Genomic DNA, 288,358 nt, shown 5'->3' on the forward strand with positions numbered 1-288,358 from the left:
CTTATCAAGACTATGTTTGCTTTACTGGAATAATATTTTTACTCGTTTCTGTAGCTTCTGAAATTGTATTATCTCATCCTTAGATGACCTCCTGTGGGAAGCACACACTTCTCATCTGATGTTGTTTCTGGTGCCAATAGTTCTGTGTATTTTGGCAATGTTGAACCATATCTTCCAAGTTCTCTTCCCCACTGTAATTTCTCCACCGCTGCTTGTGTGGTAGTAAATTATGGATCACAGTCTTCCATTTGTATTGAGTTTCCATACAGTAGCAGAGCCATCATCACTCTTTCTGAAGCACTGGATGATCTCAGTCCTCAGTTTGAGGGAGGAAATCGCCTTCAATTGTTTTTCCTTTAGTCTAGTTTCTCTACATAAGACAAATGCTCCACCTTTTTTCAATTACTCTGAAAATTTTGAAATGTCAAATGTTGAAGTGCCTTGATTCCTCTCTCACCGCACTTCAAAAAAAAAAGTGCCTTGATTCCTCTCTCACCGCACTTCAAAAAAAAAGTATTAACACCTGGCTAGTTTTATGAGAAGATGGATGGGAAGCCAGATTCAAATGCAACATGCTGCAAGGTACTGCCTACAAGTACTGTTCAAATAAATATTAAACACTTTGAAACTGAAAACTGTTTGGTGTTTTTTTTTTGTAACTGTTATATCATCTATTCAACTGTCTGTTCTCTAGGGGGTTCACAACATGTTAACCTTAACCAGCAAAGCATTAGGAGTGTTACGTTTGAAATCCAGATATTTGTTTTGTGGTAATTTTTGACTGCCTTTTTTGAGTTCTGTTTTCAAACCACTTTATGACACAATGCCAATGTTTTATTTATTTATTTTAAGTCAAGGACAGTCCCATCAATGAAGAGATTTCATTTCCAGAACCATGACTCCCGGGGGGGGGGAGTGAAGAACCATAAGAGATTAATAATTTATGTTTAAATTTATTTTCCTATTAATTCTATTTTAATTATTGTAAATCACCCTGGCATCATTTTGATAAATATGTGGCATATAAGTCTCTAAAATAAATTAAATAAAATTGGCCAGAACCCTTCTTGAACAGTTTAATTGACCATCTTTGGTCAAACAAGTTCCCAGATGTTAGCAAAGAAGTAAAAAGCTAGTGGCAAATATATGCAAAGGGTTGCTTATTTATTATAACATTTTTTAAATGGCCAGTGATCCTGTCCTGTTAAAATCAATCAGAACTATATACTTGGAATTCTGCCCATGAAATGCTACTGGATTATGGTTTATGGATATCAATAGTCTAACGCTGAATCAAATACAAACAATAATGAACTAGAAATGCTACCCTATGCAGAGGGTCATATATTAGACTCCTATGAGAAATGAGTATCAAAAATTCTATAGTTCAGTAGTTCCCAACAATATAGGATGCAGTATTTACATTGACCTATGGGACGATCCTGTATTATACAGGACAGGTGACAACTGCTTCTTGGGAGAAAAGCAATGACAAACCTAGACAGCATCTTAAAAAGCAGAGACATCACCTTGCCGACAAAGGTCCGTATAGTTAAAGCTATGGTTTTCCCAGTAGTGATGTATGGAAGTGAGAGCTGGACCATAAAGAAGGCTGATCGCCGAAGGATTGGTGCTTTTGAATTATGGTGCTGGAGGAGACTCTTGAAAGTCCCATGGACTGCAAGAAGATCCAACCTATCCATTCTTAAGGAAATCAGCCCTGAGTGCTCCCTGGAAGGACAGATCGTGAAGCTGAGACTCCAATACTTTGGCCACCTCATGAGAAGAGAAGAATCCTTGGAAAAGACCCTGATGTTGGGAAAGATTGAGGGCACTAGGAGAAGGGGACGACAGAGGACAAGATGGTTGGACAGTGTTCTCGAAGCTACGAACATGAGTTTGACCAAACTGCGGGAGGCAGTGCAAGACAGGAGTGCCTGGCGTGCTATGGTCCATGGGGTCACGAAGAGTCGGACACGACTAAACGACTAAACAACAACATGGGACGATCCTGTATTATACAGGACAGGTGACAACCCTAGTTGGGAAGAGCGAGACAAATTTAACAGATTGACTGCAATAAGCGAAGAGCAATTAGCTGAGCTGGCAATAAACTGAATAAGGACTGGCGGAAGAGATAGAAGCAATTAGGGGTGTAGGCAAGGTTAATTTTGTAACTGAACGCCAAAATGGGAGCCGCTAAGATAAAACGGTCCACAAGAGAGCGGCAGAAAAGCTTGCAAGGGGCTGGCCCAGAAATGTTGCACACATCCGTGAGTAGACCGAACCCAGGGGAAAAGGGCGGGGAGGCGGGAAAGACAGATTGCTGCCGCTGAAAGGCTTTTAGCAAAGCTGTGGAAATGGGCAGAAAATTGGGGTGGGGCGCTGAGTTTGCATACTTGTTTCTCCTCTTGGCTGAAGCACAAAAGTGGAGGCCTGGCCTTGCCTGCCCTCCCTGTCAGGGCGCCTCCTCTGCTCGCTCCCGGATAAGAGAAAAACTGAACCCCCCCCCCAAAGGCATTGGCTGTCTAAGAGGAGCAGCGAAGAATAACAAGCGTCCTTCTCCAATCGCCACCCTTCTCCTTTGGAAGCCACCCCCCTTTACCTACTATATTAAAGGTAAAGGTAAAGGGACCCCTGACCATTAGGTCCATTATTGGCCGAGGGAGCCGGCGTATAACTTCCAGGTCATGTGGCCAGCATGACAAAGCCGCTTCTGGCAAACCAGAGCAGCACATGGAAATGCCGTTTACCTTCCCGCTGTAGCGGTTCCTATTTATCTACTTGCATTTTGACGTGCTTTCGAACTGCTAGGTTGGCAGGAGCTGGGACCAAGCAACGGGAGCTCACCCCGTCACAGGGATTCGAACCGCCGACCTTCTGATCAGCAAGCCCTAGGCTCAGTGGTTTAACCACAGCACCACCTGGGTCCCTATACCTACTATATTAATGCGAATATTTTGTGGAAGTGGGGCCTATATAGTACATACCCGTCTGAAACACACTAGATGAGAACAAGAGGCATCTGCCACCGACTGCCTAGGAGCCCTGTGGCCCCAGCCTGCGAGGGACACCCCTGCTCCTGCTCCTCCCCAGATGCTTTCCTCCCGTTCAGCTATCCAGCCCCTGCCAAGAGGGGCGAGGTCTTGCTGCTGCTTTCCGGCAGGTAGCAGCAGCCTGAGCTTGTGGGGATAGAGATCCGCCGCTCCTTCTTCCCTTCACAAACGTCTCTATTTAAACCACTTGTGGATCCCAGCCTACAGGTGGGAAAGATGCTCCTCTAGCTGACCTTACTGTAGCCTGCTTTTCATGCAACTGTAAACCAAGGTTAAAACAACCCTTCGTTAATCAACTTGGGTATTATGTGTGAGCCCAGCCTCAGTGCCTTAACTGTGGTTTGTTAAAAGAAATCGTGGTATGTTGTGGGCTTGCTGGCATTAACTTTGGCTTAGCAACCCAACAGTTCTTTAACTGGTTTAAGTGTGGCTTAACCAAGAACAACTTAAAAATGTAACCGCTTCCCATGTTTGACAGTTCCCACTAGCTGTGTTAACAGCAGTGTCATCTTTATCAAGTCTTGTATGCATGAAAGTCTTAACCTGAGCTCAGGTTGCCAGTGGGTGTGGCTTAGCAGGCTCTCAGGCTCCTGGAAGAAGCAAAGAAAGAGCCATGCAGCTTGGCTCCCAACACAGCAAATGCTACTTAAAAGGAAATCTTACAGCCTATATATTTGCTAATTTAAAGATAGCACAATCATTTTTGGACGGAAACAAAGTACCTTATGTTTTAAGTCATTTGGAACCTTCTTCATCTTTATTTTACTGCCAGCAAATGGAGACTTGTTTGCTGTAACCTCTGGAAACTGTGAGTAAAATATTCATTTATTTACAAAGCTAAGAGTCTGTGATTTATTCTAGCCTAAGTATTTTTGTGGGGAACATTAGTTTAAAGGTGGAGGAAGTCACCTTTATTGTGCTTGGAGCAATCTCCATTGGAGATTGGAGCAATCTCCATATGCTATGAGACAGTAAGAATCTGTTTTCCAAACCTCTGTATCCAACAGCAGGTGGGAAATACAAAATAGCTGGGAGGAAAACAAGTCAAGGTTTATTTGATCATATGAGCAGAGATTTGTGGTTTGCTTAATAAATTATGGTTTAGTTTTGGCTTATCATGATGTGTGAACCAGGTCTGTATATATTGCTATACTGATCATTCTGGTTATGTAACCCCCCCCCAAAAAAATTAGAAATTAACCTCTGACTGGATTTTTAGCACAAAAATACACATGTGTTGAGAAGTGTGATAGCATCTCTATCTCTCTCCAAAGTTTAGCAGTATTAGTCATGGGGGGAGGGGCAGGACTGTTTCCTGTGACTGTGTCCCTTGTGCTGGCTTCTGTTAAAACGTTGGGTTAGCTGAATCCAAGCTATTATGTTTTTAGTAAGGACACACTGTGAGGGGAAATAGTTTGTCTTTCCTCCTCTCCTCTGTGGTCCAGTCCCATTCTGGATCTCTTTCCTCCCTACAGTCCCAGCTATTTCAAAAGCTTTTTAAAAGATGGAGATACTTTGACATATATTTATCACCATATATCTGAGTATCTGAGTCAAATGAAATACACAAGGGGTGTGTTGCTGGTTTGTTTATTTAATTAAAAAGATTTCTAGCCCACCCCTCTACCAATTGGTCTTCAAGGCAGCATATACATAAACTGCTAAAACAATGCAAGAAGAATATATAAAAACATTTTTAAATGGAGCAAAAGAGCTGCTACTATATTTTGGACCAGCTGCAGTTTCAAAAATTCATTTCAAAGGCAGTCTACTATATACTACATTATAATAATCTAACCTGGTCGTTATGAACCTGTGGCAAAATGCCACAACTGGAGCACCAGTCAAAGTTGGCAAAAGATGCTTCTGGTCACAGATGCCACTCGAGCATCCACACAGGGCCTTGTTTGCCCAGCTGAGCATGTGTATTCTATGCAAAGCATACTGAACATTTATAAACATTACTTGGACATACCAGAGAGGGCCCCCACTGCAGGCTCATGCAGAGCTTGTCTGAGGCCCAGGACAGAAGTCTTGTTAGAATAAAATTACACACACAAACAAAAAAAGCAACCAGTCCCTGGCAGGGTCCCCCGAGGCCTGAGGCAAGTGTACCCTGCTGCCGCCCCCCCCCCCCCCCGCGTATGGGCCTGCATCCCTATCAGCATTGCCCAACAACACATCCTCAAATATTTAGCTGTATATATTTTTCATCCACATCTTTATATCACACTAATGTAACACCAGTATAACCTTGGTAAGGATAAGCTCTACACAGACCTCGGACACAGATAAGAAAAAGCTGAAAGATGGATTTGCTAAAGATGGATTTGTTTGTGGAGAAGGGGTTAACTGGAATTAAACAGATTGTAACAGAGGAGGTTGTGGTGGTGATCTAGAACAGTGTTCTTCAACTTTAAGTCTCTGGATGTTATTGGTTTACAACTCAAAACATCCCCAGCCAGTTTTGCCAATGGTCAAGGATGTTGGGAGTTGTAGTCTAGGGATCCATGGTTGAAGAACACTGATCTAGGAAAAGCTTTTTGGGAAGTGTGGCATGTGAGTAGTCTCTGGAAAGGAGAACACAAACTGGCTTGAGGGAGTGAAGGTCAGGATGTTGCTTGCAATGATGGCAGAAGAGAAATTGTGAGGAAGGTAGGGGAAGTAGAATACAAACAAATCTCAAGGCCAGCATATAAATACTACTTTCCACTGAGAATTGTTCAGGTTGAGCATGAAGGTGAATACTGGAGTCTTTGAATAGGGCATTACCAACTCCTCTCTTTCTCCTTACCATGGTTTTCTGTTAGGAGATCTGCCATGTAGGGTCCCATGCCATTGAACGAATGGCATTAAGTGTGTCGCATCTACAATATCGGTGTAGGAGGAGGACCCAGTTTGCTCTGCCACATTATATGGGAAACCAAAGTACTGTGCTTGCTGGACATTTGCTTGCTCTCTAGGAAGTGACTGCAGAGTCAAATTCTGCTGGGCCTCAGTACCAGAAGAATGTATGTAATGGTCTAGTGCGTGGAATGAGCTGGAATCCGTAAAAAATAATGGGTTGTAAGATTTGGTCTGCAGATTTCCAGGATATTTCATATCTCCATCCTTGCAGCCTGAAAACGACTCAGCCAAAGAAACCATAGAGCCATGTTGTCCTTCATGTTGGGCCTTCAAGCCATCCCTTAGCAAACTAGAAGGTGTTTGTGAGGTCAGGACTGACACTGCTGTTGTTTGCATTCTGTAACATCCTTGAAAATTACATATTTGTAAGCAAGGGCAATCCCAGCACAGACTGTGAGGAGACAGAGATGAAGTCTGGTTGTATTTGAGATAGTGATCCTTACGTGGGTCACCCACTATGTCTTCATATTTACCAGGTCCAGCAAGAGTATTTCCAGAGTATTTGCTGGCACTGAGGGACAATGCAGTCAGTTGCTTTGACATGGCCCCTGCCTGATCTTGTTGTAATTCAGTTGATTCAGGCTGCCAGTTATCTTGATGTATGTTTGTCCAGTCACTTGCTGCATCCCTGTTGCCTTCTCCTTCCCACCGTTGGGGATTACTGTGAAATGTTGCCAAGCTGTGTGCTGAGCTGCTCCTGCTAGTAACACTACCACTGGTGGGACCAGGTAAATGTGATGTACCGGTATTCCCACCTCTGTTCTTTACTGGGTTTGCTCTTGTCTTCTCTTCCTCCGTCCTCTGAGCAAGTGAGTTGGTCTTTGTCTTAGCTCGGAGCTCATCAGCTACAGAGCGATGGTCCCAAGTCAGTCTTTCTGGGTGGTAATATTTGCACTTGATGCCATATGTGCATTTTTTGCCTGTGGGGGGGAAAACAGAGCAGATAATTTACTAAAGACATGTTCGGTGGGATGCAACATACGGTTGCGGAAGCATGCCTGCACGGCAGATAAAAGCCTGTTGGATGCTTTTGATCGAATCAGTTTATAGAACAAATTAATATTAAGAGAGAATGGTATGTTTTTCAGAAACTCAAGTCATTGGCTGCCCTGGGTATGCCCAGAGTATTCTGATACTTCATCTTTGTATCAGAAGTGCCATTCAGCCCCTTTGTGGCCACTGTCAGAACAGCAAGCTTCTCTTAACTTGAGGATAGCTTTGCATGTGCAGTGAGAATGTGGCATGTATATTTCTCACACTGTGTGGTAATTCCTGCTATGCAAAGAAGGTACAACATGTGAAGTGTGGGTATCATACCACAGGCTATTGTTTCACTTGAAAGACATGTAGAAGTGTATCATAATGCTTTGCTCAATAATACCCCCCCCCCCCCGGTGTTCAATCTGTATGGTGAGATTCACTAGAAGGTCACCAGCAGGAGAGAAAACAGCAGTTAGCACCCCTCAAGCTGAGAGCCTTCCCTTCAGTTACCAGCAACAATCACAGAAGCCATTGGAGGGAGAGGAAGCCGCAGAACCTTCCACTGTGCTTAGATCCAGCTCCATGACCTGCTGAAATCTAGAACTAAGAGCTAGTGTTTGAATTTGTTATTTTCCTCTACCCTTTTGTTCTCTCTGCTTCTTATTTTCTTTCTTTTTCTTTTTATGCCCTGTCTTTTATGTAATTGTTAGTCAGGCTTACAGTCTTAGTATTGACCTCTGTAACCCACTCTAGGAGTCTTTTTTTGGCTGAAGAGAAGGGTGAAAATACTCTAAATAAAGAGAGAAACAAATACAGAGTGGGGGAAAGTAGCTATGACGTCACATATTACCTGCTACCTTTTGCAATGAGATGGGGGAGTACTTGCAATTGTTTTTAAGGTGGCAAAAAGTTGTGGCTTGCACACTTGCTTTATGTGCTTCTGTTGTCACCTCTGTTGAAATATTTGTGAGCTCCAGAAGTTGAGGGAGCCTGAGCATTTCTGCATGAGGTTGATGCACATGTTTCCCATTTGTATTTTACACTGAAAACATGAAAAACAGGTGCATGAATCACCCACTAAAGGAATTAGAATTGCATGAGGGAGAGCTGGGATGAGCACACTAGGTGCATTTTCCCACTGCTTTTTTCATCATTCTCCACAAATTGGAGGCAAATGTCTGCAATGGAGGCAAAAATAATGTGTGGAGTCTACCTGAGTAGGGAAGTTTCCCCACTTCAGAATTTCTCTCCAACTTGAGTGGAGCAAGCATGTACACCTTTGCTCTCCTTGGTTGTATGAGAGATTGGAATGTCTGAATAACACTTGTGTCTTGGTTCTTTCTCTAGAGCCTCAAGTTAATCTCCCTGTGGATCTCACCAGGGAGGCAGATAAAGCTGTGAATGGCATTAAACAAAACCTACCATAAGGGCAGAGCTGCCATTTTGGCTCAGGAATCTGTGGCATTTTGCTGAGAAAGCTGTCAAGAGAGGGTCCATGCCGGCCTAAGGGATCATCAGGAGGCATAAATCTAAAAAGGAAATGATCGGTTTATTGGACAAACATCACCATATTTTCTGAATTGTATTTTAAGTTTACCGAAGGGATTCTTAGCAAAAAAAGATTTGCAACATGTACACAGTTCCTCCACTGATGGGAAGATAGTAGCATCTTATATCTAGCTGTTAACTGGATAAAAAATGGGCAGAATTAACAATCTGTGGCAACATAGGTACATACAATTAAGTTACTTTTTTTGTTATGGCCTAGGTTACAAATAATATGTGTACTAACAGATGCAAAGAAAATGTCTCAAAGGATGCCTTTTCGAAAAGCTAAGTACTTTCCACCCATAATGTTATGAGACCTGCAGCTGACTATGCTATGGTTCAGTTTCACACAGATATGTGACCCAAGGTGAAATAATATTTGCAAATAGGCCAGTCTCTTACTTGTCATTGACAAAGGAGTACATCAGTAGTCTCTGTTCAATGAACCATTTCCACTCAGGATTTTCATTCTGCAGGTCCCGAAAGTTATCATTAGAAACAATGATCCCATCTTGCTCATACGCCAGTTTAACTATGTACCGATCATCATAGCATACCATCCTTTTGCCTTTCATTCTGCGGGATGGTGTGTACACAAGAATTGCTTGCTTTGCAAGTTTTTCAAGAACATGCTGATCTACGTAAAAATAAGAGAAGAGAATTAAACAAAACAAAAAAGAAGATCCCAAGTAGAAGTTTGGAATAAGAACACCACCACAAATCATGCAAGGAATCCTCAAAAATGTGCTTAAAGGTTTCTCCATTCAACTCACTATATTAGTAACTAACAGCAGAATCAGCTGCTCAAATTAAATTTAATTATTTGGATTGAATCCATTTTAATTCCATTGATTTCAGTGTAACTGGAATGTGAACTGTTCTGTAAATTAATTGATTAAATTTAAAGAGGGCCAGAACTCCACAATGTGGATTTTGCATGCTCAGCATTTAATAAACTGGACCAATCAAGAGCTCAATTTGGCTTGTGGTAGGAGTGATGTCATCAGAGTAAAATGGCGGATTAATATCTGCTCTAATCTGCACTATCAGTGATCTGATCTACCAGTTAATAAGCACAATTCAGGTCTACATTATCACATTTCACTAGAGTAAGTTGGCTTGCGGTCCCAAGACAATAAAGCAGGTCATCAATTTATGTAACAGACGGGAAGAGAACTAGGTGAATCACAGTGATGCAGTTGAGGATGATGCGTATAAATCTAAAAAAATAGTTTGCCCTTCACATAGTAGAGTAGACCTTAACTTTGGGAAGCATAACATTCCACTATGAGTTGGAATTTATTTCTACAGGGATAAGCATAGACAGATAGGTTGAAACAAATGTCACTGACATGGGTGAGGAACTTCAGCTCACGAATCAAATACAACCCTCCTGACTTCTCTTTCTGGCTCTTGAAATTCTCCTCTAGCCATAACCCTCACCTTCCTTAAGTGTCACATTGGTTGCTCTGAGACTTTTTCTTCTGGATTAACCCACTACTGGCATGTGGCCCCTGGAAGGTTGTCCATGAGGAAATGTGGTCCTTGGTTCCCTTGCCACTCTGTAGTCTAAAAATCACTTCCTCCATAACCATCCTTTAATGTTTTCATGTTATTAGTTAATGTGTTAGCTACTGAGTACCTGCAACATCCATGTGAATTATGGAAATGCATAATGTGATATTCTTTCTTTTTTCTTTTTACCATTACCACAGGTAAGAAGGGATGTTTTCATTCATGAGCTATTAACCCTAGCCATTGACCTGGAGTCTCGGACATCTCAATATTACTGTTAGAAAGAAACACAAGGCAGAAAAAGATGCCAGGCTATTTGTAGGAGACATGTTTGTTGGGGAGAGAGAATGAAAGTAATTGGCCTCTTGCACTCTCTAAGCAATACAGCAAAGGTTTGAAAGAAAATACATCAAAGTCTGTGTTTATAACAGAAAATAATTCAGTTGTATCTACAGTACTCTATTTTGCCCATCTTATTATCCTAGACCAGCCTTGGAAGAGTTTTCCAAAGCACACCTGTTTGCACCAAATCCTGTGGGATGTGTCTGAACTAGGAGCCAAAATGGTGACCTAAAATTTTGCAAGCTTTTATACCTAAAATATGTACGGGAGGCATGCCTACCTGTAATGGGGTTATCAAATCGGCTTGCTTCCTTTCTCCATGATGGGACAAAGACTTTGATATATTGATGACCTCTGTGTTTGAACCAGTCCACCACCAGCTGAATTCCCAAGCATGAAAACACTTCCTTATTTCCATGACTGGAAGAAAAAAAAGAAAAGACAGAGAAAGAGAGAGACTGAGAGAAAGGAAGTATGTTTTAGGGCAGGTATCTCCAAACTGCGGCCCTCCAGATGTTTTGGCCTACAACTCCCATGATCCCTAGCTAACAGGACCAGTGGTCGGGGAAGATGGGAATTGTAGTCCAAAACATCTGGAGGGCCGAAGTTTGGGGATGCCTGTTTTAGGGTCAGAAAGTCTTGCTGCTTTTCGACAGTTACTGCCTATGATATCTGCTCAGTTTACATGTGTTCTAGTATTTTGTATCATTGATATTCTCATGAAAATGTGAGGGCAGAGGCAGCTACTATTGCTGACTGTTTCCTTCCCTTCTATGCCCCTGCTGTTCAGAAGTCACCTTGGGGAATGATGAGTCAGAGCTTGATTCTTTATCATGGCAAATCAGCTCAGAAATATATGTAGATGGAGGAAATTAAATAGGCAAGGATATTAAATAGGCAAGGCATGGAACCAAGTTGTATAGGGATGAATGAAATTTCTAAAGTAATTTTACTTCAGCCTCTACCATCATCACTTAATTTGTGTGATGCCTTTCCATAGTTAAAATGATGCTCAAGGTGGCTGACAACATGACAAGATTTACATAATTAGAAACATAACAAAAATTCATAAACAATAAACAACACATCAAAAAGTGTACAACCAAATTGACCAATTTCCCACATAAATCATAATGAGATCTAAAAACAAAAGCAAAAATTAACATCTATAACAACAACAACAAAAATTCCAACCAAACACCCTAAACAATGCCACAGCCCAAGAATCTGTTCAGTTGCTTTTTTCACTGGATTCAGTCAGGGCCATGCTCTCCCAGGCCAGGTGCACTGGACTTTATGACCACCAAACTTAAAAGCTAATCTAAGCCAGCATCCTTATTACCTCTCTATCAACGAGATTCTGCATGATCATAGAGTTCCCACCCCCAGGATTGTTGCCCTAGGTTGTTTCCCTTGCCTACCTATATGAACAATTCTAACATCATTGACTCTCATATGCAGGTCTTTGAGTTTATCTGAAACAGAACTCCACCCACAAGAGAAAGAAACCTTGCACTTGTTTACCAGGATAAAAAGAGGTGAGTCATTGATTTTATTGGCATTTGTTTAATCTTTCAGCAGCCTGTTGAGTATGAAAACAAAGAAGTTTAATTTAGTTTAGGGCAACAGTATCCAACCTAGTCCAAAATATTTGGAGGGCACTAACTGCTTTAGGGCTTCCTGTCCCTGGATATTTCATCATTTAACAGCCATCAGAAGATATATATATATAAAGGCAAGTCAAAATGGAAAGTGTCAATAGTGGGAAGCCAGTAATGGAGTTTGTGGCTCTAGCAGTGATACTAGAGGGGCAGGTTGTTGGTAGCTGAAACAGAAGGTCACAGTGGCCCAGTTCATGTGCTATAGTATCATGAATCCAGCAAAACGGGAAGGAGCAAAGTGGCTCATGATCAGTAAACCATGGTTTATGGTCTACTATGATGTGCAGACACCGCCAAAATCTGCACAATTAAGGAGAAAAGGAATACTTAGCCATAAAAAATGAAATTAATATCCATTATATGCCAATTATGCTGCCATGCTTTCTCAAAAGAATCATGGAGATTGTAGTTTGGAGCAGATGTTGAGGATTCTTTGTTAGGAATCCCCAGTCCACTTTACAGAACTGCAATTCCTAGGAGCCTTGGGGAAATGGCATCATTGTTGAACTAAGGTTGCAAGCCTAGCCCTGCTAGTCTGCACTGAATTCAGAAGGATTGACTTCTGAGTAGACATGTTTAGGATTATGCTGTAAATTAAGTCTGTAGAAGAGAGATACCTCTTCGGGAGTTCCTGTTTGGGAAATAGAATTCTAGCATGCTAAAGAGATTGGTTGTATATGTGCTTAATAGGCAGACACAGCCAAGCCAGTCTGTTTGTCCCTCTCTTCACATTTCCCCTTAAATGTAAGCTCTTGCAGCTATATTCCCTGTCACCACCAACCAACCTCTGGCTTTATCATCAGGAAGTCGGCCGTTTGTATAGAGGCCTGTTACCATAACAAATAACTCTTATCTCCTTTTGGAGAACATAATTTTGCATCAAAGCAGTCAGCGGCACAGCGCAACTTCCTCATGTGCAAACTTCTGCATGGCTTACTTTAAAGGGATGAGAGAGATGAGAGGCATGCCAGTTTGGGGAAATGAGGCAAATGGGATAGTTCACACAAGCATGCTTATCACTTGCTTGATGACACATGCTTGTATGAATGTGCCATCATTGATCAACCACCCCAAGAGAAGAGCTTTCAGATCACCTCACTCTCATCGCTCCAAACATGATGCAAATCAGTTATTCGGTTCACTTGGAAATGGGGGTGATGCTCCTCTGAACCCCATAGCGCATTTCCCATACCTCAGGTGTCCCATCTTATCTACGGACAAGGTTTGGCTTGCACCACAGGGCAAGCTTAAGAAACAGAGAAGTCACCGAGATAACAAAATGAAAAAGATGCTTGCCTCATAGCAACATTGCTGCCGTCAATCACAATAGCTCTCAAGACACTGGAGGGATCACTTCCTTCCTCAGTAGACTGTCTGGAAATTGGCAGAGGCCTGCATGATCCATGGGCAGCAGGGGTGGGGTGAAAAGGTGGCGTCCAGTTCTCAGGCTCCTGAGGCCTGCTGCCTGCCTGGACCAGTTCTTGTAGCAAATCGTTCTCTGAGGCGTCTTGACCTAGCTTCTCCAGCACATGGCAGACTTGCTCCTTTCCGTAGCCCAACTTGTGGAAAAATTCCAGCTTGCTGTGTTGCGCTTCCATTTCTTCTCCAAAGATAGGAAACTCACAGGGGCACTTTAAAAATGGAGGCCCTCGTGTGGTTTCGTGTGTGCTTGTTTGATGGCGGACTTTCAGTCAATGGTATTGATCCAATGCAGCCAGTTCAGCTTTAGAGAGGAAACAAAAGGAAAACACTCATTTAGTAATTTACTGTTTAGTAAATACTAAAGATAGCAACCTTCCTTAGTCTTCAAAGTATGAACCATGCATCATTTAATGGATAATAAGCAGCTGTCACGGTCCCCTCCATTGATTTGTGTATGCTTTCTTAAAAAGACAGTGTTTTTATATATTATAATAAACAAGTAGTTACATCAGCATGTTGGCAGGATTGTGTAGGTAGTCACTAAGTAACATTAATATATCAATTAAACTTTTAAAAATAAGTGAATAAATACAATAATCTATTTTGTGTGTCCCTCCTGTTGCTAGCTTGCTGTTGAGCTAACAGATATTCATAACTGGTGCAATTATGCATATTTTATGTGGATTAAATGATACCGAGTTCCAAAATGTTCCTGTTCCTAGAGACTTCAGCCCCCTTTTTCCTAATACCAGGGAGGAGTAATTTGCACCTTGAGAAGAATGAACAGTAAGTTGCCTTTTTCTAAAGCCAAAATGGAGGCCATAAGGTTTAGTTTTCTGTTAAGAAAAGCTCATGAGGACATTTGAGAACCCTTGCTGCACAGAGCTCAGTTCATATCAGCTGCCTTTGACTTACCAAAAGACTCCAGCCTTTCTTCTGATATTCTGAGCACAAATGAACTCCTCTCATTAAATATACCCACTGGACGAGCAAGATTCGTCAGAATAGCAGGTATGTTCCTAAATAGGTGTGCAAGAGTGACGTATGCACATGCCTATACATGTGTGCATACGCACAAGCAGCTCAGGTTTATCTCTGATTAAAACATCCAAAAACAACGTAACTGAGGGATTGCACTTCTGCAGTGTGGTTAGTAAAATACAGATATCATCTCTCTTGAGTTTGTGAAGCGACTTCAAATGCCGCAACTGCTTAGCAATTAACATATCTTTTAAACATTGAAAAACAAAAACAAATTCTGCCTAGCTTGTTGTGGTTCTTCAGTTTCTTTGAGTACGGCTGGTCTGTGCTAGATTTTTTTTTTCTGGTATGACTACCACTGTTCATAATTGGAAGGGATGAGGTTATGAAACAGGATACTTTACTTGTAGCACTTTTGGGGGGAGGGGAGCATATTTCCCTCCAAATGATGCCACCATGCACCCCTAATATCAACATCTGCAATGCTTTGTGACTGAGGGGGAAACACCTGTATGATGGGGTCCAGCATTGTCATGGAATGCAGGCTCCATTGTGCCCTAGAGTCACTCTGGGGAAGCCACTGCAATTCTGTCTGTTCAGCATCATCTTGGAAATTTGTCTCACCACTAGCAACAACAGAAAGATTTAATAGACAATGAAAAGACCCTGGTTGCGAAGGTCTTTGACAAAGGAGCGTCATTTGCTGACTGTGAGGTGTTTTGGCTTTCATAATTTACCGTATTTTTCCATGTATTAGACTAGGTGTTTTTTTAACCAAAAAATTAGGTTTAAAATTGGGTCTCGTCTTATACACGGTTAGTGCTGAGGGGTGTTTTCTTAATTTTGAGTCCCCCAAAATAGGGGGCGTCTTATACATGGGGTCATATAATACCTACCTACCTACCTCTAGGTAGTGTATAAGTCAGTGTTTCCCAAACTTTGATCTCTCTCCAGCTTTTTTTGAACTACAGTTCCCATCAATGCTGACCACTGGTCCTGCTAGCTAGGGATGGTGGGAGTAGATCAAAAACAGACCCAAGTTTGGGAAACACGGGCATAACTAAACACTAATAGCAACTGCAGCTACTTATTCAAAGGCTTTATCAAATGGCAGCCTCACGGGGTGAGAGCCAAACTACATGTCAAATGCGTATTTTGACCTTGCAAGTCTGATTTTTCTTTCAAATAGCAACCTTGAGTAGGGGAGGCATTAGGGTTTGGTGGGGGGGGGGTCCTAAAAAACCCTGACCAGCAGGTGGGTTGCACCAGCAGCAATGGCAGTTGCCCTGCTTGTATCTTCACCAAACATGCTCCAAAATGTTACAGGGTTGTTGTTGTTGTTGCTGTTTGGCAATTCTGACAAAGGATGACGTCGGATTTAGACCAGCAGCTGCAACAGTACATCAGATGTTGCCAAAGCAACTTCAAAATGACACAGAAAGGGTGAGCTCCTTATCTTTTCTGCAAAGAAGCTTGCACACGCGAGCTGTGTGCTGTGGTTTCCTTCTAGCCTGTAGTGTTTCCAGCACAAAACCGGAGCCTAGCAGGAGGAAGAGCTACCAGACTGCTCAGCTCAATACTGGCTTCTAACACGTGCCTAATAGCAATGAGTGTGTGTACCTCTACACATTACTAACTGCAGAGGAACTGAACCCATCCAGCTCTGCTCCAGCCCTTGGAGAAAAAGCTGCATCATTTAAAGAATGAACCAAAACGGATAAAAATGCTTCCACTGGGCATGCAACTGGCCTTGGGGGCACAATAGACACTGTTCACTCAACATTTTACACTCTCTTTCCCTTTATCCAGGGGTGTAGGAAGGGGTGTGTGGTGTGTGTGGTCTGTCCCAGGTGTCATGACTGAAGGGGGTGACAAAATGGCAGGTGAGTGGCTGGCACACCCTGCACCTGGCGGCAGAAGGTCTTCTAACCCGGCAGCAGAGAACAGCCCTCCTTAGCTGTGGCAAGGCGCACGCGGCCGCAGTAGCTCCGAGCAACAGCATCCCTGCCACTCTCCTACCCTGAACTGTGGTGTGTGGGAGGGCACCCTCCGTACCCTGCCCCCCTCGGGAGCGCCCCCCACCCTGGGCAGCGCGAGCATATGCTCCGCCTCTGCCTTTATCTAATTGATTCACCTGTTTGCCAGGATCAGCTGGTCAACCTCTTTTGCCCCCCACCTGGAGCCTTGGGATGTGGGAGAGGAGGCTATGGGAAGCCTGATGCCATGCTTAGGTTTGTTGTGTGCTGTGATTGAGACAGCACTCAGTCCAATCAGTCAGAGAGGAACTTCAAAAATTAACTGCTTAAAAATTACTTTGAATCGGAGAGATCAATCTGTGCAAGAATAAATGTTTTATACTGAGGATGTATCAGTCAAGCTTGTGGTGAATTGAGGGGGTGGACAGATTAACTGAAACAATTACTAATTATTGATGCTTATGAAGAACTCAAGTTTTATACTTTTGCCCATCATGGGTTATGCCATAATAATAGAAGTGTTAACTTTTATGGTGCTACAACCCTTGATTTTTTTTGGTCCGCAACAGCCTAACATGGCTATCCACTTAGAAATGGTTACTTTTGCCATTTCCTATCCTTGGCTCTCCCATCAGTGTTTTCTTCCTTACTGTTGAAAATGAGGTAAGTTCCTGGTTAAAGGGCATGGTGTGTGTATATGTATGTATATGCATGCATTCAAGTTACTGTAGATGTGCTGCATAATACAATAGCAACATAACACCTTGAGCTGAAACCCTCCCCCTTTTATTAATCTGGCTCCTAGTTTTAATGAGAAATCTCTCCTGAGAAATCTCTATGTGGGACAAGAAGCTACAGTTAGAACTGGTCATGGAATAACTGATTGGTTCAAAATTGGGAAAGGAGTACGACAAGGCTAAATATTGTCTCCCTGCTTATTTAACTTGTATGCAGAATTCATCATGCGAAAGGCTGGACTGGATGAATCCAGAATTAAGATTGCCGGAAGAAATATCAACAACCTCAGATATGCTGATGACACAACCTTGATGGCAGAAAGCGAGGAGGAATTAAAGAACCCTTTAATGAGGGTGAAAGAGGAGAGCACAAAATATGGTCTGAAGCTCAACATCAAAAAAACTAAGATCATGGCCACTGTTCCCATCACCACCTGGCAAATAGAAGGGGAAGAAATGGAGGCAGTGAGAGATTTTACTTTCTTGGGTGGGTTCCATGATCACTGCAGATGGCTATAGCAGTCACGAAATAAGAAGACGCCTGCTTCTTGGGAGAAAAGCAATGACAAACCTAGACAGCATCTTAAAAAGCAGAGACATCACCTTGCCAACAAAGGTCCATATAGTTAAAACTATGGTTTTCCCAGTAGTGATGTATGGAAGTTAGAGCTGGACTATAAAGAAGGCTGATCGCCGAAGAATTGATGCTTTTGAATTATGGTGCTGGAGGAGACTGTTGAGAGTCCCATGGACTGCAAGATCAAACCTATCCATTCTGAAGGAAACCAGCCCTGAGTGCTCACTGGAAGGACAGATCGTGAAGCTGAGGCTCCAATACTTTGGCCACCTCATGAGAAGACTCCCTGGAAAAGACCCTGATGTTGGGAAAGACGGAGGGCACAAGGAGAAGGGGACGACAGAGGATGAGATGGTTGGACAGTGTTCTCCAAACTGCGGGAGGCAGTGGAAGACAGGAGTGCCTGGCGTGCTCTGGTCCATGGGGTCACAAAGAGTCAGACACGACTAAACGACTAAACAAAAAAGTTTTAATGAGCAGTAGCTGCCTATGGCACAATGCTACAGGTTACAGGCAGGGAAAGTAAATATGAGTGTCTCTCACTTTCTGTCTTCTCTTGCAGTTGAAAGTGTGCAAAACCACAATTTGTTTTGCCTCCTATGTTTCAGCAAGAGCTTTCTGATCAGAAGTAATGTTATCCAAAGGACACGGCGCACAATGAGAATGCAGTTTTGAATCCTTCAAGATGGAACAGTGCCTTGAAGATGGACCTTTTGACCTACAGAAGCTCATCCCCAATTTCCTACGACTCTGTGGTAAAAAGCACTCTGCCTATGCATGCAAGGATTATATTGGAAGGGCAGGAGACATATGTAGCAAACACTACAAGAAGTGGGGTAAGGTCCAAACCCTGGTTCACACTAAGCTCTGCTTTGCTTTGCTAACCCATCCAAGTGGATTTGCTGAACATGTTGGAAAAAATAGTTGGTACTCACAATGAAGTGCAATGCCTTCCCTCAGTGACCAGAGAAATGTGAGGCTGGGTAAGCCATCGCTGTTATCCAGCAGCTCATTCAGCAAGCTACAGTGCATTTGCAATTCTATTCACTCAAGGAAATGCTGCCTGTTTTTCAAGGCACATTGTTATTGGTGCCAACTGAAAGTGCAATGTGCAAACTGCAACTCATTTCATGGGAACATTTTCACTTCCTTAATTGGGCATCTCATAAAATTTAACTCATTAGACTTTGATTTTGCAAAATGAGGAGGCAGGGAGAGGGGTGTGTCAGGACAAAGGCCATAGCCGTTTCGTGATAAGTACAGATATGGTTTATAAAAGCACGTTATCTTTTATTGGAACAACCTTTCTTAGTGTAGGCACATACAGAATTTTGTGTCACACAGAACTTTTCATTGTTTGAGCATTCAATTAAAAATGGTGAACGTGTTTTTTTCTAGTGTTTGAAACTCCCATTGTTCTAGGCGCCTTTTGTGACAAGGGAATTTCAATAGCGCGAGTGGTTTCTGAGCTCTGCACCTAAGATTTCAGATTAAAACTGCAGTGGAAGGAAAGGAGGAGCTTTTTCTGCCCGCCCACTTCCAGCTACTCTTTGAAGACTAGAGACCCTCTTAAGAATATAAGGGAGGGCTAGACTTTGTGAAAAATGAACATAATATTTTAGCTGCAGTTCACTCATTTTCAGCTTTGTATTCTTGTTATAAAAAAGCGCACCTAGACATTCCGTCGTTGTGCCCATAACCCAGGCTTAAGGTGCCATTTAGCTCCTAGCTTCATATCTCTGTTTCTAAGTTTTTTCCCTATTACTTATTGAGGGTTCACCACTACAGATTTAGCCATACACAACCTTAGAGTATGCACCTCTTTAAAAAACAAAAATTGGTCACAAACCACTTTCTATACTCCCCAAGAGGATAAGCAGAGGTCCACAGCTAGCAATATCAGCTGTGTAAGCTCACTGCAGAGTCCTGTGGATCCCAGTCACATGTTGGAAGCAATCAAGTGGTAGAAGAACCCAGGTTTCAGTGTGCTGCAAAATGAGAAACCTTTTGAAATGGAATTGTGAATATTTCAGTACTTTGGAAGCGAAATTAACTCGTGCACACCTAGCCCCAACAAATGTCATGGCCTAGCTGGTTTGGTTTCTCAGGAGAAGCACATTAAGCCCCCTTTGCTGCTGTTAGTCAAGAACATGGCAGAAAATCAGTCTGCTTAAGAAGGCAGCTGGTGGGTGAAGGCTTTTCGCTGCTAGACTGCCCTGACGAATCTGTTTCAGTTTTTTAACATTATTGTGTTATCTGAGTGTAAGCTGGTGTGTGAGTCTTCCTCTCCAGTTCAAAAAAGAGATCTTTAGGAGAAAGGGATTGAGGGGGATGAGTGCATGGGTTTCTGGAAATGTTTGTGTCTTGGTACTACCCAAATATTCTGGATTCCCAGCTCCCACCAGCCTTACGCAGTAAGCTGAAAGGTCAGATATTATGGGAGTTGTAGTCCAAAAACATCTGGAAGACAGTAGGTTGGGGAAGTCTGGTCTAGAATGCTAAAAACTGTTCTCTCTCTTTAATAGGTAGGAACTGTCTGCCACACATGGGAAGCTCATATTGGAGGAATAGCTTTCACCTGGAAAGCTTCACTTCTGTAAAGATTTTTCTACAAAAAAAAACCTGGCAGCACATCTTTAAAAGATATAGTATTCCAGGCACAGGGAGCTTGTGCTGGAAAGTTAAAAAGAATGTGGGAATATATGAAAGCTACAGCACAGCCCCATGCCAGTTTACAAAGCAGCAAATCCCACAGTATTCAATGGGTCTTCCACTCAAATCAATATAGAATTACAGCCTCTCTTGTCCAGGGGGAAAAAACCCCATATATTCCTAAACAAGAATGCATTACCGAGATAACATTTAAAAAACAGCTTAGTTACATCCCAACCTTTGAGAGATCTGCATATACATTAATACCTAACAGAGGAATACAGAGTATCTAAAAAAAATTAAGAAAATAAACACATGGCAAAACTAACGTCAGTCCTCCCTACAAGTATTTTATACCTTGGGTTGTGGTTTAATAAGCATTTCCTTTCTATGCTGGCTCGGTTTTGCATGCAGCAACAAGTTCTGCTGGCTGTTTCAACTCAGACATTTCTTGTTTGTAACGCTGTTAGCGTTCTGCATTAAAGGGGGGTTAATTACAATATTGAAGGCAGTAGAGAGAAACTAAATAGCCCTACTCTGATTTGTATTTGTAAATTGTACCTGGTGGTGGTTGTTTTTAACTTTAATAATTTATAGCATGGTGAAACACAACTGTTTGTGAAATGTTGTTCTAAGCTGAAATTTTTTTGGACTAAGCCAATCACCAGCAGGTCATGACTTGGTCTCTGTTTTCACTGCTACATCTTCTCAAATGAGATATTGTACCTTCTCCAATTCTGTTGTTGGCTTCTGAAGAAAGGATTCTTTTCTCATACCCTCTAAAGTAACATACAGAAACTTCAATTCTCATGTGGAGCTTGCTTATTGCTTGCCTTGCAATAACTACAAAGTGGAGAGACTACTTCCTGCAATGAATCTAGATCTCTGCATATAGAAAACAGCTTCAGGGAGAAGCGCGTAGGTATTAAAAAACAAACAATTATGAAACGTGTATTGTAAAAGATGGCCTTTTAGTGAAGGCCTCACACAACCAAAGGAATTTAGAGCTACTTTGCACATGACGAAGTCTCTACTTGGATATCAGTTCTGTTTAGGAACTGGATGTACCAACTGTGTATACAGCATGTGTAATTAAGACACACCACACTACTTCAGTACATGTAGCAGGAAGCCCCAACTGGAAGCAAGTTTCCATGGCAAAATAAAGCCCACTTCAGTCACACATAATGACATACCCTTCAGTTGCATGCAGTTTCCTATACAGAAAAGATAACAAAGTAGGAAATTAATGATGAATCAAGTAACTCTTCAGAGCTGACAAAAATAATGTTTTAAGTATGCCCTCTACCGTTAACAGCTAACATTACTAAGGTTCCTTTTTAGTGGGTGGTGTTTGTAATAAATCAAATAATGTGGTGGTCTCATCACCATTCCGCTGTAAACTGAAAACAAAATGCTTTAACACCCCCCTGCCCACAATACAGTCAAAATTCTATTAAATCCCACATTATAGGATGTCATCCTATAGAACCCCAGGAACAAAAGTCAAAAAGGAAGCCTGGAGGGTCTTTGGGGAGTGGTTGTAGGTCTCAATGGCAGAAAAGCACTGGGGGAAGTTTGTTTTTCTTAATCCTCATTCATCTGTACTTGGACTTCTCCTTCTCTCTGGGTTTCTTAGGGCTTCTGGCTTTCCTCTTTTCCTCATGGTATTTGTCCTTTGACTTTCGGTATCGGTCATCTCTGTCCCAAGACTGGCTACGGCTACGGCTGCGCCGCCTCTCTCGCTTTTCGTTTTTTCTTTTCTCTTCTTTCTGCCTTCGGTCAAGGTCCTGCTTTAAGAAATGTGATGAAATGTACAGAGAGTTGTAAGGATTAGAAAGGGGTAGGAATGACACAAATTAATTTGAGAAGAGTACACAAGCTTGCAATGACATAATTCAGAATCAGATGTAAATGCATTCAGAGCCTACAGCATTCTTTTTTGGGGCTGTGGCAAAAGATCAGTTGCATGAACAGCCTTCCTCTCAAACCATCTTTGGATACAACCTATTATCAGCAATGTGTGGCTGAATTAAAGTGGTTGCTTCAATCACCTGTTTTTTGAACCTTGTAAAGTTGGGTTTCTGCAGCAAAGACCACTTGCTTTAGCAAAAGAATACAGAAACAAAATTTATCATGGGCAATTTTCAAAACTTTAAACTCTCCCTTCCTTATACAAGAATGTAGTTTCCTAATAATAAATTCACCATATCTGTTATCTCTACTCCACCCCCAAATGTTGTCATTAGTAAAATATATTCAACCAACATAACTTGTATAAATAATGGATGAGGAAAGCATGCATGTTTCACAGGCTTTGTATGCTTACATAAAAGCCCTTCCCTTTGCTTTGCTTCAGTCCAACAAAAGTGAAAAATCTAAGCCTGATTCCAAAAATCAAGCAAGTAAGGAAAGTAAGCATGTTTTACAGGATCAAGAAATGTAATATATATCAATTATATTTTGTGACATGTGTGCTCTGAACTTTTGATGCTGTTGTGCAACACTGTATTATTCAATGCCCTTCCTTTTAAAACAAATGAAGTCCACTACTATTTTATTTAACTTGCTTGGTTTTGAAAAATGACATAGAAAGAGATGGTATCAATAAATCATACAGGAAACATCCAGGATAAGAAAGCAAGGGCGGAATTGTTTGAGGCAGGAGACCTTCAGGCAGCTGAGAATGGTGCAGCTGTAGGAGCCAAGGTCATGGAAAGAATATATTGGGATATGAGAGCAGAAAGTGAAGTGCTGGAATGGGAAAAGCAGATAAAGCTTAAACTCATGAACCAGAAAGCAAAAGAAGAGAAGCAGCAGCAAAGATAAATGTGGCAGCAAAGAACACACCAGCCCAGAAGAAAAGCTGCTGTATTAACTTGCTCCTTAAAAGAGAAGTGCAATCAGATCCAGAGCATTTATTTCTGCAAGTATGCTACCTGCACCAGCATCAGCTTCCTTTCACCTGGACCAGAGTTTGCAGCAGCTGCACCGTCACTAACTGTGAAAACTACCATCTGAACCCATTTCTGATGCCACCGGACCAGAGGAGGTAGATCCTGAGTGGTGAACCTGTGGCCCTGCAGAAACTGGTTGGTAACAACTATTATTCCTGACCATTGGCTATCTTGACTAGGACTGATGGGAGCTGGGAGTCGAGCAACATCTGGAGGGCCACAAACCCCCTATTATTTAGCTAAATGACAAATTGTATCTATGCTGGAAAAAAATGTAAATTACTCTCCTAAAAGACAGGGGGAAGCTGATCCTGAGCTGAGAAAATGAATCAATTGAAAAAGGCCTGATTTTGTGTAGTCTGTTTAGGCTGTATGGCAGGCTTCACCAACCTGGTGAAGTCTAGATTTTGGGGGGGACACCCAATGCCCATCAATCCTAACTAGCATAGTCAATAGTCAGGGATAATGAGATTTGTAGTCCAGAATAATCTGGAGGGTCATAGGTTTACCACCCATGATCTGGCTCTTCTGGCTAATAACCTGATATAGATGGATATTGCCACTCTGGAGATGGGGAATGCATTGTGGAGACATGGACTTCGGTCCTAACACTGTTGAACAATTCACATTCTTTGACATGCAAATGCCCACTTGCTCACTTTCTCTAAAAAGAGAAGAAACAAGAGGACTGGTATCATACAGAAATCTTCTAAAAGGGTGGCTTATGAAGAAAATCTCAACAATATAATTGTGCAACCAATGTGCTAACTTATGCAGCAACTGTGGAGCACTGTGAACTGTATGTGGCAGCAGCAGGAACACTCTGACCCAAATATGCTCCAGTTTGGCATGCAAGGAAGGCTGGCATCTAGGTGGCTGAAGCTTTCAAATAGAAAGGATTGCATAGAGCTCTTGAAAGGAAGAAGGTAGAGACCAAGGGCATCTCTGTAGGACAGCTGAAGGGCTGGGAGAAACCAGTAAGAGTTCTGTAGAAGTAGCAAGGCTACATGTGGGGCCAATAAGGAATAAGTATAAATGGTCAGTGAGATGACGTGGGGAAAGGTTAACATATATATGAAAGTAGCAAAATCAGGAGCTGACTTTGGGCTGAGATTATGTAGCCCCAAGAACTGGACAATGTTAGAACATTTCACAATATATCTACTGGGTGTTGATTGAAGTGTGATGAGAACATTCCATGCATCTGATCCAATATTTCCCTGAAGCAGCAACACATCATTCAACTGAAGGGAGAAGAGCCCATCACCTTAGACTTTTTGGACCTCTTCTCATCCTCATCGGTATCATCTGAATGGTGGCGTTTCTTCTTCTTTTTATCAGAGTGCCTGTGACTTGTTTTGATGTCATCCTCTTCCTCCTCCAATACAAGGTCATATCTTGAGCTAGAGCAGTCTGTTAAGGAAGGCTTGGGAGACTGATATTAGGGTTAGCCAAAAGGCAAGAGAGAAACCTGATTGAAGAAGCTGCATTTAAACAAGTTGGCCAACAGAGTAACACCTTGCAGCACTATCAGGCAAAAATGTGAGTGAACTGGATCTAGGAGAATAAAATGACAAAGTAAAATGGTTCACTTAAGCGCACTTCTGGATTCATTTCTGGAAGGTCAAAGCCAGTGAATGCACATTATCATTTTAACTGCATAACAAAAACAAATGCCATCTCTCCCCCCTCCCCATTTTACAGCTATTCTAAGGCTCAATTCAAATGGCACAAGTATGGCACGGTAGCTGTCAAAAGATATTTCCACATAGAGATAATGGTTAGACTCCATGTCACAGCATCTGTAATAGGTTTATTATGTGGTTCAGCCAGATTGTACAGTAAGATGATCCAGGCAAGCATAATCAAGTCTGAGGGAGGCAGCACTGGCAGGGCAAGTAGAACACACCGAGTTCCCACTATATGAAAACATGCATTTTTAAAAGTGAACCACTCTGATTCGAACCACAGCCTGAGGATGGAGCTGCTCTGTTTTGAAGCCCACAGAGCTGGAATGTGGCCCAATACAGACATTTAGCTGGGGCTATTTTGTTTTGGTCAAGGAGTTGGAAACGCCAATTGAAAACTGATTTCCACATTTCTAAATTCAACTAAGATTTTAACTAAATAAATGAATTTCAACTATACATGCACAAAGTTATATCACAAAGGAGTTTCCATACAAAAACTACTAGTCTGAGAAACAGTTATTAGACATCAAGGTAATAAAAATCTATCTACCAAAATAAATGTTTTTGCAATCCTGCTGCATAATTCCAATAAACTATGGTAGAAACATATACCATATGTATCCAGGTTATAGGCGTTTTACTCAGAAATAGTAAAATAGGAGTTTTTAAAAATAACATACAATTATTTAGTTGCAAAGGATACTCTTGCTTTGGCTTCACCTTCTCCTTCAAGCTTAATTTAGGAGTTTTGTCATGGTCCTTTTCATATTCTTTGAAATCATCCTTAGTATACTTCCCACCTGTTTATAGGAAGAGAGATAAGCTGCCATTGATCTTGAATGCAAGCAAGACACTCTTTCTAGAGCAGGCATAGGCAAACTCGGCCCTCCAGATGTTTTGGGACTACGACTCCCATCATCCTTAGCTAACAGGACCAGTGGTCAGGGATGATGGGAGTTGTAATCCCAAAACATCTGGAGGGCAGAGTTTGCCTATGCCTGTTCTAGAGAAAATCCAGTATCAGTTTTGTAACCCGGACAAAAATCACTAGTCACCTCCATACCCCACATTTAGAATTGTCAAAATAATAAATAATATAAAACTTTTTAAAATGTGGGGGAAAGGGAAAACTCACTGCTTAAATGAGTATCTCTAGCTATGTGCTGCCATCTCATGGTTCAAGGTCACAAAATGCAAATGGCTAAATATTTTGTACAGTTGAGGTTCCAAGCTAGCAAGAAGGAACTATTCACTTTTATGTCCTATAATACCTACAGCAGTGGGACATGCCTCATTTTTCAGCAAAAAGAAAGAATTGAGAGGAAGAAGGACTCCTACTAAAACAATCATTAATGTCTCTCTTCCTTGATCTAAAGATTCTCATGCACAGCAGAGCATATGTGAAGCTGCACACCGAAACTCCACATTGTCATCTGCCTAACAGAAGCTCTGAATGTTTGGGCATGTCTGTGATTCTCAGTAGGAAGAATAAATAGATTTTTAGAAAGGTAGTCAATTCAAAAAGTTTGAGAAACATTCACTTTCAATGCTCATTACCTCCCAGTTCTCCCAGCTTCTACTGGCTACTACCATTAGGGATCCCACAAGTGGCTTTCCTGATTGGCTGCATATTTAGTGGCTAGCTGACTTGGCTAACAGAACTAGGGAGGGGCACCTCTGTTCATTCTAACGCCTTCCCACCAGCCTGGTGTAAGGGAGAGGGTTGGATTGCTTTGCCCTTATTCTTCATCAGCACAAAATACTATACACTACCCAATTTGAGAAGCAGGGTATTTATAGGATGCTAACTGGGAAGAGATCACATTTTATGGTTGTTTGGCATAACTAACAAACCTGAATGTGACTGCATTAAAAGCTAATGTTTTTCTGCTCTCCTAAAGGAGAACTGATAGTTATAATAAAAGAGTTATAGATATAATGCGTAAAATAAATTACCTTTTCCTTTCCATTTAATCTTTGCAACAGACTGGCTAAAATCCACATGTATCCGCCTGTCATCTATTAAAACATTATCCATCTTAAAGTAAGCTTTCTCACAATCTTCTTCCTGGTACATGTTTCGGAGAAATATAAAGTTAAAATCAGAAAATAACATTTAAAAATAAACCTGCAACGGCAGTATATGAATGAGAAAAGGAAATTCCAGTATGTGAATATTTGGAACTGGTCAAATTGACGGATATAAGAAGACTAAAGCCAATGAATACAGTCAAGAAGGAATGAATGTGCTTGAATGATTATTTAGAAAGACAAGGTTCTAATGTAAAAATTTGGCTGTGTATAGAATGACCTTGTAAATGGAAAAGGGGAAACGTACATCTATATATTAAGATGAAAATAATACTGAAATACAGATAAAATATGAAATGTGAAATGAAGTGTTGTGAGAGTGATGGAAGTCTATTACTATTATTTTGTAAAATAGTGTTTATTGTATTGAAATATTATACTGTTCTTTATTCTTTTACTGTCTACTTTTCTTTGCAGTTTTTCCTTTTTATTCTTTTTATTTATATTATTCTTTATGTATGGTTTGGTATTGCTGTATTTACTTTGTAATTTTTTTTTAAAAGGAAATTCCAGTAGCTTAAAAGTCCATAAAGTCCTCATGCTTCGGATGAGGAACACCAACTGTTGTGCTGGCACAGTGATATTGTGTCAGCCATTATTGTAGATTTGTTTCAACTTAAATGTTTGGTATCAAGTTTGCATAATGAAACCCCAAATGTTTCTACACGGTGGTTATTCAAAAATGCACTAATCTATCTGTATGGTCAAGGAATCCAAAACCATTTCTGCCACAGCCCTGTGCAACCTACACACCACACTACTCTTAATTTAAGAGAAACAAATCAAGTGCCTAGTTCTTGCCATGCATTAAGAACTGTCAAGCCGTTTTCGATTTCTTAAATACATAAACTAAACCAGAATTGAAAGGAGCACAAGCAACATTCTCCCAGGATAACCAACTGTGGAATCAGGCACCCAAATAGGATCTGACTTTCTGAAAGTTTAGGGAATATAACGTTTACAACCAGTGAGACTGGTCACTGTAAGCTGTATTTTATGAATGGGGATCTAAAGCTGAGAGGCAGTGACTTCCCAGAAGCCACAGAAATGAACCTACTGCAGAGCTCATTTGGATCTTCCCAGATGAGCATTATACACCATCCAAGACACCAGAATTGTTCCAACAGAAAATACTTTCCTAAAACTCACAACAGAAGGTTTGAGAAGATTTTGGGTGTGGGTGAGTTGTACTGGTGCTTTGAAAGTCATAAGCTGCTCCTCCTTTGCAATTTTATTAGCAGCATTATAAAACCATTTCATAAGAGACAGGTAGAACACACCTTTAGGCTTTACCCTCCTATAAAGATGCTACATAAAATGAACTGTAGGTACAGTATTTGCGAGGCCACATACCTTTTCAAACTCGATGAAAGCATAGCAGAGGGATTCACCTGTCTTCCAATCTCGAATCACTTCACAACTGAAAAACAAGTAAAGCATTTTGTTCTAGAAACTTTGTTAGGGGACACATGCTGAAGGGGAGGGCAGCCAACAAGCACCTTCTTCCAGCCATAGAAAAATTCCCGACTCCCACCTACCAGCACCCGCCTCCGCTGTTGAAGTCTTTAAAATTTCTAAAATAGCCAAAGGCTGAAATAAAAGATTTATGACTGAAACAAACCCAAGCAGAGCAATCAGTCCCAGAAAGGAAGGGTTTTAAAATTACTTGTAAACTTTTTGTTTCTTGTGCCGATTTTTAATAATTACCTTTTTATTGGCCCGAATCGGGAAAATATGATTTCAAGGTCTTCATCTGTTGTCACAGGATTAAGTTTGCAAACAAACAAGACATTTTCAGGAGGCTTGATATCTGCATCAGGCAAGTCTCCAACCTGGAATACAAGTGTGATGTGAGAGATTTTAGTCCCACTTTATACAGAATCTCGGGCAAGTCACATTTATACATGTTTTGACATGTAATTATTTAACATATACAAACTTTTAAGCATGCATAAAATCCTTCTGATTTATCTTTACGGCCCATTGAAAGATCAATAATTATATATTTTTTAAAAAATTGAACCTACGTCTAGATTCAACAGACAATCCAAGTAGTCATCATACCTGATGACATTATTTTTATTCACAAAAAGCACATGCGTATCTGCAAGGCTGACTTTGAGTTAAATAATCGAACATATTTACCATTTCCAAAAGAATAGCCTTAGTTTTTGCTTCTTTCTCTGCCAGAATTTCTTCCACTTCATCAACAGACCTTCCTTTGAAGTCATCAATCTCCTCATCAGCTCCTATTCTTCCACTCTGTCTTATATTTAAAACAAATAAAACAAAGACAGCCAGTGAGTACATATTGTTGCTTTTTTCAATCCATTTGTGACTCAATGCATAGCTGAATTGAAACTATCTTTACTGTAGAAGTATCAATTTGCTTGAACACAAATTGTAAACATACACAGGAAGACATACAGAAGCAGTTTACAATCATTATATAGATGTGAGTTCAATCGTAAGAGATTGGTTACAGTCCTGTCCACAGTACAGTCGTACCTTGGATCCTGAATGCCTTGGCTCCTGAACAAATCGGCTCCCTAACAATTGAAACCCGTTGGCTACAGGACGCTCCTGCATTCAACTGGAAGCTGTGCTTTGGTTTCCGAATGTTCTGTAAGTCAGACGGACCTCCAGAACAGATTCTGTTCAACTTCCAAGGTACGACTGTACTGTGTAGCTTACCCTTATTGAAATTATACACTCAACAAAATGCAGGTTTACATATATCAGGAATAATCTATATTGTGAACCACCACGTGAACATGCTTGGTGACAACTTGATGACAATTATAGCAGTTAATTTGCATTTTTCTCCTTCTAGTATGAGTTACAGGATGGCCCTTGTTTTTCTCAATTCCACAATGAATGCACCAATTGTTCTCCCCATTTTCTTCACCTTTTAAAACCTGGACAGGTGAGGGGGGGTAGATGTAGTTCCATTTCTGAAGTTCAAGGCAGCAGTGTATCTATAAACCTAAAGTTGCCTGCCATGTTAATGTCTGAAGCACAGACATACAAACCCGTGCCTTAGAAGGCATAGCTACATAATGTGGCATGGATAGCACACATGCCTGTTTGCCTGTGAAGACACTTATCCTTCCTATCTTTGGTCAGACATATACCTTCTTTGGAAAATACACAGATATATCTTTTACATTTCACATATTGCACCTCCATGTTTCTGCAGGCATTGGGGTGTGTGCAGCCCAGAATTCCAAATAAAAATGGAAGGTATACCCATAAATAACAATTTTAATAACCTGTCTGCTTGAATGTTTTAGCCCTTGAAAATATAAATTCTTTCACATCACAAAATGTTAGCTCCAGTCTAACATAGTTTAATCAGAGATTGATGAATGCCTTTCAGGATATGCTTTTTTCATCACATTGCTTATTGAATTGGGAGGAAAGCAGCAGGTGGAGGGAGAATATCTCTCTGCGAACCATTCCTCATGCGAGTCAGAGCTCCAAAAAATGCACTCTGCTGAAACTGAAAAACACACATTACTCTTGTCCTTGAAGAGGACTCACTGTCAAGACACAGCTTGATTGTTGTTTCAGTAGTAAACTTTCCATCTCCACCAGTTCAGGTTCACTTTTTTCTTTTTGTTTTACTCTTCTTTTCACTTTGCATCTGTTGAATATGCGCCATGATTAAGGACTGTGGGTTTGTGTGATGGTGGTAAATATTCCTTGTTTATCTATTTTCTTATCTCCCTCTCCAGTATCAAAAGAAATTAAATAGCAACACTCACATCCAACTGTTCCTTGGTCGGCTCTGGTGAACGATCTGGTACTGCCAAACCAGGAGGGTCATCAAATGGATCATCCAAGATCACTGTATGGTTTATCCTAGACAACAATTGCAGTAAAAGTAAAGGATAATTTCATGCATATGTGTGCACTGTGGCAACAAATGCATCAGTAAAATACACTCACACTTAATCAGAATCTGTAAGAAAGTCAGGTCAGTTGCAATGTATGTATGTCAAGTATGGCACACAGCCAGACAGGCAATGAACAGAGCAACACTGTATAGTGCAGGGCTCTTGCAGAGTTTCCCAAAAGCATGTGAGCTGGCTTTTGTTGGAGGAAGGTTCAGATCCTACTGCAGCATACGACTGCAGAGATATTCTCTTGGCTAAAAAAGAAGGCAAATCATTTTTGGCCAGTTCATAAGACGGTCGCACTAAAAGCACGTCCAAAATAGCCAAGAGCCGATGGTCATACAACTGACTGGCAACAATTTCAGAACAGACCCCCCCAAAGTTAAGAAAAATACCATCATGTAGTACACAACTGAGGTCACTTGGCAACGAAAAGCTGCATATAAACACATTAAATAAATAATAAATACATTATTTTGTGGAATTCACTGCTTCTGAATATGGTCATTGTAACTAGTTCAATTGGCTTTGAAAAACGAGTTCCCTGAGGCTAGGTCTAGCAAAAACGTTTGGCATGATAGGCCAAATGGACCCTCCAGTGTCAGAGGTGGTATACCACTGATCAGAAGGTACTGGAATGCAGCAGTTGGGAACAGGTATTGATTGCTATGTCCTGCATGTGGACCTCTCAAAAGAACCTGGCAGACCCCTGAGGGGGATGCTGGACTAGAAAGACCTTTGGGTCTGATCAAGCAGGGATTTTCTGATATAATGTAGCCTATAAAAGCAAAATAAGAGTCAAACCTGATGTCTTGATATGGAACAAAATCCTTGTCAACGAAGGCTTCATTAATTTTCATCAACACATCCATGCCTTCTGTTACTTCACCGAAGACTGTATGTACACCATTCAGGTAATCTAAGTTGTCTCCTGTAGTAATAAGAAACTAAAAAAAACAAACCCCAAACTATTTTGAGTTAACTGCATGGTGGAAATCTCCAGGGATTTTAAGATGTTTCCTTTGAGACTGTTTGCTATCAACAGCAGCTTTCAATACAATCAATCATGGTATATTCTGAATGGGGTTAGGAACACATTTTAAAATTTACATAATTGCCGCAAGATTAAGATCTATCTCATCTTGCTTGACATTGTGAACAAGTAAAAGGAAGACAATACTGTACTGTATAGAAACTTTGTGCATGTGCTTTATTGTGATTTTTAGAGTCAATGCTCTTCTATTTATCCACAATGCCAATCTATGTTTTAGTTAAAACTATTAGTTTTAAATGTTGTGGCAAGTCTTGTTAGTAGATGTTCTTTAAGAACATATCTGTATCATGTGCATGGATTATGCCCAGTCAAATCGTTATTTTAATTCTTTGTGGCATCTCTCCTTTCACTTATCCCAAGTTTCTTGTAAGACTCTTCCAGTGCTGTGGACTGACCTGAGATCCATGCTGATCACTGCCATTGTTCACCATGGACACTGTACCCCTTTTCTTGTGTTTAATTCTTGGCACTTTTTCTGTTTCAAAAAATCTAGCTTGGTCCCCATACAATTTGCTGAAACACACAAAGGTAATATTCAGACAAAAAAACTACACAAAAGTTATAGTCTACTACTTACATCTTTCCTCCACAAGAATAGAAAATGATCAGTTATTGGCGGTGCTTGTAATACTGGTAATTAGTGTTTTAAACTTCATTATAAGTGCCTCAGTCCAGCAATCAGTTTAAAATGCTCCAATATGCATGCAAAGCTCTTCTATTAAGATCATCACTATTTGTTTCAGTAGGAGAGCAAGATGCAAACATACTCCTTTCAAATGAATAGGGTACATCAAATAATGTAGGAGCTTTCTGTGTGCCTATGAAACTCTTAATTGGGCAACTACACCCATGTTCACAAGCTTTTCGAACTGCTTTTCGAACTGCTTTTAGAACTGCTTTTAGAAAAACAATACATTTGCCTTGATCCATCAAGCATGCATCTAGTTCCATGTATTCAAAGGAGGGGTGTGAATCTTGTTGGATTGGCCACGGCGATGAGAAAAATATTCATTTCCATTTTTAAAAGAGTAATGTTCCATACAAGGGAATTTCCCTTCTTTAGACAGCTGAACACAAAATTTGTCAGCATTACTGGAGGGGGAAGAACACATAAGTCCAGATAAGGTCTATTGGTCTTTCTGCTGGGTTTAATTACCCAATGAATTGTCTGTTCCAATGCATGTTTACTTGGGCAAAGGTCCCACAGTGTCCAAAGAGACTCACTTCCTGGTAAGCATACATACATAAATTAAGATCTAAATTAAACTCACCAAAAAATTGATTCACCTCCACGGCCAGTCCCCTGGGGGTCTCCAGTTTGTATGATAAAATCTCTCTGAATGAATGCAAAGCACATATAAAAAGTTATTTAACGTTACCCATCACCATAGTTTATTATTATTTATTTATTAGTTTATTATTATTATTTATTAAATTTATATACTACCCTTTATCCAAAGATCACAGGGCAGTTGATGAGTTTTAGAAAAATAGGTTGATTAACATTTATTGCTTTGCACTAACGTCTGTATGACACAGACTGCAAGGCTATTATTTCCAATATACAGGTGAAGAAGTGAGCTGAGGGGTACATAAAGTGTGCACAGCTTGAAAGAGTATATTTGCCCAGATCTCCTAGATCTAAGTTGAACTCTCTTTATCAACTGTATAGCACAAAACATTTAAAGTGTTCAATGATTTAAATGTTCAGTTAAAATAAAAACCATGACAAATACAAATCAATCATAACAAATACTTACTTGTATATTATGTATAAGGCAGTAATTGTAGTACTTGATTTTGCAGAGCTTCAGAAAATTCAGGCAAGCTGCAAGAAATTTAAAGCAAATGAACCAGTTTGCATGTTTTGCTTAATAAAAGAAACTTTCACTGTTCCTCCATTACATGTAAGAACAACAAAATCCACAACACATCAAGGCCTGCAGTTAAGAGGCTAGTGGAAACAAACCCTGTGCCAATGTTGTCACTCTAGTCAACCCTTAATGGAAATTTCAGAATAAAGAAGTCATCCTGAGTAAAACAACAGTAAAAAGATTATGTTCAGATGTTAAATGGGGTTGCGCTCCCTTTAAAGGAGCAGGTGTGCAGTTTAGGAATGCTTCTGGAACCACGGCTGTCACTGGAGGCAAACATAGCCTGGATGGTGCAGCATTTTCCACCAGCTTTGGCTGGAGGCCTAGCTGCTACTCTATCTGGACAGAGATAATCTAGCTTCAATTATTTATATGCTGGTAACCTCCAGGTTAAACTACTACAATGCTTTATACACGGGGCTGCCTCTGAAAACTGTTCAGAAGTTACACTGTTGCAGAATTCAGCGGCCAGATTACTAACTGTGACCAGAAGGTCTGAGTACAGTAGCCTACACCAATTCTGTCCAGATTGCAATAGCTACTGATTAGTTTCTGTAATCAATTCAAAGTGCTTGTTTTGACCTATCAAGCCCTATTGTTCAGGACCTCAAGGACTGCCTCTTCTCACATGAACAAATCCAGACCTTGCAGTCTTTATCCTAATCGCATAGATAAGCAATTAGAAAAAACTTCAGTTGCCTAATCTTTGGGTGTCAAGCTACTAAGGCATCAAGGAAAACCAATAAACAAAGCAAAAGAAAGACTGCATTTCTAAAATAATCCTGGCAGGACTCCTGAAGAATCAACAAAAGTTGTGTCCTGGAAGCAGCTGTACTTGTAGAAATATATATCCCAAGAGAGACTGCCAGAAGATCTACGCTTTGCTCTCAGTATCTACAACACTGCAAAGGATCTTGGGGCTGTGTGTGTGTGTGGCGGGGTTTGCTTCCAGACTGCACAGTCTAGCCCGGCCTTTCCCGACCTGGCGCCCTCTAAATTTGGGAGCCACAACTCCTTTCAGCCCCCGCCAACATGGACTACGGGAGCTCTAGTCCAAAACATCTGGATGACACCCTCTCACCCCCTGAGGTGGGAGAAGGCAGGTCGAGCCACTTGGAGGCACAATACCCAAGACCGGTCCTGCTGAAACCCAACGAGTGCAAAGCAGAAATGCAACGTGGGAGGGAAAAATCCACTGCGGCTCCTGAAGGCCTCGCCGGAGAAGGATACTCGGAAAGGCATCCGCAGCCTGTTCGGCCTTCTCCTGGCGGACGCCAGAGCTTCCTCTCACCTCTCGGCCTCTCCTCCGTGTACAAGTCAATGACCAGGTCTCCCAGCGTGGTTTCCAGGATCACCGCCATGGCGCCTCGCTCCGCTTCCCGACGGCCTCTCTTGCCCCGGAAGGAGCCGCCTCAGCGCCGCTCCGCCTTTTCCTCCCCTGCTTGGCAACAGACTCACGCGTTCAGAAGCCGCCTCCTCCGTTGACTTTAGGCACCATTTTGTGGCGGTGGTAAAGACCGCCCGGAGAAAACACTGGGTTTCCCATTGGTGTGACTGGCCGGAGCGGGACCGTGACCAGCCTGTTCCCCATAAAACAGGTCGCAGCAGAGGCAGACGCTTCTGCTCTTTCCGGCGAGGCAGGTCGTGCTTCGCGTGGTGAAGGCGCAGCGCATCTGCCTGGAAGTGACGGCAGTTCTGACCGGGGATCCGCTCGAGCGGGGGTGCTTGAACTACGGTACCTGCGCGGACCTTGGCTGCAAGTGCAACCCGAGAACTGCCTTATCCCTACCTCTAGCCTGCGATAGAGTGGTGATTTTCATTGACTCCTGGAAGTCGCTTTCCACCACAGACTACAGACCCCGTAATATAATTGCATTGACATTGGTGGAGCAAAGTTTCAAATGCTTTAAACTCACAAAAACACATTTTAAAAAACCCACTGTGACATAAATCCATCCTTCCTTCCTTCCGCCCGCTCACAACTGTTCGGAATTTTTCCAATGGGCAGCTCCAAATTCTTTGTCCTGGAATTAAACAACTTCAGAAGGAGTCTGAATGTTTGGTTTCACTGCTCTATCACTCTAACTAAACTTCCTATCTCTATGGTTACAGCAGCTGCTAGCAGTGCCTGCAGAGCCACGGCCAAACCTCTCCGAACTCGAGTAAATTGGGGAGGGGGCGCTGCCTGCATCTAACAGGAAATTGTGCTTTGTGGAGAGCATACACATATTTCACAAGAACACCACTCAACCTGCAATTTGCTGTTTCCCTTTCAGTTGCTCCTTCCCTCTGAGCCACCAGGCATAGACAAACTCAGGCGTTAAACCATGGGTGTAGCCAGGATTTTTGTTAGGGGGGATGGACTTTGGGGGGGGGGGGACAGAACCGATGTAATTGATCAGTTTGTTAAGTATATCTATTGTTGTACTTGATCTAGGGGGGTGCAACTGCCTCCCTGCCCCCCCCCCCGCTATGCCCATGAGTTTAACTGGAACAGTGAAGGAGTAATGGCTAAGTAATTATTCATATGTCCCCATCAACATTCAACATAGCAACTGTAAATCATTCACTAAACAAATGGAAAGAGATCCCAGTAGGCATTGATTTGACAGAACAAAGTGGTTCAGGAGGAGTTATTGCCATCAATCCCATCCACAAATGAATCAACCACATTATTGTATATTCACAAATTCTCCAAATACGTTTTTACTCTTGACAAGTTTAGACTCCCAGGTATGAACACTTTTTTGTTGGAGTGGGGTGGGGATAAAGTAATTTCTTTCCAGGCACATACTGAATTTTAATTACTATAGTACTTTCCCATTAATAGACTGGCTTTATGCAGCACATTGGTTTCAATGGGATTAGGATCATGCAGTGAGCTGATTCATGTCCTGATAGTCCATGTGAAATGGACTAACATGCATTTTGCTTCATAGTAAATATTTTTTTAAAAAAACGAACACACCCTGATTTTTAGTGTGCTTCCTTAGACCAGGGGTAGGCAACCTCAGGCCCATGGGCCGGATGCAGCCCAATCACCTTCTCAATCCGGCCCATGGACGGTCCAGGAATCAGCATGTTTTTACATGAGTAGAATGTGTCCTTTTATTTAAAATACATCTCTGGGTTATTTGTGGGGCATAGGAATTCGTTCATTATTTTTTTCAAAATATAGTCCACCACATGGTCTTAGGGATGGTGGACCGGCCCACGGCTGAAAAAGGTTGCTGACCCCTGCCTTAGACCCTCATGAAATGGCAAAACAGCCAAGTGTTGCACTCTTTTTAGAGAGGCAACCATACCCACCGTTAGAATAACAACTTACTCATAAACCCATTGCATTGGTAACCAGAGCCAGTGTGGTGTAGTGGTTAAGAGCAGTAGACTCGTAATCTGGTTCGCGTCCCCGCTCCTCCACATACAGCTGCTGGGTGACCTTGGGCTAGTCAAACTTCTCTGAAGTCTCTCAGCCTCACTCACCTCACAGAGTGTTTGTTGTGGGGGAGGAAGGGAAAGGAGAATGTTAGCCTCTTTGAGACTCCTTCAGGTAGTGATAAAGCGGGATATCAAATCCAAACTACTACTCCTCCTCCTCCTCCTCTTCTTCTTCTTCTTCATTGGGGTTCACTCTCAGGATTGCAGCATCACAGCCTCTTAAGAACATAAGAGCCATCTGCTGGATCAGGCCAAGGGCCCATCTAGTCCAGCCTCCTGTTCTCACAGTGGCCAACCAGGTGCCTGCAGGAAATCCCCAAGGACCAGAGCAAGAGCACTCTCCCCTCCTGCAGTTTCCAGCAGCTGGCATTCAGAAGCACGGTTGCCTCTCACCTTAGAGAGAGAGAGAGAGCAGTGGCCATCATGGCTAGTAGCCACTGCATTGTTTACTCTTATCTTCCAGGTTCCTCTGCAATTACAACAGATGGCTACCACAGAGATGGCCTTTCCCATGGTGACATTTCAGCTTTGCAATACTCTGCCCAGAGAAGCTTGCCAGGTGCCCACACTAATGTATTTCTGGTACCAAGGAATAACCTTTTTTGAATTCCCAGGCTTTTAAACTTTATCTGTTTTACTTGGGAAATTTTCGACTGCTGTTTTGTTTTGTTTTCAAGTAAAAATGCTGCCTTTTGCTTTGTTTCAGCTTTCTGTTTTGGTTTTGGCATTATTCATTTCTTCTGTTTTAAACCCCACCTGAATAATATTCGAAGGCGGGAAATAACTCTGTATCGTAATACGTACACAAAAAGATAATGCTTGGGTGGGCATTATCAGGGGATAGATGCTGAGGAGCCTTCAGTGGTACCGTATACAGTACACTGAATAAAGCGGGATTTGTTGCTAATCTAAACCACAGAGTTTAGGGCTTGCCAATCAGAAGGTCGGCGGTTCGAATCCCCACGAAGGGGTGAGCTCCCGTTGTTCGGTCCCAGCTCCTGCCCACCTAGCAGTTTGAAAGCATGTCAAGTGCAAGTAGATAAATAGGTACTGCTCCGGCGGGAAGGTAAAAGGCGTTTCCGTGTGCTGCTCTGGTTCTCCAGAAGCGGGTTAGTCATGCTGGCCACATGACCTGGAAGCTGTATGCCGGCTCCCTCGGCCAATAAAGCGAGATGAGCGCCGCAACCCCAGAGTCATCTGCAACTGGACCTAACAGTCAGGGGTCCCTTTACCTTTACCTTTAAACCTGCATGCCTATTCTCATCTCTGCTCATTTGAGGAAGGAGGACTAATTTATTTGAGACAGGTTGCTCTTTCCCCCGCGCAAATCTCCTCTGGGCTGTTTGGCTCCAACTCCTAAGCCTTTCCCAAGGGAAACCGTTTTTGACACGGCCTTTCTCCTGCCCTCAGCAGCACCTCTCCTAATCCTGCATCTTTCCCGGTTCTGTTGTTGTTGTTGTTGTTGTTGTTGTTGCTGCTGCTGCTGCTGCTGCTGCTGCTGCTGCTGCTGCTGTTGTTGTTGTTGCTGCTGCAGCCTCCTCCTCCTCTCCCCTCCCCTGCCGGACTCCTCCCCGCCTCTGCTCCGCCTGCCGCCTCCTCTGGCTTTGTTGATGTTTCACTTTGTTTTAATTCCCGGCTCCCAAGATGGAGGTGGCGCTGGGGCCACGCGAGTTCCTGCGGCTGCTCCCGGGGCTTCTTCTTCTGCTGCCCTCCTGCCTGGCTGCCCCGGAGCCGACAGCCGCTTTCTCCCAGCTCGATAACCAGGTAGGGAGAGGAAGGGTCTCCGGGCAGCCTCATCTTTATTCTGGCGGCACTAGGACGGAGAGTACACACGGAGGGAGTGGGGAAGAGGGGCGAGCAGAAGTGGACCCCCCGGAGGAGTCAGATAAAACCAAGAAACAATAAATGCAGTGGATTGGCCCCTAATCTTCCGTGCTCATCTGTCCTTTAATTCGGAGTAAGGAATCGACATGCTGCTGTAGATAGGCGCGGCGGGGTTGCATTGTTTGTGTCTTGTCTAAGGTGCCGTGGGAGTGTGCAGGAGCGTCGTGTGGACCTCCCGAGATGGTGCCCTAGTGCCCACCTGTGTGAAATGCTCAGGCTTGTACACTTTTAAGGTGGGGGTTTCTTCCTTCTCCCCCACCCCCACCCCCGTGAAGGAGCGATTTGTATATTAATATGTATGCAGAATTGCATAAGATGTGGCATCAGGCCTTGTGTGGCTTGGATGTTCGTATGAAGTATGTCAGCTGTGTACTTGCTATGTTTGCCCACAGGCATGCAAGGGACCGAATGAATATGTCGTGAGAATACAGGATGTTCATTGGGCTAGGTAACGCCAATATTAGATTTTATTTTTTGGGATTAAGTGCTTTCTTTAATGCATATGGTCTGCGTTGAGAGAAGAGCATGATAGTCTCAACTGTTTCTGTGCGGAAGCCTTTAATGACAAGCTACCCAACAAAATCAAATTGCTTTTGAGTGGAAAATATAGAGGAATATTTAAGTGATTTGTGGGTGTTACGAATCCTGTGATTTGTGGGTGTTACTAGTAGTTTCTTTAAGTTAACCACATGTTATAGCTGTGTTAGCTTGAAGCACAGGAGTGGTTTCGGTACAGCATCCTTTTCAAGCACTTAAGAGACAACTGCATTCAACTTCTGATAGCTAGCTACTTGCTAAGAGAGATAACCCAAAATCTCCATCACAAACATCTGAACAAGCAATGATTATATTTGGATTAACTTTATCCCTGGTTTCAGTGTGATGGATTAGTACTGTACAGGCTTACTCAACTTCGGCCCTCCAGATGTTTTGATACTACAATTCCCATCATCCCTGACCACTGGTCCTGCTAGCTAGGGATCATGAGGAAGCCTGGATTAGTATATGGAAAGATCCACCTTATGAAGAACTAGCAAAGTAAATACCTCAAGTTAGCATTTATAAGACATTCTATGTTTTTTAATATCGTTTATGAATGAACTAAAGTTTCACATGAATATGCTGTACTAGAAAAGTCAATAACTTTGCTTCTTGAAAGCATTTTTTTATTTTAGAAAAGGAAGGTGTAAGAGTCTGGGGACTCTTCACTACTAAGTTGATGGCTACTTGCAAGGAATTAAACAGTGGAAAATGCAAGAATCGCCCTCTGTGTCTTTGTGGTGCGTAATGCACAAAGAGCAAAGGAATAGTTGACACTCATCATAAAACTTTGATATAAAGAATGCATTTATTTCTTAATAACCCCTAAGAAGTACAGTATAAGATGCTGCTTGCATAAACATAAGGGTAAAAAGATTTTGAACAGTACTGTATTAATGAATTGCTAAGTGTTTGGACTGCCAAAAAGAAGTATTTTTGAGGTTCTTTCGTGATTTGCTTTCCTCTGGCTATCTCAGTGATTCCAAGCAACTATAAAATCAACAGGAGAATATCTAAGAGGAAAGTGGTCAGAAGTTCTGTCCTTCAGGCAAAAACACTGCTAGTTTTCATTCCATAAATCTGGAATGATCTTCCTTCAGTTGCTTTACTACTTCCCTGCCTCCCTCTTCCCTAAGGAATTCTCATTTTCACCCTTTACATCTTATATTTTAAAGCCTCCGGAAAGGCTTATTGCACCACTAGAACCTGCTGGTAGAAGTTTACCTTCAGAATACAATTATTTTAGAAATATATCTTCTAGAAAAATTGTTAGAGGAAAGGGCTAAGAAAGAAAGATATTGAAAGGCAAAATGAAATGTCTGTTCAGTCATTTCCTTATGGTGCAATCCTCCTACATGACCACTATTGCACAATTTCTTGCAATTTTTCTAAACTACGTAGAATATGCTCCACAGTTGACTCCCCACCCCCACTCCTTTGGTCTGTTGATATAAATTAGTCATTCTTTGCATTCAAGTCACAAAAGGAACATTGTGAACTCTATTTGGCAAAATTATGATGAAAAGGCCAGAGAGTTTTGAACTGAAGGGTCATTAAGTGCACCCAAGAAATACTCTACCCAGTCATGCAGTGTGTGTATTTGGCAGGGCAAGAAATGCTGGGACACCCAAGAGAAGTGTAGTGTGTGTGAAAATAATGTAATGTGAAAAGTACTGGTTTTTTTATTGATTTGTACTTTTTATTATTTAAAGTTTTATCACAACATTCACAATATGTACCAGCACAAATGCACCGATAAAAGGAGGGGAGGGGAAAGAGTGCTGGGCGGGGTGACAGTTAAAGGAAATATAAACCAGGTTATACATACAAAGCCATCATACCACCAGGTGAAGCACATATGCAGGCTAGTATACATTTGGTAAAATTCAGACCTAAGATGTGCATTAAAACTGCTGTACCTCAGTGAATTGTGAGGATAAAATGAGCTTGGTGGTAGGGCTGGGTGATATCTGGTTTTCAACATCACGATATACCAATATATCACGGTGTCTGAAATAAGGATGGAGCTATGTAGAGGCATTGGCTGGCTTCGTGGTTTCCCCCACATTGCGATTTTTGCATAGGACATGCACACACACACACACACACACACACACACACACACACACACACACCATGATTCGTGATATATTGCCAGGTCAAACATTATGAAATCAATATCATAATATGGCCTTCAAATTGGTTTTGTACAATATATTGGACAGCCTTAACACACATCATGATTCGTGATATATCACCAGGTCAGAAATTAAGAAACCAGTATCACAATATGGACTCTGCCCAGCTCTTCTTGGTGGTTGGGAAATCATGTACATTCCCCTAAGCGTCTTGGAGGAAATACAGGACATAAATGCAAAAAAAAAACCCCACAGTAAATAAATGAAGAAGGAGTTCCAGAGAGGTTATGCAAACAGGTTTGCTAGCTGCAAACCACCCCAAGAGCTTTTTATTTTGTTTGTTTTCCTGAAAATATAAATGCCAGCAGTAATTTGGATTCCATCTCTGGTGCTAATTGAATTGTAAGGCCGAGAGCAGAAGTAAAGTATTGGTTAAACTTTTGTTAAGTTAGACATTTGTCACAGTGTGGCATGTGCTCTCTATTCATGGCACTCTCATGCATATACTGTAGTTTATAAGCAGTTGGTTGCCTTAATTTTTTAATTAAATTATAAAGCAGGTGTGGGCAACCTTTGGCTTGTTAGCTCCAGCAATCATGGCATGGTGGGAGGTGTAGCCCTGCAACATTTGGAGAGCCAAAAGTTCCTCACACGTGATCTAAAGGATAATATGAACATACAACAGATAAGGATATAGTTAATGTACCATCATTTTAACAGCTGTTTTAATACTGTACAGGAAAACCTGGATATGGAATACAACTGGTGTGATACCTATTCCAGTAACTCAGATGAGAAACTGTTGTGCTTTGTAGAATGCAATGTTTATTATTATTCAATATCTGGGGATCAGGATAAACTACAGAATGTGGAAGTAACTTGGTGCCAATTCAACAGACTATACTTTTTTTTTTTTACCAACCACACCATGATCAACTGACTGCTAGATCTCACAGCTTTTGAAAACTTGGTTGTATTCAGTTCTTCGTAGTCTAAAGGTCTGTTATCTAGTTTTTTTAAATAAAATTTTACTCTACTTTTTGAATACACAGGAAACACGGATTAAAACTGGTATTGGAAGGGGATTTGGAACTGGAAATAGAACCAGCTCCCTAGTACCGTGTTTCCCCTTTTTTAAGACACCGTCTTATAACTTTTTTCCTCAAAAAACCACAAGGTGTCTTATTTTCAGGAGATGTCTTAATTTTTTATTAGGTTTTTATTATGGACCCACCCTGGGGAGCAACTTCTTTTAAAAAGAGACAAGGAAAAAAGTGCAAAGGCAGCGGCGAGGGAGGCACTTTGTGCGTGCTCAGAGACCGGCCCCATCCCGAGCTATAAACACAACCCGGCTTTCCAAGACACCTTTTCCCCGGCACTGGACTAGCGGGGGTGGGGTGGGAAGGGGGTGTCTCTCTGTGCATGTTCAGAGGCAGCCTCGTCCCGGGCGCTGCTATGGGAGGGGAGGGCACTCACACAACCAGGACCCAGATCCCGGCCATGACGAGGTGCCGTGCGCCGGCAGCGGACAGAGCCAAAGCCCCTGCCGCAGGCCGGCGCAGACCAGCGTTGAGCCCACTACCGGTCCGCCGAGCGCAGCCATGGGCCCATCGCCCAGCCCGCCTGCCTGCCTCCCGCTTCCCTGCCCACAAAATTCCGGCGGCGGGCCATGCAGCCCATGACGCTGCGGCGGCGCGGAAGGGGCCAGCAGGTCTCCCTCCGCCGCCCGTCACCATGGCAGGGCCAGCGGAGCTCCCGCCGCCGCTCTGCCTTGGGCCATGCAGCCCACAAAGTTCCGGCGGCGCGGGAGGGGCCAGCAGGTCTCCCTCCGCCGCCCGCCACCCTGGCAGGGCCAGCGGGGCTCCCGCCGCCGCTCTGCCTTGGGCCATGCAGCCCACAACGTTCCGGCAGCGCGGAAGGGGCCAGCAGGTCTCCCGTCGCCGCCCGTCACCATGGCAGGGCCAGCGGGGCTCCCGCCGCCGCTCTGCCTCGGGCCATGCAGCCCACAACGTTCCGGCGGCGCGGAAGGGGCCAGCAAGTCTCCCGCGGCCGCCCGTCACCATGGCAGGGCCAGCAGGGCTCCTGCCGCTGCTCTGCCTCGGGCTATGCGGCCCACAACGTTCCAGTGGCGCGGAAGGGCCAGCGGGCCTCTGGCCGCCACTCTGCCTCACCGCTCTGGCTGGGCGCTGCTGGACGTTCCGAGCACTCGGCGCTGCAGAGCGCTCCACTCTGCAGTCGCCTGTTCCGGCGGCGGGACTGCAGGCCTCCACGGCTGGGCCAGGAAGAGGCCAGGCCGCTGGCTGGGCGCTCCGCCTGGTGCTGCGGGGCGCTCCGAGCGCTCGGCGCTCCAGAGCGCTCCACTCTGTAGCTGCCTGTTCCGGCAGCAGCCGGTTCCAGGCCCCGCTGGCTGGCTGGGTTCCGCTGGCTGGCTGGGGCGCTCGGCGGTCTCGCTGTACACAGTATGAGAGGTATGTCTTATTTTCGGGGGGTGTCTTGTATATATCAACTCCTAAAAAATGCTGCCATGGCTTACTTTCTGACTACGTATTAAAAAAGGGGAAACACGGTAGATGCCATATTGAGAAATCTGTAACATGTTTCTTTCTTTGAAACCTCTTCCTCCTTCTCTCACACTTGCAGGAAAGCATCAAGATTAAAGTTACAATGCTGGAAAACAACAGGGATGTTCAGGAAGGGCAGGTATGTCAGACTTCCTGTACTGTACTTGCTTTAGCTTAGCATTTTATCTTCTGAGGGTGATCAATCAGTGGAAATCAAGCATGTATTTAGGTTCTAACTAATCTGTAATAGATACAGAGTAGCCGGTACCCTTGATGGTATCCTGTGATGGCACCATGTGACTTCTTGTTTTGCTCCCCTAAAAGATATTTGTGATTAGTGGGAATTGCTTATGCCTACTACATGGCTGGTGTAGCTTTGCAAAGCATTTTGGGGTGTTTCTAGGGAATGTGGAGGTGAAAGGATGCAGAATCCTGTGGATCCTCAGCCTTGCCCGCTCCATTTTGACCCCTACCACCAGCAAAACATCTACATCTGCAGAGCTTTCCAAACTCTGGGGGACCTCTGGTGCCAGCTGCATCCCATAAAACAGTTGAGTGTCAGTTCCATGATTGCAGCCTTAACTTCTTAATGTCTGAATTCTGGTAATTGCTAAAATGATTATTTAGATTAAATAATCTTAACAATTGTGCTTGACCTTGTGTTACAAAATGTGGACATTTAACATGTTTGATTCTGTTATTTTCTTTAGGTCATCCTTAATATTACCTATGTAAATGGTCAGGTTTATGTAAATGACTTTCCGCTGAAGAGTGGAGTTGCTCGGATTAAATGTCAGACTTTAATATGTAAGTATTGTTTAATTCCTTACCTGTGCTGTGTGCTTCCATGCAGTTCACCACTCATGAATAATGGTATAACAAATAAGTAACATTATACTATATACACATCTGTACTGTTAAAAATAAATCTCCACTGTTAAGGTATGTTTAAAATAGATAAAATATGAAATGGAGTGTCCTCTCTATTTCTCACCCACAGTGCTCACATATTCTGCCCATAAAAAACAATGAGTTCAAACCTTCCCTTTCTGGAAACTGTTAGCGAAGTTCCTGTTCAGTTAATTTATTTGTTAAAGGCAAAGAATTTGTGCCGTAGACTAGGCAGTATAAATGCAAGGATGTGACTCCACCCTGATAAGTCCTGTCTGTCTCCTTTCTTAAACTGGCATGTATCCAGATAGAGTTGGTGTAGAAGAAAGAATAATAATAATAATAGAATGTTGGGAGAGTCTTTCAGATCTTTGCAAAACACTTTCTTCTCCTGTAGACTTTCTTAGTTTAAGTTCAATCTCTGCTAGAACTAGAGGTTTCATTGAAAAGATTGAAAATATTTCCCAGTAATTTTTATAATGTAGTTATTAAAAATGGAAATATTGTTTTCCCCCCTTCCCAATCTGCTTTGTCGTGGACAGAAACATCCTGATTTGGGTATACAGGCAACATTTTACATAATGAATGAAGCTAAAGCAATTACTTTCCATGGAAGAACATTTTATGCACAGAGTAGTCTCTTGATGCACTGGTTATGGGTGGTCTCAAGGTTAAGTTCTGAGATCATCTACCCTTTATGATCAGCTCTTGCACTAAGGGGATGCTAATGTGTTTTAAGCATTGGCTTTTGAAAGCCTAAAACATCATGCATTAATAACTAAACATGGCTTCCTTTAAGGAGACCACGCAGTGGCTCATCATGGTTTGGATGCAGCAAAAGTGCTCCTATGCTTTAAAAAAATAGTATGGATCTTCTAAAGGAAGTAAGTTCTCTTGAACTGAGCAGGGCATATGTCTCAATAAACATATTTGGAAATGAGCTCTCACTGTTCTTTACTCAGATGCAGCCAACTCTCAAACCATCACAATACAAATTTGTATTGATTTAATATAAAACCTTGGTTCTGTAAGCCTTACCTTTGAGTTTCTGTTAAATTTCCAAGATAAGAATATAAAATGGTTCTGGGGTTGTATAATAAGAGTGCATGTTATTATTTCCCACAATGTATTCAGACATCCACTTTGCCTTACTGGAGGGATGGAAGGAAGTCAGGGTAGGAGGGGGTCTCAACTGACACTAAATACCCCAATCCTTGCAGAAGAAAATAGTGGTACTTGGAACAAGCCCTTATTTTTTTGCCTGAAACTCCAAAGACTGATTTGACTTGTGTGTTGTGGATAGAAGCTGCCTACATATTACCAACAGGGTTGGACGCCTGCATGTGCAAAGCCAGCAAGACAGCCGCTCCTTCCCTAACAGAAATGTCCATAGGAGCAAGGATACCGTACTTGGCCCTGGGGCAGGGAGTTTGGATGACTGAATGGAAGCACATGTCCTATCATTTGCTTTTCTTCATTTTTGTGCCAAGAAGTCGTGAGGAGATTGGTCGTGGTAGACAAGGTACACGCGGGTGGCGCTGTGGTCTAAACCACTGAGACTCTTGGGCTTGCCGATCAGAAGGTCAATAGTTTGAATCCCCATGACAGGGTGAGCTCCTGTTGCTCTGCCCCGTCTCCTGCCAACTTAGCAGTTCGAAAGCACGCCGGTGCAAGTAGATAAATAGGTACCACTGTGGCGGCAAGGTAAACGGTGTTTCCGTGTACTCTGGTTTCCGTCACGCTGTCCTGTTGCACCAGAAGCGGTTTAGTCATGATGGCCACATGATGCGGAAAGCTGTCTGTGGATATACACCAGCTCCCTTGGCCTGAAAGCGAGATGAGTGCCACAACCCCATAGTCGCCGTGGACTAGACTTAGCCGTCCAGAGGTCCTTTACCTTTTTACCTTTACCTAGACATGTGCTGTGTGCAGTTATCTGAACACTATTCCTGCTTCCATTTCTCTGCCACCAATTTTCACAAGTCCCAGCTTTAGTGGGAATGCAGTGCTGAACTTAGTTCTTGGGAACCCTATGGAATGGAGGAGGCTGCTTGTATTTCCACTTGATCTTTAGGAAAACCAATACACAGATGATAAAAAGTACTCTTGTTTGCATTCAGGAAAACCTTTGTACTGTACTCTCTTGGCCCATGACCACTTCTTTTGAAAGCTGCCTTGAATCCAGCAACAAGCAATGCTGTTCCTGTGCAGTGAGGAGCCAAATCCAATCTGCAATGCACCGATCACCCATTTATATGTACCTTGTTTTTAGAGATCATATCTCTCTATATAACCACTATATGACACACAGTTCTTCATTGATAGTGGAGAGTAGTAACTCTGAAACACTACAGGAAGAGCAGCGATTAGGAATTGTCAGTGTTCGCATTATGGTCCACGAATGGCCAATGGCATCCAGATCCAACTTACGGTTGATTGTCGTTCAAGAGGAAGTGACAGAAATTGATGAAAAGCGGGTAAGTCATACCACTTTAAATTATTGTATTTGTTAGCCAGTTTTTAAATTCATTGGAGTACGGTACTTTGTTCTACCGTGAATGGGTAGTTTAGTTGTATGATATGCCCTGGGCCACCATATCATAACGGTGTCCGATGTTAAACAAATAGGATTTAAAAAGAAACTACAACACCACATCTATATACAGTGGTACCTCGGTTTATGAACACAATTGGTTCCGGAAGTCTGTTCATAAACTGAAGCGTTCATAAACTGAAGCGAACTTTCCCATTGAAAGTAATGGAAAGTGGATTAATCTGTTCCAGACGGTCCGCGGAGTAACCGTTCATAAACTGAAGCGAACTTTTCCATTGAAAGTAATGGAAAGTGGATTAATCCGTTCCAGACGGGTCCGCAAAGTACTTAAACCAAAGCGTTCATAAACTGAAACATGGGTGTAATTGGTTCCGGAAGTCTGTTCATAAACTGAAGCGTTCATAAACTGAAGCGAACTTTCCCATTAAAAGTAATGGAAAGTGAATTAATCCGTTCCAGATGGGTCCACGGCGTTCATAAACCGAAAATTCATAAACCGAGGTGTTCATAAACCGAGGTTCCACTGTATATTCTGTATATCATCACCAAACAGGACTATCCAGGGACAGAGAGAAGACAGGGCTCATCTGGACTGGGATCCATTGGATACAGAGCCAGCCTTGCTGCTGTCACGTAATGATATTGACCTAATACATGTTAACAGAATTTCTAGTACATAGCTCTTTTCAGCTGTAGTCTGATCTTACTGTAAAATCCACTCCTGTACTGCAGAAATTAATGATTCATACACACACACACACACACACACACACACACACACACACACACACACACACCATCTGGCTGGGTTTCCCCAGCCACTCTGGGCGGCTTCCAACAAAATATTAAAATGCAGTAATCCATCAAACATTAAAAGCTTTCCTAAACAGGCTGCCTTCAGATGTCTTCTAAAAGTCCGGTAGTTGTTGTTCTCTTTGACATCTGGTGGGAGGGCATTCCACAGGACGGGTGCCACTACCGAGAAGGCCCTCTGCCTGGTTTTCTGTAACTTGGTTTCTCGCAGTGAGGGAACCGCCAGAAGGCCCTCGGTGCTGGACCTCAGTGTCCGGGTAGAATGATGGGGGTGGAGACACTCCTTCAGGCATACTGGACCGAGGCCGTTTAGGGCTTTAAAGGTCAGCACCAACACTTTGACTTGTGCTCGGAAACGTACTGGGAGCCAATGTAGGTCTTTCAAGACCAGTGTTATGTGGTCTCGGCGACCACTCCCAGTCGCCAGTCTAGCTGTTGCATTCTGGATTAGTTGTAGTTTCTGGGTAACCTTCAAAGGTAGCCCCAGATAGAGCGCATTGCAAGTGAGAGATAACCAGAGCATGCACCACTCTGGCGAGGCAGTCCACAGGCAGGTAGGGTCTCAGCCTGCATACCAGATGAAGCTGGTAAACAGCTGACCTGGACACAGAATTGACACAAGAAACTGTCAAAAGAGAATCTCTCCTCTTGTTGCCACACACATTTAGTAATAGTGCTTTTGAAGAAAAACGGTTCTGAGTTCTATAGAAGGGACAAAACTCTTCCTCTCAAATAGTTCTGGTAGCCTGGTGATTTGCTTAAAATGTATGGTGTTTTTAAATTTTCAGCATGAGGTAACTTCCCACACCCAGTTGAGTATTGTGTACCACTGTGTACAGTACAGTACTGTTTACAGCAATTCTGTGTTGTATTGTGTTTAGTGCTTTAATTGTTTTATGCAATTTGCTCAGAAATGTGAAATGAACTAAGTGTGAAGTGAACCACTAGGAATTTGTTTGCTTCAACTCCACTGTTCAGTGCTCAAGTCTAAATTTCAACAGAAGTGTCAGTGTGGATATGTAATTCTTGATCATGTCAGCATTCCAGCTTGGGCACTTGAAAGCCTGACAGAGGGCTGAGCGATAAAACTTACATCAACAAACGGCATCCTGCTGCATTCCTCTTCATTGACATGTCTCTAAATTGTTAGGGTTTAGCACATTACAGTCAGGTTGGATTCCCCCCTCCACAACTCATCATGTCAGTGTTGGCATCAGGTAGTATGATCTGAATTACTAGTGACAAAAGGTCAGGAAAATCAACAAACCAGTTCTGTAATTAATATATGACGGTGCTCTAATTTTGGTGCCAAGACTTATTCAGTGAGCAGTCATGGTATCCCATCTTCTGCTAAAGAGTTAATAGATTGGTGATTTGTTTAGAAAGTTTTGTTTTCTGAATTCCAACGTTCGAGAACTTGCCCCATCCAGTTGCATTCTATGCATAATGGGGAATTGTTGTCCAGTAAGTCTGTGTTGTGTTATTTTTAGCACTCCCATTGTTTTAGGCACTACACTCAGTCTGCTTCTTATTTCTGAGTGTGATAAATGCCTCTAGGAAGCAGCCATTAGTTTGTTTAAATGCATTTTTTCAGCTGAAGAGTAAGGTAAAAATACTTATATATATATATATATATATATATCTGATCTTTCTCTTCCCTTTTAAGGGAGAACCAGTCAGGATATTAAGTACAATTACTGAAGCTGAAATAACAGCAACAGACCCTTTGGAAACAAGTTCTACTGATTCAGAGTAATTTACTTCCAATTAAGCACACTTGGTAGAGTTTACACATCATTTATTAAAGATTTCTCATTACCATACTATTCCAGGCAACATGATTCACAAGATGCCCGCCTCATTTTTCTCCCCATGGACTTTTGTAAATTGCACCACACTGTTGCAAGCAACAAATGACATAAAGACTCCACAGCAGAATGACAAATTATATTCTGCATTGAGTTCGGTATGTGGCATAAAGGTAAAGGGACTCCTGACCATTAGGTCCAGTCGTGACCGACTCTGGGGTTGCTGCACTCAACTCGTGTTATTAGCCGAGGGAGCCGGCATACAGCTTCCAGGTCATGTGGCCAGCATGACAAAGCTGCTTCTGGCGAACCAGAGCAGCACACGGAAACACCGTTTACCTTCCCACTATAGTGGTACCTATTTATCTACTTGCACTTTGACGTGCTTTCGAACTGCTAGGTTGGCAGGAGCCGGGACCAAGCAACAGGCGCTCACCCCGTCGCGGGGATTCAAACCACCGACTTTCTGATCGGCAAGCCGTAGGCTCTGTGGTTTAACCCACAGCGCCACCCGCTGTGGCATATTAGAACAAAAATCCTACACCTTTATAGTGATAACTGGGGGGGGCACCTTGAGGCTTTGGTAAAAAGCCCCTGTGAAAATCAGCCTAACACTTGGTGGCAACTTCACTGTTATGAGTGATCAGAAAATAGAACTTTGTGGGGCTGTATGTTAACATAGCCATAGACAAGCTCAGGACGTTACTTAGCCATAGACAACTTACATAGACAAGTTACTTAGTTACATAGACAAGTTACTTAGTTACTCAGGACGTTAACATAGCCATAGACAAGCTCAGGGACCCAGGTGGTCCTGTGGTTAAAACCACTGAGCCTAGGGCTTGCTGATCAGAAGGTCGGCGGTTCGAATCCCTGCGACGGGGTGAGCTCCTGTTGCTTGGTCCCAGCTCCTGCCAACCTAGCAGTTCGAAAGCACGTCAAAATGCAAGTAGATAAATAGGAACCGCTACAGCGGGAAGGTAAACGGCGTTTCCATGTGCTGCTCTGGTTTGCCAGAAGCGGCTTTGTCATGCTGGCCACATGACCTGGAAGCTATACGCCGGCTCCCTCGGCCAATAATGTGAGATGAGCGCGCAACCCCAGAGTCGGTCACGACTGGACCTAATGGTCAGGGGTCCCTTTACCTTTTACCTATGTTAACATAGCCATAGACAAGCTCAGGACGTTACTGGTTCAAATCCACACAGAGACAGAAACATTTTAGGGAGACGGGTGCAGTCCAGGTAGGGGAGAGAAACACTGGTGTCAGCTGCTGACTGAGCAGTTAATATGCTACTCTCCATGTGCCATGGACTATAACTTCAAACTTTCCTGACCATTGGCCATGCTGGAGCCCCAACGTCTGACGGGCACCATGATAGCTGTAAACAATACTGAGCTGGATGGACAAATAATCTGACTCGGTATAAGGCAACTTATACTATATATTTTTCCAGTTTCACAGAAATGAAAATAAAACGGTGCCATTATTTAAGTCTGTGGGGTATTCCTTCCTTATCTGAGTGTAGTAGGGGTGGTAGAGGGTCCCGTGTTTGGATTAGAATGAGGGGGGCAGCTTCCTTCCATCCCAAGATTTTGGAACTCAGGAGGTAGAACTTTCCAGGAATTGATGTGTTCCTGGTCAGTCATGTCCAAGCACGGGAGCATCGTTTGGAAGGGAGGGGGAAGGAACAAGCCATTCATTCCCTCCCATCCAGCCTAACAGAGGCAGCTCCTTTCCTTATCAGTTAGGCCACGGCTAACAGATGCTGTTCTGTGTATAGTTCTTTTAGCCAGATGCACGAAACACTAGCATTGAGATTATCAGCTAAAACTGACAGCTCATGCTATGCACATACAGGAATTAACATTTGGCACAGAATTATTCGCAATTCTCTTCTTCAGTTACTTTAAAACCAAACAGCATTCCTATTGCATATGGCACTGCTGCTTTTTCATACTTCCGCACATTGGCCCTCATTATAGAGAGAAGATGTTCAGCATGTTTATGTTGTAGTGGGCTGGTCCCGTTTCCTGGTAATGTTTTAATGAAAGATTGGGAGCCTGAGTTGCTCTTTAGAAGAGAGTTGATATCACATTCTGCCCTTCACTTTAATATCTCTTTAATGATAATACAAAAAGGGCTACAGTGAGTTGGATATTTATTTAATGAGGAAGAACCATGGTTCACTGGTAGAGCATCTGCATTGCATGAAAAGGTATGAAGTTCAATCCCCGGGATCTCCAGTTTGGGCTGGGAATGGCTCCTGCCTGAAGAGTGGCTACTGGTCAGTATTGACAATACTGAGCTAGATGGACCATTGGTCTGGCTCAGTATAAGGCCACTTCCTACAGACTTTTCTACAGACTTCCTACAGACTTTTCATCTTGGCATTCTTTATATATTTTATACATCTGCCCTTTTATTTTCACCATTTCAAAAATGCACCTACCGCTCCGGTTTCAAGAGGATTGCTCATAAATAGTTATACTTCTCTTTTGCAGGTTCAGCAAGATGAAGTGACTGAAATAGACATCTTGGTAAAAGACTTAAGAGTCCTTAGGCACTCAAATTACACTGTTCCTTTGAAGGAAAGCATGCTGTATTCCATCCCCAGAGACAACGATATCTTGTTCACACTTCCAAACATAGCAGGAAAAGGTATGCAGTGAATGTTGATCTCTGACAAACCAGTTTTACTTCTTCATTACAGAAAGTGTTGCCATAATTTTTGCCTTTTCATTTAAGTTTTCCTGTATTACTTTTCAGTATCCATACACCAAAAGGGAGAACATCCAATCTATTTTAAGTTGATTGATTTTAAAATGTCTATAGGCTGCTTTTCCAATGTTCTAAATGGTGTGCATCATTTAATAACAACTTGGTAAGATGAAAGCAGCAAATAATGATAAAACAATCCCCAAACTAGTGAATCAGCCAAATGCCAGCTAAGAAGTCTTTCAAGTCTTATGGGAAATGGCCAGAAATTGACTCCTCAATTTTGAAGGCAGGTCAAATTTGTTTGCTGTTCGTTTGTCATTCTTTTTAGTATGTTGTACCTGTATTGTGAAACAAAATGCACAAGTAGATTTGGATAGTCTCAAAATGTAGCATTACTTTGTTATTTTGCTTGCTTGCTTTCCCCTGGAATTATCTATAGAGGTGGGGAGGCACCTACTTGTTAAGCTAACCTCTTTCTTTTTCTTTCTTTCTTTCTTTCTTTCTTTCTTTCTTTCTTTCTTTCTTTCTTTCTTTCTTTCTTTCTTTCTTTCTTTCTTTTTATAAAAAAAAGATATTGAAAGTCCGCTACAAACAACCAGTCACTACCTTCTAAGACAAGTAGAAACTACAGTGGATGAAGAGACAATGCCTGGCAAGTTGCCAGAGACTCCTCTCAGAACAGAGCCTCCATCCTCTTATAAGGTCTTTTCTGTTACTGTTCCACCACTATTGTAGGGTGGGGCATGCTCGTGAGACATTCCAGGAGCCTAAGTTATGTGGGGGACAACAAGACAGCAGGGCAGAGTACTGCTGGGACAGAGGAAACTGCTCCCTACCCTTTCCGAAAAATATAATAGTTATTCTTATTGCAGAAGGGACTTCAACCCCAAACCCCAATGGTAGGGAAGGCCAAGGGCTGGGCATACATGCACCTTTCAGAGATGAGAATTCACACTGCCCAGGGCCAAGCTTGTGTGTTCTCAGCTCCTTTCCTCCTGGGATATGAGAGCACAGGTGTCTCTTTTACACGTTCAGCTGAACTATTACTGGTTGGCAGCATGACCTGTGGGCATGGTCCTACTCTACAAGATGATTGAACAGATGTGATGTTCATCAAGGAGCTGAATGTTTCTTGCCCTGTAACTGAACACAAACTAGAAATGTTAATTTAAAAATGAAAAAGAAAACATGAAACCCAAACTAATAACCAAATGTATTATAGTCAAAATTGTATGCAAAAAAGAAATATATACCTTGAGCTAAAATGCATTTGTATTTGTATGCTAATTCTAGAAGTTTCAGATCCAAGATAAGCAAATTAAAAGTGCCTGAAATTAAAGAAAAGCATATATTTAAAACAGAGTTAAAATACCAGAAACCTAATGGTGCTAATCTATTTCCTACTCCTGGGTATAAAAATCCACAGGCCCCACTTGGAGTGGTGTTAGTCTGCATCAAAGAGGACATTACATACAATAAATTAAAAATCATAAAAGAAGAAATCCAGTCACAGAAATACCAGGCCTCCAAAATAATATATTATTATGTTATTATGCTCCTGACCAAAACTCTGATGGTGATTTTCAGACAGACAAGCCACGTAGGTAGCCAAAGGAGAAACTATTGTGATAATGGACAACTTAAATTATCCTCACTCTGAGTAAATATCAGGTCATAACAAAAAGAAATTTCTAGATACAATGTGTCTCAAATTGTGTCTCAAATTCAGCATTTCATAATCAGTGTAAGCTTGCCCAGAAAGTCCAGTAGAGTGGTGTTCAATTTCAGAAGAGGAAGTGTCTATAAATGAGAGGTTAGTTACAAAGGATGTTGAAAAATTTCTGCCTACTGCTGCAGTCCCCAGAGTCATTTCCCACACTGTCACCAATGGTCCCCCAAGTCTCTGGAACAGATTTTTGAGGGACATGGCAGGGTTATAGAGAGAAGAAGTAAATTGGCACAAACGACCTCTCCTCTTATAAAACAGACCCCCTCTGCTAGATCAAAAGCTGTTCCATTATCACCCAATAATTACAACAGTCAGATATAAATGTACAGGTGCAAACGAGTCCAAGAGAACGCCAGTGTGGTTAAATAGCAACGTCAAGGAAGCTGTCAAAGGCGAGTTAGTATCATTTTTGAACAAAGGAGGGAAGTAAAACAAAATCTGCCCGAAACAAGTGCAAGTTTATGAGGCAAGCACAGAAGGAATGTGAAAAGCTTTAGGCAACTGTGGGGTGGGAGATGGGAAGGGAAACTTTCCTTCCACGATCATCTTTTTGTTCACTTATCTTAAGATCTGAGTATCTGTCTGGAGACAGCATTTATCATGTGCTGAAGGCATAGAACAGGAAAAGGCTGCTGCCCCCAGGCGGTGCTTGCAAAATTTACCTCTAGACTGGCCACTGCTAGATAGAGTGCAGGGCTAGAGCCACCAGTCTGATCCTCCCCCACTAGCCTTAATTTCTTTTTTTGGAGTGACTCATGCCCACCTTTTACTGTCAGCCCACTGTTTATTTATCAGTAAATAAATAGTGGTTGAGAGCTAAAAAGATCATTTAAATGGGAGCAGCTGGGCTTCAGAAGAGGATCTATGGTCTGAGATTTGAAAGAGATATACCACCTTCTGTGTTTAGTGGATAAGGGCATCAGTGATGGGTATTTAACTGGCAGTATTGTTGCATTTGCAGGTGATGTGCCAGTGGGTGGAATACTTGAGAAAAGAGCTCTGCAGGTTCTGGCTGCAGTCCTTTCCAGTGTTCTTTAATCTAATGTTGGTCATTGTTGTTGGAGTTGTTGGAGCAGCTTTAATCATCAAAGTCTTAAAAGTGTTTTGCCCCTCATGTGAACCCAGGTAAATGCCTTTCTACATTTCATTCTGTGAAAGCAAACTGTTACTTCAGGGAAAAAAAGCTTATTTCTGACAACTATTTTCTTTCCCTGCTAAAATTCTAGTGAGCATAGTCCAGTTCCACAAATGTAGCTCTCCTAAAATATTATTATATATTGACCCTTTTAAAGCCATTCTTCTATATCTCAGGTGCAGCTGTTTTGATCAGTTGCTCTTCCTAATAGGCACTATAAATATAAACGTAGAAGACAAACTTTTTTTTAACAGTCTTGGCTTACCATGCTTACATTATCTGTTGAAGTAAACTTGTTTTAGTTGTAGAGTTTTCAGTTCTGAAGCTGAAAGAACACTGTTAACCTGGGCATAACAACTGGTTAAGGAAAACCTTGAATTTCTGAAGTCTAGATTTTAATGACTACCTGCTTCTTTTTCAGGGGAGTCCTTCAGGTTGATCTCAGTGTCATCCCTGTGGTTGGGATCAGCTTACTTCCAGATATTCCAGAGAAGACAGATAATATAGAGGAAAAATGTATTTAAACACATTCACCTTAATTGTTTGAATTTGTTGACATGGTATTTGACACTTGATTCTTAATATATTGTGTTCCCTTTCCTATACAGACTATGAACGATCAGTGTTTTAAAATGTTTTAAGAGGCCCCAAAGACTACATCTCCACTTCAGCCACCTTAATAAGTTATTGACAGAAGGGGGAAAAATAGCAGTCTCCCTTCCATAAGGACTTCAGTAAGTTCTAACTTCTATGAAGTAATTTCCCATCTCCTCATAAAATCGCCCCGACTACACTGGTTGCATGAACCTGCCACACTAATCTAAATAACCTGCTGCCTTGAAACACCCTGAGAGATTTCAATAATGATATGTGAACATAATTAAGACTGCAGCCTTAAGCTCCACAGAGCAATGAAAATATTAAGTGATTAGACCCCAACAACATGGAACAGCGTGGACAGGATTGTACACACCTGTGAGAAAAGGAAAGCTAATTTAGGCCTGCTGTCCTTAAGTGTGCCTTATGGGAGAGAGAGAGGGGGGGTTCATCCTGCTCTTACAACAAATTCAGTATTGGTGCAATGCTTTTTGGTGCATGAAAGGCAATCTGACATTACAAGCACTTTATTCAGTCATATTTTTTTTTTAAAAAAAAGGCCTCTTCCCACTGAAAGTTGTGTTTGTAAAACTGTACTTCTTGAAGTTGCAGTACAGTATAAATGCCTCTTACCCGAGAGAAAATGTCTTCAAGATCCCAATTTACTAAGAATTGTTTTACATATGGATTTGTACGATCACAGCTTTACAATAAATCCTTATCTGTTGAGAGAAACGGGAGGCCTTGTATCATTCCTGTCTATTTAGGGCAGCAAGGCCCGGCCTTTGCAAAACTGATTTGCTTCGTATATTTTACAGGGGGTGGTTTATTTCACAGAGTTGTTAGACTACCCTTCAGCATTGCTGCTCCAAAGATGCCTAACAAAAATACAGCAATTTTTTTTAACTGCTTAGAGGTGAGGAAAGCAGCAACGTAAAATAAATTCTCAGCAGCAGATAAAAGACCCAATCACAGATTTAAAAAGCTTTAGGATTGTGTTGAAGGGACGCAGGTGTGGCTGTGATCTAAACCACTGAGCCTAGAGTCTAGATCAGAAGGTCGGCAGTTTGAATCCCCGTGACAGGGTGAGCTCCTGTTGCTCAGTCCCAGCTCCTGCCCACCTAGCAGTTCAAAAGCACATCAAAGTGCAAGTAGATAAATACCGTAGGTGGGAAGGTAAACGGCGTTTCCGTGTGCTGCTCTGGTTCGCCAGAAGCGGCTTAGTCATGCTGGCCACATGACCCGGAAGCTGTCTGCAGACAAACACCGGCTCCCTCGGCCAGTAAAGCGAGATGAACACGCAACCCCCGACTCGTCCGCCACTGGACCTAACGGCCAGGGGTACCTTTACCTTTAGGATTGTGTTGAGGAGTGTTGCTCAGCTGACCATAAGGAGTCTGTCAGCAAAATAGGGAGGGAAGCAGCATCTCTTCCCCTGCACATCCCTCCTAAGTTAGTCTGGAGGGTTGGGGAGTTTCCAGACCAGATTTGGAGGAGAGAGGGAGGGAAATTGATTTGCTCCTCATTCTGCTGCTGGAAGCCTTACCTTCAGCCAAGCAACAGCACTGAATACAACGGAATGATCAAATGTTACTTTGGGGGCTCTTTCTACAGCTGAAAGATGGCACATAAATGCCTTTGTAACATGAAAGCTAAAAGGCCTGGGGAAATAAAAAATATATTTGCTTGGGGCCAGAAAGATATCAGAGGATGCAGCAACTGAAAAAGCCCATATCCTAGCTGCTACCTGCATTAGCTTTGGAGATGGGAGAACCCAGGGTGATCGCAGCATGAGGGCAGGTTCATGTGGCTATCAAGCCTATGACTTCACGTGAAAAGAATGGCTTCAAATATTTTATATCGAAAAGTACTACTTAAATACTTTGACCTCCGTTTTCGAAATAACTGCCATGCTAGAACACAAAGCACTACATATTCATAATACTGAAACACTACTGCTGCTTGGTGAATAAGGTCTCCAGAGCAAAGTGTGAGACAAGGCAAAATATTTATTTTCTTACCAGCACCATGTTACCCTTTATATATTGCCATTGGTTTTCTCCTGTGAATTCTCCTTGTGCCATTCATGTTTCCCAGCACCACCTAGCATTGATTCCCATTGAATGTTTATGGAATTCCTTACAGTGGAACCTCCGTTTACGAACACCGTGGACCTGGAAGTGTTTACATCCAGGTCCGCGGCATCAGATGCACAGACGCGATCTGCGCAGCTCGTGTATGTGCAGAAGTGCTCTATCGGTGCTTTGCACATGCACAGAAGCATGCCTTCAGCAAGCGAATGCCTCTGCGAGTGAACGCCTCGGCGGAATGGTTTGCGTTCGCAATCCGAGGTACCACTGTATTGCTAAAGTTACAGAATTAAGGTACTGTTAGTGAGTGGTTCCCTGGACTGGATGGATGGGAGATCGCCTGTTCTTGATGGGTTTACATACTCTGAAGGAGCAGGTATGTAGCTTGGGTGTTATTTTGGATCCTTTGCTGTCGCTTGAGGCTCAGGTGGCTCACTTTTACTTATCATAAGTGTAAGCAAACAACAGAAGAACAAGCTTACTCTATTTGAATATAAAAAATTGAAACTGTGGATCTATGTCAAACAGTTTTCACCCTGTTATCTGTAAATAGGTACCCATAACACTTCCCAACTAATACTATTGCATTAGTTGGGTGCATAGATGGAAGTAAGGCTAGTTTACATGCAAATACCTTGTGCAGAGACCAGAAGGGACAACTGCAAGAGGTAAAAAAATGAGCTGCAGTTTAAAAAACTAACTTTATTAAGGATATTGCTGTTAACTGTAATTACAAAAGTTAAAAATAGTACTCAGTGCCCTGTTGCACTACTTTTTAATTACTTCTGGAATTGTTTGAAGACTTAAGGCAGATATCTCAAGGTAGGAAGGCTTAGCATGATCCAAATTCGAATATCCATTTCTCATATTTTTCAATGTCCGCAGCAGAGACTGACTTTGAAACTTTCTTTAAAGCCATTTCAAAATCTTCCATTGTGGTTGGCATGTGCATTTCATCTCTAGAAAGATTTCGGATTTCTTCTGGTGTCAGGCCTTCAATACGCCTTCTCATAGCCATCAGTGAAGCATCCCTGTTGGTATCCAAGATTGGACTTAATGAGAATACACAATGCCACTGGTCCTAGGTAAATGGCTAATAGTAGCTGTAGATGAACACTGACATGCTTATAATATCAAAGAGACCGCTTGTAAAGTTTGACCTTCAGCACACAATTGGAAATACATATGAGGACTTCTACAACAGTGGATTAATAACAGTTCAGTAGATAACATAAATCTATTGCAGTAATTTGGAATCTGAGACCCAGCTCGAAACCCCAGCTTACAGACACTCCTTTTTATTGTTCTTTTCTCTTATCCTTTGTATATTCATAGAAACTGCTACACATTTTTGGTATCTCCCTTTAGCAAAATGTCACAAGAATCCAGGAAGTTGCCTTATATGGAGTCAGAGCATTGGTCCATCCAGCTCAGTATTGTCTACACTGACTGGCAGTGGCTCACTAGGATTTCAGGTAAGGGATATTCCCAACCTAGGAATTTATGCATTCAGAGCAGATGCTTTACCATTGAGCTACAGCTCTGTCAAATATCAAAACTGCCTTCAATGGGAAGACAGGAATATAGGTATTTCAAACAGTGACCCTGGCTGGGCTAATAGAACACAGAAGGGGTGTGGAGTCATTTTGGAGGGGCTGATATGGGCGTTACCCTCCTCTCTTTATTTTGCAAGGGCTGAGTGGATTCACCTACCAAAAAAGGCACAAGTAGTGCAGTTGAGACAGGTTAGGGGTTAGAGAAAAGATTTACTGAGGCAGGAAAAATAATAATGGAGAGGGAGCAGAGGGGAGCGGAAGAAATAAGAGAAGGTAACTTATGTGGATGAGGAAAAAGTGAATATGCCCAGAGAAAAAGGATAAAACAAAATGTAGAGTGGAGAGGAACAATACATGAGAGAAGTGTGCACCAAGAAGGAAAAAACTCATCATGTGGCAGAGAATGGGGACTGGGGGAAAAGGTATACAAACCTGTCATTCCCAAAGTTCAAGGAAAGCAGACAAATAAGTTGAATCTGTCTGCTTTCCTTGAACTAGAGGAGAATGAAGAGGGAGAAGAATAAAGACTGCCTGGCTGGGAAGTATACTGTATATATATATTTAATCAAAGCAGCAGTAAGCCAGTGGACAACAGTGGCAACATTAATGTATTTTCATAAACAAATTCTGGATTCCAATAGAAGCCCCAATTAAATGATTATTCATTCAAATTTATTCATTCAAATTCATTCAAAGTAGGTATGCTTAAAACAGGCCTTAATTATTTTAGAAGTGTTATAGTTTTAACGTACCTGCACACATTAGTAATGTCAGCCCCGGAATAGCCTTCCATATTTTGTGCTATATTGGCAAGGTCAACATCATCAGCAAGTTCCAACTCTTTCAGGCTTATTCTTAGAAGTTCTTCTCTACCTTTGGCTAAAGCGGAACATTTTTTAAAAAAGTAACAGTATAAATAGTTTGAACCACATAGTATAGTTACTAGCTTTCACAAAATGCTGAGGCTTTCAAAAATGGGTTCCTAAACATGCACTTAGTTCTGCTTTTTGCCACCCGAGAATCTTGTGTGCCAAAGTTTACAAGCAACAATCTACCAAGGAAGGGAAATGATTTTCACTGCAACCCAAACTGCCATCCTAATTCCAGTTCTGGAGGTTCAGGGGACTTCCCAGGGGAGAAGGGAACACTGGGAGGGAAGACTGGCAGCTGTGGAGCCTCTATTGCATTTCTGTCCCTTCCATAGAAGAAGGCACAAATCTGGGATTCTACTTCTTGGGGGAGTATTTTCCCCGGAGGCCACTTGGAAGCATAACCCCTATTTCCCAATACAGTCCTCCTATACCAAATTCAAGTTCAGAATTCAAAATTCAGGATAAATAAAAAGGTTGGTTTCCCCTAAAATGAAGTTGTTCTACCTGATGGTAAAGGAATATAAATTCTCTTCTCCAGCCGTCGTCGTAAGGCCTCATCAATATCCCATGGAAAATTAGTAGCAGCTAGTACCATAACCATTTTAGAAGGGTCATCATTTTCAGAAGCCCCTCCAACACCTAAATCAGAAGGAAAGAAGAAGTTATATGGGGAGGTCACAAAATTCTGGAAGCTATCCAAATTTAAAGCCAATGTGAATTTCAATCACCTGCATAAATGGCAACAGATTTGCACTTAACAATTTGAACAAAGTGTCTCTTGGCTATTGTAGCAGCTCCCCCTGCTGCTGCATTTAATTACTAAAAAAGAAAAACAGGAGCAGAACTACTGAGCTCTGTAAAGAGGGAAAACACTTTTCAGAAGTCTATCCACTGGTCTCCAAAATTAAGACTGTTCAATGATTCCACAACCATAGTAATTCAGACAGCGGCTACATCCACACGATACACATATAGCACAAAGCTACTACTTTAAACAGCCATACATAATTTCTGATCCAAAGCAGAAATATTAGTACAGTGTTGCTAGTATAATGTCACATCAAAGTTCCTACTTTGAGCTCCACATCTCTTTAACACAATGTGAACTGAGCTTATTTACCATCCATCTGCACGAGTAATTCTGCCTTCACCCTTCGGCTGGCTTCATGCTCCTCAGAAGTTCCTCTGCGACTACAGATAGAATCTATTTCATCTATAAATATTGTTGTTGGTGCATAGAATCGAGCCTGGAGAGACAAGATGAAGGAACATCAATTGAACTTAAATCACCAGAAGTACTGCTGGGCTATGCTTAACAACTTACTTCACAAAAAAACATGGCATATAACCTTGAAAGTCCATATAACTGGTTTCCCCCTCTCAAGTCAGCAACCAGCAAAGGATTTGGGGTGATCCGGGTGGTTCCCCCCTCCCCACAGGTTGCCGAACTGAGGGGGTGCATCATCATCATCACACATTTATATGGGCACCTACTCAATGTTTTTTTGGGGGAGGGGGACGATGCCAGATTTTGCCTTTGCTCAGGGCACCATGTTACCAAAGTCCACCCCTGAAGCAACAATCTTGGGTTCCCAGACATTGGACTTCAACTGCCATCATTCCTAGCCAGCACGGCCAAATGTTAAGCATTAATCCAACATCCAGTGACCCAACAAACTTTCAAATAACATTCTGGGCAGTGTGCAAGCGGGCTTCGGAGTGCTTCATTAAAAAAATAATAAAAATTGTCCAGTAGCACCTTAGAGACCAACTCTCGGTATAAGCTTTCGTGTGCATGCACACTTGTTCAGACACCGAAGATACGTATCTGAAGAAGTATACATGCACATGAAAGCTTATATCCAGAACAAACTTAGTTGGTTTCTAAGGTGCTACTGGACAATTTTTCATTTTTTTTTTACTGCGTCAGACCAACATGGCTACCTACCTGAATCTAGATTCATTAAAAAAGTAATAGAAGTTATACATTAACTTGAATGGTATGAAACCAAGGGAGGTGGTACTATGCAATTCACTGCTAAGTGGCAAAGCAACCTGTAAGACTTTAATGGAGAGGGGTAGTGTGGGAATGAGGCAGACACACACTTTGTGATGCAACTGCATCATGCTTGTCTGGTAAAGGATAATAGCCCATTGCAGTACTGTGTTAAAATATAATTATGACAGTACAAGGAATCTTGTCCACGATAGCCCAACGCTGGTCAGGCCTGCTCAACTAGCAGAAACCGACCAATGTGACATAACAACCATTACATACAAAGCATGCATGTCCTTGAGCTGCTGTACAACTAGAAGTCTGAAAAAGCTTAAATATAAATTTCAGACGAGTAGCCAGGTGTTTGAAACACCTGCATATTCTATAAACTATTATTCATCCAAAATATATATCAAAGAACCAACAGTGAACTCTAAAGTCACCATTTCAAATAGAAGTCGAACAAGTTTTTCAGATTCTCCTCTGTATTTTGAAGTAAGTGTTGATGATGATATGTTGAAAAAGGTTGTCTTGCATTCAGTAGCTACAGCTTTTGCAAGCAGCGTTTTTCCAGTGCCAGGAGGACCAACCATCAAAACACCCTATGTAAAAGAAAGTAAGTTTAAAAAAAAGTTCAGAAATTTCTTATTTGAGCTATCTAGAACACATTTTCCATTGGAAATTGCTTTAGAACTTCCTTTTCTCCAAATGTGCTTTAATATCATGTTTAAGAAAATGGTATACTAGCTTTGAGGATCAGAACAGCATGCATTCTTACATAACTTGTTTATTGCATTCAGTGGAATTGTGATATATTATATTTTGCTCTATTGCTAAAATGTGAGAAATTTTAGCCATACAATAATTGCTTTCAGATTTTAGGTAATACTAACTCATCATTTTCTCTTATTAAAATTGTACCCAATCAGGACATATGAAAACATTATTCAAAAGTAAATTGCATGATTTTACCTTCCAAGGCCTTCTAATCCCCTTAAAGAATTCTGGCATCCACATGGGTAAAACCACCGCTTCCTTGAGCAACTTTTTAGCTTCCACTAAGTCAGCTATATCATCCCTGTTTAAGAAAAGAAATTAATTACTGTTCTGTTTAAGAGTCCCTATCACAGTCGTACAGTAAGCTTGGGTTAGCTTCTAAAAGATGCATTCCTATCTGCAGCTGAAACCTTCTATGACTCTTTACAGAAGAATATCAAATAAATAGTTTCCCATTTGAATTCTGTCTGCTCCCAGGTGTCAGCATTCTGTTCCAAGTACATTTGCATGCTCTGTAATTCTGTTCCAGGAGAAAACTATCAATACATCAACACACTTGTTGTTTGTACAAAATGTTCTTTCACATGGAAGTCTATCATAAAGTTGTTTTTAATATAAAAAGTTCAGGTGTTTTTTCATTTAAACATTTCAGTAATATTTATCATCCCTTAAAGTAACCTGGTTTAAAATGCTCTCTGAATGCAGGCATCACATTCAGTTAAATTTTGACTTTTTAACACACCAAAATAGGATTTTATATATAAACCAAGGGTAAAATTGACTAGAGGTCAAGCTTTATACAGTAAATACATGTATTTGTTATACAAATTATGAATATTCAAAATGTCAAAAATCACAGAAAGTTAGGTATTCAGTGGGTGTCCCACTGCTGACAGAAGAAATATATTAGCAGACTGAGCAGGCTGGCTGTTTCCAGCAATTCTCCCTCCCTCTGCAGCCCCCCAAACCTCCTCCTCCTCTGGAGAGTTTCAAAATATAAATTCAATAACAAACAATCACTACCCTTACATTCTACGTTATGGAGAAACATTATTCTGTACAGTAAGTGCCAGCCCTTTCTTTGGGCACAAGTAGCCTAATTTTATTCAAGTTTACTCAGCAGGGCACATTCCCCAGGATTTAGTAAGAATGAAGTGTTTCAGTATGAAGGAATTTGCTTTTAAAGTACAGGTTCAGAATAAAATAAAAAAATTCCTTCAGTAGCACCTTAAAGACCAACTAGGTTTATATTTTGGTATGAGCTTTCGTGTGCATGCACACTTCTTCAGAATAGAAACAGAAATCAATCCATTGGTTGTATATGGCAAGTAAAGACCAAGGAAAGCAGGCAATTTGCTTCTCTAAGTCAGAAGAGAGTTCTTTTCTTCCCTTTCAGGCATTGGAACAGGTGCAAACACAGACTACACAAGCTGTAATTTTAAGATGCACAAACTCATTCTCCTACCCTCACTTAAAACTGGCTCATGTAATATTCTAAGAAAAATTCTGTTGAGACAAACTGGTCATCTTTTCCAGGGATTCTTGGTGCAAGTGTATACAGTGGTGCCTCGCTAGACGAATTTAATTCATTCCACGGGTCTTTTCTTATAACGAAAAATTCGTCTAGCGAATCCCATAGGAATGCATTGAATTTTTTTAAAAAATTTTTTTTGCCCATAGGAACGCATTAATTGAATTTCAATGCATTCCTATGGGAAACCTCCTAGCGAGCCTAGCGAGGCAACCTCCACTAGAAAACACCTTTCGTTAAGTGGCAATTTCATTAAACAGGGCATTCGTTAAGCGAGGCACCACTGTATGTTAAGCTCATTTTATAACATTCCTGCCTCATGTATACACAAAGGAGAAAAATGTTAATTCAGATAATTAGCAACTCTTAACTGTTGACTATCCCACATTGGGTCAGTAGTCATGTACACTTCAGCCACTAAAACTACATCCTGTTCACAGCAAATACAGGATGCCAACCAATTCTGTTAATGGCTACTCAGCTGGCTATGTGGCAACAGGATTGCTTCTAAGCAAGGAATTAGCAGCATTAGTTAAAGGGTATGATTATTATTCTTTCAGACCACTGATGTTGTGATATAGTATCTAGTTGTGTACACAGTAGGTATGATGTGGTGATATCCCCTCTATAGAAGCCTTGTGCTAGATTCAGCCAAACGATGCAAATATGGTGGCAGGTCACAGTGGACAATATGTAGCACTGAGCTAGGCCTGATACACGTAATTCCTTGAATTTAGTATCTTGCCGTAAAATGAATGAAAAAGTTTATTAATGGAAGACCTACAATCTGTTGTCAGATTAAATTTAATTTTTAACCAAGCATTAGCATTGCCCTCTTTAAAGGATTGAGCTTACACACATACTTCCCAAGTAAAAAAAATTACAGAGATTGGTTACACTTACCATCGAACATTGGGATTTTGCGAAATGATGTCTTTTTCCAAAGCTTCTACTAAGTCTTTGTCGTATCCAGTGCTATCAAATCTCTTTGGCTCCGATTCTGAAATGTCAGATGAGGGCTTATTCTGCATTACAAACACAGTTTGCATATCAAACCTACATTTGTTATTTTAAAATTGTCCACACATTGAATCACTATACCTGGCATAATGCCCGCTTAATTATAATAGAAGCAATGGTCCTGTAGGCAAAAGTGGGCATAGTCTACACAGCTTACATCCATACCAGAATAATGCAAATTCAAGATGGAAATATGGCACTGGGTGGAACTATTAAAATCGTCCCCAAGTGCAGGGTAGCTAATTCACATTTTAGACACTTACTTTTTCTTCTTTCATTTTATTCTGCGGCTCCTTCTTTTCCCGGCCACGGATTATTTTGCCTTTATCGTTAGAGCTTCGGGAGGAGGGACGGCTGGAGACTTTAGGCGCTGCACTCGCTCGATTATTTTGGCTCCTGTAATCACTGCAATGAGCAGACTGACGTTTCCTGGCTCCTGGTGAACTTCTGGTTAGTTAGAAAATGTAAAAGAGAAAACTGTAAACATGCAGAGATATTTATCATCAAAGCTAAACTAAAGCAGCTTTCAACATATGGAAAAGTGCATAAGCATTTTGTTTGGACCTATGAGGATCTGACTAGTTTACATTATGGGGCAACAGATCTTAGGAATCCTCCACCCCCCGACAAGGTCTGTGCTGAGGCTCCATGTGGGCTGCTAAGGTATATTTATGGGGGACAGCGCAGCATGCTCCCCCCCCCCCGACTTAGGAACTGGAACCAGTGTGTGGGCCTTACAGACATTTAAATGTAATGTTTTGGGCTTCCCTGATCCACTTTACACTCTCGGTGTCTCTTACCTACGCTCGGCAGGTACAGGCAGGGACCAAACTTCTCCATCATGAGCCGGTAATTCTTGCTGTGCAGCTTTCAAAGGCGTGCTGTCTAATTTAAAGCTTTCTAGTGTTTTCATGATATCCTTCACGTGCTTTGCTTCTACACTTATCTCCTGCCTAACCTGATTGAAAACATGAAAAGTATAGCTTTAACAGGTAGAAACGTGTCCGTAGCTAAGCATATGTCACTTTAGAAAATTTCTAGGGCTCCATTAGATGTGCAAGAGATGTTTAACTTCAATTGTTTACTTTGATTTTCTTCAATTGTTTGTTTTGATGTTGTATCAGTCTTTTATTTTTATCTTTATTTTGGATGAAGGGGCCATTTGGAAGTTTTCAAGATAAATGTGTTACTTTAGAGGACCCGGTCCACCAAAGATTCCCAAATCCTGCACCAAAATAGGGAACAAATGCACCATTATATGCCTGACTTTTCTTTCAATGGATCTTGCATTCAAACTTTTTTACACTAAAATTCATTCCAGAGAATAAAACTTTGTACTGTTTGCAAAATTATGCTAATTAACTTGGAAGTTCATTTGCATGTACCATTCCATATTAAAGGTACAGTATTACTTGTCTGTGATAGCTACTCTTAAGGATCGCCCATATGCTTGGTGCCCTTTAAAGGGGTTATTCCAGAACAGACTTCTGTAATTTCATAGCAGGCGTGGTAATGCACCACAGAAGCCCTCACACCGGTGTTTACTGTAGGCCTTTCAAGGTTACTTGGGCTACTGCAAGATATTCCAGTACTAAATAAGCAAGTCATAATGATGAACTATTATTCTATTTATATCCCACTTTACATATTTATATTCCAGAGGCATATGTAGGATTTCCATGTGGCCTCCCATCCAAGCATTGATCTCAGCAAGGTTGCTGCATCATGTGCCTTTGGAACATACCTCTAGTACTGAGAGAGAATACAGCTCCCAGCACGGCAGGAGCAAATTCTCTGACGGGAAATTTCAGATGATCATTCACATGAAAGAACCATGATATGCCAGAAAGATCACATTTCGTGTGCATAAAGTTGTGTTTTTGAAAAACGAAGGGCTCAGATGTTCACATGACAGTGATTAATTAAGACAATTCAACAGAGCAGTAAATTTTAGATTAATCAACTAAAGCTGCAAATCCAAACGCCACATACCTAGGAGAAAACCCCATTGAATTCAATATAAGACTTGCTTTTGAGAAGACACCGGAATCAGATTTTAATCAGTACTGAGTTTATTTTTGGGCTTTTTATTATTAAAACAATAGGAAACTTAGAAATTAAAGGTGCCCTTTTCTCTAACAATTAGTAGCAGCTTTTCTTTAGTAAGTGTAAATTATGAATTCACCAAGAGGAGGTTTTAGAAATGTGCATGCTTATAAAATTTAATCGATCTGCTGTAAGCAAATTATTATCAAGCAATTTTTTTAAAAGCCAAGGACCTTATGAATTAAGTGTAAATAAGAACCCAATCAATGGAAAAAGATGACCCACCTGTTGCCATTTCTGCTGGAGGTATGTGTCTTTGACAGAAGAGAGGTATTTATTCATTTGGTCAAGTACTCCCTGGTAATAGACCATTGCAGAGTCATAATTTCCCAGCAAGGCATACTCACGGGCCAGCTTCACATTCTCACTTATCATGACAAGACTCATGGTCAACATAAGCTGGGGAGGGGAAAAAATGCAGCAATTGGAATATACAACAGCTGGACTATAAAGAAAACCTGTCAAATGTGTAAGCTGGAAATGTGTAAGAATGGAAAGATCATCATGATGTATTTCAATTTTTCATACATTATGTGAAATAGTCTTAGTACTACAGAACAGTTACATTTTGTCATAAAGCCAACTCTCTCAAAGACCTTTGAATCTATTATTACTCAATACATAGTTACAGCATGTTCAAACAGTTTCATCTCCAAAGAACTATACTTTTAATAATGATAGAAGATGCACATAGTCTGTAGATTTGTCATAATTTACATTAGATTGTTAATTGTGAATAACTATAACATAAACTGAAGACCCTGATGCTGGGAAAGATTGAGGGCACTAGGAGAAGGGGACGACAGAGGATGAGATGGTTGGACAGTGTTCTCGAAGCTACGAACATGAGTTTGACCAAACTGCGGGAGGCAGTGGAATACAGGAGTGCCTGGCGTGCTATGGTCCATGGGGTCACGAAGAGTCGGACACGACTAAATGACTAAACAACAACAACAACAAAACTGAAGAATTAAATTCTATGGTATATAGCAACCAGACGGATGGCTTCTCCTCCAGTCCCAGTTTCATTGCTTTGTATTATTCAAATTCAGAATCTGAAAGATTTCCCCTACCAGTGTTAAAGCACCTGACTTGCATACAGAAGTCCTAAATTTAATCCCTGGCATTTCACGGTATGGCTGGGAGACACACGTGCAATCTACACACACACATAAAAAACATTCTGAAAACGCTTTTTTTAAAAATAATAATAATAATGTATTTTTAAAAATACATTGAATTTTCCATAAGGTTCAACACTGCCATATAGTGTCACATCGTATATTGCACTTAAACGTTTTATTTGCAGCTGTATAGCTGAGTCCACAGAGTGCCCAAAGGCTTTTAAAAGCATATAAGTACATGAGAGAACTATGATGGGCAGAAGATGCTCCATTAAAGCCAAATACTCTAAGAAAAAATATGGTTTTTTTCTCAGAATACATTAAATATCCTGGACTGCCCATATGTATTACAGAAATGCGTTCAACAGGAGGAAGGCTGATGAAAGAAGACACACTGTAGCTGCCCAACCAAATTGTGATTTCTTAATTATTATTTAAAGTTCTCTCTTTATATCACTTCAGAAGTGCTGTGTGCCTGACAGTGCAATTCTATACAAGCCTATTCAGCAGCAAGTGCCATTGAGTTAGTTAGAATCTACTCCCAGCATTCCAAGAGTTCACCCTTAGAAAACCTAATGTATCTTAATGGCTCATTCATAAAAGATCATTGTTCTGGTGAGACTTAAATAAGCAGCCATAAATGTTACATTTCATGTTCTGCATTTTGTTCTAAGTAAATTAATCTGGTTATCCATGGAAGAGGGATTTAGGATAGAATTACACTTATAAACAAATGCAGGATCATTTCTGCAGCATTTTGTGTTTAGTGGCAATTTTACTCTTTTGATTTCTGCTTGTTTGTAGATAACACAAGATTAAAAATTCAGGGAATGACTGTCACTGAAGCTGGTAAAAGCTCTCTGCTTTATCCTTTTAAAACACATTTCACTACGTCAAGTGTTGCTATGAGATTTAGTATGCAATCCATTCAGAGCTACACGTTGAAACTAGTTATAGATAACATTTCTGGCTACAGAACTTATATTAATAGAAACTCAAAACACACTGACATAACTGGCAGTAAGTAGTGCAGGGCGGGGCAGCAAGTTTGCAGCTTCCCCTGCCGATAACACAGAGGCCCAAACTACTACATTGACCTGATAAACAGCTATTAGCTGTACATTCTACTGATCACCATGTAATTTTTATAATTTTATTTTATGATATTGGTATATAATTTTGATTTTTATGTTTTGATAGTTTTGTACACTGCTTTTAGATTTTTTTAAAAAAAATATTAAGCTGATTTTAAGTGTCTTAAGTTTTAAAAAAAGTTTAACAAAACAATTTCATTTAAGATACCAACCACACTTAAATTAATGCTAAAATACATTGCTTTGTTTAGTATGTGGCTCTTTAATGGGATTTACGTTGTGTACAGTGCTCTCTCATTTGAAATACTCTTCCTCTGGTTTTCTCCTTGCTTACCATTACTACAGTTTCATTCAGTATTATCTGCTTCCTTTCTTTTTTGACTGCCTACCAGTATTACTTTTCAGAGCACTCTTATCTCTCGTGCTTTACTGCAAAAACTGAACTGTAATATGCTTTTAAACTCTGGAATCCAAAAAAACCAAATCTCCTTTATGACTTGCCATTACTTGCTTAATTGTTCTCATCATCTTGCTAAACTTGTAATTTCAAACTAGTTTAGTCATCAGCTCATACTAGCAAACAGGTGTATCAGGTATGAGAACCATTCTTACCCATCCTAAACATCTATGCGAAAGCTTGCTGAAATCTTGGAAGCATGTTTTCTCACACAAGTTGTACACTAAAAACTTCAAAGCAGTTTCCAAGACTTGTAACTTTAACAACAGCACTAACAGAAGCTCAGCTTCCAAAGATCTCTGTGTGCGCGCACGCAAGTGCGTGTGTGCTCTGCTGCTAAATGAATCTCTCCAAAAACAATACTTGGGCCGGATCGGATGTGGGGACAAAGCGGGCAAGTGCCCCTGGATGGCACATTACGGGGGCTGCAAAATTACTGGGTTCAACACACACACATATCAACACTGAAAGGAGCGAAATGGGAGGGAGGAGCCTCTCACTTCACTCTGCCGGAGATCCCAACATTGGGTCTGGTCTGTTGGGCTGGCAGCAGAAGGCAAACAGCAGCCAGACAATCCAAGAGTGGCAGCAGCACCAACAACAGCGGAGCCCAGAACCTCCCCTGCCTTTTCTGTCTTGCCTAGGCTCACTGTTGCCTGGCAGCCCTTGTTCCAGGACGCAGCAGGTCCCAAGGCAGACAGATGGGCAGCCCTCCTTGTTTTCTTCTTCCTTCCACTTCACCACCACAGATGCAGCTGCACCCCCTCTGCCTCCTTGCCAGAAATACCCAGGGCAGCACCCACAGATGTGCTGTAATCAAATGCCTCCTTTTTTCTCCCACCCCTGATCCTCAGCTTTCTGTAAATGTCATCAGGGTACACACCCCGCCACAGGAGATGGATCCAGATAAGCGCCTCTGCCTCCTTTCCCTTCCAGTCACCTCCTGCTTCCTAGTACCCACTGCACCAAGCAGGGCAAGCACATGAACCCTGGGCAGAGCAAACCAGGAGGGTGGCCCCCTTGCAGGCAGTCCCCTATATACTGGCCCCCCCATTATGCTTTAGTTAGTAACCTGTGTGTGGGCAAATTGGGAACACTGACAGCTTCATAAATCCAAGAGGACAGAAGTGTATGTAACTTGATTTCCTGTGTTGGATGGTCCTGGCTACTAAACTATACACATTATTATTATTATTATTATTATTATTATTATTATTATTATTATTAAATTTTGCTTTTAATCACACTTTAAACTGACAACGCAGTATAAAGGAAACTGGTAACTCCTTTTCAAAGCTCCCTTTCCTTGACTTAACCCACCAACCTATATGAGGCCTTTTTAACACATTTGTCTTTAGCAGGGTGGATTTGATTTAAATCAAACTGATTTAAATCACGATTTAAATCACGATTTAAATCACTAGTCAGTAAGGCTTGATTTAAATCATAGTTTTCTACATAAAGACTAATTCATAGAATCATAGAGTTGGAAGAGACCACAAGGGCCATCCAGTCCAACCCCCTGCCAAGCAGAAAACACCATCAAAGCATTCTTGACATATGCCTGTCAAGCCTCTGCTTAAAGACCTCCAAAGAAGGAGACTCCACCAATTCTTGCTGGTATAACTTTAATATGCAAGTAGATGAAGATTTTTAGAATAACAACTTTTCATATTAGTTTTTTATCCCCAGTTTAATAGGTTAATCATTCATATTTGGACAACTTTACTGTTGTACTTAGGAAGGAGAAAAATAATCATTACCTTAATAATAACAATTTAAATAGATTTATTCAACTGAAACAATAACATTACAGCATATGTTATTTGCTTAAACAAACATCCATGCTTGTTAACTAATTTGGCTAAACAAAAACAAAATATATATATTTTAAGAAATTTAGACTGTCAGCCCAGCCTACACATGAAAAACTTAAATACTGTCCACTCCAAACAATCAGAAAAATATTGTTTCTGTTCTATTCACTGAACTTCTTGAAACTTAGCACTAAAGGGGTTGTTTCTGTATTCATAGGTTTGTAGAACAATAGGATTAAGGTCTTTTCTCTCAACTCTGTTCATGTTATAACATTTTTGCTGTGAAGAAGAGGCATGTGATCTCTGTTGAGTCAAATTCAGTTTTGAGAACTGCTAAAGTAAACCAAGCATCTGTGATATCATCTTGTAGGCAGAGAAACTGCCCAATAATCTTACAAAAACCTCTGGAAGAGCATGACATTGTGAATGGATTAATGGAATTTATTTACCCAAAAAATTAAACATATACAACCTTATTCTACATAATTAAAAAACTAATCTTTATTTCATGATGGAATAACCTTTGGATGGTAATATATTTTCCTCAAAAAGCATTTTATTTTAAAAAAATCAATTTAAATCAAAAAAATCGATTTAAATCAAAAAAATCCGATTTAAATCAAAAAAATCCGATTTTTTTGATTTTTTTAAAAAAAATCATTGATTTTTATCCACCCTGGTCTTTAGGGAGAATGGGTGGCAGTACAGACTTTTGCATCCTGTGTCAAAACTTGTAGATCCGGCACTGATCAATACTACATAAGGAGAGTGTTGCTTCTGAAATGACAATTCAGAATTCTGCCATCTGCTATAGTTTCACAGTTAATTTTGAAAAGTTATTTGTAAATGGATAACAGGGATAGACAAAAACATTGTTACCTTCATCCCCTCTGATACGCATGTTACTTTGTTCATTTTTTTACTCTAGAAAACCAGAGCATTATGGGCACAATCTACCCAAAGTCAAAGTCCCACCAATATTAATTTTGAGAGAACACTGAAATTAAGAGAAAATGCTTGTTGTCATATTACAGCTTGCTACAGTTTTGACCTGTTTGAAGATTGTTTATTATGCTCATGTACATAATAGAACCAGAACACTTTGTTGCCATTAATTGGTTACATATAATAACAAAAATAAAATATGGACTAAATAACAACATTTTGATTACAATGTTTCTAGCTTTTAGAGTCTGGGTGCCTTCACTTAGAAATGTATATGCCTCTTTGCATCTTTTAAAAAACACGTTAGTCCAGTAGTGGTTGTTGGGGCAGGGCCAACCTCCCCACTGCCTCTGCGGACCCTCTCAGTAATAAGCAATGACCCAAGTGCTGAAAGATAAAAAGTGAAGCTTCACCCTATTCTGCTTAGCACTACTGCCTTAACCACAACAGTTATACCCAGATCCTTTGGAAAAGTGAAGAGTGTGGATGTTCTCTCTTGGGTCTAAAAAACAAGGTGTCTAAAAACCAAGGTGACCGCTAGTTTAGGGGGACTTACACAAACCATCGCAAGCCTCAAGCTCAAACTCTTCCTTTCCACTTCCCATGTAACTGGGAAGATGACCTTCCACTGAACCAGGGATAACCAAAGAGGTGTCCCCTAGATATTGTTGGACTACACCTCCGCCATCATAACCAAATGTCAGGAGTGATGCAGCTGTAGCCCAACATCTGGAGGGCAAAAGATTGAAAACCCAGAAAATTCCAACATAGATGCAATAATTTTATCCAGACCAAATGCCCATTCTTGCAACCTTCAGGAGCAGACCCCGAGTAATCATTTTACATTAGCTCACTTGCAACAACAACAGTAATAATGCACAATCCTGATACTGAATTCTCCACTCCCAGGGTTTATTATCTACAGGACGACAACAAAACAATGAAATATTTATTCCTACAAACATCAGAATTGTTTCTAATATTTATATACCATCCTTATTATCAAATTTCAGGGCAGCTTATATTTCTTTAAGAAAACACAAAGCATTAATGTAACAATAACAGTGGAAAAATATTTCACTCAAAGCTAGGTGTTTAAAATGCTTGATAAAAGTGGTAGGTATTAAACAGATGCCAAAACACAAGGTTGGTACCTGCCATACTTCAGAAAGAGGGAATTTCAAGAGCTGGGCATTGCACCAGAGACAGATCTCCCCCTGGGTGCTTCACGATGCATGTGTGCAGGTGATGGAATGACTAGGAGGGCCTGATATTTTATTAACAGACAGGATGATATGAGAGAAGGTGCTCCCTCAAGTAACCAGGCCCCAAGTTGTTTAGGGTCTTATACGTCAATAGCACCTTGAACCTGCCCCAGTGTAACATGCTCAATGGTAGGCAGCACCATTCAGCAACCTAACCACTGAGTTTGCCACAGCTCCTAAAGCAGCATCAAGCACAACACATTGCAATAATCCAAACTGGAAGCTAATGGTGTATAGATTAGCCCTGTCCGGGAATGGCTATGGCTGGTGCACCAGTCAAAGCTACCGTAGTAAAAGGCACTCTTAGCCTCTGGGGCCACCCATGCCTCCAGTAGCAATGATGGTTCAAGGTGTAACCCAGACTACACACCTGATCTTTCAGGAATTCTGCAATGCAGTCATGCAGCAGCAGTGAAAATAGGCAACTTCCATGCTAAAGATCATTATGGTAGCAAAGGAATGGCTCTCTATTGTTCCTTAATGGCCCTGCTTTGCATAGACTAGCCCAGGAATTCCTCTGCATTTTGCATTTCTCCTTTCACATCTCAAATCATCAAAATACTACCTGTTATAATAATTTTAAGGTCATAGAGATATATATTCATAAATGTACCAATCAAGCACATACAAATATGTAAACAACATGTCTGAAACCCACAGAAAACTGCAACATCATAACAAAAGAATGGCCAGGCTCCCCAGGTAATCCAGTCAAGTGACCATTAACAGACAAGTGACCTGGCAGACATGATAAAAACAACCCACTCAGATTTCTGCTGTAGACTGCCTTTTCTGTGATGTAAGCAGTGGCGCATGCTCGGGCAGGGGGGGCAGAGAGCAGGCTGGGGTGGGGCTGGCACGTGTCCTGGGGGCGTGGCACGCTGCCCGTAGGGGCGTGGCGTCCAGCAAGGGCAGGGGGACAGCCGCGATGGCACCCCGTTGGGATCGCGCTGCCGGGGGCGGTGCGCTCCCCCTGCACTCCTCTTCCTTCACCAGTGTAGGTATGATGTATCTAGGGGTAATCTTGAGCTACATCTCTTCTGTGGTGTATGTATGATGTTTCTGGGGGTGGTCTTGTTCTCCAGGGTGGGCAACTTCAAATGTCTATATAAAGGCTTGCACACCTGTGCTCAAGGCCCCTCCCCCCCTCCTGTGTGTGTGTGGGAGCACCCTGCTGCAACAACTTTAATAAAGATGAGGCTTACTAGCTGCTTTGCTTCTCAATAATCTCTGGTTTGTCTATGTTATTTTCTCCTACCGATAGAGAACCTCTAAAAGGACTCTATATGGGCTCCTGGGTACCCCATAAGGGGAAAGGAGCAGTTTTTATTCTTATAACACTACCATTTATTAATTTCTAGGATTCGGGGGGGGGGACTCCCAAATCTATAACACTAGAACTAGAAGACAGAGAAAATTTTTCCTCCCTCTCTCTCATAACACTAGAACTTGGGAACATCCAATGAAGTTGAATACAGGAAGATTCAGGACAGGTAAAAAAAGGGCTTCTTCACACACAGCACATAGTTTAGCTATGGAGTTCACTCACAGGAGAGGTAGCATCGCCAACCTGGATAACTTTAAAAGTGGACTAGACTAATTCATGGTGAATAAAGCTTTCAATGGCTACTCGCTACAATGGCCAGGGGTTCGACTTCCACTTTCAAAGGCAGTATGTCTCTGAGCACCAATTGCTGGGAATCCCACTCCTATGGCACAGGGAAGGAAAAGCCCCCCCCCCCAACCATACAAAAAGAGAGACTGACTTACTCCAAAAGCAGGTGTTGTTTACTCCGGAAAGCAGTCCAAGGAATGGCAGGACGAGTAGCCTGACAGTGACGTCTCCCGCATCACCTGAAATCCTAAGAGAACACATAACTGGGCAAAGGGCTCTCCAGTCACCCGCGGGATGCCTCACACGGGTGGCGGGGGGAAGGGAATGCAAAGAAGGTATTGAGCGCTCGCGGCTGGATCGGGAGCGCAAGAGGAGGAGGAGGAGGAGGCGAAACAGGATCTGGAGCCGCAGGAAACCGGGAGCTGGGGATGCGGGCGCCTCCCCTCCAGCCTCTTTTCGGGCCTCCTGGACGAGGAGAGGCTGAGCAGTAAAGCCAATTCAAAGCCCTCCCGCCAACGCCGCTCCGGGGGCGACATCCCACTCCGGATGCTATCGTGGGGGGGGGGTGTCAGAGAAGACGCCAAAGGAGGCGGGCGGAGAGGGAGGGGGCGCTCCGGGCTCAACGGACGGGGAAAGCGAGGCCGAGGCGAGGCTGGCGGAAGGGGGAAGCGGACGCTCACTCACCTCTTCGGCGCGCTCAGCTCCGTAACGGCGGCGGCGGCGGTGGCGCTAGGGCCCGACTCATCTCAGCGCCGCCTCCCGCCCACTCCGCGCGGAGGCACTGTCACTAGCGCGCAGGCGCCAGCTCTAGTCCCTCCCCACGGCGTCCTAACGTCCCTACGCCCCGCCCACCAGGCGTTTCTTTTTTCCCCTCGGTACTTTGAGTGGCGTGGGATTCCTTCCTCCTTCGTTCATTTCCTCCAATCAAAACTCGTGGCGTCACTGCTGGGCGGGCTCTTCTACCCGCTTTTTTTTTTAACTTTCTTTCCCCTTCTCCACCCGCCACATTGTTTGGTTTCGTGTTCGAGGGGTCAGGTCTTGCTCGAGGGAAAAGGATCCGGCCGGCCTTTCATTTCTCGCTCTCTTTGGGAAGGGGTGCTGGTGGTCCCTGGACTCTTCATGTCAGGATCCCTAGGCCGAGATGCCTTCTCGGAGGTCTTTCCCAGCCAACAGCCTCATTCTGCCGCTTCACCCCTCGCTGGCCCCGCTTGGCGCCCGAGCCTTCTTGCCTGCTTGGAATGTGCCCTTTATCTATGACAAGGCATCTTGCACGTCTGAATTTGGATAGAGAGCGGGCTAAGTGTGTAGAAAGTAGCCTGCTGGAACTGCCTGTCTGCCTTCAGGCACTGCAGTCATCTGCAGGGCAGGGTTGATGTTGCCAGCCTGTCTGTCATGCTTGCAGACGTCTTTGTAAGGCAGAGTTGGTCTGCCAACAGGTTGGTTGGTGCCTGTAACTATGACCCTGGGGGGATCCTGCCATCTTCCATTTTGTGAATATGACCAAGTCAGCACAGGCGTCACCGAAACAGGAGTGCGAACATGCTGGGAATGTGGGCTTGGGAGAGCACATCTTTGAGACTGTCCTGCAATGTGCTGCCCAAAATATTTCTGACTCGCCGCATGTGGAAGGCGTTGAGGCATCAGGTTTTGTGTTGCCTTCCATTTTCCTGAAATTAAAGGCTATATGATTTTGAGAAGGGGTCCTCCAGAGGTTTTGGTTGGTATCTTCCATTATCCTTGATCATAGGCTCTGCTGCCTGATGGGAGGTGGCATGTGGAGGGTAGAGATTCCTTCCATGGCTTAGTGGTATAGGCTAGCAAAGCCAAGGAAAGACCTTTTTACCTTACCTTACTGACAGCTGTAGGATCACGCTACACTCAGCATTTCGCAAAGCCTCATACGTTTCACAAATTGCAGTATCATTGCAATGCAACAGTGCAGAGCATCTACCAATAAGTAGACCTCACAGAGGAAAACTGGGCTTACTTTCAGGTGTGTATAGAAAAGCAGCATAAAGTGTGTACTTTTTTTAGGTTTGATTTTATATTTTATTATATTTGTACTTTGGAATGCTACTTCATGTTACTTTAGAATAAAGACCAATAGGGGGTGAAAAAATAAACAAAAAGAGAATAAAGACCAACAGGATATATGTAGGATCTTTGTACCTAGGTTGGGAAGAAATTACCAGTTTTATGAACTGTGGTTTTCAAAATACCTATATTAATTGGGATTCCATTACATGGCAAGATTTATACTCTATTTGTACACTGTCGAGGAACCCCATGGCATGAGGGCAGCTTTAGAAATACAATAAATAACTGGGGGCAAAATCTTAACCCCTGGATCTCATGTCAGATGGTGTGCAGGCCTATCAGCTGATGAAGAGCACCACTGGTTGGGGCTGCGTGGTACCAGTGGCTCAGTTCTGTGAGGGCAAGTGTGAAGCTACTGCTGCTGGTACCCAGAGAAGCTCTCCCCCCCCCCAAACCCCAGGACATTAGAGGCATTGGGGCTCTGAAATCCAAAGACCCGTAGGTCCCCAACAGCTATACAAGCCTAACGCTAGTGCAAGGAAAAATGTATGAAAAACCACCCATGTGGCAGGGTTTTGGGTGAGCTGATGGATCCATCCATCCGTTGCTCCCTGTTAAGGATTTGGATTGCTCTGTGAGCCAGGTAATCATGGCCAGTAAAAACAAATACAGCATAACATTTGAATGAACAGGATTTCAATATCCCCATTCAACAAAGAGGAGGAAGACCAAACCAACACTTTTTTATCAATATAAAATTATATATGATTAGCAGCTTATTCATTGAATTTAAATTTTATTATCTCAGCAAATGGTACATTAGAGAAAACTGATTTAAAAAGTGGAAAGAGATCCATAAGACACTCAAGGAATTTAATGGATTACCGAATAGTTATTACATGCAGAAATATGCAAAGATGATTGTTACACTGTCCGTCAAGGCACTTCTCTCACACTACAGAATTTTCTTAATAAAAGTATGGTATAATGTTTACCAGGAGTGTTTACAATACAAAAAGCATATATACAAAATGCAATATAAAAGTAAACTTGAATAGTGCCTTTCACTGGAGGGTATATTAAGGCATTTTAAAGTTTTACTATCAGATGTTTACCCAAATATACCTTTGCTTTGCTTTGGCTGCATTACAGCAAATACTAATGTCTTGTTTAAAATACCAGAGATCTGCAGCCAAAAATTAACAGGTACTTTGGGTAACAGCAGCAGCATCTATGAACCCACTCTCACTGCACTCTCTAGCAGATGTACAATATCAACAAAATTAAAAAAAACTGGTTCTCCATCACAGCTTTGCATACTGCAACAACAGATTTTTTTTAAGTCTCCAAAAAAGAAAGAAAAGTTTTAGTCAAACATTCTGTAGGGTTGGTTACGAACAAGGTAGAAAAGAATCAGCAAGAGGGCCCGCCCAAGGAAGGAATGTAAGCAAATAGTACAACCGTATTTACAATACAATTACATGATTATAGAACATTTTATATAAATACAGGTCATATGTGTATGTGGAAAAGCAAAGCAATGACATTTTTAATGTTTTAACTGAAAAGTTTATTTAGAAACCAAGTGTGGAACAAGTTTCTGTTTTCTCTATCTTTTGTTCGGTCACGTCACAAACTTTTGTTGAAAATACTACAAAACTAAAAAAATAGAATTTCTTCCACGAAGAAAATTGTAAATTGTGCAGTCTATAAAATATTCGAAATTCACACCAGAGACTACTTTGAAAAAAGTTTGAGAAAATCTACATATGGACACAAGGCAACTATAACATCACAATTGCTTATAAGCATATCTTTTGTTTTTCCAAGGGCACAACTTGGCAATAAAGACATACAAACTGATGAAGTACATTGCTAATAAAAACTGATGCTACAATAAATCCAGTCTGACTACTGATAAAGAATAGGTCCACCAAGACTATAAGTCACAAAGATTGGGAAAGCATGACATTCTGTTTATATGAGGACTCTCACAAACACCAGTTATCCTAATTTAGCACTCTCCTTCCCCAAGAAAAAGTAGCATTTGTTGGAATCTTTTGGATGGAAAGTAGGGAACAAATGAGGCAGAATATTATTTCTAAAATGTTCTAAAATGCAGAGTCACACATCACATTCATAATTTCTCTGCATGTAAATATTAACACGCTTAATTAAAATAATTTGGGGTCTACATTTGTGAATGTTACATCATCACTCCTTAGCTGAAAACAGTAATGGGCAAAATCTAGAAAATTTGTTTGGTCAGAGTCCAGTTAAAATTAACAGGCCTTATTTGTGCACCTAAAACCTTTGATGTGTTCTTAAAATTTGGATTGTTATTATGGTTAATTTTTATTTATCACTCGCCCTTCAACCTCAGGTCTCAGGGTGGGTCACAACAATTTAGAATACAACTTTGTAGTTTGTTGTAAACTTTTTAATCACAAAAGTAGGGTACGTTCTACAAATATACATCTCAAGTGCCAAAGGCCAAGATAAAGAGGTGTATCATCAGCATTCTCTGAAAAATTTGTAGTGAGGGTCCCAGACACACCTCTGTGGGGTGGGAGTTCCAGTTTAGGGGCTGCCACCAAGAATGCCCTTTCTAAGCCTCGCCTAAAGTTCTTTGGGCAACAGAACTATGAAGAGAGGCCTCTTCTGCTGATCTTAACACCTGAGATGGTCTGCAGGGAAGGAGGTGGTCCTTCAGGTATACGAGGTCTAAGTAGTTTAAGGCTTTAAAGGTAAACAGTAAAGGACCCCTGGATGGTTAAGTCCAGTGAAAGATGACTATGGGATGCGGTACTCATCTTGCTTTCCGGCCGAGGGAGCAAGCGTTTGTCCACAGACAGCTTTCTGGGTCATGTGGCCAGCAGGACTAAACCACTTCTGGTGCAACGGAACACCTTGATGGAAGCACCGTTTACTTTAAACACTAACATGAACACCTTCAACTGAGCCCAGACAACCAATGCAGCTGTTTAAGAAAATGGATTATATGATTGAAAATGAAATCCCAGCCAGTAATCCTGATCAATTGAGCTTTCTAAGTAATCTTTAAGGGCAGACCAATGGAGAGTGCATTACAATGATCCAATCGGGAAGTTACCAGGGTCTGGAATACAGTGGCCAAATCATTTATTTTCAAAATGGTGCATAGCTGGAAAAGGCACTCATAGCCACCAAGGATAAATGAAACTTCAGTTGAATCCAGAACCCCTAAGCTATGGACCCGCTGCTCCTAGGTCAGGGTAACCTCTTCCAAAACAGGCCATCTCCTGGACTTGAGAACTCGGGACACATAATATCTCTCTGTTTTCTCTGTGAGTTTAGATGATGAACATTCTGTTTTGAAACTGAGAAAGCAAGTTCACATATGCACTTAACTGCAGATAGCAGTTTAAATTTATCTGGCTTTAGCCAGGAATATATTATATTTTATTGCAGGACAAAAAACAAAAACAACTTGCCAGTTTAACTGGAACTCCTATCAATAATAAACAAGGGACAACCTTCAAAATCCTCTTTAAAATAGGACTTTTTTATTTTTACAAACACATCTCAAAAGTTAGAATAACTGTACACTGCACCCTATATAATGCTAAAGTTAAGACATTCCAAGGTCTGATTCACACTTCAGCTGCAAACACAGAACTTATGTTTCGTAGTGTAGGGGAGCAAGACAAGACTATCTGACCACCCACAGAACTTTTCACAAGATTCCCTAGTTAAGACTAAAAGCTATATACCTGCTAAGGGAGCGTTCGTGAACTGTTTTTTTTATACCCATCATATGTAGGACATACACAAGGTAAATTCTAAACCAGAATGTTAAATTATAAAGGTGCTGGAGCAATTGTTTTTTCTTGAAGACAGGTATCTATTTATATGCATTTTGCACTAGCCTATACTCCATGAATAGTACTGTTTTTAATAGAGAAATATTAAACATGCCTAAGCAGGCCAGAGAATGGTCTAAAGGCACAAGATCTGATTCTAATGCTGAAAGTAAGCAGCCCTGACCATGTTAAACTATATGGGCACAAGATTATCTAGAAGATTCTTATGAGCCATTTATGTAATTATCAGAGGAAAAGCAAGGAATCATAATAAATAATAAATTAACTCATTGCAAAAGAATAAGCACTACTCAGGGAAGGAGATTCTTCAGAGCACATTACATTATTTTTCACAACCAGAGATATATATACATATTCTTAAGTAGTTGTATGATAGGAACTTCAGGATGTTGAATCTGCTAATTCAGGCATCCCCAAACTGCGGCACTCCAGATGTTTTGGCCTACAACTCCCATGATCCCTAGCTAACAGGACCAGTGGTTGGGGAAGATAGGAATTGTAGTCCAAAACATCTGGAGGGCCGAAGTTTGGGGATGCCTTTGCTAATTCTTCAAGGGTGAAAAAGCTAGCATATGGGTTTGAAAAGGTAACTATTTGTGCATCTCTGTGTTAGAGAGCAGGACGTTTAGAATAATCTGTGCAGGGGGGGAACTGCCTTCTAAAAAATCAAGCAAGCAAAATTGTATGATCTGACGTTTTTCCTTTAGTTTAAAGAAGCTGGGTCTGGGATGAAGAACTATTTACCTTCTGCAATCACTGAGGTACAAACAGATTTTGCGGGTACAACAGTTACCTGCAAAAGCAGCATGTGCCCTCTATGCAGGAAGCAAGAAATATCTTCATGCCAACATGTACTAGGGAAACCAGGATTTAGCATGTTATTCTTGGAATGATGAAACAAGAGGCTGCAACTGCAAAGGTTTCCCAGAAACAGTCTACTGGAGAGATAAAATTATACCTAATCCCCAGTAAGAAGGATTACTAGTTTAGTTCAAATTAGTTAATGAATCTGGGAGTAAGGAACTGAACCACCTGTTTCAAAACAAGCCCTTTGGTTTGAAATGATACAGCATGAGGACAGTAATAATGGAACTGCAGGGAATCTGGTTATGGTGTTTCTTACAGGGATAGTATAAGAATTCATAGTAAGTATGTATCACAGGAACTCAAGTGTTTCCAGTCTTTTTTACGCAGGATGAGAGCAACCAGCAAAGACATTTTGTGATAGGCCAGTATCACTCTACACACACGCCCCCCCTCCCCCGGCCTCAATTTTATGTTTTGGCACCACAAAGCCAGTAATGCTTCACAAAACAATCAAGCAAAATTAAAATAATTACTAATATGTGGACTTCATTATTTATTGTCAGAAGAAACATGAACATTCCTATGCATGTTTACTCAGAAGTCAGTCCCACTACATTCTCAACAGTTTACTTCTAAATGGGTTTTGGATTATAATTTTACGCTTCTTTGTTCCAAATCCACAACCCTGACAGAGTGCCAAAAAATCCCTACTACTGTAGTTTACTCTCTGCAGTCTCATCTAGAGTGAGAATTTGATAAATAGTCAGGAAAAACAACTATCAGTTTAGTAAGTACATGGTATTAATGATATTTGGTCAAGCTAAGGCAATTAAAAAAACAAAAAATTATGGGAGGAAAATTAATGTATGTGGTCTATATACAAACAAAGAAGTATCTAATTTCCTAAAGAAATTACAATTTCCTAATCTCAATACTTTACAAAGGTGTAACTATTTATTTTTCCTAACATTACTGTTTTCTATTTTCCTCTTTAACAATGCTGGAAAAAAAATGAATGCTTGAAAAAGGACTTCTGTGTTGATAGGGAGAAAAGAAAGACAGGAAAAACCACTAGATCAACAATGATCATGCATCCTTTTTCTCCAACCCAAGTGTGCAGAAAACCAGCTTTCCAACAGTATTTCAGGTTCTCTTGTAGCATACATCTTGGAAATCCCAAAGAATGGTTTAAGTCCTCCACTAAATATAAACTAGATCATGATTTTGGGCCTCTCTTCTGGTCCTCTCCTCATCTTCATCTGATTCTGACTCCAATCTATGACAATTACTGTATTCATATTCAATAGGCTTGGGATAGCTGTAAGGGTAACCATTGTCATCAAAAAACCTTCGAAATGTAAATTCATAAAAAGCATGTTCAGGATGTTTGCCATTTTTATACCACCCATTAAGTGTGTCATTTACATTCCCTTCCTTATCCTCACTCCATAATTTATCTGGGTCAATTGGATCAAAATTTGATGTGTCTGTGGGATGCGTAATTTTAGGGATGTATGAAGCAGGTTGTTGCCGCAGATCACTTGAAAAATCAATAGATTTAAAAAATGGATGTGCTTTTATTTCATCTGCACCATTCTTGCCTAGGCGGTCTTCTGGCCCACGGCAGAGCTTAATAATAAGGTCAGATGCCTCTGGCGTTAGTTTTGCTTGCAGTGGGATGTGCAGTGATGTTTTCCAATTGATAACCTTTAGTTTAAAAACACAAACAAGTGCAACAAAATTAGAAGACTGTTTCAGTAATAAAACACCTACCCTCACCAACAAGTGAAGAAACACTTCTGAAACACATTCGAAAGTAGATTTTCCTCAGATACCTTCATCTGTGTTTCCAATGGTGTTTGTGCCAGGAAGGGAGGTTGTCCAACTAACATTTCAAAGAGAATCACCCCAACACTCCACCAGTCACACAGCTGCGTATATCCTGAAACGGAAGAATACTCAGCAATTTGATATTTTGAATTTTTTTCATTGCCATGTTTTTCAATTTTCTACTGCATATAACTTTATTTTCAGGTCTTAAAAATGGGCTGGTGGTTAGTAATGCTTTTGTATGTGGCACATTAATGTGTATGCAGTTTGGCTTGATTCGTTTTCTTAAATGTTATTGAACACAATTTCTTTTGTGGAAAGGCAGCATACAAACAGAAGTCTAATCTAATTATTATGTAGCAGGACTCTTAAAAGTCAGGAGCTCTATCACACGTAGCACAATAATAGAAAATCTAGGATCATAAAGCGTCACAGTATAGTCGTATTACAATGTTATCTGTATGATAAAAACATTTTGAAAAAATGGTAGGCTCACCAAACCGGGAGGGGGGGGGGACTTCATTGTTCATGTTTGCATTTGTAGCTGAAATGAGAAGCTACCTTAAAAATAGGTGCTTTTTCTATCCAGGTGTACTGTACCACAAGCATTGGAATCTATACAATGTTGGATACCTGTGATCTTCCCTTATTAGGATGAAGAGTTCTTCACATTGATACACTATGTTGTGTTACAAAATATAGCACCATAAATTGTCATTTGTATCAATGTATACAGTCCTGTATTATAGCGGTGCTTCCTTATTATACCAGTTTATGTTTTTGGGTAATCATTTTCAAAAACTAGCACCAAATTACTTTGCCAAGAAACAACAGGAAACATTTACCTGTCCGCAGCAATACTTCAGGTGCAATATAATTTGGTGTCCCAACTAATGAGTGTGCCAGACAGCGCTGGTGCTGACGTGCTGCTCTACGTTCGAGTGGCTTCAACCTGTCTCCACATCTACAGCTTGCCGGATCTCCCCATTCATTACTGAAATCCATGCTGTCCTGACGTGGGTGGTCACCTGCAATAGAAACATTTTGCGAACCAATAGAACCAATTATGAAGGGGGTGACTGGGAAGCAAAATCTTGCTCATCTTTGCTGTATATATATATTAAATGATGTCATTTCACAATAGTCATTAATATTTTTTAAAGTGGGACAAGATTACAAAAGGCATTTAATATTATATAATGGGTGACTGAGACTCTCTCTGCTTTGATAATGACTTCACAAAATGTTATGGCAGCAATGCGGAATACCTGCTAGTAAATACAGGTAAACACTGCTACTATATATGCTAATATGCAGTAACAAAATGCCATTATTGGACAAAACATTTCTCTTACCACTCTGGTAGTATTTGGAATCATGTGTCCACCGAAAGCCAGTACAAAGCCCAAAGTCAGTCAATTTGATGTGGCCATCACGATCAATCAGAATATTATCTGGTTTTATGTCCCTATGAATGAATCCCATCTTATGGACACTTTCAACTGCGCAGATCAGTTCTGCTATGTAGAACCGGGCCATATTTTCTGGGAAGACCCCCATTCGAATTAACAGACTCATCATATCTCCTCCTGGAATATAGTCCATTACGAAGTATAAATTGTCTTTATCTTGGAATGAATAGTACAAACGAACTACCCACTCATTATCAGCTTCTGCAAGGATATCCCGTTCAGCTTTAACATGAGCAACCTGATTCCGAAGTAACACATCCTTTTTACGTAGAGTTTTTGTTGCATATAAGGCATTTGTATCCACCTTTCTTGCTAAGCACACCTCTCCAAATGCCCCAATTCCAAGGGTCTTAATCTTAACAAACATTGATTTATCCATTTTTGCCCGTTTCAGACGGATGTAGTTAGATTCCTTTTGGCATAACATTTTCCTCATTTGATCCTGGGCTTCTTGGGATAACCCAACCTATGCAACAAATATGAAATTTGACAAGTGAAAAAAATGAAGAATTGCTCAAGGAAAATGTCTACAAACTCAGGTTTAGGACAAGCAAAGCACCAGTCCTTAAATAGGGAATAATGCCTCCATTTTTTATTGTTTTAATTTCTGTGTTGCAATATGTTAGGAGTCAATGAAAACACCTCAGAACAAATATGACAAAAAAATGTAGTTTTCAGGGATGGTTAAAAGGAGTGATTATAACAAAGCCATACACTAAGAGCCATGCACAACGAGGCTCAGGATTTAAGGACAATTGGTTTGATGAGGGTCCTTGACTGATGAAAATAGGCAAGCTGAACACAACATTCTGTTACTGCTTAGTGTTTTTTTTGGGGGGGGACAGGATGGCTAGGGCTACTTTCCTTCATAGAAACAATAGTCAGCTACAGCTAGATCTCATTCACATTTCTTCTATATACATGACAAGCAAAGTAGTCTTCTCCTGTCAGGATTCAAAGCTTACTAAAGAAACTGCGCTATTTCTTCCCATGTGACTTTCTACCCTTCACTGTTAAAGGACTCAATTTATAATTGTGTTGAACACAATCTTTAGAAGAAAGGGAGGGTAGAAAGCGATACAAATAAGTGTCTGGCGAAATAAGTAATGCAAGTACTAAATAAACCAGCCACTTTTAAGTATATAGAATTAAGTAAAATACAAAAATAAATTGTATCATTACCCTTTGCTACTGCAGACCATAAATAATTTTATAAAACAGGAAAAGGAAGGAAGATTAGTAATCTGATATAAATACATTCAAGTGCAGTGAAAGAATACATGCTTAATTCAAATGCAAGTAAGCATGCAGGGTCCCTAAGAAAGAGTCCATGCTATTCTGTAAATGCAACACTTGTCTCCAAAATATTACTTGCCTACCCAGTAACGAAGGGTAGAGATGTCAGGAAAGGTTCCAACACCTTAATAGTTAAATCAGCTGTTAGTGAAAGTGAAAAGGAAAGAGACTAAGAATGAACATGTAGAAAAAGCAAGAACTGGAATTTGATTTACACATCAGTTAGCTTACTATTACATAAAGATACAATTTAACAGGGATTATTTTTTTTTGAAAAAAAACCCGCATTTCTAAAGAATATCACAGAAGCAGAGAAAAGAGGTTCACCCTTGATTCCAGTGAAAGTGTAAACTAGAAATTAATAACATGCAGCTGAAATTCTAATGCTTATTTTTAACACAGGTAATAAAGGCAATTCCACTGCTTTGTCAAAATACATCTGCCTGTAACAAATCAAAAGAACTCACAACTGATTAAAACAGTTCCTTCCTACGCCACATAATTTTGGAGGGTATACAGTTGTTGTTTTTCTTTCAAAGAGGCGTTTTACATTCCATCAAATAGCTTAACATAAAATTAGCAAGATTAAGGAAAACCCTTCTATCTTGTTAGCCTGTATTCATCACAGGATTTGGTAAATCTCTCAGTCTACTGAGTCACTTACTTCTAGGCCCATGTCTGCCACAAAAAATAGCTGCAAAGCTCAGATTTAGAAGGAATGGTCCTAGCAAAATCAGTGTTGCTAGAGTTTGGGGAAAATAATGCTTAATCTCTTTGACACATTCCTAGGGAAGCTGCCTGCTTCTGACTACACTTGTGTATATTCTTGGTTGGGCACATATAAATAAGTTCTGACTTCCCCATCCCCAACTCTCATGGTATCAACAATTTGTTTCTCTTCTGAGCAATAAAGTGGAAAGTTGGCATACTGCATTTTTAGATCACTTGTTTCTACCCATTTTCCAGTGCTTCCTGATTGCATGCATTCCTTTTCTAGTTTCTTGAATATACCAACTTGGCTTCAGCGGACATAAGGAGATAGATTCTTTTTTTACCAAGGACCCTGTTTTCAAAAAGTAAGGTAGGCCTTTCCTACAAAGGTATAGACAATGGCTAGAGAGCTTCAAGCTCTCCTGTGATTCCAGCCTGATATCCCAATTAGAGCAGCATCATTGCTGACTGTTAGAAGAGCTTTCGATTTTTCATGGTTTCCCCCCTGCAAATGAGATTCCTTCCATTAGGACAGGCTTTCTCAACCTCGGCCCTCCAGATGTTTTGAGACTATAATTCCCATCATCCCTGACCACTGGTCCTGCTAGCTAGGGATCATGGGAGTTGTAGGCCAAAAACATCTGGAGGGTCGAGGTTGAGGAAGCCTGCATTAGGATCTTAAAGTTCCCAGAGTACTCACAAAGCCCTGTTCCCTCACTTTGATTTGAGCTATGTGGACTGTAAAAGAATGAAGTCAGCAAGCAATTCTTATTAGAATTCTCTTGTGCTTGAAAAACTCATTTGAGGACTTCCCATTGACCGCGCCATCTTCCCAGTCGGAGGTCCGTTCAGCGGAGCGGACCTCGGCGCTTCAGAGGTGGGGGGAACCGCCCCAGCACAGCGGACCCCCCTGAAAAGCCCCAAATCGAGTGTTTTGGGGGCTGAAAGTCCAACGGGCGCCATTTGCGAGCTCCCCCCTCCCCGGTTTGGCTGTTTTGAGCCCCCAAGAGCAAGGAGGTAGAGCTGTGGCGCACGGACAAAGACCGCTAACTCTGACAGCGTGAAGCTGCGAGACCGGGAAACAGCTGCGGCCAATACTTCCAAAGAAAAAAAAATCTGCAAAAGGAATAGACCGTGAGTAATTAGAATCATTGGATTTAAATTTGGAAAATTTAAAGGGTGAGAGACCCAAAAAACGGAAGCCGATCTCCTCCCACTGATTGAGCTAAGAAGCAGTCATAAATACCCGAAGCCAGGAAAAGAACTGGAGTTTTCTTTTTTATATATATTTCCAAGGATTGAACTAAATTCTCCCCTTGAGGCAGGGTAAAGGGGAGAAGTGTGCAAGTTGTTCTATTATGATGTCATAATGGAAAGGAATGTATTGCTTTTTAGAGGCTTTGAAATGCATAGCAGGAGGGAGAGCTGAAATAAGTTTGACAAGTTTGACAGCTAAATATCAAGAACTGTAACAGATCTCCTTTGGAATAGTTATATGGAATATAAAGTAACAGGACTTTTTGAGGATACTTTGCAGCCAGTCTGGAGAAAATGTTAATGGAGGAATAAGTTGTAACTACTTCCTGTTTCTTAAGCGCCACTGTGTCCTTGAAAGGATTAAAAAATGTCAACACAAGACTATGCAATTGGATTCCAAGAGGATGGATAAATTTGGTCTGGAACTGGTCTGTTGCTGAGCTGGAAGGGAAATGCCGTGATCAGGGGAGGAAGAGGTAGAAGAGGAGAATTAACAAAAAAAAAGGATAATATGGAAATAAGATTTTAAAGTGGAAAAGGTTGGGAAAAATAAAAAAATGAAAACTGTTAAAGAAGATTCTAAAATGAAAATCAGGAAGGGGGGGTAGTGGAAGTCCACAAGACAATGTTTATGAAAAATGATAAGATGTATGATTTTTAGTGTTTAGTGTTGGGGTTTTTAGATGTTTTTGATATTGGTTTTGTTTGCGGGTATGGGTTGTTGTTTTTTTGGTGTGTATTCATTTTTGAAAAAGAAAAAGAAAAACTCGTTTGAAACCCCTTGGACAAAGCTAATTGCTACATCTCACATCACAACTTGATGCTAACTGCTTAAATAAAGAGATATGTAACAACGCCTGTGGTCTGAGGCTGAATTATACCACCACTACAGTAAAGAGAGAAACAGAGTGAACAACAAGAATCCATATGACAAAACAGTATCCTGGAAATGCTGCCCTGGGACTTTAATTGAAGGTGAAGGTATAAATTCTGCAAATATATTCTGGAACTGAATTTGAGATTGTACAGATACAGGCTTGGATCTTAGGCTCAGAGTCATTTCTGGTAGTCAAACAGCAACTCAGGATCAAAGCTATTTATGTGCTAGGTATAATATTTATTTAATTGTTTATTTATAGTTTCCAAAAGAGAGTAAATGTAGAACTATAACAAATGCTACATTCCTACAGAGCCAGGCTATCATCAATTGCGCACATGGAAGAGGTAAGTTAGTAGCATATGTCACAAACGCCTGCCATGGAAATGACCAAAAAACCTGAAACAGCTCCTTGCAGGAGCTTAAGTATATTTTGCTCATGCAACTATTTCAGAAACAATTTTTTTATAACTTTTCTTCCTAGACACAAAATACCTAACACATCTACCTTGATACTGTTGCATGATACAATACATATAAGGGAAACAACTCAGATTCAACGAATTATCTAAGTATGAATTTTGGGGGGCTGTGGCAAATGATAGTATTGCATATAACAGTAACGGCCAAGCACTGCCCTGGTAAGCACTGCCACCCAAGCACTGCCCTGGTAAGCTGCAGCAATGGTGCTGCCAGGAAGATGGCTCCACAGTTCTAGCCCATCACACCAGCTGCTCCTGGCATTTGGGTATGAAAGATCTCAGATTTAGAGTGTTTGGCCATGAGTAAATCACTGAAGGTCAGCCTAGTGCACCTCAGAGATTTGACACAATCAGAAGGCTTGAAAAACATTCCACACAGAAGCAACACAGAAATAGGAATTAATTAAAAGGCTTTACCCGCATCATTTCATTTTCCAGTTGTTTCTTACGATGGAGTCGCTGCTGATGAGATTTCAGTATGTTTTCGACATGCTGCTCCATAAAGAACTTAAAAGCCTGAGGAGAATAGCTCTGAATGCGGGACTCCCTTCTTTCTTCATCTCTCTTGTTTTTCCTAACAGGCACTGGTGAAGTTGTTATTTGCTTCTTTTCTCTATCCATTCCCTCACTGTTCTCATTCTTTTCACTTTCTTCTTCCTTTGGGAAACTGGGCTGATCCTCTTTGCCAGGCTTTGCAACAGACTCGTAAGGAGTGACAGGTGGATTTGGGTGTAATAAATGTTTTGGATAAGGTGGTGGTGGACCTTGATATGTTGGAGCCTCTGGCGCAGGTGATATGACTGCCATATTTGTACATGGTCCCTCAGAAAAGGAGATGGGTTGGACAGCCTGCATTGGTTGTGACATCCAAGAAGGGTGAGTAGGAGCTAAGGCAGTTTGCAGCTCTGGTTTCAGTACACGCATACTTTTTACTGGCTGCTGTATAGGAGCTGGAGTAACAGCAGTTACTGTGGTGGCAGAAGTCTGTGAATTGGTAGCATGATTTTGCCTGTTTCCAAGAGGGTTATTGAAAGAATTTGACCTTACTGGAATATTGGGTTGCCAAGTTGGAATTTCATGCCCAGAACATGATTGGGGCCAGGATGTTGGGATTCCAGGAACATTTATATTGTACAGCTCCATATTGTGGCTGTTTCTGTTTGGCACCATCATAGACTGAGGAATGTTCCCATTAGGATATGATGGGGCTGCAGAGCCTCCTGCTTGCATTTGCAAAGGTGTGGGGCTTTGCTGGCTTGTCGGAGCCATGGGGTAAGGCGGTGGTGGTTGACGATTTGCTGAGTTACCAGGCACAATATTTTGATGAACAATATAATCAGTCTGACAATTGCCATTTTGTATTCCAGCCCTTCCAGATGAAAAACTAAATTTATTGTTAACTGAACTTTGCATGATTATTGGTTGCCTGCCAACAGGAACAGAACTAATACTTCTTTGTCCCTGTGTGGGAGGATTCATGGATGATGGATTTATAGGTTGCGGAGGATAGCCATCTTGCCATGCCCCTGGTGGCACTGGGGAAATGCGAGAGATCATATATTCCATGCTACCAGAATACCGTTTTGTCTGAGAATTTGTTTCCCAGGAAGAAGGAGGTGGAGTTGTTCCTCTGGGAGGTGGAGTTGTTCCCCTGGGAGGTGGAGGAGGAGGGGTTACACTCCTTACTTGAGGTGGAGGTGGTGGATTTGCTCTTTGTCCATTACAAGGATGAGCCTGAGCAAACCCTGTTATTCCAGAGCCAGACAAGGGTCTTCCTCCATCAGGCTGAGAAATGGGATTCTCGGAATGAAATGCCAGGCCATCTACCAATGCAGGACCATGTCTCTGAGGCACCAAGGATTCTTTAGAACCTTTCCAGCTCTGCCTGCGGTTGACTGACTGCTGCACTCCCCCTGTTTGTTTTTAAAAGAAAACAACAATGTGCTTTTGATTACATAGTGCACTGTTATTTCAGAACAGGAATTTCATAGGATTAATAAATGTAATGTTTCATTCACAATATGATTCATTTGAGTTTAAAAACATTAATTTAAAAGAACTTCTTTAAAGGAAGAAGGGGCATGAATTAATTCAAATTTATGCACAGAAAAAGACTGGAAGATCCTAAAGGGTTTATATCCTCAGGCATGCTTTCCCAACCAATTTTTTATTTTTAAAAGTTTATTTCCCCTCTCTTGGTTGTTTTGTTGGGAGGCACTGTCCATTTTTTAGGGAGTATTGCCTACTTTCTTTATTTTATTATTTCTTGTTTGAGGAATTAAGATACCTGTCTGGGGTGCGGAGGACTCGAAACATCACAAGTGTTTCTTCTGTGAAATGGATATTTTGTGTACCTACATATTACAAATAACTGTATGTAACTGAGCCCAAACACCTTTTTTTCCAAATGGAAAGCAGCAACAGGACACTATTTTTACTATCCAGCTATTTATTTGCACCAAATTGTTCCTATGCTCAAGAGGCATTCTCTATTTTGTGGTTAATTTATGAGTTTGATAGGACAAACGAACTTGTGGAACTCCACAAGAAAGTCTCTGGGGAAAGGAGGCATTTGATTTTCATCACAGACATGGCAGGCGGAGGATGGACTAAGTATTCCTCCCTCTTACACTCTGAACACTCCTTTCCTGAGGCAGTTTTTCATTTATTTATTTTTTAAAGGCTTAGTTATGCACATTTGAATATAATATGTTAAGTGATCCATTGCTGTAAAACTTTGTCCAGATCTCTATGTATTGCCATTCTCTGGCTATACCCAGTTTTCCAGTTGCCAACCCAAAAGTGGGAGAGAAATGGGGCTGCAGCTAGCCAGATGAGATGAGGAAGCATTCTCAACTTACTTCCCTTCTTTGTGCAGGGGCTTCCTCATGTATTGAGTTAGAATGAAAGCAATAGCAAAAAGACACACACATCCCATTTCAACAGGCCTTAAATTAAATACCCACTTCAAAAGTTAAATAACACCATCTCCGTCCAACCCGATGTCAAAATGAACTGAATACACAAAATTGAGCTGCAATAGTTTGTTGTAACATTGTGTAACCCTGAACATAAAATTTTGTAGCATAGATAAATGAAAATGCTACTTTTTAAAAAGTCTTGTCTTTATTGTTTGATTGTTGAACTTTACCTCAGCTTATTTCCCTGTCCTCTGCCACAAGATTTCCAACCATGGCGGAAGTAGCCAGTTTCATTTCTTGTTTCCAATGCCATATATTAGAAGTGGTTTAGTCATGCTGCCCACATGACCCAGAAACCTGTCTGTGGACAAACGCCAGCTCCCCTGGCCTCAAGCGAGATGAGTGCTGCACCCCATAGTTGCCTTTGACTGGACTTAACCATCCAGTGGTACTTTACCTTTTTTATCTTTCCACGTACCTGGTGGTTTTGTGCCAGCGTTAATAGGTCTAGCTGCTGCCGCTGCCATTTGTTCTCGCCGAGAATCTTGGTAGCTCATTTTACTTATGAATTCAATTGCTGCTTCTATACTGCGGCTGTTGGTTTGTCTTAGAGCTTGTACAACCATATCCTATTTGGGGAGTGGGAGGAGAAAGGTTTTAAAATAAACTTCCAATAACTCACAACAAAAAAGGGAGGAACACATTCAAACCTTTAATGCAGCGTGAAGATGTCTACATAAGATCTAGATTTCAGTTCCCCAATGTGGCCTAATTTGCATACTATGCAAAGTATTTGCTAATTATGCAAATCATGTGGGCAGTTGGGAAAGGATGAATCAACCATCTCCTGCTGGTTTCTCCCTCCAAATTACACTTTCCAGATGACAGGGCTTCTTATTTACGTTGCCATGGAGGGTATAATTGAACCCTCAAAGACTAAATAAAAATTCAATAGATTTTATATATTGTAAGAATTCTAAGACTACAATCCTTTTCTGGGAGTAAGCCCCAATGGACACAGTGAGTCCACTTCTGTACAGTATATGATTGCACTTACAGTTTAAGTTACTATCAACTCTCTTGCAAAGGCTGATGCATCCTTCATAATCTGTCCTTTTTCTCATGCACGGAAGTGCCTTACTATATTTCTATCTCTCTCTGTAGCTTGGTGCCTCCTTTTTTGTCACTCCTTAAGACTTTTAAATGGCATTTTATCTGACTCCAATACTGATGACACTGTGAAATTGAAAATGCAATACTATCCTATTCAGAAGTAAATTCCATTAAATTCAATTTGGCTTACTTTCAATAAGCAGGTACAGGATTGTAGCCTTAGGCTTCTTAGTGCATAGTGTTGGACAATTAGCTATTAAACTTGAGGCAAACTTTCCTCAAGCTCTATTAGAATTTAACATTTATTCCTCCTGGTACAATGTATTTTAAGGTTGGGGATTAGCAGTGTGGGAGAAAGTGTGATGCGGGATTAGGAGGAAAGAGTGAGTGTGGGGATTAGGCTGGAGGCAGGGTGGGGTCAAAAGCACACTGAGCTGCTTCTTTCTCTCTCTTTAGAATACATAAGAGAGTGGTCTTAAAGAAAACTCAAGGCAGACAAAAAAGAGAGTGAAGGGGGAAAGGTAAAGAGCTAATGCCTGAGCTGTCTCCTGACTCAAGTCAGAAGACTGAGGGACGATGCTCTCTTTTAGAGGGTAGTTGTGCCTGATTTCAATAGCACCACTTTCTGGAATAAACAGGAGCAGCAACCCAACTGAGGATATATTTATCCACCAAATCCATTCCTGCCACCCAGACAAAGGGATGTTTCCCAGCTGCAAGGGAATAGGAAAGAAAACAGAGGGAAAACTCTCCCTTATATCATGCAGTAAGTTTCTCAAGTGATGTATGTTGCAGGCAGCAGAAATAGCTGCAAGGGGATATTTTGCCACTTTCCTTCGAAATTCCTACTCCCTAGCTCATTACATATTCCTTTCACCAGTCGCAACAAAAAAACACTGGGTGTGAGAGGAAGTAAAGCAAGAGGTGAAGACTATGAGGAGACAAATAAAAGGTAGATAAGATTGTGTCCATAGAGAAGAGGTTTAAGAAAAGGAAGTGACAGCTTAAACTGGCTCTGATAAGGAACCCAATGAAGGTAATTGAAACAACAAAGACAATGGCCAAAATGAACTAAATTAGCCGCAGAGTTAAAAGGATGGAAGAGATCAGATGAAGCTGAGAAGAGGAAAGCTATTAAGCTATAAATTAATAATTAATACTACACCAGTGCTTTGGCAGCGGAAAAGGACAACAAAAATACATCTTAGTTATATTTATGTTTGAACAATTTTTTGAAACTGCTTGAAGAAAAAAGAGGAATCAAAAACAACTTTAACATAAAGGAGAAGAATGATGCAAAGTAAAAGAAAATATAGTGTACGTAGAGAAGGAGAAAAGACCAATAGCCCAGTTTGGGAAAGGTTAAGAGAAAGCGAATGGAAACACATCTAGCCAGAAATAGCAAAAACTCAAGCAGAGTTATCAGAAATAGAAAGCAAATATAGAAGTGAAGCTGCAGGTTCAGCATAAAACAAAATAACTAACAGAATTGTGAGGAAAGAGAAAATGATCCAAAGCAGATCATTGACAGACTCCAGAGAAGAGAGAAAGATGGCAAAGGGACTTCCTCTGGTAAACATGTTAGGAATGCAGCCTCAAAAACATGATGCATCTTAAAAATATACAAGTTACACTGAAAGAGTTGGGTACTTGGGCTGATTTGTTGCATGATCTAAAGCACTTGAATTTTATGCACTAATGAAATCCCAAAAATAATAAAATACAAGAAATAGGAAACACAAAAAGAGCAACAGTGCATAAAATAATCATTTAATTAACATTACTTATGATATTAACTATAATCAAACAAGAGGTTGCTAGCAATCTGAAATGCTTGTGGAAAAGACCTGAACCACAATACTGTAAATAAAAACAAACATGCCTTTGAAAACCAATAGAACTACGGTAACTATAATGAGCACTAGAAAGCCAAAGTTAAACACTCTGTATTTTGGACTGAATTCTAGAGAGGAACATTAAGCTTATACTAGGAATGTGCATAGGAAGCAGCAACACTGTTTTCTGAGTCCCCAATAACAAATTACAAGCAAAACATTCACAATGATTTCATATGGCTTTTGCACTATCATTAATATAAGAAACCACTTAAATTTGTTATTTTACCTCATCAAATCCAGCAGCTTGTAGATCTTGCAACATCTGTCGATTAACTTCAGATGTTCCTCTTGTTGAAGAACTTGTTTCATTTGCAAAGGGAAGCAGAGAATTTCGAATTTCTTGTAATGCTTTATGGTAGGTCACAAATTTAGGGGGATTTCGACCCTGTCTGGGATCATCAGCTGATATTTTACTCACATTTTGCTCAACTTTTGCAGCTTCAGAAGGCTTAGGCAAATTTCTAAGGCTTTCTCGTATTTCTAGCAACATTTGCCGGCTGCTACCAGTGTAATTACTGGCAGGAAAAGTTTTAGGCCTCATTTGTCTATATCCTTCTGGCTTCTCACTTCTCTTCATGAAACTGTATAACCTCTAACGAAGATTCACCTTCAATATACTCAACAAGTTGGATGGCAACTTCAATATTCACGGTTGACCTTGATTCCAGGAGGATAATCATTCATTCAAACCTAGGTCAGCCAACCTAAATAAATAAAAGTCATTGTTATAACATTTTCCAATTGCTGTTTTCCCACCAGCAGCAAAATCCTATGCATGCTTAGTAAAAAATAACTCCCGCTGGGATCATTTGGTTTTACTCTCAATTAAGTGGGCATAGGATTGCAGCCAGAGTTTTATTTACATGTTTGTTTCCAAATGATTTGATCTGACAGCTTTAGCAAAATGCTTTACTCTTTATAACCTAGCTTGAATTGAGGGAAGTAGGCATGGAGAGAATCTATAAAGAAGACCTCTTTAGAGGTATCCATCTATACGGTAACTCACCCAACCTAAGTGTTCTGTGCGCTGTCAAAGACTGGGGATACTTCTGGCATTGTCTGCAGACTCTCAAAACAAGCTAACCAAGTCAGACTATTATGCAAAAATTTAGACCTCTTTTTGCAAGAAGTCATTTCTGTTGGGGAAAATTAAACTTATGTCTAGTTTGTGGAGAAAGAAATATTTTAAACTGCTTTTAAAATGGGGGTGGGGTGTCCCTGAAATGCACTTTTGGAAAAGCTTTGTTGCAGATTTACTTTCAGTAGCAGTAGTACATTTCCCCCCTCTGAAATTTTTAAATGAAGCTAACTCATCTGGTGCACATCTGGATTTATAAAACACAACATAACTACCATTTTCTCTGCTCTACAATAGGCTTTTGCAACTGCTTTGTTGAGTTTTACGCTCTCTGAAACGGGCAAGTATGTTATTGGTCTCTGAGCCTCACCAATCCTCAGTGAAATGGATACTTGAAACTGTTTTATTCCTATGGCAAATTTAATGAAAGTTCATTTTGATACCCAGATCAGGCTCCAAAACTGGATTTTCCATTCCTAGGTAAGTTACAGCTGCTGAAAATCTGCTTCTCCTTGCAGCTGTTTAAAGGCACAATAATCCAGTGAGAAAAAAAGGTGGTAATTCTACTTGTCCCTCAAGGCATCTTTCTAGATTAGCAGCAGGATTACCAACTTTATTTTCCTGCTTCCGTGAGTTTAGCAGTAGCCTGATATGAAAAGCAGGGCTTCTATGAAGGCTGTACTCCAGTGCACTTAGGAATAAGGCCACTTCTAAGTACACTGACTGGAAGCTGTGTTCCCCACAATTGAGATAGCCATGTTATGAAGAGCTTCACCTGTTTACTTTCAGCATGTTAGGCTACTGTCAAAGGCACAGTAATGCAATCCAATAGACACTACTTTGGGAGCCAGTCATATTCTATTCAGTAAGAAATCATGCATTGGATTGAGCTGCATGTGGTAAAATAACTGTTCCTGAAGGTAACATTTCGCTGGTTTCTCTATAAGAATGATGCAGCGTCACTATGAAATGACTAATTATATTTCTGAACAAAGTTTGCCATTGGTATGAGCTTTCATGTGCAAATGATTACGTATCTGAAGAAGTGTGCATGCACATGAAAGCTCATACCAATGACAAACTTAGTTGGTCTCTAAGGTGCTACTGGAAGGAATTTTTTTTATTTTGACTACGTAAGACTAACCTACCTATATTTATGAAGTAGGACATAGTCAATCTTACTCAGAAGTAGGTCCCACTTTGTTCAATGAGGTTTACCCTAAAATAAGTGTGTCTCACAAAAGTGTAGTACGGTACTTCCCCTATCTTTAGCTCCATCTTCATGTACCTGGCCCTGCCTCCCAATAGCTGCCCTATCCTGTGTTCCCCCTAGTCACATCTGGTGTTAAAGGGCCCTTTGGAGATTTGGAGGGCATGCAGGGGAGCTAAGGGAGCAAAGGAAGGGAAGTCCCTTTGCATACACAGAAATCTGCTGCACAATCAGGCGGACATCGTCCTATATATTTGCTTTCAATTAAGGATGTTCAAGGTAGTGCTAAGAACATAGGCCATCAATCCAGTTAAAATACTGCAAAGATAGTAGGTACCCAAGAGGCAAAGACATGCAGGACTATCCACTCACCTTTTTAAAAGGACTGCCTACTTAAAGTCTGCATTTTCAACAAAATGATCTACTTCCCACTTAAGTCAATGGAAAATCCAACTTTGATTTCAATGAACCTGAACAGTCCTCAATGGAAAAAAAGAACAGCTTCTAAAGTTTTGGTCCGCACTTTACCAATGGCACATTTAGTTCCACATTTCAAATGAGGTATGGGCTTTAAAAACCCACCAGTATCAGCTTTTGAAGCATAGTACTTTCAAAAGCAGTAGTGAAAGAATGTGGGATCAACACCTGTAATACAGAAAGAAAGATATCCTACTGGGGTGGCCAATATGAAAATACCTCTTTGAATAGGATTCAGCTAGAAATGCTCAACACTATATGTGCACTAAAATATTACATGTTGTATTAACTTATTTTTTAAAAGCTGATAGGAATTGGCTTGTGCCCCTTCTGTTTTCTTCCAATATATTAAGGTTTAAAACTATTTTTCTCTTCCTGCTAAATATCACTAGTCATGTTTAAATTCACAAAGAGCTACATTCAGACCTGCTATGTTACAAATGAAAAGGCTTCTCTAATGGAAATGTGTTGATTAGAGGAAGCTGCTGCTCTGCAAACTGGACATTCTTGCAGGTATAATGGTGGGATGGGAGATGCAGTATTTGCTAATTCCACTTAAGAGTCTTGAGCACCAAGTTATTGTATTTAACATTATATGGAATTCAAATTTTAAGAAATACTTCAACATCTAGCACAGCACATTACAATTGCTAAACAAATAGAAAATCATTAAGTGGTCTGCCAAGACCAGGGGTCCCCAAACTAAGGCCCATCGCCTTCTACATCCGGCCCGTGGATGGTTCGGGAATCAGTGTGTTTTTACATGAGTAGAATGTGTCCTTTTATTTAAAATGCATATCTGGGTTATTTGTGGGGCCTGCCTGGTGTTTTTGCATGAGTAGAATGTGTGCTTTTATTTAAAAAGCATCTCTGGGTTATTTGTGGGGCATAGGAATTCGTTCATATTTTTTTTCAAAATATAGTCCGGCTCCCCACAAGGTCTGAGGGACAGTGGACCGGCCCACGGCTGAAAAAGTTTGCTGACCCCTGGCCAAGACACTCAGCAATTTTCAGGTGGTCCAGGAGATAACAAGTTTGGGAACCACTTATCAGGTATATTGTCTGGTATGATGCTCAGTAAAAGGTACTCTGGCTTTTCCCCAAAAGTCACCCTCAACATTTTTTTCATTTCTTCATAAATTTCACCCCATAATTTATAAACTTTTTCACATCTCCACCAGCAATGAAAATAGTTTCCTCCTTTTTCACCACACTTCCAACAATTGTCTGAATCATTTCTATATATTTTTGCCAATTTATTTGGGGTCAGATGCCATCTTTAAACAAGTTTCAAAATGTTTTATTTTATATTCGTACTAGCCGTGAATTGCATCGAAACCTTCCATATACTCTCCCATTGTGCCATATAAATCGGCCTCCCCAGGTCTTGAGCCCATTTTGTCATTACCTCTTTGATTGCTTCATCTTTTAGCTCCCACTCTAAAAGGAATTTGTATACTTTTGATAATGGTTTCTCCTTGTTTTCTATTAATAATTCTTGTAATTTTGACTTCCCAATTGTGAATCCTATTTTTTTATGTTCCTGGAAGAGGCTTCGTATCTGCATATATAGCAACCAACTATTGCAATATTGTTTAATTTCTTCATATGGTTTTAACTTCCACTGTCCATCCTCACTTACCAAAATATCCTGGTATGTTATGAATCTAGAGAGAATGACGGCAGCAATTAGAAATACCTCTAAACAGAAATCCAAATTGGAATGGGGGTTGTAGAAGAATATTTTTTTAAAAATGGTATAAAAACGGAGCTGATGATCTGTTTAAATTAGATGGTCATGAGGAAAACAAAATTGGAAAAAAACAAAAACAAATCAAGGACATATATAATAAATGAAAGCAACGCAAATTCAAAGTGAATTTATAAGGTAAGCGATGTGAAATGACTGGGAAGGTAACCTTCTTTTCTTTTTCGTATTGGAATTAAGTATATATTGTATAACAAGACCTATACAAATGTTGTGATTTTTATGATTTTATGTTGTTATATTTTATGAAATTTAAATAAAGATGATTTTTAAACATTAAAAAAAAAGTTTGGGAACCACTACCTTAGATCACAAACACACTTGGAAGCAAGCCCAATTTAAATAAATGAAACTTGAGTAAATATGCGTAAGATCAAGCTGTTAGGAGACCTATAACAATGAAGCAAAAGTCCAATAGCTCATGAATGCCAAGGCAATACTACGGTATAAACTATGAGGAGAAAAGAAACAGCTAAATTTTATAATTGTTAATACCTACAATTATGTCTCAAAAACATCACATTGAGGCACACTTTTAAAACAAAAGAAAATAAAGCACAGTAATCTTTTCATTCTCCCCCCCTTAAGTAAAATTTATACACCTGAGGTTCTGTGTTTTTGTTTACAATCTCCCCTCCCTTCACCCTGGGCATAAGATAATATAGTAAGCCATCTAGGCAAAGGTTTGCTATTTTATTATTTGTATAGCATACAGAACGTTAAGCACCTAATATTTAATAATGACAATCAATATCAAAATACTTGGAAGTAGAGCTGTGGTTTAAAGAGAAAAAACTCCAACTGCAGGTTTTTCTTCACAATTAGGCTATTGATGACTATAGATCAATTCAACTCAAACTTGCACCTAAGCAAAGTACTATACAGTACTGTAAACCAGAGAAAGAAAAGCCTATCAGCATCATATTAGTTAGATAATGTTCTCTGTTAAGTAGATAATTTGATCTTGCATATTAATCTCAGATATGCATTTGTATTATACCTTGAACAAACATTCTTTTTCATCTAATCAATATTCCAAGCAGTAAGATGAAACATTAAAAAAATTATAATACAGAACTGGCTATGGAGAAATAGTAGGCAGGTTTCCAAACAATTCTGATGTGCCCTGGGAGAATGTTAACGACTACCCTTCTTTAATGATCATTTTTTTTAAAAAAAAGCAGTCAGCAAGATAGAGAGATCTGACAGGAAAACGAAATACCAAATAGAGAAATAAAAGAGAACAGCTACTTCGTTAATACGTTACACTTACTTCTCGTCAGCACTGCAGAAAAAAGTGGGGAACGGATGGAGGAGAGCAGGAAATAAATAAGGTGGCTGCAAGCGGTGTCTAAGGTTGAATGGGACGGATGGTCTAATAAGGAACGCCCACGACACCAAAAAGGCCAGAACCCTGCCTGAGAGAAGCTGTACGGAGACGGAGGAATGCGGGGGGGAGAAAGAAGGTGAGACGCTCACTACGCAAGGGAGGCAGCGACGTTCTTGCCGTGGCAGCGAAGGACCCGTTATAACGCCCCAGGCCAAGGCGTGTGGTGCGCAGGGCCTTCCCCATTAACTAGCCACCGAGTTTCCTTCCCTGAGGCGGAACTGCAGCCAAGCCTTCCTACCCACCTGCCTGAGGAAGAGGGAGAAGGAGGAGACGGCAGCGCCTCAAGGCGAGATTCCCAGAGGGGCGGGAGCGGCGCGTCTCTGCAGCGGCCTGCAAGGCTTCGGTCCCCGGTGCTGATGGCAGCAGTTGCTCGTCCCCTCCCCCCTGCAATATCTCCCACCCACCCCCTTTTTTCCGGGGTTCAGTTCCGGGCCGCCATTTTGTCGGAGGGCCTGTCGCCCAAGGTTCCCGGATGTAAAACCTTTTCCCGTCTTCCTTTGCGTGTTTCGCCGGCTTTTTGCCTCCTCCTCTTCTCTCTCTCCCCCCCCCCCCTGCTTTGGAATGCGAGGAGTCAAAAGCCTCCGCCTTCGCGGGGGGGGGTGATGCAACTGGCGAGAGAAGCTAGGCCAGGCGAGCAGTGCGAAAAGGCAGGCGCGTGCATGCCTCGCGGCGCCTATGGGCTACTGCTTCTCGGAGAGGCTGCTGCGGGTAGACGGCGCCCTCTCACCAAAGGGAGGCAGAGATGGCAGTGCCAACGAGCAGCCTCCGCTTGCTTTTGCCCGGGAGAGTAGCACGCAGCGCAAGCTTATCGAGGGAAAGCGGCTGCTCAGGCGGGCGGAGCGCCTGGGCAATGATATGCATATGAACGTGTCGCTGAGAGAGCTAGAGGGCTGCGGCAGCTGTTTCTTGCAACTACCCGGTAGTTTCGTTGCTCGGTTGACGGCGAGCAATAGGTGGCTGCAAGGAACAGCTGGTCTCTACTCATGGGTCGCTTCTCCCTCGCCTGCTCTGGCTGTCGGGGGACGACGGATTGGGCCCATTTGGTGGAAGTAAGCAGAGGACAGAACCAGGCCAAAGCATTCTGATACCTTCGGCTTTGCCAAATCGGCAAATCCCCCCCCCACCCCATTCTTCAGGGAAACAGTCTTCAGCCCTTTCAGATCCAGGACCCACTCTTCACCCAAACATGCAGTTGGGGACACATTCCTTAAACTTACCGTGCATTTGCATGGTGGTAGTGCTCCTGTTGTGGCCCACCTTGGATCGGGCCACAACTCACAAGTGGCATAGGCCTGTTTAACCCTAACTGAAAACTTATTGTGGAGGTAAAAATATAGCCTTCACATGGTTTCTGTAACAGGACAGCCTTCTTTGGAGTGCATCAGTGCCTACCCACCCACCTATGCCAAACAAAAACTCCAAACAGCTCTTGGTCCTATACACCTGGAGGGGGGTTGGAGCAAACTATTCACCTTTGGTTTAAAAGGCTCACTTGGACTCATAGACCCTTCTCTTGGCAGCCCTGCTTACAGCTATCAAGGCAGCTTTATTATTCAGTAAATATGTTCAAGTTTTATAATAATTGTTTAAGCACTCAGGTGTAGGGGGGAAAAACAACTTCTATTGACAGTTTAATAAAAAAGTTTTCTCATAAATGATACATGCAGCCAGTGGTTTCTCAACAATTTTACAAGCAGTTGTGTTTTTTAATTGATAAGGCTGTTGAACCTTAGCACACTTACTTCCAAGTAAAAATTCATAGTAACAGTGCTAATCTAAATGGAATTTGTATGACAGACCAAATATTGGACTTATTGTCAGATACAGTAAGTGTTGGAGGTATGCAGTCTCACATTAAAGTTACTATTTAAAACCATTCCATGGCTTACTATTAAAATTTTGAAGTCTGTTTCCGTTTTCCTTTGCCAAGATTTATACTTTTCCCAGCTTTGATTAGAAGTATTGTAACCTAATTGGTACATAAAAATGCAACGTAAGTCTCCCCTAAACAAGCATTTGTTCAGAAATTTAGCCTATTGCCACAATCAGTAACCTAAACATTAATTATCATATACTCTTCATAATTACTGGAGAACTGTAAAAGTGGCTGAACTATCCTTTTAAATTTTTGAGCTTTAGGTAGCTTATTGCAAAGAAGAGTTGGCAACCCATGAACTAGATAGAAATGACAATTATTTTTCTTTTATGTAACACGGTTAAAAAATCGAGGCTGCAATGTGAATTGTAGTTTATCTGCCATCATAAATTATTCCCCTAGTTTAATTACAACTAGAAAATGTATGTATTTCAGCATTTAGAAGTTCAGAATCAGCTTTGGTGGAGATAAAATTATGCAAATAGGTTTTTTTTAACATAAATAGATTCTGCATCAGTTCCATATACAAGACATGATCCTAAAACATCTAAACTATTCACAGATAATGTTGGATTTGGAATTAAATTTGTGATCTCCATGCGGTCTTTAGTGGGATCATTGCTCAGCCAGGCACTTGTTACAGATTGATTAACTGCACTGTGAGGCAGATATGTAGTAGTACTTCTCCCACCTAAAATAAAACACAAAATGAGTTAATTTTTAACTTAAATGCAGAAATTAGAAAATCATTGTTCTCCACAGCAAATGTGATGGTTAACCGTTGTTCATGTTGTTAACAGTTGGAAGTATTTGGCTTTGCTGCTAACATCACAGAAATGTAGCCTACACCTCTTGCCTTCTCAACTTAGGGATGGGGTGGCGCTGTGGTCTAAACCCCTGAGCCTCTTGGACTTGCCAATCAGAAGGTCGGTGGTTCGAATCTGTCCCAGCTCCTCCCAACCTAGCAGTTCAAAAGCACACCAGTGCAAGTAGATAAATAGGTATCGCTGTGGTGGGAAGGCAAACGGCGTTCCGTGCACTCTGGTTTCCATCATGGTATTCCACTGCGCCAGAAGTGGTTTAGTCATGCTGGCCACATGACCCGGAAAGTTGTCTGTGGACAAACACCGCTCCCTTGGCCTGAAGGCGAGATGAGTACCGCAACCCCAGAGTCTCCTTTGACTGGACCTAACCATCCAGGATCCTTTACCTTTTTTACCTTTACCTTCTCAACTTATGAGAGCCTAGTACAACAGCGAGACATGGTCCCTAGAGCCAGTTCCAGTTTGTAGGCTATCAGCTGTATTTTATACCAACTGCAGTTTCCAAACAGTTTTCAAAGACAGACAGATGCACATTACAGTAGTTCAGTATACAGGTTACCAGTCCATCCTATTCATTACCTATGAGGTCCTAAATGGTTTGGGACTTGGCTATCTGAAGGACTGCCTTCCAACACATGAACACTTCATTCTTCAGGTCTTGTCCATATCCTCTTGACAAGTTAGGCAAGTTGCCTTGAAGTCAGGCAAGTGGTAATGGGAAGAGGATTTACTCTGTCATAGTGCCTCATGTATTAAATGCTCTCCCCAGGGAAACTTCCCTAGCATCAACCTTAATTTCTTTTTGGTGGCAGGCAAAGACTTCATTGCCAATATGTTTCAACAGATTTTATACAGTAGATGGTTTAAGTTGTTATGACTGCTGAATTTTATGATTTTTACGAGTTTTATTATTGGAAATTATATTTTTTTATCGAGTTTTACTATTTGGGTTGTATGCTTCTCTTTCACCAAAGGGCTGCCTATAAATAAAATACAGAGTAGCAGCAGCATGGGCAAAACCACTGTTCTTCAGGTGCTACACATGTTATGTTACATAATGCAACACATTATTTCCTTCTCTTCCCCTGACTCATCTCTCTGTTTTAAAAATTCATGGCTTAGCCTTCAACCACTTGATTTCAAGGGGATCTCTTCCACCCAGCTTTCAAAATTTGAGCCTTTCATTCTAGCACCTTCTTTTCTACATTTGTGTGTTTCCTTCAAGCACTACCAACCTTTCACTTCCATTACCAAAGCAGCAAGTCACTGCTGAAAGTTTCATTCCCCAAAAGAGTGACTGTAAACATACCACATCACCACACCAACTTGGGAAATTGGCACCAGATACTGTACTGCTTTCACCACAGAATCCCTTTGTATGTATATATTTCCTCCCTCCTCACATCAAATAGAGGTGGTATAGCAGAGGAACATCAGGCCAGTTTACAAACTTGAAATGTAGATTGTGCCAAGTTTTATTGCTCTATCTTAATTTGGCTAGGGACATAGCACATTAGAAATAAACAGAAAATGCCAAATTGAACATCACAACGGAAGAATTCTCTAAAGATGAACAGACACAAAAATGTTGTAACATCTATACTTGACATGTTGTCCTATGCTTTTTCCTCTACACTCACTCCCAAGTCTACTGACAAAAGATAAGCTCCTTCAAGTTTCTCAAAAATAGGAAATTTACCTGTGTGAAGGAATGATTTTCTTTCAGAAATGTCAGTGGAAACATCCCAGTGCCACAGAGTTCCATCTTCTGAACAAGTGAACAGATGATCAGGATTGGAAGGATGAAAGTGGACTTCCCATACTGAACAAGTAAACAAATTTTATTGCAATATACACTAATCTGGACATAATAAGGATACTATATAGCCAGAAGGCATGCAACATTTTACAATAATAGACTATTTATAGAGGCTGAGTCTGATACAATGAGCCTAAGTAAAGTAGAACAGAAGCTTGACTTTTTACAAAGTAGACTCATACTGTATATTTTTCCTATGAACTACCGTGTTTCTCATATTTTAAGGCATCCCTACAAAATAAGGCATGGCAGGATTTTCCTGAGGTGGAAAAATATAAGGCATACCTCGAAAATAAGCCGTACCGGGTGGTGGAAGAAGGTCTGTGGCAAAGAAGGGTTGCTGCTGCCGCGTTAACCCCCGAGACCTGGCTGCAGCCTCAGCGCGCAGCGCGTGCAGCCCCAGAACCCGGCTGTAGCCTTTGCGCGCGGACACCCGGGACCCGGCTGCAGCCTTTGCCTGCCGCGCGCGCAACCCCAGGACCCGGCTGCAGCCTCTGCCTGCCGCGCGTGCAGCCCCAGGACCCGGCTGCAGCTTCTGCCTTGCGCGCGTGCAGCCCCAGGACCCGGCTGCAGCCTCTGCCTTGCGCGCGTGCAGCCCCAGGACCCGGCTGCAGCCTCTGCCTGCCGCGCGCGAAGACCCGGTGGGAGCAGGTCTGTGGTCTGTACAGATACCGGTACCAGTACTTATTTTTTAATTAAGACATCCCTTGAAAATAAGCCATGCTGTGTTTTTTTCAGGAAAAAATTAATATAAGACATGACTTATAATATGAGAAACACGGTACGAAATGATTTTGTGTATGCACACTGCCTCTGGAACAGAACCCTCACATGGGGTTTGATTGTAGCTTTTCCTGAAATGAAATTTTATTGAGAAAATTCAGTGAAATCTGTATTGTTCCCTCTTGAGCACCTTATAAGGGCATTCTACTGCCTAGACTATGTTCCCAAGTTACAGTTGCTGCACTCTTGTATATTTTGTAAAATGTGCCATAGTTTCTGTGCCAACTCTCGTGTTTCCCAGCAGAACAGGGGGTGACTGTACTGGGAATAGGTTCTATTTAAGAATTTTGTAATAAATTCTCTTACTCATTCATGTTCTGGAAGAGCTAATTCCCTGAATACAGAATAGTTTGCTGATATGAATACACACACATGCCCCTGAGTTCACTTGCAATGCTACAATTCTATTACAGTACTCTATGAATCTGGGGACCCAGTGATAAGAAAGGCTGGCTTAGAGTCATTTCTCTTTTACCTCATAGCTTGTATACATGGACACACCACAACCATTTGAATAACTGGAGGTTGTACAGACCTCCCAAACATGTTGTTGTTTGTTGTTTAGTCGTTTAGTCGTGTCCGACTCTTCGTGACCCCATGGACCATAGCACGCCAGGCACTCCTGTCTTGCACTGCCTCCCGCAGTTTGGTCAAACTCATGTTCGTAGCTTCGAGAACACTGTCCAACCATCTCGTCCTCTGTCGTCCCCTTCTCCTAGTGCCCTCCATCTTTCCCAACATCAGGGTCTTTTCCAAGGATTCTTCTCTTCTCATGAGGTGGCCAAAGTATTGGAGCCTCAGCTTCACGATCTGTCCTTCCAGGGAGCACTCAGGGCTGATTTCCTTCAGAATGGATAGGTTTGATCTTCTTGCAGTCCATGGGACTCTCAAGAGTCTCCTCCAGCACCATAATTCAAAAGCATCAATTCTTCGACGATCAGCCTTCTTTATGGTCCAGCTCTCACTTCCATACATCACTACTGGGAAAACCATAGCTTTAACTATACGGACCTTTGTCGGCAAAGTGATGTCTCTGCTTTTTAAGATGCTGTCTAGGTTTGTCATTGCTTTTCTCCCAAGAAGCAGGCGTCTTTTAATTTCGTGACTGCTGTCACCATCTGCAGTGATCAAGGAGCCCAAGAAAGTAAAATCTCTCACTGCCTCCATTTCTTCCCCTTCTATTTGCCAGGAGGTGATGGGACCAGTGGCCATGATCTTGGTTTTTTTGATGTTGAGCTTCAGACCATATTTTGCGCTCTCCTCTTTCACCCTCATTAAAAGGTTCTTTAATTCCTCCTCGCTTTCTGCCATCAAGGTTGTGTCATCTGCATATCTGAGGTTGTTGATATTTCTTCCGGCAATCTTAATTCCGGCTTGGGATTCATCTAGTCCAGCCTTTCGCATGATGAATTCTGCATATAAGTTAAATAAGCAGGGAGACAATATACAACCTTGTCGTACTCCTTTCCCAATTTTGAACCAATCAGTTGTTCCATATCCAGTTCTAACTGTAGCTTCTTGTCCCACATAGAGATTTCTCAGGAGACAGATGAGGTGATCAGGCACTCCCATGTCTTTAAGAACTTGCCATAGTTTGCTGTGGTCGACACAGTCGAAGGCTTTTGCATAGTCAATGAAGCAGAAGTAGACGTTTTTCTGGAACTCTCTAGCTTTCTCCATAATCCAGCGCATGTTTGCTATTTGGTCTCTGGTTCCTCTGCCCTTTCGAAATCCAGCTTGCACTTCTGGGAGTTCTCGGTCCACATACTGCCTAAGCCTGCCTTGTAGAATTTTAAGCATAACCTTGCTAGCGTGTGAAATGAGCGCAATTGTGCGGTAGTTGGAGCATTCTTTGGCACTGCCCTTCTTTGGAATTGGGATGTAGACTGATCTTCTCCAATCCTCTGGCCATTGCTGAGTTTTCCAAACTTGCTGGCATATTGGGTGTAGCACCTTAACAGCACCATCTTTTAAAATTTTAAATAGTTCAGCTGGAATATCATCACTTCCACTGGCCTTGTTATTAGCAGTGCTTTCTAAGGCCCATTTGACTTCACTCTCCAAGATGTCTGGCTCAAGGTCAGCAACCACACTACCTGGGGTGTACGAGACCTCCATATCTTTCTGGTATAATTCCTCTGTGTATTCCTGCCACCTCTTCTTGATGTCTTCTGCTTCTGTTAGGTCCTTACCACTTTTGTCCTTGATTATGGTAATCTTTGTACGAAATGTTCCTTTCATTTCTCCAATTTTCTTGAACAGATCTCTGGTTTTCCCCATTCTATTGTTTTCCTCTATTTCTTTGCATTGCTCATTTAAGAAGACCCTCTTGTCTCTCCTTGCTGTTTTTTGGAAATCTGCATTCAGTTTCCTGTATCTTTCCCTATCTCCCTTGCATTTTGCTTGCCTCCTCTCCTCCGCTATTTGTAAGGCCTCGTTGGATAGCCATTTTGCTTTCTTGCATTTCCTTTTCCTTGGGATGGTTTTCGTTGCTGCCTCCTGTATAATGTTACGAGCCTCCATCCATAGTTCTTCAGGCACTCTGTCCACCAAATCTAAATCCTTAAACCTGTTCCTCACTTCCACTGTGTATTCATAAGGGATTTGATTCAGATTGTATCTTACTGGCCCAGTGCTTTTTCCTACTTTCTTCAGTTTAAGCTGGAATTTTGCTATAAGAAGCTGATGATCTGAGTTACAGTCAGCTCCAGGTCTTGTTTTTGCTGACTGTATAGAGCTTCTCCATCTTTGGCTGCAGAGAATATAATCAATCTGATTTCGATGCTGCCCATTTGGTGATATCCATGTGTAGAGTCGTCTCTTGTGTTGTTGGAAGAGAGTGTTTGTGATGACCAGCTTGTTCTCTTGACAGAACTCTATTAGCCTTTGCCCTGCTTCATTTTGAACTCCAAGGCCAAACTTGCCAGTTGTTCCTTTTATCTCTTGATTCCCTACTTTAGCATTCCAATCCCCTGTAATGAGAAGAACATCCTTCTTTGGTGTCATTTCTAGAAGTTGTTGTAGGTCTTCATAGAATTGGTCAATTTCACTTTCTTCAGCACCGGTAGTTGGTGCATAAACTTGGATTACTGTGATGTTAAAAGGTCTGCCTTGGATTCGTATCGAGATCATTCTGTCATTTTTGAGATTGCATCCCATTACAGCTTTTGCCACTCTTTTGTTGACTATGAGGGCCACTCCATTTCTGCTACAGGATTCTTGCCCACAGTAGTAGATATGATAGTCACCCGAACTGAATTCGCCCATTCCCTTCCATTTTAGTTCACTGATGCCCAGGATGTCGATATTTATTCTTGTCATCTCATTTTTGACCACATCCAGCTTACCTCCACTCATGGTTCTTACATTCCAGGTTCCTATGCAATATTTTTCTTTACAGCATCGGACTTTCCTTTCGCTTCCAGGCATATCCGCAACTGAGCATCCTTTCGGCTTTGGCCCAGCCGCTTCATCAGCTCTGAATCTACTTGTACTTGTCCTCCGCTCTTCCTCAGTAGCATGTTGGACGCCTTCCGACCTGAGGGGCTCATCTTCCAGCGTCATAACTTTTATATGCCTGTTGTCTTTGTCCATGGAGTTTTCTTGGCAGGGATACTAGAGTGGCTTGCCAGTTCCTTCTCCAGGTGGATCACGTTTAGTCAAAACTCTCCACTATGACCTGTCCATCTTGGGTGGCCCTGCATGGCATAGCTCATAGCTTCTCCGAGTTATTCAAGCCCCTTCGCCACGACAAGGCATTGATCCATGAAGGGGCTCCCAAACATATACCCATGTATATGCCAAGGAGGAGAGATACAAGGGTCTATTGAGCTCTATGGAAATCCTGCCTTGGCCAAGTACTCTGCTCATGTGTGGAAGGCTTGTATCTCTAGTTGTTGACATTAAGAATTACACTTGTTTGTATCGGTACTTACATTCTGCGTCATGAGCATTTAGCAAGGAAACTGGCACGCCACCTTGTCTTACATCCCAAATACTCAACATTCCATCTTGGCTGCCTGTGGCTACAATGTGCTGCTGACTAGGATGCCTATCCACACAGTGCAATGGAACTCTTTCCCCTGTCCTGCAAGGCAAGAGGAACACACATTTTAATGGGGAATCAAACAGGCTGTAATCCAGGAAGTAAATGACATTTAGCTATAGTGCTTGGTTTTAACAGCATTCCTTATCTGAGAGTACATGCTTACAATGAAAATATCTGTGAAGGCTCATTTCCTTGCTGTCTGAAATCCCATACTTTTAGCTGGCCAATGGAATTGACTGTCAGGATCTCTGTTGTGCGAAGCTGAGTAACTGCATGGAGTGTACTGCTGTCAGCATTATCTACAGAAAATTAGACAAAAAAAGTTCATATAATCTAAAAATGTCTCACTCTTAGCAAGCATTGCTTGTTTATATATCAGAAAAGCAGAGTGAACAATTGTTTCTAAGAAGTAGCTGTAGGATTTACCCCAGGAGATTAAATGTTCTAGAGAGAATTTTCTGGCATGTAAACTACTAGCTGTATATACTAATATACCTTCTCATTAAGAGTACACTAAGGCTGTAATCCTATAGCCATTTACCTGGGAGTAATCCCCACATAATTCAATATTACTGTTTCTGAGATATTGCCCACACTTCTGTCTACCAAGAGAGTCGGGAATTTTTGTAGTGCTTATTAAAGTGCAAAGAATCCAATTAGAAGCTTCATGAAAGTAAAGGTCAAGTATTTTAAAGTGCACATGGCCCTTATCAGTGTCTTCACAAAAGATCAACACGAGAATAACTTCATTGGTGTATGAGAGAAGAGTGTTGCCTCCCTGAGAACTGCTGGCTGGTTTGTTATGCCACTTTTCATCATTAAATATCTCAACAGTTAAGTGGCCAGTAGCAATTTAGATTTTGTTAAATGGCTAAACGGTTTTGGTCTACAGCTTCCATTTTCCTGAAGCTATTGTTTCTTGTTCACTTTCCTAACCATTACTACAAAAGCACTCTTTTAACCATATGCCTGTCTGTAGGTCCCTGAGAATATTCTTTACTCTAAAAAAAACCTAATAATTTTATTAGAGAATGTTTTTAATGACAAAGCAAAGTATAGGCATTGCAGCAGAGTATACCATTCCCATGGAAATTGAATGTGTGCAGATGGAGTTTTAACAACTAATAGCAAGTACTAACATACAGTATGGCGAAGCATGAGCTATACTTCAGTTCAAACAGGAGAGCTGTCAGTTTAGAAAATGTTTATCCCATTGCTTAAAAACATTCAAAACACCTTAGCATGTAGATTAAGGCAGATGACAAAGGGCACCATCCAAAATTTAATGTCTTCCTGAGCCTCAATGAACTGGTAGTTTATAGAGTAAGGTAAGCAATACTGCACATGGCAATTGATGTCTCACATTCCAGTAAATCACATTCCAGTGTTTCATAGTTGTATATACTTTGTTCTAAAAGTGTACCTAATATTCTTGTTGCCTACAGCTATGATTAAGTTCACATAAAAATGGCACTCCTGGATCCTCCAATGACTCCCCAGGCAATTGTTTCATTTTTATCCTGAGCTTTCAAAGGCCAGCAGGAAGGTTTACAACAATACGTTGCACAAATATTTAGGACTTGAGCTCAAATTACTTACCTATAGTACGTTTAGCTTCCTTATGGTCAACTTCAAACACATTTATCCTACCATCTTCACCAACAGTAAAGATTTCAGGACTGTTGCATATGATCCCAGTGCATGATGCACTGCCACCAGATGCATCATAGTAATGTGCATTTTTCCATTTCTGGTTTAAAGACAGAGTCTAAAAGACAAAAGAGAAGATCAAACAGCCACGCTATGTGGAAAAAGTTAGTATCTAAATTTAGAGCTGCGATGCATACATTCAAGTTCAAAACCTCATCAGATATAAAAGGTTTTTGGGTGGCTTTACACAAATTACCACTTAGGCTAAACCAATTTACAGAGGGCGGTAAGACAGCATAAATGTGAATTGTAAATAAAATGGTATAGTGAAAAATGCCACAGAAGTAACAACTACGTAAGTTAGCTACCCTGTACTAAAGTTTCAAGTTTCAGGATAACAATACTGTATATGTATTATATAAATTGCCAGTAAATATATCTTCAGTTTTGCAAGCAGACACGTACTATATTTCTGGCTTCTCCTATACACCGCACATCTTCCAAAGGATTTTTAAAATGTTTGAAGTTCAAATGCATGAGTGACATGTCCACGTTTCAAGGAAGCGACCCAGAGGTATTCTGTTTCCAACTTTCCTGGTAACTAGGATATGTTGGATGGGCAGCATCATGAAAACCTTAATTAATGGTTTATCACAGATGTGCAAGTGGCTCTCACTTCACTTCCTTTCTAACATACTCAGGAGCTACAAATCACAATCCCTAACTTAGTGTTACATCCAAATTGGCAATCATGGTTTGTTTCACTCCAAACCGCAATGTCAAGTTAAGGTTAGTTCTTGACTTAATTATGTATTTTCTGGAGAAAAAGATGCTAAACCATGGGTTGTGGAATGTTGCTTCTTCAAGGGGGAGAGCAAAACAGACGTAATCTCCATGTTCAGGGCAAACCATTTGTTATTGTTAACACAAGCAAATTGGGTCAGTGTGTACACACTCACAATTAGCTTGTCACAGTTAGCTTCCAAAAAGCCTACTGTTTTTCAAAGCCTCAGTGCAGCAAGAAGGCAGGAGAGAATGAATATGTGTATGCTGCATGACAGCATCAGCAGATTTATGTGTGTTGGCCACACCATCAGCTCTAGCTCCACTCTGGTCACACTTACTTTCATTTTGAACCCAATGGCATGTGGCCCCAGAAAGCTGGCTATGAGGGAATGCAGCCCCTGGGTTGAAAAAGGTTCCCCACCCTGATATACAACATTTCAGGTCAGTGCCTTGCAGTTATTTATCATGAGTAACCAACTCCTAGGAAATCAGATTGCCAGACATGTCCCACCAAACCATTCTGCAGAAATGGTTTTGCATTTAATTTGAAAGACTGATTACACACAGCAAGTCAAATGGTAAGTTATTAGCAGATATTCAAGGACAAGGGCAAATAATTATGGATGGAATTCAACATAGCGTTAGGTGGGGTATGTACACAGGGAATGAGGTCTGCTCATGCAAACGGGTTTCCAGTTTTTTCCACCTGCACACCTCCCAAATACATTCCAGGAATTCCAACCCACCAGAACAGATTTAGGGAGTGTACAGGAGGGAGAGAAGGTCCAATTGCATGTCATTTAATGACTTAGCTGAATCTCATCCATTGTTTATTTATACACTATCTTTAGATAAAATAATCTCTGAGATAGCTTATAACGTGTTAAAAATACACAAGTACCCAGTGATCCTTATTCTTCTGGCCAATGACAGAGTCTGGCCCTTGCTTCTATAGTTCCATAACTGCTGATAGTTGGAGCATAGCCTTTGATGAAGTTCCAGACACATTTTTTTTTGGGGGGGGCATCTAATATAGGACTACATTGTAAGTGTTCTAATGAAGTAGAAATGTTTCACTGTTTTCTTTTGTATACTGAGCTTTATATTAACAGCACAATCATAAGCAGTAGTACTCAGAAGATTAATGGTGATTAGAACTGCAGACTACTCCACAATGAAGGTTTTGTCAACATTAATGTATACTCAGCTAATATACATCAACACAAACCAGAAGAGTTGTATGGCTATAGTTCTCATAAAATGTTTCTAAAGCTGCCTAGAGATCACACAATTATGCTTTAAGTCAACTAAGTGCAAGAGAAAGAACTAACCACTTCTCCTAGAGTTTTTTTTAGCTGTCATTTATATTTAACAGCTTCACGCTTGTTTATTCTAGACACGCAGAGCAACTGTCGTAGTAGCTGAAAGTTAATACTATTTACCTGATTATTTTGATGATGTCTGAATATGGTCACACTTCCAGTGGATGAAGCAGTCACAATTCTCTCCTGATCCAAAAACTAAGGGAGAAGTAACCCTCAAACATGTTAACACACAAATCTGTATTTACACAAGATTTGATAAGCAAATTGTATCAGTGTCTCATATTTAATTTCCCAAACTGTGGAAGTTAGGAACTCCCTTTCTTACTGGTATAACTACAACACCTTAAACTTTCTTAACACAGAAATTAAATGCCATTAAGAGCTATTTTTATAGCACTTTTACCTCCATATCCATAACATCACCACTGTGTTCAATATCACATAGCAGATGTGGTTCTCCATTATATTCTCCATTTGGGGTCAAACTTCCGAAGTCTCCAACAGACCAAATTGAAATCTTATTTTCCTGTAGGATTACAAGAAAAGCAAGCTCTTGTACCAGTATAAGAAAAACCAAACTTGGATAGCAACCTACTTCAGCTACACTTCGTTTTTCTTGCCAAGCTAAAAAAAAGCGTCCCAAATACCATACTATCATCAATATATGGAGCTAAAAGGTAGATACAGAACACTATACAGTATATTGTGCACACCACATAGAGGTAAAAAGAATGGAAACACAAAACTGCTGGATTTTCTTTTTTACACACATAGTACCCACTGAACTATACCTACTGAATAGACAGCTTTCAAGGTTTCTATAATTTTGTACAAAAGCTTTCAGTGATCACATAATCTATTTTATTGCATTAGTGAGGAGAGGGACCAAACAGAGTGAAAACTATTAAATTACACTTCCAACGCAGAATGAAATGCTTATTAGTACCTATGTGCCAGTTATTTCTAAGCCACCCCACACCTTAATTACAAATGGCTAGTAGTTGTTTTAATCGTTCATTTTAAAAAGGGGGGGGGAAGAGTTCATTTTCTAGGGAAACCCAGCCAGATGGGCGGGGTATAAATTTATTTATTTATTTATTTATTTATTTTTATTTATTATCATCCTAACATCCTCACTGACTCGGGGAGCTCAACAGTTAAATAAGAACAGGCAGAATCACACAAAGCACAAAAACCGCCCAGTTAAATCGTAACTACTACGGTACTACCATACACGCGCCGTTGAATACACTAAAGAAAAAAATATGGGGTCTGGGGCTTCGACGGACCTCTGAGTCTAAGCGAATACAGCTCCACCCCCGATTCAGACACGGAAAACATGCACGTAGGAATGGAAAGCACCGAAGACGGGGAGAGAGTGGTGCACCCAACCTTTCCAAGGCAGCTCACCCTGAGGCCACAGGAGAGAGGGGCGGGGGTGGAAAGGGGTGGAAAACCGCGTTACCTCGTTATCCCACGAGCCGGTAGCGAAGACCTCGGGAGGCTGCAGGGCAGTAGCAGACACGGGCCGCCAGCGGGCCTTACTAACTTTCTGGGACACGTACTTGGCAGCCACATCCTCCATGCTTAAGCGGGGAGAACCCGCCGCGTCTTACCTCCGCCGGCTTTCAAATGCGCCCCCTTGATTGGCTGACACACGTCACGGGAGACGGCGAAGGAAGCGGGACAAAAGCCTGCCAGGACCGCGCTGCTCTCTCTCAAGGAGGCGTCATACTCCCGATATTACTGGGGGGAGTAACGCGGGATGCTCTACCTTTGGCTTTTCCTTTCGTTTTCTAATAGCTAGAATTGCAGGAAATGCTGAGGTGGGATGTGAAGCATCTCCAGACGTTCCTTCCTTGGCGGTTTTTCCCAGGACGTGGTGGTGATGCCCCACATCTCGTGATATGTCAATATTGAGCACCCTAATGGCACGAGGGAAGGCTTGGCTCCCTGCCATCCTTCTTCTTGGCCACCATCCCATTATATGCTACTATGGACGTAGCCAGGATTTATGTTAGGACAGGGGCAGGACACCCACCCACCTGTCATCATCAACTGGCTCTGTCTAGCAGATTCGGAATAAAATGTCTCAACAACAGTTGTTTTAAATTACTTTCTTTTCACCCCAAGTGCTCAGGAAAATATCTCAAAATCTCTGCAATTTCTACTTTTAGTTAAGTATTTTTATTTATTTACTTGATGTGGGGGCCAGCTGTCCCCTCCAGCTACACCCATGTGTGCTAGGCAGCAGCCGTAAACACACCTATTAGGAAATTCTAGTGAATAGAGTGGCTTTTACTTTTGAGTAAATATGCAAGGGATCATGCTAGTGTTATTTGAAACACGCTTACTCTGGAATAAGCCACATTGAACTCTCCGTCAGTGGAAATAGCTGAAGAGTATTCATAAGCCTGTAATGCTCCTTCCTTGTTTCTTCTACAATTTCTAAAGCTAGACCTTGATACTTCAGAAACCATGTCATGGTTTCCCTGATATGTTGCTTCAAAATTATGGGATGATACTGGTATTTGTATGGGTTGATGGATGTTTGCTCAGTTCTGGGAGAAAGAAGTGTATATACGTAAGTAAAATATGAGCATTAGTACTGCATCAGCAAGAGAGAATGAAATGTGTTTGGTTTGGAGGATTCATTTTTGTGCAAGACAAAAACAGCACTCGATTTCATGTGACAGTCTCAATAGCATCACATCCATGCACCCAAATCTTACTTGCTCCGTCATATGTCTCACTGTGTTCAATGAGGTTTATTCTCAGATAACTATACATAGGGTTGTGGCTGTAAACTCAAACTGGGCCAGGAGTTATTGGTTATTATGCACTTTCAAAAGCTATAATGGCTGATGGGCATAGGCACACTTAGCTCTGAATAGAATTGGGCTGTAAAATAGCATAGCATTAATATCGGATCGCTTCTTGGCAGCCACTCTAGCTTCTATAAAAACTACATGATTGCAAGTGGTGTAGTTAGGTAATTTTAGACTCTGGACTTAAAAGTATTACGGAGGGTACCCTCTTTAGAAGGCCGTGTGTATTATTTTGTTACTTCAAAATATGGTAAATCAGCCCTGCTTAGTGGGGCCCTTAATTTCTGCTCCAAAGTTCTACCCTCTAAGCCAGATATCCCCAAACTTGGCCCTCCAGATGTTTTGGGACTACAACTCCCATCATCCCTAGCTAACAGGACCAGTGGTCAGGGATGATGGAATCTGTAGTCCCAAAACATGTGCAGGGCCAAGTTTGGGGATGCCTACAAGTCTAAGCAGTTTATGTAAGGTAATATTAAATATTCATAAGAAAATACTGATAAAATCACTTTTTAAAAAGTAGGCATGATATAATTATAATACAGTATAGATAAAATCAACCATCTTAAAAACAAATATACAAAATAAAATTACATTTTTAGCAGACATTGCACACAGTACAACAAAGATGCCTGCCTATAGGCAGGGAATTCTGAAGAACAGTGCTGCCATAATAAAATAGTTATTTATCTTAAGTGAGGAGTGAACAGTAAATGGCTCTTGTTAGAATAATTCTCTCAGGTACATAAACTACAGATCCTGGGATTCTTCCTCATCCAAATCTAGACAGAGTTGAGGAAGTGTAAGCAATTACCAATAAATTAATTAAAGAAGCATGTTCCCCTCATTCTCCTCACAGGTTAGATGGAACAGCATTCTTGACTTGGCTGTTTAACAAGAGTGCATTTTCCTCTTTGGGTGGGCCTTATAACTTTATCCTGTAAATGCTAAGTGCATACTTTAGGTGTGCCCTACCTGGGGAGCTATGTGGGTTCCGTGTTGTGTGGGCTCCCCTTCCTGTCCTTGGTGGGTTATGCTCCAAAACAGTGGTTGTGTGGAGCATAAAGGGATTCAAATCCCTGCCTGGAGGGATGCTTCAGTTTTGGCTGTACAGTACAGCTTGGGCTGATAAAGAGTGGGGGCACAGTGGCATCGCTATGGGTGTTGTATGTATGGTGATGCAATGGTGTGTGCTGCAGATGTGCCCATCTTGCTGAGAGTTCATTGGCTCCCTCCACAGGTGGGCAGCATGTGAGCATGGCTGGCACCACAGTCACAGCTTAATGGGCACTGGCTGTTTTCAGGGGTATTGAGGGCTTGTTTGCCATTTTTGCATTGTATTTTCTTTGTGTGTGTTGTCCTATTCCACAAGCATTTCCCAGCCCTATCGTTTTAGTGGGCAACTTGCTTTTACCCCTTCTGTTGTTTTCACTGTCTCTTTTTGAATGTCAATGATTTTTTGTTACGATTTTCTCTATGTTGTACCCAGTCCTGGGATTGGTGGGCTATGAATCTTTTTTCTTGATACATAAATAAAAATCATGTGGCCCCATTACAGATATGTCCTATGTGCCGCCGCCGCCACCACACGATAGAAAGCGTTACGTGTCCAGCCAGGCGCGTATGTTGCGCTTTGCTCCTTGCCGGCGACGCTTCGAGACTTTTCACTCCCTTAAATTGAGCTCTGCCTCAAAAGCCTACCCACATTGCACTGCAAATGTGCCTTATGGGCCATGCCACGGTTATTTATAGCCCGACAGGAGAACCAGTCACATGCTTCCGTTTAAAGGAGCAGCCAGCTTCCCACAACCTCGGCTGCGATCCCCCTCGCTATCCTCCGCAACCCCAAGAACCCAGCCTCCTACCCCGCCCCTCCGCTCATCACCAAGAGGTTCCCCCCTTCCTTGCCCGCTCCCCTTTATTCCATGTACTGCGCCTGCGCACACCAGCCGCGGTTGCCCGGCGGCGGCGCCCGTTCAGAATGTCGAGCGCGCGGGGGGGCGGGGGAGCAGCCCCTCCCTCCGGCGGACGCGAGGCAGCGGCGGCGGCAGCTGCTGCTGCGGGAGGGAAGGAGGCGGCGCCTGTGTCGGCGCTGGAGGTTGTGTCCTTCCTGGGGAAACTGCTGTGCGCAGTCGCGGCACTGAAGGCGGCTCTCTACCTGCTCCGCAGAGTCTGTCTAGCTATGGCCTGGAAGTCAGGAGGCGCCAGTCACTCCGAGCTCATCCACAACCTCCGCAGTGAGTGCGTCTGTGGTGGCCAAGGAAGGGGGTGGGAGGAGGAGGAGGCAGAAGGAGGGGCTAGGGCGCGCGCAGCCCATTCATGTACCACACAAACGCGCGCGCGAACCCCGTCGCTAGGGAGTGACCGTTAGTTGTCGGCCCTCAGAAGCGCGCGCTGGGGTGCCTTCCGCCAACGGCCTTCGCGCCCGACGGCGGCTGGAGACATGGGCGGGTGGGTGGTCGCGAGCACCGCGAGGGGGAGACAGAAGAGAGTCCCCGCAGTCGAGCGGGTGTGTCTCGGTGCGGCGGGAGCTTGCTTGAGGGCGGTGGCTGCTGCCGCCACTACTGGAGGAGAGAAGGGCTGAGTCCCTCCGCTGTTTCGCAAGCGGGGAAGCGGCAGCGGCAGCTTCGCCGCTGGGCCCGGCAGTCGTGGTGGGGGTGCCTCTCTCTCTCTTCCCCCCCTCCCGGTTCCGTTTCCGCTTCCCGCGTCTTAAGGGGGAAGGCAGCTAAACGACCGGCTGTCAGCTGTGAGCATCGCGCACCGGACCTGCCAAACGTCTTTTTAATATTAAATAAACTATGCGGGTTACCTACTGCAGGGGGCATGTGTTAGATGTAGTTTTCCACCCACAGGCAAACAACCGATGCGTAGCTCACAAAAGCCGGAAAGTGCCAGGTTTTTCAAGTCATTAAAGGCAAAGTTAGGTTTCAGGTTCATGTGACTGCAGAGAAGAATGAAACCATCTAAATCTAAAATGTCCCTTGGATAGTGTGGCAGCTGCTCTTTTGCTCTCCCCATAGTCATTATGCAACCGTCTAGTCTCTTGGGGTGCTTCTCATCGGTTCAGCTGTTAACATCTTTGTTTGCCTGGGAGCCACCACCCATATTAATGTGTGCTGCAAACGGGAATCCCATAATGAGAAAGTTGGATGAAATGGATAATTTGTTGTTTTTATTTATTTACAATAATTGATTAACAGCCTAATAAAAAAAGTCACTTATTGGTGCACACAAAACAGATATCAATATACTATTCAACAAAATTTAAAAGCAGGTACGCATAACTTGTTTACATGGCTGGGTAGTCTTGCTGAAACAAAGTTTTTAGTCGGTGTCTAAAGCAGCATAATGAAGGTGTTTGTTCAGTGCAAGTTTTGCTCTTTGAAGCTGTGGAAGTAGGCACATAAGGGGCTTCCCACAGACAAACTGCTCCCAAGCTGATATGGGCTTTATATGCTAATAGTAAGACCTTGAACTTGGCCTGATAGTGCAGTTCTTTGAGTTGCAGTGTAATATGCTAGTAGGTTCTCACTCTTGTCAGCGATAATGCTATAACATTCTGCTCTAACTGCATCTTTCAGAGCAATCGCAAGGGAAGCCCTGCATATATCATACTTTAGTAATCCACTTTCAGAATTACTAATGCCCTGGGTTACTTTGGGCAAGCTATCCTAGTTGAGGAACAGCTGAAGCTGGTGGAAGGTGCTCCTAGCTACAGAGGTCACCTGAGCCTAGTTAGCGACAGCTGGATCCAGGAATAACCCCAGACCATGTACCTGCATCTTCTGAGGAAGTGTAACTCCCATCCTTGGAGGCAACTGGCCTGTTTTTGGGACACAGGAACCACTCACCCACAGAGCCTCAGCCTTGCTTGGATCAACGTTCTGTTTATTTGTCCTCATCCAGCCTACCATTGCATCCAGGCACTAGGCCACTGCTTGTGCAGCCTCTCCTGTTTCAGATTTTATTGAGAAATAGAGCTGAGTGTTCTGATAGTCTTTCTATATGCTTTTTCTTACCCTGAGACCATCTTTTGAGGGGTGGGAAAGGCATACAATAAATTATTATCAGCACCTTGCTTCAAATGTCCTAATGGCCATTCCTAGCAGCTTCATACAGATATCAAATAATATTGGTGATAGTATAACACCCTGTGGCACTGTCATGCGACCAAAAACCAATTTCCCAGTCTTGCTTTCTGGACTCAGTCCTGTAGGTAAAATTGCAATGCCCCATAAGCTATTTAGGAGGAAAGCATGGTTAATGGTAACAAAAGTGGCAGATAGATTGAGGAGGAGGAAGGAATTATTCCTCTTGTCCCATTCTCAGTAAAAGTATGGCTGAAGGAACGTCTCCACCCCCATCATTCACTGAGGTCCAGCTCCAAGGGCCTTCTGGCAGTTCCCTCATTGCGAGAAGTGAGATTATGGGGAACCAGGCAGAGGGCCTTCTCGGTAGTGGCGCCCGCCTTGTGGAACGCCCTATCAGATGTCAAGGAAATAAACAACTAACTGACTTTTAGAATACATCTGAAGGCAGCCCTGTTTAGGGAAGTTTTTAATGTTTGATGATTTATTGTATTTTTTATATTTTGTTGGAAGCTGCCCAGAGTGGCTGGGGAAACCCAACCAGATGGGCAGGGTATAACTAACTAAATAAATAACTAAATAAATAAATAAATAGAGTGTACTTCTATAATGGAAACATAACTTTGCAACATTCTGACTTCAACAGCACATGCATAGCTATATTTTATGACTGCAGTATGTCCACAACACTCATTTTATTTTGTTTCTTTTTTATATATTTCCAGTATTTTATATTTATCCTTTGTAGAAAAATATGTGTAGGTGGCCAAAAGGATCTAGGTCAATAAAAATACAAAATTAATAATTAAGAGCAGAACAGGAGTCAAAGACAACACCAGAAAGTTCTAACTTAAGGCATTTAAATTTAACTAAAAAGAGAAAGTATGCTGAAGTTAATCTTTTCTGCCTGGCCTGCCAAATATTTAAAAACATTTCTCTATCATGAACATATGGCTTCCTCCACCAACCCATCACTGGAAAATCAATGATAATGTCTACCAGAGACACCTGCTTATTTACAATAGGGTTTCCTGAGAATAGTGTAGGGAAGGTGGGCTTGTATTATTTCTCTCCCTACGCCCCTCTCTTATTCTTGATGTTGCAGGGATGAAGAGTTAAAAGCTACATCATAGTTTATTAATAAGGTAGGGGTGTGAGCAGGGACTTAATCTGCAGATTTGTTTCAGAACCTTTTGCAACATAAATATGTATGGTGCTTGCAGGAACAGCATGATGTAGTTTGAATTTTGCCACTAAATAATGAATATGACTCTTAGTACTTAAAAACCTTGGAAAGTGTTACATAAATTCTAGTGCTGGTTTGCAGATTTTGGATGACAATTTCAGCATTATTTTCGCAGCCCTAAAAATGATAGAAATGTGATAAAATGAAATAGTAAATATCCAGAAATGTGACACAGATAGGGTGGTATTCTGCTAGGTATTAGTGAACTCATTGAAATTAATGAGCATGACTAAATATTATTTTAAGACCTGATTCTTCCCCTGTAAAATCATGCTCAATTGTCATTTTTAAATCTTCTGATCAAGATAGAAGCTAACCAATCACTGTGTCGAAGAGCACATTTACTTCCAAAATTCACCCTTAAAACCATTCTAGTTTGAAGTCTAGAAAAAAAATGATCTGGAAAAAAATCTAGGCTCTTACAAAGATGTTTTCTGTTGCAGCTCCTAGTATGTGTTTTTGAACTTGTTTTTCAGGAACTCTCTAAAAAAGAAAGAAAAATCTTTACTAGTACCTAGATAGTGCTCCACATCTGGGTGAAATGTTAGTTATCAGACTGTTATTTTTCTCTCCTTCCCCCTTGTTATCTTCTACCGTGTTTCTCCGAAAATAAGCCATACCCCGAAAATAAGCCATAGTGATAGGCAGTTTAACCTTGTAGGTTAAATTGTACCATACTTAATTTAAAAAAGACATCCCCTGAAAATAAGCCACCGTGGGTTTTTTTTTAGGAAAAATAAATATAAGACGGTGTCTTATTTTTGGAGAAACACGGTAGCCATTTCCCGATTTAAAAAAACTCTTTTTCAAAATGAAATGTAGTGGTGTTCCAACCCCCTTGCCTGTGACTATTTAGTTCATTCCCACAGCAAAGATGAACATATTATTAAGCAATTCATAGTTTCTTGAACTCTCTTCTCAGGCTTATCTATAACTTGTACTATTGCTGAACCACAACAGTGTACTGTAGTTCTTATTTTACAACATAGTTGGGAAGAGACCATAGTTCAGTACCTGAGCACATTATTTCACACAAAAGGTTCCCAGTTCAATCCCTGGCACCACCTGTTAAGCGGGTCAGGTAGCAGATGGGAAAGACATCTGCATGAGACTCTGGAGCTGCCAATCAGAGCAGACACAACTGGACTATGTGGACAAATAGTCCAACTTGGAATAAGGCATTTTTTTTTATTATCTTAGATGTTGCAATTATTTCTTCTGCAAGAATCTATTTCTGCAATCCACAGAAACAGGAACAACCCTTAATTAGTTTAAAGTGAGGTAAAGAAGCTGGACCAAGAAGCAAATATTGCTAAAGCAATATATTAAGAAATTGGGACCATGCAAGTATTCTAATAATGAAGCACGGTTATCATATTTAGTTGTAAATATATTTTTATGCTGTTGCAGCTGTACTCTGAAGCTTTTCTCCTTTGTTCTTCTAAAAAATGGGAGGTTGGGAACTGGTTGACCAAAAAGTAAATAAAACAACACACTTATTCAGGGGGTGGGAACCAGCATGACTTGGTCTCAGTGGTAAACATGTGGTTATATAATGCTTGTCAACAAAGGTACCATAGTCCCAGCCGCTAAATCAGTAATCAAGGCAGGCATGAACTGGATTGCATATTGTGGATGTTAATTCAATTTGCATGTGGTTTCCTCATTGACAACTATCCTGAAATAAGATTAGAAGATACACTCTCAGGGTAAAGCCTCATCTAGAGTTCACATATTTTCTTTCTGAAAATTGTGGCACATTTTTCAGAGTGTGGAACTAAAGAGACTCAGATGTGTTGATACACCTTGGATTTGACAGGCTTTATATACAGTAACTCAAAAAGGGACATGGGTGACGCTGTGGGTTAAACCACAGAGCTTAGGGCTTGCCAATCAGAAGGTCAGCGTTTGAATCCCCGCGATGGGGTGAGCTCCCGTTGCTCGGTCCCAGCTCTTGCCAACCTAGCAGTTCGAAAGCACATCAAAGTGCAAGTAGATAAATAGGTACCGCTCCTGCGGGAAGGTAAACGACGTTTCCGTGTGCTGCTCTGGTTCGCCAGAAGCGGCTTAGTCATGCTGGCCACATGACCCGGAAACTGTGCGGACAAACGCCGGCTTCCTCCGCCAGTAAAAGCGAGATGAGCGCCGCAACCCCAGAGTCATCTGCGACTGGACCCAACGGTCAGGGGTCCCTTTACCTTTATATAACTCAAAGAGTTGCAGTGGTCTATTCTTTGCTGTGTTAGAACAAGTATACAATAGCTGAATTTTGATTACATGTGTTCTCTGCTGCAGTCCATTCCTGCCTGGATTTCAGTGCTCTATGTGCTTAGCTGCTCTGCTAAAGAACTTAGGAAATGTGGCACATAACCTTAGCAAAGGGGGATCAATCCAGAAACAGTCAATCACAGGCCAAAGTCCTAGATGAGGAATTTGTCCAAACAGGCAAGACTAATATTTGGCCCACCACAAAATTCAGGTTTTATCTGGAAGCACTTACACCCAGGCCATCTCTAGAATAACAAAGGGACTGGCAGGGATAGGATAAAGCGCTTTTCCCATTCTGAACCCTTACCGGTAAATAGCTGACTATAACAATAATATCAGCACTACGCAGTCCAGAAGACTCGTCGTCCAACTCCTAATTTATTTTGATGGTGGGTTTTCATAGTAATGTTGAAGTGATGAATTTCAGCTTTCATAATTTGCAGATAAACTAACATGGGCATAATGTATATCACTGGTGTAGGCCAGGCATCCCCAAACTTCGGCCCTCCAGATGTTTAGGACTACAATTCCCATCAACCCTGACCACTGGTCCTGATAGCTAGGGATCATGGGAGTTGTAGGCCAAAACATCTGGAGGGCCGAAGTTTGGGGATGCCTGGTGTAGGCTATATTTTAAAGTAGCATCTTCCTGAAGTTCCCCGATATGAATTGGTTCACTTCAGAGCCGTTGAAGAAGGGAAAAGCCAAAACATTTTGCTATAAGAATGTAATCTCTTTTTTATATAAATATATTGTAATAAAATTAACTCAATCCTTCCTGGATTCATAGAAGACATTTGTATTGCTGTTTGATGCTTGAAAAATTCTCTCCTATAAAAGTTTACAACTGATCATTACATCAATTGAATGACCACTTGTGTTTTTTCTGAAGACTCTGCTACATTTTATTTTGCAGTTTCAGTATAATGGTATTGTGGAATAATATTCCCTTATATTTTGATTTGCCTTTCTTCCAGAAAATGGAATAATCAAGTCAGATAAAGTATTTGAAGTAATGCTTGCAACAGACCGCTGCCATTATGCAAAATGCAACCCATATATGGATTCTCCTCAATCAATAGGTATGAAAATTATGTATTCAAGGTCTTTAACGATGACTAAAAGCTTTATTTTCCTACGGCCTTGTTGTGTTGAACCAAAGGTTAACTATTCCAGAAGTGTTGCAAATGCCATCTTGGTAGTTAAGATAACTCCACAATTAATAGGTAGTTCATATGAGCTCATATATGTTTATATCCACTTGCTTTGATATAAGCTAATTGGTTTGCTTTGATGTTATCCTTATCTGTGGGCTTGGGGTGCTGGGCTCTGAGCCCAGGAAGGGGAACTATCTGTAAGATTTTGATATTTGTCACCTAGGCCCTCCTCTGGTCAGGTGGAATGATGAGAAATCCTGGCCAAAGAGATGTAAGCTGCTTTGTGTATAAAATTTTATTAATGGGCATGGACAAGCCACCTTCTTGCTGCGGGGTCTGTCCTGTGTCTGTAAAGGCTGGGAAACCTAGCAGGCTCCTTTGCTGTAAGCCTACACCTTCTTTAATAAAGCACTACACCTGGCCAGTCTGATGTGTTTGACACCCTCCGTTGCTATCCCTGTACCCAACCACTCCCACAAGCCCTCCTATGGGCCTGCAGTTCAAAACACTTGTGTAATGTTGTTAGCTTTCATAACACAAATTAGAATGGCAACAACAGCTAGGAAAAGGCGGCTAAAATTATTAGGGGGTTGGAGCAACTTCCTTACAGGAAAATTCTCCCTTACAAAAAATGTGTGTGGGGATATTTCGTTTAGGAAAAAACATAGCTAACGGGGAGGGACAAAATTGGTAAAATTATGCATGTAACTAAGATGTGGATAGATTTTTCCTCATGGCACTAGCAGTCAAATCACACAATGAATTTTTTTGGCCTAAAGTTCAGGAATGGCAAAAGGAAATTTTATGTTAAATAACAGATAGTTACAGAATTCAGTGCAGCAATATATGGTGATGTCCACTAATTAAAAAAGGTAAAGGTACAGGACCCCTGACAGTTAAGTCCAGTCGCAGATGACTCTGGGGTTGCGGCGCTCATCTCGCTTTACAGGCCAAGGGAGCCAGCGTTTGTCCGCATACAGTTTTTCCGGGTCATGTGACCAACATAACTAAGCCGCTTCTGGCGCAGTGGAACACCAAAACCAGAGCAGCACATGGAAACACTGTGTACCCGCTGGAGCAGTACCTGTTTATCTACTTGCACTTTTTGGCGTGCTTTCGAACTGCTAGGTTGGCAGGAGCTGGGATCGAGCAACGGGAGCTCACCCCATCGCGAGGATTCAAACCGCCAACCTTCTGATCAGCAAGCCCAAGAGGCTCAGTGGTTTAGACCACAGTGCCACCCGCGTCACTAGCTTGTTGTTGTTGTTGTTTAGTCGTTTAGTCGTGTCCGACTCTTCGTGACCCCATGGACCATAGCACGCCAGGCACTCCTGTCTTCCACTGCCTCCCGCAGTTTGGTCAAACTCATGTTCGTAGCTTCGAGAACACTGTCCAACCACCTTGTCCTCTGACGTCCCCTTCTCCTAGTGCCCTCAATCTTTCCCAACATCAGGGTCTTTTCCAAGGATTCTTCTCTTCTCATGAGGTGGCCAAAGTATTGGAGCCTCAGCTTCACGATCTGTCCTTCCAGGGAGCACTCAGGGCTGATTTCCTTAAGAATGGATAGGTTTGATCTTCTTGCAGTCCATGGGACTCTCAAGAGTCTCCTCCAGCACCATAATTCAAAAGCATCAATTCTTTGGCGATCAGCCTTCTTTATGGTCCAGCTCTCACTTCCATACATCACTACTGGGAAAACCATAGCTTTAACTATACGGACCTTTGTCGGCAAGGTGATGTCTCTGCTTTTTAAGATGCTGTCTAGGTTTGTCATTGCTTTTCTCCCAAGAAGCAGGCGTCTTTTAATTTCGTGACTGCTGTCACCATCTGCAGTGATCAAGGAGCCCAATAAGGTAAAATCTCTCACTGCCTCCATTTCTTCCCCTTCTATTTGCCAGGAGGTGATGGGACCAGTGGCCATGATCTTGGTTTTTTTGATGTTGAGCTTCAGACCACATTTTGCGCTCTCCTCTTTCACCCTCATTAAAAGGTTCTTTAATTCCTCCTCGCTTTCTGCCATCAAGGTTGTGTCATCTGCATATCTGAGGTTGTTGATATTTCTTCCGGCAATCTTAATTCCAGTTTGGGATTCATCTAGTCCAGCCTTTCGCATGATGAATTCTGCATATAAGTTAAATAAGCAGGGAGACAATATACAACCTTGTCGTACTCCTTTCCCAATTTTGAACCACTCAGTTGTTCCATATCCAGTTCTAACTGTAGCTTCTTGTCCCACATAGAGATTTCTCAGGAGACAGATGAGGTGATCAGGCACTCCCATTTCTTTAAGAACTTGCCATAGTTTGCTGTGGTCGACACAGTCAAAGGCTTTTGCATAGTCAATGAAGCAGAAGTAGACGTTTTTCTGGAACTCTCTAGCTTTCTCCATAATCCAGCGCATGTTTGCTATTTGGTCTCTAGTTCCTCTGCCCTTTCGAAATCCAGCTTGCACTTCTGGGAGTTCTCGGTCCACATACTGCCTAAGCCTGCCTTGTAGAATTTTAAGCATAACCTTGCTAGCGTGTGAAATGAGCGCAATTGTGCGGTAGTTGGAGCATTCTTTGGCACTGCCCTTCTTTGGAATTGGGATGTAGACTGATCTTCTCCAATCCTCTGGCCATTGCTGAGTTTTCCAAACTTGCTGGCATATTGGGTGTAGCACCTTAACAGCATCATCTTTTAAAATTTTAAATAGTTCAGCTGGAATATCATCACTTCCACTGGCCTTGTTATTAGCAGTGCTTTCTAAGGCCCATTTGACTTCACTCTCCAAGATGTCTGGCTCAAGGTCAGCAACCACACTACCTGGGGTGTACGAGACCTCCATATCTTTCTGGTATAATTCCTCTGTGTATTCTTGCCACCTCTTCTTGATGTCTTCTGCTTCTGTTAGGTCCTTACCACTTTTGTCCTTGATTATGGTAATCTTTGTACGAAATGTTCCTTTCATATCTCCAATTTTCTTGAACAGATCTCTGGTTTTCCCCATTCTATTGTTTTCCTCTATTTCTTTGCATTGCTCATTTAAGAAGACCCTCTTGTCTCTCCTTGCTGTTTTTTGGAAATCTGCATTCAGTTTCCTGTATCTTTCCCTATCTCCCTTGCATTTTGATTGCCTCCTCTCCTCCGCTATTTGTAAGGCCTCGTTGGACAGCCATTTTGCTTTCTTGCATTTCCTTTTCCTTGGGATGGTTTTCGTTGCTGCCTCCTGTATAATGTTACGAGCCTCCATCCATAGTTCTTCAGGCACTCTGTCCACCAAATCTAAATCCTTAAACCTGTTCCTCACTTCCACTGTGTATTCATAAGGGATTTGATTCAGATTGTATCTTACTGGCCCAGTGGTTTTTCCTACTTTCTTCAGTTTAAGCTGGAATTTTGCTATAAGAAGCTGATGATCTGAGTTACAGTCAGCTCCAGGTCTTGTTTTTGCTGATTGTATAGAGCTTCTCCATCTTTGGCTGCAGAGAATATAATCAATCTGATTTCGATGCTGCCCATTTGGTGATATCCATGTGTAGAGTCGTCTCTTGTGTTGTTGGAAGAGAGTGTTTGTGATGACCAGCTTGTTCTCTTGACAGAACTCTATTAGCCTTTGCCCTGCTTCATTTTGAACTCCAAGGCCAAACTTGCCAGTTGTTCCTTTTATCTCTTGATTCCCTACTTTAGCATTCCAATCCCCTGTAATGAGAAGAACATCCTTCTTTGGTGTCATTTCTAGAAGGTGTTGTAGGTCTTCATAGAATTGGTCAATTTCGCTTTCTTCAGCTCCAGTAGTTGGTGCATAAACTTGGATTACTGTGATGTTAAAAGGTCTGCCTTGGATTCGTATCGAGATCATTCTGTCATTTTTGAGATTGCATCCCATTACAGCTTTTGCCACTCTTTTGTTGACTATGAGGGCCACTCCATTTCTACTACAGGATTCTTGCCCACAGTAGTAGATATGATAGTCACCCGAACTGAATTCGCCCATTCCCTTCCATTTTAGTTCACTGATGCCCAGGATGTCGATATTTATTCTTGTCATCTCATTTTTGACCACATCCAGCTTACCTCCATTCATGGTTCTTACATTCCAGGTTCCTATGCAATATTTTTCTTTACAGCATCGGACTTTCCTTTCGCTTCCAGGCATATCCGCAACTGAGCGTCCTTTCGGCTTTGGCCCAGCCGCTTCATCAGCTCTGAATCTACTTGTACTTGTCCTCCGCTCTTCCTCAGTAGCATGTTGGATGCCTTCCGACCTGAGGGGCTCATCTTCCAGCGTCATAACTTTTATATGCCTGTTGTCTTTGTCCATGGAGTTTTCTTGGCAGGGATACTGGAGTGGCTTGCCAGTTCCTTCTCCAGGTGGATCACATTTAGTCAAAACTCTCCACTATGACCTGTCCATCTTGGGTGGCCCTGTATGGCATAGCTCATAGCTTCTCTGAGTTATTCAAGCCCCTTCGCCACGACAAGGCATTGATCCATGAAGGGGGTCCCTAGCTTAGATGGCTTAAAAAAAAAACTTGGACAAATTAGTGGAGGGATAGGTATGTCAATGGTTCCTAACCATGAGAGCTAAATACAACATGTGTGTTCAGAGGCAGTATATCGCTGAATTTTAGGAATGTACATCAGAGCAGGTTATTAGATTACCTTTATGTCACCTTGGTTTCACTTATTTATTTGAGTGGGAAGGGGGAATGCCTGCATATCCTGCCTTTCTGATGCCCACAAAAACATCCACCACAGCTTACTGTCTCGCCTCTGCCCTGCAATGAGAAGGCGAGGTGTCTAATCAGAGGTGTATGGGGGCATTTAAAATTTGTACATAGGTTCAGGTCTTTTCATGGGTACCAGGGAAGGCCTTGACAGGCACGCCTGCGCTCATGGGCAACACGTTGGGATTCCAGATTAACATAACATGTGAACCAGGTCATTGTATTCCTCTTTTAAAATCTTTGGTTCATGTTTGCTGCTAATGATTTGCTCTTTCTTTGACATTATAATACTTTAGAAATGATATCTATATCCTCATTTGTTGGCTAGCAAAGGTGCTAATATTGAACATTTTGAGCTGTTTTGTTATTCTTATCGTTCTTTAAATGTTTTTATAGGATTTCAAGCAACAATCAGTGCTCCACACATGGTAAGCGTTATATTTATACACTCTCAGCCTGCCTCCATTAACAACTAAACTTTCATTTTCCTCTTTCTCCCCGGATTAACATCCCAGTGTAGTACATGGCGGGGGGGAACCTTAATGCTTATCCCCCACACCCTTTTTAAGGATACTGTTAGTTGTTAGTGGTTTGAGAAGGTAGTTTTTTTCTCTCCCTCATGTTTTTCTTTGTGGGTGGGATTTGCTTCCAGCTGTGATGTCTGTTAACATTGCATATCATAGTTGCTGTCAATAGTAGACTTGATTGATAGATTCACAGTCTGCCTGGCACAAGTTTCTTTTGAATGCTTTTCTGTCTTTCTGTGTCTAGGCTCATTCTGTAAGCTCAGTAGATTTTATTAGGGTTTATAGAGAAAAATACAAAACTTAATATCAAATATTAAGCTCATGGGTTCTTGTCAGATAACCTTTGGGGGTTCTAAAAGCTATTTTTCATTTAGTAACAGATTTCTGTGTATCCTGGGCTTGATCCTCCGAACAGTTATAGTATAAATGGACAATCCTGAAATCAAATTTGGGTAGATAAAGGGTTTGGGGATCTTTTTACATTTACAAATTGACAGTTGACATACTTATCTTTATGTGGTTTGAAACAGCAGCTCTTAAATTGTGAAATTGATATCTTCAACAGCTTGATTGAGTTCAGTTATTGGATTCTCTGTAGGGAATTGCATAGTTTGAATTCTTTATGAAAGAACATAGAATCATAGCATTGTACACTGGGCAAAACCAAAAGTAAAATACCAACATCTTTTTCCTTTTTTTCCTTCGGTCAGCATGCATATGCTCTAGAACTCCTATATGAACAATTACATGAAGGCGCCAAAGCCCTTGATGTAGGATCTGGAAGTGGAATTCTTTCTGCATGCTTTGCACGAATGGTGAGAGGACAGTTCTTAACCACTTACGATAAATATATGAATCTTGTTAGGTTTCTGTGTGCATTACAAAATGCTTTATTTTTTATGTCTTTACAAGAGAATTGCAAGGACTTGATTCTGATATTATTTTATACTTTTAGAAGGATATGTCTTTTTGGGTACTTTTACAGCAATGCCTTACTGCAGGGGTCAGCAAAGATTTTGTGGCTTGGGCCAGTTCACGGTCCCGCAGCTGCCACAGTGGGCTGGAGTGTGTGTGTGTGCGCGCGCATGTGCAGACGCTATTTCCAGCGCTCCTTCCGGTGCGGAGGAGGCGTGCACAGCTTCCCATTGGCTGCAGGAGCTTCCTGCAGCCAATGGGAAGCTGGCCAGCATTGCAGAAGGTGGTCCCCGCTCTGCTCCGTTCCGGTTTAGCGCGGTGCACGGGAGCTGACCAAGCGGGTGGCAGGGGTCCATGAGTCAGTTAAATGACCTCCATGGGCCGCTTGTGGCCCATGAGCCTTAGGTTGCCAACCCTTGCCTTCCTGTTTCAATAATGTCCAGCTCATATACTTCAGTAAAGAACATGAAGCAATACTAGTTAAAATCAGCTCATATTTTTGTTTTTTGCATTTAATGCCACCTAATAGTTGGACTGAATATTTTGAAGAAAGAACAGCCTATGAAGTATGGAAGTACTCCATTCTGGGGCAAGTTCCTGTGTAATGTTTAGTAATTATAACCTGGAAAAGGTTATAACAGGGCTAGGGCTAGGGATGCTCAGGGTTAAGGGCTAGATCAGGCATCCCCAAACTTTGGCCCTCCAGATGTTTTGGACTACAATTCCCATCTTCCCCGACCACTGGTCCTGTTAGCTAGGGATCATGGGAGTTGTAGACCAAAACATCTGGAGGGCCGCAGTTTGGGGATGCCTGGGCTAGATGCAGCCCTCCAGACCTCTCTGTCTGGCTCTTGGGACTCTCCCCCAGTGATGCCCATCCTCAGACCTCACTGGCCCTGTTCTGCACCCTCCTTAAATGCTTTACCTGGCTGGAATATGCATTGTGAAAATGCCTCTTGTTTGTCTGGGTAGAGGATGCAGAGATGTGTAGAAGCATTTGATTTGTATGTGGCTGGAATAAAGCTTACTGTACAAATGTAAGAATTGCATGCATTGCTCTGCTGACCTTTTGCCTTTGGCCCACTGACCATCAGCATGCAGGTTCCCCAGATGGTTGCTCGTGAGACCTTCATGCTGAAAAATGTTTCCCTTTCCCATTTCAATACCTTCCTCAGTGATTTTTCTTACTGATCATGTAATAAAGCAAGCAAGAGTGTGTAGGATTTTCTATTTCTATTTTATTTTGCAGAGTGTGCCACCTTTATGACATGCCATTATATAGAACTAGACTTCAGACTCTGCATTCTTCTTTTAACATCAACTTGCAACATGGAACACACTCTTATTTAAAAAAACCCACAACCCTCCATATTTCTTTCCTGTAATCTTGTAAGAAAATAAGAACTGCCAAGGTCCATCTAGTTCAGTATTCTGTTTCTAGCTAGTGGCTTCTTTCCATCATCTCAGTATATCTTAAGAAACTATAAACTTTTAAAAAGTTGCCTTGTCACTTGTGTAATCCTGCTTAGATGAATCAGCAGTCGGTACTAGTGCTGAACAGATTATATTGTATTACATTAAAAATGCCAATAGGATGTTAAGTTAAAAAAAGAGTTCTGCACATAACAAAATATAGTTGTTATCCATGTATTTCATAATAAAACTGCTAACATGCAGCACTGGTTTGAGGAATTAAAACATTCATATCTTCTTGGAATGTTAATTAAAATATATTAGTATGAAAAATACATATTGGGAAATGACTTCATAAGTATGAACCATGAGAGACTCAAAAGTATTTATGGCAAAAACTTTATTAGAAGAAACTTGCATGCCAAACAGATTCTAAGGCATAATGGATGTGGTGAAACTGGGGTTGGACATATGTAAGAGAAACAGATAGACAGATAATAGGAAAAACCCATGCTGTATTTGGTTTCATCCATCTCCTGTAGCCTTTGCTTATAACTTTAATTGAAAGTAAAAGTAAGAAACTGAATACATACATAGTACATTCCATACCAAAATAAACTTGGATTTTTGTTTCAGGTTGGTCCCAATGGACAAGTTGTAGGAATTGATCATATCAAAGAGTTGGTAGATGACTCAATAAATAATGTTAAAAAGGACGACCCCCTATTGTTATCTTCAGGAAGAGTGAAACTGATTGGTAAGTACTGGAGTATATTAACAGTAAAAATAGGTATAGAAATATGCTTGTTCAATGAAGGGTCTTACTTTTTGTAGTAGGTTTTCTATGAAATATAAACAACTAGAGTAGTTAGGTTTACTATCCAACCTATATAATTATATTTAATTATTATATTTACTTTTTGATGGTTTTTTAAAAAACAAAAACCTTCTGAGCCCACTAATAACTTCATTTTCAGTTACATGTGCTTAGGTTTGTAATATTTTGCAAGCCACTATGCTTAGTGACCAGGTCATGGGATCTGATCTAAGAAGTTTAGCATTGGCACAGGGAGTCATAGTCTTTCAAACTGGGTTTCATTTGTGAGTGCACTCTGTAAAAGTGTTTCCTCTTTATGGAACTGCAGTTGCACAAGAGCAGAAATCACTAGGAGCCCTTTCCAATCCTCATGTTCAGCTGCCTTTTGTTGTGTCCACATCTGGCTGCATTTAGTGAACTGCTGCTGTTTGGTACTAATTCCCTGGAACCCAGGTCATTCATTCCCAGTAGAAATTTCAGATGGGAATCTGATTAAAATTTAGGAGGCTAATTATGGCTATTTTTAATTTCAACTTTTTTTGCTGGTTCCATTGAATAAGCTGAGGACAATATGAAGTCAGCTGTTCCTCATCCTTGTATATATCATTCCCCCCCTTGCAGTGGGAGATGGAAGGTTGGGATATTCTGATGAAGCTCCATATGATGCTATTCATGTAGGAGCTGCTGCACCAGTTGTTCCCCAAGCAGTAAGTGATTTATGCATATATATGGTACATATTGTTTGCTATGATTTTTCTTTATTAATTAAAATGATTAATTGGATGCTTATACCTGCTTTAAATGATGGGCTTTTAAATTAGATTTCATTAATTGAAACACATTACAACAATAGAATTTGATTTGGTATACTATGTATGTTGATGTTTTTTGGAATTGGGTGATGTTGATGTTTTTTGGAATTGGGGGTAATCCTGGTTTGGAAATGAAAAGCTTTGCACAGTGCAGGCCCAAATCCCTTTTAATTTTGTCAAGGCAAATAAAGACTGGGGCATTCTAAACTATCCCTTCTCCTTTTACCTGTTTCCAGAAATTAGCTTCCAGCAGTTTTTCAGGGAGAAGGGGTAGAACTGTGGGCTGTGTCTTAGAGACCATTAGGCCTAAAAGCTCTTACCATCAACGAGTATAATACAATCTTCTTTGTTATTTTACATTGTACAAGGTACGGATCTTAGAATTGTATCCAACTAAGTAATTAAGACTCAAGAGCAGGCCCATTGAAATTAATGGACCTAAATTAGTCATTTCCATTAACTTCAATGGGTCTGCTCTGAGTATAACTAACACTGCTTAGGGGTACACTTGCTGTGAATAATTAACTTTTTTTAATTTATAGCTTATAGATCAATTAAAGCCTGGTGGAAGGTTAATATTACCTGTTGGACCTGCTGGAGGAAACCAGATGCTGGAACAGTACGATAAGCTAGAAGATGGCAGTGTCAAAATGAAGCCTCTGATGGGAGTGATATATGTGCCTTTAACAGATAAGGAGAAGCAGTGGTCCAGGTGGAAGTGATTTTCTGTTCAACTTTCTTCTGCCACACACTTACACATACAAGGTGAAAGGGTCTTGAATCTTGATTCTTAAGACATAGCTTGCCAAGGCTGCTTTTGCTCCCTGCTTTCTGCTTGACTGTACCACCGAAAGCAACCTCTTGCATTGTTACATCACCACATGCAAGTTTTTGTGTGTCTCATTAAATGCTGCGGGAAAAGACCATTGCATGGATTGCACTTATTTCATTTTTCATTGTAACTTGTGTCTTCTTGAGGTTCTCTAGTGTAAGCTAGAAATACTGTATTACCTGCATTTTGAGACTAAAGTATTCCCAAAATACAAAGTTCTTATTGCTGTCTTGGGTTAAATTTTGATAGGTATGCATTATATGCAAGGTGCAATAGATCAGACTGTGTTTCACACTGCAAATGTCTGACTTGACTTCTATAAAGGAAAGGGATTTCCCAGTTTTCAAAAGTTAAACATTGTTCAGAAACCTTTAGAGCAAGCAATCTAATTACAGATATTTTTAATGTTACCGGTAGTTGTTTAGCTTTAAGACAAGCTCACTATAGTTGATCAAAAGCAACCCAAGCCAAATACTTCACATTTACTATTTTCAAAGAAGTTGGTATTGGATATGCGATAATGTTTGTCATATTTCCTTCAAGCTGACAAACTGTTCCTCTTCAACAAGCCACCAGGTCACAGAGATTTTTAACTCTGGGAGCTATCAGGGTTTGTGGATAGCTTTGTAGTTTAGGGCACTCCCTAAAAGGGAGCCTATCATTAGCATGCATATGAATAAGCCAGCAGTTCCACACTACTGGCTAAATAGAAATGCTTGTGTACTGTCTTTGTTGATGGGACAAACACATGCATGATTAGCTCTCCAAATCTATAAAGTTTTACTTTGACATTTAATAAAATGTAGCATTTCTAGACACTTTACAGCTGTAGAAATGTCTGTGCAAAAATAAACTAATTTTGTTTTTCTGCCTTCAATGGAAGGCCCACTGTTTTGTGGGAGCAGTATTGAGCTACTGCGTAGCATACCAATAACTTCATGAATGAATTGCTGCTGACCAAAAGCTGCCACAGAAAGCTTGTTTCATATTCAGAGACCTAGATTCTGCTGAGCAAATTAATATTTGCTATTTGTTTAAATGCTATGTTAATACTTTATTGATGGATAGCCTTTGCTTCCAAAGTAGATTTAGTACAGCCTTATAACTTATTACTGCTACTAAAAAAACTGAGCCTCTGACAAGCAACAGTTACCTCTAGGTTAGTGTGCAATTTCCCATTTTCACCAAAATTGTGTTGTGTTTTGGAGAGATAGCTCTAAACAGCTAGTATAGACTGTGTATGGCCCTCTTAGCCTCAAAAAAACTGCTGGCAACAGATTCATGGTACTCACATTCTCCCACTCAGTGAAGGTTGCTTATTTGGTTATGTCCTCGTAGCTGGTCCTGGGTAGAAACAGAAACCTTCACGCCTGCAGTTGTTGTTTGGAAGGCAGATAGGTATATTTTTCTGTTTTTATATAATAGATAGATTAAGAAGATATGGTGTAGTGTGTCATAAAATAGGAAGGTCTTCTTTTCATTAAAATCTCCATTAAAGCTAAACTCTTTTGAGCTTAGCTATTAGTCTATCCATTATTTGAAAACTGACTGAAGTGCCTCAAACGGAACCTCCATTTGGAAATTGGTTATCGATATTCACAGTGACCGATCTGAATGAAGCCTACTGAAGATCATGAAGGTGTTGCAACAGTCATTAATACAGATGTTGCTTAAAGAATTTAGAAACATCAGAGCAACGGGAAGAAGATTCAGTTTACAAAAATGTCAGCTAACACTCCCAAGATACAAGCTAACAGCTAGTGCAGTGAAGAAAATGCAGAGTGAGTAAGCTGATCAGTAGGTTTTATGCTTACATTTCAATTAATCTCCAGTATCTCCCTACCTGTAGGGATCAAGCCATGTGTCTAGTTATTTGCACATTGGACACTTCGTTGTGAGAGAAGCTAGATTGGGGCCAGTTCACATAACTGCTTTCTTTTCCCAAGCCTTACTTTTTACAGCACTCTGTTGTGGTGATAGATATGGCTGTCATCACAAGGTGATTGCAAAAATCAGTCTATTTAAATACTGCTCATCAAAGTAATTGTATTTCAGAATGAGCTCACAAACTAAAATGTACATCCGTTTATTTGAATGTACGTAAAATTCTAAAAGGTTTCAATTTGAACCACCACAAATATAATTATGAGGAAATCATATCAGGGTTGTACTTCTGCTGCAAAAGTTCTTAAGCCACAAAAAATGCAAGTCTCTAGAAGACCATGACCAAAAGACACAATTCTACCTCAGAAGTCCTTGCTGCTGCTGCTGCTGCTCCTTTGCTCTGCTTTACACCCCAAATCATTGCATTCTTGGATTATATTTTCCCCCCACAACCAGTGAGGGCACCAGAAAAAAATTGTGGGGGGGGGCACAGAAGGGGCTGAGTATATGGTGGGCAAGTTATTTTCTGAAATTAACCTAACAGAATATGCTAATGACAGCAAGGGGGAGTCATGTGGAGGTGGGTGAATCTCTTTGTTTTGGGGGACACTTGCCCCCATGGCACAGCCTTTGCCCCCAACTCTTACTGGTATTTCCTTAACTGCATTCTCTTGCTCCTTAGTTTGGCCTGCAAATTGACATGTTCCACAACTTGAAGCTGCCATAATTTTATTTTGTGATCTCTGTAGCTATTACGGTACTTTAATCTCTTGCAGAGTTGGTACTCTAATCCTTTGCACCCCTATAATCAAGTATATTTGGTAGAGATATCCATTCCTACATTAACTGCTTAGGAATCATTGTGCTTTAGCCATCTAATGACTCTCATCTTGCATTTGGAACACATCTGTGTTATGCTAAGAGGCTTGGCAAAGTATCTCATGTTCTTTTGAGAAACGTGAGGCTATGACACTTGGTGGAGTACATGTTATTAAACCTGAGTGCTCTCTTGCCTTAGATTTGTTATATTTAGTATGACAGTTAGTTTTTTGGGTGCCCGACCATAGGCTATTCTGTTTGATTGTTGTATAAAGACATTTTAATTATTTTGTCGTTTAGTCGTTTAGTCGTGTCCAACTCTTCATGACCCCATGGACCAGAGCACATCAGGCACTCCTGTCTTCCACTGCCTCCTGCAGTTTGGTCAGACCCATGTTGGTAGCTTCGAGAACACTGTCCAACCATCTCGTCCTCTGCCGTCCCCTTCTTGTGCCCTCCATCTTTCCCAACATCAGGGTCTTTTCCAGGGAGTCTTCTCTTCTCATGAGGTGGCCAAAGTATTGGAGCCTCAGCTTCAGGATCCAGTGAGCACTCAGGGCTAATTTCCTTAAGAATGGATAGGTTTGATCTTCTTGCAGTCCATGGGACTCTCAAGAGTCTCCTCCAGCACCATAATTCAAAAGCATCAATTATTCGGCGATCAGCCTTCTTTATGGTCCAGCTCTCACTTCCATACATTACTACTGGGAAAACCATAGCTTTTATTATATGGACCTTTGTTGGCAAGGTGATGTCTCTGCTTTTTAAGATGCTGTCTAGGTTTGTCATTGCTTTTCTCCAAAGAAGCAGGTGTCTTTTAATTTCGTGACTGCTGTCACCATCTGCAGTGATCATGGAGCCCAAGAAAGTAAAATCTCTCACTGCCTCCATTGTTCCCCTTCTATTTGCCAGGAGGTGATGGGACCAGTGGCCATGATCTTAGTTTTTTTGGCGTTGACCTTCAGACCATATTTTGTGCTCTCCTCCTTCACCCTCTTTAAAAGGTTCTTTAATTCCTCCTCACTTTCTGCCATCAAGGTTGTGTCATCAGCATATCTGAGGTTGTTGATATTTCTTCTGGCAATCTTAATTATTTTAGAACAGATTAATAGTACCTTCTATGAGAAATGGCTTGATTTTACTATTTGAGTGGAATTTTAGCTGTTCAGTGCTAAAGACTGCAATTGCTTTAGAGGGCATTATGAACTTAAAGCTTTTTGTAATCGATCTACAACCAGGCATAGACAAACTCAGCCCTCCAGATGTTTTGGGACTACAACTCCCATCATCCCTGACCACTGGTCCTGTTAGCTAGGGATGGTGGGAGTTGTAGTCCCAAAACATCCGGAGGGCAGAGTTTGCCTATGCCTGATCTAGAAGAATGTCAGAGATTATAATGCTAAATGGAATGTATTTGGAAGGCAGGGTCAGACTCTAGACCAGCTAAAAGACTTTTAAAATTTGGAGTGCTACAGTAATATGAAAACTCTGAGGCATGTCTTCACAAAGTTTTGCGAGTTGGGGATCTCATGTTGATTCTGCTTACTTGATCCCCTCAAAGCTCATAGCACTGGATTGCAGCATGGGGTTGACAGACAGGAGGGAAGGAAGTGTAAATCCTACATAACACAGCAACCTTTTTAGGTATTGTTTCACACTTTTTCAATTTTCTGCTTCTATGCAGATACACCTTTTAATTCAGATGCACAAACTGCCATTCTGTGCTAGAATACAGCAAATATAAGTGCTTCTGGATATGGATGCTTTGTAGTTCTCAGCATATGTCAGCATATTTTGTGTGTGGTGGTTGATTTAGCATGTTATGCATTGGGGCTTAGAATCCTATTAATATGCATCTGTTGAATTGTTCTAAAATACAAAGTTAAAAGTAAAAGCAGCAGTTGATAGAATAGCAGTAGTATGAAGTCATGTACCGTATATAGTTTCTGACATTTATGTATGCTTTTACTTTGCCTGTTAGAAAGATCCTTGAATACTGTGCTTGTCTAATCACTATTGCTATAGAAGAAGCTACACACATATATTCCATTCTTAATCTTTGTCCTTGGCTTGAGGTCTTTCAGTGATATAGGTACTGTTTAGTCCTGGATCAATTAAATTCAGTTGAGAAAGCTGTTCTGAAAAACAAGTAGTATTTTATAATTTGTATTGTTCTGTAATTGGCTACTGCTTTGGTTCATGCCTCATCATTATAACAGTAGAATCAAAGGCTCTGTTCTTTCTGGTTTGTGGATAGGGAACTATAGCTGAAACAAAGTAACTAGCTCAAACCCTCTCGGCAAGTCCATGACTTGAACTGAACTCCCACCATATTGGGGGCCAACTAGACTTCAAATGCAGATGCAGACCCTGTTTCCTTTTCAAAATAACAAAGTAGCATTAAGAGGCAATGAAAAGCAGCAGGAATAGTTGAAGAGTATAAGCCTTTCCTTGCTTGCTGTTTCTTAGCTACATATATCTGAAGAAGTGTATATGCACACGAAAGCTCATACCAATGGCAAACTTAGTTGGTCTCTAAGGTGCTACTGGAAGGATTTTTTAAATTTTGTTTCGCCTACATCAGACCAACACAGCTACCTACCTGTAAATATATCATCCTGCCACTCTCCACAAGGATTTCACAAATTTTTGCCCCAGGGTGGTCTGCATTCCTCTGGACAGAACAAATGTCTCCCTGCTCACTGGATGAGGCGCCTGTTATCAACACTGTGAAGTCTAATTTTGAACTCGGGTTTCACATTTTGCAGCCTTTGGTGCAGGTACCAAGAATAATTGGACTATAATGGCAAATGAATCTACATTATATGGTCTATAGAGAGCCATATGCTAAGGCATACTCTTCTTCAGTAAAAAGGTAGACTTGTGATTTTACAGTTAATGGCATTTCAAATGACCTTGACTGAAGCACAGGAAGTATTTTTGCTTTGATTTATGTGTCACTACTAGTTTGATGTTCTTGACCCTTCTTTTGGCTTAAGTACCTGAACAGGCTTATGCAATTTTGCTGCAGTATCTGAGAACGAGTTTAATTTTGAGGAGTTAAACTGGAAGGCTAGACTTGTAATTTTTGTCCTCTTTTTGCAGGGATGAAATGTAAAAGCTACGTCATCTGACCCAAACATAGTGTTAACAGTGGACTGCTCATCTCCAATTCTTAAAAGCTTTTCAAAACCAACAGCATTGCAGCTTGTTTTGGACTTTGTTACACTGTTATCAGCATGGAAAAGTGTGGTGTTTTTTATTTTGTAGACGTTAATGCAAGTTTGATAATGAACTGATGGAAAGTTTAAATTTGGGCAAATGTTTCTTTTCAACATGCCCTTATTTTCACCTGTTTAAAGAAGTGAAATATGTCTGCAGAAAGCCAGACAGACCTGCAATTTGTTATCTTCTTTATTTTGGATTGGGGAACTTTCTGAACACTTGTTTCAGCTCCAGTGTTCGTCCATCAAATCGCTTATCTGCACTTTCTGACACTACATGCACACTATATGGTTCCTGTGTTCAACTGTCTTCTAGATGCTACTAAAATGAGATGAAGTTCTTCAAAGCTTTCAGCGTGGTGTCATAGACTAGCATGTAGTATATACAATCAGCTGCTTTCTTCCCTTTAAAAATCAGATACTGTGTATATAAACTTCAAGACATCAGAAGTGACAGCTCTTGTTGAATACACTGCTGTTCAGGATGGACATAACTGACATAGTTTTCTCCCTTTTACTTGTAGAATAATTTAGAGGTTTATAGTAGAGCATTGTTTGCAAATTTGATGTACCTGAATTTAAAACTGTATAACAAATACTGTGTAAGCTATGTCCTAATCATTGAACAGTTTATGCAATGCTGCTTTGCCAAATAAAATTCAAAACAAAAAGGGTTTGCAAGTGCTATTTTTAATGGGAAAGTGTCTGGGTAGTTGACCCATTTGCTAAACATTAGAAAAGACTCTTACCAACAGTTAACTTTCAGAAGTGTGAAAGTTCTCGTGTGATCCTTATGTTGTTTTTGAAACACATGTTCATTTTATCCTGATGTACCTGCAAGGAGACACTTGCTTTAAAAAAAAAGCAACACCCTTTGAGTGCTTATTGTAACAGAAGTGTGTGTTTGTGTGTGTGTTGCTACCTATCAGTTAGTGTACATAATCGCTGATGTTTCATATGTGCTGATAGGGCATAGATCTGCACAGAATTTGCATATGATTTGGGTCACATGCAAATTTGTGTCCTTTTTGTAGGTGGAGTGTCAAAAAAATAAATCAGTGTCCACAAAAATAATAAAAGGTACCCAGAATGTGACTAGGTAAAGCTTTTGCCCTTCATATTATTTCCATACTAGAAAATATTTAACCTGTTGAACTTCTGCCTGCCACACAGCTAAGACGCAATAACCATGCTTTTCCCCTATGCCAACCCTAAACCAAAGCCTAGGTGGCAATCCTATATTCACTTAGCCTCAGAATAAGCTCCATTAAACCCAAAGATGTGTAATCTATAAATTTCAATGAAAGCAGCAATTTGTAGTGGTTGTTTTACTGCTTTTGCTGCTTTATTCTACTTGTGATAAATAATCAGTATCAAGATCAGGGCTTTTTTCAGCTGGACCTCACTGGAACTCAGTTCTGGCACCTGTCAGGTGGGCATCATTGCCATTCTAAGGGAACAAGGGAGGTGTTCATGGTGAGTTCCGGCGCCTCTTTTTCTAGAAAAATAGCACAGATCAATATGACCTTTTGAAAAGCATAGCTAATACAGGAACAGGATGAGAGAAGAGATCCCAAAGATCTGAGCATTACAGAAGGACATTGTGAGGATCAATATTTTTGCTGTTGCCAGTCAGATAATTTTAGAGGCAAATAGAGAGTTAGCTTATTTTCCTGACAATACAAATCATTATGCAAACACAGGTTTAGGGGAATTTAGAACACTGGCATGATTGTCTTTGCAGACGTTGTTATGTGGTGATGAATAAATCACCAGTTCCAATAGCCCCGTTGAACATCTTTTAGTTGTTCAAGCATGTTTACAAATGCTGCAAAGGACCTCATTTATTTTTCTTCATAAAATGCATGCAATATGTAATGGCACCATTGTTTTTAGAATGTTTGCAAAAATGATTATGCTACAGCCTGCCTAGCAAAAGGCTGGTAGGCCTGACAGGAGCACACAGAACTTGAGAAGCACTGAAAAAATGGGAAATGTTTTAAGAAAGAAAAATTAAGGTGAGTATTTAAACCAAAAAGTGCTCTTTTGCACTGCCTCTTACAGCTTGGAGAAATAAGCTCACAGCAGTAGAAAAGGACCTTTGTACAATGCTAGCTAGTCCAGGCTAGGTTTTATGTCTTCAGTTAAGTAAATGAGAATGAGGCTATGGGCGTGGCAGGGTAGATATAACTCATCTCTCCCCACAACCCCAATGATCCCCAGCTATCTTTTTACTGATTTATTTAGATTTACGGTAGCCTAATAGTTTGGGCCAGTCAATAAGGTTAATCATTACCTCAGTTAAATTATTAAACTTTCATCTTGCTGTATTCCTGGCCAGCAAAAGCCAGCTTGAATAAAATTTCCTACCTTGCTTCCAAAAAATATATGAAGTGACTCAAAATGCATCCATGGGTCACATCCTAAAGCAGGAAAGAGGAAACATGGGTGATAGCCAGTTAAGCAGTTCCGTAAATCCAAGAAGTTCAAGGACTTCCTTCCCCACTGCTTGTGCCCCTCTTCCCAAATCTGCTCTGGAGGTTCCAGGTGGGGGGAACCTCAGAACAGGTACACAGGGAGGAGAAGAGAATAAGTTCCACTGTAATCGGAAGTCTTTGCATTGATGAAAGCACTGGCTGGTTGAGGCTGATGGGAGCTGGAGTCCCAATGGAATCAAGAGGGCCCCATATTCTCTGTACCTGCCCTTAAAGGATTCTGTGAATTGTGGCCTTTAGATTTGTAGATAATGGTAAGATTAAGAAGGGACAGAATTGGTAGCCTCATAGAGCAGGAGTTTCTTGTTAAAATGGATCTGCAGTGAAAATACTGCGAAGAAGGGGGAAACACATTCATAATAGCACTGCCAATAGTAAATCCACTAGTTACAGTCCTGCCCCTGTGAAAAATTATAACAATTATTTGTAAAGTTTGGCATATGGACAACAAAATTAGGATGTAACTCCAAACTGATAAGCAAGGAAAGGCAATCAAAGATGATGGACCAAAGCAGCGTGCAGCTACATCAGCATGTAGTGGGGCTTTTCCTTAACAGCAGCACTTCCACCCTGGGTCACATGATTTCTCAAAGTAGAAGGTTCACAACACACTTGGGAAGCAGGTGCAAAAGTATACATTAGCTCCACATACCTGAAAGTACTGTCAATCTACTGTTAAAAGTCACCTAACATCATAATTTTGTGACAAGTAATTTGTACATGGGACTATTGGTTAGAGAACACAGCATAGCCTTAACACAAATGTTTCTCTATCAGTTAATAATGCAAAGCAGCTGGTAACAGGTAGCAGCAGACCTGTTACTTTCAAACTCCACAGGGGCCTGCTTCTTAGCAAAGTGCTAATTGGCAAACTGGCTGTCAAGGAGAAGGTTTCTAGCCTAAGCTGCTCCGTGTGCTAATTTGCTATGTGAGGAGATGGTTTTGGGTGGAAGTGTCCTATGAAAACCTAATGTTCAGCAGTGAAGCCCATCCCCAGGCAGTAGGTTTTAGAACCCAGCTAGACATGATGAGGCATCTTTCATGTGTCTGTCCAGTTTGCACATAAAGCAGAAACTGGGTGAGGGGCTGAGCTAATGAAATGCAGGAGATAAATTATATGCTAAGAATAAAAAGAGCCCTGGCTACCTCTCTTCGCCTTAGTCGGTTTCTCCAGATCCTTTCCTCTGTTCTCAGCTTTGACACGGCGTGTCTCCTTTTACTGTTGAAGACACAGCTTCATATTACAATGGGACAGAAATGTGAAAGGAATGCATGTGCAGCTATCACAGACTGTGTGGTCCCTTCCAACTCTAATTCTATGGTTCTATAATTGGTTCTGTGGTTGCACCGTTTTGCAACAACACAGAACCCTGCTAACATAGATTTTTGTTTACATAGTTACTGAAAGGAAAACAAGTATTTTGCAAGGTATTAAGAATAAAATAGGTTTATTATCTCTTACTTTACATTATCAGATTGGGACATTGGCAATGTGGAGGTCTGTGGTAGGATTCAAAGTTGTAAGTTCATTAGAATAAGAGAGACATACAGAATCATTGCATGCCTATTCTGCATTGATTTGTACCTGGGTCCTCGGATGGGAACTTATTTGCACAGATGGATAAAGAGGAAGGTTCACACACAAAAACTGACCCACAGACTACAAACTTTATAACGAACACTTCCTACAATTCAGTCATACATTGAATTCATCAGACGATGGGATGAGCTTTAAAATTGATGCAACTACTGAAACTTTAACTTCGCTGTGAGGGTCCAATTAGCAAGAATCTTTCAAGCTCCATGAAAGCAGGCAGCATTGTATCAATATTAAATGGCTATAGCAGCAATGGATGTGTTGCTGAACATAAGGCCTAGTTCATATCTGTAGCACAATGAGGTGGCAGAGTCCTGAGCTATTAGCATAGAGTGTACAACTTCAGACTGCTGGGGATGCTATCCTTTTTTTGATCTTCAGTTTAAAGCGGGGGATAATGTTGCTCATTGCCCATGATAAAGAGATTGCTTGAAAGGTGGGAATCCTCACTGTGTTTAGAAAAGTAGCATAGCAGAGGGCAGTCTCCCCTATGGTCCTTCTGCTTGTGCTGCTAGGTTTGTTTTTGTGTAACGGAACACTAAAACATTCTCTCTTCCCTTTCCACTGTCTGAAGTGATACAAACAACTCAAACCTCTTTAAGATCCAAGTACTTCATTTTGCTGCCTGTATGCAGCCTAATGTTTCACCTTCAGAAACTCTGCACTTTAACAGGGTGGTTTGTAAATAACCCCATGCCTGTGACAAGTAAGAAACAACCCCAGGCAAGTAGGTGAGTAGAAAAACATGCTTCTATTTGAACCAATTTTGAAGTGATAATAGTGCCATGTTATTTAAAGATAAAATAAAATACTAGTTTTAAATTAATAAATATCCTCTCTGTAAAAGGAAGCTAAAGAAAGGTCATTTATGTAAAATCTAATTTCTCACCTAAGGCCAGATGCAGAGAGCCAACACAACAGGAAACAGATGTGTCTAGGATCTTATATGACTGTTGTATTTTTCCATGCCCTGACCTGTGGCATCCCTTGGAACATGGGAGTGGTGCAGCAATGTGGATCACCAGCCACTCAGGCACCAATATTCAAAGGAGTGCTGTAACCCTGCATGATGCTTCTTTGCAAAACAGAACTGAATGAATATTATGGGTTACAAGGGAGAGGGGCAGTTCTTGGAGCACATGACATTTCATCCATTGGAGAGCTAACTCCAGCCACATTCCCTTAGATATGGTAGTATTTTTGTGGGACTGAACCGATACACAGCACAGTAAGATGGAATTTGCCTTATTGACAAGCACAGGATAGTCCTAGAGCTCTGGCAGAGGAAAGCCAGTCTGTCTGCTGGAGCTATAAACATCTCTACCACTGATGTTAGAAATAATCTTTTAGAAGGTAGCTGCTGCATTTTCTCTTTAAACATGAGTTTTTACTTTTTTAAAAAAAGAGAGAGGAAAGTGTAAGATGCAAGAGGCACACTTTTTTTTTAAGGAAAGCTCAAGGAAAGGGAAGTCACCTGAACCCTGCTTTAGAGATACATCCCATTTATGAGGTAATCGGATTCCTCAGACATCAGGGGCCGGGCTTTCTTAAGTTTCTGTCTCACTAACCGAAGTCGGCAAGCTACCATGAGCAGCAGCATAGCAGTGATGGCCAGCCCAAGAGCCAGAGGGAGGACAGCACCTTTGAAAGGGAAAGAAAGGAGCAGTTAAACAATGTTAACACTGGAACTAATAAAGAATGTGCTATGTTAACACTGGAACTAATCAGGAATGTGCTATATGAAGCCAAATAATTTTTAATAACAACAACAACAACAATAATAATAATAATTAACCAGAATGTTAGTGTACATTTCTTCTAATACATACATTTTTGTATGCTGTTTTGCTGAATATACATTTTTTCCCCCAAGTGATTCCCCCCCTAATATTTTTGTACCTTATTTTTCCTAACTAGCATTTTTGGTTTTGCACACTTTTACCTAATATACATAGTTTTGATTGGATAGATGTACCACAAAATTTTGAGAAGTGTGAATTTCAAAGGACAGCTGTCTTGTGGTTTGTGTGTTGCTTTGGGAGCTACAAAATAGGTAGGTTTGCATTAAAATGTGAAATGAACCAAATTTATCTTTCATCCCTAATGTCAGCCCACTTAAAAACATTTGACACCGGTTGCTGTCCCAATTACTGTACTAGAAAAGGATTTTCTTTAAAAGTTAACAGAGAATGCTTGGTCTCCAGTAAAACAATTCCACGTTTTGCAAGAGTGCCTTGCAGGTATGATGCTCAGTGCTGGGGCTGAAGGGAAAGGTGCCTTTGAAGAGCCAGGCAGCTACCATGAATTGTAACTGTGCTTTTCTTCCCTTGGGTACAAAAACATAACTTTTGCTTAGTGAAACTGTTTTAAAACAACCTTGCCATTGAGACTTTGTAGTAATATTACCAGATGGTTTTCTATGTCACTTTGATAAACAGAATGCTGTTTACCAGGGGTCAGCAAACTTTTTCAGCAGGGGGCCGGTCTACTGTCCCTCAGACCTTGTGGGGGGCCGGACTATATTTTGAGGAAGGAAAATGGAACGAATTCCTATGCCCCACAAATAACCCAGAGGTGCATTTTAAATAAAAGCTCACATTCTACTCATGTAAAAACTGTTCAGTTTCTGATAATTGGTTCTCATGGGAAACTTACAGATTCTTGCTTCACACAATTAACTCAAGGCAGTGTCAATTTACTCTTGGCAGAAAGCCAAGGTCTGACTGGACTGGCAGCAGCTCTCTGATTGGTTAATGACCAGCACTGAACTCTGTTATCTAGGAATGCTAGCACAGTTGTTTCTTGTTGGGTGTTAGGAGTAGGAGTGCTGCGTATGGTTGGAGAGAGAGAGCCAGAGAGGATTTATTTTGCTTTGCTTTGTATGCAGAGACTCTGCTGCTTTTATTTTCTTTTAATAAATCCTGTAAATAGTTATTCTGCGTCTAGCCGACTAGTCATTTCCACCTCAACTAGCTTCTGCACTGTGCAGAAAAACTCTATGTTTGGGCTAAAGCCACTAGAGCTATGCCTGACACTTCAAAATTCTAAGAAAAACATGCTGATTCCCGGACCGTCCGCGGGCCAGATTTAGAGGGCGATTGGGCCAGATCCCCCCATGCTGTTTACTGTCTGAGCATGCACCTAGATAAAGCTTAGGCCAGTTTTCAATACATTTTTTTTAATTACCAATGGCTGCAAGTAACAGCAGAATTTTGACTGTATATCTGATCATGAAAATTGCATCCTCCTACTTCTAGGAAAGAAATGTGATCACATGAAAGTTAGTGCTTAGGGCTATCAGCACTGCAAACAGCTGTAGCTGCAAATAGGAAAACAGTGCTGCTGATTTCTCTCTCCTTGCCTTCACTCTGAAAAATATGGACACACAACCCCTAAGCTGAAGGCTGATCTCCCCCTTTGTTCCTCCCCATTCTGAGCATCCTGCATGTTTAGCTGATCAATCTGCCTCTTTTTTTCTTATAATAGTAACACTTGCTTTACACGTTTTGCCTACTGGATAAGCTTGTAGGCTTTGGCATGGACACAGTACCCATTAGAACTGTGCAAAGCTGGCATTTGCTGCAAACTGGAAGAACAGGTTTTCCCTGAGGTCAATACGAGGGAGAAGACTGTGTGTCTAAAATGCAGCGCATATGCTTCTGCAGTGTGGTTGTGCAAAAGTTATGTAAGTCCGTATGCACCCTCACACAGTGGTCATTACCAGGAAATAAGCCAACCATTGCTTTTGTGATTTAAAAAGTTTCCCTTTAAGGTCCAGCTTGTTCTGCCTTATGAAACTGTTTAGATGGCCTCTTCCTTAAACAAATCCTTGTCAGAAAAGAAGTGCACACCATCAATTCTCAACTGCTGTAAGAATACTTAGTGCTAACCTACATGTCATAGGGATGATATTATAAACCTAGCTCCCATATATTATCTCAGGATCATGCTGAGTTTTCTGCAGGACATCCTTCTGTCCTTGACAGGAAGGACTGCATACCAGAAGCCCAACAGGTCAGGAAACCCATCTATTATCTACACTGAGGGCCAAAGCAGACACTATGTTATTGTCCAATCCAGGACATAACCACCATGCAGGGATGTTATTCCTGTAGTTTGTCCTTACTTGGTTGTTAAGATTGTATCGTTAAGGCATTTTGTTTTGTTTCTAATCAATCCCACTCTGCACATTAAAGGGAATTAAAACATTCAGTGACACCTAGCTCTCTGAGGGTTAGTTTGAAAATACAGCATTGTAATTACCTGCTTCTGGAACCGGATGGCTCTTTTCGATGGGAGTGCCCTTTAACACCACAATGTTATTTTCATTTTTATAATCTGTTTCTTTCCCTGAGGTTTTAGAGTCTGAAAATATGGAGCAGGATATATAGCTATAAGTCATATTCCATATACATAACAAATCATTTGCTTTACAGTCTGTCCTCCCTTCTATGTTTTTTTCAGTAACTACAGCACATAGAGAGCTGTCATCAAGCGAAAGCGTAGGTGCTCCTCTTCGGCATCTCTTAACAGGCTGCAGATGCATTAGTATTGTTCCTGGCTGCCACTGCAAATTTCTTCTAATAAGAGGATTATTCTTATTAGAAGAATAATGTCTTCTAATAAGAGGATTATTCAAGCAGCTCCTGGGATTTCAAGGGGCTTATTCTGAGCTAAAAAACCAAGAGATTCTGCAGCTATGTTGTACTGCAATATTCCCCTCTTCTAAAAAAATAAATAAAGTGACTGATTATTACCATGAGCTTTTACACATTCAGCAAGGCAGTCTGATTCTTGAAGGAAGTTGTTTTCATTGCCTTTGCAGCCGCCATAGATGAAATGTATGCAAGTGCCAGAAAAAGCATCAAAATGCCAGCGAGGGAAATGGCCATTGCAGGGGCCAGCAGCAGGAGGCACCAAGCACAGCCCTGCGATTAAAGCAGGAAAAAGAAACTATAAACATTATGTCTTCTAAAACATCTAAAAATAAGCCAGGGTTTAGCTTTTCTAAAGTTTGGTACTTATTGCATTAATTATGTGATTTAATGGTTGTCACTATTTTATAACACGTCAGTTTCTTAACTATGAAACTGATTGATTTTGTTTTTGCTTTAACATGCCTAGCTACTTCTGCTCTTTCCGCATCAGTGGCTAGAACTGTGTCCATCTCACGTTATTAATTGAATCACAGCAGAAAAGGCAAAAGAGTAATTTGCATGCAAAAGTAATCGGCTACGGAGACCATATGGCACCTATTAGAGCCAGATGCTGGGCGAAATGTGTATTGGAATATGCAGCAAAATGATAAGTGGTATAGGCTCAGGGTCATTTCGACAATCTTTCCCATGTCCAAGATGAAGGTGTATCATGTTACACCAGCCAAGGAAGACTTTCTACTAGACCCTGCCACTCTGAATCATGTGCAATACTATGAGGTTTGATCATTCAGAAATGCAGAATACAGCTCTAAATTTGCACATGACAGTAAGAGCTATCAGAATTAACCAGGGTGAGAACACTTTGATAAATACTTCCATGATCAGAGATGTGCATGAGAGGGAAAACGGTACTTCTATGATCAGACTCAGAACACACAACATTTTCTTCAAATTTCATTGAGATCAATGGGCTTAAGTGTATTTAATTCTGCACTGGAGGGTGGTCTTTATTTTTGCCCAAGTTAGTCTTGCAATTACAGGTGCTTAGCAACATAGTGTTGCCTGTATTGGCTATAAGTGCTTAGGAGGAGGCATATGAGAACTATACTAATGCTGCAAAACATGACATCAAACTTGCACTGTGGTGGCAGTGTGCTAATGTCAGAGACATTTAAGGTATATTCATTATACCTGGCATTAACCCAGTAATTTGTTTATTTGGTCCCTGAGAGGATGATTTGTTGATCTTGTCTGCATCAGATGCTTGATTGCTTACAGTCGTTTTCTGGGTGATTTCAAATGCAAGTTCCTTGTTGACATCATTAGTTTGTCCAATGCTGTTTGGCTGGATGAAGCTAGTGGCTGGGTGAGTTATTGTCTTTTGTCCTGAAGTAACTGAATAAATTAAAACACAGACATTGTCTTTATGGTGTGTGTTTATGTTGTTTAAACACTCAAATAATAATAACATGACTGACACTAAGAGTGCACTTTCAATGCTGATCAGGAGATTGCTGGTGACAGCAAGCCCAATTGAAATTTTCCACCTGCAGGTGTGGTTTGAATTCAAACCCCTCCTGTCAACAGACATTTTTCCTCTGCAAGTCTGTAGAGGAAAAATTTCCATTTGCAGGTGCATAAGTAAAAGATGCATGTAAACTCAACGTGCTGTTTACTCACATTTCTGACAAAAAGCTTCATCAGACCCATCCAGACACTGCTCTTCTCCATCACAGGCATAGGTGATATCAATGCAGCAACCATCATCACAGAGGAACTGGTAGCGCGAACAAACCCCAAAACATCCTGTAACAAACCAACTCTCAAGTTACATGAAAAGAGAACCACTAAACTGAGTTGTTTAAAACTGGAAATGCTGGAGTGGGAGTTACAGAAACTATACGTTATGAGATTATTATACTGCCCTTCATCAAAAATGCTTTACTAAAAAATAAATAAATAAATTTTAAAGCCACTTACAAGCCTACTTTGGCATTGTGGCATATAAATGAAATAATGATAATAATAGAAACAACAACATAATACATAATAAACAAAAGCTTTTTATGGCACACCCTTTCCCCCTCATCATTAGAGAGTAAGCTCTGACAATTTCATAATTATGGACAATATCAACATTGCACAAGTGTAAGTTTGCTTATGCTATGAGACTTCTCATTCTCTTCTTCAGTTCAAAGTGCTTGACAGATACCATGTGGTTGCAAAAATATTATTTCAACTGTTTTCTCACCTAACATGGAGTGACCCACTGGAAGTACGGTCACTGAGACATTATCTGAGCTCCTTTGGCCAGCTGTGTCTGTCACAGTCAGCTCCAGCATATATTTCCCTTCTTGCAAATGAGATAGCTTCAGAGTTCCGGGTTGTGGCACCTGTCCCAAAGAAACCAAGGCATTAATTGACCAAGTCCTGCTCCTCACACCCTTGCTATGTTACAGTAACACAGTCAAAAGCCCGTAGAATGCTACTGAATGAAGCCAACATCCATGCTTTGACACAAGCACAGACCTGAAAGTATGCTAAGCAGCTGATAAGAATAGAGAGAGAGTGCGAGAGACTGAAATTGGAAACAGTGAGTAGTGGTAGTGTAAAAATGTAGTAAAGCTTCAGCATATTGGACCAGTGCTCTTTTGGTAGCAAAGAGCACAGGCCCAGAAAATAAACATTTGACCATAAGAAGTGCAGTGATATCCTAAGAGTGAAGTGCTCCAACTTTTCCAGGACCACCATCATATTGTTAAAAAAGAATCCAGTAATAGGCCTATCAAAAAATAAACAGAAAGGTGATCAACCCATTTCAACTTCTTCCTTCTTAATGAAGATTTCATGCCAACTGCAGAGCTAAATAATAAACCCAAACAGCAGGATTCCATATACGACAATAGTAAACACATATTCATTCCCTTATGCATAATATGAGGAAGGAATGTTTGCAAGGCATGTTCATTTAAGGCTTAATGCCCATATTCGTAATATATTTGTAATATATACATATAGTATATGTATATATGTAGTAACCAATTTCCTGACAAATACCAGCTTTGAGAAATGAATATCAACTAAACAGTCTGCAGTCTCTAAAACATCTCATTTTGTTTTGTTTTTCTGCTTGCACTCTGAAAAGTTCACATTGTTATTTTTACAATACCAGGACCAAATTTAGTAAATAATTAACTTGCACAACAAAGTTATAGGTACCTTCATATCAACTGAAGGGGCACCTTGAAGCAGTCTCCACTCATACTGTATGATTCCATGGTCATCTCTACTTTCTCGGCCATCTAGAATCACCCAGTTAATGGGCAACTGAAGCATAATGTCTTTCCCTGCCTTGCTGAGAGGAGGCTCATCAGTTTCTAAATAAAAGAAAAGCAACCCAGTTACTAAAAGAAAAGAGCACACATCCCTGGCAAGTCTTGAGTTCTCTTCTGGCACACAAGTGCCTTCACAGAAACACACCTGGATGGTGAAGGCACAGCACTGTGAGACGGGAAAGAGAAGGGAGGCAGGCATACTCATTGGACTAGAAGGAGAGGACTAAGATCCTACTCAGTTTTCATGCAGCCTTCATGGAACTTTTGAGGGCTCTCAATGCCTCTTCCTCTGGGGAAGCTGCTGCCAGAGCCTCCCAAGGGGTGAAAATCCTCACTCTTTAATGGACAAACATAGAAGTCACTTGGTGCTGGTCCCTTGCCAGTCTGAGCAGAGGTGTAGTTGCTGCTGCAGCAGTTCACTTCTCCTCTTTTGGCAGCTCTTTTCCATTGTCCAAGCTCTCTCTGCTAGGGAATGCAATAAACGTGTCAAAGAATAGAAGCAGAGGCATGGATCTCTCAGTCCAGGCAAGTTTCTCTCCCTGCTTTTTACCAACTTAAAAAGAAAGATAAGAGATAGCTTGCCTGAGAGTACTCACCTTTTTCTCTAGAACCTAAAGACCTTGACTCATATGTCTGAAAACTGGCTGTGGTTCACACCAGTCTTGTGGGAAAACCCCCCACTCTGCTCATAATCAAGGCATCCTTGTCTTCTCAGCACTAGCATGCTTAAACTGCAACCTTCCATTTACTTGTAAGAGCGCAATATCTTCTGTAAGTAATGTAAAATGAGTTGCAATAACCTTCTTGTGCTCTGAATTTGAAGGTAGGAAAGTCCTACCTTCCCCAAATGCCCAAAGCTGCATGCATTTGCATGTTTGGAACTGCCAGACTTACGTGTTCATGCCACTTCACTCATCACAGGATTTCTATGTGTAGAAATCAACAAATTGTGCAGACGAATATTGTAACATTTGAAGATTATGCATGAGCAATGTTCCTACATATAAAGCAGTGATTCACTGCAGGTCCTCAGTGTGTCTGCAGCACATCATGACTGGCATGTTTTTGTTGTTGTTTGTTTAGTCGTGTCCGACACTTCATGACCCCATGGACCATAGCACGCCAGGCACTCCTGTCTTCCACTGCCTCCCACAGTTTGGTCAGACTCATGTTGGTAGCTTTGAGAACACTGTCCAACCATCTTGTCCTCTGTCGTTCCCTTCTCCTAGTGCCTTCAATCTTTCCCAACATGTTTATAATGTGCGTGTTTATAATGTGCTAATTTCTACATGGAAGTGCCTTGCGGAGAAGCAAGTGAGTCATGCTTCTGTACGGGCTGCCGCCAATGACACAGACACTGTGTCATCCTCACCTGAGTGGGCAGAGAGTCTTTGATCGGGAGCAGCTTGACACCAATGCAAAAGCACTGCAGCTACGTGCTGAGGAAGGAAATTAATTCATGCCTTTGTGTGTTCATGAAGGACCTTAACAATACATTGGGTGGTATTCAACTAGTTTTACTCTGAGTATACCCACTGAAATGAATGAATATGGCTAAGTTAGGCTCCTTAATTTCAACAGGTCCTCTCTGAGTAAAACTTAGTTGAATACCACCCAGAGAGTGATGTTGAACTAAATTCTACTTGGAGCAGACCCAGTGAAATCCAAGGACACTTATTTCAATGGGTCTCCTCTAAATATATCTTAGTTCAGGGGTAGCCAAGGTGGTGCCCACCAGATGTTGTTAGATTCATCAGCCCCAGCCAGCATGAGTAATGGGAGTTGTAGTCAAGTAACATCCAGAGGATGTCATGTTGCTTACCCCTGACTCAGTTGTATATCACCCATAGAATTGAGAGAGGAGAGGAGAGGTGAGGTGAGTGACACTTTTTCCACTTTGTCTGTCAGCTTTATGTATAGTTTTCAAACAAGAGAAGAGGTTGGGCCAAGAAGGAAAGAAGAAGAAAATGAGAAGCCCACCATCTTGCTCACCACCCACCACTAAGAGGGACACAGAGATGTTGTGAACCGCCCTGTGATCTGCAAGTGAAGGGTGGTATACTAAATAATCAATCAATCAATCAATCAATCAAGGGGGCCCAGGCAGAAAAAGGGTATGGCACAAAGATGCACTCTGCCTGCCTGAAGCGTAGTGGGTGCCTACATAATACTGTACAAAGATTCATCTCACTCCATCTATGGGGTCACTGTAGGAGAAAGAGCAGCCCTCTTTCTGCCCCCAGCCCCAACCGTCTCTGAGGATGACAGAAGCTCTAGTATGTAAACAAGGCCACCCTGTAGCGACTGCCATTTCCTTCCTGGTACACGTCTAAGGTGAGCACCAATAGCCCTGGCTCAGTTCCAGGCCTTAAACCGCTCCGTTTCCAAGAACCCGCAAAGCGCCTCGTCCCCACACCCCCAACCAAGTGCCGGTCTTCCGGGTCGGCGTATGTGACTCAGAGCGCCCACTGAACAAACCACCTAACAGGCCCCAAGGCGGCTGCGGCGGACGGAAGGCCCCTCCTTACCCGTGGCGGACGGGCGGCTGCTGGGCTCCAGGCCGTAGCTGCTGTAGCCGCGCTGCGGGGAGAAGAGGCAGACGGCGCGGCCGCGGTAGGTGCAGTTGAAGAGGTAGCAGCGCAGCGAGGCGGGCGACTGCTGCGGCTGCTGCACGACAGCCAGGGTGCAGCGGGCTTCGGCGCAGCAGGCGTCCAGGCACTGCCTGGGCCCCGCCACCGAGCCCGGCGAGTCGAGGAAGGTGGCGCCCGCCGCGATGGAGTCCTTAGTGCGGATGATGGTGTCGGGCCTGGCCGAGAAGAAGCCCGACGGCTCGCCGTTTCCCCCGCGGCAGCGGCCTGCTGCTACCTCCGCCAGCTCGTTGCCTCCGCCACCGCCCGGGGGCTCCTGCTCCTCCTGCAGCAGCTGGCGGCGGAACTCCTCCAGCAGCGACTCGACCCCGGACGCCGCCGGCGACCGGAGCTGCACCGACGTCCACCCCGGCAGCGGCAAGAGCAGCAGCAAGAGGAAGAGAGGCAAGCCCGTCGGCCCGGGCACCTGCACAGCCATGGCTCCGAGAGGGCCGCAGCGCTGCCGGCCAGGGAGAGAGCCGAGGGGACGGTGGGCAGGCGGAGAGCCCCGCCGCTACCAGAGCCGCCCAGGAGGCGGCGGAGGAGGCGGCGAAGGGCGCCCCATGGTGGCCCCTCCCCGCGCCAGCCGGGGACGCGGCGGGAACAGCCCGGCTCCGATCAGCACCACCGAGCGCTGGACAGCTCCGAGGCGCAAGCCCCGCCCGCACCCTGGCGCCTCCTCTTCCGAGCCTCCGCCCGCGCTGGAAAGGCGGAGGGCGACCCGAGGAAAGCTCCGCCCAGCGACCGGCGATCCCGGCTCCCTCTTTCTCCGCTACGCCGTATGTTTCACGTCCGAAGGCGGGATTGTTTGGAGGTGCGGGTCTGCTTATGCGCGAGAGCCGGCCGGGTATAGGCCTAAACAGCAAGTGGGCTTGGCTGCTCGTGAATCATGCGCTTTGGTGCTTAATCTGCCCAGTTCTAAATGGATCGCTGGCTTATGCACGCAACAAGCTGGTATGCTTCCAAAGGAGAACAAACTGAGTCTCCAAAAACCTTCCAAAAACGGCATTAAGCAGTATTTGATTTATTTTTTGTTTAACCAACCTTGCATCCACAGATGCTAAGGGTGGTAAAGAACACAATTTAAACATAGGACAGAAAACCTATAAACACCTCTTGCAACAAATAGAGTCAATGGGCTCATGGGCGTAGCCAGGATTTTTGTTTTTTTGGGGGGCAGGACATTGTTAAGGGGGGGCACAACAGATGTGATTGGTCAGTTAGTTAAGTATGTCTATTGTTTTACTTGATGGTGGGGGGATCAGCTGCTCCCCTCTGTCCCCCCTTGGCTTTAAATTATAGGAAGAAATACCTCACTACATAATTAATTCACTGTCACTCCTGGTCATTTGTACCTGAGGATGAGATAGTTAGAGTTATGGGACTCAAGTCTGCAAGCAGGATCCTTAGGTAAGAAGAGAATGGAAATGCCAGTGGTCCATCCTCTACAAATCATTTTGACTATCCAAAATGCCTGTGCATTGATGGAATGGATGGCCCTATTCATTCACTCTGCATGAAGAGTTAACTCCTTTTATAATGTAGTGGAACACTCAATTATGTAAATTTTGAAATGTCTATTATTATTATTATTATTATGAGTTGGCATTAAAAAAATAAAAATTTACCTTAGTTAGTTCTCTTAGAAGAGGGGAAACAGTATCTGAATTTTTATATGTGGTAGGTTTATTAGACTAAACAAGCACCCCAGATGCAATTTTAAAACATTTCTGAATGATACAGAGCAATAAACCTCTGAAGGTAGCCATCAGTGCTTCTTTCCTTTCATGCATCTCTTCCATTTAGTTAAAAATAATCTATCAAGAAGCCAAATGCCCATCTTGCTCTTCCTCCCCTGCAGTACTTGACAGTAGTAACAGCAAAGAACACAGAGAAGATCTTCTTTAGCGATTACTCATAGCCAAGTAAGATTGTCTTCTGTGAACATAGTCTTAACAGTGAGTCCGTAAGTGACTGTGAAGGCCAATTCTGGATTCTCATGTCCTTCCACAGTGGGGACATAGTTTTCTGGATGGGAGTTGATCATGGTGAGGGTTTGCCAAATGTGCTTGTTTCTCCTTTTAGCCCTGAGTTTGTGCTTCTTTAAAGTCCATGACACCTTTGGTAAAGGTTGTTCTCCAATCGTAGGCCAGTATTTCCCAGTTATCAGTGCTTATACTACATTGTTAAAGATTTGCTTTGAGAGCATCTTTAAATCTCTTTTGTTGTCACCGGTATTTCACTTTCCATTCTTAAGTTGGGAACAGAGTAGTTGCTTAACTTACTTTGGAAGACGATATAATCAGGCATCTGAACACCATGACTACTCCAATGAAGTTGATGTTGAAGAATCATCCTAGTGTTTATTAGTTTGGTATCCAATAGTTTGTTCACAGGCTGCAATAAAATAAGATAACAGATAGTTAGATGCTGTTATGCTTTTACTATGTAAACACATGTAAATGCTTTCTGTAGCTATGAATGAGTGCTCTTGGTAGATTGGTAGAGTAACAAGATCCCCTTTTCCTTGCCACCTATAGCATCCTTTCCTGACTTGGCATTCAACGCATGGAAGTCAGGGTGGAGATAGAAGTTGCCCTACTTTGAAGATGTGAGTGCCCAAGAGGCTTGCAACCCATCCATTGGGCTGCAGCCTTTTGCTTTCAGACAAGCATGGGAGCAGGGATGTACCTAGGTGTACCAGGTGAGGCCCCACCAAGGGAGCAGGCCCAGTGGGTGCAAAAATCATTCCTCTCCACTCTGGCTTGGAGTGTCTAAGAGCCTGCCTGCCTGCCCATGCACTCAGACAGATAGACTAGTGGAGGAGGAGAAGGGGAGGCGGAGCAGAACAGACCTGTCTGCGGAGGGTCATTGGCGGAGAGTGAAAGGCAGGCATCCCCAAACTGCGGCCCTCCAGATGTTTTGGCCTACAACTCCCATGATCCCTAGCTAACAGGACCAGTGGTTGGGAAAGATGGGAATTGTAGTCCAAAACATCTGGAGGGCTGAAGTTTGGGGATGCCTGGAAAGGAAATGAAAAGCAAACTTTTTGAGTTTCTGCTCCATGGTCTCTCCTGGCTTCAGAAGTGCTGATACAGCTCCTTCCCAAGGGTGCAAGGGAGCCTAAGTACCTTCCTAGGTACATTCTTAGCCTCTGCATAGAAGATGGTGTTCCTCTAAGATATGAACTCATTCTTTTTTTCAATGCTGTTGTTGTAACATAGCTTTCTTTGACTGTGTGTGTGTGTATGAGAGAGAAAGAGAGAGAACTTCGACTGTGTGCGTTCTGAGTGATTTCTGAGTTAGGGGCAGAGCAGGGCTTGATCTGATCAACAAAATAATATTTGGAAATTCTTGGAAATTCATTTCCTGACTAAAGTAGCACTCCAAAACCCCTTAACACCCAGTTCTGCCAGGCTCACTTGGTCTCCCAATGGTGGCTGCCTGAGAGTTTTCACATCTGAGACTGTGATATCACAAATGGTTAGAGAAGGGACTAAGCTTTCCTAACTGTGAATATGTATGTAATTATGCACAGTCAGATGGACTTCTATAAAGAGATTTTTAAAAATCATTCCCGTAGTACCTTAGAGACCAACTAAGTTTGTCATAGGTATGAGCTTTCGTGTGCATGCACACTTCTTCAGATACTCTCTTTTATAAAGAGAGTAATTTTAGGTTTTCTTCAGAAGGTGGCAGCAGCCTACTACTTATTACAACAACAGACTTCTTGGGTGTGGGTTATTAAGATGTCTGTCCCATCTTTCTTTATTACTTGTTGACTGATATTGCAGAATGAATAAAACATATACATAAACCAGATTGCTTATCAGCTCAGTGGTTAAGTAAATTATTCATTGTCTGGCTCAAAATTCAGTTTTTTCAGAGGGATGGGAAAAGGGAATGAGAATGCTTAGCAAACTGCTGTTAATGTAATCTGTATAGAAATTCTCAAAAATCATAGTTATGATTCATTAGGCTGCTGGCTTGAGCACTCTGTAAAAATGTTGCTATTATAATCTAACTTCCACCTCCATCACTGGAATGTGCTCAGATTTATAAATACAATTTGTAGGAGGAATTCTTTCTAACATGGCAGATTCCTGTGGCACAGATAATGTAATAAGACAGAAGCTGAATATAGGCAATCCTTGTTTTGCGTGAGGGTTGTGTTCAGGACCCCCATTTGTGTTGGCGGAGCACACATAAGCCCGCCCCGCCCCTTTTTGTGACATCTTTATGATATTTTGTGGCTACTTCCAGATTCATTGCTGTGCATGCCTGCGTGATTGTGCATCATTCCGACACGCCTAAATTGGTTGTTCTACTTCAGAGCTACAGTAGAATAGTATCAAAGTGTGTGTGTTCAGTTACAAGTTATATAGGCCCTTTTGATGAAACAAACCATGACAACTCAGTTTAACAAAACCATGTAACCAGAATTGCTGTGTTCTAGCCTGATTAGACCAATGCAACTTTTTAAAGAAATTAATCATTTGGTATCCAGATCATACACTCTTACTAAATACTATGGCCAGACTATGCATTTGGTATAACGGGAAAATTATAGGGTTTTTAGATAAGTGACTTTAATCTCATAAGCAAATGCAGAAATCACTGTAGCTTTCTTCTCCAACATATTAACTGACAGTGTGATACAAATACAGAAAACAAGACATGTTGTGTTAGAAAGCACAGAGTAGTTCAGCCTGGATTATCTACACAGGCACAAATCTGGAGATTGTGCATTAGCTTTGTGGCAACGTACAGCTGAGCAAGGAGTGGTCGGTATATAGGGTCACTCATTAATCTATTTTACATTTGCTACACCTTGATGGGATTCAGCTTACAAATTGCTGCATCCAACATCTGATTCAAGTTAGGAAAGGTGTTGGCACCTGGGTATCTCATGGAGGCCCCAGAACCTTTGCTGCTTCCCCTTCTTGCTAAGTCAGACTCCTCAGAATAAATTAGTCAGGTTGAATCTCAACCAGGGTTGGGGAACCTGCAGCCCTCTGGATGTTGCTGGACTCCAGGTCCCATCATCATCCACCATTGGCTAAACTGGAGTCCATCAGTATCTGGGGCTCTAAATTGCATGTAATGGAAAAAGATAGGAGCTTGTAGCAGAGGATTGTTCCTCTTTCAGTTTCCACTTCTTCCCTTCAACCCTGTGTGCCCCTGTTAGGTCTAGGTGAAGAAAATTCACTACTATTAGCTTCAGAGATATCTGGCAAGCTCAGAGATGCTAAGAACAGTTACCGTATACATGTAGATAGTAGGTTAGGGGAAAGGATTCATTCACTTTGGGGTTTGAACCCCAAAGTGGATGAATCTCATGAATTTTTTTTTTAGCTGCACAGTACAGCTATGCTGAGGTTTTAAAAACAACAGGGAGGGGAATAAACCTCTCCTCATTTTTCTTCAAAATATTGCAAGCTAATTTGAATATAAATCAACAGAAAAACAACATCTCCCCAACCTTCAGTAGTTATAGCAGACACCCCCTCTTCCAATTTAGATAATTGCTTCACGAATAGCAATAAGCTGTCACAGGTGCGTGACATTCATTTATATAAAATATTGCCAGTTAACTGTTTTTATATCAGTCTGGATTATTTCTATGGCTCTCTCTGGCCTTGAGTGCAAGTGGCACACACACAATCAGACTCTCTCTCTCTCTCTCTCTCTCTCTCTCTCTCTCTCTCTCTCTCTCACACACACACACACACACACACACACACACACACACACACCCCTCACTTCTCTTTAGCCTTCCTAATATGAATTAAATTAGAAGAAAGTGTGCAGAAGCAGTGTTTCCATTCCTGCTCCACCCCCCAAATAGATTCTCTTCACCAACTACTTTTTTATTATTAAAAAAGTCAATTGTATGATATATTCTACTATATAGAGTGCGTGAGAGTGCAGAGATTGTTTCTCTGCCCAGATACTGCATAATTGACTGCACAGCGTTCAGTAGACACCACGTGGTGTAAAAGATGAGTACAGCGAGGAACTGATGCTAGGAGAAATCCCTCAAATCTTGTTTTTAAAAAAGCAAATGGCAAATGGAAGAAAAGCAATTTATTTGAAGGGTTTATCTTTTAATTTGTCTGTGGCTTTAGGGAGAAATTCACCCAGGACAGTGAATGGCCCTATCATGCCAAAGCATGGCAAGTACCTGCTGAGAAGGTGGGTTCTGATGAATGAATGTGAGAACCGCAGGACAAGTAGGTCACAACTGATCAGTAGCGAGGCAAACTTGGCACACGCAGATATGACTAAAATGGGGTAATGACCGCTCTCCCATCAACCGGAGGGCGCCCTTTGCGTGGCCGCTCGCAGCATCCCGATCCCTGAGACAACGGCAGAAATTTATGGTCCACAGCCCTTTGATGTTCCCACCAAACCTCGGTTCTAAACAACCTATCTGTGGTGGGGGGAGGCGGAGCTCTTCATGTAATTAAAAGGGGTGGAGCCTACCTGAGAGCACGCAGTCAGCTCCAGAGCTTCACCCTCCCTCCCCTCCCTTTCTTTAATGCTCTTTTATTACAGGTTAACTTCTTTTACAGGTATGCAGGCGCTGCTACAGTCTTAGGATGGTTGCTGTTAAGGGACCGGGAAGGAATTTCCCTGCATTGGCAGATTTCGCCTTCCCCATAGCAGATGCCACAACTTTGGTGGTTTTAGGCCTTGGGCGGAATCCTTTAGTTTATCTTCCCTAAATGGGGGGGGGGAATGAAGCGGTGATTGCCCCCCCCCACGGCTCTGATTCCAGGGTTCTCAGTTAAAGGGGCTAAGTTGGAGGGGAGTCACTGGCCATACGTTGAAAGGTTGTCAGTGCACACCCCAGTGTTGCGATGAAATGGGGTAGGCACTCTGCCAAACAAATGTCTTCCAGAGCCAGCCCACTTCCCAGACAGACCCGATTACCCTGATGTGCCCCAGATCCCCAGCTGGGGACTGGGAGGGATACACGCCCAATGCCTAAGCCAAGGTCTTCCTACATCTGAAAGTTTAAGTAAAGTTGTGGCCAATTTAATCCCATAACATGTTGTCATGAGTCATTCATTTCTTCTGGGTGGCTCTTGGGGTCGGGGGTCTCTGCCTGGGCATGCAAAGCACACATATCCCACAACAAAATAATAATGGGGAACTACTCCCCTTCCTTACTGCTATGACTATGTCTTCTCCATAACTCTAGAGTCACTGGGAGACTGGGACCCGATTTTGCTGGAGCACACCCTGATTTCTGAAAGTGAGGATCTGTCTCCTGAGGTCTTTGGGCTCTTCCGGCTTACAATAAATATAGCAGGATATTGCAATGCCTAATATTGTGGGGATGATACCGTGTTTCCCCTTTTTTAAGACGTAGTCATAAAGTAAGCCATGGCAGGATTTTTAAGCTTTTGCAAAATATAAGACATACCCCGAAAATAAGACATACACCCATGACATGTGGAGCGAGACCGCCGAGCGCCCCAGCCAGCCAGCGGGACCTAGCACGCCAGCTGTGGCAGCAGCAGGAGGGGGAGGCCTGCATGCTGTCCCGCCGCCCGGAACTGGCTGCTGGAGCGCGGAGCGCCCGGCAACTCAGAGCGCCGGGCGGAGTGCCGGAGCCAGCGGCCTCACCTTCACCCGGCCAAGGAGGCCTGCCATCCCACGGCCCTGAACCGGCTGCTGGAATGCACAGAGCGCCCAGCAGCTCGGAGGATCCAGCAGTGCCGAGCGGAGCGCCGGAGCCAGCGGACTCGCCTCCACCCGGCCGAGGAAGCCTGCCATCCCGCCACCCTGAACCGGCTGCTGGAGCGCGGGGAGCACCCAGCAGCTCGGAGAACCCAGCAGCGCCGGGCAGAGCGCCGGAGCCAACGGCCTCGCCTCCGCCCAGCCGAGGACGCCCGCCATCCCGCCGCCCTGAACCGGCTGCTGGAGCGCGCGGAGCGCCCAGCAGCTCGGAGAACCCAGCAGCGCCGGAGCCAACGGCCTCGCCTCCACCCAGCCAAGGACGCCCGCCATCCCGCCGCCCTGAACCGGCTGCTGGAGCGCGCGGAGCGCCCAGCAGCTCAGAGAACCCAGCAGCGCCGGGCGGAGCGCCGGAGCCAACGGCCTCGCCTCCGCCCAGCCGAGGACGCCTGCCATCCCGCCGCCCAGAGCAAAACAATCGCATGCTTTCCCTTGGCTTGTAAGGCTCTTGCTGCAGACAAGTGTGCTTCACGGCACTCCATCCTCTGTTGTTTTCCCCAGCAGAAAGTGCCATGTGGGCACTCATCCATACCACAGCAGAGTGTGTCTGCTTCAAAGGATGAGTTTGCCCCTGACGAGAGCCAAGTGTGGCTTGCTAGCCCAGTATTTCTGTGGTCCCTGCTCAGGCATTCCTGTATTGAGATACCCAGTTCTGGTGACAACTGGGGTGTCTTTTAAAACCTCCAATTTACAGAGCTACCTGACCTTCTGGAGGCAGCTGCATTCTGATCTGGTAGATTCTAAACTTGCTCTTTTTCAGTCAGTGGGATACTTCCAGACTCTGCTTCTGCTCTATCTGCCCTGGCTCTGTCTTCCAGCCCTGTCTCGAGGGCTATTGTTTTTCAAAACAAAAGTCTGCAATCCCATACAGTATCCCCGTAAGTGAACATATCTAACAATTGCTCATAAAATTATGCTGATGCCCTTCTCCTTCCTCAGAACAGGTCTCAAGCCAAATCATTCTGAAGTTGAAATTTAAGACACAAGCTAGCCTAATGGCTGGATTTCCAAAAGATAAAAACACAATTCTGACAACCCTTTGAATAAGCAGCATTGCCATTTGGGCCAGGGCATGGGAATCTGATATCTGTGGACAATGGTGAGTGGAACTGGCAGCTGCTGCAGCGCCGAGCACTCAGAGAGCCCAGCAGTGCCCCGAGCCAGCGGCCCGGCCGAGGAGACCGTAAAGTAAAAACCATAATAAAAAAATAAGACATCCCACTGAAAATAAGCCACCCTGTGTTTTTTTGAGAGAAAAAAGTTATAAGACGGTGTCTTAAAAAAGGGGAAACACGGTAGTTAGGGAGAGGAAGGAGTAGAAAAGAATGAGGAGGGGGATAGTGAAGAAAGGAGATAATAGGAGGATAGAGGAGGATAAAGGAGATAATAGGAGCTGCAAAGAACTTTCAGGCATAAGAAGCACCCATCCCACAATCAACACCCATCTGAAAGTGCCTGTGGTTGTCAGGGATTGTGCAGATGAAGAGGAGTTGTGGAGACCACCTCCCTAGGAGCCTCCCAGAGATCTAACATAGAGCTACAGGACTGGTTTGACACAGGGCACACCCCAGAGGAAGAAGAGGGAAGAAGTTGGGAAATGAGGAGCTAGGTAGTATTGAGCAGGCAGGGCCCAAGCAGCAGTTGACTGACACACTGTCCCTGGAGAGTCTCCCAGAACCCATCCCCTCCCCTAAAACCAGGCGTTCACTGAGAATAGCAGAGCAGAGGGCTCAAAGGCAGGGGACCCTTAACAGCAACTGTAGAAGAGGGGGAGGGGTCTGATGAATAGGGGAGTACAGAAAAGCATGGGCAGGGAGCTTCACTTGGAACATCATTAGATACTGAAAAGTCTTGGTTGCCTTGCCTTGGCATCTGGAATAATAATACAAAGGAATAAAAAGCCTGTGTTTTCTCTGTCTCTCTGCTTTCCTGGGCAATCAGCCAGGAGCCATCGACAGCACCCTGACAATGGTGTTCATTGGAAGTTGCTTTATACTGAGTCAGACCATTGGCCCATCTGGCTGAGCATTGTCTATGCAGGCTGGCAGCAGCTCTCCAGGCATAGGAGCCAACTCCTACAGGCCAAGGTCCCTTTGGCTCCCCCAATAAAATATTTGAGGGGTCTTCCCCCACTCCAGTTGATAGACATTGCCATTCAAATGATGCGCGTGAGCCTCGTCTTGTGATCTTTTACGCAGGGTGGAGCTTACCTGGGCCCCCCAATATTTTATTCAAATTGGCACCCCTGTCTCCAGGGTTTGAACCCAGAGCTGTAGCTAGGTGATCTTGCGCCCCTGACAGAACCATCCAGATTGCGGCCCCTAGCCACGGACAAATTAACTCTTATTTCTGCCTCTCTCCAACCCCTCCCCCTTCCACCCATTCAATTCACCATCTATTTAAAACCATTTATTATGAGGCAATAATCAATATTTATATTTATGGACATATTTTTAGCTGATTTTGCACACACACCCCATCGCCTGCGCCCCTGGTGGGGGCCCGCCTCGCCACCCCCTAGCTATGGCCCTGTTTGAACCTGGGACCTTCTGCATGCAAAATGGAAGCTCTTCCTCTGAGCTCTTCCCTGCTTGTTCAATGGCTACAACTGAACCAGCTTGCACAGTGGATATGATTGCTAGGTCCTCTCTATTTATCAGTGTTAGCTGCAAAACCTCAAATCTAGTATCCCATATGCCAGAGTTTGGGGCTGATTTGTGGTCTATATGCCTTCTTTTATAGTGATGTATACTGTGTAATCATTTAAAGCTTTGCTAGCTGTGTGTGGTGTTAGTCACATTTCTCTGAATTGTGGCCAGAAAAATCTTTATATGTTTTTATTCTAAATCAAGGTTTCCCCCCCCTTGAAATTTACTATTATGTTCTATCTGCGACTTTGAATGTATGAGAATGAGCCGTAATTGCAACACATGGCCACATTTTCCTCCAGTAAGAATAATTTGGAAGGAAAGGCATTTCTCTGGGCTTATCTCATGAAAACACGCCTACATTTCCACATGAAACAAAATAACAGTGGTCTTTCTTGTTCAGCTGACTCTTGCCAAGTAAGTAGATTACCGCTATCTCATTAGCATTGAAATGGCATCACCAAAGCACACAAAATGAATGTTTCTGTTCTTTTCACAGAGGGAATTTGGTGCATATTTGCCATCATTGTTCAACCATTTGTTGCTGCTGTTCTGCATTGATTCGCATGCCTGATTTCAGGGGCGAGGAAACAGTGTCCATCTAGTAGATGTTATTGGACTACATCTGGCCAGCCCTCAACATTGGCCATGCCAGCTGTGGATGATGTGAGTGGAGGTCCAGCATCATCTTGGTTCCCCACCCCTGCCTTATTTTCTAAAACTGATCAGAGCCCAATGGCATGTACAGTACAGGAAGTCCTACGACAGAAGATCAGCTGCACGGTTTTGGCATTGCCAGTCTTTACCGTTGACATGACTGGGATCATTCCACACCTTTTCTCATTCTTCACTGTTCCACATGGTTGATGGAAGGAGAGGGTGGCCAATGCAGTCATCATGCCTTGCTTTCCAAGGGTTCCCTATGTTTTCCATAGATGCTTTTTCTGGTGAAATTTCTACCTGGATTTCCAGTGGCAGATTTATATACTGTACTTCATGCATTGATTCTGGCCACATTTCAGAACAGTCATTTATGTGTAAGTCCAATTGAAATCAATGGGACTGGAGAGAGGGAGAGGGAGGGAGGGAGGGAGGGAGAGAGAGAGAGAGAGTTGGCTTGGCTTGGCTTCTTGTCTTTATGGAAAAAAACCATTCCTATAAACTTTCCTTTCTCAGCTATCCAATTGTAATATTTTGTTACTGGGGAATTTGAGCTGTGCATGCCCAGTTTGTGGTATGGAATGCTAAGTGCACGGTCCTTTTATGTCATAGGCTGGCACCCATGGTTAATGCCTGTATCACTGATGTACCCAACATGGTGCCCTAAGGTTCATTACCTTTGCTTCTGGGTGGGAGAAGGGTGGTCTGAAAATAGGGAGTAGCAGTGATCACCGCATTGCCCCATGGTCAGAGTCTCAGTGGCAAAGTTTGGTCTTATGGTGCCAATCTCCTCTGTGGGGGTAGAAATCCCATTAAAATAGTCCACCCCAGACTTATGGACTCTGAGGGATGTTCTGCTGCTAGAGCTGGTGATTCTCCTGAGGCGCTAGTTGAGCTATGTTATGGTGATAAAAGAAAGGTCATAGACACAATTGCTCCTGATCGTCCTCTCTGATGTTGCAGAGTCTGGAAGGCTCCCTGGTTTGGTGGTGAACTTCAAGCAATGCTGTTTCACTCAGGTCCTGCTTGTGGGCTTCTTGTAGGTACTTGGTTGGCTACTGTAAAAACAGGATGCTGGACTAGTTGGGCACTTGGCCAGATCCATCAGGGTTTTCCTCATGTTCCTGTATGTACTTAAGAGTGTTGTTCTGCAAAAGTATATGAGTTATTCTGTGTCATTAAGTGAAACTCGTTGATTAGTTCCCCATTGCCCTATCACTCAGAAAACCTACTGAAGGAATGTTCCATCAAGGAATAACTAGATAACATTGGTGTCTTTTTTGTAGACAGTAAATGGATATGCACATTAGCACCAAGCTGTCGCAACATTCTGTGCTGAAATAGACTGAACCATGATGCAAGGACTGCAATTTAGTACATATGCAGCTGCTGGCAGCTTAGTCCTAATGTATTTTGCACCAATACACACACGTTTCAGATAGAGCAGTATATCACAAAATGATTAGGCTTTGGGTGATAAACTGCATCATTTGTTCTCTTTGCAAAATGGAAGAGTGAAGTTCTTTCTGTGGAATTAGAAACATTGTGTCTTGAATTATTTGTCAGGGATTGGTGAAGGAAAGTTGGGATTCATTGAATCATGGGAGATAATAGGTATTGCCTTCCATGGAGAAATAACTAAAGACTTGGTCAGAGTGAAGGAGCTTTGTTAAGCTTGAAGGTCAACACCTGAAGTTTAATTTGAGTCAGGGTTTAGCCTTGAAACTTGTTACCACTGTTGGGATTTAACACTGAAAAAAATGTGAAAAAGTACTATTGTGAACTACAGACTCAGGATGAGATTCAACTAAGTTGTTGTGTGTGGAATTCGGGTTACTTATGAAACATGAATTATCCTCTTCTCCTCCCCCTGCACCCTCTGTGCATCCCCTAAATTTGCTTAGGAGTGTTGGGGAGGGGAACTCAGAAGAGTTTTAGGGTACGTGCAGGTGGGCCACACAGGGAGAGGAGAGGGTGGAGAAGTCTCATTGTGCAAGTAGACCTCATTCCCTGTGTCCACTTAGTGCTATGTTGAATTCCATCCTAACCTTTTAAAAAAGGAATGCTGTCTGGATTCTACAGCCCCCATTTAACTCCTTCAGAAGTTGCATCCCATGACTTTAGTGAGCTGCACTGATTGACCATTGAAGAGCAGGGTATACATTTTTAATAACAGCATTAATAAATAAACTATCGATCCCCTCCAGGCTGCTGAACATGTGGGTTCCTGGAGCCCTTGATTCTTTCTTTACTGCAGGTATAGGGCGGCTCTTCTCTTTATTCAGGCAAGAAGAAGGTTCTACTTTTTAGCAGTGTTAATGAAAAGGTAAAAGTATGTATTGTGTCTTGTATTGCTCAGGGTTCACCTGGCAATTTTGTGGCACAATGGATGGATCATAGAATCATAGAGTTGGAAGGGACCATGAAGGTCCAACCCCCTGCAAAGCAAGAAGCTTTTGCCCAACTTGGGGCTCAAACCCTGAGATAAAGATTTTTATGCTCTACCAACTGAGCTGTTGGATGACAACTAAAGTAACAACGGAGGGGGGGCTGAGAATGAAGTGGGAGCAGGTGAGACCATGGAGAGGGAGGAGAACTACAGACTAGCAGAGAGACCCTCCACTGTTGGAGAGGGAGAGGGACCCTATGCTTGACACCTGTCTGAGACCATCTTGCTTGTTGGATTGCATTCCAAGCCAGTGGACTGAAATAACATCATCCTAGTAATTTTATCAGGGAATGGCTCATGTCTTTTACAATTTAACTATCTACCTCTGATGAGGGGATGGTAGTATTTGACTACTAGAGCTGGACATTGCTGGACCTTGTGACTCGGAGGAAGCTTGTGTTCTGTACTTCTTGCCTGACTTAACATCTGATGTGTCAGATTTGCTGAGATATATCATTGTCATAATTGCCACACAGGAACCTGTGGTTTCTTAACCTACAAGTCTGAATGCATCAAAAATGTGTTTTTTTCCTACATTGCAGGTGGTTAACATAATTCACCATGCATTATAAATTTGTTTTTTTTCCTTCAGGAAATCATTTTTTAATTTTTTTTGGTGATGTACAGAGTCTAAAAACCACCCACGAACCTTTCATGCATTCTCCCCAGTAGCTGGTGCATTCCCCCCCCCAGTGTTTCAGGTGTGGATGACCTGGGCTCTGTGCTTGGACACCAGTTTGATTAGGCCTTTGCTGAGAAGCTCCTCTAGCCAAGGACCCTCAAATCTTCAGCCTTTCAGAGACCATGGCAGGTGTGATGAGTTTGCTTGGCACCTCCTTGCACAGCTTTGTCAAACAAAACAAGGTTATTCAACTTGTATCTTACTTTCCATTTGGACCACTTCTTCTTTTTGGCTTTTCCACCTGACTTGTTGACGGGGTCCTTGTCCTTCTTGGCCGACTTGCCTGCATTCTTCTTCTTATTGTCCTTTGGTGGCACGGTACAGTCGGAGCGGCTACCGTAGCTGCTTCTCCCTCAGTGATTTCTGGCCAGAAAGCTTTGCTGGTCTCTGTTGAGTAAGTACGAGAGAGGGGCATTGGTCTGGTGCCAGATGGAAGCCTTGGAGGAGACGGGGAGGGGAAGCAGCAAGCCACCAGCCTCTTTGCCAACCAATGAGATGATCCATGCAGTGGTTACAGTGTGAAGCTACTGAAGTTGACTTGGGGGGTGGAGATCACAGAAAGTTGTCTTTTGAATTTCATACAGGTAGACAAATCATAAAGAATAATTTCTTGGCATTTGTAACAAAAGATCTCTGTGGGCAAAAGGTTAACAGGATAAAATGAATAGCAGTTCCAGGTGAAACACACACACACACACACACACACACACACACACACACACACACACTTTTCAGCACTCAACAAGAATGTAAAAACTTGGTTTTGAGAAATGCTGTACCGGTACATCTGCTTGCCCCAAGGCCTAAGCTAAGCTGATGTTTAGCTAAGGAAGGCTAAGAGGAAGCAGACTCTGGTATCAGCATGTGTTTTAACTTGTTACTTCAGTGTCTGTCACAAAGCAATTTTGGACATAAGATACTGTGCTACACAAAGGAGCATTATTCTGTGGGAAAGCAGTTCTTAAGCACTCCCTTGACTTTTCTGACAGCCAGAAACTTCTTTCATATAGTAAAACTGTATCTTTGAAAGCTGCCACAGACTAGCCTGTAAGTAGGGATGGGTAAATATACTGTATCATGTTTTGTTTTTCTCAGTTTCTCATCTTTTCAGTCTTGAGTTCTCCACATTTCCACGTCAGTTTGCATTTTTAAAAAGTCCTCATAAATGTTTATCAGAATTTTAGTGCAAATTTCCCCTAATATACATATTTTTGCAAGCAATTTCCTCCCCGTATAATGTGCCTTTGTAGGTTAGTCTCACCAAATTATGCATTTATAGGAACACTTTAGCCTAGTGTATACTTTTTATGCGTTACTTGGCTGAAGAACTGCATTAGAAAATTCAAAGAAGTGTGAGTTTCAAAGGACGACTGCCTTTTAGTTTGTATGTTGCTTCTGAAGCTCTGAATTGAGCTGAATTGAACTTCTCCCCCAACCCTGCCTGTAAGTCACCCAGGATAAAAATGGACAGCTGATCTGTGCTAAGAAAGTCAGAATTTGAAGCAAAGTATACTGAACATACCACCCTTCCATCCCAAATTGTGGGATATATTTCTCAGAAAGATATGAATTGTGTCCTTGGCCAATAAAAATAATGTATGTTAAAGTGAAATTCCATTCTCCCATGTCAGAGGGAAAGACCTTGGTCACCATGCATTGGTGCAGCACAACTGCATATTATGTCACACAACTAATTGTACCAGAACAAGACATTTACCCTGAGCATAGCTGCAAATGCCACACTCTTGGCTGCTGATGTGTCACATTATATTAGAGGCTTTTTGCTTGGAGCTTGTGGGATTTCTTCAGTGTGCCTGGTTCTTGATTCACCTCTGGGATTCTGCTGTACAAAACAGTTTTCCCGAAACTGCAGATGATTATGCTTGCCAGTTGTGGAGCTGTACCGAAAATATTGATCATGGACAAATATTAAGGCTGAGAAGTGACGTCATCTACTATGAACAAGATTTGAAACCATGTACTCCCTCTTTCAAACGGAGTGTCCTTTGGACCACACTATCAGGGCAGAAGGTGCGTGAGAGAGGAGATCTGCTCTACTTCTATCCCCATGGCTGCTCATGATATTTAAACAAAGGGAAAGGATTGTCATCTTGAAGGGCCATAAAATTGGTGCCTCATGCCCCATTCTTCCACTGCATGTAACTGAGAAATAGGTATTAATAATAAATAACTGATGAATACTTATCATGGTTATTTCTCACATGCATGGAAGACAATACAGTATAATAAAATTAAATTAACAATTACAAAACCCTGCCGGCGGGTTTATAGTATTCATTCTCATGAGGAAAGGGACAGAAGAGAGTGAGAAGGAAAGATGATGAAGCAAGAGAGATACTAGGTTAAAATCCCAGAAAATTAGAGAAGAGCAAGGAAGATAGACCTTCCCTGAAGCACTTCTCAAAAAGTAGACGGGACTAAATCGTATGAACATCTGGAGGCACTCCGGTGCAAAGATAGCCCTGCCAAAGAAAATGAAGGTAGGAGACAACAATTTCCTTTTAGATACTGCTACAGGCACCCCAGTCTCCAAGCAATGAGAGATTTTGGGTTGCCAGCACATACTTTGGGTTTGGTTTCCTTAGGAGCAGAGGAATCTGCCTTGTTTTAAGTCTGACCATGGATCCATCTAGCTCAGTATTGTCTACAGACTGGCAATGGCTCTCTGGGATTTCAGACTGGGGACATTCCCACCTGGAGATGCCAGAGATTGAACCAAGGACTTTCTGCAAACAATAAGATGCTCTACCACTGAGAAGGTCACTGGAGATGGATCTTTGTGATACATGGTTTTATTTGCACATGTAGACAGGCTGAATATTGGATGGAAGGACTTTCAGCATCAATACTCCAATAGATCTTGCTCCCCCATCAGTATTCTAGGGCAGTGGGCAAAGTCATACTTTGATTTCAGCACAGAGAGCAAGTCAGGTCTCTGTGTCTTTGAAACTCTAGTCCCAGACTAGCTGAGGTCCATTCTTCTTATGCTCACCGATGACATTGATTCCCAGCCAAGGCAAAGGAGTGAAGGTTGTCCCCTTCAGCATCTCCATCTAGTTGTTTCTTTACCTGCACTATTTAGTCATGCAAAAAGAGATACTTAACCACGTAAGCAGCTTCTTCCTCTGCAGAATCCCATCTGACTGACATTATATGTCAGGGGATCCAAAGATGACATCCAGACCTGCCTCTCAATCCTATAACAATATTTTCATTAACAGTGGGTGGTCCAAAAATAAATAAATCACCTTACATATTTGTTTAGAGTCAAGAAAAATGAGAGCTCATTGCAGAACTCCAAAGTAATTTCCCCCTTTCTCTGTTTCAGTCACTCCCAGGCTGCAGCAAAGATGAAAAGAACTTCTTTCCTTTGGCAGCCTATATTTCCCTTTATCAACATTCAAATACTGACATTTATTTTTTGCTTCCAGATAGGGAGGGTTTTTCTACATTCATGTTCCATCGTGTTCTGTTCTATTGTCTGCATCTTCAGGCAAGAGCAAGTCTCCCCAATAGGTTTTGTTGCTGGGTGTTAAATCTTCCAGAAGTTTTCAGCTGCTAGCAGTTTTGGCCAGGCAGAAGCAAAGTGCAGGAGGGAGGTAGAATTCCTACATAATATGTGTATGTAGCTGATGAGATACAATTGTTTCCTTAAAAACCAGCAGTCTTCCCTGCTGGCAGTAATACAAATGTGTTTGTGGGAGGGGGGATTTTTGGCTTGTTTTTGATCTTGTTTGATTATATTTTTGTCTTCTCATTTTGTGTTTTTATGTTATGAATTGCTTTGTGATATCCAGATGAAGGACAGTATACAAATTTAACAAACAAACAAACAGTGATTCTATTCTAGGTAGTAGATCCCCAGTGCATCTTTAAACTCATAAAATTGTTCAAATGTAATATGGGTTAGTTGCTTATCTCGGAGGTTAAAAGCAAAACCATGCAAGCAAAGAGCTAACATTCAATGAAACAACCAAGAGCAAGGCCCACTGACAACGGTGCAGGGTTGTTGTGTTTCAGCTGGGCAATGAAGGGTGTATGAGAGTCCCCTCTTGGGTCTTCTCCCTTTGTCACACTGGATACTTACTTTGAGGAAGTTTTGGACATAAGATACTATGGGGCAGAACAGGATCCCGTTCTGAACATTAATCAGTTCTATGAAGACAGAAATTGCAGACTGCATTTTTGTCCCCAACACTGCATCCAGCAATGAAGTCACACAATGAAAATTGTATTGCAGGCACATCAATAACTTGATGAAATGAGCGTCATAGATGCTGGTATTGGAATAAGAAAACACATCCATCATGAAGGCCATTCCATCTGTCTTGTGCTGTGGACTAGGTAGGTTCTCTAGATCCAAGTGAGGAAGAATATCCAAACCTGCCACCTCAGTAACACACATAGCAAACTCCTGCCTTTCCATTGTCGGTCAAAGGACTTGTCCACCCTTGAGTTTCTTGTGCGTTTGCTGGTGTTTGTGTTCTTATTTAAGTGCAATAAGATGTTACCCTCAAACAATACCAGTCTCAAAGCTTTTCCCCTGTAAAGTTGGATTTATGCAATATGGGGATAATATTATGCAATATAGGGATAATATGATAGGTTGGGGGGAAATGGGGTTCCAAATTGCTCCACTTGAGTTTTTAGGATGGGTGGGTCACTCGTCACTTTCTACTAGTCCCCCTTCCATGCCCACTGCTTCCATTTGTTTTCTAGCTGTGCTCTATTTCTGACATGCTCCTGAATGAAGGATGTATTTTCTTACTCTTGATTCCTCAGATTCACACCCAACGAGAAATCTCCAGAAGCATACCACATTACAACTTGTATATGTATATTTCTTTTGATCCCTCAGATTTGCACAAAAGCAGAAAACTGCACAAGCAAACCACATCAACCATTTTTACTCCAAAAATTGCACAGCAATCTGAAAAGTGTGTGCTGAGAATTTACAATTGCTTTTATTTCTTTTCTAGCCTGCTGGACTATAAGTAGATAGATAGATAGATAGATAGATAGATAGATAGATAGATAGATAGATAGATAGACAGACAGATATAGATCCCTCAGATTTGCACAAAACCGGAAACTAATGCAAGCAAATTTTCAATTGTCTGACTGTGTCTTTTAAGCACTTCTTGTGCAGGGATACTTGTTTTTTTTTAAAAAAAAAACACAAGGTGTGTATGCAGCTATCTGCGTGCATACTCTGTCAGTACTTAATTGATATAATACAATCCGCAAATTAGAAGATAGGAACAAACACAAAAACAAGCACCTGGTAGTATGAACAGAAAATACCAAAGCTGCACCTCATATACAAATACATGTGGATGTGTCTAATCTGAATGAGGAAAGAAGTAGATTAACAGCTAAATAATGCTCAAATGTGGCTAGGTTCTCAGTCACATATGTGATTTTCTTTACTTCTCCTTTTAAACATGTAGCATTAAGCAACCGTTCGGCTGATGGGTAGGAGTGATCTTTTGGGCTAGACAAGATCATGCAGTCAATTCAGGGTTCAAATTAGGCTTAAATGTGCCTTCTGTACCTTTCTTATATTGTTTGTTCCATGTTGTTAATTCAGGGATGATTATGGAAGAGAAATCAAAATGTATGCTACAGATTTATGTAAACAGACAGATGTAAGTGAAAATTTATATGAGCCTCACATGTGAAAATGTTCTGCGATATCAAAGTGGCTTGCTTAAAATCGTGGTTCAAGCTGACAAGAGTCACCAACTTTTTCTTTCTTTCTTCCTTCCTTCCTTCCTTTCTTTCTTTCTTTCTTTCTTTCTTTCTTTCTTTCTTTCTTTCTTTCTTTCTTTCTTTCTTTCTTTTTCACCAGCCCCAGTGTTCCTTCTGCAGACATTATCAGATTATAATGCTTATCTCCAAACAATGATAATGCTTTACAGGCTGATTTCTACAGATTAAGCTACTATTAAAGGCACAGGAGCCAGTCACTTGGTAACACAAATGATCAATTAAACTTGCGACACATAAAGAAGCCACATTTACAAAGTAAATGAATATGATAAAGGTAATTTTTATTACCTTAAACAATGGGTTGTAACTTTTATTTTAATTTCTCATGCTTAAGAAAAATTCAAAAGAGCGTTTTTTCCAATGAAAAGTTTCAATGAATAAATTTATCATCAGTTAATTCATTTTTTCACCTTGTTGAAGCCAGACAATTTATCAGTAAACAGATAATAATCTCAAAATCAGTTGATTGGACCTTATCTATTTCATTCTGCCACATCCTGAAATCTCAGAGCTGATAACACAACAAATCAATGTATGCCGAGGACTGGTTTGAAATAGAAATTGTCCTGTTAAGAACTCCCAATGAGAAACTAACTTTGTTATGGTGATCAGACTCAAGAAAGGGTGCAAACAAGGGTTTGTCTGCACATCTGAGAAAGAATATTGTGAAAGATTCAGCTGGTCACCTTTTGCAATGCTACTTTGGCTTCAGACATCGAGCCCTTATTTCCAAGGCTCTCCTCCACCTTTGCATGTTGATTAGGCCAGATCTACACATGCAGCAGAATGTGGTGATAGAGTCCAAAATGGCAGAATGAACACTTCTACACTTCAAAAGTGGGCATACCATTATTATTATTTTTAAAAATCCTCATTTAATGTTTCTGGTAAGCATTCCAGGAAGAGAGATTCCAGCCAAGCCCTCTCCTTGACCCCATGCCCCTAAAAATGGCATGATAGGCAAAAGTTCAACCAGTGAAACTTTTTGCCAGCAGAAAGATGCAGTGATGGGTAAAGTCTAACCCACCCCCCAATGTTAAATCCATAGGAGCCCCACTGGGGGGATGTACAACTGTGTGTACATTTTTGTTTCCATTTTTCTGCAGCTGAAATCAGACAGACAGATTTGAAATCTGTCCATCCATCCATCCATCCATCCACTTACCATACCTCCCCCCCCAGTCCAATCTACCTGAAGGGTACACTATCTATTAATGCAACTCCATTTCCAAAGTCAGATATCAACCACACACCAAACAAGAGGGTATATTGTACAGTACTCAGATGACTTTTCCAGGATCTTGATTATGCTTGTAACAGTCAGCTAGGTTCACATTAACCTGGCAAAGAATTTCACAGCTGCACAAAAACTGCTGGAGAAGCACAAACAAGAAACAAGCACAAATATGAATAGAGTTTCATTCTGCAGAAACATATTCCCTTTTGCTGCAGGCAGGCTGCCAGGTCACAACCCAGAAAATATTCCCTTTTGCTGCAGGCAGGCTGCCAGGTCACAACCCAGAAAATGGTTGTGATTCCTTCATAACCCAGGAACCATGGGGAGAGATGCAGGGGTGGCATCCTTCATTCCTAGACGTGTCACCCACCCTCTGTCCTTACCTGCTGTGAGGTAAAATTAAGAGTCCAGATTGCTGCAGTGAGGTGCCTGGGGCAAGCCACAAGTGAATCAAAAATGCTGATCAAGGTTATGTGCACATTACCATTTACTCTGGCTACAATGTGCTCCCACTGCTGCTGATTTAAGCCACAATTCATACGCATTGTTACATCCCACCCCAATCTCTGAGTGGTGTGAGATTCCACGGGGACCAGGCATACTTACCAGGCTCTGCGTTTCCTTTTGGACAATGAGGTCCAGTGGAGATTGTGGTGTCTCTATGATATATGGTTTGTTTATACATATATACAACCTGAGCCTGGGGTGGGGGTGGTGGGGCTTCCAGCTTTAAACTCCAGGAGGGCCTTGTCTCTTCCATGGATTGGTTTGGATTCAAACTGTCAGCCCACATTGTGCTGTGACCCCCTTTTCTCCAACTTGCAAACTGCTTCCCCAAAACGTAACTATTTCCCTCTTGCTTACATCGGCCCACTGCAATTCTGAAACTCCCCCTTCCAACTCTGCATTGTCTTTGGCTAACTACCAGAGCCCTGGAAGGGGCTCCACCCCTCTGTGTCTGACAGAGAGCCTTTGTCTTGTTGATGGCTTCCTTGATAGGCCACAGCCCAGTTTTTTGTACTCTCTTCATGGCCCATCTTTTCAGGCGATTACTTCATCAGGAAACCAGCTCAGTTTATATTTTAACATGGCTTAGATTTTAACATGCTAAATTCAATGTCTAGCACCCTGGAATTAGAAGGGGGGTCCAGGCACCCCACAAACATATAACATTATGCAGTAGCTTATTGAGAAACACTCCTGTTTGATGTGTTTCCCCTCAAACCAGCTTCCATCTGATTTGAAAATGTACGCTGTGGTTAAGCTGAGGTGTGTACATTTCAGCCGTCTGTTGCACATGTGCAGATGGCAGCTTCACTGAATAGAAGTTCCGGGTGTGTGCAGGGGCAAGAAAACAAACCAGGTAATGGTGCGTAGAGCAGTGTAAAAATGGGGCTTGCAATGCAGTGAGAGGAAGCGGTTGTGCTGCGTTTTCAACTCTACAACTCTATGATTCTCTGATTCTATGAATGCTCAATATTTTATTTACAAAGTTTGAATGCTTGTCAAGGATACGATTGAAGTGATGGGATATTAAAGTACATTAGAAGAAGAGACAGAATGTAATGGCAATAGAGTGTTATGGTGGAGCCTCGCTTCCTAGCCATAGAAAATCCTTCTGGACTTCTCTCAAGATTGGATCAGAAATGGCCACATATATTTCACACCTATTTCTCCTACAAGGCAACAATGAAAATTTAGAACGGAAAAAAAAATCTATCGACTCTCATGACAGCATCTGTATGCATGCCTCTAAGCAAGTGTATTTTGTCTCATTTATAAAGATGTGGAAATCTTTTATTTTTATGGGAAGAAAGTGAGAAATCAATAATGCAAAAAGGTTTTAAAAACAGCACAGCCGTGATGGACAATTAAAGTCCCATAGGCTCTGGTAATATTGATTTTCCTGGTGCCCTTGAGCCCTGCTGTCTTTAAAGAGAAGTGTGTTAACCCTTTGATTTAATGAGCAAATTGGAAGCATCAGTTCTGATGCTTGGGCAATGTTTATCACAGGTTTCCTTCCAAGATACAGTATTGGGGACTGCCACAACTGCAAGGAGATTAACAGAGCAATTTTATATGTGCAATTGTGTGGGGGTGGGGTGGGGAGAAACACTGCCATTGTGCCTGTGGTATTTCCACTGAATCCAAAATATCCTCAAACCTGGCAGAGGCAAAATGTTTTTGTTTTTTTTCAAACCACACAAATGGCAACTACAGGAACAACCAGAGCTCAACAGTCGACAACACCTGCAAGACACTTGGAGGTGATCTGATCTCAGCTCCACGTAGGTACTTCTGTGTCACAGCATGCAGAATGATGTCACAGGGAATGTGGCTCTCATACTGCCTCTGCCTCTGTTTCGTAATATTAAGCTACCATCTAGAAGCCCATTTTCTATCTTCTCCCAGAGCAGGAATACTGTGCTTGTGGCTGCTCCGACACATCACCTTGAGACAGAGACAACACGCTTCTTTCTTTAGAAATATCATTTTTATCCAGATTCAAATCTTTGCAAATATGCTGATTAAACATATCAGTTTAAGTAATTTAGCCAGTTAACATTCATTTGCAGGGCTATTTCTACTCTGCCCACCCCTCCAATTCTGTGGACCCAGCAGAGGGTTACTCCCCCCCTTTTTTTTGGTGGCCTGCCATTGGAGCATCAGTGGCAGAGGGGAGACAGTGACCACAGTGAGGAGGTCCAGGATCAGACCTCATGCTCCCACTCACACATCTACAAAGCATTCTCCCAAGGGCCATAACATCACACCCTTAATTGGGCCACATCCCTTTTTTTGCCATGTTTTTTTTAAAAAAATATGTTGTTTTATACTAGATTTCTTTCCACCATCCTTATCTGTTTGTTTGTTTGTTTAACCACCCTGAGGACATTGAGCTGCAGAGTGGTGGGATGCATAAGAGGCCTTTGTCTCCATCTTGGCCTAAGAGACAGTTGCTTAGATACAAAATAAACTGGAGAGGATTTGGGATCAGAAGCTATGCTGGAGGTGGACCAGATGGGAAACCTCTTTTGACTGACTCAGGCCTGAGGACACTGGTTGTCGATCTTAAAAGCTTCTTCCCTGCTGTCTTCCAAATGTGCACTTTGTGGCCACTTCAAAGAAAGAGGGGAAATGATTTTCCAATCAAGCATTTTTAAAAATGAGATTAGCCATGGACAATGCTTAGCAGGAAGAGAATAGAGATGGAGCTGCTGATTTCACACCGGAATCGCCTCATCATTTCAGGACATCCGCCGAAGTGTATCAGAATGTTTATAAAGGCTTCTTATGAGACTTTGGCATCAACAATGCCACTAGCCAGAAATCATAGCTAGGGAATGTTCCCTATTTAAAACAGTACACTGATATGCACTGGACTGGGCTGTAAGTATTCCAGCTTGTAAGTAGCTGATCAGGACATCCTGTGTTTTTTTCAGCCAACCACCACCTGTCCTTTGTAAAAAGGTGGGTTTTACAGCTCTGAGGTGAACAAACATGATGGCTTCTTTTGCTCTGAATGCCTGCCTTTGCTCATCAAAATTAATAGGGAGCTTCAAGCAATCTTATTTCTTAATGCTGCTTCTATATTACTTCTAATTTTCCTAGTACCGTAGTATCCTCATTATTAAATGTCATCCTTATTAACAAAGTGTGCTGCTTTATCCGAAACGCTGGTCTTAATGTTTCATCCATTAGAGTCGAATTTTAACAATGACAGAATGATCTCTATCTGTTTCACGGTCTACAACCACAGGCTTTTCATTTTTACCTTGTGGCTGTCTAGTTAGGAGACCAGACTGTCTCGACTCTGTCCCTCATGGGGAAGTTTTTCCAAAAGGGAAAATTCCCTTATGGAATTTTCCATGGACACCAGGCACTTATATCCACTGCAAAGTTGTCCTGAGTCAGCCCCATTGAAATGAATGTGCAGCTCCCATTTGTTTCAGTGGGGCAATCAGAAATGTCTTTTCAGTGGATTCTGCTCTGTGGTAAAAGTAACCATTTGATATCTTGGTAATTCCAAAATGTTGCCAGTCCCCATTAACAGCAGAAACACCCTGTTCAGTGACATAACATCAAAACGGAAGTGTAAGTGTGTGTGTGTGTGTGTGTGTGTGTGTGAGAGAGAGAGAGAGAGAGAGGGCACTTCCTCAGCTAACATTGGGTCCCATAACTAGCACTACAAGGGTGGGGAATGTAAATCAAATACTCAGCCACTTATTATTGAGGGGAAGTGTGTGGAACAGGTCTCGGTGTTTCGATTTCTGGGAATGGAGTTGAGAGATGACCTAACCTGGGGAGAAAACAGCAAAGACCTGATGAGGAGAGGACAGCAGAGGTTATACTTTCTGAGAATTCTCCGGAAAAGTAATCTCTCAAAGAACCTGTTGACGGCATTTTACCATAGTACTGTTGAGAGTGTATTAACTTATGGTCTGTGTGTACATGCACATGCACATGCACAGAATTGCACTCCACGAAAAGTAAGCATTATACACTAGAGCCACCATATTGTGCAATTTGGTATTCGGTGCATGCCGTGGAAACAAAACAATCCAATTACACTTTGGCTGGAGATATTTGGTGATAACAGGCAAATTATCTTTTCGGCAATTCATCTTCCATTACAGATCTTTGTATCACAGGATCTTTGGAATAATGTTGTTTGACAACAATTGCAGCAACATATTAAGAACATACAAAGAGGTTGCTACATCAGGCTACAGTGGCCAACCAGGTGCCTGTGGAAATCCTGCAAGCAAGACCTGAGTGCATGAACACTCTCTCCTCCTGTGGTTTTTGGCAACTGGTATTCAGAAACACTTCTGCCTCTGACCATGGAGGTGGAACTTAGCTGTTGAAGGGCAGTAGCTATTGACAACTTTCTGTTCCATGAATTTATCCAATACTCCCTTAATGCCTTTTTATATTTTCTGTGGCAGCTCCTAACCTGTGGAGCTCCGTCTGCATGGAAGTTCATCTGACACCTTCATTGTATAGCTTTCAACATATGCTGAAGACACAGCACTTTCCTCTGGCATTTGACCCCTGAGATTACTGTATATGGTAGGGCATATCTTACTCTTCTAATTTTAATTGTTTAAACTGATTTTAATCTTGTATTTTTTATTGTTGAAGGTGGGTAAGAAATCCAATTAATAATAATACACCAGATCTCAATTTATGATTCTGGTCATACTTTCCTGTTGCATTATCAGTATTTAAAAATAGATTTGACCCCAATCAGATTGGAGATCCAGTTGATCTGATTCTGTCAGTAGTTCAGTACACCTTACTAGAAGCAGTCCAACTAATTTTGCAAGGAATTAGTTGAAAAGAGCTGCAGCTGGTGTTAGAGGGCCTGCTCTGTAGCCATAAGGTCTGAGATTCAGTCTCTGCCATCTTCGGTTTATAATATTCTGTCTGAAGGGCTGGGAGATACCTCTTCTTAAGACCTTTGAGAGCTGCTGCCAGTCAGAGTGAATTGCAGTGGGCTAACATGAACCAGCAGGCTGACTCAGGATAAAGCAATGTCATATGTTCAATTAGCTTTTCCCCTTTTCTGCCAAGTGAAAGAATTGGTGGTGTCACCTTTCATTGAAGGCTCTTTCTCCTTTAATAATGCATTATTCACAGGTGTAGTATCATCGTTTACTGTCACTGGGTGCTAAACTCAGACCAACTGCCGGAAGAAATCACATTTACCCACTCATTTTGCAAAGGTTAATACAGTACAAATGTGTTTGGCAAAAATCTGTTGAGAACACAATAGAGTTCTCAATACTGCAGTTACTGGGGTAAGGGAGATGAGAAACATGGATGAAAAGGTAATGCAGGGTTTGCTTTGAGACCCAGTTTTATTCCCCAAGTATGTCCCTGGAACGTGTGATAAGAACACTTTTGAGCATGTGCAGAGTGCTTTCCCCTCATCACTAAGTACCCACATGTCTGGGACTAGTGGAAGCCAAGAACTTCCCAAAAACATGTTTCCAGGTCCAGCCCTGGGATGTATGAAATGGAATATTAGTGTCTTTGCACTGTTGTGCCAAAGGAGTGCAGACTGATCGATATTATTATCACCATTTCCAGACATCACCACCACTATTAAGATTGCTATTTATCATTAGTAAAATATTCCCTGTGGCAATATTCCTGGTATCATGTAGTCGTTTTGTAATTATATTCTACCAAGACATACACTAGATTGATCCCTGACTTGAACAGATCCTCCATTTAGGTTTTGCTGTTAGCATTTACTTATTGGTGGCAGTTCCTGGAATCTGCTTCAGAAATGGCCATCAAGCCCTAGAATCAATCTCTGTCCCATTTATGCACATTTAAGGCCCTCTCCTTCAAAAGGCTAAAGCTGTGTGAGAATAAAAAGTGTTATAAAAATCCTCATTAAAACGGGATAAAAGGGTACCAAACTACAATTGCATTTAATATATAACATCCTCCACCTGTGACCTGGCGTGCTATGGTCCATGGGGTCACGAAGAGTCCGACATGACTAAACGACTAAACAACAACAACAACCTGTGACCTACAAAATCCAGCTCAAACAGGTCTAACTGGAGATGTTCAGGCTTCAGGCCAGCCAGCATGTTACATTACTACAGTCATACCTCGGTTTAAGTACGCTTTGGTTTGAGTACTTTCAGTTTAAGTACTCTACTACAGACCGTCTGGAACGGATGAATCCATTTTACATTACTTTCAATGGGAAAGTTCGCTTCAGGTTAAGTACGCTTCAGGTTAAGTAAAGACTTACGGAACCAATTGTGTACTTAAACCGAGGTACCACTGTACTGTATTGTGTTTTATGGCATGCTAGGCATGCCTCTTTCTTAACAAAATCTCCTAAGCTGGGATCCTGGTGCTAGCAAGGCTTCTTAAAATACCCTCCTGCCTAATAGAAGCAGGAGGGTATTTTATGGGGTGATTAACTGTAGGGAAAAGGAGGGCATGGAGGAGAGTGCATTTAAATTCCTGTGCTCCCAGCAATAGTGGCTGTGTACACACCAGACATTTAAAGTACACCCCCCCCCCCCGCAATCCTGGAAACTGTAGTGAGAGGTCACAGAGCTGCAATTCCCAGCAAACTACAATTCCCTGGTTTCCTTTGGGGGGAGGGTATGGGCTTTATTGCGTGTGCAGGACCAGCCAATTGCCCGATGCCATATTCCAGTATACGACTAGTGTTATTTCAGTGGTTCCCTATAGTGACTGGTGGTGGCTATCCACATATGAGCCTTCCTAGATTTAGCGCTGCAGGGCGTTCTGGTATCCTTAAGCGCTACATCTTGATGGAAGTTCCATCAGATGTAGCTTGTGTCATCACTGCTTTTGTTTTCCCAGTATAATTCTCCCATGTAATTCAGTCTCATCCTACCCCTGTTTACTTGAAAACCCTCTGGGTGTCAGTATTTTAAAGGAACAGGGTCTCTTTGAGAAGGACCCACCTGCATGAACAACTAAACAACTCTCTGACTTTTAGAAGACATTTGAAGGCAGCCCTGTTTAGGGAAGTTTTTAATGGTTGATGTTTTTATCTTGTTTTTAATATTCTGTTGGGAGCTGCCCAGAGTGGCTGGAGAAACTCAGCCAGATGGGCAGGGTATTATTCATAATAATAATAAACAGGTGGGAGGAAATTCAGCAGGTGAACCTTGGGCAAAGCTTCCAGCCTAGCCACCATGCAGTCACGAATCGTATCCCAAAGTGGTAGCCTTAATGCTTAGTTAAAGGCACAAGAGCAGTGGCAGGGGGGAACGCTGGTGACCCCAAGAAGAGCTTGAGGGGGGCGGGAACCTGCCTGACGTCAGGCGGGCGGCGAGTTGCGCCTTTAAGGCGCGCTCCCCGCCCCGTTTCCAGGCCGCCCCTCCTTCCAAGGCTGAACCGGCGGCGAGAGCAGCGCGATGAGAGGCTGTGAGCTGCAGGTGCAGGCAGGGCTGGCAGCGCGCTCTCGCACGGCGGCGTAGCGGGCATAGAGCACTTCGGTGGGCAGCCGTAGCAAGAGCCCCTTGCCAGCCCGAGACCCCCGGAGGATCGGGTCTCCCCGCGAAGCAGGGGCTGAAGCTGACCATGTCGGTGGCGACCGGGGGCAGCGAGCCGGGGCCCGCCACCACCGGAGGAGGCGGAGGGAACCGCGTTTTCTTCCAGAGCGGCGGCGGCTCGTCCCGGGAAGAGTCGGTGGCCCCGTCGGCGGCGGTGGTGCAAGTTCAGCAGCAGCAGCAGCAGCGGCGCCACCAGCAGGGCAAAGTGACGGTCAAATACGATCGCAAGGAGCTGCGGAAACGGCTCGTGCTGGAGGAGTGGATAGTGGAGCAGCTCGGACAGCTCTACGGCTGCGAGGTACTCCTGCCCCGCTCCTGGCTGGGGAACTGATCCCAGGAGGGAGGGAGCCTTCGGGGAGATCGGGGCCCGGATTCGAAAGGCAGAAGGGAAGGGCACCCTGTCGAGGCCCCCCGACACACCCCACAGCCCTCAGCGGCTCCCGGTTGGCCGGAGATTGCCCAGAAAGTAGGAGCCACAAGTACCGGTACTTTAAATCTGCCCTCCCTCCCTGCCTCAGGAAGCGGCATCCTGGCGAGCAGAGAGGCTGAGCAACTCGCTGCCTCTCCAGCGCCTTCTACAAAACCGCTTTCGTGGTTTGAGCGCAATTTTTTAAAATAAAAAAATAATTAACCTGCATGCCATTTTTAATCCTCTCATTTGCATATTGGGGATTCCTTTTCATCACGGTCGTTTTATAAATTGCACCGGAGTGTGAAGAGCTCCTGGCTGAGGGAAACGCCGGGAGTGTGTGTTTGTGTGTGTGTGTGAGAGAGAATCTGAATGAAGCCACCTCTAAATGACATTCCCGTGTTCTGTCTCTCCTTCAGCTTCGCCCTCTTAAGGGTGTGTATGTGTGTGAGAGAAAGAGAGAAAGAAAAAAGAAGCTTTGCAAGATTCCACTTCCCAAAACCAAATAAAAGGGCACGTTGTTGCCCCTTAAAACAAATCCGTGTATATTTTGCCATAGATGTGCTGAGTGGGGGTTCTGGGGGTTCCTGCATGCGGCGCTTCTCCTCGGGATCATGTGATGCTCATTACCCTCCTCGCTTCTGCCTACAGCGGCTTAGCTTAAATCCTCAGCCAGCAACGAGGAGGAGCGCACCCACCTCTATGAATGGTTTATTTGCTGCTTTTTCTTGGCTCTAAACCCCACCTGACTGCCATACCACGTACTGTTGGTAATAATATTCATTAGTGTACGCGGAGCTGTCGGCTTGCTAACCTCTCAGTGTAATCTCGGATCGCAGGTTTAAAGTGCAAAGAGATGGAAACTGTTTTAATATCTGAGGCCAACCTTAATTTGTTAGGCTAAGTGGGCTCTCCGCTTTCGGTTAATGCGTAAAATGGGGAGGACACAATGCAACCAGTGAGTGCTTCTGTTAGGCTTGCATACTATCTAGAGATCATATGTTACTACGTAGATGTTTCTGTAAGGAGAGGAGCTTGGGAGGTGGGGTGGAGTGATCAGATATATTTTTAAATCGTGAGCGTTGTCTACCTGCCTTAATCTTGTCTGTAGTCAACTTAGTGCCAGAGGGGGGGGGAATAGATCAGTGCCTTTGGGGGTTTATTTCAACGTAGTTGGCAGTTCTTTTCTCCTACAGAGACTGTTTCATGTTGGAGTTTGGTGGAATGTGTCAAGGCTTGTGCTTGGACATGTTAAATAAGAATGTTGCGTATTCCCTTACTTACATGTTGGGAATTTTCCTGGTGAAAGAACAGTGAGTGACAGTTCAGTATGTATAATGGGGAAAGCAAGAATCTGCTTTCCTTCTGGGATGATGAGTTGTCCCTAAGGAAGCCAAGTGCTCATCAGGTTAGCAAATAGTATCTTGCACAATTTTTATTTGATTGGAAGAATGAATGATTGATTTCTAGCAGGATTGAATTGATTTTGGACTTGCGTTCTTTTGACTTTGCTATGAAAGTTAGCTTCTGTTGAAATAGCAAATTGGGGAAAGAGTGTTTGTGTTATTTGCAACTATAAATTGCTTAAAGAATTAAATGAGTAACTATATTACCTTCAGGAGACAACTGAAGGCAGCCCTATATAGGGAAGCTTTTTAAGGTTTAATGTTTTACTATGTCTTTATATATGCTGGAAGCCACCCAGAGTGGCTGGGGCAACCCAGTTAGATAGGCAGGGTACAAATAATAAATAATTATTACTATTACTATAAATAGCAGCTGGGAAGGGGGGTTATGATTTAGATCAAAACCTTGGTTGTTTGGGAAATGGAGACTTGCAACTCTGCACTATTTTCCCAATGAAAACGATCCCCCACTCTCGAGCTGCTATTTTCCCAATACCTTGTCAAGGGGGACACAGGTATCATACCTGTAATATTGTCCTATGAAACAAAGAAGCTTGTGGTTGATAGTAATTGGGATTAATGGTGCCAAGGTGGGGCAAAAAGGTCAAAACTCCTTTCCTCATCCCACCCCGAGCCCCATGGTCCAGATTCAATTCTCTTTCTTTTCCCCTCCCAAATTTGTGTGCTATTCAGTTGTTGCCGCTTTTAACAATTTAAGAAATGGGCTATTTACCGACCTCCCATATCTAGTTCTAGTGATGACCTTGGAAGTCTAGTTGTCATTGAGGTGGCAGACCTGAATCTCTGAAGTATTTCAAACTCAAGGTGAGAGCTCATTGAATGTAACTCCATACAAAAATCCTGTGGAAACAGAAAACTAAGTTAGGGCAAAGGGTGGTAGCTTAGTCAACTCACTGACATGCTAGTGTTTTGTAGCAGCATATCACCCTGCTGCAATGCTCCATGTACACACACTTAAAGACCTCCCCTTTTTTGTCTCACTGAGGGCCAAAGTGGAGGTAGTCGATTGTTCACACAGTCAGCATATTAATGGATAAAGGTCTACTTTTGTCACAAAAAGAAGTATGCTAGGAAAGAGACTTGAACTCTTTACACTTTGCCTCACAATAGTTTCAGGCACTTCCCTGCCTGTTTAACTCCAGTACATGACGTGAACTTGGCTGGAGAGAGCAGTCATTGAATGGAAGAAGGGTAAGACATTGGGGGAGGTTCAGAATTAGACTGCTTAACATGTGAATGAATTTAGCAGAAGAGCCTTGTATCAGGGTGAAGACCCAACAATCCAGTATCATGTTCTCACAGAAGCCTGCAGGCAGCACCTGAGGGCGATATTGCTTTCCCTACTTGTGATCCCCCAGCAACTGGCATTCAGAGGCAAGCTGCCTCTAACAGCGGAGGCAGAACATAGTCATTGTGTCCAGTAACCAATGATGGTCCTCCATTATGGCACTCCACAGGTAGCTATTTCTATAGCATCTAGAAATAGGCCAGAAAAAGCATTTGGGATGCATTCTCCTCTGTTTTATGTTTTAATGGCTTACTGGGCATCTAGCCTAACTGAAAGCTAGTAAAGAATTAAGAACCCGAGGGCAGGCTTCATTAGAGTTTCTTGCAGCACATGTTGAAGGAAAATTTCTAAATGTAGAATATACATCTTCCATTGTTTTAAGTGAAGTGTACTGTCGTAGCTGGAAGAAGCTTTGTCAGTAAATTGTGCCAATTTAGATCTTGTTCTGATGGTTTTGTCTAATTAGCTGGAGCTGCATAGTGCAACACATGCACAACTTGTCAGGGACATTATTCTATACAGTGGTACCTCAACGTATGAATTTAATCCGTTCCGAACGGACCTTCGTAAGTCGGAAAATTTGTAAGTCGAAGCCAATGGGGGGGAAAATTTTAAAAATTCGAAGTCGAAAAAATCCTATCTAAACCGCATCCAAAATGGCGGACGGAACTCTGTTCGTAACTTGAAACATTCATAAGTTGAGGTACCACTGTATAGCTATGGTTGAGTTAGGTATGGTGTTAAGTGCTTTTGCAAGACTGGTCAATGAATCACCTGAAGTTTGCAAGATGCGAACGTGAAATGTCGCTGTGTTCTTGCCTTCTAACTTGAGTGCTTCTGTTCAAGGTGCCAGCCAGCCATTCCCTCCTCAATGATGTGGAAAGCTCAAGTGGGAGAATTCATGTCCTCCTGCCCCATCTTCCACTAAAGACTCTGTGGCTCTCGGGAGAGACATTGAATGTTGCTCATTCCTCATTTGATCGTGGTTTTTTTTTTGAAATTTTGTTTAGCCCCTTTAGGTGCATCAAGGCAAGTGGTAATTGTACTGACCATTCAGGTTATAATAAGAAAAGTAAAATATAAATATATAATTAGGGCACAAGCATAATTAATTTCAGAGACAGGAAATGACTTTGGATTCATACATGTGTTAGGTATAATTATTGTAAAATAAATGGTTAATGAAGCTGCAAGTTCTTATGCCTGCAGGAAAGTGAATTCTCAAACAGATTGTGGTGATTAAATGCTCAAGCCAGAAACTTGTTCTGATTTCTTCTTCTTGGCATTCTCATGGGGGATGAGAAGATTGTAAAAACCTGTCCTATTCTATTCCAGATAATATTTTCAGCAAGAAAGGTAGCATTAAAGTTGTGCATTTTAACATGATGGTGCTTAAATAAGCAAGTTCTTTAATCTGAATTTAGAGCTGCAAAAGTTCATATGCTGCTTGTTGTCAGAAGGACTGGCAATAACACACATGTGAATATTTGCAGCCTCAAAGGATGTTGAGGCTAGAAAAGTATGCTAGAAAAACCTTGTTGATACTTGTAAGATCAGCTTGACTAGTCCTCTTATTATAAAGGTTGCGCTTTGATTTCTTGGATCAAAAGTGAATACTATACATTTGCTAGATTCTGATCAGCCCCGAGGCAACATAAAGAAATACTCATTGGCAGGGTTTGAGTAAACAATCACAACTGTATACAACAAAAAAATAAGACTATATGTATTGGAAAATTTTTGGGGAAACACGCAGGGTGAACAATATGGAAATAAAACAAAATGGGAATATGAGGAAAGTCCAGGGGAGGAGGGTGGAAATATGAAAAATTGTTAAAGATATATTGTTAGAAGAAGTATACGTACTTGGAAAAATAAAAATATATTTATTTATTTATTAAAAGAATCTGATCAGCCCCAGGCTTGCAATGCTGGAATAGGTTTGGCCCAGCCCAGCTCCACACAGGCACTGGCACCCACAGATCATGAGAATTGTACATAGGAGAATGGGTGAATGGGTGAGCATTCTGGTGTAGGACTTATTCACTTTGTCCCAGGTTAAAAAGGTAAAGGACCCCAGACAGTTGCGTCCAGTCGCAAACGACTCTGTGTTGCGGCGCTCATCTCGTTTTACTGGCCGAGGGAGCCAACGTTTGTCCGCAGACAGTTTTTCCGGGTCATGTGGCTAGCATGACTAAGCTGCTTCTGGCGAAACCAGAGCAGCGCACGGAAACGCCGTTTACCTTCCACTGGAGCTGTACCTATTTATCTACTTGCACTTTGAGGTGCTTTTGAACTGCTAGGTTGGCAGGAGCTGGGACTAAGCCATGGGAGCTCAAACCGCTGACCTTCCGATTAGCAAGCCCTAGGCTCAGTGGTTTAGACAACAGCGCCTTCTGTGTCCCTATTTGTCCCAGGTTAGGCACAACTAAATGTTAAGCTTACAGGTCATAGCCATGGTAGCTGGTTTATAACAATGTGAAGGCTTTATCAGGTGGACCATTCTATGATGGCCTGTTGTATGGTCTGCCTTATCTACACACATCAAAATACTTGTGGTGTTATTTTGGTACTTGAATACCTCTATTGACCTCAAATGCTTTTGGACTTGTTTTAGATAAGCCTCACTGGTATGCCACCTCTCCTTCTAGCTGACTTCAAGGGCAGATGTGGTGGTGGTGGATTCAGATGGCTAAGTTTTCATTGGTAACTAAGTCCAAATAAGCCTCAATTGAGCTACGGTACCTTTTTTGTGGAACTGGACACTTCCACAAAAAAAGGAAAACATTATTCAGTGCTGGAAAATTGTATTAAAATCCCCAGTACCATTAAGACTTTTTTTGGTACCAAAGATGCCAGGGTGATGTAGTAAACTGGCTTGACATTATGCAGTGTCTACATTTGGGGGAAGCCTTGCGTGTGGATGAGAGAAGGATAAGGGCTCTTGTGCAAGGATCTGAGCCCACATGGTAACGATAGTTTAAGACCCTGTGCTATGGCTCTGCATATTAAGCTTCACTTGCATATGTTTTTGAGGGATCTCTTGACTTTCTTTCTAGCAACTTCAACAGCATAGAGATGCAGACCAGTGCTCAACAAGAAGCCAAGTTCACACAGTTCTATAGCTTGTCATAACCCTTGCCTAAAGCAGTAGCCTTTGCTCCGATGCGGAGTTGCTGGCTGGATCAGTGGCAGATTTGTGGACTCCAACTTAGAACAGCAACCTAGGCCTCAACAATGAAGGGCCAGCCCAATCATTAGTCCAGTGGCACTGGAGGACAACCCAGGTCCCAGCATCATGACCAAGTCTGAGCTCTGCAGATCAGGAGCAGTGAAACATGAGACTTCCCATCCCCCACAGGTCTCGGGAGTTTGTACCCTCTAAGCATGCATCCCTTGAGGAACTACCCCCCAACATCAGGAGGGACCCACATCCCCAAATCACTTTGTCAATTCAGGGAGCACACCTGGATGGACTTTTCAGAAGGGCTCTAAACCAGAGGCAAAGCACTCCTTCTGGTCCCAAGACCCAAGATGCAGACAACAGCTAGTATCTCATAGAAACCACTTTTGGCCACGTTAAACCAGTTTCCTAGATGCTGCATCAATTGTTCCTGGTGGCCTCATCTGGCCGAATTTGAGAAACCGTGACTTAGACAAGATAAATGCATTGCAAAGCAAGGTTGATGACTAATGTTGTGACTGGCTAACTTTGCCCTCCAGAATCTTAAGTACAGGTCATTCCTCTTAATAGATTGTAGTGGGTCTGTGGATCACTCACGCAACACAACTCCTAGAAGCTGCACTTTTAATAGGTTTAGTTTACGACAAAGTAGTTTGCAATAAAGCTTGCAAACAAAGTGATGTTTAAAGCTATAAATATTTTCTGACTTGACTCTTCAGAGAATGGATCATATCTGGAAACTGTTGGGTAAAGATTTTAAAAGCATTCTTTATGGTGCCTATTACTTTAAAAATCTTGAAACCTGATGTGAGTGAGATTATGATCTATATTTAGAACATAAATAAATCATTATTCAGGGAACCCTTGTCTTTTCTTTTTTTAAAGTAATGGATATGGTATAACAGAAGGAAGTGATTTCAGGATGGCTAGTTACTACAGTAAGAATGCAAATTAATTACTACAGGAAAAGGAAAATGTTCAGTTCAGCGTGTATATGTGGAAAACAGCCCCCCGTCTGATCAAAAGAATTTTGAAACTTGATGAGGTTCATTTTTAAGCCAAGTCTCAAACACAATAGTGTGTGTGTGTGTGTGTGTGTGTGTGTGTGTGTGTGTGTGTGTTTTGAACAGAGTCAAATCAGAATACATATCAGCCTGTTTCTTCCAGGGACTCAAAATGGATTGGCTTGATAGAAAAAAGCAATCTATACTTCATACATTCATCATTGTCTAGCATTTTGAGGTGGGATTAATATACAATGAGAGTGTTCATATTGTAGCTAATAAAAGTGGAATATTGAAGCCACTACTGGATAACTATGTTGTTCAGCCTGCATACCAAAATAAAAAAACCTAGTTGGTCTTTAAGGTTCTGCTGGAAGGAATTTTTTTGTTTTGATTTGACTACGTCAGACCAACACGGCTACCTACCTGTAACTAGAACCAAGGTTACCTAGTGAGCTTCCTGGCTGACTGGGGATTGCTCAGCAGTCCAACCCCACTCACCTGTGCAGTGTGCTGACTGGCTGAGCAGCTAGGATATCACAAAGGATCCTCCTACCTCTCTCTGTTGAACAGTCTTGTGGCTTAATTTTAAAAAGGAAAAAAGTTGGACACCAGATGATAGTGCAAATAATGCTTTTAGATAAAGGGGAAAAGCCATGGGGAGAAGGGCAAAACTGACAAGGACATCATCTTTTGGGGTTGAGACAGGTAAGTGTGTCTCTTGAAGCATGAAAGTTTGGAAGGCGTATTCACAGGAGTAAAAAAAACAAAACCCAACTGTGTTGACTGCTGTTCAGTTGTGTATGCCCTAAATTTCACACTGACGTGATGGGGGGATTTGGTTTAGCTTTGGGATTCCTTCCAACTCCAGAGCCTAGAATTTGTTGATAGTTCTAGCAAAATTGCCCACTTCTTTCCCTTTGTTCAGGAGATTAGCTGATGGCTGTCAATAGCTGGCCTTAGCAGTGACTAAGAAAATAGCCAGAGACTACTGTATTTGGAGAAGAGAATCCTGCCTGTCTTCCTCCTTTGCCTGGGGGTGTTGTACTATATATGTGAAGACATGGCGGTTTGGGAGGAAGGCAAATGGGAGCTGAGTTGGCTTTGGAAGCGTTTTGAGGTGCTGGTTGTCCGTGATGTGGCGCTGAACATTGGAACATGTGGTAGAGCGTTTTTATCCCATTTATTTGTATATAAGCAAAAATATTACAAAACACTGCTGGCCTCATTCCACAGTAGAATCAAACTTGAGTAAGCACTGCACTCCTGAAACTTCTTACCACCCAGAAATTGGGGAGCATGTAATAACATGATTAGTTTCTGCTGGATATTTCATTACTGTATTTCACATAGTGCTCTCACAAATTGTATATCTGTGTTGATGACAATTAACTTGCAGAAATATTGTAAACCCAATTTCCAGTCGAAGTTGAGCACATGCTTGATAAGCTCCTGGGATATAAAAGTGCTTTACTTTGAATCTAACCTTGTTAGAACACAAGGTTGAAGTATAGTGCCTTGGGGCCCCTCCATATATCCTGTTTATTGGACATTCATGTTGATTTGTGTTTACAGTGCTACTGCAGTTATTACACGCAGTCCTGCTCCCAATGCTATTTGCACATGCAAAGGTGTTGGGATGGTCACACTGCTTCATTTCCAATCAGTGCATATTCTGTAACTTCCCACTGAGATCCTATCTCACTTTATCAGGGCTTTTTTCAGCCACAACTTGCTGGAACTCAGTTCTGGCACCTCTCAGGTGAGCGCCATTGCCATTATAAGAGAACAAGGGAGGCCTTTATGGTGAGTCCCTGCACCTCTTCTTCCAGAAAAATAGCACACCTCTTTATACCACAAATGTTTACTTTATTTTAGGGCTGCTTTTGTTGCACTCTAGCCCCTCTGAACAGCAGCAATATGGTTGCACTGTGGAAGTATTGCTGAACAAGCTAAAGCAGGATAAATCCAGCACTAATTCTGTTATTGTGTCGAGAAGATGTTGCAGGATACACATGTAATAAAACAGGTGGGGAGAGGCCCTTGATTTAAAGACATGATACTGAAATGGCTAGGGAAATGTTTTGTTCAGGTGTTGGGAATGTTTGGCTCTCCAGGTGTTGCTGAAATACAACTCCCATCAGCTCCAGCAAGCATGACTAATTGCCTGGGATGATGGGATTGGGAGTTCAGCAATATCTGGAGGGTCAAAGGTTTTCCATACCTGGTTTTGTTGGGCAGGTGCTTCACCCAGCGGCGGAGCAAGCTGATTGGGTGCCTGGGGTGGCACGTGTGCCTTGCACAAATGGGTGGGGCCAACCACCCACAGGGTGGGGCGAGCCTAGGCAGGACGCTCCGTGGGGCCTCCGAGGAGTCTGCCTGCCTCCTCCCACTCAGCCACCCTACAGTTGAAGGGGAGGTGGTGAGCGGACCGTTTGGGGGACCACGGAGCCTGCGGACGCCCAAGCTACAATGTCACTCCCAGGAGAGACGCGTGGCTTGGGCGCGCTGCAGGCCCTGCATTGAGTGCCGCCTGGCATTTAGTCACCCCCTGAGTGGTGACACCTGGGGCGGGCCACCTCCACTGCATCCCCCTTTCTCCGCCCCTGGCTTCACCCACTACAACATATTTTTGGAGTCTGTGCCAAAATTGGAGTAATTGGAGGGTGCTCCTTGCACCCTCTTGCCAGTAAGAAAAGAATGTTTTTTGGTGCACTGTTTCAATACATGAAAAGAGTTTAGTTGCAGAAACTGAAGTGATTCTGAATAGCATATTCTGAATCAATAGCAGACAAATTGCCATTTGTGCAGATGTGTAGGCTTTGCTTACACCTACATTCAGAATCCAAAAGACTCATGAATTTGACTGGATACTACAGATTCTGTCATTCAACGTCTTGTGCTTGGAGGGCAATGCTTTTTGTGACCATTCATGTAAGATAAACAAGGAGGCAGCTGTCTAATTCAAAAGTATATGATAGAAAAGTGATTATTGTAAAAAGCATATGAATATTCTTTATCCATTATTTTTGTGTACTGTACTTTATGCAATAAGTATTGTACTGAGCTGTTTTCAGTTGGCAATGCAGGGAAGGGGTTAACTAAGCCAACAAACTTAAAGCCCCCTCAGAAGTGGATACTCCTCCCAGTTTCAGGAATTATTTCCTGTCTGCTTCCTCATAAGTAATGTAAGGACAAGGGAAGCAGTATAAAGGAATGACAGTAATTGTTGTATGGGCTAGTAAGGGTAAAAAAATTGTTGTCCATACCTGGTTACCACAGAATCTGAAATGAACAGATACTGTTAGCTAGGGATGATGGGAGTTGTATTCCCAAACATCTGGAGGGCCGGAGTTTGCCTATGCCTGTGCTAAACAGATGAAAGTTTTCAAGATGACATCTTAATACACATGCTGTGGCAAGATCATGATTAGATAAGCCTTTATTTCCCTGTTCATACAACATTTGAGGGTGGCTCCAACAGTAAAGCTGTGGTTACGTATGCAACATCTGGAATTGGTGTCTGCCATGTTAAAAATCAAGTGAACAACTATTTGAGTGAAAACTGTCAATCACCTGCAACCAGTCCTTAAGTGGCACTTCATACTGAACAAATTCCTCAATGCTGCTGTTAGATTGAAATCTGTAAAATCTGCTGAACTAGGTGTAGGTCTACTTCAAGTAGCAAGGTTCTCCGAGTTGACAGCATTCTTCAGACTTGGAAGTGGCTGTCAAAGCTACTTAACCCATAATTAATATTGGATTGAGTTTAAAGCATGTATTTCCTCCTCTGGCATTCGGAGCATGGCATGCAAGAATGAGGCTATGCAAACAGTATAAATGAATGGCTGCAGTTGTTCCTTAGATGAGAGGAGTATTTCAGGCTTGATCAGTCTCTAATAAAATTATACTATATTGTATATTCTCCATGTTGGGAAAGCTCCTTCATAACACATAATCTTCTTCAGAAATTCAGAATACTTGCCCTAGGCAGCAATCCACTCATTCCACTCTTCTCTTCTCTTCTCTTCTCTTCTCTTCTCTTCTCTTCTCTTCTCTTCTCTTCTCTTCTCTTCTCTTCTCTTCTCTTCTCTTCTCCCCCCTTCCCTTCTCTTCATGATGACCCTTCACCTGCCAATTGGGGTTACAGTCCAGGTTTGGGGAAATTAAACCTTGGTGGCTTATCTTTATTTAAGCAAGGCCCATCTTGTACTAGGGTAGAAAACATACATATACTATGCATAGTTAGTCTCATCAGGCTCCTCCTCCTTTTATATATATATAAAAATACATCTTAAAACATAACATAAAAAAATGGGTCACTAGGAGGGTAAAATACTAAACATATTATTTCACAGTACATAATAATGAGGTGATGAGAGTAAACCAGTTTATTGAATTCTTCTATAAATCAACTTGGAAAACACAGAATAATATGCTCTTGCTACTTCATATGTTTGTATTAATATTTTGTAGTTGTTGCTATTTCTGTGTGCATAAGAGTAGAGAAGAGGAAAACTTGGGGATTACATTCCTGTACTCTCCAGGGATGGGAATCCTCCTCACTGCACAATTTAGTTGTCCTCATGGTATAATTTAGCCAGCAGAAGTCCTAAAGCGATTTATAGAAATTACAATATATCATCAAATAATGATTAAAACAATTTAACGGAGAACAAATATTCTGCAGTGTGTATTGCTGTTTCATCTTCAGTATTTGGTATGTAATGAATCGGAACCTCAAAAATGTGATAATACAGACATTAATTAAGAAATCTAAACATGCAAATGCACTCTTTTGGGGAACATGTACACTAAAGTTATTCTCCAACAAGATGCAGGATACCAACTCTTATAGAAAGAGGTGAGTTATATATTGTTGCTCGCCACCCCAAGATTTAAGCAGTGCAACATTCAAAAGGGATTCCAGGCAGTTACCCAGGGTTCTGTTTTCCTCCAGAATGTGATATAAGGTAGTGGAGACTGTAGTGTCTTTAGTATATATGGTTTATTTTCACATATATACAACCTTAACCTATGATGGAGGGGCTCACAACATCAACAGCCCAAGAGGATCTTGTTGTCCCAAAGCCCCAGCCTTGGATTCAAGCAGAAATCATACATCCCTCTGGCTTTCTCTGACTTCCCAGCCTGCAGCTCCCCCCCCCCAGCTTCTAGTGCACATTACTCAGCTCTCAACTCTGCCTTTGTTCTTCTAGCTACCCATGAGTTGAATGAGGGGCCCCTTCCCATTTGTCTTCTCATGCATAGCCCCTCCTTAATGGCCCATTACCTGGGCTATCACCTCACCAGGCATCTATTCCATGAATGAGAAGGGGAGCCAGCAATTCCGCCTACTATTCCCCCAAACTCAAAATAATGTCTTGCATGCTGCTACTTATAGCAAACTAAGCCCAAGGCATTTTGGCATTACAAATGTTGTGTTGCTAAGCATATCTTGAGAGCAGATTTCATTGAAGCTAAAGAGGCTTTCAGGTAAAGGCTTCATGTGTTACTGTGAAATGAACATTTTCCTTTCAAGTGTTGCGTCTTCACAGGTTTAATAGTGTATCAACATAGGCTGTATGGCTAGATGTTAATGGCACCCAAGTGTGTGTAAACTCATTTTGTGGCCTACTTTAAATCTGGCTTGTAGTGTTTTTTCCATCTCCTGGAATTTCATTCATGTTAGTCAATGACTGATGTATTAATATTAATATTTGTCTGCACCTACTTCAGTGAATGCTTCTCACCTGACTTATCTGCTGTGCACTTCAGAATTGAGCTGGTTGCCATGGTTACTTACAGTCCTGGTTCAGAGGCTGCATAAACAATGTGTCGCAGGCCTTTTGCAGCATTTAGGGTGGGTTCTCATGTACTAAAATCCTCCCTGAGTTTGGAAAATCTAAGTAATTACTGGCCAGTGGCCAGTTCCTGGACATGGTTCTTGAGCAAGTGGTTGCAGACCAGATCCAGGCGCTCTTGAAGGAAACTGATTTTCTAGATCCATTTCCGTTGGGGTTTAGGCCCCATTTTAGCACAGAAAGTGCTTTGATTGCCTAGTAGGATGACCTCTGTTGAGAGAGAGATGTGTCCCTCTTAATTCTCCTTGACCTCTCAACAGCTTTCATACCATCAACCATGGTATCCTTCTAGAGTTGCTGTCCGAGTTAGGGGTGGGTGAAACTGCTTGGCAGTTGTTCTGGCCCTACTTGGACAGTCATTTCCAGAGGGTGATGATTGGGAAGTGCTGTTCAGCCCCATTGGGCCTTCAGTGTGGGATTTCTCAGGGTTTGATTTTACCCCCATGCTGTTTAACATTTACATAAAACCACTAAGTGGGGTAATCTGGAGTTTTGGAGTACATGGTCAGCAATATGTTGATGACACACAGCTCTGGTTCTCCTTTACATCGGCAGGGGTAGCAGTAGATTTGCTAGACGAGATGATGGACGAGATGAGAGCCAACAAACTGAGGCTCAGTCTAGATAAGACTGAGGCACTATTCGTGGATGGTCAGACTGGGTGGATGGGAGGTGGCCTACTCTTGATGGGGTTAAACTCCCTCTGAACAGCTTAGGGGTGCTTCTGGTTCCATTGGAATGCTTTTCTCAGGCAGGCTCGCCTTTGTTACATATCTTTAGGCACCAGGCAAAACATTCCTCTTCTCCCAGGCTTTTGACTAAAATCTATGGCCTTTTAAACCGGAGAGGTATTGTTTTTGTTTGTTACTGGGTTATGTATTTTGGTGTTTTTATCTAGTATAAAAATTAAATAAATAAAAAAATGTACTGAGACATGCCCAATCTACTTGCTTTTCTTTGTGGTATTTGATAATATACACTGCGTCTGTCATGTGGTGTTGGCAACAGGTCAACACTGTGTGACAGTATACAATGTTTTGCTTCCTGGGCTTTGGGAAGCAGGTGCCAGGGGAACAGTTAGGGGACTAGCTTAGTCCACTGACCACACGCTACTGATGGCTAGCATTCTTTCAGGCAGAGAAATCAGGCATCCAGAAAACGTACTATCCCATTCCTCTTATGTAAACCTGATTCTAGTGATAGATAACGAGCGTGAAAGCAGTGTGATGCTTGAGCACGCTTGTAGTATTCATTCATTCATTTTTATTACATTGTTTTAACATTTTAATTTTGCTTCATATACTTAGATTTCTGTTTCTGTTTCCCAGCCCCCTCCCCAAACTGGCTATGACATGCACATCCACACGCACGCACACAGTTACATGTTTGGCAGTTGAGGATTGAAAGAGCGCCATGCTCTGAAACATCTTACAAAAGCATGTTTTAACTATACTTTATGCAAAGTGCTTGTGAACTGTGTCAGATATCGCTCTTTTGGAGCACACCCACCAGCCCCATAGCTTTCTAGGATGCTCGAAACTCCTCTTTCATTTTTGTGCTAACACATACCTGAAACAAAAATAACCTGGTTAAAGCAGACATTTTTTGTATGTAATGATTCCCTGTGTTTCAGAAATAGGCACAGTTACTAGGGAAAGCTGAACAAGGCTCAGCCAATTGCAGAGTAGGTCAGGCCAGTTTCTCAATACTGTAGAAAGTTACTTAGAAATTGATATAACTTAGTTTACCTCCAAGGACTCATGGACAAAGGCTAACATTTATTAACAACTGACTTTGTTTTCATGCTTCTAAGTAAGAAAGCAAATATGTACAAAAATGGAAAACAAAAAGACAGGAGGGGGAGCCACACAACTCGAAAGGGCAGGGTGCCTCAAAGATGTTCCAGTGATGGCTCAATGATGGTCAAAACTCTTGGGACACTTGGACAACAGATATATTCCATTCAAAGGAAAACCAAACTTTTCTTCTACAACAGTAATTCCCGGAAGATCGTTTTGAGTCTAGGGACCTCTCAGAAATTGGATTAGTACTGCAATGTAAGCAGCTTGTCCCTGAAGGTAAATAAGTTACCCATTGGTCCATGAGAAAAAGTAATTCATTTGTTTCTCAAACAATTAGCAAGGATCATTTCCTACTGTTGACCAAATGTTGCTAGTCTGAGTACATATTACTGGGCTAAATGGACTAATAATATGACTTGTTATAGAGCCTGTTTATATGAGACTGATGCTGGGTAGACTGCTGAGTTCAGAAACCAGGGCACTGCTACAGAGAAGGCTCTGTCCTGAGTTGCCCCCCCCCTTGGGTCATACACATTGGCACTGTTCATGGCTTTAGTACACCAGTATCGAAACCTTGAATGGTGTGGTAGCTTACAGGGAGTGCTGTGCTTTCAGGACCAGTGATGTATGCTCCCATCTAGCTACCCCACTCAATAATCTGCAGCTACATTCTTCAGTGGCTGCAGCTTCTGGACTAAGGGTAGCTCCATGTTGGGAGCATTGCAGTAGGCCAGTCATCATGAATTAGAACAGGGGTCAGCAAACTATTTCAGCAGGGGGCCGGTCCACTGTCCCTCAGACCTTGTAGGGGGGCGGACTATTTTTTTTGGGGGGGGGGCGGAATGAGCAAATTCCTATGCCCCACAAATAACCCAGAGATGCATTTTAAATAAAAGGACACATTCTACTCATGTAAAAACACCAGGCAGGCCCCACAAATAATCCAGAAATGCATTTTAAATAAAAGGACACATTCTACTCATGTAAAACATGTTGATTCCTGGACCTTCTGCGGGCCGGATTTAGAAGGCGATTGGGCCGCATCTGGCCCCCAGGCCTTAGTTTGGGGACTGCTGAATTAGAACCTGCTTGAGCTACATTCTTTCATTTGCTCAAATTTGCTCCCTTTGTCAGTAGGAACACTGTAATGTTAAATAGGGTGACCTGTTGAGAGACTAATAACAGCAGTTATCCTTTCTTCTGCTGCCTATGCCTACCAAAGGCTAGCCTCCAGAACAGGTGTGAGGAACTGTTGGCCTTCCAGGTGTTGGTGAACTACAGCTCCCATCATCACTGGCCATTGGCCATGCTTCTGGGGACTGATGGGAGTTGTAGCTCAGTAACATTTGGAGGGCCAAATGTTCCCCACACCCACTCTAGAAACTTGGACCTGGCTTTCTCTAACCTCATCTGCATTGCAGGGGGTTGGACTAGATGACCCTTGGGTACCTTCCAACTCTTAAGTTTCTATGATTCTAATTCAATTCAGCTAGGTTCTCATAGCTTCTGCTTTGCAACATAATGTTGCCAGTCCTTCCAGGGAAACAATTTGTCTCTAACAGTCGACTTGTTCATTGAGCAATGTACATTTGGAAGATTTAACATTTAAATTGAATTTCCTAAGGCACTGCAATACACCACATAGCTTGGTAAAATGTTGACTGCACACTTAAATTAGTTGGAGTAGAACAGGCAGAAGGTTCCTTGGAGATCAGTTAGCCTCCCATTCATAAGTCTATTGAACATATTAGGAAGCATTATGAAGGCTGAAGGTCATACCATTGATCTCATTATAAGCCTTGTCTGTTTTCCCTTTATCTTTTGCATGCATCACTAGCCGCTAATCACCTTGGGTCTGGAGAATGGGCGAGAGATTCTGAGAATTCAGGGAAAAAGATTCAGGGTATTATTCTTCTCAGTCACATCCTTGAATTGCTAGTAATCAACACAAGTGGATGCAACCACCTTTCTCTCCCCCCCCCTTAAGTAAGATGGATCTTTCCATGCTGCAGTTTATGATCAAGTAAAAACACAGTCCCCAAAGACCTGAGTGGATTGCTAATGGGAGGATTTTAAATTTTAGCATTGTGCTCAGGACTTTACAGAATGACAGCACAATCAGTGCCTCCTAGTGAAAATCCTCTTATCAGGCTCTCTCAACAGGATTACTCTGCGGTAACTATAAGCTTTGCTTTTGATTTAAATGTTAATAGGGTAATTGTAGTTCTATAATAGAAAAAATGGATTCAATCTCCTTTGTGGTGTAAACCTATTTCTACCTATGCTTCAAATGACAGGCTTAATTATAAGCTGTTACGCCCTGTCCCTTTCTTCATAGACACATACTAGTAGAAAGCATGGGTCTGTGCATTGAGGAATGTGTGAATCAGGACAGTGTTGTGCTCCACACTTGTTTGTGGTAGAGCCAAATTAGCTTGTCCTGGCCTCTCCCTATTCTCCCCGCTGCCCCCCCATGTGTGTGCGCAAACTACTGAAGAGTCTACACCAATGTTGGAACTGGCATCATAGCTGGCTGTTTCCAAATTTTGCCCTTTTAAAATGGAAGCCAACAATGTAAAAAAAACAGCTAAAACCTTAAGACGAACCATTGTATTAATGTTCTCCTCTGATATGTGCAAGAGAGAAATGTATAACATGCTTACATTTTGAATTTAGCTCCTAGTAGCACCTGCTGTTTCCTTCCCAGGCAAAGTAATAATGATCTGGCAAGACCTCTGTATTTCATGCTGTTGAAAAGCTTGATTTCGTTCAAGAGCCAAACATATTATCTTCTGTGGGTCTTGATAAGCCAGAATTCCGAATCATGTCTAGAAACTTCCTTTTGAATAGTTGATTAGAACTTAGTGCAATTTTAATAAAGACACTTAAGGTTTCAATAGAACAGCTTGAAATGTAAAACTAGTCAAGCGGCTATGTAGCCCATGAAGCTGAATCAGCTTCCTGTTGCCTCTGAGCAGATGATATCCTAAATTACATAGAAGTGTGCAGACTTCTACAGAGCTCAGTTGGTTAGAGTGTGTTGCTGATAACGCCAAGGTTGCAGGTTGGATCCTTGTATGGGACAGCTGCATATCTAGGTTGGACTGGATGAGCCTCAGGGTACCAATGATTTTAATCCTTTGCAAAAAAAGAGTTGTCTCAAAGGTGCATCCTCTGTGATTGCAATGTGCTGACTAGCAGCTGAGCCTTGCTTGAACATCTGTTTGCTGCGTGGGGTTACTCAGCAGAAGCAATTACTGGAGCCAAGCTGCGAGTTCCTTATTTGAGGAAGTTCAGCCTACTCCTATACCACCACATTTACATCTTTACAGTCAGCCACAGGGCTCTAATTAAGGTCAGGGCATGGAGACCTGCCGCTGTGAGTGATTTGGTTTTGCTAGTAGAGAGATGGAGCCCTGGATCTAGATAGTTTGGTAACCCATGGAAAAGGAAATTTGCAAGAGAGAGTGCTTGGGGTCACTTAAAAACTACTCTGCCTAGATTCTAGATGGTCCATGTGGTGCCTACTTAGAACATTAGCTGGTGCAGATTCTTAGCTCTGTTTTAACTTGGCAATATGCAGCCAATATTCTGCCCAAATTCAGTATGAAGCAAGTCAGCACCTGTATTTCTTCCAGCATTCCAGCCAGAGACTATAAGCTCCTGTTATGATTGTTACCTCTTCATTTGTACATGATTGACTGAACTTTGTAAACTGATTAGAATGGGATCTCTAAATGAGAGAACACCCCCAGGTTAAAGGAATGTTTCCTCATAGGTGGAAATTGGTTCTCAGAAACTATGTTGTTTCTCTATAACCATATAGCTATTATGCATTTAGTATCTATGGTATGCTACAGCCATTTCTGTATGTTCAGGTCTACTCCTTTGGGTGTTGAAATGACTGTGGACAAGCTAGGGGATGGCAGGCTCCACAGATACCAGCAAGGAGTATACAGGAAGAGGAGTCTGTCCCTAACACATTTGCAGACTGTGCAGAGTAGCCCTGAATGTGTGAAAATGGCTTGCAGATCTGGGTTACGAGACAGGTTAAGGATAAGGTAGACATGTTAGGCTTTTAGACTTCAGAATTTTAAAAATGCTTTTTGTTTGTTGTTAACTTGAAGCGCCAGGTTAATTTCAGTCTTGGATTTCGTAACTGGTAATATGGAGGCAGAAATATCCATGTACTGTATCATTTACAGCTCAAAGCCTTAAATTTCTGTGCCATCCAGGTGGGATCCTTTGTGAATGAGAATAGGTTGTTGACTTGTGTTCACAAAAGTCTGGTCCCTGGGGCTTTGTGCCAGTGTGAACGGAGACATTTCCTCTCCACTGTGTATTATTGTATCCTGTGTCTCAGCCTGTTTGCATTGGCCCCAAAATGGTGGTGGGCTGCTCAAGGTGGCCTGAGGCGAGATGGTAGGCAGCTACTTGGCTGAGAGAAAGAGGCTTACTTTCCACTTGGGGCTTGCTTAATAAGGCCTGGTCAGCCTATTTGCTAATTGATTCCCTGGGGGGCCATTCCTGACATCAGAACTGCAAGTGCAGCTTATTCTTTTGCCAATCCTTCTGTCATATGGTAACTACTTGCTGAAGCATAAGAAAATGAGACCTGCTTAGCTTATTCTTCCATCATTGATGGAGGCCAGCCAGCTCAGAGGCAACAGGTGCTGCCTGCAATCTGAACAGGCCCCACACCTGTTTGAAATAGGAGCCTAACTGAGCTCCCCGCAGCAGCACTGGGGCCTCTGGGTCATGCTCTCACTTGAGGTGGTAGCCTGGGCGGCCATGTTGGTGTGCATGGTAGCCTGGCTCCTTGTTTCATGCTACCTCCACAGAAAAAGCTAGATCGCCCTCCCTTCAGTCCTGAGAGCCCCCTGATTTCTTGCTAGATTGTTAACCCCACAGAAACTGGTCCCTCTATAGAGGGTGAGGCTCATGGCCTCTTGTTGTTCAATCATGAAGTACATCTGTGTATTGTGTTTCCAATGACTGATCTGATTTTTCAGATTCCAGATCAAGGGATGACCTGTGGCCCTCCAGTTGTTGTTGGACTTCAACTTCAGCCAGCATGGCCAATATTTAGGGACAATGGAAGTCATAGTTTATCAACATCTGGAGGGCTACTGGTTCCCCACCACTGCATTAGAGTGGTCTCTGCTTTTCAGGGCCAAGTAGGGTTTGGCCTGTTTGTCCAATATAGAGAGCTGTTGGCATTTGATGGCATACACAATGTTGGAAGATGAGCAATTAAATAGTCCTGAGATGGTATGTTTGATGTTGTTGGGGCCAGTAATGGTGTTGTCCGGGTGTATATGGCAGCGAAGTTGGCTTCTGGGTTTATTGCAGGCTCTGGTACCAGTGTCCATGTTAAGTCTGGTGGTTGTATTCTTGTGGATGAAGAGTTTTTAAAAAATGGGTGGCTGTAGGCAGTGAAAGGTCTTCCTCAGGAAATGAACTGAGGCGATAGGAACTTAAGACTCGGGACTGGATGGTCTTTTAGATAATGATGTGGATTACTTTAAAATGTTATAAGCTAGCACTGCTGTGCTTATGGGGTGGGGTCTTGCTGACTTTTTGCACCAAAGTCCTGTCCTGAAAGCACCACTGTAATCAGTAAGACTCAAGCACTTGAGAGCCATTATTTCCTACTGGGAATCACTAGTAGTAAGGCTTCTTTCTGCCCCTTCTCACTTCACTTCCAATGTTTCACATGCATATTCTGGTTCCCATTGGCATAGTCCACAGAAAAGAATTTGACCAAGGGGCTGAAGCTGAAAAGCCTTTGTAATATGGTGGGCAACCTGCATTTGGGGAGCTGGGGCGTAGCAACCCTAGAGGTGGCCATAACATCATTCTGAATCCTGTTGATAAAGTAACAATAGGCATCTTTGTATTGTTTTATATCTCCAGAAGCAGGTTAAATGGGCTTTCATGAAATAGGAAAGGAAATGTCAGTCTTTAGGCCCATACCTTAGAAATTCATGGCACTTGGCTTAAGGTTTCGTGACACTGGGTTTTCATTTAATACAAGCAAGATCTAATTTAGATAAAAATGGTGTATGTTTGACTCTTGTGCCTCAGCAATAGGATGGAATGTAATCATATTCTGCTGTGTGTTTCTCACTTAGGAGAAAATACTGTGTTTTGTAATCAAATGATGGTACTCCAACTAGTGTCCTTTGGCTCAACACTGAGATTAGTGCCAGTGATATCTGGCACTATTAAATGTGCAGTTTTTCTGTGCATTTGTTGTAATTAAAGGTAAAGTTGAAGATAAAGCTATATTGATTCATTTTCCATACAAAGGTGGTTGTTGTTTATACCATTTGAGTTTTCGTTTTAAAACGAAAACAATTACTCAACACGAAATTTATTCTTTGTAGCTTAGGCAGAAACCTAGCACTGTGTTGTGACAAACTATGTGCTTTGCACACCTAATGATCTGTGTGGTATTTTGCACACTGTGTGGTATTTTGCACATGTTTCTCATGTACAAATTTTGTAACCAGCCACTGCAGTATCCAGAACTGGTGACCCGGGAGTACTACAAAGTCATTTTCCGTCATGCTGCACCCAGCTTCAAAATGGTTTGCTTATGATTTGTAAGATCATGCTGAGAATGTTTTGGCAATGGGCTAATTAGAATAAAAGAGAGGTTTAAGGCAAGATGCAGCTGGGGAAAACTAAAAAAAAATCTCTTAATACTTTATTAAAATGAGTTGTGAAGAAGCAGGGCTTTCAATCACTTCGTGTTGGATTGTTTGTAAAGCTTGGGATGTAAAATGGTTGCTTTTTGCTTTAAAGGCACTTGAGCATTGTTGTTTAGTCGTGTCCGACTCTTCATGACCCCATGGACCAGAGCACACTAGGCACTCCTGTCTTCCACTGCCTCCCACAGTTTGGTCAAACTCATGTTGGTAGCTTCGAGAACACTGTCCAACCATCTTGTCCTCTGTCGTCCCCTTCTCCTTGTGCCCTCAATCTTTCCCAGCATCAGGGTCTTTCCCAGGGAGTCTCTCTTCTCATGAGGTGGCCAAAGTATTGGAGCCTCAGCTTCAGGATCTGTCCTTCCAGTGAGCACTCAGGGCTGATTTCCTTCAGAATGGATAGGTTTGATCTTCTTGCAGTCCATGGGACTCTCAAGAGTCTCCTCTAGCACCATAATTCAAAAGCATCAATTCTTTGGTGATCAGCCTTCTTCTTTAGCACTTGAGCATAGGAAAGTCAAAAGTTCTTAGGAAGGTTAAAAGCACAATAGATTGTTTTGCTTAGAAAGGTTTTCACAGGAGGGTCTAGCGTTCATCCTAAGAACTTAGGGTGGAATCCATCATAGCACTTATGCAATTGTGCTGTGAGAGCAAGGATTTCTGCTTGTGAAACAGAACGTTCTCCTCCTGCACACACCCCAAATCTGTTCTTGGAGTTGTCCCAACCCTCTGAAGCAGATTTGTGGGGTGTGTGGTACAAGCAGAAGAGGGGGGGAAAGTCCCACTATGCAAGCGGAAATATTTGCACTTATAGGGCCCATTAGCAGAATGCTGCCCCTTTCAATTAAGGGGAAATGGAAACTTACCGTAACTAAGACACCTCTCACCTCATGATTGACTAATGGGATGGGAGAGGAACTGAAAACATTGTACGGTATATAAGTCCAGCTGGTTGACCACTGCAGCAGGAAGAATCCTAGAGAAGAACTCAAAGGGCCCCAGAAACAGGAAGCACATTAATATATACGGTATATTGATTTTGTTAAGGAAACAGTATAAAATGTAACTGGATACATTAATCACTGTTTATTTTTTAAATCTGCCCTTATGTGTAGCTACTCAAACTGTTCAACTTGTCGCCTTACTAAATTGTCCTGTTGGTTCCTTGTGCAACTACTGGTACAGATACAAAAAGTGACTAGATATATTGCTTGGTTGTGATAGAAAAGCCCCAAACATCCTTCAACTTCTTGTGAAGCGTAACTAGTTCAGAGCAAAAAGGTCACTCTTCTGTCAATCGCATTCAAAAGCTCTTCATTTCAGTGGTCTTTCTCAGTATTCTGAGCCATCTCCCTAGCTTTGTTGGGCACCATAGAGTTAATCCACCCCGCACCCCATGTTGCTTTTATTTACTCTCAAGTTGCCATTGATCTATACAAAAGTCTGGTAAGCTCTACGAACAGCCTTCTTTCACACACGCAGGTTGTCATGTTGAATAATCTACCCTGTCACAACTTTATAGAGCCCTTGTAGCTGTTGGCTCCGCAGGTGAGCAGGCTCTTCAGTGCGTTTCAGCTGTCCTTTGTTATGACTTTGATAGAAGTGGAGGACTGATATTGGTTTGACACTGTCAGGCAGAGAGGTTGAATGAATTATGGAAAAGAGTAAGAGCTTAATGTTAACTTTAAAGAAAAGGGAAGGAAAATGGAAGAGAGATAATACAGAAGCAAAGGGGGAATGGAAGGGGGCATACTTTCCCCCGCTCCTGACAACCTACCTATCTCATGGCACACATCCCCAAGAGCCATTATGGGCTCAAGCAAGCCAATTCTTCCCCATTTTCCTAAAACAACAACAACCCTACTCTTTCAGTGGCACTGTTTTGCTGCCAAACTGGGGCCATCAAATTGAGCCATCATTGCTCAGAATGCTGATCTCTATGTGGTACGGTACTCGAGCTTTTCATAATTTGTGTTCTGTGTGTATATTTGTGAACAAAGCAACTATTATAAAGTTGTCAGGAATCTGCAGGGGTAGCCAACATGGTGTTCTCCAAATAATCTTGAAGTCACATCTCCCATTGCTTCCAGCCAGCATAGCCAATGGTCAGAGATGATGGGGGCTGCAGTTCAGAATATCTAGAGGGCACTGCGTTGGTGACCTCTATGTGGCTTAACATTCGAAGCAAGCCAAATCAGGTAGTGCTCACGTCTCACTATTTGAGGAAATGAAGAATGAACTACAGAACAGAACCACAAAAGACCATATCTTCTCCAGATGTAAATTATTATTTTTGAACTCTATTTTTAGCTTGATAGTAAAATTTGTGCTTCAGGTTGAAAGTGTAAATGCTCCATTAGATTTAGGGGAAATAGGCAGTTTGCTGTTAAGGTGCTACACCCAATATGCCAGCAAGTTTGGAAAACTCAGCAATGGCCAGAGGATTGGAGAAGATCAGTCTACATCCCAATTCCAAAGAAGGGCAGTGCCAAAGAATGCTCCAACTACCACACAATTGCGCTCATTTCACACGCTAGCAAGGTTATGCTTAAAATTCTACAAGGCAGGCTTAGGGAGTATGTGGACCGAGAACTCCCAGAAGTGCAAGCTGGATTTCGAAAGGGCAGAGGAACCAGAGACCAAATAGCAAACATGCGCTGGATTATGGAGAAAGCTAGAGAGTTCCAGAAAAACGTCTACTTCTGCTTCATTGACTATGCAAAAGCCTTTGACTGTGTCAAACACAGCAAACTATGGCAAGTTCTTAAAGAAATGGGAGTGCCTGATCACCTCATCTGTCTCCTGAGAAATCTCTATGTGGGACAAGAAGCTACAGTTAGAACTGGATATGGAACAACTGACTGGTTCAAAATTGGGAAAGGAGTACGACAAGGTTGTATATTGTCTCCCTGCTTATTTAACTTATATGCAGAATTCATCATGCGAAAGGCTGGACTAGATGAATCCCAAGCCGGAATTAAGATTGCCGGAAGAAATATCAACAACCTCAGATATGCAGATGACACAACCTTGATGGCAGAAAGCGAGGAGGAATTAAAGAACCTTTTAATGAGGGTGAAAGAGGAGAGCGCAAAATATGGTCTGAAGCTCAACATCAAAAAAACCAAGATCATGGCCACTGGTCCCATCACCTCCTGGCAAATAGAAGGGGAAGAAATGGCAGTAAGAGATTTTACTTTTTTGGGCTCCTTGATCACTGCAGATGGTGACAGCAGTCACGAAATTAAAAGACGCCTGCTTCTTGGGAGAAAAGCAATGACAAACCTAGACAGCATATTAAAAAGCAGAGACATCACCTTGCCGACAAAGGTCCGTATAGTTAAAGCTATGGTTTTCCCAGTAGTGATGTATGGAAGTGAGAGCTGGACCATAAAGAAGGCTGATCGCCGAAGAATTGATGCTTTTGAATTATGGTGCTGGAGGAGACTCTTGAGAGTCCCATGGACTGCTAGAAGATCAAACCTATCCATTCTGAAGGAAATCAGCCCTGAGTGCTCACTGGAAGGACAGATCGTGAAGCTGAGGCTCCAATACTTTGGCCACCTCATGAGAAGAGAAGAATCATTGGAAAAGACCCTGATGTTGGGAAAGATTGAGGGCACTAGGAGAAGGGGACGACAGAGGACGAGATGGTTGGACAGTGTTCTCGAAGCTATGAACATGAGTTTGACCAAACTGCGGGAGGCAGTGCAAGACAGGAGTGCCTGGCGTGCTATGGTCCATGGGGTCACGAAGAGTCGGACACGACTAAACAACTAAACAACAACAACAACAAAGGCAGTTTGAAAGATAGCTATTTCCTTGGTGTTTGATTATTCAGTTGTTGTTGTTGTTACTGGTCTCAAACATTCAGAACCTATTGTTAGTTCTAGTTACAGGTAGGTAGCCGTGTTGGTCTGAGTCAAAGCAAAATAAAAAAATTCCTTCAGTAGCACCTTAAAGACCAACTAAGTTTATATTTTGGTATGAGCTTTCGTGTGCATGCACACTACACGAAAGCTCATACCAAAATATAAACTTAGTTGGTCTTTAAGGTGCTACTGAAGGGATTTTTTTATTGTTAGTTGATAGACTTTAACATTAGAACCTTAAAAAACACTGCTACTGTCTTTTTGTGATTGATTTTAGACAACTATTTATGGAGTAGTAAAAGATTTTCTTCCTTTCATATTTCTGAGCTCAAATTTCAGATCTGGGTATGTGTCGTCTTAAGTGGCTGGTCTTGGCAGTTTAGTAGAGCTTATTGGCCATCTGTTCTGTCTAGTTCACCACATGGTGAACTTGAACTGAGCCAAAACATGACAGAACAGAATGTAGCAAGCAACTTGCTCAGGTAATGCATTTTATTCTGAATTAGATAATTACTCATTATATATATATATCTCTCCTCCCCCTTCTTCACACCAGTACTTCAGAAGTACTTGGGTGTTGCTGGAAACTTTGCATGGTGTAAAGGAGTGCAGTGCACTGCGGGAAACCAAAATTTCTATATATAGTCAGTGTGGACACCTCTAGTCTGTTTGTCGGCACCAACCCTCTTCCCAACGGGTGGGCACCAGAGCCAATTACAGCCTCTTGACTAGACTTCTCACTGCTGCTGCATCCTGCTGACTTATTAGGGTACTAAGAGCATTACCAGCTGTCCTTCAATTTGTACATTTTCTGTGTCAAGAAACAACGAATACAAAACTGATGTCACCCACCCCTAAAGGAAGAGACCATATTTCCCCTCCAGGGTTCAGAATTCCTGAAACCCGGTACCTCCAGTCAGAAGGTATTGCCCTCTGAAGTTCCAGAAGTGTTTTTGTTGCTCAGTAGAAATTGAAATGTATCTGTACTTTAAAATGTAGAATGCCTCAGGCTATTTAGAAGTCTCAAATACTGCAGGCAGGCAGCAGTTAAGTGGGCAGATCATGGGATTGGCATCACTGAAGACTTCCTAACACATCTGTAGTAGTAGGCAGGCTAAGGAGTAGTAGGCAGGCTAACTGCCCACCCACATCTTCCTAACAGCTCTGGGCCTTTGCTGGAGCTTGTGATTTTTCTGTGCATGTTGCAAAGTCTCTGTTGCAAAGTCTGACAATTTCAGGGGCTTTTGAGGTTGAGGACACTTTTTTATGTACTCAGAAAGATTTATAAAAACTTAATCAAAAAGCTTTCTCAGGGCGGTGCACATAATAAAGCACAACTAAAATCCATGAAACTGTTAAACAAGTGTGCATAAAATAATTATCATTAAAACACAGATAAAAGCAGCAAAGCTTTCTAAAGGAATATAAGTAACTGAATGATGTCTGGCTTGTTGTTGTTTAGTCGTTTAGTTGTGTCCGACTCTTCATGACCCCATGGACGAAGAGTCTGGCTAGTCTTGCTGAAATAAAGCCCCAGCAGGCGTCTAAAACAATGTAGTGATCTCTTGATATTTATAGTGGCGTAGGCAAGTTAGCCTTGGAGCTTCCCCGCCAAAGACTGCTGCTCTCCCTGGAAACTAACACACAAAATACCACTATGTTAATAAAGCTTACAGGCTCTGAACCCAAACTGTCAGCCCACTCCAAGGGAAGTATCATTCAGAATCACAGGGAGCAGTAGCTAGAGGAATTCTGTAAGCTCATAGGAAGGTTAGAATAGGGACTGGTAGGGAAGTAAAAATGAATGATAGTAGCAACAGGGTGGCTTTGAAATCTGTTTAGATTTAGATTCTGGGCTTTATATAGCAGTAGCTAGGAAATTGGGTCACATGAACTGCAAACTCTGAGAAGCTAGAATAACAGAAGCTCGGGAGTCCCGAGTATAGGCAGCTTGGAGAAGTGGGCAACCATTGCATGGTGAGCAGGTGACTTGTTGTTTTGACTCTGCAGACTTGAAGATGATCAGCTAAGAAGCAAGCGAAGCATGGCTGTTAAGGCACGATTAGCACACACTGTGACACACAGACAGCTATTGTGGCTTGGAGTAGATTTACATGTTCATATGTATATTCATATCAGGGGGAGGTTAATACAAAAGCAGGCAGAATGTAGTCAGAATTCAATGAGAACAGCAAGTGTAATGAGCTCCCATTGGCCTCTGGAGTTGATACAGGTTTGTAATTAGTCCCTGCCTGCCTCTAGTTTTCATTACCACAGTTGTCTGTGCAGGTCCATTGGACTGATTTCCCTCTGTAGCCCAAGCAAGCCCTTAAAAGTGGTTTGTATAAATAGGGCTGCTTATATAAATAGGAATTGCGCCAATGGGACAAATGGCAGTCACTACATGTACTTTCTTATTCTCTCCCCCCGCCCCACGGTGCGGAAGCAGAACACTGGCAGTAGAATATCTGATTTCTGATGGAGATGTAGCTTCCCCCTGTGAAATGCTTGTTGATTGCATTGTGATGCAAGGAATTTGAAGTTGTGCTCCCCCCCCCAATTCATTTTGAGATGGTGACACTGCTGCTATGATACAGCTGGTGTAATTCAATATGAAGCTGTCACCTTTGTGCCAGAGGCAGAACATCATGGCATGGGGCATAGCAGGCTTTCTGGTGTATGCAGTGCTGTAAGCAAATGAGTGACTTGAGACCTTATTGTGTGTGTGTATATATGTGTGTGCACATTTTCTCCTGTCTGGACCTATTAGATGTTATCTGCGACTTTGCGTATTTGTCTCCATTTACAAGGGTTGCAAATGCATCCTGTTCCATAGAGTCTCCACCCAAGCCACAGCATTCAGTTATTTTTCACAAACATACCCAAACAATCCAGAACTTAAGTTTTATCCTGCATAATACGTCAATTGTGGAAATGTCCTCACTGATAGCTGACCACTGTCAAGGTGCAGGTTTTTTAATCTCAAGATTTTTAAGAGAAGGGGGAAAGTATACCCTGAATTGCACACTCAACAAATGTGTGGAAAATACTTGGAAGACTTGGAAGATCAGAGTAATAGGATGTGGAAACAAGATCAAATGAGCAAACAAGCAGACAGTGGGACAATAATCACCTTTTCACCTAATTTTTCTTGAGATGGAGAGAGCAGGAGATGGAGTCGGCCCAGTGGTTTTCAACCAGTGTGCTGTGGCTCCTTGGGGTGCCTTGAATGATGCTCGGGGGTGCTGCGGGCAGCACTGGCCTCTGTCCCTCTTTCCCTCTTTCCTTCTCTCCCTCCCCTGATGCCCTCTCACATCTCTGCCTCCCAAAGACTTGCACAGCTGTTTGTTTCAGCATCCCTGGCTACACGCTCCCCAGGTGAATGATTCCTCTGGGACTGGTCGGGGGGGGGGCTGGTTGGCAGAAGCTGAGGTGGCCTTGGAATAAGCAACCAAGCAGGCAAGGGAGCCCAGTCCGCCAGCCCTTGCTGTTGGGAATGGACACACTAGTGGGAGGCCGGGCAGGCAGGCAGGTCCCGCGATGGCTTTTCTTGTGTTAGCTGTGTGCAAGGCCTGCCTGGGAGCTGAGTGCCCAGTGCTGAAGGGGAGCCTTTCTGCCACACAGGCCCGGCAGCCCCTGCTGCTGCCACTGCTGCCTCCCAAGGTAATGTGCTGGTCTCACATTCACCTTTGGCCAGTCTCCATTGGGCCACTGAGGCTGGGGGTATCCTCATCCCAGGCCCCTATGTGGCAATGTGAGGAGGCACCTCTTTTGGGGGCAGGAGGGGCAGCTCAGACACCAGGGGCAGCAGCACCGGCTGCCAAGAGGACTCCCAAGGACAGGCATAGGCAACCTTTGGCTCCCAGATGTTTTGGAACTACAACTCCCATGATCCCTGACCACTGGCCCTGTTAGCTAGGGATCATGGGAGTTGTAGTTCCAAAACATCTGGGAGCCAAAGGTTGCCTATGGCATGCCTGCCCAAGGAGAAGGGAATGGAGAGGAAGCTGAGGAATCACTCCACAAGGGTGTTCAAAAAAGGGTGAGAAGCTGCATGGATTGGGGGCAGGTGGTTTTTGCATCGTTTTTTTCTTTTATAGCCCACAGCTGTTCTACCTTACCGTCCGTACAGGAAATATGTCTCTCCCTGGCAGAGAAGGTTCTATGACTTCTTGGTGATGTAAATGCTTCAGTGATTCATAATGTCATCCTTTTTGCTTTGGTGGCAAAAAAGAAAAAAGAAAAAAGAAAGAAGACCCTGGACAAGATAGCAGTGAACTGTAAGGGAGACGCAGAGATCTAAATAGAGACCATTATTTGTGGCACGACACCCCTTTTGCTTGTACTTATTTTTGATTCAGATTTGTCATGGCCAATCAAGTTATTTACTTAAAAGGGGACAAAGTTTTTAACCTTTAAAGGGTTCACCATTTCTTGTGCTAAATGTAAGTCAGTAATAATAATAATAATAATAATAATAATAATAATAATAATAACAATAATAATAATAATTTATTATTTATACCCCGCCCATCTGGCTGGGTTTCCCCAGCCACTCTGGGCGGCTTACAACAGAAAAATGAAATAAAATAATTAAACATTAAAAGCCTCCCTAAACAGGGCTGCCTTCAGATGTCTTCTAAAAATCTGGTAGCTGTTTTTCTCTTTGACATCTGATGGGAGGGTGTTCCACAGGGCAGGCGCCACCACAGAGAAGGCCCTCTGCCTGGTTCCCTGCAACTTGGCTTCTCGCAACAAGGGAACCATCAGAAGGCCCTCAGTACTGGACCTCAGTGTCCGGGCAGAATGATGGGGGTGGAGACGCTCCTTCAGGTATATTGGACCGAGGCCATTTAGGGCTTTAAAGGTCAGCACCAATACTTTGAACTGTGCTCGGAAACGTACTGGGAGCCAATGTAGATATTTCAAGACCGGTGTTATGTGGTCTCGGCGGCCGCTCCCAGTCACCAGTCTAGCTGCCGCATTCTGGATTAGTTGTAGTTTCCGGGTCACCTTCAAAGGTAGCCCCATGTAGAGCGCATTGCAGTAGTCCAAGCGGGAGATAACCAGCGCATGCACCACTCTGGCAAGACAGTCTGCAGGCAGGTAGGGTCTCAGCCTGTGTACCAGATGGAGCTGATAGACAGCTGCCCTGGACAAAGAATTGACCTGTGCCTCCATGGTCCAGAATGACTCCCAGGCTGTGCACCTGGTCCTTCAGGGGCACAGTTACCCCATTCAGGACCAGGGAGTCCTCCACACCTGCCCGCCTCCTGTCCCCCACAAACAGTACTTCTGTCTTGGCTTCCGGGTTCAGCGCCAGCGTCGATCGGCGGGGTTTCGTCTCGTCTCCGAGACGGCCCGTCTCTGCTAGGAGTGGGGAGGGCAGCGAGAGCAACGCTGCGCCCCTTAGAACCTCGGGAAGGGCGTCCCGAGGGCAATTTGCTCGGCACAGACCCAATCCGGACTCCCCAACTCTTCGGCTAGCTCTAATAAGAGCTCCGGAGCGAGGAGGGTAGAAGTCGCGGGGGCCATTTTGAGCGGCAACGTTATTCTAGCAGGGAGAAGCTTCAAGCCGAAGGCGGAGAGCGCTGGATTCTTCCGAAAATAAAACGATTGGAAAAGACTGTAAGTAACCTCACGATTTGGATTATAAAACAATTTGGTCTGGGAGAGAGGGGAGAAAAGAGGAAGCCACCCCCCCCCCCACGGCAACAAAGAGACAGTAAATAGAAACCCGAAGCCATAAACAGAAGATTTGTAATTCAAAAGGATCCCTCAAAGGCATCAAAGAGAATATCCCCTTTGATGCAGGGTGAAAAGGGGAGAGAGACTGTGGTTTATGACTGCCCTGCAGCAATGAGGTAAAGCCTAAGAAAAACCTTTCTTTCCCTCGGGAGCCGGCAGCCCAGGCAACCCAGTGAGTTGATCAGGATTTATAAGTCAATTTTTACTTCACTTTGTATTTCTGGACTTTGTGGAATTTCTTTTTTGGCTTAAGTGCTTGTGAAATGTGAGTTCGAACTTTATTGTTAACAAGACTTGAAGAATGCAGCCAGCTTGTTAAAATGGAGTCGAGAAAATAAACTGTGATCATATTCCACCCCACGTGATAAGTTTTGACCTTGGCAGGACTGAAATATGTCAACAAAAAAGTGTTCCCCTGAGTTCCAGCGGTCTGTTTTGACCTTAATGTGGGAAACAAGAATAGAGTTATGTCAAGAGGAGACACGACGACAGGAGTTACAGCAGAAATTTCAGGAGGTGATGGCGGAATATGATTTTTTGGGAGATGAAGCTTTTGACACTGAAAAAGAGGAATGTGAGAATGACAATGATGGGGAAGGAAAAGATGAAGATGAGGACTGTGATGATTCAACACAAAATGAAACACACCATGAAAAAAATGATGACTCTACTCTACAAAAAGTTGGATGGAGTGCCCTGCCTTTGAGGGGGGCACGATTGGTATTATTGGAACTCCAGAACGCCCACAGGGAAGAAGGAAAAAATATGCAGAGAAGAGAAGAAATTCAGGGGTCCTGTATGGTGGCCTGGATGGCAAGAGACTGTAAACAGGGGGTGGGGTGAAGGGAAAGTGATGTTGTGATTATAAGGATGGATTAACAGGTTTATAACTGGTCTGCTGATTTTGGAATTTGCTGGATTGGGGGGGGTGGAGCCGGTAATCGGGGATGTAAGGTTAAATTGAGAATAGTTATAGTTTTAAAAGTGAATGGATTTTGGAAAATGTGAAAATATGGAGGCTTATAGAGGGAGAAAAAAAAAATTAGGCACGGGAAGAGAAAATGGGAGTTTGAATTTTCAGTGATTTGAATATTAGATGAAAATGTTAACAATTGATTTATAAGTTGTATAAGATACAAAGGTGTATTTTTATAAAGTAAGAAACTGTTGCAGATGATAAAAAAGGGATGAAAACCGGGGAAGGGGGGGAGGGGAAGCCCATAAAATATGGTTTTTCAACTATGAATGCAAGAAAAATTTTTCTGTTTTGTATTGTTTTTTTCTTTTTCTTTTTTTTTCGCCCTTTCTTTTTCCCCTTTTTTTTCCTATTTCTATTTTTCTCTTTTTTTGGTATAACAATAGATGGTTGGATGGATGTCCTCCTGCGTACTGCCCTGGTTTGCTGGAGCTTCCTGGTGGCAGGGGGGGGCTTTGGGGTCAGGGGAGGGGGAGGAGGACAGAAATCCAAGCATAAAATGGACCATTTCTGACTGTTCACAAACATGGGATACTTCTGTGGCAGGGGAGGACCCATGTGGGTGGGTAGGAAGGAGGTGGAAAAGGGGTTTAAGTATGTACCGTTTTTTTTGTTTTTTTGTATTTTGTAAAATTAATAAAAAGTATGTTACAAAAAAACAAACAGTACTTCTGTCTTGTCAGGATTCAACCTCAATCTGTTAGCCACCATCCATCCTCATCTCACTTTTCAGGCCGAGGGAGTGGGCATCATGTGGGTCAGCTTTCCGGGTCTTGTGGCCAGCATGACTAAACCATTTCTGGCTCAATGAAACACCATGATGGAACCCAGAGTGCACGGTGCAAAGAATCCTGTGCTTCTAAAAAGTAAAGCTACTACAGAAGTCCTGGTGGTCTTTACTAAAGAAATAATTTAAATGAACATTTTCTAAATATTCCAGACTTTCCCACTTACCAGATTTGAATGTCACAGTTCATGGAAAAGGATTAAACTTTGATCAAGAGAACAAAAGCTCTTAATAATTCCACCCCATCCTAAATGGTAATCTTTCACCAATTAATTTTTCATTCTTCAAAATCTTTATAATATAAAGCACCCTTTTAGGTTTGGTACTAGAAAATGGTCTAAAAATAACCCTGGTTGTTAATAGTAAATACTTAATAGTAAATCCAGACATTCATTCACACAGCGACCTGCTTGCTGTTGCTTGCCCATGACAAAGTCTTTGAATGGAGCATAATGATTTGCAACTCCTGTCATAATTGCAGTCATTCACTGCAGCAAAGTGAAGTAATTGACTTTTCAGCTGTGCTGATCCTTTGCAGTAGTGGTTCTTGTAGCAGGAAAATGTGCATAGTACCGGTAGCTTGCTGAGGTGAAAGCTCTGATCTTTTTCTTCTAGCAGCCACAGGAGTAGCTTGGGACTAGCTGGGATGAGACAAAAGCCTGGATAGCCCAGTTGGTTAGGGTGTGGTGCTGATAGCGCCAAGGTTGCAGGTTTGAGCCCTGTATGGGACAGCTGTATTGCAGGGGGTTGGACTAGATGATCCTCAGGGTCCCTTCCAAATCCACGATTCTATGATTCTATGAAAATCCATCTTTGGACAAAGGAAAACACTTAAGCTCCGTCTCTGAGCAGACAGGCACATATGCTCCTTAACAATCAATCCATTTTTTCTGGCTACACAGAAAAAGCAAGGTTTTTTTTTCATATCAAGTGGCCCAAAGCAAGGTGTGTTTTATCTATTCAAAATGTGTGTGCAGAGTGCAAGTTCTCACCAATAAAGTGGGTGGGATGGTGGGGAGTAGAGAAACAGGAGGTGATGTAAATTAGTAAAATACGTTTTATTTAGGCATGAGCAGAGAATCTGTGGTCCTTAGGGTTGCCAGACTCAATAGTGGACAGGACTTCTGTGCCTTTAATTGCCCTGCTCTCTTTTGAGCCTGGAAACCTTAAAGAGAAACCAGCAGACCCTTTGCTTGGAAATTTAACAAAGGGTCTGCTGGTTTCTCTTTAAGGTTTCCAGACTCAAAAGAGAGCAGGGCAATTAAAGGCACAGAGGTCCTGTCCTCTATTGAGTCTGGCAACCCTAGTGGTCCTCCATAGGTTGTTTTGCTACAACTGTCCTTCCTCCCCCAGATAGCATTGCTAGTGATAACCTGGAGGGCCACAGGTTGACCACCTGTGGCTTGGGTCCAAAGTCTTGGATGAAAAGAAGGCCACTTCTGCTGGACAACAGGCAAGTTCCTAGTTTCAGATTCACCATTGCTCACTGCATCCCCATCTGTTGCATCACTTTTAGTTCTGGAGTGTCACCTGACCTCTTGAGGAATAGCTTTTTGAGGAGCAGCAATGGGAAGGAGTTCAGGAAAGCCCAGTTGTGTGAATGGAACTCTATCCAGATCCAAATTAGAATAATCTCATGGGGGGCAGTGATCAGTGGAAAGGTCAACACTTCCTTTGAAGTAGAGGGAAGTGATACTTCTCAAATACTGTGGTTTTGCTTTTGCTGGCATGAGTAGGCTTGCTAAGACAATGATTGGTGTCAGTTGTGCACACTTTGGTTTTTTATTTCATGTTTTTAAAAATAGGCTTATGCCAAACATCATACATTAAACTTTGCCATTAAAAGCCTAATTAAAATTCTATAAACGAATCTCTTCCCCCAAAGTGGTATGAGGAGAGCTACAGTAACTGGCTATTGTGAAGAAAGGGTATTTCCTTTCAGTCGGATGAATAATCAAAGTAGAGTGGTAAACAGAAGAGACATTTCTTTGCTAAACAAATGTCTATATTTGTGTCTGGATACCATCAGACCTCTAAAAAAAGATGCATGTAATTTAGAAACTGTGTTGTTATGAAAGACTTGTCAGCATGCTGTAGCAGCAGTGGTAGAAGCTGTCATTCTGTAGAACAGTTTAAAATTGTAAATGGGCCACAGACAAGCTACTTTTGTTTCCTTATGAGAAGAAGGAATTGCGTCATATAGCACAGGTTGAGACGATAAAGAAACTAGGTATTAATAGTGCTCGGTGCAACATAATATTTTGATCAACAATTCCTATTTCAATATGAACATTGCATGACAATTTTAGTACAGTATATAATATAATATAATAGGTAGCTGACACTGCATGTGGGTCTCCAAATATCCAATATGCAAATAAATTATTATCTACTGTGTCCCAGATGATGCTCATCAACAGCTCTCAACATTCCTGACGATTGACCACGCTGGCTGGGCTGGTGGGAGTTGGAGCCAAAAAACACCTGGCTCTGGTTTACTCCATAAAATATAAAGTGCCACACTCCTAAGAGGGACCTTTCCCTTGGCTTGGTGAATTGCCTGGTGGCAGCTGAGCTTCCAAGTAACCAGCGCCTGATTCAAGTAACTAGCAACTTGGAATAACTACTTTTTCAACTGGATGCAACTGACTTTTATTGGGAGATGTTCATAAAACTTGTACATTTTATAAAAGTGCAAATGCATGAGCAAATGGTAATCCAAAATACAAGACAACATACAACTCAGATGCAGGATTGTTATGGGTTGAAATCTGTTAGCCACCTTTGGGGAAAACCCCTGATTAGAGCTGAAGCCTTGATCAAAGGGTCAAGATGCAGCATTATTTGGTGCTTTCTTAAATACGGTAGTATGGGGACGCGGGTGGTGCTGTGGTCTAAACCACTGAGCCTAGGGCTTGCTGATCAGAATGTTGGCAGTTCGAATCCCCGCGATACTTTACAAAACTGAAAAAGTACTGCCTCAACAAATCCTCAAATTTAAGAATCCTCTTAACACAATCTGTCAAGAAGTATGGTTTACTGTATGTTTCCTCTCCCTGCTTCTAAACAACTCCTACAAACTCCACCACGTGTCTTTCATGCTTTCCTTATGCCTTTAATTTTAAAGAGTTGTGTTTGAAGTTAATTGCCAAGCACTTCAGAGGGAGCAAATTGTAAATATTTCTGGTGGGCCCCAAAGCCCTTGGATTCAGAATAATTGCAGCCATCTCTACAATTGCAGGAGTATTCAGAGTAGCCCAAGAGGGACTGAAGTAAAGGAGTTGATTGCAAAAGGGATGGATGAACTTATATTAGTCTTGGAAAACAGAGTAATGCCAAAAAGTGTTTTTTTTAAAAAAGTCATTACCTCCCCTTCAGTGATGCTGAGAGGACTACAACAAGAATTACAGTTAATGTCATCTTCTTACCAAACATTTGAGCAAACTAAACAAACCTTCAAACCACCATCATACTATTTTTGTTGTTCTAAGATTACTGACTCCTTTTTATAACCCTTTTTTAATGACAGGGCAGATGTCTTGATAGACTAGCATGCTGTCATCTCTCAGATGTAGTCAGTCTTGACATTTTTATTTTTTTAACTTATGAAAACAGAGCTATTGGGGGGAGGCATACAGACGACAGTTTGTAAACTAAGGGTATGGTCCAGCTTCTGTTAATGCCTGTTGGGCATATGGGAAGTTTGTCTCAAGGTTGAGCGAAATGAAATGGAGTTTGCGCCTTGGTACCAGCTGGGTTGCACCCAAGAGTGACTTTTAGGCAAATAATGTTATGACTTGTTTTGAATCGGTTTAATGGATTCAAAGTCTTTATATCTTCTTTAAATAATAAAAAATAATAAAAAAGCTGCCCATCTGTTGGTGTAGAGGAGCTCACACCGACATACAGGCTGTTTCAAACTGTCTCGTTCTTGTACTAAGGGGCAGACCTGATCAGCCCACAGATGTGGAGAAACATGAAGATCCCTCCAGATGCAAGTGTTTGAAGGCTTGTGGGAAATCTTCAGTCACAAAGACTAGAATTGTAGCCTTTTTCTCCACAGTTTACCTTGACTTTTGTGTGTGCATTTATTTGGCTTTCTTGGCTGGTTTTTTTTCGTAGTTAGTCCTACAGAACAAATATTTACCATACTAATGATTTCTTTTCTGCCTTGAAGTATTCCACAGATTGTCTGTTGTGAAAAGAATCTGGCCACACAAGAGCTCTAGCCTTTTGGTGGCTTCCTGGTGTCTAATCAATTACTACCAGGGTGCTTTTTCCTGTTTATAATGGTAGGTAAGAGAAGGGAAAGAAAGGAATTGAGTTTCTACCTCCATGGTAGACCGATGGTCACACAGCTGAACAAATCTCTCTTTTAGCTCATGTCCCAATTCTTCAATGAAACCCAACTCTCCCCAATGCCATGTTTATGGCAACTTCCTTGCCAGCCTGGTCTCTCTTCATAGGGCTGGTAAATGCCCTCTTCACAACCACAATGTGCTCTGATAGCAACACATTTAGATTAGCATTAACAGGCAAAACTAATCCTTTAGCTTCAAAGGTGTAAAATTAAATGTCCTAACCAGCTGTTGTGACCTCTAATTAGGCTTAAATGTATCCTTTTAGGATCTGAATTCATGTTCCCAACATTTGATTTAGGAATTATTGCTGGAGTTTATTGCTGATTTGAATGATTTACATAGCTTAACGTTTTTATTGATAATTTTATTGTTTTATTCTCTTTGTAAATCGCTTTGAGGATTATTATTTTTTTACAATCAAGTGGTATATAAATTTTATGAAGTTTAATATATATATTTTGGAAAGTGGTTTCAAAAAAATTCATGGGCAGCCCCTGAACATTATCAGCTAGTATTAAATAAAATAATAAAAATCATGCTGTAGGAATTATCAAAATGGAAATACATTTTCTCTCTCTAGTTAAGCTGCTCCCATAATGTAGGTATGCAAATCTAATAAATAATATAAGTAAAATAAAAAGTCACATTTTTTTCTGGAGCTGAAATGAAGCGGGAAAAGGGAGGTAACCCTCTTGAATACTTTGCAGGTCTCTCCTTTAGTCTGCTTCTCTTTACACCTGCAAAATTGCATTATTTTTTTTACCAGGGCTAAACAGGGCTGCCTTCAGCAGATGGTAGAATGAGGTGTCAATGTATGTGTGAGAGATTGCCATTCAGCTTTTTAACCTGGCTAAAATGAAATTGAATGATATAGTTTTGAACTTCCCTTTTTTCCCAGGAAGAAGAGATGCCCGATGTAGAAATTGACATTGATGACCTTCTTGATGCTGCTAATGAAGAGGAGAGAGCACTCAAATTACAAGTTAGTTTGATTTTACCAACTTGGGACAGCAATTAAGATACATGGGCCACCTAATTAGATCTTCACTGTCTGAATCGCAAACCTAGAATAATTTTCTGTACAGAGTTTTTGGGGTAGGTGTGGAGGTTACTGCTGCAATGTAGAATAGTCTTTTACCTCAATCCCATTCTAGGTATAACTTGTGAGAAATGAAAGATAAACCCTTAATTGTGGAGTAAAGTAATATGAATCCAGGCATTGATTGCAGTAGGTAGAACTTGTTTAACTGTTTCCCCTAGACTATGAAATACTGACATAGAAAATGTCTATTCCTCAGCAAGTGGTGGTTACTTTGAAAGTGTCCAATCCTTAGATGCAAGAAGGAAGACTGCCCTTATAAAAACCACTGATGCTCTTATTTTATTTCTAGGAAGCGCTTGTAGATTGCTACAAACCCACAGAGGTAAACCAATCTTATACTGTTTTAAATTTAAGAACATGACAATAGTCTAGTGTGTACAAATCAACTTGTCTTACCCAAATGAATAAACCTGCACAGATAGCTATAATCTAGTTCCATGTTAATGGCGTTGTTTGAATACTTTGCCGTTATACTTTTGGCTAGATAGTTGGATCTCAAATTGTGTTAAACCACACTGCCCAATGATCTCCTCTGCCAGGTTTCAAATCCTTATTAACTCAGGGCAGCTTCACATGTGGCTGTGAGAAGCACTGGTGTTCTTCCTGCAACAAGCACATGCTGGGCAGACATTGCACACATATTTAAAATGGGTGTGTATGCTCATCACTGTAGTTGCATGGGGAACGTGAATAGATTTTCCATAAATGTGTGCAGTGTTGGTCCATGTCGACATGTGTTTAACATGTAACCTGTTTGTTAAAAGCAACAGTAGTGGACTACTGATGGTCTTCCTGCAACAATCCTCTGTTGCAGTTACTAAGTACAAATATTTGCATCTACCTGGCCTTGAATTGATCCTTGATGTAAAGGGTAAGGGGATGAAGGTACCGTATGTAGCAAATAGAATTTTCCTAGTTGTTCCTTGTTTAAGGCAACTGTAAATTTAGCATGAGCCTTTTGTTGAGTCTTATGAAATCTACCACCTGAAAAATATAACAAACAGAACAATCCCTGTGGAATGAAAAATTAACTGTTGTGGAAGGGCCATGAAGCTTGTGTTGTGCATCCTTCAGTTTCAATCCCTGGCATCTCCAGGTAAGGCTGGAAAACATCTCCTGCCTGAATTCCTGGTGAACTAATCAGCATAGTCAATATTGAGCTGGATGGGTCAGTGGTCCAAATTATTATATAGCAGCTTCCTGTGTTTAGTAACTTGAAAGTGTGTTGTGCAGCTGCACATAGCTGCTTGGGTGTTTTCCGTGTATTGTAAAATAAGGGCATTTGAGACACCAGCTTTTATACTGTGCTAAACAAGCAGACTGTATATACTTGTCAGGTTGTTCACTGCTTCCATGATTCCTTTGTTGCTTTCTAGCCTTTTTGACAGAGGGAGAAAGAGCTCTCTCTCTCTCTCTCTCTCTCTCTCTCTCTCTCTCTCTCTCTCTCTCTCTCTCTCTCTCTCTCTCTCTCTCTCTCTCTCTCTCTCTCTCTCTCTCTCTCTCTGTCTCTCTCTGTCTCTCTCTCTGTCTCTCCCCCCCCCCAGCAGTTAGTCATCTGTAAGAAATGAATGACACAATGTTTTGATGTGGCTGCCTTATCTTAAAAGTAAGCTTGTTTAGTGGATGCCAGCAGCTAAAAATACCTTTCTGGGCATGTGGCATCAACCTGGGGAAAAACATACTTTGCAAGCAGCAGGGAAAATCTCTGACCTTCTGTGTGTATGGTATGTGAGCAGATTCAGTCAGACTGAAACAGCCAATCTTTCATACTACAGTATTGGAGTATTGCACTAAACTTTGCCACATAAATCTGTTGCCTAGAAAGAGGCACTCTGGCTTTACAAGCCTCCAGGAAATGTTTGGGTATTGTAAATGACTAATGCCTCTGTACTATTAATACACACACTGTCCTTTTCCCAGTAAGCAGGCTAGAAATAGAACTCTCTGAAACTTCACAGCAAAGCAGAGAGTGTTTAGTGATGCAGGTGCCATTCATGTTTGAGCAGGAGATGTATACAGTAGTCTTTTGATTTATTCAGATGGAACTCCAAATGGGGGACAGAAACTGGCTCCTTTAGAAGTCAGTGCTCATGTTTCAAAATGCATCTCCACAGCAGGAATATACGGAGATGGCTAGAAACTTAGTGAATGTTCTCCGCTGGCAGGTGGGAGGGAAGTGTGTGTGTGTGTGTGTGTGAATGGGATCAATTTCCCTCTGCCACCATTGTGATTGAGAGAAATGGAGTGGGGAGGAGGCATTAGGTCTGGGCAAAGTATGCCCTTTGGTTGCAAGTGGGGTCACTAGGGGAGACGTTCCCCTCTTCTGCCACTGACAGTCTTTTTCTGGGTTCCCGCTTGTGCAACTGTACTCAATCCGGATCCCTGGGATTTTGAAAGCAGCCTTTTGTTAAAACATGCATTTCGGAGTCCATGGCCTTTCTTGCTTTGAATGTTGTGTTAGAATGAATGCATGGGTAGGGGTTGCGCTTTCTTGGTGTTTTTTTTTCTAATGACACGTTTCCTCCAATTCTTTGTTTTTGTAGGATTTTATCAAAGAACTGCTAACTCGGATAAGAGGGATGAGAAAATTGAGCCCTCCTCAGAAGAAGAGTATATAACTGGAAGCAGAGCCCTCTTGAGAGATGTGGCTGCTAAAGTGGGACTTTCGATAGATCAACTTCTAGTTCTTTATGAGCAATTTATTACTTTTTGGTTGAGTTCTGACATTTTAATGAATTTGACGACTTCTGTTTTTCAGGCTTTTTTTTAAAGTGTCAGTTGTTTTTTTATATATATCATGGATATCAACAATATGGATGCTGCTTTTACTACCTGAGGATGCTCAAAGTGGGTGGGGAAACGCCAAATTTAGAAAGACTTCCGCTGTCCCAGACAGCAATCCTACCTGATGAGTTCTGTATAAAACTACTAGGGGGTGCTCTTCCTTGGCGACCATTTGGGTTGTTTCATTAAGTTGTGCACCAGACTCATGGATGTTAAGGTTCTTGTGCTTATGTACATAAATTATCGAGTGAGTGTTACGTTTTGCTTCACATGGTTGGAAGGGAAATGTGGTCTAGTTAACAATTTAAATGAAAGTTGTAGCAGATGTGATGTTGGTGGTGGGGGAGGGAGGCAATTTGTTAAGTCAATGCTGGCACTGTTTCTAAATGCATTTAAAGCATTGGGGTGAATAGACTCATTCACAAAGCAACATATGAGCAAGCTAGGGGGTTTCAAGGGCTTAATTTTGTAGACTTTGAACTTATTTTTATTGACTTTTGATGCTTAGCCAGATCATCTCCTCTTCACCTCATGGTCTGTTAGGATTGTGTTAACCTACTGCCTAAGGGTCCGATGCAACAGTGAGGGAAGGGTAGATGCCATTTGAAGGTTTCCACATGAGGAAATGCAAGTGAAACCAAACAAAACAGTGTAATATTGGCCCAATGCAGTTTCTTCCCACCCTCTCTTCTTGTGACAAGAATATTAGACTGATTCTCCAACTTTGGCATCAAACTTGGTAGGGTGTGTGGGTGGTACTGGTTCTTAGTTGTGAAAGCCGGAATCCCAAACACTTCAGGAAAACATTCTAAATGTTTCACAAGCCACCATCTGCTGGTAGATGCTAGTCTGGCATTTTATATCAAGGGTGCTCTGAACATATTATTTTTTAAAAGAATAAATACATGTTTGTGGACTTTATGTAAACTGGCAAGCTTTTTAAAATGTATTTAATTTTGTAATGTTTTATCAATGACTTTATTTACCAGATATTTACTCAAATAAATGCAACAAATTGGGGCTTCGTTTTACGTGTATTTTAACCAATGGCAGAAGTGAAAGGTGTTCTTACTTTGCCAATCTGTTTTGAGTACAGAAGCAACCTGATAAAGTTGTGTTAACTCAAGTTTCCTTACAGCATTCCATTGAAAGAAACTATTGACCAACTTACTTTAAGGCGAAAGATTCCAGTGTGCCCAGGAAAGGTGTGAAGAATGGACCTTAATTGCTTTTTAATGTATAGCGGTGATTTTTCTTCAGATTTAATTTTTAAGATTTAAAAAAATGGCATATGCCTATTACAAAGGAAATATGCCAGTACGTTTAGTACATTATAAATAGCTTACATGGTCATAATTGACCCACAGGGCAACAAGATGTTATACTTTTTTAAAGGAATGATTGCTACCTCATGCCACATGTATAGTAGTCCTCTTAAAGTGTGCATTGAGGGCCTGGGGTGTATGTCCAACCCCTTATCTTCCATGTTGAGACACCTACATGGTTAAGGCTCCTCCACACATCATTTTATTGTGCCTTCATGATGAGTTGTGCTCTTGATGGTGTTGGGCCTGTTTTACACGATCCTAATTTCAATACTGTTTATGCCTGCTAAAGATTGAGAGCAGTGATGCTGCTTCGTTTGCAGTCAGTGCATGTTCCATTGCTTCCTGCTGAAATCCTGCGGCTCTTTATGCCACAAATATTCTGGTTTTTGTCCCTTTATTGTTGCTGTCAATGACCGGCACCAAGGAAGCAAAATAAAAAGCACATAAAACGCAGTCTTAAATGTGGATTAATAGAGTAAAAGAGGATAAAATAAAATAAAAGAATGAGGTAAATAAGAGTAGCATAGAGTGGAACAAAAAGGCATCAACAACTTAAAAGATGTAATCATGTCATGAACTCCAAAGAGGAAGATTACAAAGTGGCTGGGAGCAGTTCACACTGCGAGTGATAGATGTATTTTGAACCAAAAGGAGTAGAAGGACATAGAATGCATCTGCTCATCCTGCTAGATTTGATAAGAAAGGTTCAATAAAGATTTCAGTAGGATTATGACAAAAGGAAGAGGACATGGGTCACTGACTTGACCTGTGTCAAGTCTAGGGGGCACTTGCCTTCATGGTAGGTTTTTTTTTTTTTAAGTATCTTCCTTCCAGGACTGCTGGGGAGAATGCGTTTAAATGTGCCAGCATGAAGCCTTGGCAATGCTTTTGGACTGAGTATACAGAAAGATAGTTAGCTGATTTGCTGGACGTGGAGTGATGTGGCAGAGGGATGAGAGCCTAAAGAGAATCTATATAGCTGGAGGTTTTGGGGTTTTTTTTTAGGAAGGCATGTTTCCATACAGACTGAAAGCCATCCTGATTAGTCAACCCTAACCCCTTCATACAGCAATAATATAATGACACTGGGGAAGTATCACAAAACTAATAAAAAGGAAGGATGGTCCCGTATAAATCTACCACAAATGTGCTATTATTGCATCAATGCCATGTTGCTGAATACATCTACAAAACAAGGCACCACAGTCTGGAGAGGCCCTTAGACAGTTTATAACACCTGCGGAGTAAAACGAACCTTTCTTTTTCAGCACATGTTCATTATCTGAACTTGATAATTTCACTAAAGAATGTTGGAATTGGACCCTGAACTGAATTGGATGGGGGCGGGGAATTAAATATGGCATTCTCACGGTTGAAAGGGGTTCTTAAAAGTTAAACATATATGCACACACACTTTCCCATATTGGTTTATTGCAAGCTGAAATTAAAGGGGTGCTAAACATTAAGTATTTTTATTATTTGCAACTCCTAACGTACTGTAGGAGGAGAATTTATTATTCATTACAATTAAATCTTTCATTTCGGGATGAAAGGGACATTAAACTACACAACAAAAACAACAACAACAACAACAAGTTGCAGGACAGTAACTGAGGACAGGTTGCACTTGGGCGGGGGGGTCTGGTTGTCCCTTTTGTACTGCTTTACAATTCCATGTTCAGAACATTGTGGTTCTTTATCACATGAGAGTAAAAGTAGAAGTTTGGATTACCACGCCCAGGCTCACTTCCAGTCAACCTGTTTTGAATATTCTGGTTTGCTTGGAGGGAGGTTATGTAGTGTTGCATCATTCATTATCCCACATATCTTTCATCATAGCAAAATATCCACTGGGGGTGGGGGGTGGGTGGGTTTGTTGTGCAAGTGCACCAAGCTAGCTTTCATTGCGTTTGCATTCAATCTGAAAATAGCACCACTCTGGAAGCCCACTAAGTCAGTCTGGGCTGGAAATAGGGACTTCAAAAAGATTCTTACGACTGAACAATGGATGGAAAGAGGGAAAGCTAGTCTCCCCCAGCCCATAGTGATGGCAGCTAAGCAAAGTGTCTTAAGTAGCTTTCCGGTTCATTAAGTAATTTGGGTCTTTTAAAAATGGAAGCCAGACAGTAAGACAACCCACTATAAGTCATGTTCATCATATGAAAATATGACAAATTTCCTGACATCTGAATAATTTGTTAATACTTGGCAGTAAAACAAAAGAAACATTGACAGTTAGCTAGGCATCTTCACTTGTTCTTCAACTCTGAAATCATCACATAGCACAACATAAAGCTTTACCTAAAATGTATTTTAAAAAACAACACCCTGCAGTTTCTTGGAGGTTAACCAAGTTGGTGCTATTGGCTCTGAATTGCACAGCAAAGTGGTTGCTGAAAATGGCATCCTTTAAGAAACTTGTTTCAGAAAAGATTCCCACCACCCACCCACTAGAAACACGAGAAGCTCTGAGCTAAAAAGCAGTATCTGTTTGCATCCAGTCTCATGCGTGAGCATAAAACAGTTAGTGTTGTGGTTTGCACTCCTACAGATTACACATGCTGAAAATTCCTTTGTCCATTTACAATGTATCTGAGAGCGGAACTGAATTTTAAATCATTTCTTGGCTGGTTTTGCTTCTGGTTTTGCACCCCCAGTGGTGTAACGTCAGTGATCTAACAGAATTACTTCTGATGTTTTTGTAAGATGAGAATTGGACCCACTGAGTTGAGATCTCATTGTGATTCACCTCTTTTATGCTGTGTGGGTGTTCCTCTAGCAATGGAGTGACATTTCAATAGCACACCGTGAACTAAAACAGCAAGAAACCAGATCTCCAGCCTAGGCTCTTTAGGTGGGAAAAGTAGCATGAACAGAGTCGTGTTTGGCACAGTATAATTTCATTTACCTTCAGAAATTGGGAGTGCCATTAAACCTAATCCTATCTAGGAATGAATGTGCATGCTCTCAAGCCCATTTCTGGCATTTCCTTTTAAAATAGGACTGAGGGAGAAGAGCCAGCAGGAGGGTTTTGAGTACACATTATTGATCTCCACTTGTTGGGACTTTGGCTTGGATGGGTGGGCTTCAGAGTGAGGCCAGAGTAATTCTAGCTTTCATACTCCTTCCACTTCAGTCATTGTTTGTATTACACTCTCAGACCCAGGGGAATTAATCAGTGCACAATATGATCAAAACACAGGTTAAGTGAGTGTGGATGAGCCCTTAATTCCAGTGTCCTCCCTGCTGAAGAGGTGGGACTTGTAAAAGCCAATAGGCCATTATTATTATTATTATTATTATTATTATTATTATTATTATTATTATTATTACAATCCACCTCTTTTAAGCAGACCCTGAATTTAGAAAATGTTGGGGGTTATTATTATGAGAATGTTAATATTTCAGGTCAAGAGCTATCAAACTATGCTGTGAACCACACTGAGATCTTTGGATGAAGGGTGGTATACAAATTTTATAAATAATAATAACTATAGCATGGTGTTTCCCAGGAAGGTGCTAGACATTTGGGAGGTATGATTTCTATGATACGTAAGTTACTTTCATTCCAACAGCAAAAGTTTAGCATTGCAGTCACAAAAACTCCAGTGGTAGTAGCCATCAGACTTGAAAGGAAGCTGGGAGCATCTGGGAGTTTAGGCCTGCAGCAGCTTCCTTCCCTCCTTCCGTGGTGGCTGGCTGGATTTAGAAGAGGACATAGAATAGATGCTCTGTCCTTCTTGTCTTGTGTTGAGATTACTGTCCCAGTTGAGATTATTACATGCCCAGCAGGGAGCTGTGCAAGGAAGAGAAGAGACAGAGAGAGGGTTGGGAGGTTTAGAAATGAAGGTTGAGGGTTGGGCTGAAGGCTAAAATTAGAAAGCGACTTGAGTTGACATTCAAGACAGTGGCTTGAGTCATCTGTGTCCTGGAGATGGGGATCCAACATTGATTCTGACATGCTATATTCTAGCCCCACCATTGTGAGACCAATTTTAGACCGGCAAATGGCATCAGGTGAAGTGTGCAGCTGCTTGCTTGTTCCAGTCTCAACATGCCAGCCTTTTTCTCCTGTTTGCACACAAAGTTAAAATGGTAAGAAATACTGTTTAGCCTTTTACCATAAATACTGGTATCTGAATTGTCAGTCTTCAAAAGTGAGATCTGATGTCTACCGGCTACAAACGAAATGAAACACAATGCTGTCCGTAGGAGCAGGCTACATCTGTAGCAATGTCTAATATTTATTACTGTTAGAGGGCCTGGCTTGTGTTAAGTGTAGGACTCCATTAGTCTATGTCTGATTAGGGAGGAAATGGCATTCTTAAACCTTCCACTTTGTGCACTGGCTGGGGAAACAGGGCTGAGCATACTGTTCTTTAAGCAAGTCAAGCTCCTATGTTGAAATCATCCTAATTCTTTGCCAGCAATAGCTGGGTTTTGCTACTGTCTATATTAGTAAAGGTAAAGGGACCCCTGACCATTAGGTCCAGTCATGACCGACTCTGGGGTTGTGGCGCTCATCTCGCGTTATTGGCCGAGGGAGCCGGCGTATAGCTTCAAGGTCATGTGGCCAGCATGACAAAGCTGCTTCCAGCAAAAACAGAGCAGCACACGGAAGCGCTGTTTACCTTACCGCTGTAGCGGTACCTATTTATCTACTTGCACTTTGATGTGCTTTCGAACTGCTAGGTTGGCAGGAGCAGGGACCGAGTAACAGGAGCTCACTGCGTCGCGGGGATTCAGACCGCTGACCTTCTGATTGGCAAGCCCTAGGCTCAGTGGTTTAACCCACAACGCCACCTGCGTAATGTATTAGTATTAAGTACCAAAGAACTATAAACCCTGGCATGTTTAATATGAATTTCAATAAGGACCCATGAACCACTTTTTCACTTAATTAAATAGAAGTTAAGTCACATTCAGGGACTGCAAATAGCCTTGCCATTCTCTGACTTGTGGACAGAAGAATCAGTGGAACTTTTCCTCACTTGGAACTCCTTAAGAATTGGATGCAGGCCATTGTTGAAAGGCATCTTCTAGTTTCTGGTGCTTGCAAACTCTTTAAGAACTGCTCAAGGTAAGATTTATGCTGCGGCTGATCACTTCCTGTTTGTAACTACCGTATGCTGTAGAAGACTGGCTTGAAAGCCCATGGAAAGTTCTGTAAGCTTGCAAGATTCATGTCTCCAAATGACAAAAGCCCTTCTCCTGGTTGCCATAACAACAGTTTACTGGACCAGTGAATGTGTATAATGCTGGAGTCCTTAAGATGTCAATTTTTTTTATCAAGTGCTCTCTCTTTGTCCTCCGCTGTGCTCCTGGCATGGGCTTGAATCAGTTGTATTGACTTGCTTCTTGGCCTTAGTGTCTGTGCATAGAGCTTAATCCCAACGCTCTCCTCTTTCAGGCTAGGTCTTCTGTTGTTGGGACAAAGAAAAGTTTATGTTGAGAGCAGGCTGATTTGTCTCTTAGATGCATGGAATCCTAGATCTTTGTAGAGGTAGAAGATCAATCTAATGGCTTTAACAGAATGGAGCAACACAGGGCAGTGAATCTAAGTTTGGCCTCATTGAGGGGCAGTATTTCAATATGAGTAGGAAAATGAGAGCACTCCTTTTAAAGCACTGGATATGAGCGTGCAGGTTTTCAATCATCCTCACCACTTTGCTGTGGGATGTTGGTGGCGCTGTGGTGTAAACCACTGAGCCTAGGGCTTGCCGATCGGAAGGTCGGTGGTTCGAATCCCTGCAACGGGGTGCTCGGTCCCTGCTCCTGCCAACCTAGCAGTTCAAAAGCATGTCAAAGTGCAAGTATATAAATAGGTACCGCTCCAGCGAGAAGGTAAACGGCGTTTCTGTGTGTTGCTGTGTGTTTGCCAGAAGCGGCTTACTTATGCTGGCCACATGACCCGGAAAAACTGTCTGTGGACAAACGCCGGCTCCCTCGGCCAGTAAAGTGAGATGAGCGCTGCAACCCCAGAGTCATTCGTGACTGGACTTAACTGTCAGGGGTCCTTTGCCTTTTTAACCACTTTGCTGAATTACTCCTTTGTTCCTGTGTCAAGGCTGCGACTGGCAGCCAATTAAGTCAAAGGAATGATTTCACTCTCCTGTGTGAAGTTTTTACCAGGAAGTGTTAGACAATAAGCTCATTTCAGAGTGCATATTTTCAGGACCCTTTGAGGGATTGGTGAGAAAAAAGGAGTTTACAGCCTTTAACAGCTTTGAGTTTTTTCGCAACAGTTTCAAATGGTTAACTCCCCCCCCCTTGAGTCACAAAATAAGTGGTTCTGTAATTATCAGGGTTACAGAACACACCCTAATCTACATACCGATATGAGCATGGTGTTTCTTCTGTCCCCCCTCCTTTGTTTCTTCTGTCCCCCCTCCTTTGTTTGTTTTTAAAGTTCTTTCACCAAAAGCTAACCAACCATGTTCGCACTTAACAATATAAAATCTAGTTAGGTTTTTTTAAAAAATAAAATAAAAATAAAGTGACTAACTGAGGACTGCTGAGGCCTTTGTACTGTACAGATATTGGGAATAAATAAATCATGTCTGGGCTTAGCTTTCTTCATTGTGTTTTGTGCTTGAAGTGATGTGGTTTTTATGCTGAAAATGCTGAATTTCTCACTGGGCTGTTTTGCAAGAAAAACAAAAACAAAGATTGAGTTACCACACTGTCCCCTGAGTTTAGTTTCTACACTAAAATATATGATCCCTGTGACTGCCAGATCTTATTGGTGGACTGACGGAAAAACCTGTTTGCAAAGTTTCAAAGGAAATGTCATCAAGGAATACCTTTCTGTTGGATGCAATTGGATGTCGGAGCTGAAGAAAGAAGGCTCTTTTTGCCTTCCCCAGCCGATCTCTCTCAATCCAGTATTACACACCTAAATTCATATTATGTTATTGGTTTGGGTAATAGGTAGAGTCTAGAAGGATCAGTGACCCCCAGGCCGCTTGAGTAGGATTTCTTTCCTGGTCCCTGTTCTGCTACTGGACTTGAAGAGAATTTTAAGAGTGCATTCCTTGAGGATAAAAAAAAATTGGTTTCACCAACACTAACAGAAACATACTTGCCATGGGCTTAAACAGGTGTATATCACATTCACATTTTACTCAGGTGGGTACAAGTAATGGTTGTAAATATGAAAATTGGGTAAGTACCATTTAATTACATTTAAGAATGCACTATGAATCTTAGACTAAAGTTACTACCACTGTTTATTTAGTATATCCTTGCTCTTGCAATAATATGTACCTGTCCAATATTCATCAATACCTGCATGCTCTGTTCTTTTTTTCCATGTGAATTAAGTCACTACAATGCATAGCAATATTGTACAACCTGACAGTTCTGATAAATTCTACTGTGGGCAGTGTGTGTGTGTGAGAGAGAGAGAGAGAGAGAGAGAGTAGTGTAGTGTAGTGTAGTGTAGTGTAGTGTAGTGTAACACATTTCTGAGTGATAAGTGTAGCAAAGGTCTAGAACTATGTAATATTCAGCTGAACGTTGCTTGAACAAAGGACATATGTGAGAGAGATGTACTTGCTGCTGAGGCACCATGTACGCAGCAGATGGAAGCAGAAGTGCAGCTTTCTGTATGAAGTCTAAAGGCCTCAAAGGAACTCTTCATCTTCATGAAGACAAAATTGAAGTGAATCTAGATGTGGGGGGACCCATTTCATCAAAATGTACTATGTGAAAGAGCAACTCTGGAGAGAAGAGACTGAATAAAGATATGTTGGGGAACAAAATTGTAAGTGGGTGCAATAAATTGTTTGTTCCATTGGTGGTGTGCTTTGTTCCATTGCAGCAGAAGAAAACTGTAATTGTGAAGTGCCGCAAAAGATTCAGAACTGGTAAAACAGTACTGGCTTAATCCTATTTCCAGCTGGCTGCTTGCTGGATGCATCCTGTCAGATGATTTTTGTCCAGCTGACTGACTTTATTGAAAGCCACACGGTTGTTAAACTAAACCATTCTCTCCACACACACCTCTCTCTTTTTTTTGCAGATAATTCTTTTTAGCGTAAAAGTCAAAACATAAACCGTAAGAATGCAATGGTGAAACATATCATGCAAAAGAAACATTATGTGGTTTTGTGTGTGTGGCAAGTAGCAAAATCCTTCCTGGTGTGCTGCAAAGAGAGAAGCATTTATGCTTTTGCAGAAAGACTCCCCCACCTCATGATAAAGTTGCTGTACTCAGTGACCAACCCACATGCCAAACAAAATGCCAGAGCAGCCTCAGGGGAGTCCTGTGTTTTACTATGCATGTATCACATACTGGTGGCGGCTTTAGATGAATCTACATGCTATGCATATCAAAAGGCAATTACTCTTCCATGACTCTTGCGTTTGACCTTAATGCAGGAGCTCTGATCTGGAGCTTCTCAGAGGAATCAATCCCAGTGGGGCTCATATTTGGTGCCAAATTTAAAAAGTGCTAAATGCAATTCCAACTCGCACAGGAGCAATCTGGAGTGCACTCTGACACTCTTTCTTGTTCCTTTGCAGTCACAGATTTACCTGCTCCACACCTGACTTCAGATATGGGACAGGTGCTGGGGCTGAGGAAAGCTGTCTTATGTACCAAATTAGAATGCCTGGTGGGCCTAATCTGGCCCCTGGGCTCCAGTTCCCCATGTCTAGCAAACAACACCCATGCAAAATGGCAGGCACGTTGGTAATCAAGTCTTTATGGAGATCTTGTGGGAGTTTTAGCATTAAGGCAGCTTGTGAGGAATTTACAAATTTTCCATTTTGTCACAATTACTTACACCGTTTGTCCCCAAATGCATAGCTGCCAAGTATCCCGTATCCGCCGGGAAAACCCCTTTTTTCTTACCGTTTCCCGGCGGTCTCCCGTTTAGGTTAAAATCCCGGTATTGTCCCTTAAATCGGCTTCGGCCCCGCGGCCATTTTTCTGGTGCCGCTTTGCCCTTCTATGGGCACCAGAAAATGGCGGTGCCGGCGCCGGAAGTCGCTTCCGTGCATGACCGGAAGTCGCTTCCGTGCATGACCGGAAGTCGCTTCCGTGCATGACCGGAAGTTGCGTGACGCGACTTCCGGTGGCGATTTGCCCTTCTATGGGCATCAGAAAATGGCGGCGCCGGTGCCGGAAGTCGCTTTTACGTGTTTCCGGTCATGACTTCTGTTTCAGTGTATCTGAAGAAGTGTGCATGCACATGAAAGCTCATACCTATGACAAACTTAGTTGGTCTCTAAGGTGCTACTGGAAGGAATTTTTTTAAAAAAAATTTGAAAAATTCTTGACTGCGTCAGACCAACACGGCTACCTACCTGTAACTAGCTTATGGTGTGTCTGGAATAAAAGGAGGCATGCTCCCAGATTTGTAGGTAACACTAAGCCAAACTATGCCTTAGCCCTGGATAGCAGAGCAGCAGCATGGCCAGGCGAGGAGCACAGTGGTCATGATCTTCATTCTGAGAACCCACACATTTGCTTGTTTGCGCTCAACCATTGTTTGGTTACATGCATGAATGACATTAACCAAATGCATATACTCAACTTCAAAATTGCTATTTGCCTACATGTGGATTTCTTTTTTTTGGAAGGGGAGAAGTAAGGATAGTGGAGAGGCTATAATGGGTGGGGGGGGGGTTACATGGACAGTGGAGTAATAGCTGGAGGAACAAGGGACCTCCCTGAACGTTCAGCACTGATGGCTCTGAGCACTTTCTATGCTAATCCATATTCAAGCATCTCTGCAGGCATGATAGACACTTCTCCTTTAATCTATCAGATTACTTAATAGTCTATTATGCCCCCATCCTGCAATATTTTTAGACCTGCTGTTGGCCCTTTGCCACCCTTTACTTACATGCGACTCAGGCCCCTTCCATGACAGCTGCCAGGTTTGTCTACATATGTGAGTGGTACAAAGAGTGTACTTGGCACCCAGAGCTGCAAAACGCAGAAGCTGGGCAGGTTCTGGAAAATTGAACCAGAGAGGCCTTTGTTGATGTTTAGTCGTTTAGTCGTGTCCGATTCTTCGTGACCCCATGGACCAGAGCATGCCAGGCACTCCTGTCTTCCACTGCCTCCCGCAGTTTGGTCAAACTCATGTTCGTAGCTTCGAGAACACTGTCCAACCATCTCGTCCTCTGTCATCCCCTTCTTCTAGTGCCCTCAATCTTTCCCAACATCAGGGAGTCTTCTCTTCTCATGAGGTGGCCAAAGTATTGGAGCCTCAGCTTCACGATCTGTCCTTCCAGTGAGCACTCAGGGCTGATTTCCTTCAGAATGTATAGGTTTGTTCTTCTAGCAGTCCATGGGACTCTCAAGAGTCTCCTCCAGCACCACAATTCAAAAGCATCAATTCTTCGGCGATCAGCCTTCTTTATGGTCCAGCTCTCACTTCCATACATCACTACTGGGAAAACCATAGCTTTAACTATACGGACCTTTGTCGGCAAGGTGATGTCTCTGCTTTTTAAGATGCTGTCTAGGTTTGTCATGGCTTTTCTCCCAAGAAGCAGGCGTCTTTTAATTTCGGGACTGCTGTCACCATCTGCAGTGATCAAGGAGCCCAAGAAAGTAAAATCTCTCACTGCCTCCATTTCTTCCCCTTCTATTTACAAGTGGAGGAAAAAGCAAACTTTGCTAATTGAAAAAGTGATACTATTCTAGAACAAAGTTTCTCAGTTTTTACTGGCATTCTTTGGACCTTTTAGATCATGTCTCCTTTTCCAATTTAAAAAATATGCTGACTCTATTTCATTGCAAGGGTGCTAAAAAAATTATTTTTGAGGGTGGAGAAGCTTATATGCTGGATGAGTAAAATCAAACTAGTGAATAATTATCAGCAGCTGCATCGTGACATGAGCTGAAGCTAAACAGGTTTGCATTTGTTCAGTTCATGGACATGATGAAAGGAAAATGCCATATATATATATATATATATATATATATATATATATATATGTTTTAGTATATTGTATTATTAGGTTTTGTACGAAAGATTACCATAATCAAGGACAAAAGTGGTAAGGACCTAACAGAAGCAGAAGACATCAAGAAGAGGTGGCAAGAATACACAGAGGAATTATACCAGAAAGACATGGAGGTTTCGTACACCTCAGGTAGTGTGGTTGCTGACCTTGAGCCAGACATCTTGGAGAGTGAAGTAAAATGGGCCTTAGAAAGCACTGCTAATAACAAGGCCAGTGGAAGTGATGATATTCCAGCTGAACTATTTAAAATTTTAAAAGATGATGCTGTTAAGGTGCTACACCCAATATGCCAGCAAGTTTGGAAAACTCAGCAATGGCCAGAGGATTGGAGAAGATCAGTCTACATCCCAATTCCAAAGAAGGGCAGTGCCAAAGAATGCTCCAACTACCGCACAATTGCGCTCATTTCACACGCTAGTAAGGTTATGCTTAAAATTCTACAAGGCAGGCTTAGGCAGTATGTGGACCGAGAACTCCCAGAAGTGCAAGCTGGATTTCAAAAGGGCAGAGGAACCAGAGACCAAATAGCAAACATGCGCTGGATTATGGAGAAAGCTAGAGAGTTCCAGAAAAACGTCTACTTCTGCTTCATTGACTATGCAAAAGCCTTTGACTGTGTCGACCACAGCAAACTATGGCAAGTTCTTAAAGAAATGGGAGTGCCTAATCACCTCATCTGTCTCCTGAGAAATCTCTATGTGGGACAAGAAGCTACAGTTAGAACTGGATATGGAACAACTGAGTGGTTCAAAATTGGGAAAGGAGTACGACAAGGTTGTATATTGTCTCCCTGCTTATTTAACTTATATGCAGAATTCATAATGCGAAAGGCTGGACTAGATGAATCCCAAGCCGGAATTAAGATTGCCGGAAGAAATATCAACAACCTCAGATATGCAGATGACACAACTTTGATGGCAGAAAGCGAGGAGGAATTAAAGAACCTTTTAATGAGGGTGAAAGAGGAGAGCGCAAATTATGGTCTGAAGCTCAACATCAAAAAAACCAAGATCATGGCCACTGGTCCCATCACCTCCTGGCAAATAGAAGGGGAAGAAATGGAGGCAGTGAGAGATTTTACCTTCTTGGGCTCCTTGATCACTGCAGATGGTGACAGCAGTCACGAAATTAAAAGACGCCTGCTTCTTGGGAGAAAAGCAATGACAAACCTAGACAGCATCATAAAAAGCAGAGACATCACCTTGCCGACAAAGGTCCGTATAGTTAAAGCTATGGTTTTCCCAGTAGTGATGTATGGAAGTGAGAGCTGGACCATAAAGAAGGCTGATCACCGAAGAATTGATGCTTTTGAATTATGGTGCTGGAGGAGACTCTTGAGAGTCCCATGGACTGCTAGAAGATCAAACCTATCCATTCTTAAAGAAATCAGCCCTGAGTGCTCCCTGGAAGGACAGATCGTGAAGCTGAGGCTCCAATACTTTGGCCACCTCATGAGAAGAGAAGAATCCTTGGAAAAGACCCTGATGTTGGGAAAGATTGAGGGCACTAGGAGAAGGGGACGTCAGAGGACAAGATGGTTGGACAGTGTTCTCGAAGCTACCAACATGAGTTTGACCAAACTGCGGGAGGCAGTGGAAGACAGGAGTGCCTGGCGTGCTATGGTCCATGGGGTCACGAAGAGTCGGACACGACTAAACGACTAAACAACAACATTATTAGGTTTTAAATCATTCATTGCCTATATTATGGTACACAACCCTGGAATCTTATTTGATTGAAGGTGGCATAGAAATGTTAAATTAATAATCAATGTGTTATGAAATGCAATGTAACGTGTGACTTAATGGCACAACCCTGTATGTGTCTACTCAGAAGAAGCAAGTCCTAAGGCATTCAGTGGGACTTCCTCCCTATAAAGAGGGTATAGGATTTAAACCTAATTCTCCATTTAGACAACAGCTACTCTCAGTACAGGCTCCTTTCAGCTCGCTCACTCCCAGTGTTGGGTCCCTGAAACATCTGTCCAGCTGGGACCACTTCTAACCTATGTCCCGGTGCCTGCCACCACACACGAATGTCACAAGCTCATGCCTACATGTAGTGCATGTGATGTCACACTCTGTCACACTCCACGCCCAAGCCCCACCCCCTAGAAAAGGATGCCTTGCTTGTTGGCTGCGGAGGACGGAGCTGAGCTGCTTCTCTCCTGCTGGCTTTTTTCATTGACTTTGTGGGTGCCTGGCCCCCAGAATTATACTATTGTGGGTGCCCAAGCACCCACAGCCCCCTGGAGTTGACTCCTACACTATGTCCTATTCCCATTTTGAAAAGCAAATGGCAGTGGGTTCTCAGTCACAAGCCTCATGACCTTGAAAAGCACTATATTTGCAAAGGAATGTTCTAAAAATCTAGCCAGCGGCATACAAGAGTCTGAATGCAATGCCATTCCCACAACTGTGCACCACCTAATTAAAGACACAATAACATTTTGCCTTTTTTGTCATGTACTAATCCCATTTGGGTTGGAGAGATACTATCACTGAGCCCTATGCTATGAACTGGCCTGAGTGAAAGCTGCTTAGCCATTTGGTTTAGACATAGAACAAACGAAACCACTCTCCCCCATATCACAATGGTCTGGGTTATTTTTAACTCTTGCAGGAGTGCTGGGCATATAAGGCTAATGCTAACGACAGGAGATGCTTTACATTTCATCCGCCAGCAAGAGAGTTCGGGTTACTGAGCTAAACCGGAATAACAAGCTACTGTGCTAATCCTGCTGTTTCTATTTTAAGATACTAAATGTATTTGACGATCACTATTATCCTGACCCTGCCTACTAACACCTACATACAACAGCCAACACTGGCCTAAGGGCTTCTTCCCCTTTCCAGGCTCCAGCCAATTTAAATACGATCACCCACCACTTTCCCTTCAAAAAAAAGAAAACAAAACACCCTTGTTCTGCACTTGTTAGTGTCACTTTAAAAATCCTTTGTCATTCTTAACAGCTTGTATCCCATGTGTATTTTTCACTGGCCTGGCATCTTCCCTTCCATACTCCAAATATTATCTAAATTCTACCGTTTATTAATTTATAACATTCACCAACTTTAGCAGTTATAGGTGCCCTTATACACCCAAACTGTTACCCCAAATTTGTAACTAAATATATTATTTATGCATTTGCTGAATATACGATGGTCTCCTGCATTCATGGAACATGCTTCACACAACTGAACAGGGCTAACATTTTCCTTTGGATTTGAAAAAATGTTCCCCATCTTCAACATAATGAACTCTCACTACCATAATTCTGCTTGTGGTTATCTTACCTAGCACATTTTTCTGCCTTCCAGACTACAACTCCCATCAGCCCCAGCCCAGCACAAGCCTGTCCAAAAACTCAAGTCCAAAAAGATCTAGAGAGACCATGTTGGAGGCAGATGCGTAGCAAGGGGGGTGCCCCGGGCTCCACTCGGGGGGGGGGGGGGCCTCTACTCCGGGCGCCCCTCTCTACCACAGCTGCCAAGTATCCCGTATCTGCCGGGAAAAGCCCTTTTTTCTCACCGTTTCCCGGCGGTCTCCCGCTTGGCGAAAAATCCCGGCATTGTCCCTTAAATTTGCTTCTTCCCGGCAGCCATTTTTCTGGTGCCGCTTTGCCCTTCTATGGGCACCAGAAAATGGCGGCGCCGGCGCCGGAAGTCGCTTCCGCGCATGACTGGAAGTTGCGTGACGCGACTTCCGTTGGCGCTTCGCCCTTCTATGGGCATCAGAAAATGGCGGCGCCGGCGCCGGAAGTCGCTTTTACGTGTTTCCGGTCATGCGCGGAAGCGACTTCCGGCGCCGGCGCCACCATTTTCTGGTGCCCATAGAAGCGCCACCATTTTCTGGTGCTCTCCACCCCTTGCCTCCACCCGCGTGTGCCGTACGGACATACGCGGTCCGTACGGGCTGCCCCACGAGCAGCAGCCCATTACAGGCTGCTGTGTGCGAGCGGCGGCCCATGGGGCTGCCGTGCGCCAGAGGCAGTGCATACTGGCTGCGCATGTGCAGCATCCCGTGTGTGCACACTCCATACTGTGCATGTGCAGCATCCCGTGTGTGCACAATGCACCATCCCGTATGGAGTGTGCATGTGCCAGGACGCCGCACATGCGCAGTCAGTACACGCTGCTGCTGGCGCACAGTGGCCCACGAGCCGCTGCTCGCACACAGCGGCCCGTAACTGTGGCAGCCAAGCAGCATCGTTCGCTACTGGTTGGAGGAAGCTTCCCTAGTGGGAAATTTATGAGATAATACAGCTGCTGCAAAATGTTATCAAATATATTGATGAAAATTCCCAGTTTGAAACTATGGCATGCAGCCTAGGCATTTTCTATGCTTCCGTTGTCAGCAAGAAAGGCTCTGTGGTGAAGGCTATATTTGCACATCTGTCCTGGTGAAAGCCTAAAGAATTGGAAGTGTCTTGATTTCTAACAAACTCTAAGGTAACTACAATACGTGGCGCAATTAAAGTCTGCTTTAATATGGAAGCCTCTTGAATAAATGTTCTGTAAAATGTGTCATCCTTCGGTTTTAATGTGAGTTGCTTTTAATGGCCAATGAGTGACTCTCCAACGTTACGAGGTTATTATAGAAATTAGCTGCATATGTTTATGGGGACTCAAGCACATCAGCAGGAGACAGGTAGTTATGAGCAACTGTTACAAACATTTTTATTGCCCCAGATGTCTCTCTAAGTATCTGTAGCAATAAGTAGCCATTTATTAACACAGCTATTAATACCTTTAATAAGTTTTTAAGAAAATATGTATTAATACTAATAAAATGTGGCCCATAAAAAGAACCTGAAGAGACATTTATAGAAAATGCAAGGAGTATCTGCCTTTGTCTGCCTTTTATCTTTTTACTGGCAATAAAAAATGAGTACTCCTAAATTCAGCCTGCAGTTTTTACTTTTATTTATTCTTTGATACATAATTAAATTACAAAAGGAGCAAAAAGTCTGGTTTTAAACATAGTCCTGGATCATTGTTGAGAACATCTCTGCCCTGTATGAGATAAAGGCCCCTCCTTGAGCTTGACACTGTTGGAGACACTCTGCCTCTGTGTGTCAGTTGCTGTATGCAAGAACAGAATGCTGCCCTAGCTGGGCCTTTGGTCTGATCCAACAATGCTGATTCAGCAATGCTCTTCTAGTGCCTATGTGACTATTTAAACCTCATAGGTTGCTTGAGGTGTGAGTGCAAGGGGCTTTGGCCTCAGCTACAAGACTGGCCTGGCAGAACCTGGAGGAGATGATTGGAGACATCTGGGGCTTCTTGCAGACACCCCCACCCCGGGAACTTGTTGGAGATTCATTCCCCGTGTCTGCAGTCATGGGGTTGTTGTCTATCATATGATGGTGTATGTTTTCATTCGACAGAGTGGGAAGTGACGAAGACAGGATGTTTGTGTTACTGTGTGCCGTGAAGTGGGACTATTGTCCTTCGTTCTCGCTCTTTGTTGCCTGATGCTAGAGAGAGAGGGAGCCATGTTGCAGTGCTCCATGTATGTTTATATGTAGATTAGCCAAAATGCTGAGTTGCTGAGTTCTGTTATGCAACTGCGCAAACTCTGCGGATCCCTGAGTGTGCTGATGTTTCTTGGCATCAGTCGCTGTGATGTTCGGACTGACGAAAGGTTTTGAAGCTCCTGAACGATCGACCAGGAGGGAGACAACATGCCAGTTGGGCATGTGTCTCTGCCAGGGTCCTACTCATGTGTAGGAGATCCTAACACCTATAAGCAAGTGCTGCCACTGATCACAGCTGATGCAGCAGGTGTGCACACCCTCCAACATTTCTCTGATGAAAATAGGGATGTCCCATTCCACAATGATAATTTTACTATTTGTACCCCACACATCTTACTGGGTTGCCCCAGCCACTCTGGGCAGCTTCCAACATATCTAAAAATATAATAAAATATTAAACATTAAAAAAGCTACCCTCTACAGGATTGCCTTCAGACAGCTCGGGGGTCGGATAACTCCATACCCTCCAACATTTCTCCAATGAAAACAGGGACATCCTAAGGAAAACGGACATTCCAGGATCAAATCAGAAACCGGGACAATTTCTCTAAATCAGGGACATCCCTGGAAAATAGGGACACTTGGAGGGTCTGGGTATGTTCTTAGTACAAGTTAACATACAACTCCATCATAATATTCCTTTGTGACAACAATCTAAGCAGGGTTTTTTTCTTAGAAGGAATTCAGGGGAACTGAGGCCCTTACCGTTTAAAAATTAAATAATAATATTTTATTTTGGTTGCGGGGGAGGGGGAAGGGGAGGGGAGGCTGCCAGGAAGAAGCACTCCACTGCTGTTTAATTCCAACTCCCTGCAGCAACATTCATTCTTTGATGTGACTTAGCTGAGAATTTACTGGCTAGTACACATAGTTGTCTGCTCTCTGACATACAATTTCAAATTGAAAAATTGAAGATGACTAAATTATACAGTACTTTAATTTCTGAAGAAAATGTTGATAAGAATCCTTTTAAAGCCTTCTTAATACCATTTCCCCAAGTGGCTGCATGAATTCCAAATATAACTCTTATGCTTTTCCTTCCTTCCGTCATTATTTTCTAATTGTGAAAAGGCTTCCATTTATACTCTTCCCCACCCATACGTCATCTTCTTGTCTTATTCTACCCACCCATAATCTTTCTGGTAACATGACAGCAACTTCTATAGCAAGATCACTTCAAATGCTAAAAATATCTGTATCTAAATTGTGCTTTTCTGCTCTAAAATGAAGTATTGATGTGCCTCATTTTTAGGCAGAAACACATTGTATGGAATACACCAAATTTTAATAATGGATTCTACATAATATGCTGGAAAAAGTGGGGTTCCCCCTCCTCCAAATGAAGTAGTGTGTCTGGTCCAAGGACTGTTCAGGACCAAAGCAGATGTAGTATTAAATGCATCTTTGCATTCAATATGCAGCTTTTTAAAATATGCAAATAGCACCAGTACTTGTTCATACAGCGCATAGTTAAACAATTGACTTTGCTCATTTAAGATGTAGTGGTGACCACCAACTTGGATGGCTTTAAAAGAGGATTAGACACATTCATTGAGAATTTTATGTTTTTAATTACCTTTCATTAGTTATAACTTTTCCACCTTTTCAGCTTCTCCAAACACCTCCTGTTTAGGGTTGTGCTGTCAGTGTGGCCCTTTTAAATGACTCCTTGTTCCAATTTTTCAAGCGTTGCTGTCTTTGCAGTGGCCCTTCAACTAATGTGTAAATTAATGAACTGACTTGTTGACCAAGTAACCTTACAGTTTCCAAGCAAGATAATAGTTCTTTTGTTTGGCCATCTTCAACAGCGCCTTGTCTCTATGCAATTCATTCCATGAATGGAGCCAGCTGTTTTTGTGTTTGTTTGTTTGGTTTTTGCTCACGTGGGAGTTATGTCGCCGTTCCTCCACAGCGTTTTATTTCAGTTTTTTTTTTGTTCCATGAACCATGTGAGCATGCAGAAATATGAGGAAAGCCGATTATGAGCATAATGGAAAAACACACAGCTATTGACAGTGGAATAAGGAAGGGAATGCCCTTCATCCCAGAATGCATAGCAAACCAACTTGCGTATTGGCTGAAATTTGATACTTTACTTTGCCTCCAGCATCAGAATTCGGGTGGACCTGCATGTGACAAGTCAGGGCTGCCAATGTGCAGCCCCTTGTGGGCCACAGAATCTCCTGCTCCTCCTCCCACAGAAGTTAGAAAGAAGGCTTGATATAGACATTATACCGCAGCCAATAGAAAAGGTATCCTTATTAGGGTGTGTGTAACCCATGATAATTTTGTTGGTTTGTAAATGTGCCCACCAGTCCAAAAATGTTGATTGCCTTTGTTAAAAATAGCTCTGACTGAAAATGGAAGCCCAGTTCCATTCTTCTCCTTAGTCATATGTAGTACGATATAACCATATCCTGGTTTCCTGTGAGTATCCCCTTCCTTTCCTTATCATTGACATTTGGACATTTGATTTGGAATCTTTTGGAACAAGAAGAGCCTGTTGAATCTGGATAATGGCCCATCCAAGTCAACATCCTGTTCTCACAGTGGCCAACCAGATGCATGTGAGTAGTCTGCAAACATGTGCACAACAGCTAACTGATGCCTTAAAACTCATTCTAGTCTAAATTACTACTCCTTTCTGGGTTGTGGCTTCATACACACACACTGGCCTGAATGTGAATGCTTTTATGCCTCTGTGGCTTCTTGACTGCTATGCTCCCTCCTTTATTTGGCAGCTGTTGTGGAGCTTGATGCTTCAGAGGAACTGGGCTCAGGGAAAACCATTTGTGAGGGTCTGAGTTCAGGCTCTGCAAGTTCACAGTGGTCAACCACACATTCAGCAACACAGTGATATGGTGGACAAAGCATCAGCCAACTCCTCCGCCATCTCCCAGCTTCAGCGATGCTCAAGAATGGAGCCATGACACAAGGCTATGCCTCCTGAATGGTGAATGGTGAAGCTGCTAGTGGATAAGGAGAGTAAATAAAGAGATGGGAAGAAAGATGGGAAGTTCAGATGACATACTGTATGTTAAATGAATATGAACCATTTTAGGGGTGCCCAAACTTTTTTCAAAGAGGGCCAAATTTGATGAAGTGAACAAGTGTGAGGGGTATCCAAAGTTGTTCAGCTTTTCTTACAATTTTACCCCAAAGTTGTTGGGCTTTTTTAAGGATTGAAGTTGTTGAGCTTTTTTTTTAAGGATTTAACCGCAGCACCAGTTTATGCCCCCGGATTATGCCCAGATTATGCCCCTGAAACGGACTTTGGACATGCCTGATCTAAGTAGAAATCAGAAAGGCACTTCGAGATGCAGGGCTGGAAGGTGTAGGGTAGAAATGTAGGATTGGATGCCATCAGCATTTAGGTGGTACTGAAAGCCATGGGCACAATGAAGTCTCCCAGGGACAGCGTATAGAGAAAGCACAGCAGGCAGCCAAGAACCGAGCCCTGAGGCATCCCATCAGTAAGAGTTAAGTAAAAGCTTCCCTTATGGAACTGAGTGATTAAGCAGGTAGGAAGAAAATAACAGGACAGACTCACAAGAAGCCTAGGGCAAAAAGAGAATCTGGCAAAACAAAGTGATCAACTAAGCAGAGGCTTTTGGATTCGGCAGTGAGGCAATTATTGGTGACTTTGGCAAGGTCAGTTTTAGCAGAGTGCTGAGAGATAGGATGGCAGATTAGAAGGGTTCAAGAATAAAGAGGAAAGTAAAGATGGTGGGAATAAGTAGCACACACTCCAGGAGCTTGGAGATAAAGAGGAGAAGGGAATGGTTTGCATTTGTTCATGACCCAGCACACATCAGAAAGAACTCTCAAATGATGTGTTGTGGTTTTTAATGAAGGCAGTCACAACTATTCAGCTATGAACCATCAAGTGTTATGTAGTCCAAGTGCATTGTCTATATCAGAGGTAGGCAACCTAAGGCCCATGGGCCGGAAGCAGCCCATGAGGGTCGCTTAACTGGCCCATGAGCTGCCCCTGAACCAAGCCGCCTGCTTGGCGAGTCCTGCATGCTGTGCTAAACCGGCACAGCGCGGTGCGGGGACTCTTTTCTGTGGCTCCGGAAAGCGCTTCTGCGCATGCCCAGACGCTGAAAATCACTTCTGTGCAGGCACAATTTTCGGCGTCTGGTCATGCACAGAAGTGATTTCTGGTGCTGCGGACACGGGAGTTTCCACGGGAGTGATCCAGCCCGTGCCTGGTAAGCCTTGCCGACCCTTCATCTATATTAGCCCTTGCCTATGGATTATATTTCTTCAGGGCTTGCAAGTCCCATTTTTCTTCCCACCTTCTGTAGATGATCATTGATGGTCTGGGCCACTGCTAAAAGTTTTCTTCTGCCCAAGGCTGTATTGTACTATAAGTATAATAATAATAATAATAATAATAATAATAATAATAATAATAATAATACCTGTACCCTTCCTATCTGACTGTGTTGCCCCAGCCACTAAGGGCAGCTGTAGAAATGGCTAGAAATGTTTGTTGATAATATGAAAAGTATTCAAGATATTTTTATGGTGGTGGGGAAGCACAGTATGCTATCTTTTAATTGCAAGGGAGGAACACACAGATTCTGCAGGGAAAACCACAGAAGATTAAGCTAAATATTAAAAAATAACATTTACTTTTAAATCTCTTTGAAGCTGTGCAGCACAAGATACATTTCTCTAAGGACACACAATCAGTAGCTAGTAAACTCTCTCAGCTGAGAATGAATAGCTGTCTCTTTTTCTTTTAATGTGATACTTAACCCCCCCCCCAAATTTTTCTTTTAAACATGACTATGGGTGGTGCTGTGGTGTAAACCACTAAGCCTAGGGCTTGCCGATCGGAAGGTCGGCGGTTCAAATCCCTGCGACAGGGTGAGCTCCCATTGTTCGGTCCCAGATTCTGCCAACCTAGAAGTTCAAAAGCACATCAAAGTGCAAGTAAGGTAAAAGGTAAAGGGACCCCTGACCATTAGGTCCAGTCGTGACCGACTCTGGGGTTGCGCGCTCATCTCGCATTATTGGCCGAGGGAGCCGGCGTATAGCTTCCGGGTCATGTGGCCAGCATGACAAAGCCGCTTCTGGCGAACCAGAGCAGCACACGGAAACACCGTTTACCTTCCCGCTGTAGCGGTTCCTATTTATCTACTTGCATTTTGACGTGCTTTCGAACTGCTAGGTTGGCAGGAGCTGGGACCAAGCAACAGAAGCTCACCCCGTCACAGAGATTCGAACTGCCGACCTTCTGATCAGCAAGCCCTAGGCTCAGTGGTTTAACCACAGCGCCACCTGGGTCAAGTACCAGTAGATAAATAGGTACAGCTCCAGCGGGAAGGTAAATGGTGTTTCCGTGCACTATTCTGGTTTCGCCAGAAGTGGCTTAGTCATGCTGGCCACATGACCTGAAAAAACTGTCTGCGGACAAATGTCTGCTCCAGCGAGATGAGCGCTGCAACACAGAGTTGTTCGCAACTGGACTTAACTGTCAGGGGTCCTATACCTTTATGGCAGGGACAATCCTACCACTAAGTGGAGCAAGGGAGATGCTTTAGGTAACCGATTTTTGGAGGTGGAGGTCATGGAAAGGCTGCAAATTGTTAATTATTCAAGGCTAAAGAAAGACAATCAACATATAGGAACGACTGGAAGTCACCAGGGTGGAGGGCAAGGGGGAGGGTAATTAAGCTTTTTTAACAGAGTTAATGGTTAAGATGAATTGGACCAGAGTCCGAAAGAATCAGGGCGTTGAGTATGAATGACTATCTGAAGGAAGACATGATTTGTCTATTTCTGTTTTTACTATAAATTTTCTTATCTTCTGTTTGATGATTAAGATCTTTATGTTAGCTTTTTTGTTATAATTATGATTTGGATACATTACAAATATTATTTGGTTTATGTTATTATGTTACAAATAGTATTTTGTTTAAGTTATTGTTATTTCTTTTTTTCTTTTTTCTTAGTTCTGTTCTCTTTATTTTAACGTTATATGTGTACATGTATGTCTGTGAGTCTTTCTGTTTAAACAATTCTAAATAGAGTTAATTATTCAAGGTATCATTGTTGAGTTTTTACCTACCAGGGAAGGGAGAGGCATTTGTGCCAAAATAAGTGCATGCAGATGGTTGGTGGTCTAATCATAGCTGTCAACTTTCGGATTTGAAAATAAGGGATCAGCAGCCTCACCTGTCCACTTTCAGATTTGAAAATAAGGGACCAGCAGCCTCACCTGTCCCAGGGACAGTCAGTATATCTAACAATCCAGGATAACAGTGGGAAATGGCGCTGGAATAAGGGAATTTCCAGCAAAAAAGGGGAAGGTTAACAACTGTGGCTTGGAATAAGGGAGTTTAATCCAAGGCATCTTCATCAAAGGGTAATGTAGAACAAACCCTGCCTGGGACCCTGAAGTAGAGGCTCTAGATCAGCCTTTCACAACCTTGGGTCCCCAGCTGTTCTTGGACTACAACTCTCATCATCCCTGGCCAATATGATCAATGATCAGGGATGATGGGAGTTGTAGTCCAACAACATCTGAGAAAGGCTGATCTAAACAGTACTGGTCTAGTATAAGAATCTCTCTCTCTCTCTCCCCCCCCTGTAATATATATATTACCGCAAGTAGTTTTGTTTTGTAACTGCTCTTGCTTGAGAGGAGCAGTTGCTAGCCTAGTGAGAAATTCAATCCAGTTCATATTTAAAGGTAAAAGTAAAGGTAAAGGGACCCCTGACCATTAGGTCCAGTTGTGACCGACTCTGGGGTTGCAGCGCTCATCTCGTATTATTGGCCAAGGGAGCTGGCGTATAGCTTCCAGGTCATGTGGCCAGAGAAGTGCATGGAAACGCCGTTTACCATCCCACTGTGGCGGTACCTATTTATCTACTTGCACTTTGACGTGCTTTCAAACTGCTAGGTTGGCAGGAGTAGGGACCGAGCAACGGGAGCTCACCCTGTCATGGGGATTGCCGACCTTCTGATCAGCAAGCTCTAGGCTCTGTGGTTTAACCCACAGTGCCACCCGCGTCCCTATATTTAAAGGAAAACCTTACTAATTCACACTTTCTGAAGCAATACAAGAACTGAAACACAGCCATTCTTCAAAATTGTCATGTCTCTGAATTTTGCAATGCAGTTGTCTAGCCGAGTCACGTGTGCAAAAATGCATATACAGTGGTACCTCGGTTTAAGTACACAATTGGTTCCTGAAGTTTGTACTTAACCTGAAGTGTAGTTAACCTGAAGCGAACTTTCCCATTGAAGGTAATGGGAAATGGATTAATCCGTTCCAGACGGTCCACGAAGTACTTAAACTGAAGCGTACTTAACCTGAAGTGAAATTTCCCAGTACTTAACCTGAAGCGTACTTAACATGAAGTGAACTTTCCCATTGAAAGTAATGGAAAGTGGATTAATCCATTCCAGACGGGTCCGCGGAGTACTTAAACTGAAAGTACTCAAACCGAGGCGTACTTAAACCGAGGTATGACTGTAATGGGGTAAGAGGTCTATAAAAATATTAATAAAGTAGTGAAAATAACATACACAATGCACTTCTTTATAAACCTCTTTGAGATTATATTACTGTCAAGTCGTACATAAATGTTGTGAATTCATAAATTTATTTTAGGGGAAATTGATTTGCAAAAATGTGCATATTAGGCAAAATTGCATGTATGTTATAAGGACTTTAAAAATAAATCAATCATATATGGAGAACTGAATGGAAGATTGGAGAAAGTGAATGAAACCAAATTTGGCTTCAGAGACTAAATATCTAGGTGCTATTTGAAAGCAAAAGGTATTTATCTCTGGTCAAAGGCTAGGAAACAAAATTCAAGACCTATCATCATAGTATAAACCTAAACAAATAATTAGGAGTAGCAGCAGCAGCTCTGATCCCAAGATGAGAGGAGCCAGAATCAGATATTTAAAAGAGAGAGGCCGTTAGCAGTCATATGTTAGCAGGGTGACAGCTGGAATTGTTCTTGCTGAAGACAGTGCCAATTGTGATGCAAGGCAACATCTACACACATGAAACCCTCCTATTTTAACATATCCTTTCTGTTTTATATGGGCCACCGGCAAGCCCCAGACTGGTAGCCTTTACCTTCTTTGATCGTGACTGGATTTGAACCCGTAGTTTCCCCACTGAATAGGCATCACCTTGAAATATAAAAACCCTGATATTTTATACTATATTCTAGCAGCCTTTGTTACTTTTCTGGCTATCATCTTTATTTAATCATCCTGCTTCTGCAAACTAATTAATGCTGGAGAAAAGCCTGACTTTGCCTTTGGTCACTGGACTGCACCACAATGCAGCACTCGGGAAAACAAAAGACTCCTGTAGAATGGCTTGTTTCTCATTGAGAAAAGGAGTCTGATATGGACATCATGTGTTCTCTCTGCCTGTGTCAGCCTTCATGCGGCTGAACACTCTCTTCTGCAACGCTGAGAGGCTGGCAATGGCTGTGAAGACGGTTCCTTCTGAGCAAAACCCTTTTCAGTGCCTCTTATCTTCGAGAAGGAATAGCAACCAGTGCTGAAGCCAAGGTGATTCTGGAATTAATATGACTTTTAGGGGTGGAAAGCCAATGTAACAGGAGAAATATGTGCAAGTGAAGCTTTCACTAGAAATGACAGCCCTGTTTCAAGTTCTCCCCTCCACCTCTGTAACACCTATTTGTTTTATGGATTTGTGCTTTAAATCTATGTGCCCTCCTTCAATAAATAAATAAAAAATCAAGTCAGCTTACAAATAAAACATGAGAGGTTATTTTAAAATTACATACAAAAGCGTAACAAAACATTGCAGAAAAAGTAGAGAGTGAAAAGGCTTCGGGGCTGGGGTGAGCAAGGTCCTTCCCTGGTGCCTGGTGCCAAAAAAATACGAGTAGATATCTTGTAAGCTTCCCCAGAGAAAAAAAAATCCACAAGTGGGGTGCCACCACTGTAAAAGAAGACTCTTTTCCTGTCAGCACTGCCTCACCTCAGAAGGCAACTAGAGGAGGGCCTCCTAAGATGGTCTCATTATATGGACATATTCCTATTGGAGAAGGTAGTCCTGCAGGTATGCAATCCTCAAATGTTCTGAGGCTTTAAAGGCAAGTGGGGCCAGATTAAGACAAGCTAAGGCCCCTAAATCATGTCAGATTTAAGCGGCCTCATTGCCCGAATCGGACCTCAGCTGCCCCCAGTACTGTTCTACAACTAATGGACTCCAGCCCTAAAGAAATGTTGGACCAGTTACCTCTTCACACGTTTACCTACACAGTGTGATAAATAGCTGTGCAGCCATTATATATGTTTTTGTCATATCCAAATGATCTCTGTTTTAGAGTCTGTTTTCCCTGACTCCTTCATTTCTTTAGCTAATTACTGTATATAAAAGCTTAGCGCCCCCCCCGGTATTTACAGGCCTCTCATAATATATGAGGCCCTAAACTGTATCTTACTTAGCTTCTATGTAAATCTGGCTCTAAAGGCAAGCATATAAAATAATAATAATATATATATATATATATATATATATATATATATATATATATATATATATCTGCTTATTCTATGTCTCGATGCCATTACCTTGTAAGTATCCTTGTCCACATCCTTGGCTTCTTGGCTTCTCTAGGAAAGGACAGGGAAACACACACAGCACAGTAACATCAGGCCATGGGATCAATGGTATGGCTTGCTATTACAGAGGGGAAGTGGAGAAGTTTATATGTGTCTCCATTTTGGGTGACAGTCCCTGATTCTTGCAGTCCTTAGTGGAAGGTGTGCTTGTGCAAGCGGGTGGGGGGAGGTATCCAGGTTTGGGGCAAGTACTCTTTGGTTAAAGAACCCCAGCAGAGTTTTAAAATCACAAAATAAACAGCAAAGTAAAGCATGGAAATATAGGCTTTTAGACCATTAAAATATGCCCTTCTAAGTTCCTTCCAAAGTTTCCCATTTCCTCTAGCATAGAAAAAGCCCACAATTGTGGCAAGATAAAGATGATTTACTTACAAACTTTCCAAAGGTCAGATTCATGTGCTTTTCCATAGAGCATTCAGGAAAAGTTGCAATGGCAGTAAAACGTGGCTTAGTTACAAGAATGACTCATAAGAGCCCTGCTGCTTGAGCTGCATTAACCAGCTCAGACCTACTCACACGTTTAGTTTCTCTGGTTTACTGAGGGCTTGATTACCTAGTCCAGGCATCCCCAGTCCCTCCAGATGTTTTGGACTACAATTCCCATCTTCCCCGACCACTGGTCCTGTTAGCTAGGGATCATGGGAGTTGTAGACCAAAACATCTGGAGGGCCGCAGTTTGGGGATGCCTGACCTAGTCTTTCCCAAGGTGAGATAAGCCTGGCAGGACAGCTTACTCTATGGTTTTAACCCCTTTATGCATTAATTATACTTAAGCATGTTGGTTATATGAGACTGGTTATCCCACAAGGTGGAGGTGCTTTTTCTGATGATTTTAAAAAACTGCCCACCAACAAATATTTACCGCTACTGAAGAAGTCTGAAGAAGCTGAAATGAAGACTTTGTTTCCGTTAGTTGATTTCACAACATGAAACCCAGCATGTCTGGATTTAGGGAAGCCATCAGTGACCAGATTGCCTTTGGGGGGAGAGTTAAGAAGTATTTAGAAGGAAAGGGAACATAAAGAAGAACAGAGAGGTCAGGCTAATATTGCCAATGACTTGGGCTATTTGGCTCTAGTCAAGTGTGAAATGGGAGTTTTGAAGGCAGCAGATGCAGCACACACTAGAAATGTGTTCTCTCTTCAAAGTGAAAGCTTCAAGAAACAACGTAGAACCAGATTGGGTGAGTGGGGAAGGAAGGACCCCCAAGTGGAACCCACAAGCCCCAACTCTTGATTCTCCCCCAATCAAATCATGCTCCTTAAACATGTTGCAGGATCCCCAAAAAACAGACCATTATGCTCATTTGCCTTCAGTAGCAGCAGGGCCGTCTTAAGTATATTTGGCGCCCTGGCGCCGTGGTGTGACGGATCCCTCTGGCACCTCCGCCCCGCCCCGTTTCCCAGTGTGGCGGGTGGGCGGAGCTGCGCGGCCAGAGCTGCGCGGCCAGCCGGCCGGGCGCAGTGCACAGCGCGACTGCCGGGGGTGCAGCTCCGCAGCCGTAGGGCCAGCCCTGAGTAGCAGTAAAGCTCTGCTGGATGAAATAGAATTGCCTCCGGTCTATTTTTTTGGGGGGGGGGGGAAATCCTGCATCGTGTTTAAGTTTTTACTCTGCTAACTATACATTGGAGTTCTGCTCTGGATCAATATTGAGTAGAATTTCATGACACTGTAGCCTTCCAAGGGCCAAACTACATGTAGTGTTAAATGCATTTAAGCATCAAACATGCCTATTTTTTTTCTTTAAATAATAGCAGCTGAAAGGGGGGAAGGCAAGAGGAAGTTCAGGTTTGAGACCACGGCACATGGGGATGAGGGCTTCACGCTACACTGTGGTTCCAATGAACATACTCTCTCCCCAAATTGCTATTAGCCCCAGGAGGGAAGCAACAGAGTTAATGGAAGCTTACTTCCTGGGACTATTAGCTGCTTGGGACAAGGGGTGATGTTAATGTAATAAATAAATGGGATGGTGGCATAAGGCAAGCGTGGGAAAATTGTAACCTTCCATACGACACTGGAGTCCATTTCTATCAGCCCTAGCTTGCATGACCAATGGTCAAATAAGATGGAAGCTGGAGCCCAGTAACATCTGGAGGGCCATGTGTTCTGTATCCTGGTATTAAGGTTCAGTTATTACATCCAAAGTGTTTTTCCCCTCAGGACTACTGACTTGGAAATCTACATTAAACAACAAGAAGATATACTGCCGCCAAGTGGGACATGATACCCAGTTTGTTGCTGCAGATGAACATTAAGTATGCCCACAACTCTCAGCATTCCTGTATTGCCCATTCTTAAGTTTTGCATTAGACAAATATCAATTTTAAGACTTTCCCAGGAGGAAACGGACCCGGAGTCAACTTTATTTGATGTAGAGCACGGAAGACATTTCAGGGAAAGTAGGGGAAATGACAGGGACAATGTATTAAAAACTTATGAGGTGCTAATAAGGTTAAAATTGAAAAAGTGGCAGCAAGATGGCCTCGACTGGAAAGACTGGGAGATATATTTGCCTGTCTGAGAAGTTCTGCTTTTGGCCGGTTACTTAATTAAGGTGCCTTATATAACTTCCTTTACAGAACCTATAATTCACCAACCAGGCTGTGTTCAATAAAGCTGAAAAATATCGAAGATTGCTGTAGGAAGTGTGAGCAGGAAGGCCCACTGAAGCCTATCATTTGGCACTGTCCTAAAATTAAGTTTTTCAAAGTAATAAAATAAAATAGTTAAACAAAATATAGGAAACAGGCATGGAGGTTAATGCTATAAGGATTCTATAGTCTAGAAGAGAGCTGTATGGTGTATGCTCATAATATTCTTCAACCTTTGGCCCGCATATGTTGTTGAACTTCACTTCCCTGACCACTGGCTAAACTATAATCTGAGATGATGGAAGTTGGAATCAAAAGACATTTGGAGACTCATGATAATAATAAAATAATGATGATGATGATGATGATGATAATAATACCCCACCCATCTGGCTAGGTTTCCCCAGCCACTCTGGGTGGCTCCCAACAGAATATTTAAAACACGATAAAACATCAACATGGCTGAAGAACACTGGTTGTGCAAGACCTAGCATAAGAAACCTATAACAGAAAAGTATGGGTTCCAACTCCTACCCAGCCATGTGCATTTTGCTACTTGCTGGGTGGGCTTGGGGAAGATGGAGAGAGGCCCATTTTAACACACTAACAGACATCAGCAATCATTTTTATACAGCAAGTGCAGCTGAAGAAGCAGTCATGTGAGTATTCCAAGAAGCTGCAGGGGAAAAAAATCCCTTGCTGGGTCACCACTGGGTTTTTGTGCTAGTTGTTTTCCAGCCATGAGCCGCCACCCCATCCCACCCCCACCCCACCTGTAGCAGCCACAATGAGAAAAGTAATGCTGATTGAATTCTTTCTTTCCTCCGATGATAAACGAGGACTTCTTGCTGAGGCAGGGCTCACACAGTATGCGTTAGATTTTTGCATCCTTAGACATTTGATCTCTCTGTTAATGGATTTTGTAATGATGTTAGCTCATGCTAATCTTCTTTCAAGATTTCACCTGGCATTATAAAACATCTGCACTGGGAGACAGAAGTTAAAAAACTGTGGTGGTGAGTGACCTAGTTTGTATCATACGCACCTGGATAGATACCTAGCCTCTAGTATTTGGGCTTGGCATCACCTTTGGTTCTGCAAGCCTCTACAATTCCTCACAATGAAGAAAGAAGTTTCCCCAAGGCTGTTTGCATCGAAAGCACTCCCCAAAGAATCTTGAGAACTGTAGCTGCAATTCTCCTGCTTCAAAGGGGTGCATGCAACCTTATTTTTCAAGGGGTCTCTAGCTTGTTTTAATACCTGTGAGCCTGCATAATCAGAAGAAAAGGAAACAGCAAGAAAGGTAAAAGAATAATGGCTTGTCTCTCTCCTTAATTGTTCAGCACTGATGCTGAGCGACCGTGTGCTGACTCCAGAGACCCCTGCAGGTCTTTTTTTTCTTTACACAATGCATGCACAGAATCTAGGGCCTTCCTCCAAGTTAATCTTCTTGTGAGGATATTTCAGTTTTCTAAGTGCTCAAACTGCCCAGTGTTGTTACTGAGATGGAATCTGTGATTCCTCCCTCGGTGCGCACCCATAACTAAATGACGTGACACTGTTGTCAGAAGCTCCTACTCCATTGTGACCTTAAGAGTGACAAGCAGCAGAACTCCTTCCTACCATGACTCGGCCCTCGCTGCTTGTTCTTTTAAGAGTCAGGGTCGTGTCTGAAAAGGGCACCTCTGTGCCTGTGATATCCAAATGCACGGCTGTGCTATCTGTGCTGCTGTTGTCAGCTTGAGCTTCACTGAATCATATAAGCACTCAGCAAATGCACACGGAATAACTGTGCGGAAGAAGATGGGGAGAATGACACCTGCTTAGTGGTAGTCAAGTGACTCTGACCCTCTTCTGCCAACACCTGCTGTTCTTGTCCTGTCAGGTCATCTGAAGGCTAGTATATAATATATGTACACAGGCCCTTCCCACTTGATTAGGGCTCCTGCATTTTGCAGAGTCCCTGTTACACATATAAATCTTATGATGTGCTTACAACTCATATGTTTGTAGGTTCTGTTCCAGCCTTTGAATGGCCATGGGAGATTGCAGGCATGGGGGAGGAGGAGCAATCTTCTATTGCTGTCTGAAATTATCCAGTTAAGACCTGATGTTTGTGAGCATTTTAACAGTCAAAGCCTAGGAGAAGAGGAAAGTCTTTGCTTGCTGCTGAACATGTGTGAATACAAGCAGCAGGCAAGTCTCTTGGGAGGAGAAGGCCACAAACAGGATCTCCACTCTATGTTGTCATTGCATTCTGGATTTCTACCAGATGTAGCACACTGAGGAGGACCTCCAGTGCCTCAGGGTCCATTGTAGGCTCATTTGAGAAGACGTGCTTCTTGAAGTACTGAGGTATTTGGGAAAATCAGCACTTCAAATTGGGCTCTGAATCACATTGGAAGCCAGTGCAGCTAGGACAGAGTTGGCTTTATTTATCTAGTCCCTGTAAACAATCTGGCCATTAAATTCAGCGCCAACTGTAGTTTCTGAACCATCTTCAAAAGGCAGTCTCAATGAATTGCACATTGCAGTAATCTAACCATGAGGTTACCAGAGCATAGACTACTGAATCCAGATTATCCCCATTCAGATAAGGCTACAGACTGGCCACCAGCTGAAGCTAATAGAAGGCACTTGGGCCCCCAGCAACAACAGTGGATCCACAAGCACTCCCAAATTGCATACCTCATCCTTCATTTGACATTTAGGATAGCGGATCTGGCCAATCAGATAAAGAGAAGGTTAGAGTGACACACCCATTGTCTAGAGAAGGAACTTTTTGGTCTATTTTCAAGCCTTTCATTTTGGTCTTCCAGGAGAAGAAGGTATTACTGCTCCATTAGGAGGCAGGGTCAAGAATAAGATACCCAGGATTTTAGAACAGCAATGAGAGTAATTAAAAGCCTTTCTAACAGGTCTTACCTCATACAAAGAAGGAAAAGTGGTTTCCTTCCTTGCCCTCACTTTGTGAATATTTAAAAAAATTAAGATGTGCAGTGGAACCAGAGAAAGAGCCGAGGATTTCCATTTCCAGTCTGAATGCCAGGATTACCCATTTATCCACTAAGAAACAATGGAAGGCTAAACTTAGAATACCAGTTTATCAGAGGTGAAATCTATCCAGGCCTCACTGCTTCTCAAGTCACCAGATCTTCCAAAATTGTTAGACATATTATTTGATGGTAGTTATGCATCAATTTTGGTTTGTTTGGAATATTTGCTCCCCGCCTCAGAAGGAAGGAAGGAAAGAAGGAAAGAAGGAAAGAAGGAAAGAAGGAAAGAAGGAAAGAAAGAAAAAGACAATCACTACAGCCACCCTTGCAATCAGACAGCAAAACCAGAAGTTGGGAAGGGGGCTCTGTGTGTGTTGTATACGTGCCTACACTACACTTGTGTTTCTCTACTTTCACAGAACTCCAGCAATATAAATAATCTGAAAGATACCCCCCTCCATGCATGCTGTTATTACGCTAGGAGAGAAAACGAGAAATACTTCTTCAGATAATAAAAGGAGCTTTGCCAAGAAAGGAGAGAGATTGATTAAATTTTGAAAGGCATTTTGAAGGGCAGATCCCCAAGTCCCTTGTGTGGTCCACATTGGCTAGCATTGATTTAGGATGCTGTCGAGCGACTCCAGTGATGTTCCACTCCAGGCAGCAACATCTCTGGGAGTGTAATGGCTGCAGACTGAATCCTGATCTGATTACAGGAGGGGGTGACTAGCTCTAATGTTCATATCTCAAAACTTTGCCTCAGCATTTTTGAAGGGGGGGGGGGGCTGCTGCTCAGCACGACCAAGGTGACCTGCACCTACCGCAACTTGCATGCACTAATTCAATGTTTCCTAAGAATACCATGGAAACGGAGGTGGACATTTGACATGAATTCTGCTTTAGGGAATCACAGCATCCTAGTAATAATACAAATAAGAACCCCTTTCTTCTCCGTTTTTGCTCTGCAGTATAATTTATCCCTTGACTAGCATGCTGATTGGCCAGAACATCCAGACAGCCAATTCAGTGGAAAATCATTAAGATTAAGTGCAAGTAGTCCTAGCTAAGCACTATTTCAGGCTGGTTTCTGCCCCCCCTCCTTCCAAGCCTTAAAATAGTTTTTTGAAAAATGGCTTTGCAGTTCAGTAGAGAAAATTACTCTGCCCAACTGAATTCTTGACTTTCCAACCTTTAACTGTCAAAAAAGGGGGGGGGGGGAAGAGAAAAAGTTTGAAAGAGAAATTGAGTGGGTATGGATTGCTATGAGTTTGGGAGAGGTAGGTGACATGCCTGAGCCCCTTTCTAATTCCTGGATCCAGCATGGATTCAATTCCTGGAATAGCCAGCCTACCTTCCTGAGGAGGTAATGTCCCTCTAGGTTTGGGTCATTAAGGTAACAAAGGAAGTGGCTCTGTGCCAGGTGACAAATGGGTAGCCCCCCCCCCTCCACCTGCTGGTAGTTAGAAAGACAAAGCCCAGAGCAGAGAGTTGTGTGTGTGGAAGCTGGAAGGAAGGCAGCAGGCTGGGAAAGGCAGAGAGTCAGAGCCATGTTGATTTAAGCTGGAATCCAAGGCTTTGGCCATAGGAAAAGCAAGAGCCTCTTGAGCCTGTTAATGCTGGGCACCCTCCATTGTAGGCTCAGGTTGTATATATGTGCTAATAAACCATATATCCAGGGCTTCTTTTTTTCCAGCTGGAGCTCACCAGAACTCAGTTCCAGCACCTCTCATGTGGGTGCCATTGCCATTATAAGAGAAAAAGGGAGGCGTTCATGGTGAGTTCCGGCATCTATTTTTCTAGAAAAATGGCACTGCATATCATAAAGGCACCGCAGTGTCTGCTGTACTTCCTTCTAAAGGAAACACGAACCCTTGGTAAGCACTTGGAACCCCTGGAATCTCACACCATTCAGAGACTGGCGTGGCATTATTAACTGTGGCGAATGCAAAAGCTATGGTTTTAAGCATCCTTAGGTTCTATCCTTGTGAACACATGCACATTTTAGATTCAGGTAGGTAGTTGTGTTGGTCTGACACAATCAATATCTATCTATCTATCTATCTATCTATCTATCTATCTATCTATCTATCTATTCCAATAGCAACTTAGAGACCAACTAAAGTTGGTCTGTAAGGTGCTACTGGACAATTTTTTTATTTTTAAATATATTTCGACATGCACATTTTGTAACACAGGAATGCCTAAGATTTCAGATTTTGTAAAAAAAAGGGGGTGCTGCAGACAGTTTATTATGTATGTTGGAAAATGGCATTGACTCTCAGTCACATGTACTGAGATGAAATGAATTTTTTATATACATATTCTTTATTGAAAAGATAAACAATACATAATTACAAGTACACAGAGTAAGGGAAGACACAAAAAGGAAGAAGAAAAGAATAGAAATAGCACCCATGTAGAAAACAAAACAGAACCACCAAAAATTGTATACTGTACATTACAAAAAATGGTTATTGTAGTTATTCAGACCTTAACCTAGTATAGTATTTTTAAAAATGAAATCCAAATACTGTTGAATAAAATGAGAAGTGAATTTTAATACAGTTCTGTGGGCGACAAAACAGATGCTTTCTCAGGCACACATATGGATCTGAGTACAATTTTTTTTAAAAAAAGTGTGAGTCAACTTTCACATGGATATTAAGTAGCATTTAAGGACTCTGTGAGTAACTTCAAGGTAAACATGTTTTAAGATCCCAGACTAGAGAGCCCTTTCCTGGATGTGTTGGCATATACAATATAAAAGGATGTTTAATCCACAGTGAATCTCTGGTCATTTTGAATACTTTTCAGCTGTCAATATGAATTCCCAGAGTGTTCTTGAAGGTTAAAATATCCTTGAGGTTAAAATGGCTGGAAAAAGTACTCACAAGTGATATTCTATTTTAACCATCTTGTAGATTATTCTTAGGTTTTGAATTCCTGCATTGGAAGGGGTTGAACTAGACAACCCTAGGCATCCCTTCCAACACCACAATTCTATGATTCTATGAATAGAATTTTGTAAATAATTAATACTTTCAAGCAAGTGACTGCATTGCCCATCACAAGGAATTTTAGCTGTCCCTTCAGAATTTTGGCCTCAAGTATTTGTTAAATAAACAAAGAATTTTGAGCTTGGACATATTTATGTTACAGTGACAAACAAAACAGATGTTTTTTTTTTATAGATAGACATTCCATCTTCCATCTTCCACCTACTTCAGCAGCTTTGATGTGGATTGAAGGATGCTGAAGCCAAGATGCCCCATACATACACACACAATAGTGGTACCTGTGGTTAGGTGGGGCTGTAGACACTGGCGGAGGAAGAGAAGTGCGGGGGGAGCGCACTGCCCCTGGCAGCGTGATCCAGGTGGGGTGCCATCGTGGCTGCCTCCCCACCCATGCTGGGTGCCACGCCCCCAGGACGTGCGCTGTGCCATGCCCCTGGCTGCTCTTCCCCCTGGTGCCGGAGCATGAAGCTCTGCCACTGGCTGTAGAGCAGCCACCCTTCTGACACCCCCAACACTGCTTACCTGGGCAGGTTGGGGGTGAGGTTGTACGGTTGCACTGAGGGAACCCCAGACTCACTCTAGCATGATGTAATTAGAGAAAGTTTAAGAAGCAACATGGTCAGATCCCAATGTGGCTAATAAAATGCTTCTCTCTTTTTCCTATCTCCATTGTTTATACTTTTGTCAAAGTTTGTGTCCATGTGTATGGTGGTTCACATGTACATCTATAAAGGAAGAGGCTGCAATCCTCTGCCCACATTGCAGGGTGCAGACCCCATGGAATGTGGTTAGATGTCATTCTGAGTAAACCGGGATCGGGTTGCGCTGTGAACAGAATTTCTGTGTTTGTAGATGTTTGCCAGAGGACGTACTTTCAATACATTTGGCAGAAATGTATTACTTGTCAATAATTTGATTTACTTTCAATGCATGTAGCCTGAAGTCATTTGGTAGTTCCACTACCATTTCTCCAGTAAAATAAGTAGTCTCAAAACAAATCATTACTCTAATGTAAGTGGCACCATATGCTTGCTGTCATTATCAATTATCTAAAGATAAATATTTAGCTATGATTTTCTCCAAATTGAATTACCCAGAAGTAGATTAGAGTTTGAAATAGCTATATAATTACTGAGCCATTGTTCTTCACGTGGCAGAAAGAAATGAGGAGGTATTTTTAACTTTGAATAAGCAGAAAGCAAAGGGTTAGCTGCAACTCCTGCAAAAACCCATTTCAGAGATCAAATTTTCAAGGGGGACAAAACCCCAAACTAACTGCAACACTTCCTACTGTTTCCATGAACAGCCTTATTAAAGCTCATGCCTTAGTGGAATTGTTAATATGACTTTAGGCAAACAATATGCTGATCTAGTTTCTAATTAGCTCAAAGAGATTTATATGGTGTCAGATTCATGGCAAGCTATATTTCAGCATTTGGAACAGAATTTGTTTCACCAATGCTAACTTATTTTCAGTTTTGTGTGTGAAATCAAGTTCTTCTTTACACAAAATAAAAAATGACTAAGTAATTTCATGTCCCCTTAGGTACATAATGGTGCATGCCAGAATAGCTTATGTACAATTGCATTTGAATTGCCTGCATAACAACAGATTCTGGTTTTGCTTTTATTTACCTCATTTCATCTCACACATACTGTACTGATTTCTGGACTCATAGAATATAATTCTGTGGAGTTGGAAGAACCCTAAGATCCATGTAGTCCAGGCACCCCCAAACTGTAGCCCTCCAGATGTTTTGGCCTACAACTCCCATGATCCCTAGCTAACAGGACCAGTGGTCAGGGATGATGGGGATTGTAGTCCAAAACATCTGGAGGGCTGAAGTTTGGGGATGCCTGATCTAGTCCAACCCCCTGCAAAGCAGAAATCTCAACACATGGTTTCCCATCCAAATTGAAGCCATACTAGATCCTGCTTAGCTGGGCAAATGTGCTAGCAGCTTTATTGCTGCACCACTAGACGACATGTACTGTATATTAGACCCTGACTCCGCAAGATGAGCAGCCTCTGTCTTGTTATCAGCCCTTATGGAAGGGATGAATAGAAGACTTCCGGTGAGGGTGCGCTAGGGAGCGGATCGCTGTAAGAAGAGCTCCTGCAATACCGGAGCGGAAAAACAGCAGACAGCGATATAAATTAGAAGGGTGAGGCGCCTTAACCCTTCTAAAGAAAGGTGGGGGTACGGGTCCCTCATTGAGATTAAAAAAAGCAGCGAAAACTCGGCAGAACTCGGCAGCGGCACCTCATTGAACGGTGAGAGCTGCGGAGAGGAGCCGTTCGCGAACGCTACTTGGTGGCTACTGGGCGGCGATTACAAAGTGTCTGCTGCAGCGGCGCCCGGAAAATCCGCCTAGCGAGCACCGAAGCTCTTCGACAAAGAGTATCAAGACAATATACCGACCGTGAGTGTGACAGAATTCTTTTAAAAGCTTTTAAAACCGGACCACGGTCGGGAGGCTAAGTCGAAGGGATCACTAAACGCATCGCTGATTTTTTGCGAAAGACATTCCCAGACACGAAAGCAACTTTATTACGGGGAACAGACCAAACTCCCGAAGTGATAGGGGAAGGCAGAGAGGAGGAGGGAGACGGGAGAGCGGACGTAATAACGAAATAAAGAACTAAGAACTAAACTTGGATCTCCATTACAAGATGGAGTCTGTGAGCTGTGTAAAATCATTTTGAAAGCTTCTCTTCCGGTTCCAAGAACAAAGAATAAAGACAACGGAGAGGGGGCGAAAGGCGAAGGGAGAGAGAGAGGAGGAGGAGGAGACGGAGGAAAGGCAAGATAAGATCAAAGAGCTCACTGCAACAGCTGCAAGGATCTAGCTGTGAGAGGAGGAAAGTTACAAGCTGGAACTCTGCCAAGATACACTGTCTCATTAAATGTGTGACTTTGTTAAAACCTCACTCCCCCCCCCGAACTTTCTTTAAATCACACCCCTTCTGAAGCTATTGCTACAGAGGAAAGAGATGTCTGGTTAGAGTTTTTAAAAAAAGGGTACTCTCTAAGAAAAGAGAATCTTAGGACTCTGTTTTGGGTAACTGGAAAGCGGGAAAAAAAAAAAAAAGGAAAATGCCCTTAAGGAAATACAAAGAAAATACAGTAAATTCCACAGCAGCGACAGGGAGCACAACAAGGAGACAGTCAATCACAATGGCAAATCCAAATGCAGGGGAAAATGAAGCTTTATCGGATATAAAAGAACTGATAATAGAAATGAATAAAACCTTAAATGAGAAACTAGATTCATTGGAGACCAAAGTAGAAGGAAACTCTAGAATGATAGCAGAACTGACTGGTCAGATGAAAGATTTACATAGTAAGAATAAAGAGCTGGATAAAGCAGTGAAGGACATAAACACAAAGGTAGAAAAACAAGATGAAGCAATTAAAAAAATAGCTGCAGAAAATAAAGACCTGAGGGCAGAGAGAGAGAAAGAGGATGAAATGACACAAAAGCTGAGAAAGAGACAAGAAGACCTGGAGGATCAAATAGCTCTTCTGGAGATGAGGCAGAAAGAGCTGGTTTTGAGAGTAAGAGGCGTCCCGGAATCGTCAAACGAACAGATAGAGGAGAAAATGATAAAAGGCCTAGCAGAATGGCTACAAGTAAGAGAAGAAGATCTGAGCCTGGACATAGATAAAATCTACAGAGTAAAAGTGGACAAAGCGAAAAACTTTAAAGGTCCGGGAGACGTTATGATATTCCTGAACTCGATGCTGCTCAAGGATAAGATCTTACAGAAGAAAAAGCAAAATAATTTGCAATTTGAAGGAAGAACGGTGGCCATATTTAAAGAGATTCCGAGGAGGCTCAGGCTCAAGAGGCAGGGGTACAAAGCAGTGACAGATGCCCTAAGGAAACAAGGGATTTGGTTTACATGGGAGTACCCTGAAGGAATCACTTTTACTTTCAGAGGAAGGAAAAGAACTTTCAGAACGGTGGACGGGGCGGAGAAGTTCTGCAACAGAAACAAGAAAGAATTATTTAAAGAACTGGAAGAAGACAAGGAGGAAGACGAAAATTAAATTCAGCAAAGTGACTAATTTTCTTAAGGACTACTGCATCTCTCCTATAACAAAGTAAAATTAAAATAAGTAATATTAAAAGCGTAATTCTCTCAAAGGAGGGGGGGTGGCTTCTCCCACTTTGGAAGGGGGGGGAGCACTCATTGTTTAAAGAACAGCTTTCCTGTCTCTTCTCTTCTCTTCTTTCTCGCTTTCCCCCCTCTGCTTCTATCTTGGGGAATTTAATTATAAAAGGGTAACCCATAGAATAAGAGATTGTGAAAATAACCTCAGAAATTTTTTTTCTTGGTAGGACTCGGAAGAAGTACAGACACACTCCTCTAAACCAGATCCCGGGCGGGAAATCTGGGAAATTGTCGAATTTGAATTTCAATATTTTTTTTCCTTTCGAAATTTGAAAATTTGGTGATTTTTATTTTAATAAAATTAATAAAGAAATGGATCTTAATATCATCTCCTGGAATGTTAATGGTTTAAATGATAAATTGAAAAGAAATAAAGTAGAACATATAATTAAAAAAGGTACATGGGATATTATGTGTTTCCAGGAAACCCACGTATCCCAGAAACATGAAAGAGTATTGATAAATAAAAGATTAGGTGAGGAATTTGTTTCATCACATAAAAAGAAGAAAAGAGGAGTAGTCATCTATGTCAAACCAAAGATTAAAGCAGAAAAATTATTCCAAGACGACGAAGGGAGAATGGTTGGGGTGCGTCTGTACTTGCCAAAAGGAAAGGTTTGTGTAGTGAATATTTATGCTCCAAATGGGTGTAAAAAGGAATTTTTCAAGAAATTGGGAAAGAAGATGGGGGAGCACATATCAGATGAGGAGATAATTTTTCTAGGAGATTTTAACGGAGTTATACAAAATGATTTAGATAGATCGGGGAAGAGGAGAGGAGACAGAGGAAGGTTGCCAGAGGTTTTCTTAAATTTAATTCATAATTATAATTTAGAAGATGTTTGGAGGAGGGAAAACCCCAAAGAGAGAAAATTTACTTATTTTTCAGGAGCAAAAAAGACTGCCTCCAGAATTGACATGATATGGCTCTCACCTGGGTTGGCACAGAACGTAGCTAAAAGTGAGATATTAGCTAAGTCAATAACCGACCACAATCAAATAATGGTGAAAATAAAAAAGAAAGGTACGAGAAATTATAGATGGAGGATGGATGAAAGGATATTAAATGATGAAGATTTTATCAAAAAAGTTAAAAAATTATTAGAGGAATTTTACAAAGTTAATGTGTCAGAGGAGGTGGAGCTAGCGACAACATGGGACGCAGGTAAGGCCTTCGTGAGGGGATTATATATTCAGCAAAAAAGCAAAGTGAAAAGAGAAAGGGAAAAAAATATGGGGAAAATTAAAGAGGAAATTAAAGAAATGGAAAAAGAATTGGTAAAAGATCCAAGGGATGAAAAAAAGTTGATGAGATTAAAGGTGTTGCAAAAGGAACTCTCTATATTGGTAAGTCAAGAAATTGAAAACAAAATAAGGTGGTCTAAACAAAGAAATTTTGAATGGGGAGATAAGGTAGGGAAATTATTAGCATGGAAATTAAGGAAAAACCAAAAAGAAAGATTAATTACAGAGATAATGTATAAAGGAGGGAAGTTGAGGAAGCTTGAGGAAATACAAAAATGTTTTAATTCTTATTATAGGAAATTATATGAGGAAAAGAAAATAGGGGGGGGGAAATTTGGACAACTATTTTGCGAAGAGGAAGGAATTTCAGATTATAGAAAAGGAAGAAGAATTGCTTAATAAACCGGTAACAAAACAAGAGATATATGAAGCAATAAAAAAATTGAAACTAGGAAAATCACCGGGGACGGATGGCTTATCAAGTAGACATTACAAAATATTTAAGGAAGAATTAGGCGAAACCCTCCAAAAGGTAATAAATGATATTATGGATAAAGGATCTATACCTAAATCGTGGCAAGAGGCGTATGTGATATTAATTCCTAAAGGCGAAGATGAAGGCAGACAGGTAGGGGATTTTAGACCGATTTCATTACTCAATGTAGATTATAAAATTTTTACAGATATATTGGCAAATAGATTAAAGAAAATATTGAATAGGATCATTGGGCAAGATCAACAAGGGTTCCTCCCGGGGAGAAAAATGTCAAAGAATGTCAGGATTTTAATTGATTTATTGGAATATCTAGATTGGTCACCAGGGAAGAAAGCAGCCCTGGTTTTCTTGGATATAGAGAAAGCATTCGATTCTCTATCATGGGATTTTATGAAAAGGTCATTGAAAGAAATTGGACTTGGAGGAAGATTCATGAGAGGAATTAATTCAATTTATAATAAACAATCAGCTAAATTAATCCTAAATGGGGAGGTGTTAGAGGAATTTAAGATAGAGAAAGGAACGCGACAGGGCTGCCCCTTATCACCATTATTATTTATATTATCAATAGAATTTCTATTGAGGGATATTAAAAAGGATACCAAAATTGAGGGAATAAAAGTAAGAGATAAAAAATTCAAGATAAAGGCATTCGCAGACGATATGATTGTTATGTTGGAGGAACCGAAGGAGTCAATTGGAAATTTGAAAAAAGTATTAAAAGTTTTTGAGGGAGTATCAGGGTTAAAAATAAATGGGAATAAAACAAAGGTAATGCTCAAAAACATAAGACAAGTAGAAATGACCAAATTGAAATCGGAATTGGATTGGGAGGTGGTGAAGAAATTTAAATATTTAGGCATAGTAATTAGTATAAACAACATTGAGTTATATGAGAATAACTATGGGAAAGTTTGGAGGGAAATTAGAAAGGATTTGGAAAGATGGAAAGATTTGAATTTATCATTTTCAGGTAGAATTGCTACAATTAAGATGTCAATCTTACCTAGAATTCTATTCCTATTCCAGATGTTACCCATTTTGGGGAAAAAAGATATTTTTGAAGGTTGGAGGAAGGAGTTAAGTAAATTTATCTGGCTGGGGAAAAAACCACGAATACAATATAAATTACTTACAGACATCAAAGAAAGAGGAGGATGGGGGGTCCCCGATTTAAGGCTATATTATGCGTCCGCATGTATGTGCTGGCTTAAGGACTGGATAGTTATGGAGGACGAGGAACTCCTAGAACTGGAGGGATTTAGAAATGTGGCCGGATGGCACACCTATTTACTCCAGGAAGAAAAAGAGAAATATAGACAATTTGCTAATCATGTGACGAAAAAATCATTATTTAAAATTTGGCAAGAATTTAGACCATTACTAGAACCCCAAACACCATGGTGGGCATCCCCCCTTGAGATGACATCAATTGGAGGGAAAGGTACAAACAAGAGATGGCTGACGTATCAGAATTTATTAATTAGAGAAGATGAGCAATGGAAGTTACGACCTTATGAAGAGATTAAACCGTATTGCAATAGCTGGCTGCAGTACCACCAAATACAAAGCCTTTTTAAAAAACATCAGCAAATAGGATTCGGGAAAGGGAAGTCAAAATTACAAGAATTATTATTGGAGAATAATACGAAACCATTATCAAAAATTTATAAATTTCTCCTCGAATGGGAATTAAAAGACGAAGAAATAAAAGAGACAATGACAAAGTGGGCCCAGGATTTGGGGAGACCAATTTACAAAATACAATGGGATAATTTGTGGAAAAACTCAATGAGATTCACAGCCTGTATGGGCATAAAAGAGAATATGCTCAAATTGGTATATAGATGGCATCTGACCCCACAAAAATTAGCAATAATATATAAGAATGAAAATGATAATTGTTGGAAATGTGATGCCAAAGGAGGGAACTATTTTCATTGCTGGTGGGGATGCAAAGAAATATTTAAATTCTGGGGAAATATATATGATGAATTAAAAAAAATGTTGAAAATCACTTTTGGGAAGAAGCCAGAATATTTTTTATTAAGCATATTACCAGATAATATGCCAAATGACAGGAAAAATATTTTCTTATATGCGTGTGCGGCAGCTAGATTATTGGTAGCTCAGAAATGGAGAAAAAAAGAAGTACCCACAATTCAGGAGTGGCAGTTAAAATTAATAGAATTTATGAATATGGAGAAGATGACAGCAGCGATCAGAAATATTCCAAAACAAAAATCTAAAGGGGAATGGGAGAGGGTGGAAGAATATTTTAAAAAAAGAGATATAAAAACGGAACTGATGGTCTGTTTAAATTAGATAGCCTTGGGAAATAACATAGAGAATAAGAAGAGTAATTAAAATAAAGTTTCTAATATAGAGGCATATATTACTTTGAAGTAAGGAATCGCAAGTGAAGGGAAAGGGAAAGTTAAGCGATGTGTTGCGATCTGGAAGTAATTTTTATTCAGTTCTCTTTTTTGTTTTTTCTTTTCTTTTTCTTATGCTTTATTAGTAGATGTAAATTGTGAAGTTTGATATTATTACTATTATTTAGGATTATTATTATTATTATTTTTTGTTGTGTTGTTGTTTTTTTGATGTATTGTATTTTAAAGGATTGAAATAAAGATGACTTTTAAAATTAAAAAAAAAAAAATGGAAGGGATGAATAGCCATGTTTAGATGTATCCATATCTAAAAGCTATACAATGATAAGAACTAAGGGCAGCTTCACACATCATAAAATGCCAAAGTCTGCTTCACACTTTATCACCAAGTATAGGTCCTACATGTTGTTGTTGTTGTTGTTGTTGTTGTTGTTTAGTCGTGTCCGACTCTTTGTGACCCCATGGACCAGAGCACGCCAGACACTCCTGTCTTCCACTGCCTCCCGCAGTTCGGTCAGACTCATGTTGGTGGCTTCAAGAACACTGTCCAGCCATCTCGTCCTCTGTCGTCCCCTTCTCCTTGTGCCCTCCATCTTTCCCAGCATCAGGGTCTTTTCCAGGGAGTCTTCTATTCTCATGAGGTGGCCAAAGTATTGGAGCCTCAGCTTCAGGATCTGTCCTTCCAGTGAGCACTCAGGGCTGATTTCCTTCAGAATGGATAGGTTTGATCTTCTTGCAGTCCATGGGACACTCAAGAGTCTCCTCCAGCACCAAAATTCAAAAGCATCAATTCTTCGGCGATCAGCCTTCTTTATGGTCCAGCTCTCACTTCCATACATCACTACTGGGAAAACCATAGCTTTAACTATACGGACCTTTGTCGGCAAGGTGATGTCTCTGCTTTTTAAGATGCTGTCTAGGTTTGTCATTGCTTTTCTCCCAAGAAGCAGCTGCCTTTTAATGTTGTGACTGCTGTCACCATCTGCAGTCATCATGGAGCCCAAGAAAATAAAATTTATTCATGTGCCACCTCCACTGTGTATACCAAGGCCTACGTTTATTTATTAAAATGTTTATATTTTGCTATTTATTTTAAATAGCAAAATCATACATAAAACCATGCAATACAGATCAGATAAAAATGTTAAAATCAGAAATCAGCTAACTATTATGGAAAGGTGCATTATTATCTGCATAAGCTTGATGGAAGAGAAAGGTTTTCAGCAGGTGTTGAAAAGCTGAATCTCTATTGGCAGAGTATTCCACATGCCTGGGCCAATGACACTAAAGGCTCAGTTTCTTATTGTCAAATGAATCCTGCCAACTTGGGGAATGAACTACCCACCCTCTTATGGTTGTGTACACACTCCTGATTACTTGCATCCAGTGCGCTCCCACCACTGGTTTGGGAACTGGTATGTACACAACATTAGCCACTGTTCTGCATCAATCCTGTTGCTTCTTATGAAAGACTGCATTTTGATGCATTCCGCCTCCCAAACCAACTTCAATCCAAATTGAAAAACAGAACAACCTAGCTGTGTTTTAAGCTTGTAATGTGTACACACAGCCTAAATCACAAACTGAAAGGCAAGCCCATGAAAGTTCAGATTGTAATGGAGATTCTTTGCCTCCTGTGAGAGGACACAGGTGTGGTTGCCAAGCTTTGATTTACAACATTCTTGTACCTGAGCAGAACAGAGCACCCAAGCACTATTTGTGAGATGGATTCTGCTCAAAGGAAGTATTGCAGAGTACTACATGTTCTTGTCTAGATAGATATCAAGATGCTGACATTTACATATACTTACAATCTTCTACTCTGGATAGACATAGAGTAGTAGAGTAGTAAGAAATGGTTTGTTGCACCACATAGCTAAGACTGCTTCTCAGGCAGATTTTGGACAGTAAGGACTATTGTGCCCTGAAACATGGGTCATCATAGGAAAAATGAACTTTTGTTGCCGTATTAAGTTATTCATTGTACTGAAATGTAAGATGTGATTTATGGGCCTGTGTCTTGAAGCAAATCAATGGTTTATAATGTACAGTATAGAATCTCAGAATCTCTCTCTCTCCCTCTCTCTCTGTAGCAAAGTATGCTGTATATTAAAACTGGATCTCTTTGTTGTTTCCTGGTACTGGTGTCTATTATTGCAACCTTTATCCTTCAAGAAATAATTAGCTAAGTCTGAACAATGCTAAGACTGTGTTCCTATGCTGCTTCTTTGGTGATCATTTGTAAGTAAGATTGTCTTCATGAACACGGTCTTAACGGTGGGTCCGTACGTGACTGTGGTGGCCATTTCTGGATCCACACGTCCATCCACAGTGGGTATATATGTTTCTGGGCAGGTGTTGATCATGGTGAGGATTTTCCAAATGTGCCTTCCTCTTAGCTCATTTCTCCCTTTCATCCTCAGTTTGTGCCTTTGGCAGAGGCTAATGTCCAGTGAGATGGTAGGACATTGTTCTCGAAGCTACCAACATGAGTCTGACCAAACTGCGGGAGGCAGTGGAAGACAGGAGTGCCTGGCGTGCTCTGGTCCATGGGGTCACAAAGAGTTGGACACGACTAAATGACTAAACAACAACAACAACAACAACCTCCAACTGGAGCGCTTTCAGGCCAGTGTTTCTCAATTATCTGTGCTTCTACTGCATTTTTTAGATTTGCCTTGAGAGCGTCTTCAAAACTCTTTTGTTATCCACCAGTATTTCATTTTCCATTCTTAAGTTGGGATAGAGTAGTTGCTTTGGAAGATCCTATGAGCACTTTACCTGTATGTAAACATGCATACAATTGTGCTGCAAGAGATAGGTCTGGTCTTGGATGTAATACTGCTTGGAAACTCATTGACTTGGACCCAAGATGTCTTACATGACCTCCCACTTCCCCTATTCCATTGCAATCCTCTCTGCACACTTTTCCAGAGGATCCCCCAACCCACAGGATAAAGTTGTAATCTAGCGTTTGATATGCTTGTATCAAACCATATTTGATGACGTCGTAGAACACTAAGCTAGCAAATTTCCCTTCAGTCCCATTATCTATGAATTCCCAAAGCAAACTGATTCTGAAATGCAGTGATAAGCAAATATAAATGATCGATTGGGGTGTGTGTGAGTTAGTTTATATTGCCAGATGCAGAAGATAATCTTGCATCGATTAACTGTTGCTGGTGGCAGTATTCCAATTGTCAGGCAAGTTTTGATGGATCACTGCTAGGGGGCAATGGACCAGAAGCAGTGCTTGCAATCTTCTGTAAAGAACCAGCAAATACAAGCCCAAGTGATATCTGTGCAATAAGCTGAAACTCTTCCCAGTTGTGAGGACTGAAGGTCCCTACCTTCCCACAATTGCCTAAGCCTTTTCCTTCCCCTGTTCCTTTCCAAGCAATCTGAGAATACAGTTGGTATTAGTTGTTGTTGCTTTCAGTCTGCAAATGATATGCAGTTTAATGTGCGATGTTTTATCGTGTTTTTAATACTTCTGTTGGGAGCCGCCCAGAGTGCCTTGGGAAACTCTGCCAAATGGGCAGGTTATAAATAATAAAATCATCATCATCATCATCATCATCATCATCATATACACCCACACACCCACACCCATACATGTTGGTAATCTGGAAAGTGAGATTTCTTCATCTGAGGATGTTAAATCTTAATGGAAGTGGTATACACGATTGCATTAAATGTTTAGCTGTTTAAGAAAAACATCTTGATAGCCTAATGCTAGCAAGGTAATGCTTTACTGTGTGGTACATGGGAAGTACAGCTCTGTGACTCATGGGGTGAGAGCTCACCATCTTTTTTTAGGTGAGTGTGCTTGAAGGAAGGTGCGATGTTTTCACACCCTCTAGTGGCTGCCATGAAACATTACAGGTTTGTGCTTTTAGGAATTGTGATTGAAAACTGCAGGTGTGGAAAGGAGGGTGAATTTTCTGGATAAGAGATGCTGTTTCACTGTCACATGGAAAAAGAGGCCATCTGCTACTAAGCTAATGAGAACAAAAGCCCTCAGATTACTTCCTTTCTTCGCCCTGTTTACTGCTCTATGATTCTATTGTGAAGAATCATCGTGAATCTCAGTGCATTTAACAGGTGAAAATTGGAATGAATAATTGGATTCATAATTTTATGTTTTTTGGAAGGTGGGGGGAGGCAGCAGCTTTTAAATTATTTGACCTCTCAGTTACTTGCCTGCCTTAGCATAGAAGTTCTTTAACACAGAAGTCCCAGGTTTTCAAAATAACTTAACCGTGCAATCCATGCTGTGCAGACAAGGTAGGATTGTTACTAAATCCCTTATACTAGCATAAATCCAGGTGATGATGGTGCAGTGATGTAATGGCCAAAAGCCTTTTTAGTGTAACTTTCCTGAAATATATGGGAAGAAATGGAAGGGATTGGGGTTCAGTTGGAGTGGATCAACTGAGCAGCCAGCTAGATTCCAGCTAGATCAGGGGTCCCCTAACTAAGGCCCGGGGGCCAGATGCGGCCCAATCACCTTCTAAATCCGGCCCACGGATGGTCCGGGAATCAGCATGTTTTTACATGAGTAGAATGTGTCCTTTTATTTAAAATGCATCTCTGGGTTATTTGTGGGGCATAGGAATTCGTTCATTATTATTTTTTCCAAAATATACTCCAGCCCCCCACAAGGTCTGAGGGACAGTTCACTGGCCCCCTGCTGAAAAAGTTTGCTGACCCCTGAGCTAGATCATAGCTTCCACAACGACAGAAATGTGGCACCTCTCCCAGTTCACACTTTAAACAGAAAAATAGCCTTTATAACTAATGTGCACCTATTAAAACTGATGGAGAGCCCCCACCTCCAGCCACAATGGAGGAAAGGATGCCAATTAGCTCTGCAGCTAAATATGGCACAGCAGCAGCAAATAAGACCCACCCAAGGAACACAGTTCACATATCAAAACAGAGATCAGCTGCAGCTGCAGCAGTATGGGCTACCTTATTCTCCTCCTAGACTTAGAAAACTGCACACAAGTAAGAACGTTGTTGAAAGGACGCATCACACAAATGCAGTGGTCGGACACCCGCAACATCGTGACTTGGTCCTGTGCATCACTGGCTCTAGGATATTATTACCAGGACCTTCAGTGTCTGAACAGAAACCTCAAGTTGTGTGAACATGGTCTAGGTTTGCTTTTGGGACGCCTAAAAACCTGCTCTCCCCCCCTCTTGCCCAAAAGGTGCAGTACCTGGCTTGGGAGTGGCATAGGTCTGGATCAAGGTGTGATAGGACTTCATAACTGGTAGCTCAAGGTGGCCACTTATACCACACTGTCCACACACACCCAAAAAAGTGGGGGGAAAGGTGAGTCACATCATCAAAAAAGAGGAGAAAAGAAGACAATAAGTTGCATAACATTTGCATATGCTAATTTTTCTATATTTATGCACATATGCAAGCATGTTTAGCGATAATTACTGCTGAGTTGCTGTCCATGCCCTGCGGCTCTCTGTTGATGGGCAACTTCAAGGCCATGGCTATCCCTCCATATGGTTCTTCATCTTTAACCAGTACTTGGATATCTGCTGCTCTCTGAGCCCCTCAAATACAAGAGTGTTTCCAAAAAGCAGAAGACATGGCCACTCTACAGAACAATGAATGAAGCAACCATTCTTTTCTCCTTCTTTCCCCCCTTTAAAAGGCGTAGCAACAAGCAGTGCTTGAAGAGAGGAGGCCTCTGGAAAGCAAGTTTTCTGGGTCTCCTCCTGCTTTTAAGGATTTGAATTTGTTTAATTAACCCAAATGCTCTTTTGGGGAGAAATAAGAAAGACAGAACCTTTGTAAAGCTCCATATATGGCGTGTGCTTGCCTCTTAAGGCAAAGCATTATTGAAATCCCTTTAAGTTGGCATTTCTTCATTAACATTATTTTCTGATTCATTCCTAAGGTTAATGTTTAGGGATTAATCATCCAAGGTAAGGCTTTGCAAGTGCAAGAACTCACTAGAGCTTAGCAATATGAGTGAAGATTCTCTGAAGAGGGGGAGAAAGAGGCAGCATACGGACCCAAATAGAGAGAGAGAGAGAGAGAGAGAGAGAGAGAGAGAGAGAGAGAGAGAGAGAGAGAGAGAGAGAAGAATAGCTGTGGCTTTGAAGTGTCGATTCAAATACTGTCTATTGCTGTTCAACCAACCTGTTACAACTGAACTAAGTGATACAGTACTCACTTTTCAAGTCTTTTACAAATGCATTTTTAACTGGCTACTTTTATTTTGAAGAAAAAGCAGCCATGGAGCCTGTGACGATCACACAGGGACCCCCGGACGTTTCATGGTCGATTGATCCCTTTGCCACCACGGTAACTCGCTGCCACCAACCAGCTACTTCCTGGTAATCACCGAGTCCAATCAGAGTTGTTAAAGTGAACAAAAACTTCAGTTTATTTCTTACAGGTATAACAAGCGTATGGTTTCAAAGATGGTGTTCAGTCAACATTAACTTAGTTCCTATACCGGCCTATACCTTCTACCCTCAAGTTCACAATTCAACCAACCTCCTCCCAGTTCCCAACCAGAACTGCCTAGGTTCTTATCTGTTCCTTTCAGCTGCTGTCACCGACTCAGATTTACCATATTTTTTACTCTATAAGTCACACTTTTCCCCTCCTAAAAAGTAAGAGGAAATGTCTATGCATCTTATGGAGCAAATGCGTGGTCCCTGGAGCCAAATTGCCCAGGGGCTAAAGGCAGATCGTGCTTTTTTTTAAAAAAAGAAAAAAGAAAGAGCTAAAGGCTAACAAGAGGGAAAGAGAGTGTTGAAAGGAACCCGCTCAGCAGTTAGCTCCCTTCCCAGCCTGCCCGGCCCCTTGCCTAGGCCTCAATTGTTGTCTGCAGAGGGAGACATGTGACTGGCTGATTAGATTATCTGTCTGGAAACTGTAGAAATGGCTCCCTTTCCTTTCCTAGAGAAGCTGCAGAACTGTGAGTTGAACCCCATAAAAACAGGATTTTCCCCCTTTGCAAGGAAACTCAACAATTTTGAGCTGATCCTTAAAAAATTGGAGCTTTCCCCCTTTGCAAAAGAAGCTTCCTCAAATATTTAACCCTTTCACATTCATACTGGGGATGACATCACTCTCTCCATAGGCAAACACCACAGCGCCCTCTTCCAGAAAGAAGTGTTCCTCCTCAACACCAACCCCTCCTTGGCTGTTGTTTGCTGCCCAAATTGCTGTGTGTAGCAACAAGCACTCTCAAGAGCAAGTCTCTCTCTGTGTGTGTGTGTGTGTGAGAGAGAGAGAGGGGCGACGGGGGAATTTTCAGCAAGGACCCGGATCAGCAGCACTTTCTGAATTAGAACCCCATGATTTTTTTCCCCTCTTCAAAACAAAAGTGGCCAGTTCAGAATGCTTTTTTAAAACTATGGAGACAAGGCCACATGCTTTGATGACAGAAAAAAGATAAATGTAAGCACGCTAAGTAGATAGAGGCAGGAACATACCGTGTTTCTCACATTTTAAGTCATGTCTTATATTTATTTTTACTCCAAAAAAACCCGCCATGGCTTATTTTCAGGGGATGTCTTATTTTTTTTTGTTAAGCTTTTTAATTTTTTACCGGTATTAAGCTTTCAGAGTTTTGCTGGGTCGGGCTCGGTGCGACGCGCGCTGCTGCCCTTGCTGGCTCCCGCTGGGTCGGGGCTCTCCCTCTCTGAGATAACTATGAGCTCTTCTCCTCCTCACCCCCCAGTCGTTACACGGCCGCCGCGCGGGCTTCCTTACCCGGGTTGCAGTGCAGCGGCGAGGGCGGCGTGACGACGGGCGACGAGGGGGCCGGGGAAGGCTGAAGCAAAGGCTACGGCGGAGGCAGCGGCGGGTCTTTGGGGCCGCCAGCGCCCGGCGAAGGTGCAGCGGAAGGCGGCAGCATGAGGTAGCGATGCGGAGGGGGTAGGCAGCGCACACAGAACGAGTGGAGGCACGGCAGCAGCTTGGGCCGCCGGCTCTGGATGTTCTGGCCGCACACCCCGCAAGTGTCCAACAGGTTGAGCCGCGACTCTCCGTCGGCCCGGTCCGCGGGGCCTTGCCGGCTTTCAGCCTCATTTTCCCCACCCATGGCGACAGGACCGGCCGCGGTGGGCCCTGCTCCCGCCATAGGCTCGTCCATTTCAGGCGCGAAACGCCTCTCACCCAATGGCCGCTTCTGCTCTCACCCTCCCCCCGGCCTGCTCACGAGCAGAGCCCCGCCCCTTCACGGCCGCTGGGAGCAAGCGACGTCGGTTGCTCGTTGGTGTGATTGGCAGGCTGTTCTGGGCTTGGTCGAATTCGGGGTGGGGGATTCATTCAAGAAAGAGCCGGCAAAGACAGCTGCGTGCGCTGTGCCGAGCCCCGACTCAGCGGGAGCCGGCAAGGACAGTAGCGCGCACCGCGCAGAGTCCCGACTAAGTGGGACCCGGGAGAAACAGCAGCGCTCGGCGAGGCGCACACTGCAAAAGCGCCATGCAGACCTGCTCCCACCACTGCTCCCACTCAGCATGTCTTATTTTTGGGGGATGCCTTATATTTTATTGCCTCCAGAAAATCGTGCCATGTCTTATTTTATAGGGACGCCTTAAAATGTGAGAAACACGGTATTTCTTAACAGAGCAGCTTGGCTCACACATCACATTAAGCCATAGTTAAAATAAGCTGTGGATCAATGTGAATGGCCAGTGGGCTGAAATCATAAGCATTTTGCTCCTCCTCTGCTGCTGGGGAAGCAATAGTTTGGCTCATCACATCATCTGAACCTGGGCTTGCGGTTGGCTTTCTTCAAACAAACCACAAGGAGAAGCCAAGCGTTGTTTTTGATTTACTACTTGTGGTTTGTTTTGAGAAATGTGATATGTGAGCCAGCTCAGTGACTGTACATGATCCAATCATTGCCTGGAATTTCAAGCAATCCATTAATTTTTGCCTCTGAAACATGAACTACTTCTGCTCAATTCAATGACCCTCTTCATGGGAAACGGGGCTCCTCCAAAAACCTGTTTATTCATACTGATTTGCTTGCACAAAGCTTACTCAGTTTTTGGGATGTATGAATGTGCCTCAGTCTGTTCCAACATTCATTTGCACTTTTATCAGGTATTTTCTGTTCAACCTACAATCCCCAGAGTTCTCTGGGAAGAGGGATTGATTGTTAAACCACTCTATGAAGTGTAGCTTTACCCAACCCAGTGCCAGATTTACGTACTGTATAAGCTAAACAAGCTATACCTTAGGGCCCTACTCTCCTGGGGACCCCAAAAAAAATTAAAGGAAAAAACAACTGGATGTACATTTCCAAAAGATAAGATAAAAAACAAATAAAATAAAACCTACATACAGCAACAGTGTTTTGTGTTGTGTAGGTTCCTATGATGAAAGTAATGGGCCCCACCTGCTAGCCTGCTCCCTAAAATATCACTCGTTTGCTCATTTCTATATACAGTATAGGGTGTCTACATTCTGCATGTACAAATGGCTTTAGATACCAATTAGGTCCATAAATTACCATATATAGCATATATTCAACACAAAAAACAGTGACAATTTGTTGTTGACAAAGGACAGATGGACATATAAAGGGCCCCATTACCTTCAGTAGCTTAGGGCCTCATCAAACCTAAATCGAGCCCTGACCCAACTTCTGTCTTTTTCAGACGAACAATAGTTTAGGAACTTTTACCAGTTTGTAACCAAGTAACACTGTACTACATGTGCAACTTTTTCTGCCTGCTGTGTGGGAAAGCATGTGAATCTGATCTTTTTTGTAACTTACCAAATGTGTGGTCTAACTGTGTGCTAGGGAAGTGAGATACTTTGGGATTCACTGGAAAGAGTACATTTTAAAGGTCTTATAATCTACATTTCTACGCTTTTCTGTGCTGCCTGTTTTGCCATTTTAAATCTCTGCTGGTGTACTCTCACCAAAGCTTACTTGCCGCAAACTTGAGTCTTGGCTTCTGAGATTTCCAACAGAAAATGGGTACAATGCACACAACTCCCATGGGATCTAGTTGCATATAGGGTGACAATGATAGCCGATCCCCTGCTTTGCCTTCTGCTTGCAAAAGTCAGACTGGGATCCAACTGCACATGAATAGTGAAGGGACCTCACATGTAGTTTGACAAAGCAGATCTTTTCCAGAATCCAGATGGTGATGCGGGTTAACTAGTCAATTTCTGTTCATGCATGATGGGCTGTAGAAAGAAAGGGCAAGTATAATAAAAGGAGAAGCAGACATTTTCTCTGTCTACAACCAATCCTGCTCTTTGTTGAGGTAGGAGATAAGTCTGAAGTGCACAGCATGACCTGCCAGAAAGAAGAAATAGTAGCAAATTGAAAGAAATATAGTGTTATGAGTTTGGGGTGTTAAACTGGGTGCCAGACCCCTCTAATCCCTGGATCAAGCAAGGGTTAGAATTTAGCAAGCAGGTGGCGCTGTGGTCTGAACCACTGAACCTCTTGGGCTGGCTGATCAGAAGGTCAGCAGGTTGATTCCACATTACAGGGTGAGCTCCTGTTGCTCTGCCCCGTCTCCTGCCAACCTAGCAGTTTGAAAGCATGCCAGTGCAAGTAGATAAATAGGTACCGCTGCAGTGGGAAGGTAAATGGCGTTTCCATGCACTCTGGTTTCTGTCATGGTGTTCCGTTGCACCAGTAGAGGTTTAGTCATGCTGGCCACATGACCCTGAAAGCTGTCTGTGGACAAACAATGGCTCCCTCGGCCTGAAGCAAGATGAGTGCCGCAACCCCGTAGTTACCTTTGACTGGATTTAACCACCCAGAGGTCCTTTACCTTATACAGTGGTACCTCGACTTCCGAAGGTTTTTACTTACGAAGTTGGCAAACCCGGAAGTCTTTTCGCTGCGCGTACATTCTGTGCCTGCGCAGAAGCGTTGTGTGCGGTCTGCGTATGCGCAAAGCGCAAAATTGTGCTTCGCGCATGCGCAAATTGGACACTTTGACATCCGAAGGTTTCGACTTACGAAGAGCACCACGGAATGGATTGCCTTCGTAAGTTGAGGTACCTAGAATTTAAATCAAATGAAACCTTTATTGCGTTAGCATACAGCCATAGCAAAATAAAAACAATACAAAATGCCAGAGACAAGCAACAAAGCAAAATTCAAGGCGATGTTGCTGGTGTAATAACATTTAAATTACCCTAAGACAATAATGCAAAGATTTAGGAGCCAGCACCAAAACTCTAATATGCAGATATATGTAAAGCATAAAATAGCCCAAAATAGGCTCGGCACATTCAGTTAAAAATGAAATAGAGAGAATTAAAACAGGTCCAGGTCTAGGACACACTACCCTGTCAGGGTAGCCCTGAGTTTCAGAGCCTGCACCCCATGTGAAATTAGGGGATTTGCGTCCACAAGAAGCAATTTCAAACAGTCTTCCTTAGATGTAATGGTGGACGGGATCAAGAGGAGGAGCTTAGATCTTATTGGCTCATAAATGGGGCAGTAGAAAAAGAAATGTAGAAAGTCCTCTATTTCATTCATTGTGCATGGGCATAGGCGCTGAGTAATAGGGGTCTTAGAATAAATCCCCTGCAGGAAGGCTGTGGGTATACGGTAGAATGGAAACGGGCCATAGTAAACGCTCTTCTCAAATTGGGCTCCGTCAGGTCTATCAAGTAGTTGGCAAGTGATCTTACCACTTTCACTTTAGGAAACCACATAGAGAGGCGGGTTGTGGTGGACTGTGCCCGGTCCATGGCCTCGTCCCTTGTAAGAATCCAGGCCCGGATTTTATGTTGGTCCCAGGATGACAGCGTGTTGAATTCTGGGAGGGAGTAGCGTGTAATAATAGTCTCCATGCCGTTAGACCATTTGTTGCTATGGGAACAAGTTTAAAAGGCTTGCCTGGCTAATAGGGAACCTGGGGCAGTTATTAATTTACAGTAAAAACAAATAATTCTTATGTGGGCTCTCGCAACAATGGAGGGGAGGCCCAGTTCTGTTCTTAACTGTGCAGCAACCGAGCCCTTGGGGAGACCCAGTATCTTTCGTGCAAATGAGTTTTGTAGAATCTCCAGCCGTTGTAGTATTTTTAAATTCCACCCCCAAATTTCAACCCCATACAGTAACATCAGGAGGACTTTGCTGATAAATGCTTTTCTAATTGGTGAAACCAACTGTGGAGGTCAGGTCCACGAAAGCCGCGTGTAATTTGCAGTTGAACCTGTTTAGGTATTTATCAATCAGAGTAAATAGAACAAGACATTGTCCAGATGTGCTGTGACCTTTACGGAAGCCAGCCTGTTCCGGGTGGAATAGCTTTGTTTCTTCTGCCCACTCGATTAATTTCTCTAGCAAGAATCTAGAGTAAATCTTGTATGTTATGTCCAGCAGGCTAATAGGTCGATAGTTGCGTGGATCTTGTGGGTCCCCCTTTTTATGTATTGGGATGACTATGCTCTGTTTCCAGTTAGGTGGAATCTTAAGAGTAGCATTAATAGTGGTAAAGAGAGATGCTAAAATAGGGGCCCACTACGTCCGGTTCGATAAGAATACCTCAGGTGGTATCATATCCTCCCCCGGGGATTTACCCTCTGATAGCATGCTAATTAGTTGTATACATAGAATTTAATAAAGGGTGGTTAAGGGGATTGGTGCAAGATGGGAAATGGTTGGGGGCTCCTTCCCTCAACAATTAAAGCTGGAGATGAGAGTCAAAAGATGCAGGCTGGAAAGTCAGAGCGAGAGAGCCATGGTTGCTATCTTCTGGAATCCAAGGCTGTGGCTATAGGAGAAGCAAGACCTTCTTGGGATGCTGATGCTGTGAACCCCTCCATTGCAGGCTCAGGTTGTATATATGCGTAAATAAGCCATATATCATGAAGACACCACAGTCTCCACTGTGCCTCATTCACAAAAGGAAACCTTGAGGAAGCACCTGGAACCGCTGCTTGGAGATTGGGGTGGTGTGCAATAATAATCTGCATTTTAAGGGAGATGCTTGGCAATATTTCAAATCATTTGTTTCCTCACTACCAGCCCCCAGAGGGGATGTTTGTTTGAATGTGTGTATGAGAATTTAATTAAACTTAGTCTGGTTTTAATATATCAGGGCATTGCGGGAGTTTTGTGAGGTTGGAGAGCAATGTAACACAATCGCTTTAAATAAAGGCTTGGTGTATGTTTTAGTAGAAAATATTAAAGAGTGGGAAAGGACTTACCAAATAAGATTTAATAGGAAAGGGATTTGCAAGCATTATGAGCTGTCTTCACTTTGCTTTGCACTCGAAAATTAAACACCACATTACCTCAGGGAAAGTAACTTTTAAGTTATCTGTGTGAAAAGTACAGTCAGGGACCCTCAGCTGACAAAGCCTCTTGGCTCCAACTGATAAAGCGTCAAGGCGAGTTAAGCAGACATGCAAATTCGGCAGCAAGGTGAGGAGGCCTGAACACTCTATTCCGACCCTCTTCTCCCTGACACTTAGATCAAGCAGGTTTTATATATATATATATAGAAAAACCAGCTTCTCAATAAAGTAACTTAACCTACAAAAAACAATTATACAGGTAAAATGGCAGCAGGGGAGTGGGGGGCTTTCCAGAGTTTTGTACTGTCTGTCACAAAGTCCCTGTAGGATAGAAGTCATGGCTGTGCCCAAGGTAGTACAGATGGCGGCCATTTTGCACACGTCCAATTGATGCATGATGGGGCAGGGGCGGGGCATAACAGGAACATAACAGAGCATAATGGGGTGTAACAGGCTTATGCACACTCCACCAATGTGTGTGGGAGTCAGGAATGGAACCCACACGCAATATGGTCACCACTTTTATGAGTTCCTGACTCTATGGGAACAAGTTCATTCCCTTGAGGCCAAGGTAGCAGACCTGGAAAAGCTAAAAAAGGCAGAGAGGTTGGTAGAGAGGTTCCCTTGAAGCCTTCAAGGGCATTATAGCTGTGTCCTGTTCCCATGGTGATAGCTCCCCTGTTGTCAGGGAGAATGAGATGAACATGTAAACAGGGGCAGTGTAGAAGTAGGCATTGAGAGTGCAAGGACGCAAGATAGCACTTCAGAGAGGCCAGAGCATCACAGGTCAAAACAAGTGCCAAACACACTTGAAGAAAGAGACTGTATTCGCAAATTCTAGAAGCCTCTGAGCCAAGATGGATGAACTTGAGTGTTTGGTCTTAGAATATAACATTGATATTCTAGGAAAAACAGAAACCTGGTGGAATGGAGAGAACCATTGAAACATTGATCTCTCCTTCCCCTGCACACGGCCTGCGCTGTTGCAAATCTGCTCTGGAGCACTGGGGGAAACCCAGAAGAGATTTAGGCAGGCAAATGTAAGAGATTGGGAGTACATTCCATTGCACACAGAGAAATCCTTGCCCTGATGGAATGTTTTGCTTAGCGCTACATTGAATACAATCCTTTGTGTCTAACTCAATTCAGTTTTTGAATTTCGATATGTCAAAAAGTTGCTGAGCACTCTAACACTGAGTCAGTTTTTTTCAGAAAGGT

The 288,358-nt window shown here is 42.1% G+C and overlaps 9 protein-coding genes across 15 annotated transcripts; 3 read left to right on the plus strand and 6 right to left on the minus strand.

Annotated features, from left to right (window-relative positions):
* Positions 1 to 5,192: 5,192 nt before the first annotated feature.
* Positions 5,193 to 18,777, minus strand: ZC3H12D (zinc finger CCCH-type containing 12D). Of its 3 annotated transcripts, none has more exons than XM_035108778.2 (6): positions 18,639 to 18,777; positions 13,307 to 13,733; positions 10,630 to 10,769; positions 8,895 to 9,129; positions 8,367 to 8,473; positions 5,193 to 6,883 (listed from the first exon to the last, which is right to left on the minus strand). In XM_035108778.2, exons 2-6 carry the CDS (start codon positions 13,606 to 13,608, stop codon positions 5,847 to 5,849), a joined length of 1,821 nt encoding a protein of 606 aa, XP_034964669.2. In that variant the 5' UTR covers positions 13,609 to 13,733; positions 18,639 to 18,777; the 3' UTR covers positions 5,193 to 5,846. The 3 variants fall into 3 exon arrangements, with proteins under 3 accessions (XP_034964669.2, XP_060128723.1, XP_034964670.2); XM_060272740.1 differs by lacking the exon at positions 18,639 to 18,777 and adding an exon at positions 14,348 to 14,452; XM_035108779.2 differs by lacking the exon at positions 18,639 to 18,777 and having other exon boundaries at positions 8,895 to 9,124; positions 10,630 to 13,446.
* A 3,168-nt stretch (positions 18,778 to 21,945) lies between these two features.
* PPIL4 (peptidylprolyl isomerase like 4) lies at positions 21,946 to 35,682 on the minus strand. Its single transcript, XM_035108780.2, has 13 exons — positions 35,213 to 35,682; positions 33,808 to 33,875; positions 33,319 to 33,383; positions 32,443 to 32,560; positions 31,798 to 31,940; positions 30,862 to 30,958; positions 29,240 to 29,356; positions 28,802 to 28,926; positions 28,448 to 28,514; positions 26,960 to 27,071; positions 25,707 to 25,803; positions 24,580 to 24,715; positions 21,946 to 22,145 (listed from the first exon to the last, which is right to left on the minus strand). The coding sequence occupies exons 1-13, from the start codon at positions 35,280 to 35,282 to the stop codon at positions 21,954 to 21,956; spliced, it is 1,407 nt and encodes a 468-aa protein (XP_034964671.2). The 5' UTR covers positions 35,283 to 35,682; the 3' UTR covers positions 21,946 to 21,953.
* Positions 35,683 to 38,958: 3,276 nt separating this feature from the next.
* GINM1 (glycosylated integral membrane protein 1) lies at positions 38,959 to 57,469 on the plus strand. Its single transcript, XM_035108777.2, has 8 exons — positions 38,959 to 39,123; positions 44,562 to 44,621; positions 45,193 to 45,289; positions 47,699 to 47,850; positions 53,054 to 53,210; positions 53,842 to 53,972; positions 55,961 to 56,124; positions 56,556 to 57,469. Exons 1-8 carry the CDS (start codon positions 39,004 to 39,006, stop codon positions 56,656 to 56,658), a joined length of 984 nt encoding a protein of 327 aa, XP_034964668.2. The 5' UTR covers positions 38,959 to 39,003; the 3' UTR covers positions 56,659 to 57,469.
* Positions 57,287 to 77,775, minus strand: KATNA1 (katanin catalytic subunit A1). Its single transcript, XM_035108775.2, has 12 exons — positions 77,681 to 77,775; positions 77,152 to 77,243; positions 68,905 to 69,078; positions 67,374 to 67,531; positions 66,837 to 67,020; positions 66,457 to 66,578; positions 64,218 to 64,323; positions 63,689 to 63,847; positions 62,370 to 62,496; positions 61,754 to 61,888; positions 61,130 to 61,256; positions 57,287 to 59,852 (listed from the first exon to the last, which is right to left on the minus strand). Exons 3-12 carry the CDS (start codon positions 69,073 to 69,075, stop codon positions 59,654 to 59,656), a joined length of 1,488 nt encoding a protein of 495 aa, XP_034964666.2. The 5' UTR covers positions 69,076 to 69,078; positions 77,152 to 77,243; positions 77,681 to 77,775; the 3' UTR covers positions 57,287 to 59,653.
* Positions 77,776 to 79,892: 2,117 nt separating this feature from the next.
* LATS1 (large tumor suppressor kinase 1) lies at positions 79,893 to 104,029 on the minus strand. 3 transcript variants are annotated; one of them, XM_035108772.2, is made up of 9 exons: positions 103,726 to 104,029; positions 103,367 to 103,521; positions 97,787 to 98,264; positions 95,028 to 95,178; positions 92,046 to 93,541; positions 86,889 to 87,471; positions 86,379 to 86,561; positions 85,539 to 85,645; positions 79,893 to 85,410 (listed from the first exon to the last, which is right to left on the minus strand). In XM_035108772.2, exons 3-9 carry the CDS (start codon positions 98,135 to 98,137, stop codon positions 84,904 to 84,906), a joined length of 3,378 nt encoding a protein of 1,125 aa, XP_034964663.2. In that variant the 5' UTR covers positions 98,138 to 98,264; positions 103,367 to 103,521; positions 103,726 to 104,029; the 3' UTR covers positions 79,893 to 84,903. The 3 variants fall into 3 exon arrangements, with proteins under 3 accessions (XP_034964663.2, XP_034964662.2, XP_060128725.1); XM_035108771.2 differs by lacking the exon at positions 103,367 to 103,521; XM_060272742.1 differs by having other exon boundaries at positions 103,367 to 104,029.
* A 262-nt stretch (positions 104,030 to 104,291) lies between these two features.
* Positions 104,292 to 118,322, minus strand: NUP43 (nucleoporin 43). The gene is made up of 8 exons (XM_035108774.2): positions 118,060 to 118,322; positions 116,998 to 117,120; positions 116,712 to 116,789; positions 114,433 to 114,601; positions 112,997 to 113,132; positions 112,721 to 112,872; positions 107,883 to 108,005; positions 104,292 to 106,050 (listed from the first exon to the last, which is right to left on the minus strand). The coding sequence occupies exons 1-8, from the start codon at positions 118,177 to 118,179 to the stop codon at positions 105,833 to 105,835; spliced, it is 1,119 nt and encodes a 372-aa protein (XP_034964665.1). The 5' UTR covers positions 118,180 to 118,322; the 3' UTR covers positions 104,292 to 105,832.
* A 3,022-nt stretch (positions 118,323 to 121,344) lies between these two features.
* PCMT1 (protein-L-isoaspartate (D-aspartate) O-methyltransferase) lies at positions 121,345 to 144,809 on the plus strand. 2 transcript variants are annotated; one of them, XM_060272744.1, is made up of 8 exons: positions 121,345 to 121,659; positions 128,002 to 128,106; positions 133,287 to 133,318; positions 134,128 to 134,232; positions 136,382 to 136,502; positions 137,184 to 137,269; positions 137,917 to 138,086; positions 144,015 to 144,809. In XM_060272744.1, the coding sequence occupies exons 1-8, from the start codon at positions 121,404 to 121,406 to the stop codon at positions 144,025 to 144,027; spliced, it is 888 nt and encodes a 295-aa protein (XP_060128727.1). In that variant the 5' UTR covers positions 121,345 to 121,403; the 3' UTR covers positions 144,028 to 144,809. The 2 variants fall into 2 exon arrangements, with proteins under 2 accessions (XP_060128727.1, XP_034964659.1); XM_035108768.2 differs by having other exon boundaries at positions 121,354 to 121,659; positions 137,917 to 138,139.
* A 491-nt stretch (positions 144,810 to 145,300) lies between these two features.
* LRP11 (LDL receptor related protein 11) lies at positions 145,301 to 159,332 on the minus strand. 2 transcript variants are annotated; one of them, XM_060272743.1, is made up of 8 exons: positions 158,747 to 159,332; positions 156,103 to 156,260; positions 155,135 to 155,276; positions 154,564 to 154,689; positions 154,075 to 154,278; positions 152,983 to 153,153; positions 152,489 to 152,590; positions 145,301 to 149,866 (listed from the first exon to the last, which is right to left on the minus strand). In XM_060272743.1, the coding sequence occupies exons 1-8, from the start codon at positions 159,282 to 159,284 to the stop codon at positions 149,712 to 149,714; spliced, it is 1,596 nt and encodes a 531-aa protein (XP_060128726.1). In that variant the 5' UTR covers positions 159,285 to 159,332; the 3' UTR covers positions 145,301 to 149,711. The 2 variants fall into 2 exon arrangements, with proteins under 2 accessions (XP_060128726.1, XP_034964660.2); XM_035108769.2 differs by lacking the exon at positions 152,983 to 153,153.
* A 28,647-nt stretch (positions 159,333 to 187,979) lies between these two features.
* Positions 187,980 to 230,507, plus strand: PPP1R14C (protein phosphatase 1 regulatory inhibitor subunit 14C). Its single transcript, XM_035108767.2, has 4 exons — positions 187,980 to 188,421; positions 226,457 to 226,540; positions 226,950 to 226,982; positions 229,204 to 230,507. The coding sequence occupies exons 1-4, from the start codon at positions 188,152 to 188,154 to the stop codon at positions 229,276 to 229,278; spliced, it is 462 nt and encodes a 153-aa protein (XP_034964658.2). The 5' UTR covers positions 187,980 to 188,151; the 3' UTR covers positions 229,279 to 230,507.
* Positions 230,508 to 288,358: the final 57,851 nt, after the last annotated feature.

This window comes from Zootoca vivipara, chromosome 3, assembly GCF_963506605.1.
Source record: "Zootoca vivipara chromosome 3, rZooViv1.1, whole genome shotgun sequence".
NCBI lineage: Eukaryota > Metazoa > Chordata > Lepidosauria > Squamata > Lacertidae > Zootoca > Zootoca vivipara.

Excerpts from the sequence above, each read along its gene's own strand:
- ZC3H12D (XM_035108778.2), bottom strand. The coding sequence starts at position 13,608 with ATGGAAGCGCAACACAGCAAGCTGGAATTTTTCCACAAGTTGGGCTAC. Across the intron at positions 8,474-8,894 it reads TACTCCTTTGTCAATGACAA|ATTTATGCCTCCTGATGATC; the intron begins GTAAGAGACTGG and ends TTTCCTTTTTAG. Across the intron at positions 6,884-8,366 it reads ATGGCAGCTCTGCCCTTATG|GCAAAAAATGCACATATGGC; the intron begins GTAGGTTTTGTT and ends TCCCCCCCACAG.
- PPIL4 (XM_035108780.2), bottom strand. The coding sequence starts at position 35,282 with ATGGCGGTGATCCTGGAAACCACGCTGGGAGACCTGGTCATTGACTTG. Across the intron at positions 32,561-33,318 it reads GGAGGTGAATCAATTTTTTG|CAAATTGTATGGGGACCAAG; the intron begins GTGAGTTTAATT and ends TGTGTGTTTCAG. Across the intron at positions 31,941-32,442 it reads GTGATCAGCATGGATCTCAG|TTTCTTATTACTACAGGAGA; the intron begins GTCAGTCCACAG and ends TGTTTTTTTTAG.
- GINM1 (XM_035108777.2), top strand. The coding sequence starts at position 39,004 with ATGGAGGTGGCGCTGGGGCCACGCGAGTTCCTGCGGCTGCTCCCGGGG. Across the intron at positions 39,124-44,561 it reads TCTCCCAGCTCGATAACCAG|GAAAGCATCAAGATTAAAGT; the intron begins GTAGGGAGAGGA and ends TCACACTTGCAG. Across the intron at positions 45,290-47,698 it reads TAAATGTCAGACTTTAATAT|TGGAGAGTAGTAACTCTGAA; the intron begins GTAAGTATTGTT and ends CTTCATTGATAG.
- KATNA1 (XM_035108775.2), bottom strand. The coding sequence starts at position 69,075 with ATGTTGACCATGAGTCTTGTCATGATAAGTGAGAATGTGAAGCTGGCC. Across the intron at positions 64,324-66,456 it reads CAAAATCCCAATGTTCGATG|GGATGATATAGCTGACTTAG; the intron begins GTAAGTGTAACC and ends TTTCTTAAACAG. Across the intron at positions 62,497-63,688 it reads TTCGACTTCTATTTGAAATG|GCTCGATTCTATGCACCAAC; the intron begins GTGACTTTAGAG and ends TTGTCTCTCCAG.
- LATS1 (XM_035108771.2), bottom strand. The coding sequence starts at position 98,137 with ATGAAGAGAAGTGAGAAGCCAGAAGGATATAGACAAATGAGGCCTAAA. Across the intron at positions 85,646-86,378 it reads TGAAGTATTGCTGCGGACAG|GATATACGCAGCTGTGTGAC; the intron begins GTAAATGTTTCC and ends CTTCCGTTTCAG. Across the intron at positions 85,411-85,538 it reads CATTGGAAACACAGATGAAG|GTTATCAATTGGAAAACATC; the intron begins GTATCTGAGGAA and ends TTTAAACTAAAG.
- NUP43 (XM_035108774.2), bottom strand. The coding sequence starts at position 118,179 with ATGGAGGATGTGGCTGCCAAGTACGTGTCCCAGAAAGTTAGTAAGGCC. Across the intron at positions 114,602-116,711 it reads GACATCATCAAAATAATCAG|ACTCTGTCTTTAAACCAGAA; the intron begins GTAAATAGTATT and ends TTTGTCTTTTAG. Across the intron at positions 113,133-114,432 it reads GGAAGCTAAACGTACTATAG|ATAATGCTGACAGCAGTACA; the intron begins GTAAGTAATTTG and ends AATTTTCTGTAG.
- PCMT1 (XM_060272744.1), top strand. The coding sequence starts at position 121,404 with ATGTCGAGCGCGCGGGGGGGCGGGGGAGCAGCCCCTCCCTCCGGCGGA. Across the intron at positions 121,660-128,001 it reads GCTCATCCACAACCTCCGCA|AAAATGGAATAATCAAGTCA; the intron begins GTGAGTGCGTCT and ends CCTTTCTTCCAG. Across the intron at positions 137,270-137,916 it reads CACCAGTTGTTCCCCAAGCA|CTTATAGATCAATTAAAGCC; the intron begins GTAAGTGATTTA and ends TTTAATTTATAG.
- LRP11 (XM_060272743.1), bottom strand. The coding sequence starts at position 159,284 with ATGGCTGTGCAGGTGCCCGGGCCGACGGGCTTGCCTCTCTTCCTCTTG. Across the intron at positions 154,279-154,563 it reads TGAAGCTTTTTGTCAGAAAT|TTACTTCAGGACAAAAGACA; the intron begins GTGAGTAAACAG and ends TAATTTATTCAG. Across the intron at positions 149,867-152,488 it reads CCATCCGGTTCCAGAAGCAG|GTGCTGTCCTCCCTCTGGCT; the intron begins GTAATTACAATG and ends TCCCTTTCAAAG.
- PPP1R14C (XM_035108767.2), top strand. The coding sequence starts at position 188,152 with ATGTCGGTGGCGACCGGGGGCAGCGAGCCGGGGCCCGCCACCACCGGA. Across the intron at positions 188,422-226,456 it reads GACAGCTCTACGGCTGCGAG|GAAGAAGAGATGCCCGATGT; the intron begins GTACTCCTGCCC and ends CTTTTTTCCCAG. Across the intron at positions 226,983-229,203 it reads ATTGCTACAAACCCACAGAG|GATTTTATCAAAGAACTGCT; the intron begins GTAAACCAATCT and ends TTGTTTTTGTAG.